Source organism: Diabrotica undecimpunctata, chromosome 7 (genome assembly GCF_040954645.1).
Source record: "Diabrotica undecimpunctata isolate CICGRU chromosome 7, icDiaUnde3, whole genome shotgun sequence".
Classification (NCBI taxonomy): Eukaryota; Metazoa; Arthropoda; class Insecta; order Coleoptera; family Chrysomelidae; genus Diabrotica; species Diabrotica undecimpunctata.
Window position 1 is genome coordinate 25687622 of NC_092809.1, and position 288358 is coordinate 25975979.

Below are 288358 nucleotides of genomic sequence, written 5' to 3' on the forward strand. Positions count from 1 at the left end.
CTATCTTCTTCATCTTCTGTATCAAATAATTGATTTTCTTTATATTTCTCTGTATTCGTGCAATTAGACCCAGCACAATTTTTATATCCCAAATTGTAAACCAAGCCCTTCTTTCTACAACCACATGAGTTGCAGTCTTTTTGCAACTGCAAATAATTCAACTCATAACACTTTGTGGACCAGGAGACCGTGTCATCTTTACTGAATGATAGAAATTTTCTTTGACCTCCCATCCCCAGTCTGTTACATTCAAAACTCCTCCGTACAACCAACTATGAACTTGTAAATACATTATTTTTTGAGATGCTATGCATTTTTCACGTCGGCTTCTTTCAGTAGCTTTCGTTGTTAAGCTGTCATATCCTTCAAAAATTACAGTACAATTAAAAAAAAAGACAGTTAAGATTTGATTTCAAGTATCGTGCGTCTGTGTATCCGCTTATACGTATTTCGCCCTAAAAGGGCTCTTCAGAACGGCTACTCACAGTCGCTCTGAAAGTGAAAATAAATCTATTCTGTCTTAGGAAGCAACTCCAACACGGCTTCGAATGGACGCAAATAGCGACATCTGATATAAAATCCGTACTCTGTACGAGTACTAGAAACCAATTCGCTAAGGATTTTTGCTTAGTTGAGGGGATATGTTGTGAAATGCAAATTTTAGATTCCCCATGTCTCTAATAACATCTTTATCAACGTCTGTTTTGCCTTGCAATTCTTAGAAGGCAAAGCTTAAAGCAAAAATCTGAATTTGGTTTCGAAAATTAGTTTACGGATTTTACAGTACAATTGTTTCCATAATTATTTTGATATATTTATAAAATATATTTATTTATAGTGTAATATAATTCTTTCAATTATTAACATATGGGCACCCCACGCAATGCTTTATTCTAAAAAAATTGTAATTATAATTAATCCTACTAAAAAGTTTTATTTACAGAACATTAATTTTTCACTTTTTCATTTCACATTTTTGAGTTAACTTCAAGCATCAGCGAGAAGCGCTACTACCTGACTTGTCAATGGCAAGTGCGACCTTGCCGAAACGTCGTTAAAATAATGGGTTTTATCAAAACAAAAATTATTCAACGCGGTTTCAAACCCGGGAAACTACAGTAAGCACATATAACTCCCGCGGAACTTTCGTATCATATATATATATATATATATATATATATATATATATATATATATATATATATATATATATATATATAATCAAACCCATAAAAAAGAAAGGAATAACACCAGCTTTTATAACAAACAACAACTTGGGCACATATATTAAGAACAACAAGAACCAAAAGAAAAAACACTAACACAGTGGTGTATACAAACTTAAATGTGGCGACTGCCCAAAAACTTACATCGGTCAAACTGGTACAACTTTTGTCAAAGGTATAACAGAACATAAAGGGGCTTTCAATAATAGAAAAACAGATTCTACGTACGTACTTAACCTTCTAGATCTAATCTAGACCTTAATCATTCTTTTAATTACGAATTTAAAATTCTTCACATTCAAGATAAAGTCCTTAAGCTATCTTTATTCAAATATATGGAAATTAACAAATTAAAAAATACAGACATAATTCTGAATAATTGAGACAAATAGTACTCCCCTCCTCAGCTTATTCAGTTAAGGACTATAAAGTGTAAACACATACCAAGAATAGATCACTTGAGAAAGGCATTCTGCTGAAACAGCTGTAGTGATAATAATTTAAAATAAATTTTGTGGAAATGTTGAAAATAAAAGTTTTCAGTGTTTTATTGTTAGATTTTCTAAACTTATTCCTGTGTACTGTATTAAGAGGGGTCCTTAAAATCATGCTTGATTTTCTAGGGTCCGCGGACTGAAAAAAGTTAAGAAACGCTGTTATAGATTATTCAATACTACCATATGTATATCCAAGATGTATCTGCTGTATGTTCATTTCTTGAACTTCTAATCCTGTATCATTTATTTAACTGTAATATAAAATATTCATGAAATTAAGGAAGAACAAAAACGCATTAGTACTTAAAACAATTATTTATTTTTATTCATCTTAGATATACTTTTTACTAAATAGCTAAAAATACTTTCGGTTCTTAAATATATTCATCTGCAGAGTCGATTGGCAATATAAACCTAAAAAGGGAGCAGAAATATAAATAAGTCTTACAGTTACAATCAACAATTTGGTTTCTAGACAGCAATTCTAAAAGCTCTTTTTTAAAAAATAGAAGTAGAGCATTTACAATTAAAAAAGGACATAAATTAAGTAACAACTATGTATTAACTTTAATAGAACACCCGTCCCGTTTTAGAAATGCATACATTTAATGGCTTTCAGTACATTTATTGTATATTTTTTTATGTTAAATTGTTAAGCAGATTATATGTTCAGGAGAACCTAACGAAAAAAATTGTAGGTGAATTACCGTTCGTCTATTCGTATTATTCACATATTCTTATTTTTGTACCATAAATAACAAAAGATCATCTTGGGGTTTAATGTCTATCACCATCTAAATATTTTTACTGGAATGATTAATTAATTAATTATTATTTACCTTTAAAAAAATAAATTCGTATCAGATACAATTTGATACATTTGTGCGACAAAGTTTTATATTATCCCAGAATGTTAGCTTTTTATTCACTTTATTAAATTAAAAATTTATCAACATATATAAAATATTATGAGAGGCACCATCTGATACCAATTAACAATAAAGTTGTTTATTTGTTGTTATTCTAAATAACGTTGCTATTATCTCTTTTGCCCTGTTTACTCACAGATCATTTTAGATGCTAATATTTAATGTTAATACTTTTATATTGAAATCGTGGGTACGATAGATCCACGTCATATTGTTGCCTCCTTTCGTCCCTATGACTTTTCGATCGTTTAGTTTTTCTTTCGCTCATCGCTCATAAATTTTATCCGGAATTTTTTTCCTATATATTGGTCAGATGTAATATAATCTCCACCATAATAATTGCGTTTTATATAATCATATTCATATCATATTTATATATCATGCAGCTATTCGATTTCATCATTATCAGTGGCATCACAGCTCGTTATGCGTTAAAGCCTTCTTTAGAACAATCCTTTATTCACCCCTGTCTCTAGCAACTCTTCTCCATGCTCTAATTCCAATATATTTTAAATCATCGTCTAATCTGTTTTGATACCCAAGTCACGGTCTTCCTCTGGCTTGTTGTCCCATCAGTTAAACACTTTTCTGACTGTTTCACCTTCCTATCGCCTAATTACATGCCCTATCCATCTAAGGCGTTCTACCCTAATGAATTTTACAACGTCAGGTTCCCGAAACTTCTATAGAACTCAAAATTGCAACGTCTGCTCCAAAAAGGAGCTGAGGCTATCTGTCTTCTCAAGCCATAGTAACAGTTATTGGCAAGCACTATTCTTCTTTCAGTTTCTTCGCTGACGTTGCCTTTACGAGTAGTCAACAGTGAGCCTAGGTATAGGAAGGTATCCACACCTTCCAGTTATATAACGTCAATTATTATTCTTCTAGGTGTCCTTTTGCTTGACCTATAACAACACATATATTTGGTCGTTTGGGCATTTATATTTAGTCCTATTCTCTGTGCTGATGCACTTAACTACCGGAATGCATAGGTAAGGGTCTCTGTGGACTTGAGCTGTGATGCCGATGTCATCTGCATTTCCAACAACTACATATTTGTTAAAGATAGTGCCATTTGTGTTAATTTGGGATTCTCGAATTACTTTTTCTAGAGCAAGGTTAAATAAAAAACGCGATAGCCCATCAGCCTCCTTTAGTCCATTTTTGCAATGAAAGGGTCTTAAAAGGTCGTTCTGGATTCTGACCATGTTCTCTGCTCTTGTGAGAGGAAGTTAAGTTAGTTGAATAAGATGAAGCGGTATTTGGAAATGCACCACAGCCAGGATAAGTTTATATCTATTAACCAATTCGACTACATCCATACTTATTTTCCATTGTACTGAAATAGACAATGCTACATTTTCTAAAAAAAAAATCATACTACCGTTGTATTTATCTTGAATTTTTTCGCTGGAATAACGACTTTATGATATTAGAGGTAAATATGTTATTCACTTGGATAATTCAGATTATTTTCTAGTATCTCTTCATCTTAACCAATTATATCCGTGAGACCTCCGTTTTACTTTAAGTAAAATGTAAAAAAATAAAGCAGTTTATCTTTGCTTCGCAACAGAGCTCAAACGTTAGACCAATGAGTACAAGTACGAATACAGTATCAAGTCTCGGGCAATGTAGGGTCTGTAGAGTAAACGGTTGTTCTTAAGTTTTAGTTTTGATCTTCAATTTGTACCAAAATTTGTAATCAAATACAAAGGCAAATAGACGAGGGATAAATAGTTCTGTTAGTATTATTCTTTGGATATAGTATGGAATATAGTTACTTTTGATGTTTTAAGAAATTTTTAAAAAAGCTCGGACAGAAGAAAAATTGTTGTCCAAACAGTACTTCTGTTAACTCAGTATTTGAATTTGCAGAGTGCTTCCTTCGTTCATTTGCAGTTATAAATGTCCAAATTTTGTTAAATGAATCAGCCAGTATGTTTCTATATTTTCCTATCAGCCAGTGGAGCAGGCGGGTTTACGAAAGAGAATCAGTGCTGCTGACTACCTTCAACATGAACTCTAATTGAGAAAAGTGCAGCATACAATGTATCTCTACATTTAAAGTTGTATATAGACATTATGGCACTAATATAGATGACAAAAAAGAACAATTACATCAAGCATCTAAGCATATAAAACTCAAAATAAATATCTAATTAATAAGACAAGAACAACCATGTAGGTCAAAAATGTTTTATGCCATCTGACTATCAAGTTTTCGTCTTCCTAAGTTAGTGTTTGTAATTCCATTTGCTGCAATATATAATTATTTCCTATAGTTTTTTAGCTACTGAGAGTATTTATTATTCTTTAGTATATATGAACAGGCAGGTTTTAGAAAAGGCTATTCAACTTCCGATCACCTGTTAACCACAAAAATATTAATAGAAAAATGTAACGAATACAAGTTTCCAGTTTTCCTAGCATTTGTAGACTACGAAAAAGCTTTTGATACCATAGAACACACGGCCGTAATAAACGCAATGCAAAATTGTAGAATAGACAGCAGATATATTAACTTAATAAAAGAAACTATGAACCAAGCTACAGCTACATACTACCTAAATGAAAATGAACACACGAACCCTGTACCATTAAACAGGGGAGTCAAACAGGGAGATACTTTATCACCCAAACTGTTCACCTTAGTTTTATAGGACGTTTTTAAAAACATAAATTGGAAATATAAGGGAATAAACATCAATGGCCGCTACCTCAGTAATCTACGATTTGCAGATGACATAATCCTGATAGCTACTGACCTACAAGAAATGCAAACCATGCTTTTAGAACTACATACCGAATCTTCTAAAATAGGACTGAAAATGAATTTAAACAAAACAAAAGTCATGCACTCCGAAGACACCGTGACAATAATAAACGATAAAGTTATAGAAAAAGTTGAAGAATATATATACTTAGGACAAAAAATAATACTAAATAGGGAAATTCAAACTGAAGAAATAAAAAGAAGAAAGTTAGCTTGGGCAGCATTCGGTAAACTGAACTATATACTCAGAAATCAACAAATTCAATTACATCTTAGATCTAAAGTTTTTGATGCATGCATTATCCCGATATTAACTTATGCGGCACAAACATGGACAATCACAAAAAAGAATATGAATATACTTAGGGCCACTCAACACGCGATGGAAAGAGCAATGCTAGGTATATCACTTAAGGACAAGAAAACAAACACATGGATAAGACAGAAAACCAAAGTCACCGATGTGGTGCAAAAATCATTAAAGTTGAAATGGGAATACGCTATGGGGGACATGTAGCTAGGAGCGATACTAACAAATGGCACAGATCAATTTTAACCTGGAGACCATACCAACACAAAAGACCCAGAGGCAGACCTCCTATGAGATGGACAGATGATTTGAAAAGGATTGCCGGGAAAAATTGGCTACAAGTAGCGTCCAATAAAAAACAATGGAAAGGAAGACTTGCAGAGGCTTATGTTCAGATGTGGACGTGAATGGCTAGACGAAGAAGAAGAAGTATATAAGAGAGTTGACCAAATATTGGCCAAGCTAGTCTTCTTGTTTTTATTGTCTTGGTTTGTTTTTCTGTACTCAGTTTTGTGATTTGCCCTAAGTATGTGTTGAGTTATTTGTCTACGTTTTGCTATTAGTAACAGTGTTACTGCTTCATTGCAGTTCTTTAGTTTTTTTTTCTTTCTAAGAATTTTATTCCTTAAGATAAGACCTCGATTGTTAACTATCTTCAGTACTTGTTTATTTGCACGGTTATGTTATATATTCCTGGCGATTTGTTATTCGTGGTGTGTTTTAATCAGTCTTTATATACGGTCTTGAAACAATGACAGTCATCCATAAACCTGCAAACAATTTCCAAACTGTATGATCTATGGAAAGGGCTATTCTGGGATTTTAGAGACAGAATTAGAAATGAAGAAATTCAAAGAAAACCCGAGTAACGGACGTTTCTAATAAGTGGACAAACTGTGGCAATGGACCGTTCACTGTGACAACTCCCGAATATATGGCAAAGTGACTATTAGTTTGGTCACTAGAAGAAATGGCGAAACGAAATCACTGCAAAATTTTGTAATTGGACCGTTCTAAATAGAAAGCAGTGGTAAAAATTATAAGACCTATATGCTAGAGTAGATATGCGAAAGCTGGGGAGCGAAAAACACAGTCACTATTTTTATTATTTAAACCATAAATATAGAATATCAACGAACAATGAACCCATAGGAACAATAATATAAAAAATAAAAATTACAGGCTAATTCATTTAACAAATATCCATCATCATTGCAAATAAATTAATCACCATGTACATCCAAATGTTGATTTCAAGGAAGTACTTTTTGGAACCACAATTATTGGATAAAAATAATTTTATTCCATAAGTAGTTTCTATATGATATATAGATATAATAACGATTTCATATTTTGTTAACCAAAATTCGAATTTTTTAACGTATTAACAAATCCAGCTCATTTTAAATAGTTTAACAAATTTATAAATGTACTGCCAAACCTTATGTAACGTTAGGAATTCGGTTCTTCAAAGGGTAGATTTAAGAAGTTACTTATGATTGTGTATTTTAGGTTTTCTAAAGCAAATTCGCTAAAAGCATTACTAACTTTTTGATGCGTATAACAGTATAGCAACTTGTATTGTACTTTGCATGAATCTTTAAGCTACTAATGTTGTATTATTGATTTAGAAATAATCAAAAATTTAGGACAAATTGAAATGTCAATTGTAAGTGATTCGCGAAAAAGTTCGAACAATATACAAATACATTGTAGCAGTTTTTTGTTAATCTTTTTTAATAATTGCTAAAACTTTGTAATCAGTTTAGCTTATAATAACAATTAAATAAATTAATAGATCCCTTCTTCATAAAAATGAACAATTTTTCGTCAACCACTATTACAAATATTTCTTGTTTCAAAATGGGCCAAATATTTCTATATAAGCTATTTCCGACTCCGTAAACCTACTCCTTCTAGAACTCGTAATAAAAAAATAACACTAAGAAAAGTATTTTCAACAAAGTTTTATCTTATAACTAACTTTGTACACTTACATGAAAGTAATAATGGAAAGACAGCTAGTGAGACACTTTAGAAGAATATGTGCACGATCAAAAGATCATTTTTCTTTTGAATTGACCATTAGAGATTACTACTGTTTCAAAAAATTATCAAATTTAAATCATCACATATATCAATAAAATACTACTAAAACAATATTCTACATATACAACTAACTAGTTCCTTTGTCTTTTTTACAAAATCCTGTAAAAAATCTAAAGCGCATTATTTAATAATAATATGCTTATAACAACGACCTCGTAATGCTACTTTTTGTAATAAACATTATTACAAAAAGAAGTATTAATAGACCAGATACCATATTCGAGCAAAACCTCTAAAAATGTGGATAAGGTCCCATCGATTAACATTAATAAATTCCTAAGCCCAGTTAAACTAAGATGTGGGCTAAAGCACTATGAAAGACAAAACGTGTATCTGGCTTAATATATATCTATTTGGAATCGACACAACCTTAAACGTAAGCTTCGTTCACACAAATGCCTATTCAAACAATTAATTGCTCTGAAGAGTACGTATACCAAAGTAACAGATGTAACGTTACAAACTATGGCAGTGAAACATAAGTTCTTTGACCAAGAGGAAGAGTTAAGGGTTCCCCTTGCCTCCCTAAACATTTGTTCATAAGTTGCTATCTTGTGTCTACCAATATTATTCTTCTTCAGAGACATGTCGTGTCTAACTGTGGTCTACCAGATCTTCGTCGTCCTCTTCTATACCTTCTAGGACTTGACACCATCCTAGAAGAAGCTTTATCACCTTGATATTAATTGTCATACTCCTAATAAATTGATTAATTTAACCTTTTTTTTTTCGTTATTCCACTTATCGGTCTAAGCATCCAAATTTCTGCAACATGCATTAGTTGTTCAGCTTTCTTTTTAACTACCCAACATTCAGTACCATAGATCATACTTGATCTTATAAAATTTGCCTTTCACTTTCATTGGAATTTTTAAGTCTAAATTTTTTTCTGCCCATTACAAAATTTATAAGAAATGACATCAAGATAACGCATTCACAGATTTTCGAGAGAAAAGTGAAGAAAGAGATTCGACAAGAAACTACTATATATAAAATTATGGAAGAGACCATCCATAATAACTGCACAAACAAAGTGTTAAGATGAAAAAAGTATCCTCAGGAGGAACAAAAATTAGTAATTAACCTTAGATTAATCTAATTAACAGAATGTACTAGCAGCGATTAACAAGTTATTAACAGAAATTATGTGCACAGTTGTTAGTGCAACAGGAAAGAACGGCAGGATAATAAATGGGGGATCAGAAGACCTATATGCCGCAGTATTCGAAGAGAAATTATAAAAACTAAGATGCCACCAATTAACAGTTGTAAAATCTCTTATAGTTACGTTTCAATATCATTTTAAAGTTACTTGATTAAAAAAACATCATGTAGAAAGACGACTTTCATTAAATTGCACGATGGATTAATAGAGGACCACATTCTAGAATCCTATATTTGACAGTAATTTACTAGATTAAAGGATTTAATGTGAACTTTTAAATACAATTATTATCAGTTGAATGACACAACAAAAAGGTTCACTTTATATCCTATATTAATACGGTAGGGTATACATTGACTCTATTATGAGAGGATGGATATAACTTAAGATTTTTTAAAAAAGGAACACTGTCATTTATTTCATTTTAGCGTATCCTGTACCAACGAGATTGTTGAGCTCAATGGTGCAGTACACACGTTTGTATGAAATACAGATATGAATAAGGGCTTTTAAGATCCAAAAACACGTCTTCAAACTACGTACTGTATTAAAAAAATGCATATGTAACTAACTGACAACGGAGAGAAACGCATGTGAACCTAAGTGAGAAATGGTGAGCACAGAAGATGGATGGAAGGGTGTGAAGATGGCTGAGTAACATTAGGACGTTGCTAGATCGTCAATAAACGAAGGTGAGTTATTATATTTAAATTGTATACGGAACATATCTGGTTCTGTTCCAGCCTGAGGGGGGAGGGGGAGAAGTGGAAGAAAGTAAAGAGAATGTAGAACTAGTAAATAGTAAATGTGATTTTGAATAATAAAGGAGTGAAGGGATCTTGGTAAAAAAAGCGCAACACAGTGTCCTACTATGCCCTTCGCAATAGCTGGAGGATTTCAGTGGGTTTAAATCCTCCACTAATATAAGGCATAAACATTATATAAGAGACATCACTATATTAAAACTGAATTACAATATAAACGAATATGTATAAATAGGAACGACATGCTGGTAACAATTTTCAATGCCATATATAACACCGGCCACATTCCAACGGATTGGCTTTATTCAACCTTTATAATCATCCCTAAATCACAAAGAGCGACAAAATGCAAAGATCACAGACTGATAAGTTTAATGAGCCATTTGCTTAAGCTGTTTCTACGCATCCTTCACACAAGAATGTTCAGAAAGCTGGAAGATCTAAGCGGTGAGACACAATTTGGTTTCAAGAGCGGACTGGGTACACGTGAAGCAGCTTTCTGCTTGAATACGCTTGTACAAAACTGCATGAATCTACGAAAGGATATAGTCATAACATTACTCGATTATGAAAAAGCGTTCGACACCGTAAAACATGACGCAATGATAAAAATGCTACACAACGCTAACATTGACGAGAAAGATATAAGAGTTTTCCAGAATCTCTATTGGAATCAAAAAGCACGAGTGAGACTGAATAAATTAACCAACCGAAGAGTTTGAAATTTTAAGAGGAGTGCGACAGGGGTGTATTTTGTCTCCTATGCTCCTCAATCTCTATGTGGAGAACATTTTTGCAGAATCACTGGAAGGATCTGAGTGTGGAATAAAGGTAAACGGGTTCCCGATAAATACCATTCGTTACGCCGACGACACCGCGATAATAACAGACAATGAACATGATATGCAGTTGATGTTAAATAAAATAAACATCGTAGGAAAACTATATGGCTTGAACATAAATGCTGGAAAAACTAAATGCATGGCAATAAGAAAAAACGCACTTTTAAGAATACAACTGCAAGTAGATAATGCTCCAATCGATCAAGTGAAAACATTTAAATACTTGGGAATGATGATGAATGACCAATGGGATCCCCAACAAGAAATAAAATGCCGTTCCGAACAAGCAAGACGAAGTTTTTATCAAATTTAAACCGCTACTATGTAACCGCAATCTTTCCTTCAATCTCCGCTACAGGATGGTTAAATGCTATGTATGGTCCATATTGTTATACGGCATGGAAACATGGACGTTAAGAGTACCTTGCATTAATAAGTTGAAGGCCTTCGAAATGTGGACGTTGCGAAGAATATTCCGCATACCATGGACAGATAGGATGAGAAACGAGGAAGTCTTAAGAAAGACAAATACTGAGAGAGAACTACTCAATTTGATGAAGGTAAGAAAAATTGGATACCAGCCATATTCTGAGAAAAAAAAAATACGCAATCCCTCAACTAATCATCCAGGGAAAGATTGAAGGCAAGAGAGGAGTAGGTCGCAAAAAAATGTCGTGGCTACAGAACATAAAGAACTGGACAGGCATAAATAACACTGGCGATCTTTTGCATGCCGCAAAAGACAGACGTCTGGCCTTAAGATAATTCGCCAACGCACTATAGGTGCACGGCACTATAAGAAGATAAATAGCAAATCATTAAAAATAAATATCATTGTACAATTATATTGATGCGCTAATTTGACCCTATATAATGTTGTGTAACTAATATTCTGCAGACCCCACTTATACACTTTTTTAAATTGTTGCCTTTTTTACTACGGTTAGCAGTACTTATTAGACATACAACCAATCTTAAACAGAATAAAGATAAATAATACAGAAAAACGGTACCAAGCAACAATGTTTATGGGGAGAGTATGTCGTAAATTTATTGCTGGATGTGATATACCAAAAAAATTTAAGAAGAAAAGTTATGACACTTGTGACAGCCAGTGAATAATGACACATAGACAAGTAGAAACGTGTTGGTATAGGTGGTTTAGCAGAAAAATAAGCATTTTGAAGCAAAAGGTACTGGGACCAGTCAGATGAACCGAAAATGGGAGGAAAAGAAAAACAGCAAGGGATGAAACTTGTTTAATAAAGGGAAGTTAACTAAACAATGGAGCATCAAGTCAAGCACTTCGCATATACGCTGGTATTATTGATCGTGAATCCACTGTACAAAAACGACTTATTGACATTGGGGGAAATACCATCGATGCTCAGTAAAGAAACAGTTATTGACTGCTGTTAGGATGAAGAAATAAAATACGATTGTGTAAAATAATATCTGTTAAAGATGAAGAAAAGCATTGTTCTGAGATGAGATACATTTGCTAAAACTTACCACTTGGGCGGTAAACTGTTTTCGCAGATAATCGTCGAATAAACTTTCTTTCGAGAACTATTACAAATGTTAAAACATATATGGAAGAAAATTGTTAAACTTAATGAAGGCTACGCAAAAAAATAAAAGTGAAATATTTTCTACTTTTTTATTGTTAAGTAGATCAGGAGTGCGAAAAGTATCAGCCCTCGTACAACTTGCTTATTTCAAATTATCACTTGTGTTGACAATAATAACAAAGAACAAAGGCTAGAGAGATCGATAACGAGGTGGCAAAAATGAAATGGCGATTGCTTGTAAGTAAGAAATCATCATCAACGACAACTATTCCTAGTTCATTTTCTGCAGAGATTTTGTAAATTACAAACATCCTCATTCGCAATTATTTCCGATAATTTTGTGCAGAGATTATTTATAAGTTCTGGACGACTAATTTTAGATGCCTCCACACGTTCTCCCGGTTCAGAAAAAGCTTGCGTGTTGTCAGAGAACAAATTATCAAATGTTCATGCCACTCATTCATTTGCCGTTTTTGTCTTGAGTGAGTGTTACTAAATTGCATCATTGTCAACCTCAAATGGAATAGTAACTCATTGTTCTGTACTTCTGATAACTGCTTACCTTTTCTAGAGTATGGATTTGCGTCTGGAGAAGGACTTTGATGATCGTTAACTTTTTCACAAACAAGTTGCTCGATTTTATATTTGAACGCCAAAACTTTTTAGGACGAGGAAACACATGGAGTATAGTATTTATTATTACTAGGAGTAAGATACTAATGAGAATAATCTATCCCGCTTGTTTCGTTGTTTATTGGGTCATGAAAATATGAATTCATGACTGGAGTAGTGTCTATAAAGTCTGTATGAGCTGTAATTAGAACCAGATCGAGAATACACCGCTTGTTTTGATTTTTGCCGCATTTTGCCGGTTCCATGAGTGGAATAGTTTCTCTAAAAACTTTATTTTAGAAAGCAAACGAGAAAAATCTGGCCCCGCTTTTGCTTTATTTGAATCGTCTAAAAATAGACTTTCCGATTTCTTGAATGGAGTAGTTCCTCTCCAACTAGAAGTTAGTCTTCTGCAAAGATTAATTTAAATTAGAATCATCATCAATGACAACCACTTCCGAATTATTTTCTGTCAAGATTGATGCTAAGTAGATATTGTTGTAAGTTAAAAATATCTTCAATGACAACTATTCACGAATAATTTTCTGTACAGATAGATTGTAGGTTAAAAACATTATCATTCACAACTACTTCCCAATAATTTTCTGGGCTACTAATTGTAGATTCCTCCGCATGTGCTCCGGTTCAGAAGGAAGGAACACCACTATTATTCAAAAACTTAAAAACTTTTTTTGTAAATACATACCATTCGATTTGAAAACTTGTTCTTTACAAATCAAGGTATGTCATAAAAATTAATCTGTCAATTGAACTGTTTTATTAAGGCAAAAGTGACAGCGCCTCAAATTCGTACAATTCATCATCATCCCGCTGCTACCTTTCTTACAAGCTTTCTGCACCATTCTGCGCTATCCCTTGTTTGGATTTTCCAGTTGGCAACACCGATCTTCTAAGCAGCCTGTGTTGTCCCGTCTATCCACCTCAGCTTTGGTCTTCCCAGTCTTCTGTTTCCCACCGGTTGCGCTGTTAAAATCTCTTTATAAAGAGGATTCGTCTGTTTTGGATAGGGTTCGTGACTCTGATCCATATGAGAATGAGGACTATCAGTATTCTATACACTCTTATACAAGTTTTTTTGAGACAGAAGTTTGTTAGCTAAGTACTTTGATATACCATGATAACACATCTTTACAATTATGACTCGCCTTTTATTTCTCTCGATGTGTTATTATTGGGGTTAACCGATGCCCCTAGATATCTGAACTGTTTGTCTGCTTCGAAGTTTTGCTGAAAAGTCGGCATGAATTTGGTTTTATTTTGATTTACATGTAAAGTACAATTGATTTAAATTGTAATGACAAAGTGTTTCAAATTTTAAAGATAGTCTGTAGTTACTTTAAAATTTTACTAAAACAAGATTATTAAACGTAACTATAGTCATGGAGCGTCGTCATTTAACATGTTCAAATGGTAAGTGCTGTGAATATTATTGAGGCTGGCCTTTCACAAGCTTGTCTGATTGTGACGTCGATATAAACAATTTGATAATTTCGCTGAAGGTATGGAGGTCGTCAACGTGCAATCAATACAGTATTGATCGTATCTGTTCGATTGAGACTCTTGTCCTTCCATTTTTCACCTGCTGCAGGCTCTGATTTGCGTTACATGCAGGATAATGCAAGGCCACACACTGCAGCAACAATAAAAGATTGGTTTCATATTGAGAATATTACACTTTTACCTCGGCCAGCACAGTAGCCAGATCTTAATCCCATCGAGCATGTATGGAATATGCTTGCTCCTCATCTGCATAATGTTCATACTAGACAAGGTCTTCAAGATATTACACAAAAATGGAGCATATAATTTAATTTTAAGAATGCCAAGAATGACTAATCAAAATTAATAACGGTATGTCACTTTTTAAAATTTTATCAAAATTGACGTATATATGAGAAAAAAACTTTGCGTTCCTTAGTCATTTTTGATGTTTTTAGTTGTAAGTGACGATGCTGTTAAGTTACAATCAATCTCTAAAGAAAATATTTATTAATGATGATGTTTTTGTAATTTACATTCAATTCCTATCACCATTTCGTTTTTACCACCTAGATATAGATGTCTCTGCCCTCTGTTGTTATTGTGAAACATGATGATTATCCCTTTACTCCCTAACTTCTAAATCTACAGAAACTAAGTATTCCAATCATGAAATCAAAAAATCCATTTTTAGGTAAAGCGATGCAGATTCTTTTAGTTCGTGTTCTAGTTACCGCTCAACTACAGATTATAGAGGATCACGATATTATATGATAAAAACATAATTTATACACAATTAAGATACCAAAGATCTTCTTGCTTGCTTAACACATGCATTTTATTTGAAACACAGTTAAATAAACATATTTGAGATACAGATACTGGCAGTGGCATTTAGTATCTTTTATTCAAATAAAAAATAGTATAGATACAATATTTATTGTTATATTATATTATTTATTGAATAACTAAATATATACATGCAAATAAAATTTGATATAAAGTAAAAAAAATCGAGATATTTTCATTTCTATGCCTGTTTTGCAACATATTGTTTACAAAAGAATTATATTAACAGTCTTCTATGTTCTGACTCAATTGTTTTCTTCCTACTTAACACTCTAGTCTCTAACGTGATACTTGGTTTTTAAAACTTCGATGTGTAAAATTGATCGATAACGATTACTTTTACGCATCATTGGTTATTTATCTACTATTGCAGGTCATACAAAGATTGTTTTTACGTATTTTAAAATAGTAACGATAGCAAAAATATACAAAGCTTTAAAAATTATTCTATATTTTCAGAAACATGTTCTGTCCAAAAATAATGATGTTTAAATCAATAACTTTTGAAGCAGTAGTAAATATAATAAAAATAAATTAAGCTTATAATGTAGATATAAGAAAAAGTGAAAAAAATACCCAAGAACATCAAAAAATAAAATACTTTGTCAACAACCATGTATTAACAAATGAGGTTACACTTATCTAAAACATTTCAGAGACCTTTGTTTATCACCCGCACATGCTTATTTACAATTATTCAAAATATATGTCGATCTGAGGTCCCTGCCGTTTTAGATAAGTGTGTTTCCTTCTTAAATTGTCATTTTATTTCTGTTTCTAAGGTATACACATCCTAACATTTACAATATTGCTGCGTCTATGCTCCTGCTGGGTATAAGCGGACTGAGGGTACCAGCAACTTTTTGACCACGTTCGATTTCATAGTGTGTATCCAGTGGGATACCTATTTAAAAAAAAAACATAATTATTAAAAATAGTTATCTTAAAACCTTTAAACGTAGTAAAAACGAGATATAGATAGTTCAATCGCGAAAGGAGGTGATACCACATTACCATGTGATATGGAGATATTTGATACCGCTATTTCATCCATTTTTTAAAGTCAAGTAATAAAATATGTACTTCGGACAAAATTTTCAAATGATCATTCGTGTTTTCAGGGCCTACTATACTCGTTTTCATCGTTCTTGGCGTGTGCCTGAAATAAGCTACTACGAAATTTTTAATATTCGTCTCTCTCTGATACACAGATGCGTAATTCAATTGTGCGAGTCACGTTCGTCATGGTAAAGTGCAATGAGAAGGGAATGAAGAGACCACTCACGTCTCCCAGTATTGTAGCAATAACACCGATGCGTTTGGTCGATACGGTGTCGGTGATAAGTTCGGCCTCTTTATGAATACAGATAGCTGGCAGTGACGTGTTTTTTTTAACATGTTACCCTGATCTGTGCAGGTTTGAAGTAGCTGATGAAATAGTTTTTATAAGTAAACAGTTTTTAATTAATTAATAGTTTGAGCTCTTACTGTGTGGAATTCCATTACATAATACTCTCGATACCTTAAAAATTCCAGTTTATTATAAATTAACTCTCTCTCTTCCGATACCCATTGCAATAATGACTTGTGGCATTGTTCTTGAATGAGCTGGCTAATAGGTTTATAATTGTAGCAATTACCATTGATATTTTATGTTGTTTTAGTCGATTTTAGTCAGTCATTGTTGGAATTTGTTCCGAACAGTTTTACTTATTATTTTTTGTTGTGAATAACTAATTGTTCTATTTAATAAAAAAAAATGCCGGGAAAAACGATAACAAGAGAAATGCGACAATGTGTAGTTCATTTATTGGAGTATTTTAAAAAAGAAAAAGAAAACAACGGACCTTTGCTTTCGTTATCATCGGTACATGAACGAGTAGCGGACGCTTTGAAAATCAGTCTTCGCACAGTGACAAGAATAAAGAGTGAATACAAGACAGGGGCAGCTCTTACTACACCAGGAGAGTCACGTAATGTACAAAAAAAAGACTAATGATGTCAGCGATACTATAAAAGGAGAGATTAGAAATGTACTGTATGGCATGAAAGCAAAAGGAAAGCACGTTACAATTAAAGTTCTAAAATACACAATTCAGAAACAAGCATCTCTATGACGGTTCTGATACAAGTTTGTGGCGTCTTATGAAAAATTGTGGGTTTTCATACAAACTAGAAAATAGTAGACGAGTGCTATGTGAGAAACCATGTATTGTCTCCAAACAACTGTATTTTTTGAGGCATTATATGAGAAATTTTTTAAGTCCAAGCCCACTTCAGTTCGTTTTTTTAGATGAAACATGGATATTCCTAAAAGGGGCATATAAACGTACTTGGCAAGATGACTGTGTGAAAAGCATCAGAAAAGGACACGAAAATACAGGTAAACGCTTTGTTGTTTTACATGCCCGAAGTAGGCAAGGATTTGTTAAAGATGCTGGATTACTGTTTTCTACGAAATCGAAGAGTGCAGACTATCATGATTCTATGGATAAAGAGTCTTTTAAAAAGTGGGTCTCCGAAAAGCTGATACCAATGTTGGAGGAACCATCTCTAATTATTATGGATAATGCCTCATACCATAGCTCTTTAATAGAAAAGTTACCGAATGCCAGTTGGAAAAAATCGGACTTACAAGAATGGTACGAGCGAAAAAAATAATTTTTGACGTCGATTCGGGCAAGACAGAGCTATTGAGTCTTTGTCGCCAGAATATGTCGCCACAAAATACCAGGTACGTTATAGACGAGCTACTCCAAGAACATGGGCATCAGGTTTTGAGATTGCGTCCATATCACTGTCAATCAAATCCGATTGAGTTGGTCTGGGGCATTTCTAAACAATACTATGATCGTCATATTGGAGAACATGGACGTGGAGATGAAACAGTGAAAAAAGTAAATGCATTAGCTGAGGCAACACCTGCAGCGTGGGCGAGTTGTGTTAACCATACTGAAAAATTAATTCAGGACGACTGGGCAAAAATGGTCACATATGATGAAAATGAAAGTAGGATTATCATCGATTTGGCGGAAGATTCCAATGATGAAGACAGTTCCAGTGAAGACGCTGACTGATTAGCTAATTAATCAAGGTTAGTACGTTGTAACAGTTCAGAATTCGCTACAGTGCTTAAAACTTAAAAAATCTGTATCATTTTTTAATTAAAGTGGGTTAAATAATTAACACTTTTTTGGGTATATTTCAAAATCCTTTTAAAATGTACTTTTCGTTATATCATGTCCTATTGTACTGCAAGCTAGAAAAATACTTCTTCGCAATTTATACGTATATTCCGTTATTAGAAATTGAATAAAAATAATTTATAATTTTCTTTTATAACTATTATTTTGTTTGACATGCTACATTTTGCTCCGCCACTGGAGGAGGTAAACGAATCGAGCTTAGACAAGGAAAGACAGATGAAACAACTTATTGCAAGTGTTTTTACACGCACACGCCAAAAACGATGAAAACGATTATACCATACTTTCTCGTAGTGGAAAATGAAGTTTGTATTATACGTAATTACTATTATTTTCTTTATTAAGAAATGAATAAGTCACAGGATTCAAAGTGGCCCCAAAGGCTTATGAACAAAATTTCATAAAAATATATTTATTAATAATGAAGTAAGAACAACTTAAGCTATTACTACCATCTAGAATGGTAAAAAATGACACATTTTAAACAATTTTTTTGTATCTTATCTATTATGTATGGTAATCAAACTTTTTTTATATTATACAATTTTTGAAGATTGAAAATTTTCTTCCAAAAATTATTGCTTCATGGCAGTTAATCTCTGGAAAGGCAAATCTGAAATATAAAATTCGGGAAGGTTTTAAAGAAGAAGTGCTCTTACGTGATAGTTTACCAGAAAAATTGAAAATTCTGTAGGCACACAAAATGGCGAACATCTGAAACTTTTTTCAAAAATTGACCTTTTTTTCTGATACATTTTTTTTTTGTAAAATTGAAGTAAACTACCATAGATAAAACGAAAACAAACAAAATGCATCAAGGTTTCTTCAAATCGACCGATTAGATCCGGAGATTAACTGTCAGCCAGTTTTAAAAACGTAGTTTTCCTCAAAATCTTTAATCTCTGTATCTAGTCGGTCGATTTTAATAAACCTTGATGCAGTGTGTTTGTTTTCATTTTCTGTAAGATAGTTTACCACAGTTTGGCAAAAAAAAAATAATAAAATTTTTGTGACTGAAAAAAGTCAAAAAATCAATTTTTGAACAATTTTTTTAAATGTCAAACATGTTTTTTTTTAAACACCTTTTTACAAGATGTTTATTTTAATCAGTTGGGTACCATTAATTATAATTCACATAGGAATTTTTATATGGATAAGCCACATTATATCGATCGAATGATGAAAGCAAGCAAGCTATGAAGGCATTACTAATTTGGACTATCTTTTGAATATCGTTGGAATAAGTATGAGTGAGTAAGTAACTATACTGAACAATATGTTTTCTGTCAAAAAAAACTTGCTGCTTTTTTGTTAGGCCATATAGTTATCATCGAATAATCCTCCGAACTCTACAATAGACTATAATACAAAAAAAACACGTTTTTGTATTTTCTCTAAGACAACCAAAATTATATTAACTAGATTTGCATAATCAATTTAATTTTCTCAATTTACTTACCAGAATCAACATGAGATTTACTAGTAATGAATGAAGCTACAAAAAGGGCGCATATGACTAGGAAAGCTCCGAAGACGAAAGGTGGACCAGGCACAAGCTGAAAATATAAGAAATTATTAACTTTCATAAATTAGAAAATGTTTTTAAATTAATCATAATCACTAAATTATAGTACCTATCTGTTTTTAGGATAGGTATTATAATTATATATAGGTAAGCGGATATATCTTTTACAAGTTTTCATTTTAATATTTTATTGCAATAGTACATATACCATTTTTCAAAGTAAAACGTTTCACGTCTCAATTTCTATAAAGTGACGTCACTTATATTTAAAATTTCCAGAACGTTAACCTTAGAGTTAAAATTTTCTTAACACAGCTAATAATACGAAACCTATACGGAACTGCTCGATCTTTCATAGGCGTCAACATGGTATAATAATCAGAAAAATGTAATCATCATTATATTGGGAATTTTAGAATTATATTGATTAAATACCCAAAAACATTTGTTATTATTAATAATAGAAATTTTATGAAATAACTCTTTAAGTCTGATATTCCACAAAATAATAATTTTAATTAAATATATTAGACAATTGTACGCAACTGATACGGGAATACTTCAAATTTTAATGACAGTTCAGCGTGTGGCAAAATTGTTTAAAGTGTTGTCGCTTTTTTAGAGTAAAAATTTTGTTTATGTTTTGATTTATTACACAATTTGATCACAATATATTATATATTAATACATTGTATTTATAAATACATATTAAATTTATATTAATAGCTTTAAAAACTAATTATTGTTGTATATTGTGATTGTGCTATGCCAAAATAACTACATAGTCTGTAGAAAGCTGATAAGCTTTCATACAAGATAGATTATTTAGAACAAGAAATACTGGCGGGGCGTTTTTACTATTAATGCTCTAAAAGAGGTAAGTTTAAAATTTAGAATATTTAATTTTGTATTAAAATGTTTTCTTATGTATTTTAGTGTGTTGCAGTAGTCTTAAAACTAAGTGTATTTACTGTTAATATAACAGTTTGACAAATAGTTGACATTTTAAAAATTCCTCACTTACAACTATTGTGATGTTTTGGCAACGCTGTGGGGTTATGATGTCGTAAATCTTGAATGACGCGCAATCATTTTTATATGAAAAATTCTATACAGAATATATCGTATTTATACAGTGAATTTATTAACAAACATGTTTTAGTGATTTTTGTTAAATTTCTTTGTGACGTATAATGTAGGTTTACCAAATAATAAAAAATGTGCCTTTTCAAGAATATCTTCTTCTTCTTCTTCTAATGGCGCTACAACCCTTTGTGAGTCTTGGCCTGCTTAACAATGTTCTTCCATTCTGCCCTGTCGGATACTTTCCTTCGCCACTGCCTGATGTTCATGGTTTTAAGATCCCTCTCTACGTCGTCTATCCATCTTTTACGGGGCCTTCCTCTTGTTCTGTTTCCTTGGGGCTTCCATCTCTGGACTACTTTTACAGCTCGATTATCTGGCATTCTTTCTAGGTGAGCAAGCCAGTTTAGTCTTTGTGATTTTACAAATCTGACAATATCTGCGCTCTGCATTAGTTCATCCAGCTCGTGGTTCATTTTAATTCTCCACGAACTATCGCTGAATTGGGTTGGTCCAAATATCTTCCTTAGTATTTTGCGCTCAAATATTCTCAGTTGATTTTCATCAGTGGTTGAGAGGGTCCACGTTTCACATCCATATGTGGCCACTGGTCTAATTACTGTTTTGTAGATTCTCAGCTTAGACTAACGATTCAGTAACTTACTTTTCATTAAGTCTTTGTATGAAGAATATATTTATTAGAAAAAAGGTTTCTTAAAACGGACTACATGAAAACTTTTTATAAATAAAACTTGATTATTTATAAGTATACCTCTTTGGGTAGGTATAAGCGATTAGTTTTACATACATAAATAAATTTGAATACCCCTTACAGTTAAATTAGATAATACTTTCTAATGGTTCATTAGAAATTTGTTAATGTAAGATTATACATTAACTTTTTTTTTTGTATTTTTGTGCGATGGACTTAGTTGTATTGTGCGGTATTTTCTGTGTTCTTGTTGACCCTGTTGTAGGAACCCCCGTCCTTTTCAGTGTGTAGTTTTACTCAGAGAGGAGCTTAAATTAAGTAAAATGAACAATTTGGAAGAAAATGAAAAACAGTCGAAATGTAGTGTTATCTACACTCTCAGAAAGAACGGCGTTTAGTTCTGAAAAAGGAAAGTTAGTTTAATTTGGAAAAAAATAACATGGGTCCATTGACATCTGTTATGGGAGTTCAGTCAGAAATGCACATACGACACTTGCTGTATCTCAGAGACGACATTCCAAAGAACTAACAGCACGAGTGAGGACAAAATAAATAAAGTAAGCAAAAGAAATCATCGACTACAAAAACTTTAGATTTGCCCCAGTCAATTACATTTGCAATTAAATAATAAATAATATATATATATATATATATATATATATATATATATATATATATATATATATATATATATATATTTAATTAATATTTTAATATATAACAGCCAAAGAACAAGTAACAAAAAGTGTGTGTTGCAAAAAATAAGAGACAAGGAACTGTGCGATACTAGTTTAACCAGTTTGTCGAGAGTGCTGACATATATTATGTGAACTCTACAATGTTGTATCAAGTTGTTTTTTTTTTATTTTCAGATGAAACTTTGATTTTCGCTAAAGGAAATTTGACAAAATCATCCTGGCAAGATGGCACTACGAAATACTATTCCTCTAGCAGTTCCGGTAATAGTAATAGATACATCATTCTTCATACCGGAAAAGATGAGGGCTTTATTCTCGACGTCAGTTTAATTTTTTCGTCCACAAGGAGTACAGGTGATTACCACGGAAATATGGATGCAAATATTTTTAAAGAATGATTTGAAGAAAATGTGAAGAAAACAAATTAGAGTGACGCGACCTTCCATATTATTGCTGCATAACGCATCATTTCACTCAAAAGTAGAAGAGAAATTTCCTTCAAGTAGCTGGACAAAAAAGAACTAAAGGCGTGGTTAACAGAAAAAAGTTAATCACACTGACATATTTTTAAAAGTCGATTTATTGAAAAGGTGTTAATCCTACCAAATTCAAAAGAAATTTGTCATCGATCAACTGGCTCTTAAATATGGCCACGAAGTTCTCCAACTTGCGCCCTACCATTGCCAGTACAATGAATTAAGTTGGTTTGGGATATAGCAAAAAATTATTTTGACAAACATGCATCCAAAACAACTTTCGTCCAACTATTTTCTTAGAACATGTGTTTGTCTAGTCAGCGATATTTGATGTTTTTCTAGAAAGTACTCCTATATTGTTTATCAATATTTAAGAGCGCTTTTATATTACGTTTTAGTCTTATCTTCATCAATCTGTTCTAGTTGAGAACAGTATTTTGTACAGTGGAAATAAATAAACGGTATACATAAATCGAACCGTGAGTTTCGAATTTATGAGGACACACAAAAGGCCAACAATTCTTCTAATTGAATATTCATATGTTCATATCTATTCATCAATAGATATGAACAGCTTCTAATTTAGTTACAGAATACATCTGCTAATACATTAGTAAATAAAAATACTTTAAAAATATTGAATTACCTGAGAATATGTTTCAAATGATGAAGTAGAATGCGTAGCATCTGCGTTATTATTATTATTTCCATTCAGATCAACATGGAACATATAAAATACTACTCCAAACATAGCAGGGCCCAATCCATTGCAAAGACCCCTCATACCAGTAACCATACCTACAAATGATTTAGAAAAAATTTAGGCATGTATATATGAAAGGTAACATACATAAATGTTTTTCGTGTGCATTTTGCATGATATAAAAAAATTGTAAGAATACAGCTTTATCAACAAAACTTTAGCATTTTGATGACTTAATGTCTGATTTAATTTATTGATATATTATTTTTTCCACCACAATAGTTAATTTTATTATACATAATGTATATGGTATTTATCATTATGCATAGTTAAAATATCCTATTAACACATTAGAATAGAATAGAAATATGCTTTATTGCCACTGAAAATTATTGAACAATTTTATGGACAAAGCTAAAAAAAATCAGTAAAAAAGTACAAAAGGTATAAAAAGTATAAAACAAAAACAAATATAATAAAAAAAAAAATACAATTTTAAATTAGTAAAATTATTGTATCACTTACATAATTTGTACAGACAACAACAAATGAGACAAATTGTAGCCACTGCTTGAGACACCCAAATGTAATTATAAACAATACTAATTTTGTTTCTTTGTTATATATTAAGAAACTCGTCAACTGAATAATATGGTCTTTCAGAGAGATAGATTTTTGTCATCTTACGAAACTTAATGAAAGATGTTGCGGATTTAATTTCTCTTGGAAGGTGATTATAAAGTTTTTTTGCACTATATAGAATAGAATTCTTTACTAGCTGAGTGGACGGGATCGGTAAATAAACGTTACAATCCGAATTTCTAATGGAGTAGCCATGATCAAGTCTATCGGGAAAAATGTTCAGATGCTTGCGAATCAAACAAACCGTTTCCAAAATAAATAAAGAGGGAAGCGTCAAAATTCCGTGATTTTTGAAGTAGGTCTTGCAATGAGTTGTTTGTTTGAGACCAAATAGACAACGAATTGCTATTTTTTGCAACTTAAAAATAGTATCAAATTGGGCCGCTGTGCTAGAACCCCAAAATGGAAGCCCATATCGAAGATGGGACTCGAACAATGAGAAATATGCCATTTTGACAGAAGATAAATTTAGTTCCTTCGAAACAGATCTTATTGCAAAGCAAGCTGAGGCTAGTTTCTTCCTTAAGGAGTCAGTATGCAATGACCATTTAAGATCGCTGTCGATAAGAATACCTAGAAATTTCACGGAATTAACGATACTGATTTGGCTCTCATTCAAAAACAAGGGTTGAATGACTCCTTTAAAAGATAATACTACTGTCTTATCCACGTTAAAGCTAAGTAAGTTGGAGTCTGAACAAGCCTTGATTATAAGCAAATCAGCGATTATAATTGAATGAAGCGTTAAAATATTAGAACTGCTCCAAGTAATACTGGTATCATCAGCAAATAGAAAAATTTTCCCTTTAATTTTTAAGTAAGTGATGTCATTAATGAAAAGTAAAAAAAGAATGGGACCTAATACTGAACCACACTCAATGTCTTTACAACTAGAGTCGGTGTCTTTTATTCTAACCAATTGTTTCCTACCTACCAAGTAAGTTTTGAACCAATTCAAAGACACACCCCGAATTCCATAGAAAGTTAATTTTTTTAATAGAATGTCGTGATTTACGCAGTCAAAGGCTTTGGAATAGTCGCAGAAAACGGTGGCGGAGGAGAGGTTACTATTTAGTGATAGATATACCTCATGTAACACAGAAAACATGGCATCACTAGTACATTTATTAGACAAAAAGCCGAACTGATTTTGCGATAAAATATTATATTTAAGGAGAAAGGGCATAAGTCGAACTTTTATAAGCCTTTCAATAATTTTTGATAGTGCTGGTAACAAGGCAATAGGTCTATAGTTGCAGGCATCAGATTTGTCTCCACCTTTATGAAGAAGAATAACGATGGCAGTCTTTAGACAGTTAGGAAATGTACCTTTTTCAAATGTTACAGAAAGCTGGCGTTGGAACTCCTAACGGGAACGTGTCTTGTAAATGCTTATATTGCTCATCAAGAAATAGCCAATGTCAATTAGTAAATTTACAGAGGAAGTTGTAAAGGGACTATTGTGAGAAGGTGAAGATTTTACGCCAAATTATGAACAGTCCGAGGAAGCCTCACTAATACTGGAAGATGTTGGCCGAGCTAATAGAAGACGTTGCATTATTTGTTATGCGAAGATCTCTGAACAATCGGGTTCCAAGGAGGTCTCAAGAAAAACTCCACAAAGTTCACTGAAGTGCTCTAATTGTAAAAAACATTACTGTATATCTTGTTTTTCTGTAGCGCATAACGCAACGAACATATTAAATACCAAAGCCCTTGTTCCCTTTATTTTAAGTTTTCATGTAGAGTAAAGTTTTATTTTTATGTACATATACTTCTTTGTAAGTAAATAAATAAATTTAAATTATAGAAAAATTTTAAAATTACGATTTATATTCAAAACAAAAAAGTCATATTGCTGAAAGGTGCCACAACGGCCTCGTATATAAAGGCCTAATATAGCAACTGGACCGTCAGGCCATACGTTTCAAGATCGTCAGAAATGAACGAGACCACGTTGGTCTCATCTGGCACTCAACGTATTAAGATAATAACTAGGTTATTATTGGATACAAAAACGTATCCAATCCATTTGCACGCGGCTTTATTTAAATCTTTTTGTTAATTGTACAATCTGTTTGTATAGTAATTTGAGTATGTACTAGGGTGGCAAGTTCGATGGTTGTTTAGATCTGTCCAACCATCCACCCACTCCATCCATATAATCGGAGAAGCAAGTACCATACTTTTTCTGGGTGAAGGAATAGTTTGAATCTTAAGTACATCTTTTCCATGTCAAAAAAGTTGACACCAGTTTGATTAATTTTTATTGTAAAGTTATAGACAACTTATACCTTTTCATTAGAGTTAGTCAAATTATAGCTGAAATAATTTTTGGATTTCATTTTTGTCATTTTTCAGTCATTAATAATATATGTGCTGTGTTGCCTCTTGAATTCTGTCCCTGTTCGTCCGAAAAAAGGCGATAAGATCTCGAGAATAAGCGTGTTGTATATTGTTTGTTTTTTTTTTATTTATGATGGATCATCTAAATCATCCATCCAACAATCCGGATATACCATCCAAAAGTGGAAGGATTGGGTGATGTATACATGGTATTGGATGGATGGTTGTCATTCTAGACCAGGTATCGAGTGAACTTTTTAAAAAATGGTGCAAACAGAAATCGATATTATCAGGAATGATTTATATTTACAACGAGTGTACTGGCAACTGCAAAAAAGTATAATACTATACAAATAATCTTGATGCTTGAATCATGTTATACCTTACCTTGAACAACTCCCTGGCGATCGGGAGTACTAAGAACTGATACAAATGCAGAAATGGCAGGATAAGTAATGGAACTCATTGAAGCTAATATACCGGCACCCCACATCATCCACGTCGTGGTGCCAAAACCATACCACAACAGTTGGAGCATTTCAAATAGAAGTCCCAACATAATGGTATGCTTTGAACCAAGATTTTTTATTAAAATACCTGGAAAAGTAAAAATATGTTAAAAATTGTACTAATAGAAAGAACATTAGAGATATAATAGAGAAACAATATTAATTTCTTTAAAAACAAGGGAATAAGAAAATAGAAACTACAGCATAAAGAATATTAATAGTTTAAAGATTTAAACAATGGATAATGAAAAACAAAGCTAGTTCTGTCAACGGTAACAACAAATTAACATATAACAAACATTTGAGTAGAGAAAGCCATAAATTCAAACATAAGGTTGTAATTTTGTAAAGAAAAATAAATAAACAAGTAAAAAAAAATATATTTAGGAGGTCACCTCTCAGGATCACTACTCAATCTAGCTGGAAGTTAGGTAGAAAAACGACAGCAATAAGCCATTAGTTAGTATTAAAAATTGTTCTGCACACTAAAAAAGTAAAGGTCACGTGACCTTCTGGCTCAGGCCAGGTGTTAGTGTTTTCAGTCGCGCAAGCGCCCCTAAAATTTCTTAACGACCACTTATGTGACCATGACCGACGGCTTTACGTGCCTTCCGAAGCACGGTGGCGGCTCGTATAAGTTTTGAAAATTGAAAATTTTCATTGTTGGTACCGAGGATCGCATTCGTGCGTTTCTACTTGATATGCCAGTATCTTACGGCCGAGCTACGACCGCCACACTAAAATAGTTATTTTAGTTTTAATAGTAAAATAGTTTTAATGAAAAAAGTAACTTAAAAACTGGAAAGAAGTTATAATTTTGTCACTATATACATGAAAGGGATTATGCTTGAAAAACACCAGTAGAGTACTATATATTAGCATTTCAACATATAATAAGTTCATTCTCGAAGGTCACATGCATAGTTGATAGATCTGAGCAGACGTGTGGACTGCTAAACTGCTTAGAGAAAGAAGAAGAAAACACAACCGAGTTTATTATTAAATATCTCAACAATAATGTAACACTCCGGGTTAAACAGAAACAAAAAAAATGTTTATTATGAATAAAGTTCACCACAACAACTTGGACCAATATTTACCATTCTTACTAATATTTAAGTGGTACTTCTTTAATTAAACACTAATACAATTGCGTTACGTTAATGTAATCTTTGAATTTGTTAAAATGACAGTAATTAAACTTACCTAAACAAAGTTGAGCTATGACAGCCATCAGGCCCACTAACCCAACGAAAACAGCTACCATGGGATCACTCCAACCCATCACTAATTTGAGATACATAAAAATACAACTGTATTGTCCTGCCTCAGGCAAATATGACAAGAACACAGCAATACATAGCAGTAGAATAGTGGGATCCTGTCCGACGTTTCTAAGTGATGCAAAAGGATCAGCCTGTTCCCAACTGATAGGTGATACACGGACTTTTTCTGGTAAACTTTCTGGAACTGCGACCAGGATGAAAAATACATCCAATATCGCTACAGCTGTGGCGAGAGCGACTACTAGTGATACTGACCACCTACAAAATAACCAAAAATTAATACAGTTATATTAACACTTTTATTATTAACAAACACATACATTCCCATCAACTTGTTTGTTTATTTTTAATATATTTTATATTTTTTATTGTGATTAAACTAGCTGAGGCAGTGACGAATTTTTTGTAGTATACTCATGATTTTAAATTGACTATATCATCACTGATAAAATTTATTGGCATTCTTACATTATCCGGTTGTCAAACATTGCCTCATATTGATATGTACAAAGATTAACATAATCTGGTCTATCTGGACTTGTGTGCAGAATGCAATGAGCTGAAATACGTTTAAAAAAATAAAAAGAAATATACATTTTACATATTGTCTCCAAGTAAGAGATGTAGTGCTTTCATATCCTCCCCCTTTTTAAATTTAATGTCTGCTTCGTCCCCCCCTTTTTGCCACATATTACAACAGATCTTTACCAAAGAAATTTGATAATTACAAGTTGATAGAATTGCACACCCACACAATTTGTACATCTAATCTCATTCATTGTCTCACAACTGTCACCTTCAAAAATAAAATCTCAATAAATAACACACATTTCATAAATATATCTCTAGAATAAATACAAATAACTTTTAAATAACTCAATGGTATAGAACATTACTTTCATCAAACAAACAATTACATTACACCTATCTCTACTTCATTGGATAAAATCTGTCTCCTCAAGAACTTCCCCGTTTACTGTCAAACAATTACAATAGCAGACTTGAGTTCTCCAATCAACAATACAGGATAGTTTGAACTATGTTCTTTCAACCATCAATTAATAGAGTACCGGCATCATTTATTTAACTTTGTATCGAGACCTGAAGATGCTTTGCATATTGTAGAAAGCGAAACCGGTCGTCTGGATAGTTAAATTAAATTGATTGTGAGTAAGTCTAATTTATTATTTCTTTTACCTTTTGAAATGGACTCACACAAGCAACACATTCATGATTTAAATATACATTTATCGAGCAACAAATCACTAGATAAAGCTGATAAATTGCCCAAATTGTTTTTTTATGATATAGAGAAGAGGATTTTGAAGTTTGGAATATTCTCACATTACTTATCCACCGACGAAGAAATGGTTCCATATTTTGATAGACATTCTGCAAAAATGTTCATCAAAGGTAAAGCTGTTCGTTTTACCTTTAAACTATGGTGTTTGTGTGATTCTCATGGGTATTTATAGCAGTTTATGCCATATGTTGGGAGTTAATTCTATTGCCAAACTTGAATTTGACGTGAAAGCTAAAGTGATTATCAATTTATTGAAACGTAATTCCAAATCATACATAACCGCCACAGAATCTTTTTAGTCAATTTTTCCTCATCTTAAAACTTTCTAAATTACTAAAAGAAAAATGATTCTACGCTACAGGCATCATTCGTGAAAATAGATTACCACAAATATCAGCATTGCTAGAATAGAATTCTAGTACGTTGAAAGAAATGGTGGTAGCCATTATTTATTAATACATAATGGCTACCACCTGAAAATATTCAGTATCATTACATCTGTTACGATTGATACCCGATTACAACGAATTGAATTTCGTTGAGATTTTTTTCCATTAGGTCGTCTTTTTTTTTCTCTAGTTCCTAACGGAAGGAAAAACGTAGTATGTATATACTGGACAAAACATACATTTTGTCGTACGTTTTATATGACCCACAAAACGTACAAGAAAACGTAGCGTGAAAACCGGCCTTAATTGTTATGGAACGTTACTAAAAATAATTACAGTTTACCAAAAACTAGAAGTAGGCTACTTTTTTGCAATTGATAATAAATAATTTCTTTTCTAAGCGCATATCTTTCAAATTATATCCGTTAGACCCCCAGTATTATACTTTTTTGGAATCAGCTCATTTTTATCGATCTAAAAATGTTATAAAATACAGGATGTTACATTTAAAAAAGGAGCCGATGACACCATCACTGTAATGTGTATTACCTTGTATAATGAAATTTTATTGTAAAATGTAGAACAATAAATTTAAAAATCGAAGTGTTTTAGATTTTTTTAAAAAGGCTTTTCATTTAGGAAATATCGAATTTATTCCATACTTTACGGACACACTGTATATGCATTCAATACTAATGTTGGGTGTTTTTAACAAATACGACCTAGAAATGCCTTTTGATAAAGATGTTTATAGCAGGTGTTTAAACTGAATCGATAAATTTACAGATAATCAGATAAAATAAATATCAAAAACATAGTATGGTAATTAACCTCATACGGGTAAAGGTGTGTTACCCGGCTGTATTGTAAGAAAATCTTTTTGCATATATTTGGACAACGTAGATTTTGACTTAAATTAGTTAGGAGAAAACCGTGGAAATTATATGAATAATTTTAGGAGTGTATCAAATGGAATATATGCGAAGTATTCATTAATTAAGAGTATTGTGAGATATTCCCTAGAATTACTTACACGGAGAACAAAATATATTTTAAAATTTATTTAAAAATGCCTTTATAAAAGGTATATATTAAAACACCCTATCGGGCTACACCACAGAACGTTTTCGGATTCCATATTCCATCATCAGTGTTATCTGGATGTACATGTTAAAAGACACTAAATAGTTGGGTAAAAACCCTTTCAATGTTGTTAAATTAGCCTATCAACAAGTCCTCTTGTTGGTAGTCCTAGACACTTTGTCTCAGGACTAGCAACCTCCAGTGGAGTCTTACGTTGCCGTGTTATCTATTCCTGTTGTAACTTAAACATAACATTTAGAGGGTTTTTACCCATATATTTAGTGGCTCAAAACATGTACATCCAGATAACACTGATGATGGAATATCCATTCCGAAAACGTTCTGTGGTGTAGCCCGATAGGGTGTTTTAATATATACCTTTTATAAAGGCATTTTTAAATAAATTTTAAAATATATTTTGTTCTACGTGTAAGTAATTCTAGGGGATATCTCACAATACTCTTAATTAATGAATACTTCGCATATATTCCATTTGATACACTCCTAAAATTATTCATATAATTTCCACGGTTTTCTCCTAACTAATTTAAGTCAAAATCTACGTTGTCCAAATATATGCAAAAAGATTTTCTTACAATACAGCCGGGTAACACACCTTTACCCGTATGAGGTTAATTACTATAATATGTTTTTGATATTTATTTTATCTGATTATCTGTAAATTTATCGATTCAGTTTAAACACCTGCTATAAACATCTTTATCAAAAGGAATTTGTAGGTCGTATTTGTTAAAAACACATAAATTGTTTGTGATACGTGGTATACAGCCAGCTACAGGAATTTAGTTTCCTTGTGGAAATATATTTTCTGTGTAGCTATAAGTAATATAATAACGGTTTTCTCTTCACTGCATTTTAAGTACGGTATTATCTCATCTAATATTTACTACGTTTGCACACAACCTCGCCAAGGCATAATGTCTGTAGTAGTAGATTGTAGATCGGTAGTAAGGCGATGTGGAGTACAATGCGTGTGTTACTCAGCTAAGTTCCGAATAAATCGTTGTAGGTTGTTGCATGTGCGTGCTGTTGTTAAGCTTGTTAATAGCATTCGTTCACGAGCAATTGACAATTTCGAGAGTATCTTGACACATTGCAGCCTAAATATTCTGATGTAAAGCAAAAAAAATTAGTTTCACTACTGCGAATCAGCTCATCCCAATTTCTACCAGATTATGAAAAATTTTAAGAAGCTCAGTCCGTTCCATGCATTACATAGGCCTACATATTCTTCTAAAAAAAAATCAATTTTTGTAACTTTTTTAAAAGTTTTTCACCCTTGCAGCATACAAGTTGTGTGTGATGTATCATTTATAAAAATTTGTTTATTCATTTTTTTCGATCCGTCTATATAATCTTGTTTTATTTGACCCTCCCCTTAAAACGTTTGTCCATGACTAATCTAGCCGAATCTTCTTTCACATCATCTGTAAATATTTATGTTTCAAATTGAAACATTAAATCCAAAGCCAACCAAGAATCCACCATTTTATAGTCCAAACTTGAAGGTTGAGGACTTAGCAATTACACATTTGCATATGGGTTTCTCCTTGGGTAAAGGATTTGTTGGTCATAATCTTCCACGCTCGCCGAATGGGTTGAAAAATTGTTAAGAATTACATTTCCTTGAACAATAGTGAAGTAGTAAGAAAGAAAGTAGTTGGATTATAGTTAGATTAAAGTTACACGATACTCGATCGATGTAGAAGTTTTCACCGCATTGACATTTGAGCCAGCAAATGTTATTTTAAATCGGATTCATCCACGACCGTAGGGATCGAAACACATCAGGAGACACAAGCAAGCAATAGACTCGAACCTAGCCTGTGAGACATGCACACCCCTTAGAAAATGATATGTAGGTGTTACAATTTATTGGGGTAAGGTGGATTGATCCGAGTACATCACGCACCACTCCTTCTGCCCCAATGCTCCAGCCTAGTGTTGCCCAAAATCGGTCTTGGTCTTGTTCTTGCGTTTTCGCAAGACCAAGACCAAGACCGCCTAATTTTAGCAAGACCAAGACCAAGACTGACCCTGCAAGATTTACGCAAGAACAAGAGCCTGCGAGACTCTTGCGTCTTGCAGTTAGGACGGAGTGTTGTTTTAGCAAGTATTGTAGTTCGGGTATACGCTTAAAGACTCTATGAGACGCACAAAAATATGTAATAAAAATTTAAAAAACTGGACTTTACTGGACTGGACTGCGCATTACGAACAATACCATAAACATACATCAAAATCATCAATCAAAATATTCATTAAAAACAACATATTTGACACGTGCTCAGAGGTCATAATTACAATGTAAAAATAAAATATTTTGTACATACATTCTTTTCCAGCATACGACTTCCTCGCTCTGAAATTAATTGTCCAGATTTTGAGAATAGCCGCCCTCTAATCATAAAATAATCTTGCATTGCTACGCCGACAGTAATATCGTATCGAATTTTTTTAAAAATATGTCACCTTAGCTAATAAAAAATATAACACTTATTATTACGGACACCCACTTAATAATTCAATTTTTTTCCCATTATAATTTAGTTAGGAGGAATCTAAATAAACAAATCTTATCGGCGTAAGACTAAACATTATTTTTGCTGAGTGTGCGATGATATCATTCGGTTAAACCAAATTTGCTGAAAGAGCGCGACTAATATTCAAAAGTTTATTAATAACAGATAATGTCGCTTGCCGTGTAAACAAAATACCGAAATATTTAGAATAGAAGTAATGATATATAATTATCGGTTTGTTATTAGATACTTAGGGTATTGAAAGTAACGGACATTTATAGTTACTTTTTCGACTATCACTAAACTTCATTTGACAAGTTTACAATTTGACATGGGGGACAAAGATTCAAATAGTTTTAGTCGGAGTAGTGAGCGTTGGAATTATAGATCTAAAAGACCCAAAAGCAAATTTGATGAGTTTTTCGAAATAATTCATGCATCCCAAATTGCTTTGTTTAAATTGTGCCTACATAGAAAGGTTAAAATGAAAATGAAAAACAGAAACACTTCACGTTTAAGGAAGCATCTAATATCTTTTCACAAAAAAAATTACAAATATTTCTTCCTAAAAAACCAAAATTCTGGTTCCTAAAAAAATGTTCCTACTACTTTATTTTGGTAAATTAATGTATTTATTAAGTAGATATCTCCTTAATTTAAAATAACTTCTTTTGATTATCATTGCTTTCTTACCCATTATTTATATTTTCAAGTTAGTTTTTTATACAAAAGTAGAGCTAACATTGTTAATAACATTTATGTTGCTTTAATAAGTGGATTATAGTTTGTTATCTTATCACCTAAAGAATACGTGCCCTTGATACTTGTATGTGGATTTTTGCCACGTACCAATCTTTTTTAAGATTTCCATTTCATATATGGTGGAGGTCTATCAATACCTTTCTAGACAGAAAATTTTCTTTAAAATACAGTCAAGTTTATGTCATTAATTTGTTTTTTTTGTGTTTTAACAATGTTTGATTGACTTTCGTGGGGCATCGTAGATAGCTGGGTTAGTTAGAGCATAGGCACGGATCGCTTAGATCGTGGTTCAAACTCCCCTAGTAACGTTTAATAAATAGCAATAGGCTAATGGGTAACTGCAAGACTCTTGCTGCAAGACCAAGACCAAGACCGGGAGTGCAATACCAAGACCAAGACCAGGTGTATTGGCGCAAGACCAAGACCAAGACTGTCTAAGTCTCGTCTTGTTCTTGCATTTGGCAACACTACTCCAGCCCATCCTCCTGTGTGGTACAAGGACTCCCACATGAAATACTTCTCCTAAAGCTCTCCCTACTTTCATATTAATGGACATATCATCATTTTTTTTGTGTTTTTGTTATTAGTAATTAATTTTTTGTGTAGCTTGCGCCATTTATTTAGTTTTTATTTATGTTTTTGAGTCTTTTGTTTTTTTTTTTATATTTTTTTGGTGGGAGGTGTCGTAAATCTATTTATCTTCCTGATACCTGACTCTGGGTAAGTGTTTATCTTCTTGCGTGCGATTTGGACTTCATGGATTCTTCAGATAGAGCTACGTGGTTACTTCGCCATATTATTATTTGTTTCAATATTTGCTATTATTTGTTGCTTTGGTCTTCTGTATTTCCATCTATGGAAAACATCAAACCCTATTAATTCTAGTAGGATCTGGATTAAGTGATTTTCAAGGTCAGCGAATTTTTCTCTGGTTTTTTCTTCCATTATCTCCAGTACTCTTACTTGCTTCAGATCTCTGAACCGGAAGCGTCAGCTACATATCTGGGCACTTTCACTATTTCTCTCAAGCATTAGTTGTGGGCAGCTTGTATCTTCTGTGTTTCTATTTTCTGTTTGTTTTGAACGTGTGTCCCCAAGCGAGTGCGTATGTGATTATAGGCAGTACGATGCTATTTATTAGTCTGATCTTTGTTTGTGTTCTTTTAGTTTTCCTTTTGTGAGTCCTCTGATGGCCGCTGTTGCTGCTTTTGTCTTCTAAATTGTTGCGTTTACATGTAGTGTAAACGTTAGGCCTTTATCCAATGTGACTCCTAGGTATTTGGCTTCGATTTTCCATTAGATGGGTCTGTCTTGTACTAATAGTTGTTCTTCTGGGTTATCCCTTCACTTTTTGAAGATAATTGCTTAAGTCTTCTCTGGATTTATTGCTATTTTCCATTGAATACACCAGTCTTCTATTGTATTCATTGCCGTCTGTAGGTTTCTCACGGCTACATCCACTATCTTTCGCCGTTATAGCAGTGTCGTCTGCATATAGGCTGAGTAAAGTTCCGGGTGTTCTTGGACCGGCAGTTGTGTATATGCTATACAGTGGGGGTGACAGTACTACCCCTGTGGTACTCCGGCCTCCGGTGTCCGTGTACGGAGCTTACTTGTCCTATTCAGACCCTGAAATTACGGTCGCCAAAGTACGAGGTCACTAGTCTTGTCATGGCCTCGCTGTATCCATATTCTCTCATTTTAAATACTAGCACTTGATGCCAAAGTGTATGATGCCCTTGATTTTAAATACTCCGTCAAAGGCTTTGCTTACATCCAGGAAGGCAGCTCCTTGTTTATCGTTGAATCCACCTGCAATGTATTCGATTAGTCGAAGTACTTCATGTTCGCTGGAGTGCTGTGCTCTAAAGCCAAATTGTGTTTCACAACACAAGTGCCAAAATCATCTGCAAGAGTCATAGATAAATTCCTATTACGTATTTCCGCCCTTTATCAATATGCTAAGGTACATGTAGATTGTTTATTGTTCAAGTTCCTTGAGTGTAACTTTAATTATATTTAGGTATAGCTAAAAATTATTCAGTATAATTCGATAGTTAGAATACTACTAATTTTAAATAACAGATGTTACTTAAAATGAGAATATATAAACTAATATTTATGACGTTTTTATCAGATGTGATATTTTAGATAAAAGGATTAAGGCACGAATAAACATTGTTTAGGCAAGTATGACAGAATATTTAAAACTTGTTGTTGTTTTTGTATGACAACTTTTGCAATCACATATTATGGTAACTATTTTATAACTTTTAAACTTTTTATATGCAGTAAACAATTTAGCTAATTATACATAATATGTCTAGAATATATATTTTGTATAATGATGTTATGGGTTAAAAATTATTGAATGAATGAATTATAAAGTTTAAAGACTAGCACTAATTTACATAGCAAACAGTTGAACACACTTATATTGTGAAATTTATATAACATATTATTAAAAACAGAAAATAAGATAAAACATCTGAAAATTGCTTTTAATGTTTCTTTTTTTAACTATAGAAATAGCCTTGATGAAAATTGATGCTGAATAATCTAACAAAATGTAAAACATATTGTTTTTAATTTTCGCAGAATATAGTCCAGTTGACATGTAGGCTATTGATTATGTACTTTAGAAAGGAACTACAACGTTAAAGGGGTTTTATTGTTTCATATGATCAATGGATCCTAAAATGTGAACGCGCAGTGCTACCATCTAAAGGGAAGCGCTTTTAAGAAAGGGGTGAATTTATCCCTATGTACTAGGATGGATTTGGGTGAATTCTATGCAGTTTTCGCACATAGACATCTACAAAAAAGTTGTTCAAAATTAAATTTTCTATCGGAATGTTACTTCTTAAAGTTAAAAATGAAATGAAAAAGGTCCTATGTGGCAAAGATTTAACATTAGCTCTTAAAGTACGCCTAACAAAATGTTACGTATACAGTGTACTATACTATGGAGTGGAATCATGGACGTTAAATCTAGACACAATGAGACGACTTAACGCCTTTGAAATGTGGATCTATAGAATGAGGGTTTCCTGGGTAGATAGAGTTACGAACTTACAATTTATCATACGAAACGGGAAAAGCACACCTACAAATAACTGCAGCAAAAAAATGAACACTTATCAAAAGTATACAGAAACTTACATAAATTAGATAGGATATATAAATCAGAAGTATAGAAAGAGAATATTCGATACGATTTATCAAAGGAATTACGACCTATCTGAAGCTCAATGAAGAGTTTCGAAAATTCTTACAATAGAGGAAAACCCCAGTAATGAATATAAAAATCAAAAGAAAATAGAAACAGATCAATGGATAACCTATAAAAAAATTAAATCTCTAGAATGAGTAATTTTAATAATTAGATTTTCCTTTCTAGAATCCTTTTAATAATTAGATATTCCCTATGGCGTTGACAACTTAATCAATTCTTTAATTATACTCCGTAAATAGCAAATTTTTTACATTCATTTTTTTTCTGTACACTAAGTTCTTTCTTCAAGTTGTGTATTCTTATGTACCTACATATTTCAGATTTAACTTCAATCACCACGAATTTTGAGAAATCTTAAAGGTTACAAATACGTTGAATAATAAATGTAACAAGAATGCGTTTGCTTACCTTTCCATTAAGTACGCTCCTAACGCTGGCGAAATCACCATGCTGGCAGCAAATGTACCACTTACTAAGCCATAAGCCAAGGAGCGCTCCCTTTCGTCCGTAACATCCGCAACGTAAGCGAACACAACACTAAAAGTCACAGCAAAAACACCGGAAATACTGACCATGGCAAAGAACCAAAATGTGTTAATAGTCATTAAAGGTATAGGAATACACGTAAAGAACACGGTGATGAGCAAAAATAGCTTACGGCCACATACGTCCGACAATGCTCCGACTAAAGGAGCGCTCAAAAAGGACAGGATCCCCTTGATGCCCATTATCAGGCCATTCATGAGGAATGTGTGGTCTGGAAATGTGTCATTTAATACTGATATGAGGGGCATCGTTAGGAGACCCCACGCGAAAAACTCCAGGAAAATAACCACCAGGGCATGGTACAAGCTCGGTTGGCCGATCCCTGACGTCTGAAACAAAAAAAAAAAAAAAGATGTAAATGTTGAGTTTTCAATATATTTTGTAAAAATGAGTTTACGATATACCTTTAAATATGTATAAGAAATACTTTAAAAAATGAATTTATGATTTAAATAAGATTACTTTTAAATGTAAATATTTAGTAATGGGTATCATTGACATTTAACATATAGGCAGGGTAATAAAATTTTATCAAATTTTTATCTATTTAAAGCAATTATTTACGAGTTACAACTTGGTTTTTTTTTAAGATAACACATTAACTTGGTATTCACTGATATTATATTTTTAAATAGCAGCTAAATGTTTGTAACAATAAGAAAATCCCATAAATAGGTTTCCAGAATTATTATCAACAGTGCCACGTTCACTGAAGCACTGCAACAAAAGAGCAATACTCTTAAGGATATTACTAGAGCATTAAAAATTTCGTATGATTTGTATGCTATGTTATATACAGTACGATGCAAAAGTATGGAATAAATTAATTATTTCAGAAAGAGACGATTTAAAAAATCTTAAAACAAGTCAATTTGAAAGGTCTCCTAATCGCCTTTGCAGCGATGCAAAGAACTTTGAATATTTATTTCTACAAGATTAACAAAAACTGTTGGTTTATTAATGCAATTAATTTGTAATAAATGTTAAGTAATATATAATAAAATTATAAAAAATATTGAAATTGACGACCATCTGCAACGAGAAAGACTGGCACTAAATTCTTCCCTAACGTAAATTAGTTTAGTGAATGTGTTTAAATTCAAATATGGTTGAGTAAATTAATCGATACTGTCTCCTTCCTGTTAGCCTTCGACTCCTATAGCATCGGTCAAAAACTGGATTTTCGAAATCGAGAGCGAAGAAGTCGTTAGAATGCACCAGACTTGAACAGATACACCTAGAAATTCGAACAATATACATCTACAAATCCGCTCGTTGGTTGTTGTGAAATACTGCGAAAACAGCATTGAATGTAACGTAATTACATTTTACTTAACTAAGTACATAATTTTGGTTAACCCTATAGAAATAAATATTCAAATAATACATCGTTGCAAGGGTGATTACGACGCCTTTCAAATGAGGTATCCCGTGACCTCGGTGTGTACAAAAAAAAAAAAAAAAAAAAAAAAAAAAAAAAAAAAAAAAAAAAAAAAAAAAAAAAAAAAAAAAAAAAAATCTACGCCAATAGAGCAATTGATGGCCATTTAAAAATTAAAATTGACCTGTTTTAAGATTTTATTAAAAGTCGTCTGTTTCTGAAACAATGAATTTATTCCATACTCTTTCATAATACTTAACTAAGTCCATAATTTTGGTTAACCCTGTATAAATAAATATTCTAATAATACATCGTTGCAAAAACGATTAGGAGAACTTTCAAATGAGGTGTCTCGTGACATCGGTTTGTATTTAAAATATAATTTATATATTTCTGAAATATAATGAATTTATTTCATACTTTTAGGCTATTGATTATGTTATAAAAAAGGGTTAAAAGGAACGACAATGTTAAAGGGCTTTTTATTGTTTCATATGGTCAGTGGCCTTCCAGATATGATAAAACCGCGGAGTGCATTTAACAGATGTTTGTATGGACTGGCTCTTAAAATCCATAAATCCAACAAGGCCATAAAGTCAAGACCTATAAATCTATTCTCAGACCTGTCCAATAATAACATATGGTTGCGTAAAAACTAATGATTTGAAAGAAAACTATTAAGGACAATTTTCCGACCTCACCACTATATAACTACAAATCAGTACAGGATAAGAACAAATACTAAGACATACCATCCAGGGCTGCACCGTTACATGACGATAAGTTTCTTAAGTTAAAATTTGCAGTATTTTATTAGGTTGTTACAATTATCCATTTCCAATATTTATTTATTTAATTTGTGTTCACATTTTTGTGTCACGTTTAATTTTATCTTTTTGTCGTAAAAATAGTTTTCGAGATAAGTAAGTTGTAAAAAAAATGGGGCATATACATATACAGCACCTGCATTATTCTTAACATGACTAAGTTTAAGCAATATTAACATAATTGTATACGTTCGAATTTAGTAAAATTTTTGTATGACACAGACTAACACATAAACTTAAAAGCAACTGTAATGTAGCTAAAACTTCGCATGGTCCACAGCTGGCCATTTTAACTAATTTCAAAACATTTAGTACAAAACAAGTACAACGTAGTCTCAATCGGAATTTGAACCCGGAACCTCTTTTACCTGAAGTAAGAATATGTGAACAGCCATATTTTTCGCAATGGAAAATTATGCTTCTTCTTTTTATAATTTTTATATTTTGACTAACACATATTCTCCTCCTGCTTCTAGAGAAACAGGAGACCTCCAAATTTAAGATGGAGCTATGATATAAGCATAAGGAATCAAGCCGGAACAATATGGTGCAGAAAAGCGAATATCTGAAAATCGTGGACAGAAATGAAGAACTACTGCGTAATGGAGGCTGAACCATAATTAGCACGTTAAGAGCTCGTTTTTCTATTTATTTTGAAAAATTGATTTTCCTCTATCATTTGTATTGTGTTATGTTTTGGACTATGACAATTTAAGCAGACAAATCTAGTGACACCACAAATTAAGTTTCCATTTTTTGTTGATAGATCTAGTTATACTCTTGTATTTTCGTATATCTCTGTATCTGTAGAGTAGGGAGGGCGAGTTAAATTTCACAGCACTTAGGCCACAATTGACCCATTGTGCATCCTCCCAGGGAGCTGTCACCCGTAGCTCATTGTCCATCCTGCCATTTCTAGGAAGGTGAACAAGTCACCAGGAGACATCTCTCTTATGTGGGCAGGTGTGGGCCAGGACTCGCCGACCGCGTACTCTCGTATTAACGATAACTCCGAGCATCCACATAGGACATGCTCTACAGTTTTGTCTTCTCGTTCACACTTCCTACATAGAGGTGTGTCTGCTAGCCCCAGTGTGTGGAGGTGTTTGCTTAGTTGACCAGTTCAAAAACCAACTGTCAAACATAGGTTTTTCCTGGTCATTCCTAAGTAGTTCTTTGATGTTGACTCTTCAAGGTTACTTAGTGTTACCCTGGCAAGTTTACATTCTTATCATTCTTCATATCTTTTTACGGTTTGCGTATGAGAGTGACATTTGACAATTTCCGCGATTGTAGTAGTTGACCAACCAAAAAGATCCCCAGGTCCTAAGAGTCTTAGGCCTGCCGCCTTCGTAGATAATTGGTCAGCAATGCGGTTGCCTTTATTCCTATTGTGTCCTTTAAACCAACTCAGGATGATGGTATTACCATCCGAAGCTTGAGTTAGTGACTCGTGACACTCCATTACTAAACCTGATGTGACACGTGATCTATTCAAGGTTAGTAGCGCTTGTCTGCTATCTGTGCAGATCATTATAGTTTTCCCTGCTATACCTTTTTGGGTTATCTCTTTTGCGGCTATGGAGATACCAGTCAGTTCTGTCTGAACTACGTTGGCATTTTTGCCCATACCCCACTTTATTCTTAGCTTCAGTGATCTGGAGTATATCCCGCATCCTGAGCCTTCTTTCATTTTGGAGCCATCGGTGTATATGTAATAGGCATGTGCCACGTTGGTCTCCCTATATTGTTTTGTTTCGATTTTGTAGGGTTTGTTAAAGACAAACTTTGGTTCTCCTCGTCAGAAACGAGTTCTTAATTGTCCCATTCCTACATCAAGGTTTGCACCAGCTGAGCGCAGTCGTATCATTGTCACTAGCGCCACCTCTTTGACATATATATCTAGAGGCGTGATGCCAATGATCAACTCCATTGCAGCAGTTAATGTTGTTTTCATGGCACCTGCTATATTTATGCAAGCCATCCGCTGAATATGGTTTAGTTTGTTAATCGTTGTTGCCTGTAGCACTGCTCATAGGTAATATATGCTCGTTTAGCTCTACCATCTAAGTGTGAGTTCCATGTTAACTTCCTGTCAAGGGTAATACCAAGGTACTTCAACTCGTCAGAAAAATTTAGACTGTAGTTTAGAATCCCTGGGGGTATTAAGCCCGCGATTCTTATTTTTCTGGTATTTTCGTGTATGGCTCACACATTTCTATTTTATTAAGAGGGCGGGCTTTTGATGTAGGTGTTTTACAAAGGTATATTTCGATTTCATTGTTACAATTATTTTTAGACCATGTTTTGATTTTTACCAATTTGAAACTTTGATAATTTCGGATACATTAATGTTTTTGCATAAAATATAGACCTTGCTCTTTTTATCATTAAATTAATTTCTGAAAGGCAAACGTAAAGAACCAACAATTTAAATTATGATATATTTAACTGTCTATAAATAAAATATGGATTTATAACTTTTAATTTTGCTGTTGAAAATATATTTCACCTTTAATTTAGTTCTAGATTACACGTTGTGTGTCAGATAACTTTTTTTTTCGTAATCTATCGAATTTAAAAATAAACCAATTCTAATTTTCTCATATTGATCCAATATGTATCACTAACATAACTGAGCACATGGGTTTAGATATTGATAGCGTGATTTAGGAAAATTATGGTTTAAAATTTTTTTACGTAATTAACACGAACCGAATTGCGGTAAAACTTGTATATTTATAACTTTCCAAATCCCAACTAGACAACTAAAAGAAACATAGTTACAAAAAAGGCAGTAAATAAAAAATTTTTAGTTGATACAGCCTTATAGTTAGAGTAAATATATTACGCATAAATAATGTCGATAAAAGAGCTATTAACACAATTAATAACTTTTACAGAAACCATCGCCATACTCTTCCAGCGTGTGACCGATCATCTTCTATTGTAATCGTAATTGTCCCTGTCTTGCAAGTGTGAAAATTTCACTTGTATTTCGAATTGAATAGAACCACACTCTTCTATCTCGCAGCCACGAACGTTGCTTTCTCCCTGGGCCTTTGCCTCTTCTTCCTTCTAGCGTATCCATTAAAATAAATGTTAATATTCCATATTTACCACTTTTATGCCTGGTTGCACCAACATATCTTAAGCTTAAGACATGCTTTAAGCTCAGCTTACGAAACATACGCGTTGCACCATTGAGTCTTAGATCAATTTTCAGCTTAAGCCGATCCAAATCTCAAGTCCCCGTTATTCTTAGCTTAAGTTGCTGTCTGAGTTTAAGATGAGCAATCTAACCTCAAAAAATTGACAGTTGTGTTGTGGAATACAGATACACATTTTTTTATTTTCACCTGTATATGTTACACTCTAAAATAAATAAAACAAGGAGAGTTACTACTTAAGATATAATCAATATTTAAATTCAGAAAAAAAATGTATCGTCTGATGACAAGAAAAATATATTAAGTACACATTTCAGTAAATTACAGCTTTCCTAGTGTTTAATGTTTGTTACATTTTTGCAAGAAAAGGTCAACAACTACCATAATCAGCTATATAATATAGAAAAACCCATATAATGTAGATTATCAAATTGGTTGATTGAGATAGGCAGTGACCTTTTCCAGAAAAAGGTACAAGAAAAGTAAATGGTAATTTACTGTAATGTATACTTAACGACTTTTTGTTGTTAACATATGACAGAGCATTAAAAGAATATACTTATTTAAATTAGCACATGAACATAAAAAAAATCTTAAGACTCTTTTCGTCACTCAATAACTGACAAGTTACATGGTTGCCACGTGAATTGCATCTTAAATTTCGTCTCAATTAAGACGACCTTAGATAAGAATCGAAAATTATGGTGCAACGTAAGTGAGAGTTAAGGCGGCCCTAGCTATAAGCGGAGCTGGGATAAGCTGGAGCTTAAGATCTGTTGGTGCAACCAGGCATAAATTCTTCTATATTCTTTGAATAAGGTTAACTGTTTGAAATGGTTTACTATCGACTACTATTATAGCCGACTAATATAATATTAACCCAGACCCTGGACCTGGTTATGGTTATATTGTTGTCTGCTAGTGATCATAAACTTTGTTTTATCGATATTGATTTTTTACTTTGTACTGAAAATATATAGACCAAATACTTTGATCTGAAACCAAACATATTAAATCCAGACACAAATCGATTGTGATATTTGATGTGGCTTCTGATAAAATTAAAATTTTAAAAGGGATCAGATACGACCTTGTATTTTTTAAAATTGTATAAAGGTATTTTTCAAGTTTTTATTTTTTTTTTTATTATTTTTCAAATGAATTCAAACGATATCTTAGTTTAATAATAAGTTGGCTATATCGTACAATCTAAATTACCAATATATAGGTAAAAAAAAAGTTTCGAGTACTACTCATTGCAATTAATTGTGGTTTAATCTCATATAAAATAATATTTAATATAGATATTAGTATAATATACAGTGTGTCCGTAAAGTATGGAATAAAATCGATATTTCCTAAATGAAAAGCCTTTTTAAAAAAATCTATAACACATCGATTTTTAAATTTAATGTTCTACATTTTACAATAAAATTTCATTATACAAGGTAATACACATTACAATGATTACGTCATCGGCTCTTTTTTTAAATGTAAATGAGCTGATTCCAAAAAAGTATAATACTGGGGGTCTAACGGATATAGTTTGAAAGATATGCGCTTAGAAAATTAATTTTTATTGATTTATAATATTAATAAATTATAATAAATAACTTGAAAGTAATCCAGTAATTAATACATGACTTAATATTAAATGTTCGAATTGTAGCCCTTGTTGTATTTGACAGTAACCCAAACGTTGTACAAATTCTTGTAGAACCTTGTTTATGCTTTCTTGAGAAATATTGTTTATTTCTTTACGAATTCTTGTTTTTAAGTCTCCAATATTTGCAGGTTTCGTTTTATAATTTAAGTCTCCAATATTTGCAGGTTTCGTTTTATAAACAACATTCTTTAAACGACCCCACATAAAATAATCCGAAGGATTGAGCTGGCCATTCAATATGTCCACGTCTTCCAATCCACTTGTTCGGAAAAATTTCGTTTAGGTACCTTCGAACATCTAAAGCATAATGGGGAGGCGCACCATCCTGTTGAAACCATAAACTTTTATCATAACCTCCAAGATTAATTGTACTGGGGAATAAATTAACTAAAGTAGGTGCGAGATAACCACTTAAAAATTGAAGGTATACTGGCCCGTTTAAATTACCTTCGAAATAGTAGGGTCCAATGATTTTATTTCTTACAATGCCAGCCTATACGTTTACCTTTTGCGGGTATTGTGTACGATGTTCCCGCATCCACTTGGAGTTTTCTTTTGCCCAGTATCTACAATTCTGACGGTTGACCTCGCCATTTAATTTGAATGTAGCCTCATCGGAAAAAATAATATTTTGAACCAAGAGAGGGTTTCGGTGGCTGTTATTCATCATTATTTCGCAAAATTGTATTCTTTTATCTGGATCATCCTCGTTTAATTCCTGTACAACTGTGTATTTTACTTACTTTACTTACTTTTACGTACTTTGTGTACCGTTGAAAGAAATCAAAACATAATCTTTTGGTAACCGCATTCTCCTAACAGCATCGACAAAGGTAAATGTGTCCTTAGAATTATAATTATTGCGATATTCAAAGGCATCATTTAATATATCAGCAAGAAATTTAGAAATGTTGTACGTAGTGGACTTTAAAGAACTTACAATAGGCCTGAGAGGAACGTCCAATTTATGGATTTTAGGCAAACAATAAAGTTTAGGAGAACATGAGTCATAGATTGTTAACTTTTTTGCAAATTGTTCAGTAAGTTGATGTTGGTTTTTTAATGTTTTTATTAAGTCATTATATTTTTTCTGTATCACTGTAGTAGGGTCTTTGTCCAAACGAATATATGTCGATCTGTCGTTTTGTTTTGTCGATATAATCCTGTTTGTTCATAGCTACCGTACATCCACCTTTGTCAGATTGTAAAATATATATGTCTGAATGCAACTTCAAATATTTTTGAACATATTTAAACGTTTTGTTTAATGTTGTGGGGGGGTTTAGATGTTGAATTGTGTAGATAATTAGTTACTACATTTGTTACTTGTGCCCTAAGTAGATCCTTGGATTCAACTGTCACCTCATCGATGATATTTTCTACATCTGCTAAAAAAATATCTAACTGAAAATCTGGGGGTGTACACTCAACACTAAATTTCGGACCAAGAGAAAGAAAATCAGACACTTCTTTTGGAAAGTCAACGCTCGACAAGTTTTTAAACCATTTGTCATTGTTTAAAAATAAGTGGTTAGAAAATAAGTTATTAGTTAGATGTTCAAACTTTTTTATGTTAGTAAGCTTGACTTGGTTGAAAACATTGGAAAAACTATTCTTTAACCTTTGTTCATATTCAGTTAATATGTTGTTAGGAACAAATTGTTGTAACTCACACTTAATTTTATTAATATCACTTTTCGCATTTGAAACATTAATACAAGTTATTTTTATTTCTAAATTCAATGTTTTCTTATATGTATATATATGTATATAACCAGTAGGGAAGATTTTGGATGGGAAAGCAATAAAGAAAGTTTACGTTATTTTTAGGAACATCAGCAATATTGATACACACCCGGGGCCAAGCGGTGTACATGCACTTCCGGGGTCAAGCAGTGTAAAAGAATTATTTTCACCTCTTAAAGATGCCTTTCTTATGAATAGAGAATAAGATAATTTCTTCTGAAAAGGGTAAAATCTAAATTAATTTCTCTCTCTATATTCTGGTATGAGTTTATGTTTTATTTTTTTTTTTTTTTTCAGAGGGAGGTTTAAAAAACACATGGCGCTACTGTATTTTATACGTAAGGATGTCAGACCATTTAATATTATAGAAGGTAAAGGTTTTAAAAATTTTATGAAGCAAGTGGCACCTTTCTATAAAGTACCATCCACGACCTTCATAAAAAAGAAGTTGATAGAAAAATATGAGGTAACATCAAGACAAAATTATTAACTGCGGAATGTGTTTGTGTCACTGTAGACATCTGGACAGAAACCATGGCTGAAAAAGGTTTTTTGGGTCTAACGGTACATTTTTTGGACGGTATTAGTACATATATGCAACCGTAACATTGGTGTATCAGAATTGACAACAAACCATACAATACATTGCTGAAAGATTAAGGTTTATTCTTACAAATTGGAATATTCCAATTTCTAAAGTAAGATGTAGGGTATCAGACAATGGATCAAATATGGTGGTTGGGATAAAATTAGTAGTTCGAGAAAATAACCACCTACCTTGTTTTGCTCACACTATAAATTTAGTGTCTGAAGTAACTTTAAGCCATACTATTAGAAAAGCAATTATAAGTAAGGCTAGGAATATTGTTAAATTTATAAAAAACAGTGTAAATAATTCAGACAGATTACGTAAAATCCAAATAGATAAAGGGGTTTCAGAATGGTCAGTAAAAAACTCATTCTAGATGTAACTACAAGGTGGAATTCAGTATTTTACATGATAGATTTTTAGAAATGATCCGACCTGTTACACTAATTTTAATAGACAATATTAATTCCCCAGAAATGTCAAACTCCCAGGAAATAGACATTTTAAAACAATTATCATCACTGCTCAGACTTCTAGAATTTGTAACTAAGGAATCATCGGGAGAGAGTTATGTTACAATTTCATCAATTATTCCCATGCTACATTGTTTGATAATACAAATAAATTCAGTGTAGTCTGAGAATGATATAATAAAAAACATCAAAACAACTTTACTTAATGAAATTAATAGAAGATTTGGACAAATTGAATTTAACAGACACATTTCTATTGCAACATTGCTAGATCCTAGGTTCAAATCACTCCACTTTCAAAATGCTAGTGATTGTGGTATAGCTATTCAAAAATTAAAACAGTCAATAATATCCCCAACACCTCATTCTAGTCCCAACAGCAGTGGTGCAGATACTATATTTATTAAGTCCCGTTTCTCTATTAAAAAGTAACCCACTGGAAGAATGGAATGATATAAAACTACTTTTTCCATTGATGTACAAACAAGCCAGACAGTTTCTAGTAGTGGTTGCAACTTCAGTTCCCTGCGAACGTTTATTTTCAAAAGCAGGTGCAATCATGACTAAAAACCGTAATAGGCTTACCAGTAAACATTTAGATAAATTACTGTTTTTGGGAGGTTCCTATCATGAAGAGTTTTTTACCTAAATGTATATCATTTCACTGGAGCTATATTAATTCCTTAATTCCTTTACTATTATTAAATTCATGTCAATGATTTACTCAATTTATGTAGCGTATATATATATATATATATATATATATATATATATATATATATATATATATATATATATATATATATATATATGTATGTAGTAGCACACCACCTTTCGAGAAGAGTTTTTTACTTAATTTACCTAATTTCATCAAGTTGTTTTTATTTGTGTATTTATTATTCTACTGTTTTAAGTCCCAAGTACCTAGCATACATTTACTCAATTTACATAGTGTAGTGTAGATTAAAAATAATATTTATGATTGTTTTGATATTTTGATGTAGAAGCATGGTGTGAGATTAGGCAATAGACAATTTGTAAGAATAAATCTCATTTTTTCATTTATGTAGTACTTGTAGTTTGTATATTGTTTTGTTAACAAAATTATTTTTTTTCGTTTTATCCTTTATATACTGTTACTATGATCATTATGTATAATTAAAATAAAGTTATTCTAATTCTACAAATTTCATTGTTTCTTTTTCCTTTATCTGTCACTGTCATGTCACTCTGTCCTGTTACCTATACTTATGAGTGCTGTTACGTCATACAAGTGGTATTCTGTGGTTATGTTACGTCACGTCACATATGAGTAACGAGTACTTACAAGTATCGATACCTTGATTCGATACCGACCTGAGTACTTGGTATCGAATGTCGAGTGGTATCGATTCATCCTTGTATCAAATTAGTAAATATGCTTATGATCTTACTAAAGTGTATGGTCGGGAGAAATTCTTGCCATCAACTAACCGCATTGCAAGCAAATGGTGGTAGAATAGTTTTAAGAGTAGGTACAACTTGTGGCTTCGTGTGCCAGAAAATCTTTCGGCTTACAGAGCTTTCATGGCTAATGAATTGATAATCAAAGATTTCTTTTCGAAACTAGATGATGTTGGAATTGCGATAAGGCTGGGTTATCGTATGTAGTGAAACCTTCTAAAGTTGTTACTGGCATTGGTAAAAAGTATGTTTATAAAAAATGGAACTGATGGTGCTGATGAAATATGGATTTCTCCTGTGGTAATATTTAAAGGTGTTAGATGGAAAAAATGATGTCCTTTCCAACGCATTTATAAAACTATCTCCTACGGATGGATCATTTCTAAATTGTTTTTGGAATGGTTAAATTTTTTATCACTGCGATACCGCCTGAACGTCCTGTGGTCTTGTTGATGGACTCTCATTCTGCACACAATCGGGCAAAAGTTTTGAAAGTTGCGAAAGGTAATCAAGTTTATCTATTTACTTTCCCAGCTCATTGCACGCATATATTGCAACTACTTGACGTGGGACTATTCAAGCCACTTAAGACTTACTAAACGCAATAGCATGAAGCGTTACATGAGCATCCCTGCAGATGTTCCAAATCGTAGCAACTTCCATTCCATTTTGAATCCAACTTACATAAGCGCCTTTACTAAAAGGAACATCTCTCTCTCTTGTCGTTTCCTCATTGCTGAGGATCGTGATTTCCTACAATGCGGTTTGGAACAAGGAACATAGAGAATGCTTAAAAAAACAGGCATATCGTCGGCTTAAGATGCAAATGGCCTAACTCCACTTTTAGCTCAAATTAACATTTTAGGTTGGTTGGGTTCATAAAAATTAACCGCGTCGACTTAAATACGCCTAACAACCGAAATGTCAAAAATGCCGCGACAAAATACCAGTCGAAACTCGCCTATCTCCGGCTTGATTTTCAACAATACGCAGTTGGCCTAACTCCCAGTGTGTAATGGTAATAACAGGTGAAACGTTGTTGTTCTTAATTTTATGTGCATAAAACAATATCTGAGGTAAGTATCAATAATTTTTTAATGCTTTAATTACCTTTGACGTTCAAATTATCTAGAGAATATAAATTTAGTATTTAATTTTTGTGCGTTCTTGGGTAAATCTGATGTTAAAATATCGTGTTGGAGTTAAACAATTTTCATTTTATATTTACTTAGTTTGGATAGGAGATAGGCCATTATAGTTTCGATGATAAACCACATAGGTACCTACCTTTAATATTTTTTCCCTATAATAACATTCTGAATTTTTGCTTAGCTAGGTACATAAAAGTATACTTTCTAATTAACGCTGTATATTTCAGAATGAATCCGCAATCCCGTGCGATGAAAATACTTTTATTGGCTAAGCAAAACATCCAGGAAAAGCCCAACAGACAAAGCGATGCCGAAAGCGATGTAACAAGAGATTTGTTAACATTTTGTGATACTTTTGATCAAGATAAGGATTTATCTACACTCTTAACTGATAGTACTAATCTAGCAAGCTCCTCAGCATCTAATCACCACTTATTAGCTGACGACAATTTAATTACTGATGATGATTTACTCACCCTAGCTGAATAAAAAGTTGCTAACCTGAATTTTATCTCCTCAAATTTTCCTGAAGACGAAATCAACATTGAACCAGAAGATCGTCAGAATTTCGTTCCAGAATCAATTCATGGTGAAGAAGTGCCAGCCTCCATTTTGGAAGAAGAAGTTATTGAAGCTTCTTCTAGTCGTTCAGATAAATCTTATGAACCCAGTGAAAATGAAACAAGTTCAAGTGAAAATGAAAATGAAGTACTAGAAGAGCTACAAAATAACACTCCAATGCAAACCCCTTCACGGACACGCAGAAAGAGACGTCATGTAGATCAAAAGGAATGGAAGAAAAATAAAAATAAGATTTTGAGACAAGAAGGAAAGGAATATTTTGGAAAACAAAAGCAAGAAGAAAAATGGAATTATGATATTAAAAAAAAAGCAAAAGCTATAGGACCGAGATGCAAATGCAGTGGTAAATCAGTAATGAATAATGGGAAATCAGTAATGAAGTGCAATGAGATAACAGAAGATCAAAGAACAGAAATTTTTACAAGATTTTGGAATTTTTTGTGGAACGAAAAACAATTGTTTCTAAGGACGCTGGTTAAAAAGAAAAGTACTTCAAGAGCTAGGGATCGAAAAAAAGAGAACGAGTCAAGAAGGGAATTTTCCTATATATATTTTCTTCAAACAACATCCAAGATAAGAGTGTGCAAAACAATGTTTTGCAATACTCTTTCAGTTGCACCAAGAACTGTTGCACATTGGTTGATTGAAAAAAATAAATCACAACACACTGCAAATGATTTGGTGGATGATGACCTTAATGATACGCGTGATAATAATTCCTCCCAAATAGTTATTCCTAGAAAAGCGAAAATCGACAAACAAAAAGAAAATTTGTGCAATTTCTTTACAGTTCTTCCAAAACTAGAGTCACATTATTGTCGAAAGAGCACAAAGAAATTATACCTTGAAAGATCTTGGCAAACAAAAATGGAATTATACCGGTTTTATAAGAATGACTGGTGTACAAAAAACGATTCACAACCGCTATCTATTGCAGCATTTAATAACAGTTTCGACGATTTTAATTTAGCACTTTTTTCACCTAAAAAGGACGAATGTGATACGTGTGTGGGTTACAAGACTGGTAATATTGACGAAGCTACCTATCAAGAACATCAGAAGAAAAAGGAGGAGGCACGAAAGGAAAAAGAGGTTGACAAAACAAAAGAAGATGTAAAAGTTTTTTCAATGGATTTGCAATCAGTTCTACTGAGTCCAAAATCTAATGTCAGCGCTCTATATTATAAAACAAAATTAATAGTCCATAATTTTACAATTATGGACATTAAATCCTTGAATGGATATTGTTTCCTCTGGCATGAGGGTCATGCTGGACTAACTGCCAACACATTTGCTACCATCATTTACAAGTTTTTAGAGACTAATATTATACCCCAAAAAAACTCTACTAGTAAAGTCATTTTGTACAGTGATGGTTGCACTGGACAAAACAGAAATGCAATTCTTGCCAATGCACTTTTCAACTTTGCACAAAAGCATGGGATTACAATTGAGCAAAAATTTTTAGAAAAAGGGCATACGCAAATGGAGTGCGATTCAATGCACTCCACAATCGAGCGAAAACTAAAAAACCGAGTCATAAATGTCCCAGCAGACTATGTCAATATTTGTCAAACTGCTCGTATAAATCCGAAACCCTACGTGGTGGAGTACTTGGATCATACATATTTCAAAAACTTTCAAGAAGTTCAATACATTAGTTCCATCCGTCCTGGTAGATCGTCAGGTGATCCTACTGTAACAAACATTAGAGCACTTCAGTATAATGAACACGGAATTCTCTTTAAAATCAGGCATACAGAAGAATGGATGCCTTTGCCTTACAGAATCACGAAAAAAGATAAAAAAATCTGGAATTTAGAAGAGTTGCCGTTAATGTATCCGACTCCAATACCAATTAAATCGGAAAAATTTCAACACTTAATGGACCTTAAATCGTCAATTCCTAAGGACTTTCATTTTTTTATGATAACTTACCACATTTGTAAAATGCCTCTTTCTTTTTGTCTTTTGTCTTGTGTTGCCGTCTTTAAATTTTTTTTATACTTAAGTTGCACAATTAATTAGATTATTGCCTATCTCCTGATGCCAACCCATGCTCAGGGAACGCATATTACCTAACTCCCAATTTTTCAAGAATAAAGCCTATTTTTGACAAGAGCAAGTATTTTCTATGTTGTAGCATTAAACAAAATAAAATATTTTGGAAACTTACCTTGTTTTATTATATTTTCTAATTCTGACAAGTTTTTGCATCTCCTGAATAATTTAAATTTTTGGAGTTAGGCCATTTGCATCTTAAGCCGACGATATGTCCTTTAAACGGAGATGTTATTTCACTAGAAGCATTACTGCCTTCATCTTTAACTGACCAGCTCCTGTTTCTTCAATTGCAACTCACACAGCACCCAAAACTTCTACTTTAAATCCTAAACTCACAGTCGATCATATTTTAAAAACACTAAAAGCTTTAAAACATCCAGGGAGGCCAAGAAAAGGGACTCCAGGCCTGTGCCACAAAATCTTCAGCTCTTGACTTCGTACAAATCTGTTCAAAAAGCAAAAAAAAGCAAAATAGCAGATACTTGGGAGTGTGGCTTTTGTTACGTCCTGTACTCAATGGACATTAACAAAAGGAATGGAACCAAATGGATTCAGTGCTCATTTTGTTATACCACGAGATTTGCACATATAACGAAGATACTGACGCCGATGAAAAACTATATTATAGATGTGATCGTTGTATGGAATAAAATTTTTAAATTTCCTAACCTCTAACACCAATATACCATACCGTGTCGCCAACTTACCTAAGATAGGTTTTTAATGCAATTTGACATTTACTATCATTATTATTCATTTTTTGTTAAATTAACTCTTCTAAATATTTACTAGAAATAATAAGTAACGTAATAAACCAAAACTGACTTCTTGCTTAGCTGTCGAATTCTTATATTATAAGTATTTTTAATTTTTATCACCAATATACCTTTCCTTACCTTACAACCGGAAGTGCTAAAGTACTTAGTTGAATTAAGGAAAAATATTACGATACTAAACAGTTACTCGTTGACAAGAAAAGTATTTTTTAAATACAGTGCTGCACTTCCCTCTTTTGTACCTATAGTGGAGTGAGAGTGAGTATTCTCTGTTACTAACTTTTAAAAATTATTTGTTAATGAAAGCAATAATGTAAACCTATAAATTATACCACTACATAATAAATATTTATCAGCTCACTTGTTTTGCTTATCACTATTGATGGTTACCGCTATTATTAAAAATTAAATAAAACAAAAAATCTAATGTTTACTGGATCAGAACTTAACTAGAGTTACGTGAAACTTTAAACCTAATAGTTTATTTTAAATCTTATACTATGATTGATTAAAAATTGATGATATTCGGCAAATAACTCGAAAATAAAAAATCAAACAGACACTGTAGTTTATTAAATTAAATTTGCAGTGTCATGTAATAAGATTATTATAAGTACAGTGAAGTACGTGTATCCATCCTTAATTACTCTGGTACTTAATAGTAATTTAACAGGTGACAAATATATGATCTTAAATTTGCCAAAGCTTCAGCAACTCTCAAGGTTTTGTAGGTAATATACAGGTGTAACACAAACAGGTGTCTCTAAACTGATATCAAATTCAGCAAGCAAACTCTACAAGCAAATCTAGGGAGATTTATCGTACTACTAAGAATAAATCGGTATTTAGCTTAGATATTGATTTAAAAGTATTAGACTAAGATTTTCCTTTATGTGTGTCGAATTTTGCGTTTCAAATTTACCTCCCACGGTTATAAAGGGTGAATTTTTCTATAGTCCTTACTCTGGACGGAAATATGTTACTCTGTTATAAGTTATCGAAGGCAGTAAAAAAAGATTTCAAATCGACATAAAACACTCGGCAGCGCCGTATGATTAAATTTAAAAACAAAAAACAGAACAGATTTAAAAAAAAATGTTAGTTTTCATAAATTACTCATATCTTCCGGGATTACTTATATTTTTTTTAGTTTGGATATAATTTGAAATTATTTAGTCAAATTTACTTTACAACCAAACTTTGACTATTACTCAATTTTGTCACAATTTTTTTCCTTTCTCATAAACGTACTTAGAAAAGTAATTAAAAATTCCATTACATAACTGTAATTAAATCAATATAATTTCTTTTTCTTAAACATTGTACTTTTTAATTCTAATTAGTTCCTTCTTTAAAAAAGTACTTTATAATATTAATTATTATTTTAAAGTACATATAATTACCCTGCTCAGCTTGTTTAATTTGTATTTTGGGAATGACCTCCGTGTTCATGATAATTAAGGTTTATTCCCAAAAAAGGTATGTTAGATTTCAGGTTATGGACCATGAAATTAAACTGAGTATTAAATAATAGTTATTTATGTACCAAGGGTATTAAATAGATGTTTATGCCCAGAGGGCGACGATGTTACAAACCCGAGGGCCTGTCGCTCGAGGGCATATACATCTATTATTACCCGCGGTGCATGCATACAAACTTTTATGTCATACCAGTTCGTTATTCCATCTACAAATAAATATGTTCTAAAAAATCCGAAAATTCGATTTCATTTTGGGAATATACACTGCGCTTCAAAATTAAAGCATAATTTTAAAAACGCTGGTAACTCAAATAATTTTAATGTTTCGATTTTTGTGCTAATATATTATTGTTACCCCCGGTATACTGTAAAATTTATCGAAAGAACTGTAAAAAATTAAAAACATGCTAATTGTACTTTATTTTATTTCGAATTTAGTTGGGTTGGATTACGTTGTGCTGAAAGTTTAAAGGGGTTTTTCTTTCTTTGAAATGTATCACCAACAGGAAGAAAATCGAAATTTGTCAGAAAGTGACTGTTTTAGAATTGTTACTCTTCGTGAAGAAGGATAGACTCAAGTAGAACTCGCTGAACGTTGTAACGTCACCCAGTCAACCATTTCAAGAGTGTTAACACGTTTTTCTTTTACTGGAAGTAACTCGAGAAGACCCGGTCAAGGCCGTAGAAGGGTTACAACTCCTAATCAAGACCGGTTTTTGACACTTCGTACACTGAGACAAAGGTTTGCTACCAGTACTTCTCTACAAAATGAATTTTTGGATCGTTATAACTTTAGAATCAGCCAAAATACGATTAGAAGAAGACTTGCCGAAAACGTCCTACACCCTGGAAGGGCACCAATTGGCCCATTATTGACCAGAGACCATAGAAGGCAAAGATTGCATTTTGTTCGTGAACATGTTGATTGGAACAATGACGATTGGGGAAGAATATTGTTCACCGATGAATCCAGGTACTGTCTTTTTTCTGATGACAGGAGAAACCGAGTGTATAGACGGCCTGGGGAACGCTACGCACAGTGTAACACCTTAGGGACTGTACAGTATGGCGGCGGCTCGGTAATGGTGTGGGGTGGGATTAATTTAGAGGCTCGTACGGAATTAGTTAGAATAGATCGCGGTCGACTTACATCGCAGAGGTATATAACAGATATTTTAGAAGAGCATGTCGTGCCATTTGTACCATTTATTGGGGATAATTTCCTGCTTATGCAAGATAATGCCAGGCCACACACGGCAAGAATTGTGCAGCAGTATCGTCAGGAGGTTGGAATTCCTGCCTCAACCCAATAGAACATGTTTGACACATCATAGGCAGACGACTACGACAACTACCTAATGCATCAAACACATTAGACATTAGATGAACTGTTTTTGCGGTTGATTGAAATTTGGGATCAAATTGATCAGAAGAAATCAGAACGATTATTCTCAGTATGAGAGATCGTTGTCAAGCAGTAATAAATGCCAGAGGAGGCAATACTCGATAATAGTACACGGTACTAACGAAACAAAAAAAGTCAGCCACGATCTCACCTCAAAGTTAACAACATCATCCTCAACAATCCGCAAGATAAGACCGAAGCCTTCAAAAACACACTACAGGCCGCCCTCGTTTTCCCCAATAACCTCAACTTCAGCGAAAAATCCAAAAGAGACGCCGAACGGAGAGTGGAAGATATATTCTACTACCCTCAGGCACACAACGAACCACATCCTCATCCGATGATGGCCCCTGTGACTGAGGACACCGTCAGGCAGATGTGTAATACTGGAAAAAACACATCTCCTGGCCCCGATGGCATCCACAGAAGGTGCCTCAAAAATCTTCCAGAGAATATTATCCCGTTGTTCACCAACATAATCAATGCATCTCTAACACTGAGCTACTTTCCAATTCCGTGGAAAGTAGCCAGCACAGTCATGATTCCCAAACAAGGGAAAAACCGTACCAACCCTGAATCGTATAGACCTATTTCTCTACTAAGCACCCTAGGCAAAGTCTACGAAAGAATCCTTAAGGAAAGACTCGTAGAATTCCTTACCAATTCGGATTCAGGGCTGAACATGCCACTCAAAATGCATTACTTGAAGCAACAACATTAATTTCACAATCTCTTAACGAAGGGAACCTCGTCATAGGCATATTCCTAGACGTCCAGAAGGCATTCGATAAGGTCGGGCACACAGGCCTGATGGAAAAACTCCACCTCGGACGATAAGGATCAAAGTAGCTCACCCTATATCCACCCCCTTTACTCCACAAGCTGGAGTACCCCAGGACTCAATACTTGCACCAATATTATACACAGTCTACAACAGTGACATCCCCGCCCACAGCATAGATCGGAGTCCCTGCTCCTGTACGCTGATGACACTGCTCTCCTCATATCAGGACCACACAGAGAGCGTGGACAATTGTCCGTATTCGAAAGGGCCCAAAACTTCATAGATAGTCATTAGATGGTACAATAAATGGAGAGTGACCATAAATCCCTCCAAAACCCAATGAACTCTTTTTAAATCCTCAAACTGCCGCGAGGTCCGTGGCCGAATAACTCTGTCAGGAGAGGACCTTATTCTCAGAAATTCGGTTTCCTACTTGGGAGTCCATTTTACTAGGACTCTCAACTGAAAAACTGACATTCAAAATACCCTTGATAGGGTGAGAAAGAGGTTTAATCTCTTGGCAATGTTGTCCGGCAAATGGGGCGGAACGGCATCTAAAACACTATTGCACACCTACAAGACATTTGTGAGACCCATCATCGAATGCAGGGCATACTTCTACGCTTCTCTCAAACCATATGAAATCAACACCATCATAGCAACCGAACGAAAAATCCTTAGATACTGTATGAGGGTGAGCTGGCATTACCCATCAGTGCACATATACATACTGGCAAACATAACACCAATCAAGGACAGAATCCTATCCCTCAGCAGGACGTATGTCCTCAGAACCATTACCGGCTCGAACAACAGAGCCAAACGAATATTACAGACTCTAGACAAGAACTCCCTGATGAGTATTTTGAAATTCTTGAATCGACCCCCATCAAATATCGCAGTTAACACTGCATACCAAAAATGCTAATTAAGAGCCGTTCCACTGTATGGCTGGTAACCCCTGAAAGTACCTCCTTGGCACGCTTGGCAAAGTTCTCCCAAATTCCTCTTGTGCGCTCCAGAAACATCGCCTACACAGACACGCCACCTTCTGACCCCCTGCTCCTTAGTAGTCCACTACTTCCCCAACCAATCATCACTTAACACGTTTCTCTCCGCCACTACTCCTTGCAAAAAAAAAGAACCCCTTCCTTGAAGAAGCACTAGCTTAAACAAGGTTAAAACTCTGGCACCACCGACAACAATAAAATCTTTGAAGCCATAATCTTATTTTATTATTTTGTATATCGATGGTTAAGTATCGAAACCTCGTAAGTCACAACTTTTTAGGAGAGTGCAAAAACTTTTGATGCTTGGTAGATATTTTTTCTTTCTTAGTATTTATTTAATTACTACTTAAAAAAAAAACAAGTATTTTAACAACATAGTTTTTATGAATGTGGGATTTTTCCAGAAAATTCGGAACAATATTTTTAATGCAAATCCTCATAAATCCAAAAATGACCAATTTTTTACTTATAAGGTTTCGACATTTAACCGTCGATATGTGTATTCCTCAAGGTTCAATTGGAATCTGGTATGCTGGACGGTTAAGAAGACAATTAATTTATGAATATTTGAGCATGATAATCTAGTAGTTAATATAAAATAAAAATGCCAGGATAAAATAGTTTTAGATTCATATTAAATCTTAACGTTTCATTCAATATACATGATCATATCCATAAACGTCTAAATTTTATAAAAATGTACAAGGAGATGATGCATTTAAGAATGTAAAAAAGTCAAGTAACATCTATTAATTCAAATATGGAATAAGGACCGACAAGCAGAAAATTTCACCGAGTTTTATACACAGTTGTAAGACAATTTATTAAATAAAGGCAATGTTTGTGTTAGTATGTTAATAAAAATTATGTATCATAAATAAACCGCTAAAGCAAACGATAAGAAAACTACAGAAGGTTGATTTTTGTTTTAAGACTATTTATTCATTTATTCGTTTTAATTAAAATAATTAACGTTCATTATCGCTTTAACCTCAAGTATTATATGTCGCTGAACTCGAATGACCAAGGAGAATGCAAACATAATGATAATACAGGGCGCCCCATTTATCAAAAATCCCCCACTTCTTGCAGGTAATTAGTTCACTTATGTCTCGGATAGAGGGTTGTTTATACCTAAGTTATTTCTATTAAAAAATTTTATAATTCATGACCGATTGAAAATTATGTAAGTTACAATGAAAATGGTTGTAAATCGAAAATATGACAAAACCATATGAAATCCATATTAGTATAAATCTAGTAATATATAAGTAGTATCCACACTGTATAACTAGATCTTTCAATAATATAATATTTTTGAACAAGTTACTCTTAAGTTTTGAGCAAAGCCGGAACTTTATACTTTTACGAGTGAGTAATGTTTATTTGCAAAAAGCCAAGTTTTCAAAAGTAATTTATTCTAAGTCCTGGAATTAATTTATAATATACAGTGTGACCCATTGAGATTGGAAAAACCTCTATAAAATTTGAAGTTGTTAACCGATTTTAACCAAATTTTTTTTAATGTCATGTAATAAAAGGTCTATGGCGGGACAAAATATGAAATATTTAGTTAAATTTACAGGGCATTCTACGATACTTTTTCTTCGTCGAAAATGGAGAATTTGTATTAGCGTTTTTGTTATTAAAAAAATTTCGACGCCACTGGATTTAGAGTGGCTTCAAATAGCTATGACAAAAATTTCATTAAGATATATTTATTAATAACAAACTTATGACAACTTAAAATTTTAAAACTCACTAAGAAAAAAACACTCACTTAACGTTAAAAAGAAACACTCTGTATTAACAGAAATATGGAAACATAATTTTAGTTTAAATCCTAGTTGCCTCTACCAATCCACCATCTAATTGGATACATTTGTCGTAGCGTTTATGAATATTTCTAATTACATTTCTTAGTTGTTGGGGAGTAATTTCTGCACATACCTGTCGAATTCTTGCACGAAGTTCGTTTACGTCTCTTGCACGGGTCTGGTAAACTTTTTGTTTGATAACTCCCCAAAGAAAGAAGTCTAAAATTGTGAGATCTGGAGATCTGGGTGGCAAATCTATCAACGGACTACCCCGGCCTATCCAACGGTTCGGAAAATTTTTATTTAGCCATTGCTTCACGGTTCTGGCGTAATGAACACAACACCCATCTAACTGGATATACAAATTTAATCGTTCATTAATTGGGAGCTCATGAATAGCATCCAACAAGTCGGTGTTTAAAAATTCTAAAAAGTTCTGTGAGTTCAAGTTTTCTTCAAAAAAGAAAGGACCAATAACTTGCTGGTTCAGTATACCACACCAGACATTGATTTTTTGAGAATACTGGCTTTTACAGTTTATTAACCAATGGGGATTATCTGCTGTCCAATAGCGACAATTCTGTGATGATACTATTCCATTTGTAGTGAAAGTGGCTTCGTCGGTAAACACGTTTTTTAGAAAATTTATATTGTTTAAATATTCCCCTTGGGCCCATAAACAATATTCTAAACGTTTTGCTTCCTCGCCTTCTTGTAATGTGTGTAAGAATTTTGGTTTGAAAGGTTTAATATTATTTACCTTAAGACATCGCCGAATACTCTCTCGAGGCACATTCAAATATGAACTGGCATTCCTTAAACTGGCATTAGGGTTATTTTTGAAATGATCTAAAATTATTTGATCATTTCCTCTTCTTCTTTGTAACGGGTTATTTTTTAAAATTAGTTTTGATACTGGACCATATTCATTAACTATTCTAATTATTTTGATTACCGTACCGCAGCTAATATTAGGACGATCCACATGTCTGTCATTAAATATTGCACAAACTTCCCTGGCACTTTGTGCCACCGTTGTTATCTCCCAAAAGACGTATAATTTCAATTTTTTCTCTCAAACTTAATCTTGCAACCATGACACAAAATATTATTAAAATAATTTGAAGTAAATATTGTTGCAGATATTATGCATAAATTTATGCTAGCACTGAAATTTGTATGACACAAATAATGTCAAACAGTAATATCGTTGTCATGGCAACTGAGATTTAAGTTGTAGCATGTAAAGTTAATAATAATGTAAGTGCCTTACTTGCATTAAATTTTTATGATATTTTAAACATTTTTCTGTCTAGTAGTGGTTTATTATTAAAATTATTTGAAAAATAATTAGTTTTATGGTTATCTGTTGATACAGGGTGTTCTTGTTTGACTCGTAGCTTAGTGAGTTTTAAAATTTTAAGTTGTCATAACTTCGTTATTAATAAATATATTTTAATGAAATTTTTGTCATAGCTATTTGAAGCCACTCTAAATCCAGTGGCGTAGAAATTTGTTTAATAAAAAAATCGCTAATACAAATTCTCCATTTTCGACGAAGAAAAAGTATCGTAGAATTCCCTGAAAATTTAACTAAATATTTCATATTTTGTCCCGCAATAGCAATACACCTTTTATTACATGACATTAAAAAAAATTTGGTTAAAATCGGTTAACCACTTCAAATTTTATAGAGGTGTTTCCAATCTAAATGGGTCACACACAGACAGGCATGTGCAGAAATTACTCGCCAACAACTAAGAAATGTAATTAGAAATATTCATAAACGCTACGACAAATGTATCCAATTAGATGGTGGATTGGTAGAGGCAACTAGGATTTAAACTAAAATTATGTTTCCATGTGTCTGTTAATAGAGTGTTTTTTTTAACGTTAATACAGAGCGTTTTTTTCTTAATGAGTTTTAAAATTTTAAGTTGTCATAAGTTTGTTATTAATAAATATATCTTAATGAAATTTTTGTCATAGCTATTTAAAGCCACTTAAATCCAGTGGCGTAGAAATTTTTTTAATAAAAAAATCGCTAATACAAATTTTCCATTTTCGACGAAGAAAAAGTATCGTAGACTGCCCTGAAAATTTAACTAAATATTTCATATTTTGTCCCGCAATAGACCTTCTATTACATGACATTAAAAAAAATTGGTTAAAATCGGTTAACAACTTCAAATTTTATAGAGGTGTTTCCAATCTAAATGGGTCACACTGTATAAGAAATGAAGAAAGAACGAAGAATAGATGAAATGATAAAAGATATGGAGATGACTAGTTAATATTATTAAATCATAATTGTGACACTACAGCTTTCAAATGGCTTGAATGTTCGTTATTTACCATTTTTTTTAATTCTTGTGGTCCTGTTGTCGAAATGTGGACGTTCCAAAGAATGTTCCGCATACCATGGACAGATAGGGTGAGAAACGAGGAAGTCTTAAGAAAGCCAAATACTGAGAGAACTACTCAATTTGATCAAGGTACGAAAAATTGGATACCTCGGCCATATTCTGAGAGGAAAAAAATACGCAATCCCTCAACTAATCATCCAGGGAAAGATTGAAGGCAAGGGAGGAGTAGGTCGCAAACAAATGTCGTGGTTACGGAACATACAGAACTGGACAGGCATAAATAACACTGGCTATCTTTTGCATGCCGCAAAGGACAGACGTCTGACCTTAAAATAATTTACCAACGCACTATAGGTGCACAGCACTATAAGAAGAAGAAGGTCCTGTTGAAATTATGCACATCACCAATCACGCACACTGTTAAAGAACAATGTGGAAAAAAAGTGTAAAAAAATTAATATACTAGATAAAAAATGCAAACATAGTTCTCGTTTAAGGCAAAAGTGCCAAACACCGCGTATTAGTACCGAAGTTATATAAAGTACTTAAGTGATAAAAAGCTTGGTATAAAGTTTCTTCGAAAAGGCCTATTCTAATAAATTTTATAAAATAAGCAGAATTATTAATTTCTAAAACGTAATTTTTTTCTTTTTTCTCAAAGCCCAAATAATAATCTTTTGTAGTCTTATTCTGATCTCTAAGTAGGACTACTACGTTAAGATAATCAGTGCATTGATATTAATTAGTTTTAGTATTTAAAAGGATACACGTTAAGGCAGATTTAATACAATAATAAATTCATTTCTATCAAAATTAACGTATTTCCATTCTAACCAAGTAGCTAATTCTTACAAACGAAGGCATTCAAATATACATTCTTACATTCTACTCGCTCTACTTTCGAAGGGTGAAATCACGGATCCAAGATTGGATTCGACCAGCCAGGAAGAGGTCAAAAACCTTTACCTCTCAAATTGGAAAGAAAAGAACATCAACCTCTCCACACATACTTTCTGTTCTGTTCGACGAATTTTGATGTTTATATTACATACAACGTAACTGAAGTAAATCTTTGATCTATAGATTGGAAAACATTATCAAAATACACTACTCAACAATTGAAGTGGATAATTTTAAAATTCCTAAAATTGACATATAAAACTATTTTTAAAATAATTGCCTGTACTATACTCTATATGCTATCTTTATTGCCAATATTGTTTGCATGTGGTTTTTTTCTCCCTATTCTTATCGGCCCTTATCTCGTACAAAGAGAGACATGTTGTTCCAAACATGAATATATAATTCGTATAAAAGTGCTTGTATTGGCTTTACCAGAAATCTATTTATCACAAAAATATGCCGCAAAGACGTTTAGAACTAGTGCAGCTCGAGCAATTAGTTCGTTGGATCCAACAAGGCATAACTCAACAGGAGGTTGCTATGAGGCTAAATGTGTCGCAAAGTGTGATAAGTCGTGCATGGAATCGGTATATAGCAACTGGATCTGCAACATACAGACATGGAGGAGGAAGAGAACGATCTACAACTCGTCGGCAAGACCGTTTTGTAGTTCTGACGGCAAGAAGAAACCCAACATTCACGGCTTCCAGAATTAACAGTATCTTCAGGCATTCTACTGGACGAGCAATTTCCAGTCAAACTGTCAGAAGACGGTTACATGCATCCAATTTAAGGGCTAGACGGCACGCTACCCATCTACGACTAACTAGGGAGCAGCGTGCATGCAGATATCGCTGGGCGGTGGAACACTACCAGTGGCATTTCGAAAATTGGAGGAATTGTCTCTTTACTAACGAGTCCAGATTTCGTTTGTATACGAATGATGGCCGAATATTGGTGTGGAGGGAAAGAGGGCAGCGTTACAATGAAAATCAGAGTCCCAATCACTCTTTTTGGAAGTGGATCCGTTTGCGTGTGGGGAGGCATATGTTTTGACGGTCGCACGGACTTCGTCGTCTTAATTAATGAGACAATGACTGCTACACGATATCGAGACAGTGTCATAGTACCAATAGTTGTTCCATTTTTTGGCGCAATAGGCGAACAATTTGTTCTGATTGATGATAATGCTCGCCCTCACCGTGCGAGAATTGTCAACGAGTATATAGAAGCTCATGGCATTACAAGAATGGAGTGGCCACCGTGTTCACCTGATATGAATTGCATTGAACATGTTTGGGCCGAAATGTCTAGGCAAAAAAACAGGCTCCTTCAACTGCCCCAAACCTTAGATCAGTTGGTCAATACATTACGCGCGATTTGGGAACGTATACCGCAGCAGTTCATCAATAATTTAATAAGAGGTCTTCCAAATAGAGTTAGAGCACTAAGACGTCACAGAGGTGGACCCACACACTATTAATTTTTCTTTTCGGGATATTAGAAATTGAGCAGGAATAGAAATTTTAGGTTGTTAATTTTACAATTTTTGTTTATTTTCTATTTTTTTTTTCTTAAAGAATTTCTTTCTTTCGGTTCATCTATATGAAAATACGAAGTAAAAATAAATCTTTATTTATATCACTCCATTTTTCTATTTGATCTTATGAACAAAATATAAAATACACATTTTCATAATATCCACTTCAATTGTTGAGAAGTGTACAATTGTGTCTTGTAGATGTGAAAATCTAAGTGTTCTATTTATGCGTATATATATTGGTCTTCATAATTATTATTTTCCAAATTCCTTACATATGTTTTTATTAAGCTCAAAGAGCATGATCTTTTACTCTAACTACTCCAAGAACAATCAATAAGAGAACTATACCAACAACGTCTAGACCAAAAATTAAAAGAATTCAGATACGGCAACATTGAAGAAATATACGAGCATATAAAGGCGAGTATTAAACAAGCAGCATTCGAAGCCCTTGAAGAGAAAGAGCATATAACAAATAAACAGCACTATTTTGAAATAAATGAACCAACAAAAAAAAAAATAATTGAAGAAAAAAAGCAACTACACAGAAAATGGCTGACTACAAACAATGAAGTTTATAAAGAATGTAGAGAAAAAGATAGAAAAGTAAAAAAATCTCTCACTTCAGAAAGGAAATCAGCCGAAACAGCTGTAGTGTTAAGATTTTATAATAAATGTTGTGGAAGTTTTGAAAACAAAGTGTTCAGTGTTTTATTGTTACAAAAAAGTTAATGTTTATAAAAATTTCTGAACGATCTGAAACCTACAATACAATCATCAGATATTAAATTTTTTTAGTCATATACGCGGATTATCAAAAAATATGAATTTTATTTAAAAGTTAACAATATCCACAATTCATATTTTTTAACAAACAGCGTACATGGCAGAAAAAATTTAATATTTGATGATCGTATTTTAGGTTTTAAAACATGCAGAATTGTTTATAGGGAATTTTAGAATTAGGGAGACAAACTAGATAAGAATTCACGTTACAGAGGTTTTTTAACTTTCAACATTTCCAGACCAAGGTCTACAAATCCGAAAAACAAAGAACAACAGTAAGCGAAATATGAAAATATTTAATTACTATTTAAATGGGAATAAGCCACAATTAAAGGTTAAAATACGTCTATTGACGTTTCAATTTCCACTTCGGAAATCGTTCTCAAAATACAAACATTAGTAAATTAAACAAATTTTGTTTTTTGTTACTTAGTGAAAAATTCTTCTAATAATTTAATTTTATCTGACTCATCTATATTGACAATTCAGACATACATTATACATTTTAAAGTAGACGACTTTAAAATGATATTGCCAATATTGTTGAGTTGCGTTCCTGGGACGACTTTACTTATAAGATAGTTCATTCGATTACATGAAATCAACTTTAACTTGAGAATATCTGTCAGAAAAGATCATAACATGTAATTCGTCTTTAAAAAGACAAATACATGCCATGATGACAGTAAAATTCTCCTGTTAGTGATTCCATAGTAAATTATGAGGGAAAAACCAGGAAAAAAACCTCATAATACTATCCCGACATGGTAAGTATTTGATCTTGCATTTAGTTTACCTTCAATAAACACCAAATTCCGATTTTATATGTTTGTTATTTAAAAAATATAAATGATGTATTCTCTATATGTTACTGACTTACCAATACTGGTATTTTCCTTTTAATAACTTCCTCTTTCAATATGGATAACCAGATCCTACTGCATTCTGCCGAGGAATTCGCGACACAATTGGTCTCATTTAGCATAATTATAGCCGCTTCTTTGATTTTTCTCTTTTTACCATCCGTTTCTTTTAGGACTATATTTGAATCATTCCATTGAACCCTATGTTCATTATCCCATGCGTGTTTACATATTTGAGATCTATCAAATTCTCTATTTTTAATATAGGATTGATGTTCACAATCCTATATTAAAAATATAGTGAATGTAATCGTGTAATCGAATGAACTATCTTATAAGTAAAGTCGTCCCAGGAACGCAACTCAACAATATTGGCAATATCATTTTAAAGTCGTCTACTTTAAAATGTATAATGTATGTCTGAATTGTCAATATAGATGAGTCAGATAAAATTAAATTATTAGAAGAATTTTTCACTAAGTAACAAAAAACAAAATTTGTTTAATTTACTAATGTTTGTATTTTGAGAACGATTTCCGAAGTGGAAATTGAAACGTCAATAAACGTATTTTAACCTTTAATTGTGGCTTATTCCCATTTAAATAGTAATTAGTTTAAGATGCCACAAGAAAATAGCTTCAGAACAATATGAAAATACTTAGTAAGCAACGTATTTGTAAATAGAGGGATATGAGAGTTAATAATGTGTGAACCCAAAATAAAAGTGTCGTAAGAATGCAGATATAGTGGATATCTTGACTGACAGTGGACACCGAACTTTAATTGAATAATTTGAAACGAAAAGGTACTAAGTGCGATGGGCACGGCGATTGCTGCCACCTGAACAACAACGGCTAAGTCTTTTGAATATCGTTGTCCCCTTTTCGCCATAATCCTAAGGATTTTTCACGTTTTTTAAGTCGTTAAGGTTATGGCAACTGTAAGTTGAGATTTTTCTAAAATTATATTGCAGTACTGCTTTAAAAGGGGAAAACAAATACGACTATCATGCTAGTTTAATGTAACACCAGCGACAAAGTAAAAGAAATTATCTCATTTGGTAAAGAGAAAAAGTGCTATTCCATCAGGATAACGGCCGACTTAAGTAAGATTTGCATGATCTACACTTCATGCATTTGGATTGGAAGAAGGCACTGCTAATTTTAAATATCCGCTTACTTACATTACTGATGAAATTACGGTCGCAAAATATCCTGGAAGATCATCCAAAGAAATGAAGAAATAACTGTCAAGCTACTCCCAAAAAATGTTACAATGTCGTGAGTCACTAGATCAATAGATCTTCAACAATCTTCAAAAAAGACGATGACTCATGGAGAAGACCTGTGCCTTGTTATTAATTCCAGGATAGAGTAAATAGTATTATTATAGTACTGTGTCAACAAATAGCAAACTATTCAGGTATTTGCTTCTAGAATGAAAACAAAATTAAACTTACCGGTGTTTTGAGGTAAAGTCGTTTAAACTGCCGGAAATTAAGGATGTATTTTTTCAAAAGGTAGTAACATATTATCATACACATATGAGTCTATTATTTCCGATACGACGTAAAACTGTTAGGAACAAAGATAGGAAATAAATAATTTATGAAACAAAAATGTGTTTATTATATCTGTATATAACTGATAACACAAATATGCGGATAAGATAAAATCGTATAATTCTCCACAGTTCGATTAGATATTTTATGGATTAGTAATTTAAACGAAAAAAATATGGCTGACTAAATTAGAACTAATAAAAATTGACTCACAAACGGAAAGAAACCCAAATTCCATAAACTTACATTGTCATGTAAAAGTCCAGTAGTGGCTCCTGAGTACAAAATATGGCGGTTCTGTATGATAGTATATGTAGGTTTGTACAACACTTTTAGCCATTTTATGTTTACGAAATTGTTTTAAATTTTTATAAGGTAAAGTTGGATATATTTACAAATACTGCCATCATGAAGTTAAACTACAAATCAATACACAGAATGACAAAGAAGTCCACCATTTTTTAAACCAATCTACCAATCTGTGGCACAAATCAGTAATGTTTTAGAGAAGTTTATGGATAGTGTTAATACTACAGGTTAGACAAAAGGCTTCTTCTTCTTTGAGTGCCTCTCATATCGATTGGATATCATTAGGGCGATTCTAATTTTATGATGTTTTGAATAATTCGGGAACAATAGCCGGCCTTCTTGCCATTAGTCCTCTTCTATTGACGCGTCTTCTAATCGCTCTCTCACTTACATTCACATTTTGAACTTCCTGGAGACGGTTTCTTGCAGCAATTACAGTAAAATGACGATTTCTTAAAAGTTCTATCACAATAAAACGATCATCTCTTTGCGAGGTAACTCTTCTACTACCGGAACTAGGTCGACGTGAGTATGTACCAGTCTCTATAAAGCGTTGGAAAACTCTACGTACTATAGCTCTCGGAATACCTAAAGTTTCGGATACATAAACTTGACTTCTTCCGTCTTGTAATTCGACATCTACTGTAGATAACAGCATATCTTAATGATTCACTTAGTCTAAATTAACGCTTGAAAAGCTAAATTACTATTTAATTAAATGTTTTCAACTTAGAAGATACCGACTACAGAAAACAACAACATAAACGTCAAAACTGTCAAAAACAAGCATACATGATCGCAATAAATATTTAAATTGAAACGCAATATGAAACGGTGCATAAAACCAATGAATTTTTATTTTCGGAAATTTATAGGGTGGCCACTTTTTTTGCCATTTAGTGTATAAATAAAACAGATTTCGACTATTAATGCTTAATAACAACTCCCTTTTATTTCTCCTTATTAAGTTTAAAGTAATTACTATTTTAATGGGAATAAGCCACAATTAAAGGTCAAAGTACGTTTATTAAAAAAAAATTGTTTAATTTACTAATGTTTGTATTTTGAGAACGATTTCCGAAGTGGAAATTGAAACGTCAATAAAAGCACTTTAACAAGAAAATAGCTTCACAACAATAACTTGTTTTTATTGTTTTATACTGTCCACATTTTAGTTCGTATTAAATCTTAACTCGTTGATTTTCATCAAGTCGGTTCTCATTGTTTAGATGGTTCGTCGTCGTTCAGTGTTCGTCTTAAAATATTACTTAACAGAGTTTTGCAACCGAGTATTTTTTATTTATATTATAAATAATCGATCACCTACATTTTCTTCAACAGAGTGCTTTAGCGGTGTTAAGTTGCCACTAAGCTCTTATTGATGGATTAAAAGCTTTTTAACAGAAATATCATGTTTAACTGAATGTCTACATTGCAATCATTGGAAAACATGAGCGATTAGTGACATCCAAACTGTTTAACCTAGTTTATAATTTTTAAGTTTCACACAGACTTTAGAGTAAATTTTTTATTTAGAATTATTCCAGTTTGATTGTAATATCAGTTACACATAACTGTAACAACTGGAAACCACTTGTTTCTAAAAGTAACGTAAAACTACAATAATGATAATAGATATTTATTTCGCCAGGACAATAAATTATGCCCACCTTAATTCGCAAATACTGGAAAACGAAACATGAAATGTACGAATTTTTTTGGCTGCTACTCCAGTCGTCAGAGACGAAAATGCCACTTTACCTCTAAAAATCATACGAACAAGCTGAATTTTGCCGAGAATATTAATTTTGGGACTCCCAAAAAGATGCAAAAAGTGTCGTAGGGAGGTTAAAACGCAAAAAAATCGATTTACCAAGAATCTGTACGCCGTAGAAAAAAATGTTTTTAATAAAAAATGTTCCTGAGATAATTTTAAACAAAAATGTTATTAGCACTTTTTGTACTTGGTGTTTCAAAAAAAGGTAACCCCGTCTCTAGGGTAGGTAAAAAACTGAAAAATAATTGGGGTTTGCTTAAATTTTAAGTAAAAAATTTTTGTAACGCCATCCGTTTTCAAGATACAGGGCGTTGAAGAAAAAAAAAAAATTACGCATTTTTTACGATTTTGCCGAAACTACTGGCAACATTGTAATGAAATTTTATACGAATATGTTTTGGAAGCTGATACATCCCATGAATTTGTCTTTATATCTGATTCTCATAGAGGGCGCTAGTTAAACGGATCGTACTAAGTATTAGTCAATATAACTTTTTTAAGAGTATGTATAATTATTAATCAAAATTTCAAGTAAACTTAAACATCATTCAATTTTACACGAAAAAGGTACTATTGGTAAAACTCGATACTGTGTACCGTTTTAGGAATATTTTGATTTAAAAATTATGAAGTAATAATTGATGCTGGTATAAAATAGTTAGTAATTAAACAAGACTCACAAGAAGAAAATTAAATTAATGACTAAGAACATAAAATAAAATTCAATTACAGTAAGTGTTCAAAATGCCCTCCGTTTTCGCGAATACACAAGTCTATTCTTTTTTCTAAAGATTCCATTAACCTTCTAAACGGTAGGGGATCAGCTATGATGTCATTAAATTGACGTTGAATTCTTTCTTCCAATTCTTGGCGTAAATTTACCTCTGTAGCATAGACTTTTTCCTTAATATACGACCAAACTGCGTAGTCCAAAGGGTTAAAATCGCATGACCGAGGATGCCAATCAATCGGAGCTTCTGCACCTCTACCAATCCATCGATTCGGAAAATGATTACTCAACCAATTACGACACCTTCTATCAAAGTGTGGTGGAGCTCCATTGTGCATAAAAAATAAACATCTTCGCTCGTTTAGCGTTAAATCTTCTAATATCTGGAATAAGCAATTGTTTAAAAAATCAAGATACATATCACCATTTAAATTTCCCGGTAGAATATGATAACCTATTAATTTGTACCTAAAGTTACTGCCCAAACATTAACTTTAAATGAGTGTTGGTAATGTGATACCCTTTTGACTCGAGGATTCTCATCACACCAGTAGTGTGCATTATGGGAGTTAAACATACCTTGTCGCGTAAAGGTGGCCTCGTCCGTAAAAAGAATGCATTTTAAAAAATTTGGATTGTGGGTTGTCCTTTGTTGCAATGTTTCACAAAAATCCACTCTAACCGGTAGATCATCTGGCAAGAGCTCTTGGACTTGTCTGTAATGATAAGGATGTAATTGCTGTTCTTTCAGTATCCGCCAAGTACTTGAAGAAGAAGTATTTGTTTGTCTTGGTATATTCCTTACGCTAACTGTTGGATCTTGATCAAGTAAATTTAAACTATTATTTTCTTTATTAATTGTTCTTGTTGTTCTTGGTCTACCAGAATTTATTTTATTTGGTCTCACATTCCCAGTTTCTCGACAACGTCGTTCAACGGCTCTAAATGTTTTTTTGCTTGTTAAGTTTCTTCTAGGAAACTTTTCTGCATAACGTGTCACAGCTGCACTAGAACATCCTAAACATTCGCCTAAGGTTAATAACATGTCAGTGTATTCAACATTTGAGTACATTTTGATTTGATTTTACAAATAACAAGGTTTCAAAACTCTAATTATTGTTGATTTATCGTCATAACAATCAATAATTGCCAGATTTCCATGGCACACTTGGAGAAAATAGAGGTATACCTATTAGAACTGTATCATCACTACCAGTATCAATTATTACTTCATAATTTTCAAATCAAAATATTCCTAAAACGGTACACAGTATCGAGTTTTACCAAGAGTACCTCTTTCGTGTAAAATTGAATGATGTTTAAGTTTACTTGAAATTTTGATTAATAATTATACATACTCTTAAAAAAGTTATATTGACTAATACTTAGTACGATCCGTGTAACTAGCGCTCTCTATGACAATCAGATATAAAAACAAATTCATGGGATGTATCAGCTTTCAAAACATATTCGTATAAAATTTCATTACAATGTTGCCAGTAGTTTCGGCAAAATCGTAAAAAAAGTGTAAAATTTTTTTTTCTTCAACGTCCTGTATCTTGAAAACGGATGGCGTTACAAAAATTTTTTACTAAGCAAACCCCAATTATTTTTCAGTTTTTTACCTACCCTAGAGACGGGGTTACCTTTTTTTGAAACACCCTGTAGAATGAACCGTTCTCTAAGAAACAACGCTTGAAGCGACCGTCGATTTTGAACGTCAGTTACGCACGCGAAATGAATGTTCAATAAAATTTGTACCAGCTCGCACATAACTAGCGATAATAAGCCAGTAAAGAAATAACTTTACGGTTCCAAAGAAACAAATTATGCCAGTTCCAAAGAATAAACGATTAGAATTGGTTAAAAAAATATAAATTTTGCAAATTTGAATGTGATTTTCATAGATGAAAATCATATTCTAGTTCAAGGTTATGTAGAAAGGAGAAATACACCATTGTGATATATTCAATAAATTGAAAAGAATGAAATCGGAGGCTTCCACGTTCAGAGTACGAATTAGCTAATTTTTAATTTACAATTTTATTTTACTTAAGCGTAGTGAAACATGTGGGAAGTCCAAAGGACTCGGTTCAAATCAAAAAGACAATTAGTTAAAAGTTTAAAGAAACTTATAAAATATGTAGAAATTGAATTACTACTTTTTAATTAGAATGGGAATTAATCACATAGAATATGAAAAACTTCCTTTGGTCTTTTGGCCCACAGGTCGGAAGCGAATTTCAAAAAGTTTTGAAAATTACAAATACGAATTTTTAAAATAGAGTTCATATTAAAATGTGGTTCATTATGGTCTCGAAGAATTATTATTTTATTTAGCTCTGATCAATAGTAGATCTTCACACTTAAAATGATAAAGCATTATTTTATCTGATAATTCACGTCAGAAAATTCCAACCTAAATTAAATTCCAATAATAGTTATTAAAATGATAAAGATGTAGGTATTTAAAATATAGAAATTTAAAATATTATTTTCAAAGTAATTATTCAGAATAATTATTATTAAAATATAATATTACCTTAAAAGTAAATTGGAATAAAGTTTAATAATGAATTACTCATAAAATAAAATGAACTCTTCAGGAAAATTAGACTATCCTAGGTCTAGTCTATATGACAATGCATGCAGATTTTTATAGTACTCGATTTAAAACCGGGTTGGCATAGGATCTCGAAGGCAGTATGAAGTGCCGACATTCATGCTGTAACAAAACTCCGAGAAATGTCCACTGATTTCTGACCAAAGGTCAGAGACTTTACTAATAGAGTTCAGCTCTGTCAACAAATCCTACTCTGATGTCCTCGAAGGCATGAAGCCGCATTCCAACTGGGTGCATGGTGAGCAATAGGTGTACGGTATGTAGCTGAAAAATGGAACAAATCGGCTAAGAGAGACAACCCTGACAGAAAAATGATAATGGGACGAGATTAACATAATCGGTTTAAAATAATGAACGGTTTCTTTATACAAAAAGGTGTACATACATACACATGGACTCAAAGTACTAGAAACTTGAGATCGACAATAGATTACTTGATACTGAGACAAAAGACCAGGATATAATATACGCATGCCGTCAGAGTATACCGATCCGCAGAATGTGAAAGTGATCATCATTATTTAATAAAATCCAACTTGTTAGAAATACCAAGTAACAATGCCTATTTGAGAATAACAACAAACTAATAGAATTTAAAACCACAATATAATTTAAAAAGTTTTAAGAACGAAAGTACCAGAACCTTATTCAAACAGAGATTAGACCAATTGATCCCACAAGAATATAAAGAAGAAAGAACCGAGAATGTTTTATTTCTTCTGTTGCAGTCACTTTTGTGTTGTGTGATCCGCTGTTTCAGCCACTGTTCGGTTTGTCCAATATAACATCCCTGGCAACCTAAACACTGTAATTGATATTGTTTGTAAATAACGCTTATCCTAAGGATATACTAAAACAACTAATATTCAACACACGACTTTATGATGGACAATTAGATCAACATCCACAAGATCTTAAATATAAAAGACTACCATATATTCCGATTTTAACAAATCAACTTACTTCCCTTTTTAAGAACTACACAAATATAAAAATTAGCAAATACAGCAACCTTAAATGCAAAACCATATTCTCTAAAATTAAAGATCGGACACCAGTGATGTATAATAGCAATGTCATATATTAATTACAGTGTTTAGGTTGCCAGGGATGTTATATTGGACAAACCGCACAGTAGCTGAAACAACGGATCATACAACACAAAAATGACTGCAACAGGAAAAATAAAACATGCGCTGTTGTCGAACATTTTATAAAAATAGACCACCAGTTTGATTATGATATCGTGAAAATATTGCAATCATTAAGGAATTACAAAAATAGATTGTTTTTCGAGATGTGTCATATCAACCGAACTAAGAATGCCAGTAATAATAAAACAGAAACTAGTAACCTCAGTAATATATTGTAACATTTTAAACACTTTATAGTAACGCCATAAGTAACATAAGGTTACCTTTATATATAATTTTATTTAGGCTTTAATATCTTAGCAAAAAAGGTTAATGTATTTTAAAAATGGTATTAGTGATTATTTTAGTGTTATTGTTAAAGTCCTGTGATGTGCTGGTTTGCATTTTAATGATTCCACTCTGTGAATTTTCATTTGTTTGTAAGTATGTTCTATGTATTAATTGTTTTTAATAATAATTTTAGTGCAGTCCTGATGAAGCTAATAAACATTAGCGAAATATCGAGTTTGACGAAATAATAGAATTAATTATATATGAATTATTTATTAGTTTAGTACAGTGGAACTTGCTTAATTCGAACTTCTCTAATTCGAAATCTTGTTTAATTCGAATTTTTATTCTGGTCCCTAGCATTTCCTATATAAGTAATGGTAAAAAGTCTTGAATAATTCGAATTATGTTTTGGATAATTCGAACTTGTCTACAAGCTAAAATGCCAATTTCATGCTGGAAATTCCCGCGAAAAGAGGTAGTATTCTTTCCTGTCCTCACGCGCTATGTGTTTCAAGATATTCAAGACCATTGTGCATTGTACTGGCCCTAAATTCTCCCCCACCCGGCGCGCCCCATCAGTAAACTTCGAACATACAAAACTTTGACGTTATCGGAAAAATAGCGGCAATTAAAGAAGTAGAAAATGGGACGAAGAAAAAATCTGAGACCGCCAAGGAATTTGGAATTCCTCCTAACACATGATAATTCACACCTACATCTTCAAGTAGGTGGATATACTTACCTAGTTAAAGAATAAAGAAAAAAATCTCAAGAGTGAAAGTGAGTGTGGTAAATAACGAAAATGGTTAAGGGAATCAGAAAATCCAAATGTGTTTTAAAATGATTCGAACAAGCCAGGAATAAGGAGATTCCCGTGAGTGGTCCCGTTATAAGAAGCAAAGCTTAACAATTTGTTGTTGAACTGGGGAAAAACAACTTTAAGCGAGTACAGGGTGGCTAGATGGCTTTAAAGAACGCAACAAAATTTCATTCAATTCCATTTGTGGAGAAAGTGGGGCCGTTAATCAGCAAGAAGCCAATGAATGGAAAAAAATTGGAGATGATTCAGGATATAGATGAAAGATATATCTACAATGTTGACCAGATGGGTCTTTTTTTAAATGCACTCCTGTTAAAACACTGGCATTAAAAAATGAAAAATGTCACGGAGGAAAACCAAGCAAAGAAAGAGTCACTCTCCTAATTGGTGCAAAAAAGGATAGATCAAAAGTGCTGCCTCTACTGATGATTGGTAAGTCGGCTAATCCGCGTTGTTACGTCAAGTCAAAACCAGTGGAATATGTGAGCAGCGCAAGAGCTTGGATGGCTAGGGATATTTTCGAGAAATGGCTGATGAAATTAGACAAAATAAAGTTAGACAGTCTTCAAGACTCTCGATTTCTGATACTGCCATCTCTTATGCAGATTTTGTCAACGTGGATGAAGATGCAGTGCAGCTGAAGCAAAGAACCATATTATACAACTTAGAAGGTAGTTTGAAAGTATAAATGACGTAAGTCAGTATATTTTTAGTTCACCTTAGAATACCTCAGAAGTCATTGCCGAGAAGCTAAATTCTAAAAAGCAGCTAAAAATTTCGGATGTCTTTGGAAAAAGTTGAAGTCTGTCTTTTTTGTCAATTGTAACAAATGTTCTTATTGTCAATAAATTTTTTTAGATAAAATGTTTTTTATTGTTTTAATGAAGCGTTCTCACTGGGCGATTTTTATCGGCCAAAATTTGGCCGAAAACACCAATGAGAACACCTGCCATAATGACAATAATTGACCTATTTATAGCTTGTAAATGTTTTAATTGGTATTCTTGGCCGAATTTTGTTTGACCATTTTTTTCGGTTGACAAAATTCGGGCAAGAATAGGAACGAAAACGTCTGCAAAAGTGTTGATTTTTATCGTTTGCAGAAGCTTTTGTAGGTAACAAAAAATTAGCTGTATTTTTTTTGTTTTCTCGGGTTATAATTTTTATTTTTTGGAATAATAGGATACAAAATTATATGTATTCCAAATATCAAGGACATATAACAAAAGATGAAATTTCATTTACGCGAATGACTGTTTTGATGGCAATATGTGCGAAAATGTAATTGCCCACATGACTATGCGGTTTCTGAATTATTTCCAGTAATGTGTTATATTAATAAGGGTTATATTAATATATGATGGGATAAAATGATATGTTGAAATCATGATATTTAGTTAGGAGGAAAATAGAAAACGCAATAGAATCACAAATGTATAAAAAATGTATAAATATTATAATTAATATAAATTGCTGAATATAGTGAAATATTGCTATTATAGTGCTTGAAACCGTGGTAATTAATAAGAATAATGTTGGTTCCCCGCCGTATTCTTTGTCAAATAGTGTGCAATTCTGACACCTTTAATATTCAGAGATCACCCGCTGGAATAGGAATAATACCATAAATATTAGCTAATATATTTTTTGGGAATAAACCACAATTGTAATTAAAAATGTTTTATATTTTAATACCTTAAAGAAATGCTCACTAAAAGGGATTTGAAGATAACAACAGTACCCTATAACTTATCCAAAAAATGAAAAAAGATAGAAAATAAATACATCACAGCCACTTTCCAAGACAACCAACACACTGGGATCTATTCCTTCCAAAACCAAATCCAACAACACACAAGAGATGAAACAACTGCGTTTATAAAATAAATTGTGATTACAACGATTTTTATCTAGGTGTAACCTCAAGACCACCCAGCAATACACACAAGGATACATGACAAGATCAACAGTTTGCAAGGACAAAAATGGGGCAATTATCAGCGAGAAAGCTGTTAAACCCAGAAAAGAACAAAACGAAGATGAAGAAATAATTCACCACACAGCAGAACAACTAGTTGAGCAACCAACATTGGAAGAAACGATAAACGTCATAAAATATCTAAAAAATAACAAAGCACCTGGCACAGATCGAATAACGGCAGAACTGATAAAGAATGGTGGACATGCGTTATGGAGGCGTATCCATAAACTAATCGACCGCATATGGACACTAGAAGTCATCCCAGAAGATTGGAAAGTAGGAATTATACTTCCTATGTACAAAAGAGGAGACAAACGACTCTGCAAAAATTATAGGGGCATAACAGTTTTAAATGTCGTCTACAAGATATTATCAGGAATTATATACAGCCGCCTGGAATGGTTTTCGGAGGAGATGATTGGTGAATACCAATGTGCCTTCAGACCAAAGAGGTCAACTATAGAACAAATACATATGTTAAGAGGTATACATGAAAAATGTGTTGAATATAACATACCTATTTACAACTTGTATATCGATTTCAAACAGGCGTTTGATGGAGTAGATCGACAAAAGATGTTAAAGCAACTATCTATGTTAGGAATACCCAATAAGTTGGTTAAACTTATACGAATGACTCTGGAGGGTTCCAAAGATATGGTGAGAATAGATGGAGATATCAACAACACTTTTTAATCTAACTTTAGAAGCTGTTGTTAGAAAACTGGATATAAATGGCTGTATTAATACAAGATCAATGCAAATATGCGCATATGCGGATGATGTTGCCATAATAAGCCGCAACAAAAGGGTATTAAGCGAAAAAGTTATAGAACTGAAACGAGAAGCTGCTACATTTGGTCTATATATAAATGAAATCAAAACAAAATATATGGAGTGCACAAAATCGAATCAACATGAGAATCTGAAGGTAGACAATCATACCTACAAATATGCCTCCACTTTTCCCTACCTAGGCTCAATAATAAACGACAACAACATCAGTCAAGAAATACAAGCACGGATTCTTAGCGGTAATAAGTGCTTTTATGCATACAAAGACTTAATGTAAAGTAAGTTATTGAATCGTGAGTCTACGCTTAGAATCTACAAAACACTAATTAGACCAGTGATCACATATGGATGTGAAACGTGGACCCTCTCAATTACTGATGAAAATCAACTGAGAATATTTGAGCGCAAAATACTAAGGAAGATATTTGGACCAACCCAATGCAGCGATGGTTCATGGAGAATTAAAATGAACCACGAGCTGGATGAACTAATGCAGAGCGCAGATATTGTTAGATTTGTAAAGTCACAAAGACTAAACTGATTCGGTCACCTAGAAAGAATGCCAGATAAGCGAGCTGTAAAAGTAGTCCAGAGATGGAAGCCCCAAGGAAGCAGAACAAGAGGAAGGCCCCGTAAAAGATGGATAGACGACGTAGAGAGGGATCTTAAAACCATGAACATCAGGCAGTGGCGAAGGAAAATATCCGACAGGGCAGAATGGAAGAACATTATTAAGCAGGCCAAGACTCACAAAGGGTTGTAGCGCCATTAGAAGAAGAAGAAGAACCTCAAGACCACTAAGTGTTAACGATAAATGAGCATGAATCATCGGATACTTTGATAGATCCAATATATGCAAACATGCCTGGGACAATAAGAACAGAGTACAGTGGAAAGATACAGAAAGAAAGTCATGAAAGAAACAGACAGCAACAAAGAATAAAATCAAAGAAGCAGCCCTCTTCTAACTAATTGAAGAAACCTGTATAGCAAACTCATCAGCAGAATGTAGTAGTTTAGTTTAATAGATCAGAGTCACATCATCTACAATTGACTACATAAGCACAGAAAAATCAGAATTTAATATCAACCATAGGGTACAACTGTCAAATTGGTTTACAGATCAAATCTATTATTTTCTTATTTATAATTTTTTTTTGAAAATGATTTCCGGAATGAAAATCGAAATGTCAAAAACAAATGTAAAATGTAATTTGAATGTAAATCATGAAGAAAAACTAAGAAACATTCATGACACTTTCCTCTTACATTCTCTCTTACATCTCTATACATTCTGATAGTTTACTCTCAATATCGACCTCAAATAGTTTATAATACATTATTTTAAACTGTGAATTATGTATACTCGATGTTATTAACCTTTTCAATATCCTCGATATTCAAAATGTCACCTTGTTTTATTCATAATAGAGCCTACATAATTAGTTAAATGAGGTAAGGTTAAGTTTTTAAAAACATACAAGGTATTTCATTAAAAATAAAGATGTTGGTCTATACTACACTTGCGTGAATCAACCTGTACATTTACATTTGTTTAAAAAGAGCACATTTAAATTTAAAAGTTGATGAGTCCCAGTGTTTTTACAATATTTTAAAATAAGGACATAAATATTTTTATTCCATACGTGGTTTCCACACTGTATAATTTCAAAATTTTAGCCGGCACTATTTATAATTGACCCTAGATGATATATGTAGGTAGTTAAGGAGCTTTTAACAATATACAGGGTGTTTCATTAAAAATAAAGATCATAGACTATGCTAGACTGGCGTGAATCACCCTGTACATTTAAATTTATGTTTAAAAAGCGCACATTTATATTTAAAAGTTCACAGGTCTCAGCGTTTTTTATAATTTTTTAAAATAATGAGACAAACAATTTTATTCTACAACTGGTTTCTACACTGTATAGTATAATTCTATACTAACTGTCGTATTTAAACTGACAAAAGGCGATTACTTTGCGCCATCTCTGTGTAAGGCTGTCTAAGTATCCGTTATTAAACGTTCCTAAGAAATTACTTGTGTTCACTAGAAGTATTCGCATTATAAACTTTGACTAAATATGATAGAAAAAGGATTTTACAAAATCGGAGTTAATAAAAATAGTGATTTTAAGATATCCTGGACAATTCAATATAATCTTCTCTACTCTAATTTTTTTTGATTAAATTATATTTATTAAAGAAACATACATTGTCTTGCTATTGTCAAATTACATTCTTGCCGATTTTATGCATCAATCTGAGAAGACTGGAAATTAATCCGCATTGACTTTATTTTTAAAGTTTTTTATTTATTTATGGTTCATTACTCTGATAAACAAATTATAAACACTGTAGTAAAAATATTATTATTTTATTAAAAAAGATATGAAATGCTAAACGCATACTCATCCATGGATTCCTGTTGAATACGCTTGATTTCTCTCTTTAGTTTTTGTGTATCAACGATAATTTTATTTGCAAGGTTTTTAGTCCTGTATCAGTTCAGTCGCAGTTTTCTTTTTTCGGTTATCATACCTACTTTATGTTTGAAACATTTCGGTACATGCACTTTAATAGAACTTTTATTATAAACAGTTAAAGATGTAGCCAAGTAGAATAATTACCATTATAATTTTCCACAATGGATGTACTTAAATTTTTTGTTTAAAATTTGATAACGTGTCTGTCGCAACAACATGAATAATTTAGGTATTACTGTTATCAGCTTAAATTAAACATATATACGTGTATATATACATATATATACTTCAATGCAACCAGTCATTGTAAGTATTTCCGAAAAGCTGTTATCAAGTATTTTTCTTCACTGTATTTATTAGCATTGCAATAAGGTCACAACCAATCATTGTTAATATATTTTGTATAGACGATAATGTTATGTTTACAATTACAGTCAATTATTCTGAATTAAAAAATAATACATAATTGTTTAAAATACCTATAGTAAAATAAATATATAAAATCAACATGATATTAAAATGATTCATAACATTTTATACACTATTTTATGACGTTCCTTAGAAAAAGATGGAAAATGGAGATGGAAAGGGGTATAATTTGAGAACAACGGATACAGCTGTGGTAACTAACTACATCATTTGCAATAAAGAATAATGAAAAAAATGTCCACATCAGAAGTAAGAAATTAACTACATAGGAAATAAAACGATAAATTGGAGGCACTAAAAAAACAAATGAACAGAATATATATATATATATATATATATATATATATATATATATATATACAATGTGAGTGAGATTAAAATCTCACTGAAATGAGGATATCGGCCAAGGAGAAATAAAAAATGAAAAAACTATTTCAATCTTTTAATAGAAAACGTTTCGTGCAGTATTTCTGCACTTCTTCAGTTCTAATGATTGCAAAGTCATATATAGACGTCAAACAATGTCAAATGCATATGTTGAGGTGTTACAAAATACATTTAATGAATACAATAAAAGTTACAGTTAAGAAAACACATGCAGAGTTATTTAAAATTTATACAAACATTAAAAAGTCACAAAAATGTGACAATATGTTAACAAGAACAGTATAATATAATACAATAATTATATTCTATCGCTGATGTACAATTATAGAAACATGAAGCCAGGAGAAAAAGTAACTTGTTTTAATTGAGCTTAGTGAAACATTTAAAAAAAAAAGATTTATTGAAAAAAGCATGGAAAGTTAACTTTATTGTTAGAGACCCAAGTAATTAAAAAAAAGCGCCTATTTTTTAACAGATAGGGATCTACTACTCCGAAGGGCAAAACAAAAAGTAATATGGCTTGGGAAAGTCTTTGTGTGAAAAATCAACTAGATGACAAATATATGTTTACAGGACAGAATAGAAAAGTCAATTTATTAATAAATCTAATTAAAAAGAAGGTTGCATATAAAAAGTAACGATGACCATTGTTGGGGAACCTAGAATTAGTGAATATTAATGAAATATAATGTGATAAGAATTTGTTTAACTCACCACGTGGTTCCTTTTGGAAAGGATTTTACATAGAATATGATGTATAAATATATATATATATATATATATATATATACATATATATATATATATATATATATATATATATATATATATATATATATATATAAACAATAGGATTATCACAGCTGTGTAAATCATATGAATGTCGAAAAGGGTTTATTGGGCTAGCAGCTGGATATTAAAAGACAAAGTGTACTCTTATCAACAATTTCGTTATATTTCGTCGTTAGATTTCTCTAACATCTTCACACGAAAGCTACAATAGTGTTACAAAATGGTGAAATTGTATAATTTACAAAATAAGATAAAAACTTGTGTAAGGTTGCGGCAAAAAACAAAAATGGACAAAAATCCTGTATAAAACTTCCTTGAAATTATACACCACCCAGAAATCTAAGTGTATATATATATCTCTCTCTCTCCAATGGCGCTACAGCCCAAATCGGGCCTTGGCCTTCTCCAAACTATGCCTCAAACCTTGTCGGTCCCGCGCCGATCCTCTCCAGGTTCTCACGTCTAGCAAATTTTGCGCGTCCGCTGTCACTTCATCCTCCCATCTTTTCCGTGGCCTTCCTTGTGGTCTTGCGCCCTGCATTTTACTATCTAGGGCTCTTTTCGGCAATCTTTCTGTCTCCATTCTTACTACATGACCAGCCCAGCGAAGTCTCTGAAGTTTAACGAATTCTGAGATCGGTGTCTCTTTGAACAGTTGGTAGAGTTCAAGTGTATATCTACTTGTGGCAATTTAAAAATTATTTATTTAATTAACAAACATTTAAGGACAAACAATTATTAAAATATACATATTAGGACGAACACATTATGAAGTTTTGAAGTTCTATTGTCCAACTTTCACAGCCATACAGTAAGACAGAAAAAACGTAACATCTCATCATTCGGATTCTAAGCTGTAGACTAAGGTCTGATCTTGTAAATAATGTTTTCATGCTCATGAATGTTTTCCTTGCTTGTTCGATTCTTGATAGGATAGAAAACGTAGGCGTAGAAAACATAGGACTCGTGGTTACACAGATAAATAAATATATGCCGACATCTTCAAGGAATTCAACAAAACAAATTAGAGATACAACATGAAATCTTAGAAACAGTGGCAGAATTCTGTTATTGGGGTCACTGGTGATGGTTTGGCAAAAACAATATGTCCAAAAATAAGAAAGTGAATATGCATAACTTATCGCTGCTAATTTGGTATAAACCCTCAACTTAAAAAACGAGAAATACGTCAAGAGTGATAAAAGAGTAAAGTTTATAAAACGATATAGATAATTTTTAATTTTCAATTGCTTTAATGAATTAATTAATCATTAATTATAATGAATATTGGAAATATCATCATATGGATGGCGTACACCCAGTGCTCGCTTACAGATAAAACAACACGGGTAATTACAACACAAGAGGAGAAATAGCTAAGAATATTTGAAAGAAATGTACTGAGGACCATATATTTCAGAGTTAATGGTAGTCTATATAGAAGGTGATATAATTTTGAACTCTATAGACTTTTTGGAGATGCAGATATTGTTAAAACCATCAAAACAAACTACCTGAGACAGTGTGCGAATGGTTGGAAGTGGCCCTGCTTTGGAAGCTGTAAAGGTTACATGGATAGAAGATGTACAATACGACAATGGTCTGCAGTACGATCAGTTATAATAAAGGCTTCTAAAACGAGAAAAAGAGGAACCTGCTATGTTAAATAAGGAAGGCATAACCTAAGCTCAGATATCTGAGTGAATGAAGCAGGTACTTGAAAGAGACAGGGTAGAATGGAAGTATGTTTTGATGCGGGCAAGGCTCATGAAGAGCTGCAATAATTCTCATAATTCTTAAAACCACAAAATCAAAGTTTTAGTGTGTAAGTAAGAAAATACTTGAATAAATGAATATAAGTAACACTTTGAATTTGGCCCTTAAAGGCTATTTGTTGCAAAAATGGAAATTAAAAATTATCTCTATATTCAGTAGCTGTTTAGAATAAATACTAGTAGATTATCTATATGTATAACCTTGCCTTAAATTTATGGATATTTATTAATTTTACTCCTTAAACATTATCAAAAGACCAATTATGGGGAAGTGACATGAAAGAAATTAATGATCCAATTTTTTGTCAAGAATAATTATCTTATTAAAAGTTTTATATTGATGATGCAGTCATTCGTTTAAAAGGCAGGATAAGAAAAACTCTTATGTTAATATCTAGCTTTCGAAAAAAATTATTTACTTCTACAGGATATGCTACAATAAGTTTAAAATTATTTTTGCAGCAAATAAGTACAATGAAATTAGGATGAAAAACATTGTATAAAATAAACAATAAAAATTATATGATGTTAATCCATAAAATTTTCAATATTGTTACAAAACATTAAAATTAAAATTCTTTGTTCATTAAAAAATTATACTGTTTTAATTTCATTTAAGTTAAGAAAGTATACAGTAAAATAATTTGCATATATTTCAATAAATGTCAGAAAGACATTCCTCTGTGTTTAGTGTTGACAACTAGTTTTTCTATCCTTAAATGTATGTGCTTTGTAAATCACAGAAGTATAGAGTAGGTAATTTGCCAAATGTTCAGACTAGCACTGTTGCCAAATGTAAAAATTTGAATTTAAAATCAGGAATTATTAACACACTTATGTTCATTTATTTCAACAGCAAACACATATTATTTGGATCTCGTCTCACAACAACTAAAGGCAGAGAACTAGTAAGCCTAATAAATGAAAACAACTACCACCCTTTGTCAACAGGCTCTCCTACATACTGGCCAACGGATCCAAACAAAACACCTGATTTGCTGGATCTACTAATCACTCAGGGCATCTCTCCTTGTTACATGAAGGTCATGCCGAACTATGATCTCTCATCTGACCACTCCCCAATTATAGCACCCATCAGCAGCTTTATAGTCTACAAAACAGCCACACCAAGGCTACACACCGGGAGAACTAATTGGGAAAATACCGCAGCATTAACAGCTTTAAACAACACTCTTATAGAGGCCATACAAAATGATACACCTGCGAACAATACAGGTAGCAAAGCCCAATACATCCCAGCTGAAATTAAATGTTGGTAGCTCAAAAAAGGAAAGTTAGGACCAAATGGCACCAAAACCATGCGCCAGCAGACAAGACTATATTAAACAGGCTAAGCAATAAACTAAAATCCAAACTTAAAGAGGCACAAGAAATGTCATTTACAAACTACATAACAAATCTAAACTGGTACGATAACTCAATATGGAAACCAATCAAATCAAAATCTAGAACATCTAATGGTACACACAATGGTACACTGATATCACACAAAACAGACCTCAGAAATAATAAAAATACAAATAAATTTCAATGAGATCGGGATACTGAGACATAAAAACAAATTAAATGGAAATGAATTTCTAAGAAATTGATAAATAATTATGAATAAATAAACATCAATGTCTTAATAAAAAACTGAAATTAATAACTAAGCAACATCTATAATTTATATTCTGTCTTACAAAAACTAATATGTATTTTACTTTAATAATATTAAATTTCCTGACTTTAAATTCAAATTTTCACATTTGGTGCCCTACAGTGAACAGTCATTAAAGAAAAACTAGTTATCAACAAACTTGAAATATAATAAACACAAAAGAGTATCTTTATACCATTGATTGAATTTTATGTAAATTATTTTACTTTCTCAACTTAAATGAAATTAAAATATAATGATTGTTTTATGAACTAATAATTTTAATTTTAATATTTTGTGTCAATATTGAAACTTATGGATTAACCTCACTTTTGAAGTTTTTATTGCTTATTTTATACAATGTTTTTCATTTTAATTTCAATGTATTTGCTATAAAATTATTTTTAAACTTATTGTAGCATATTCTGAAGAAGTAAATACATTTTGTAATCCCCTTAATTGTATTAAATGCATTTAAAATAATATTATTTAAGCCAAAATCATATTTCAAAATTAATAGTCAGTACATATCAAAATATAAATATCACATTACTTTATCCAGTTATCCACATTTACAGGAACATATTTCTGAAATTAACAAGAGTGCTTATAGAATCTACAGATAAGAATTAAAATAAAAAAGTTGAATATCTTATCTGTACAATCAGATAATTTCTATGAGAATAACTATCGTACTGATGCTGATATAAGATATCAGTACAAAGCATGTGATGGAATCCAAAATTTATGTTAAAAGAAGAAAGTGCAGACCCAGCAAAAGATGGATAGACTAGAGACTAGATCATAGACATAGGGAGAGAAAATGAAAAACATCAACAAAAAAAAAATTCTCAAGACTAATAATAAGCTGCATTTCAGATACCAATACAGTTCTCAAAAGTTTTTCTTTTGCTTTCACTATAGAATAGTATTTATTAAAACATATTGAAAGATTAAAAAATTTGTTATGTTGTCATAAAAATATTACAAGCTGATTATGGAGAGTGAAATAATGAACAAACTTTATATTGTAGAAGAGATTATAACTGAAAACAAACAAAACTAGTTACTAGAAATACACTAAATAAATAACAATAGCTAGTATTGTATAGTATTAATATGCAAAGTATACTAAAACTTACAGAAATGTGAATAGCTAAATTTCAATCAATAAACAATAAGAAAAAAAGATGAAATTGAAAACAATTACTATTTTTTAGCCCTCTATTTATCACTTTACTCATGCAGTGCTCTGCTTGTGACATGTTTGAATATGGTTTATTTAATTATAAATTAAATTTCAATTTCATTCACAAAAACTTTATTAGACTCTACTATTTCAACCTTATGAAGTAGAACTGCTTACTTTATATAATATGTTAACAATTTATAAGTTTATACCAGTTTATACAAATAGGTGTGTAATGGCGAGACCAAATGATAATTACTTACAAACTTTACAAAATACTTTAATGTAACTGAAAAAGTGTTAAACATTTTTAGAAAACAACAAATGGAAGTAGTAATGTTAACTATTTTTATACCAATCACACCTATATATCCAAACACTACTACAATTCTATGGACAAAAAATAAGTTGTTTGGATTTCAAACAACAAAGAAGTATTACATATAAGTATGTGATTATAAAACAAATGTAAATTTTGTAGTTTTAATTTTGTTGCAAACTGTAGTTAACTTTCAAATGGATAATCAAGGTAAACACAAGAAAAGAAATATATCATAAATTTTTATGCATGGTAAATTACGCCAACTTTATCTATGGTAAAACCCATTGAGTAAAACTTGTAATTCCTGGAAAATAGTACCTCAAAAATGCGTTATATCGTAAAAAGGTAATATCGTATATTTTTTGTTAAAATATACATGCCTTATTCTGATATAAAACTATAAAAGAATGATTACTTACCGTCACAACCGCATCCTTCGCAATTGATTTTCTAGATCTAATGATCATTCCAACCATTCTCTTCGACGACTTCGCCTTCATCTTCTCCCCTTCTTCTACGTTACTGTCCATCTAAAACTTCTTTAAAAACACTGTAAAATCAACATTTTTTTCTTAATATTATTTTATCGAACCATCATCACCTCAGAAGCCCACTTAACAATTTGACACTTTGACTTGACTTGATTGACGTAACGATATGCAAACATCGAAAGACGTATGACGTTTGACATATATTGTTCACAAATTAAGTAAGAGATGGCACATTTTTAAATTACAAACATTTTTTCGATATATTTGATTACTATGACAATCATAATATCGTCATTACTAACTTAATAATAGTTGTATTTACATTTACGGAATCTCGCCAAAATATTTTAATTTAATAAAATTAAATATAAATACTTTGATTTAATTTTACATATCCCGATATCATTTTCTCTTATTTATTTCTTTACTACAATGAAATTCTGATATAATAAATTTAAATTCTTTAATATTGCTTTTTTATGTATAAGTTTAAAAAGTTTCTTAAACCAGCGAACCTGCAAGAATTTGTTTAAAAAAGACGTTCAATTTAAATAATCTCTTAACAAATTAATTAATATGTTCCAATGGTGGAGTTTATTTTATGACTTGGTCCACTGTCGTTATGCAGCCAGTTACAAAGTATCACTTATTATTTTCGAACAAATGCACCTAGGGAGAGCAACGGAAGAGTTATTATTCTAATCTTTATTAAACAGATAAATAAAACATATTCTAAAAATTATATACAGGTAATTTGTTTATAACCATAAAACCACAGAATAATAAACAATTATTATTTATAAATACTTGTTATTCATTCTGTCATAAGACGTCAGTTAGTTTTTTGTTTTAATGTTATCGCTTAAAATTGACTAAAAATGAAGCTCTCCTGTAGTATTAGATTCCATGGGATGTGGAGCCACTTTCGCTTTTGACGTTTTAAAAATTTCGCATAACCAAATATGGGGATTTCTTGAAACTAATGTGAACTAGATATGAAGTGTCTGTTAAAAATATTCTTTTTTTAATTTCGGAATAAAATTTAAATGTAATTAATCGTTTTAAACGTATATTTATAGGATATTAATTATAAAAACCCAAGGTACGTAAAATTTTAAGAATCAAAACATAAATTTCATAGGTTATGTTTAATAAATTAATTTATTCTTATAAGATTAAACTCAGATTATTAAGTTTATTGTACTATCTATTAATGCACCTCTCAGTTAATTACACAAATTGGATACATCTTACTTAATTTTCTTTTAATATCCATTCCAAATATAGTAATTTGCAAAAGGAGAAGTCACAAATTTTAAAACCTTCAAACATAAAACTTCTGAACTGCAGAATAAATAACACTTAGTATCCTGTTTTTTGGAATAAGGTATTCCATAATTTTCAGAAGTAGTAGTTTTAATTAAGAATATTTTGCTGAGTGAATCTAATGCCTTTATATTCTGTTTATGAATTATTCTTCTGCCTATGAATTACATACTGAAGTTGAAACTGGTTGTAATAAGCTTTCTTACAGAAGCTTTTCTATGTTTATCAGTTTTAAACTGCCCTCAATGCATTGAACATTTTTTATGTGATTATTTCATCCTTTTTTAACTTACATATAATAAACCTAAAGATGAAATCTTATGGCTTTTGGCTTTACTAGATATATAGTAAGTGACCTTAAGAAACTTAACATTATGTGCTACCTTAATAAAATTCTAACCTAATTAAAATGGTGTAGTATTTACCACACTTAGATATTATTCCCAGGTTAACAGTTATTTTGTTACATATATTACATACACATTATATTGTGTCATAGAAATAATTCCTATAACATTTTTCTTATATTTTAGATGTCTTTCCGTGTGGTGCGCAGTTCCAAATTCCGCCATGTCTATGGTCAAGCTTTAAAAAGGGAACAATGCTATGATAATATTCGTGTTTCTAAGAGTTCATGGGATTCAACTTTTTGTGCTGTGAACCCTAAATTTTTGGCTATAATTGTAGAAAGTGCTGGTGGAGGTGCCTTCATTGTTTTACCCCACAATAAGGTATTTATATTTCAATTGAATGTATTATTTTTTGTAAATATAACGAAAAAGGGCTTATTTGCACTCACTTAGATAAACTGCACAGAGATTTTGTAAAATTGGTTTTAAATTTTTGTTTGTTTCTTATTCATAACACTTATCTTATATAAACTTAAATGTCAGTATAAAATTTATGGCATGATTAATATATCACAAAACAAGAAAATTATGACTTGACTTGACAAGCAGATTCAACTCTTTTAGCAGATAATTCTGTTTGTAGATATTTGATTATACAGTAAAACTTGATGGTAAAGTGCAGATAAAGTCATTACAAAGTTAAGTAACTACATATTATTACACAAAAAAACGATTTCCATTTAGATTATTTTTTATTTCTAATTTATTTCTGTTACTGTACAGTATACAGCACTGTTTACATTCAGATTTGTCTATTTTCTATTAAAGCTAAAACTTTTTCTATTAAAGTTTTATTCTCTTTAAATTATTAATTAAAATGGTAAAAATGGAGCAGATATTTTAGTAATTGTTCAATACTTCATCTTTGTAGATATTTATTTAATCACACTCCCATTAACTGTTATTCAAACTAGTAAGGTGCTGTTTTGTCTTTTGCTCTGTCTTTATGTCATATTTATGTAGTTTTGAATTTTGCGGTTGATTTTTAAAGTGAATAATAAATAAAATCAAAATAAACTTTGTTTAAAGTAAAATTGTGACTTATTTCCAATAAAAATAATAAATTGCATTATGATGCTACAAGAAAATAGCTTCAGAATAATATTAAGAAAAGTGGCTAAGGGATATTTGTCATTTTCATTAAATTTGAACCATTTTTAAGCTTATCATGTAGTAAAGATCTCATTATCAGTAAATTTTGTGTTGTATTTGCAGTATCTCATTTCTCCAGGTATTTCAACAATATGTGGAACCACTTCAGAGATTTAGGAAATATCTATGCTTGTTATTTTAGTAATTTCTTTGAACTGTTTTAAGAAGTTTGGTGCATTGTTCCATTAACTCCAACTGAGAATTTGTTGAATTATTTAAAGATTCATAATCTGTTATGTACAAGCAGCTCCCTTTCCAATTCCAGCAAATGCTAACATCTTGTACTAGTTAGTGCTCTGGTAAGTTAAGTTCTTGACGAATTTATTTCAACTTTTGTTGTCCTATACCATAGTGGTTAAAGTTGGTAACAATTCGTCTCGCAGCAGCTATCATCTGTGTTATTTCTATTTGAGACTTTAGCGATTCTTTGATAGTTCATTACAATGAATGCATAAAACACTTTCTAGTTATCATATTTTTGTATTATACACCTTTTATGATATTGGTCCCACTATGATGGACAAGTAAATGGATCGTGCTTTGCTTTGAGGAATATTCCATTTTTCTGCAATAGCATTGATCTCTTTTGCCATATTGATATCAGTATGTGAGCCAGTAAAGACTTTATCGCTAAAACATTATGTTCAAGAATATACTCTGGAGATATCCAGTCCTCAGTGAAACTCTCTGAAAAGCTCTCGTTATTGTGCCCACATCTTTTGCCAAAATGCACATGTCTTTTGCTGAATATTTGGCACTGCAGCCAAGAGCATAACCAAATATTCAGTATCCAGTATTCAGCCAAATCACTATTGATGGCATCTCTAGTATACAGGCTCTTTTGTTTTCTGTGATTGTGGTATGTTTTCTGACTTCTTTTAACACCCCTATGGTTATTATTAATTTCAATACCTAATTGTTTATTTATTAATTTATTCCATGAAAGTATAAATATGCTAAATATACAATTAAAGATCTGAGTGAAGGCTATGTGGGTCAAACTAAAAAAAAATATAATACAAACACTAGTATAATTACTTTGACACAAATTCAACATAATTTTTGCCTCGTTTTGGTTTTTGCTAAAGTATACAATGCAGGTATCATCGGCATACATTTGTAGTGTACCTTAATGCAGTTCATAATATCCAACCCAGCATTGATACCGTGAGGAGAAGTCTTGTAGAACATGACTTACATATTAGAAGACCAGCTACAGATCCAGCATTAACTGCAAACCACTGCAGAACTAGATTGCAATTTACCAGAGCACACGTAAACTGGAATAATGATGACTGGGAAAACGTTCTGTTTACAGATGAATCCAGAGTTTGCCTCTATAGTTCCGATCGATATTTAAGAGTAAGACGACGACCAAATAAGTGTTATGCACAGTACATCATACATAGAACGATTCTATTTAATGGAGGGTCTATAATGGTTTGGGGAGGAATTTCTTTAACAGCACGGACAGATCTTGTTCCTTTATGTGGAAGGTACATAACTGATATTTTATCTGAGCATGTTGTACCTTTCGCTCCTTATATTAGTAAAATTTTTTTATAATAATGCAAGAACTCACGTTGCACGAACTGTAAGTGAATATTTATAACAGGTAACTCTTCGGACTTTAAATTGGCCACCGCATAGTCTAGATCTTAACCCGATCAAACATTTGCGGGACATAATTGGCAGAAGACTACGACAGCGATTGCCACCTCCTAGAACCTTACAAGAGGTAAAAACACTAGCTCTTGAGATTTGGAATGATATTGATCAAGACCAAATAGCAAACCTCATTTCGAGTAGGTCTCGTTGATGTGAAGCCGTCATTAGAAGTAGAGGCGGAAACACATGTTACTGACACGTATTATATTGATTTATTTTTGTGACTTTAATGATATTATAACCTGTACCTCTTACGTTATGCTGATAAAAACGTTTTGTATTATAAAAGTACATATCTCATTTATTATCGAACATAAGCGAATGAATCAAAGAACAGAAAACAAAATGTTAAGAAAGCCTAAGGCTACAGTTGAGTTTTAATTTCAATATTTTATAAATGCTAGAATATTCCACAGGGTGTTCCGAACTTTAAGAAAAAACACTTGATGATTGTATGATTGTTACACCCGGTTACACTACAATGACATTTACCTTTCTAGCAACAATATTATTACAGCGATATTCTTAAAGAATAAAACTATACTAAGTATATTAAAAAAATCACTCAAATCAGACAACAGGTTTAGGAAATTCGAGACATCAAATATGTCCCATATTTAAGGTGGTGCGTTATTTAACACAGGATGCTGAGAAGATCGGTGTTGCCAACTGGAAAATCCAAGCAAGAGACAGAACAGAATGGCGAAGAAAGCTTGAGAAGGTCGAGGATCTTCTTTAAAGGCTATATCACCATGATGATGATCTTTCAAATGTTCAGTAAATGGTGTTACCAAAATCCCATCAGGTGGAACCTAATGATTTTTACCTGTAAATGTAGATGTTTCATACAGAGAAAGAAGAACATTGGACTAAATGTAAAGAAGCTATGCACACAGCGGCTGAAACTGTATTAAAACCTATCAAGACCAAAAAACACGAAGATTGGTTCGATGAAGAGTGCAGACATATCAACCAACAAAAAAACGAAGCATATAAGAGACTCCAGCAGCGCAGAACGAGATTAACTCTGGAAGATTATGAAAATCTTAGAAGAGAAGAAAAGAGAATGTTTAGAAGAAAAAAGAAAGAACAATACGAACACGCTCTAAACGAAATTGTTAACCGCCATAATGGAAAAGACTCACGAAAATTCTACCAACAGATAAACAGCTGCAGAAAAGGATTCAAACCCAGAATAATAGCCTGTAAAGATAGGGACGGTTCTATAATTAGTAACAAAGAACAGATACTAAACAGATGGGCGGACCATTTTGAAGAACTGCTTAGCGGCAACCACGAAGATGGCGAGATTGAGGATCCCATGTTTCAAATGAATGAAGATGATCGGCAACCACCCCCCACCGTAGAAGAAATTAGAGAAGCCATCGCAACACTGAAAAATAATAAAGCTCCCGGTTCGGATAATCTCCCTGCCGAACTTTTTAAAAATGGCAGCGACCCCCTCATGAAACACATGCATAAACTGATAACTGCAATCTGGCAACAGAAAGAAACACCCACAGACTGGAAGTTAGGTGTACTGTGTCCTATACACAAAAAGGGAGACATGATGGTGTGTGATAATTATAGAGGCATCACTCTACTCAATATGGCATATAAAGTGTTGTCCAACGTATTGTACAAAAGACTCCTCCCCTACGCCGAACAAATAGTGGGAGGATATCAGTGCGGTTTCCGTCCTAATAAATCAACAACGGACCAGATATTTACAGTGAGGCAGATCCTTGAAAAAACCCTAGAGTTCGGCGTCGACACCCACCACATATTTGTTGACTTCAAAGCCGCATACGACTCCGTTAATAGAAATAAACTTCTACTTGCTATGGTAGAATTTCGCATTCCATTTGATCTTGTCCGGTTAGCTGAACTTACACTCACAGTTGCAGAGAGCATGGTAAAAATCCAAAAAGATCTCTCAAGACCCTTCCATTGCAAAAATGGACTAAGACAGGGTGATGGACTATCGTGTCTCTTATTTAACCTGGCATTAGAAAAAATAATTCGAGACATCATAGGTAGATCCACAGAATCTCTGACTGAAGCATTTCGGTCGTTAAGAGCATCTGCACACAGAATGGGACTAAATATAAATGTTCAAAAGACCAAATATATGTGTTGCACTAGGTCAAGCAACCCGACACCTACACGAATAATAATTGATGACCTAGAACTGGAAGGTGTTGCCACCTTCATATACTTAGGGTCGCTGCTAACCAAAGATAACAACGTCAGTAAAGAAATAAAAAGAAGAATAGTGCTCGCCAATAAGTGTTACTATGGCTTAAGAAGACAGATGGCCTCAAAAATGCCTAGAAAAATTAAACTGACTGTATACAAAACACTAATAAGACCAGTGCTAACATATGGTTCAGAAACTTGGACACTAACACAGAATGACCAAGAATTGCTCAAACGTTTTGAGCGAAAAATACTAAGACGAATATATGGAGGCATAAAAGAACAAGGTTTGTGGCGCAGGTGTTACAATTTTGAGTTGTATAGAAGATTTGGAGAACCTGACGTTGTAAAATTCATTAAGGTAGCACGCCTCAGATGGATAGGTCATGTAATCAGACGAGAGGAAGATGCCATAGTCAGAAAAGTTTTTGACCGAAGAGGGCCGATCGGACAACGAAGAAGAGGAAGACCGAGACTTAGGTACCAAGACAACCTAGAAAATGATTTGAAGTCTATCGGAATTAGAGCATGGAGAAGAGTTGCCAGAGACAGGGGCGAATGGAGGATTGTTCTGAGGAAGGCTTTGGCTCATAAAGAGCTGTAACGCCACTGATGATACAGAGAAAGAATGTCGACAAAACAATCCCTTTCAATATTGTCGCTGGTCTGCTAATTCAAAGTGAAAATAGATAATTTCGCTCACTTCTCCATAAAAGACGCTTATTGTACCTTTATGTCTTATTATTCGATCTATACCAATTCGGGTTATTATAGATTCGATCTTTGGGATATTTTTTTTTCAAAATAAAATTTCTAGATAAGACTATGCAACATACTGATAATTGATTGGATTTTGATAATTGCTATTTCTTTTTTTTTACATAATATATCTGTATATTATTCTACAATATATAAGACATGCATTTAAGATTGTTGTCGACACACATTCTAATATTAGTTATTCCTAAAGATATATTTTACAATGTCAAAAAGCGCAGGATAAGTATGTTTCTGATTTGCGTGTAATAGTTAATATAGTATCGGCATTTTGTAGATAGTTAAATAATTCAAAATTTAATTATTTTAACTTCGCGTATGTAAAACATAATTACAATGCAAGTTAACCACAAGTGTTTATTGACTTCCGAATAATTAATATTAGATAATTGTCCAAAAATAAACAATAATCAATTTACGACTTTCATTTATAACCGCAATACCATGTTATTTTGAGCGGAAAATGGATTGATAAGTCTTATCAGGTAAGTATAATGTTTCTGTGATAAGATAGTTGACGAGTCCCATAAAAAATTTTGGTCAATGACAATTAAAAACGAAATAGTCAATTGTTCGATATTAAACTTTATCTACCAGTACTTACTGCCGAAAAAATTTTTATTTGTTATGCATTGTTTTATTTTAAATTATCTAATTTCATTAGATGGAATTGTTGAAATTGTATATACGATACGAGTTACATACGATATCAATATTATATAAATAGTCTCTAGGTATGTATAGGTATTGTTCTTTTTATCATCCATCCAGGACCGACAGCCTGACGTGGTTTCCGATTATGGTGATTAATTAAATTAAAAATTGATAAATTTCTGAAAAAATTACAAAGAACAAATAAATAAAAAATAAACAACACCTTCTTTTTAATTGCCTTCTTTTAATGGCTTGATTTTCTTCTTTATTTAAGCTGACTTTCTTTTTTACCCCCTTCTTCTTATGATGCCCTATCCAATTAGTGGATTTTGGCGACAATTCTGGCATACTCCTCTCGATCTTGTATGGCTCTAAAGAGTGCATGGGCATCGATGTTTGTCCAATCCCTTATGTTTTCAAGCCATGCGTATTTCTTTCTTCCGATGCCCGTTTTCCTTTTATCTTCCCTTCCATAATAAGCTTTAAGAACTGGTACTTGGAATTTCGAAATATATGACCCAGATAAGCAGTTTTTCTTCTTTTTATTATTGGCAGCAATTTTCGTTCTCTGCCCATTCGATGTAATACTTCGACATTTGTTGTGTGATATGTCCAGGGAATTTTAAGTAGTCTTCTAAACACCCACATTTCAAAGGTCTCCAATCGGTTCATCACATTGGCCTTTATGGTCCAGTTTTCTACACCATATAGCAGTATGGAGTAAATGTAACATTTTACAAAGCGATATCGAAGCGTTAAGTTAAGGCTGCTGTTGCTTAGCAAGGTTCTCATATTAGTAAATGCTGTTCTGGCTTGCTCAATCCTGCTACGTATCTCTATGTCTGGATCTAGATCTTCAGTTATCCAACTACCGAGATATCTGAACTTGGGGACCTTTTGGATGCCCTTATTGTTTACTCTTATATTCAATTGCATATTTCGTGTTCTGCTAACCACTATTACCTTCGTCTTGTCTATATTAATCTTCGAGCCCAGTCGTTCTCCTTCAGTGTTTATTCTATCTATTAGTCGTTGTAGCGCTTCTTGGCTATCAGCTATTATGACTTTATCATCAGCATAGCGAAGATTAGTAATAGACTGTCCGTTGATTTTGATTCCATCTTCAGTGTCACTTAAGGCTCTATCGAAAATCGTTTCAGAGTAAAGATTAAAAAGGAGGGGTGACAGAACACAACCCTGTCGTACACCTTTTTCGATTGAGAAATATGATGTAGATTCCAGTCCTACTCTCACAGATGCCACTTGATTCATATAAAGGTTCTTTATGATTTTAAGGTCATTCTCATCTATCGAACGTTCCTGGAGCAATCTTACTAATTCTGAATGATTAACACAATCGAACGCTTTCTGGTAATCTATAAAGCATAGGAAGACATCTTTTTGCTGATCTCTGCATTTCTGAAGTAAGACAGTTAAGCTATAAAATGCTTCTCTTGTGCCAAATCCTTGTCTGAAACCGAACTGTGTGGGGCTAATGTCTCTTTCACATCTGTTGTATATTCTTGTGTGAATTATCTTTAAGAAGAGTTTTAGGACCTGGCTCAATAAGCTGATCATTTGGAATTGGTCGCAACTATTAGCGTTTGGTTTTTTTGGGATTGGTATAAAGGTTGATTGAAACCAATCCTGTGGTATTTGACCGGACCCATAAATGTCATTAAAAAGATCTACCAAAGCGTCTATATTGTCTTCACTCAAGATTGTGTCTATGTATATGTCGGCTGGGGTTGGTGCTTTTCCCGATTTGCTCTGTTTGATTGCCCTTACAACTTCTGACTTCAAGATTTAGGGGGAGGGTTCACTTTTATATTCACTTTCAGAGTTTCTTCTAGTGTTGTCTGAGTATAGTTGCTGTGTGTAGTTTCTCCAATGTTGAAGTAGATCCTTGGGATCAGTAATTAATTTATTGTCCTTCACAATACTGTTAAAACTGCAAGGTTTTGTATGCCCTGTCACTTCTTTAACGAGTTTATGTATGTTAAAGTGGTCATGTTTTTCTTCCAATTCCTCCATTTCTGCACACCTGTCTAGCAGAAACTGTTCTTTAGTTTTGCGACACTCTTTTCATATTTGTCGGTTAATCTGCTGATGTTTGGTTCGGTCTTTGTTTTTAAATGATCTGCGGTCGTCCATCATTGATAATATTTCGTCAGTCATCCAATTCTTGTTTTTGTACTTTTGGGATCTTTTTACCCGATCTACTTTATTAGCCGCCTTAGCTTCCTTTCTTTCTTGGTCTTTTTTGACTCTTCAAGTATGGCGATGATGTCAGAATGACTGTTTTTCTTTTACTTACTTTTTTTTTCGAGAAGTTCGTTTCTTATTCCACTGTCGATATCGGTAGGACATGACGTTATGTTACTTATAATTGAAGGGTTTGGAACAGTATCTGGCATCCATAAACACTGAGAAACACCGATGAGTTCAGTAGTGGAATCTTTTTGACTAACTTGTTTCTCCGCAGCTACTTCATACAAATCATTGGCGTAACTGGGCTTCAAATTATCATCTATTTGAATATGTGTTGGCGCAGATGGAAGGAAATCGTCTTCAGTAAAAGCATCAATATCTAGAGGCCCTATTTCTGTTTTCCTGAAGCCGCTCATTGCTGTTTTCATTGTAGTCGCATTAATAAACGCAGCAAACGCAAAAAACGATGCAATCTGAAATAAAGTCACTACTTTTCCAGGATTTGATCTTAAACATCTTTGCACTTCCTGTTTATAATAAACAATAATATGCTTCATCAGTGAAACATCTAAAGCTTAAAGACGGTGCCAACAGTATGGAGAAATGCAGAGCAATACAACTCCGTCATTTCGAGCGAGATCAATGAGTTCGAGGTTTTTGGTACGTGTTGAATGTCCATCAGAAAGAAGCAACACAGGAGCATATTTTGTGTCCTTAGAAAAATGTATAAATTTTTAAACCAACCAACAAATGTTTCGGTTGTAACCCATCCTAAGTCAGAGACTTCTGTCCACCTTCCAGGTTGCAGACTTAATGCGAACTCTTACTGCTTTCGTTTCTTTGGGAAAATTATCATAAGGGGCATATAGATCCACTGACAGAAAAACACAACTCCACAGTCACAATTTCACCTCTCTCAGATGATTTTAGCGTGCCTATCTGCAGTTTCCTTTTCGTTTCTATGATTTTAGAATGTTCTTTTGTATTTAGGCTAATCCTGTTCTCATCACAATTGAAGATACGAGCAGAAGTCAATTTATATGATTGAAGCCCATCGTACGAGCTCTAGCGGTTGCATCAGGTGTTCTTAAACTTAAATCGGGATTCCTCTTCAAGATTAAATTCTATTGCAGTCTGCTAACTACGCCAGCCTGAGTAAATCTTTCATGGATAAGCTAAACAACCCTTTTTCCATGTCCTTGACGTAAGTAGCAAGTTCGTACTTCTGATGTTCATTTAAAATACAGATAAAGTTTCCTTACTTTTTATTGATGCGAAATTCCGGACTATCCCGCTTTTTCTTAACATATCGAGCCAATATTGATTTTGGTACTCCAAATTGAGACGAAGCTTTGTCTAAACCTGTATTATGGTCAATTACTGCGGAAATTGCCTGTTCCATAGAATCCACAGACTAACTTTGTCTTTCTGTTTTTCTAACATTGTGAACCATCTGTAACAAGAACACTTGAAGATAGTTTTCTCTTAAGCTACATAAAATAAAGCGGTGTCGAATCAGACATATCTCGTGCTCCGTACCTTTCTGCCCCGAAGTTCGTTATTTTGAATTTCAAAATTTTGTGAGGTTATATAGCAATATTTTAAAGATCTATTGGGGTTTACAGAAAGCTACAATATCTATTTTAATAGTTCTTATGCCGAATACGCTACAAGAAAAATTTAGTCACTTTCAGATCTGAAATAGACAGAAAATGCAATAAAACAACTGAAATTCACAAGTACGTTATAAATACCGCCTTCGCAGTGAACAGCGTATATGGCAGCATAATACACCTGAAACAATACAAATCTCATTCTGTCCCGCCGGTAAATTCCGCCCCGTGTTCCCCTATTTCCATCAATTCGAACTGAAACGATCTGGTTCCAATTCAAGTTAGCAGTTATTCGTATATCTCTTCCATTTAGATCGATTTTCTTGAGTATTTCCATAAGCTAGTCATGCTATACTATATCAAAAGCTTTTTCATAATCAATGAAACAGGTATAGACATCAACGTTAACAAATTCATTCATTCATCACAAACTGTGTGGCTCCTATTTTCTCCCTACTTTATTACTTACTATATATGTCCTCATGAATAATTTGTATAAATAACTTGCAACACGTAGCTCATTAAACTAATCAATAAATGTTCAATACATTGATTTGCATTTAGTTTTTTCGATAAAGTACTAAAAGTGAACTTTTAACCAATTATTTGGTATTCTCCTCGATCTATAAATACTAATAAATAGATCCTATAGTATAGAGATGATTCGCTCTTCTGCAAGTACTTTCAACACTTTAACGGGAATATCATCTAGGCCAGAGATTTTTCTATTTTTGGCTGGTATTGACACATGAGTTTTTTTAATAATTTGCGTCTATTGTCTGTTACAATGCAACTGAGCCTGTCTTTGTTCAAAGCAGCCACCTGTTTCACTTTTTTTGTGCGGATTAAATGAATCGTGCTGCCTATAACCATTCTTGTTTGACTTGTCTTATTTGATTACGAATATTTTTTTCTAAAATTTTATTTATTTAGATAAATATTTTCAAAAATTATTTTCCGTTCCATTAGGTTAAGAATTTCATCTGTCATCCATGGCTTAGTTTTTACTCTGTTGCTTCATCTCAACTTTTTTTTTTAAAGTATGAGCCACATTTTTTAACCCCAATAATTTTTTCTCTTCGAATGGATCTGGTTTTGAACAGTTAGATTATAAAGCTTCCTCGTGTGTTTACTTGGTTTATACTTTTTTCTTGATAATTTTTTCAAACTTATTGTGATAAGAGCAGATTAAAGATTGTGATCACTATAAACATCAGCTCCTGGATGTTTTTACGCCTTTCATACAATTACGAAAACACCTAATGATAATAACAGAATCAATCTGTTTTCTTACATTTTTGTTCACATTAGAAATCCACGTGTATATATCCCTACTAGACAAACAGTCTCCACTCAAACCGTGTGGACCTACTATAATTTCTCTGTTACTGATAACTGTGTCTGATATTGGACATTGGACACCATTAATTGACGATATAACTAACCCCATTCAAGTGTTACGGATTGTCATTACCATGTAATAAATATGATGGTGGTTGGCCACACAATATCTAACGCACGCCGGCAGCGGGGTGCGCAAGGGGGTGCAATTGCACCCCACCCCCCTATCGGGAAAGAAAGTACATAGCTATACATGTATATTGTTCTGAAGCTATTTTCTTGTGGCATTTTAAATTAATTACTATTTAACTGGGAATAAGCCACAATTAAAGGTTAAAATACGTGTATTGACGTTTCAATTTCGATTTCCGAAGTGAAAATTGAAACGTCAAGTTTTAATTTTGGAAACGTTTAGATGTAAACCGAACATTTTGCTGTGGTGAACTACCGCATTTATTATATTTTGTAGTTCTTGTGCGTTGCTTGCTATTAAGACGGTATCATCAGCATATTTGATGTTGTCTATGTTTTCCTTTAATCTACGTTAATCTTAATTCCGCCTTGGACCTCGTTTAATGCTTCTCTGAATATAGACTCCGAATACAAATAAACAGTAGCGGTGATAAGACGCAACCCTGTCTCACTCCTCGTCGGATTTATATATCTTCGGATGCTGTGTGCTCTATTTCAATTCTTGCCGTTTGGTGCCAGTATAGTTCTGAGATAATTCGCAAGTCTTGTTCGTCAACTCCAGTTGTTCTTAGATTAGATTTCGATCATTTTTTATGGTTAACGCAGTCAAATGCTTTTCGATGGTCAATAAAACATGCATATACATCTACATTCATGTCTCTGCATCGTTGCGTTAACATATTTAAAGCAAAAAGGGCCACTCGTGTTCTCAATCCGTTTCGAAATCCGAATTGAGTGTCACTCATCTGGAACTCGCACTTCTTGTAAATTCGTGTATGGATAATTCTGAGAAAAGTTTTAAGGACATGATACATCAAGCTTAATATTCGATAATCGTCGCATTGTGAGGAATTCGATTTTTTTTTTGGTAATGCTACGAATGTTGATATTTTGGATGCATACTCATAAATATTTGTTTAGTTTTGATATAGTAGAATATACAGTAACAAACTGTATCAAATATGTAATTCCTCGCAACTACAAATTGCAAATAATTCTGTTAAATATGTTCCGTGATCCGTGATTAAGTTTTCTCTACAAACTACTTAATTTTTTTGGGTCATCTTAACTGTATGTTTATTCGACCTATTTATAGAAATATTAATATTTTTCGAAAATTTTGCTCACTTCTTTTTTGATCTATAGATATCACAAAATGCACTACCTATAAACAGATCTATTTTTAAATAAATTAGTCTAAATCCAACTTTGGATACTTGCCAATCTACTTGCAGGTTTGTGTTTTTACAAATTTAGACATTCGATGTGTTAATGACTGTATTTATCTTCGCTAAATTTTTTACTGTGTTAATTTGTCACTTTTCTAATACTTAGCGTAACTAATAAATAATATTCCATTGGAAATATGCTGTATTATTTTATTGGAATTAGTTTTCACTATAGTATGAAAAACACAAAATTTTCGTCCAATGTTTCTTTATTATGTTTTATACAGGGTGAGTCATAACTATTGGGACTTAGACTAAGGACAGGTTATTTGGACCAAAATATGGCTATTGGGCCAAATATGCCTTAATAAAATGTTGCTGAGAAAAAAGATACAGGGTGTTAAAGTTTAATTTTGTTTTTCGTTTTTTGCTAATAGTTTCCCTGTATATTTATAAATTGCTATCAAAATTGGCACAGAGGCATAATCTTAGACAAGAAATAGAAATAGTAGAAATGAACAAAGTTGCAACTAACGTAAGGTTTCCGTTTTGACGATAAGTCAAAACTAAACACACTTTAACTTAAAAGAACTCACAAAAACTCAAACTAAATGTTCTACATGGTCTCCTCCGATTTCTGTCTTTTCTAATTCTTTTTATAAAGGATTTTCGGACGTTAAAAAAATATTATTCTGCATCCAATCCAAATAGCTGCATTCAAAATGCAGCTAATCTTATAAGGTGACAGAATAATATTTTTTTAACGTCCGAAAATCCTTTATAAAAAGAATTAGAAAAGACATAGAAATCGGAGGAGACCATGTAGAACATTTAGTTTGAGTTTTTGTGAGTTCTTTTAAGTTAAAGTGTGTTTAGTTTTGACTTATCGTCAAAACGGAAACCTTACGTTAGTTGCAACTTTGTTCATTTCTACTATTTCTATTTCTTGTCTAAGATTATGCCTCTGTGCCAATTTTGATAGCAATTTATAAATATACAGGGAAACTATTAGCAAAAAACGAAAAACAAAAATTAACTTTAACACCCTGTATCTTTTTTCTCAGCAACATTTTATTAAGGCATATTTGGCCCAATAGCCATATTTTGGTCCAAATAACCTGTCCTTAGTCTATGTCCCAATAGTTATGACTCACCCTGTATTATTTGATACATCTTTTAAATGTTTAATTTCTGTTGATCTGATTTTGAAAGTTATTGTACCAATGAACTTACCCTGGTCTATTATCTACTATCTACCCTAGATAGATCAAAAATAAATTGATCTATCTAATTTAAAGTTGTCCTTTCAGTCCAGCTGTTTTAACAAAGACTATTACGGCATTTGGTGACACTTTTACGAAGTCGTAGGGCTTGAATTGATAATGGTCAAATTTATTGAGCCTTATCCTTTCGAACCCTGGGCAGTTGCACAGAAAGATTACGCTTTCTGTCAGTCTGATTTTATTCATGTGCCCCTGGAGGCGACAGTGTCCTGTTAGGACACCTAAGGTAATCACGCAGATACAATACATTGTACATAGAGAAATACTGGCTGTGCCTCTGGCTATTCCAACGACAGGTTCTGGTCCTATGAATTTTTCTTTTTCATCTCCCCTGGCAAGTAGGTCTGCTTTTTCGTTCCCTTCAATACCAGTATGTCCAGGCACCCAGAGTAAACTTACTTTGTTCATTTTTTCCGATCCAAATTAGATTCTGAAAACAGTTCCAAACTAAATTGGAATCAATTCGATTCAATCCGTGTCTTTAATGCCGTCTGGCTATCCGATATAATTTTTATAGATCTGTCACTGCAGTTCATCTTTATTAGTTCCAGTAGGTCCTTTCTGTTTGGAAGAAACCCAGGCTTTCACTAAGGCTTAACTTTGGCTTCCTTCCGTATACTCCAGCCCCAACTCCTTCGTTGGTTTTAGAACCATCACACAGCATTGATCTGCCATTATGAACCAGCATTCGTTTTATTCGACTTCCGTTCGGCCCTTCTTGTAAAGATTTTGGAAAGAACTCTAAATGGATTTTGGAAATTATACTTAGGTTGCATTGCATCTGGTATCATTTTCAACTGGATAATTTTTTATTATCGTCTTATCGCGCCTTCTGTATGCTCCTACCTTCGCCTTATTCGCCATCCATATATGTAATGGAGGGAGCTCCATGGAATTGGCTGGGGTATTCGACACCGCTGCTGTTATGATTAAGCATGCTTGTCGTTGAAGCTTATTCAGCTTCTCTCTGGTAGTCTTTTGTTGGCATTTAGACCACCACACTAGTGCTCCATACGTAATCATATAACTGACTACAGTTATATACAACCAGTACATCTGTTTGGATTCCATACACCATGATTTCCCACATCTCCTTCTACATGTTCAAAGGTAAAGTTTCGCTTTGTTGGATATTCTTTCCAGGTGGGCGTTCCATGTAAGCCGCTTATCTAGTATTACTCCTAGATATTTGATCTGATTCGTCTCTTTGACAGTTTCTACCTTAATAAAATAGTGAGATTTTGCTATTAAAATAACCCTTTATAAATCATTGATAAATCATGTTTGTGTTTATACAAACGTAAGTTTGTATCTTATGAGATTACACAAATTATTGGATCATAGTTGTTTATTGCATTATGTCTCCTATCAATCCCAAACAGGAATGTACAAACAATGTTTTAAATTGGTTTTATAACAATTGATAGCAATGATGGATGATATATTTTATGGTTATAAAGATAAAACCTGATGTTGCTTAGCGCATGAGTCACTGTCCTTATTTCTGTTATAGAATTCATGTAAACGTCTAAGGTTCTATTGTTTTAAATTTACTTTTACTCTAAAATAATCAAACAATCCTAAATCAAGTTTTCAGAAAAACAATTAATAAATAAAAAAAATTGTTACCAATATAAGCCAGTGCGTTCTCTGCGTCTGTCTTCTCTTATTTGTAAATTAACTTTATAGATTAAATTATTTATTTTTTGTTTATATTTTTGTGTTATTCCTGCTACATTTTAAATCAGGAGTCTTCTTCTTCTTTCGGCGTTGTGCCTGTGTTCAAGCGGTGGCTATCCCCAAATCCCCATGACAATATGATAAAGCCTTTCTCAATCGGCTGCTTTACACGCAGCCTGATCCAACTTTTTATATTCCGTAACCATGGTTCCCAGGTCAGGAACTTTTAAATATCGTTTTAACGATATTTAGAAGTTCCCGACCTGTATTTAGCTCTGGTGTATGTAGTCCAGGAAATTTTCAGCACTGTCCGATAAAGCCACATCTCAAACGCCTCGTCCTTTTGTCTCAATGCGTAAGTAGTTTCCAAGTTATTTGCGTTTAAAGGTAAAGTTTACTTATTTTTTTGCTTATGTCACATGAGTGACTTTAATAATTTAACCAGGTTGCTGATAAATTTTGTTAATTCTAATCTTGAATTTTCATGAATCTTAATAGTTACTACATTTTTTCAACTCTTGGAATTATGAAATTAGTCTTTTAGAAATTATCAACCTTACAAGTTGGCTGATGTGATTTATTTGTATTACAACTTTCAGACCGATAATTGCAATTGAAAGCTATAACTGATATAAGACATGCTTCAGTTTTCGGAATATTAAAAAAGAATGCTTAAGACCTTACCATTTTATTTCAGTGCAGAACTTGTTATCAAAGATCTTCCCCGACTAATGGAATTTGTTCAATTTGGGATGGGTAGCCAAATGTAAATAAAAATTTTGTTAGCAATATTCTTTTTACTGATGAAGCTACTGTCGCACGTAGAGGAGTTTATAACTGGAGAAATTGTCACATTTGGGATAAGGAAAATCCACATGCCGCCAGAGAAGCACACTTTCAACATGAACTAATAATAAATGTTTGATGTGGAATTTTTAGAGATCATTTAATAGTAGGCCTGCATGCTCCCCTCACTTGTGACGTACCAGTATCTTGTGCTCCAGAAATACGAGAACCATCAAACGGTACTGAGGTCTCAATCTGCCTATTCCTCAGTATCGAGTGATGTGGAACTTCTAAATATCGTTTTGAAGATATTTTTATGAGTTCCCGACCTTTGTTTAGCAGCTGGTGTGTGCAGTCCAGGAAATTTTCAGCATGGTGTCGGTAGCACCACATCTCAAACGCCTAATTGTATTCATTATATTGACCTTTACTATCCATGTTTCACAATAAAGGAAAATGGACAACACATAACATTTTAGTATTCTTAATCTCGTTTCAGTGGTTAGGATTCTATTAGTAAGTGTACATTTCCATTTACTGAATGCTCTGCGTCCATAAGTCTAGCTTTTACTTTTTCGTCGCATGTGGTTTCATTGTTTAGCCAACTTTCCAAATATTTAAAGTGTGATACTATTATAGTTTATTCATCTTCCGGGTTTGGACCGTGTCATTTGTGAGTGACCCAAAAGTGGGTTCATCTCGACGTTTCGCTACAATTGTATGTAGCTTCTTCAGGAGAACAAAAAAGAAAAAGAAACAAAAGACAGGAAGATGGGTAGTTAGCAACGGTAACTCAGTTACTCAACGCAACCAGAGGCGAATACTAACTACCAAGATGGGCATTTGGTCACAGTAACTCAACTACTCAACGCAGCCAGAGGTGAAAACCAAATGCCAGGACAGGGATTCACGTCCAACAGCTCAGAACACTAACGCGTCGAGAGGCAGGGAGTGAATCCGACGATTACCCTAGGACACCCTAGACACCCTAGACACCCTAGGACGACAAATTCAGAATCTTCGGGTAATACTCCTGTGGCTTTTCTTCCGGATATTCGAAGTGTCACTGATAGGATTGGCAAAATTCTTCGCAAGGAAGGTATCAGGACTACTTTTCGACCACCCAAGAAAATCTCACAATATCTACCCTCTCCTAAGGACCCATTAATGCCCCTATCTTCCTGTGGTGTCTATTCTATTCCTTGTTAATGTGGACAAGTGTATATTGGCGAAACTGGTCGTTCCGTCAAAACTCGGATTCAAGAGCATCAAAGATGCATTCGATCAGGTCTTTTCTCCCATTCTGCAGTTGTAGAACACTGCCAAGAAACCGGTCATTCCATATTGTTCGAAAAAACTCATATTATTTCTAAGAGCCCCTTCTTTTATTCCAGGAAAATCCGCGAATCTCTAGAGATCCGAAAAAATCCACATAATATCAATCGAGAGGAAGGATACTACTTGTCTCCCATCTGGAATCCCAGTCTAGAGCCGCCGTCCGGTCCCGCTACCACGATGCAGCCACATGATTGGCCAGCGCGCGCTTCTTGACGTTCGCGCCACGGAGTGTGCCGATACGTCCCGACACGACAGTTCACCGCGACTATAAATAGAGCGGTAGCGGAGTAATCGTCGGATTCACTCCCTGCCTCTCGACGCGTTAGTGTTCTGAGCTGTTGGACGTGAATCCCTGTCCTGGCATTTGGTTTTCACCTCTGGCTGCGTTGAGTAGTTGAGTTACTGTGACCAAATGCCCATCTTGGTAGTTAGTATTCGCCTCTGGTTGCGTTGAGTAACTGAGTTACCGTTGCTAACTACCCATCTTCCTGTCTTTTGTTTCTTTTTCTTTTTTGTTCTCCTGAAGAAGCTACATACAATTGTAGCGAAACGTCGAGATGAACCCACTTTTGGGTCACTCACAAATGACACGGTCCAAACCCGGAAGACGAATAAACTATAATTCTGACTCTGGCCGTGGAAGCCTACGATTTCAAGTGTGATACTAATTCGATACTATATCCACCAATAATATTTACCTATGGCTATTCATTTTGTCTTTTTGATGTTTATATGCCCCACCTTCGACTCGCTGCGATCCAGTAGCTGTTTCAATTTGCTATCCTTTCCACCATAATAGCCGTGTCATTAGCGTATCTGATATTGTTTATGACCTCCCCTCCTGTTCTTACACCTTCTCCTGATAAAAAGTAATAATTTTATTTAACATTATTTATCATTATTACTCTTCCATGAATACAGATATGTTATAGTTACACTTAATAAAAAATATGATGGAAAATATTTTTCAAGATGCTCTTTATGAGAGGACCGAAGGTGTAAGAATAGGAGGAGAAGTCATAACCAATATAAGATACGGTGGTGACACGGCTATTATGGCGGAAAGCATAGAGGATTTATAATTGCTATTGGTTTGAGTACACGTAGTCAGTTGAGGATGGGACATAGATATAAACCTCAAATAGACAAAATGAATTGCCGTAGGTAAAAATAAGTGCCGTGTTGCACCAACACCAATAACGATTGGTATCGATACATATTAATAATAACGTTAATGTTCAAATTTTAACGGTATGACTGCTAAATATTTATGGACTTTTTCTTCAAAATGAAACAAAGTAACTGACCTTGACGTAAAAATGTTAACTGTACGTATAAGAGCTAACGCGCAGTACTGTGACTCCGGTCACAGCCAGGATTACGACTGGTCTGTCCAATTTTACATGGGTTGTAATGAGCTAACGCACACATGGCCGTTGCAGCTAGCTGGCCGCATCGGTCACATTTCGTCGATACGACCAGCTTCCGGTCAGCCAGTCGTTGCGACCAAAGTTGTATGTAGTCTTATGGAACAACGCGCCCGACGGACAACCAGGATGCGACCAAAGAATGATCTATATGTATATTGTATAGTTTGTGTTGTACAAGACTATTTAAAAACGGGATTTACCTAATATTTTTTTTATTTCTTTTTATTATACGATTATATATATACACAGCAACGGTTACCCTCGTGACATCCATCACATAGTTGAAGCCTGACCGGAGGTGCGACCAACGTAGAAGCAGCATGTTGCTGGCCGCACGGCTGGTCGCACTGTAGGTCGGACTCGATGCGGCTAAAGTTCGACTAGTAGTCGTAGCCGGAGCCACTGTAGTGTGAGTTAGCTCCAATAGAGAAGGATCTCTAACTTTAAATTGCCTAATAATTTTAGGATGTCCATAATCATCGAGTACGGCGAATTTGTAAAATGGCAACAGAACATGTTATTAAAGCGCTTTGGTTATTATCTGAGCCAATGTGAACTTAACCAACAGTGTTTAAAATGGCAACCGTTTTAATATACACATAATAACTGTACAAAACCTAACAGCAGATTTAAAAAAAAGTGGGTGAAAAATGTGATTGACAAAGAAGCAAAAATTTAGACTTCATATAATATTGGTGAAGTGATGTAGTCCTTTATTATATACTTAAATGTTATTAGCTCTTCGTCTAGAGTTTGATATAAAGTACTTAACGCAGGTGTTAATTTATTGAGGTATCATTAAACTGTGTTGGAGTCACGGATGGAAGGAAATGTTTTCCTGCTCATCCGGATCTTCATCCGTTCTGAAATAGTTTTCCTTGTGACAGGAAAGTTTATTAGAAGTTTCAACGAAATATCAATATTATTTTCGATATGTTATATTTCAGCTTTCCGTTAAAACTAAATATTTTCGTCATTTATATCATAATTATTAACTAATTATTACTAATAATGGTTGTGTCTAAATTATATAATTTTATCTCGTCTCTCGATCGAAGAACGTGTACGTGTGGTGTACATGGTGCGTTTTTACCTTTTTTAGGTTTTTGGGATGTGATATTTTATTGTTTATTTCGAGGTTAGGGTTTTAAATGGCGATTTCTTTGTGTGTAGATGTAGGACGTCATATCTATTATTTTCGCTTCGTGGTGCTTTTATTTTTATGGCTTTTATTATTTTTCTCGTTTTATAGTGTCGGATGCCTGCGATATAATTGCATGAGCTATGGTCTATTTTATGTTTTATGTATGGTTTTAGTATATGTTCTTCTATCCTGGCCGAGATTCATCGATTGAATTTTACCGTATGTTTTCATCTCCAGGTTCCAAAACTCAAGGAATTTCCAATTGAACGATACCCTTTTGCATTCATTAGGGTGGATGGATCGTTTTGTTGGTAGTGATTTATGTGAAGTTGTTACATTGTATTTAATTTATCTCTGCTTTCCTTTATGGAGGATAAGAAGGCTTTTGATTTAATTTATACATGGCCTTTTTGTTGTCATTGTTATTCTGGTTTCCCTATGGTATTTTTTGTAGCTATTTTGCCTAAGGACGTGCTTTATTTTGATAGTTTTGATGTTTTTTACTGGAGTCATCAATTAGTCGGATGGATCTTGTAATAACGCGGTTTGACAACCTCTTTTATGTTTTATGAGTGATGATGTCGGAGAGCATTTAGTATCTATCTGTGACTATTGGTTTGCAGTTAAAGGTATGTTCTCAAGAGCCGTCTTTACGTTTGGAGATTATGATATCTAGAAAAGTTCCAACGTGAACTGGACTTTTTTGGTGGGTAAAGTTTAGGTGTTAGCCATATTTCTGGATTTAGCTTTGTCTTCTCTAGAATTTTCTTCTCAAAGTAGGTCATGTAGAGGTTCGGGACTGCCGGAAAATGGATGCACAGTCTTTTTGCTTGTAATTTTATCCATTTTAAATAAAATCGCCGTTTTTGAAAAAATGAACAGAATATTATTTAACTTTTTTCACTAGAGAATTGAATTATTTTGAGTTAAAAATGCACAACCATGGATTTCGGAGAATTGATACCTATCTTAAAACTATGCTAATTTATTTTCATTACCTTTTATATATAAATATGAAGAATAAATTAATTAAAGTGTTAATATAATATATTAACATTATTATTTGTATTAGTATCGTTTGAACAAATCAGTTCAATTTTATATGCTAATATAAATTTTTAGGGAGTGTATTTAGTTCATCACTTTATGCCATCGAGACACATATCCACCCCGATATTCGTTTGCTTCGTGTAAATAGAGAAACATATATTATGTGGTACACACCTAAATATAGATTTCTGTGGTATGTGGATTGTATCCGATGTTTCACACATTGCAATTTGCAATTATTTAAAATTGATTTGCAGAAGCGTTTTCTCAATTGGCTTATCAATTTGATTGTTTTATAATTAATCTTAACTACATCGTGAATGATTGGTTTGGGTATATGATTTTAATAAAATTGCGATTGTTTCATTTGAAATGAGGCTAGTTATAATTTGATATTTATTTGACATTAAACAGTTGTAAAAGGTTGTTTAATTAAATTGAGAGTAAAGTGTGGAATTGGAAGAAAAAATTGTCCTGATTACGTAATATCAGAAACTGGACAGGACTTGGATTTGAGGAACTCTTAAGAACAGCTGAAGATAGATAAACGTTTGCCACCATAACCGCTAACCTCCATTGATGGAGACGGCACTTGAAGAAGAAGAAGAGAGTAAAGTTGCACATTATATAATATTCAATATAGAGCAGTAGGAAATACACAACCCAGTCTGCAGGGCTATACCTCGTATATAGAAATATGTAAAACTGTAGAAGGTACGGGTCTAGGAATATTTATATTGTATTTTTATGTATGAGAGAGTAATAAAACAATAAATTATGTATGCAAATCCCTAAACTGTTGATACGGGTGACTCAATGAAAAACAGATATTTGTCAACAAGTTTACAGAAGTATATAGGAAAACAATTTTAAATTGAGTATGACCACCAGGTATAAAGGTTGGAGCAGAATAGAATACAATAGTTGTGAGGGTTACTAATCCCTAAATAAGGTTGCCAGTGTCGGAGTGATGGAGGTTAACAGGTACTATTGAATTTGCAAGAAATGTAAGATGTTTATTTTATTGGTTATATATAACCAATAAAAGTTTAATAAGTACCTACCTATTTGCAAAATAAAGTTTAATTCTTTAGATAAAATAAAACGTTATATTTTATCTGAAATGAGTGCATTCCACGAAGTAAGGGTTTCAACAATCAAACATTTAATTCTTTAATTCCAGGAATCTACGACAGTAATTGACTAGATAATTACCTTCTAAACTTATTCCACAGAAAATGTGATAGTGGGTTTTTCCATTTTGTAGGAAGGTCCAAGTGGCGTATTCAAAATTCTTAACAGTTCACTAAAAGTAGGTACTTCAGTTGCAAGGTGCAGTTTATTGTGTATACTAGTGTTATGGAAAATTTGGAAGTGCCGTGTAAACGCCGAAAAATTGGTCCTCTAACAGTTAATGAAAAAACATTAATATTTAATTGTTTTAAATCATTTACAGACAAACGTTTATGTGAAAGTGTTGATGAGACCGTTGAGTTAGTTAGCAGTACACTTGGTGTTGGGAAATCTACGATTTACAGAGTTATTAAAGAAGAGAAATGTGGTAGTTTTCAAATGCCACGTAATGCTCCAGGGAAACCAAAATTTCAAATAGAATATCATTTTAAAGAAGGACTTCGACGGAAAGTGCATGAATTCTTCTTTAGACAAGAATTTCCAACATTGGATAAAGTTCTTGTCTCAGTTCGAGATGATAAGGATTACCCAGAAATGAGTCGAAGTACGTTATGGAAACTTTTAAAAGAAATAGGCTTCCGCTGGAAAAAGAATCCCAGAAAGTCTATTTTATTAGAAAGAAGCGATATTGTCATATGGAGAAGACATTTTCTAAGAACCACAAAGGAAATGAGAAACCAAAAAAGAAAAATATTTTATCTTGATGAAACATGGATCAACGAGGGTCATACACCAAATAAATTTTGGCAGGATGAAACTGTTACAAGTCAAAGGCACGCTTTTGTAAATAACTTATCTACTGGTTTAAACCCACCATCAGGAAAGGGACGCAGGCTGATAATAGTACACATTGGCAGTTCAGACGGTTTTGTTGAAGGTGGTTTATTAACTTTTGAATCAACTCGTACCGGTGACTACCATGAAGACATGAACGCTGATGTCTTTCAAGAATGGTTCGAACAAATGATAGATCTTCTTCCTAAGAACTGTGTAATAGTAATGGATAATGCAAGATATCACTCCAGACTTATAGAAGGACTGCCCACAACCAAGTGGTTAAAAAAAGACTTGCAGAATTGGCTGAGTTCAATAAATATTACGTACCATCCCGGATCTATAAGAAAGGAACTTTATTCGTTGTGTGCCCTTCATAAAGAAAAATTTAAAAAATACGAAATTGATGAAATTGCCAAAAATCGTGGAATGACAGTACTTAGATCCCCATCATATCATTGTGAATTAAACCCGATTGAACTGGTATGGGCTTCTTAGAAAGATTTTTGGGGCCGTAAATGAAAATGGGCTATGGCGTCGAAGATACAACTTTGAACTGTATCAGTTATACACCGATCCAGATATTGTGAAATTCGTTAAAGTGCAAAGACTTAGATGGGCTGGACACATTGCTAGGATGTCAGATCACGAATACACGAAGAGATTAACATTTTCAAAACCAGAGGGCACAAGAAGCAGAGGACGACCACGAATGAGATGGATTGATGATGTGGAAGAAGACCTACAGATTCTAGGGGTTAGAAGATGGAGGGAAGTTGCCAGGAATCGACAGGAGTGGCGACTTCTTTGTGAGCAGGCCAAGATCCACAACGGATTGTCGAGCCACTTATGATGATGAACTGGTATGGGCACAGATAAAGAGTGAAGTTTCAAGAAAAAATACCACTTTTAAAATTCATAATGTTAAACAGTTGTTTTTGGAGGCCGTAAATAATGTAAAACCTGAAAACTGGGAAAAGGCAGTAAATCACACTATTAAAGAAGAGGAAAAAATGTGGAAGCTGGACAATATTACTGATAAAATGATCGAGCCAGTTATTATAAATCTTGGTTCTGAAAGTTCATCTTCTGAATCTGATTTGGATTTGTAACAAGTAGCTGTAAGTTTTATATTAATATTTTTATTCATCTATTTAACATACCTTAGACGGTTTTAAAAACTCTTTTTCTCTTTTGTAATTTTTAAAAATTAAAAAAAATGTGAATTTTTTAAAACCCTTTTTAATGCAGGCCAGTCAGTTCTAATATAGTGTGTGATAAAAGAGGTCACTTTTGTTTACATACACATAACACTTTATAACACTGAAATAATTCATTTATTTTTTACAATTATTCAAAGTAATTTTTCAATTAATCTTGAGCACGCCCATGGAGTGGTCGGAGCTACCAGTTAAAATTATGCTAATTACTCTCTCGTTCATAAAAATAAACTATAGTAGTGGTGGAATGTACCTGTACATTTCTATTCAACTCTAGGGGAATACACATCTGAATTCCAGGGAGATATTTATGCAATCTGGCAGTGTATAAGAGAAATTAACATAAGAGTTTTCGAGCTGAAGCGGATCAAAATAAACGGCCAGATCGTCAGGCGGCTATGAGTACTCTTCGAAGTACTAATGTAGACTCGGAAGCTAGTGTAGGAAAAACGAGTAGAACCCAACAAATTGGTAGATACTGAATAGTAGAACTGATAAACTTGCTCAGGGTCGGCTTGCCATAAAGCACCACCCGCCATCGGAAAAAGCCTGTGTCCGAAAACAACATAACTCTCACTGGAAAAGTATACCCGGTTCAGCACATGGCAAAATGTCTATTGGACGGACATGCGCTAATACGGCTGAAGTACTGTGGAAAACAAGTAGGGATCAACTCAGAGTCATAACAAGCTTCCTTACTAGACATGCGCCAATCCAGGATCTGCATACAGTGGGACTGTTTCATGGAGATTTAATCTGCAGACTCTCTAGCAGAGAACCTAAAACAGTCAACTTGCATGACTGCGAGGTATTAGATAGCAGACAGCAAACACTTTTTGGCGATTATCAAGTCACTACAAAAACATATGGTATCCATCCACTAGATCTGTACAAGCTGGTACAGAGTCCAAAATTCTGGAATGGGTATCATCAAAAAAATTAAGGACAGCGGTATCTAAAATCAGTAAATTAAACAACGCGAAATTTTTTTTTAATTTTAAAGGTTGGACAAATAGTTGTTCTCTCTTATATTTTCAAGTGAAAGATAAAAAAGATAATTAAAAAAAAAGTGGTTTTCAGTGTTGTATTCAAGAAGTAATTTTGGTTTCAGGTAGGTCGTATCGCTGCTGATCATCCGCTGGTAGGTGGTCATAAAGGTCCTGTTCTGGACATCGCCTGGTGTCCTCATAATGATAATGTGATAGCTAGTGGGTCCGAAGATTGCGTCGTCAAAGTATGGCATATACCAGATCATGGCCTTATCAAAACATTAACAGAACCAGTCGTTGATTTAGTTTATCACCAACGTAGAGTCGGTCTCGTATTATGGCATCCAACAGCATTAAACGTACTTCTTACTGCTGGCAGTGACAATCATGTAGTTATTTGGAACGTTGGTAAGTTTAAATATGTTCTTCATTTTTTGCTTGGGAATTTAATCCGTTTTGAGTTTGTGTTTTTTTGCTACTTATTAAGGGAATAAAATCTCTTTTTTTGTTCGTCGTTAAGAAATAAAATGTGTAAATGTGTTATGAGATTTTGTGGATGTAGACGGCGACGGATCTTGGATACAAATTGGGAAATCTACTCAGTAAACCAGGTCAAAAAAAAAATCAACTTATTAGATCCTAAAAAAGGTTACAGTATCTTAAAAGCGTTATTATAGAAAAACTGCAACAAATATATGTAAATAAATTGTAGAATCGATTTGCTGGATATGCATTAATAATTTTCTATAATAACCTAAATTAAGAAGTTCCCACAAAACATTAAGAATAGGTTCATATATTTTTATTATTACTGCATAAATACATCGAAGCAAGATGTAAACATTTGTACATTTCGTGTAGCGCAAAGGATAAAAAACGATAATTTATCAATTGCTTTCGTTCATCGCCATCAAAGTTGATGGCACCTTTGTATGTACGCTTACCACTGAGGTGGGAACACTCTGGAGATCTTTGTTGGCTTGGTCTTGGAGTTCGCATTCAGCTATCAGAAGAGAACAAAACAAGGTCTAAATGAATTCATAGTACAGTGCATACATGCAAAAGCTATAACCTATAATATAAAAGCTATATATTACTATATATATATATATATATATATATATATATATATATATATATATATATATATATATATATATATATATATATATAGTAATTTGTTTCTCATAATAATTAATGATAGCTTTATTACATTAATTAAATAAAAGCTTAAATAATTAACAAATAAATGAATGTTAGCCATGGCTACAAGCTGATATAAATTACAGTTGAATATATTAATTAAACCATTATAATTGTCACATATAATAAATATGGGAGAGTTACACATAAAAAATATGGGAAAAATGTATTTGTTTGAGAATATCGGGTTAGTCAATTGAATTATGCAATAGTTTAAATAAAAATATTAGTGAAGGATACTTTCGCTAGACAAGATAGATATGAATATGGATCCAAAAAACTAGTAAAAAACATAAATCAGACAACGGCTACAAATTTGGCAAAGAATAAGGAGAAGAATAAATTTGATGATGATAGCAAGCAAAAAACAACAAAAGATAACATAACGTCCAAAGATCAGGAAACAAAAAAGAAAAAATACAAAGGAAGCAAAAAAACATACTAAAAGAAGCAACATGGAATATTAAGACGTTATTAAGGACTGGAAAATGGAAGAAGTAGCAAGAGAGTTAAAAATTACACAATAGACATAGCTGCGATACAACAAGTAAGATGGGAAAAACAGGAGAAATCACAAAAGAAGAATGTGTATTTATGTACAGGGGAGATGACAAAGAAGGCAAGAATGAAGTGAGGTTTTACATAAATACAAATCTCACAAACAGCATAACAAAGTTCAATCCGATAGATGGGAGGATCGCCAAACTGAGACTAAAAATGGAAAAACACTATATAACATTTGTTCACGCCACTGTCTATTTTAAGTTTATTTCATGAATTTTTTTCGAGCCGGCAACATAGCAGCGTATGCAGATATTATGCCATATGTGAAGCCAGGAAGAGTCCCTAAAAGCACCCCAAAACGACAGCACTCAAATACGAGACGAGATCGGTGATACAGCATTCAGAGCGGGCGGACATAACACTTATTAGCGTTCATATATTATTCATGTATTGTGTAATTCAAAATAAAGTCAGTTTTCCACAAGGAGTTTGATTATTTACCAGCGGCACACGCGAAGTGCAAATCAAATCATTTACAACATTAATAAATATATATGCTCCAACTGAATAATCCGATCCAACAGAAAAATATGATTTCTATGAAAACCTAAATAAAGAATGCGACGAAACACCAAAAAAAGACATGGTATTAATACTGGGAGACGCAAACGCACCACTGGGGAAAGAAGGAAATGGAAATTTCCTAGTCGGAAATGGAAAAGAAACTCTACACGAAAAAACAAACGACAATGGCTATAGAATCTGTCAACTCGCAGCAGCACTAATCAACAAAATTTGAGCATTCAAGAAAACATCCAGGCAACCTGGAGACATGCATTTGGCAGTGTATATATATATATATATATATATATATATATATATATATATATATATATAGTAATTTGTTTCTCATAATAATTAATGATAGCTTTATTACATTAATTAAATAAAAGCTTAAATAATTAACAAATAAATGAATGTTAGCCATGGCTACAAGCTGATATAAATTACAGTTGAATATATTAATTAAACCATTATAATTGTCACATATAATAAATATGGGAGAGTTACACATAAAAAATATGGGAAAAATGTATTTGTTTGAGAATATCGGGTTAGTCAATTGAATTATGCAATAGTTTAAATAAAAATATTAGTGAAGGATACTTTCGCTAGACAAGATAGATATGAATATGGATCCAAAAAACTAGTAAAAAACATAAATCAGACAACGGCTACAAATTTGGCAAAGAATAAGGAGAAGAATAAATTTGATGATGATAGCAAGCAAAAAACAACAAAAGATAACATAACGTCCAAAGATCAGGAAACAAAAAAGAAAAAATACAAAGGAAGCAAAAAAACATACTAAAAGAAGCAACATGGAATATTAAGACGTTATTAAGGACTGGAAAATGGAAGAAGTAGCAAGAGAGTTAAAAATTACACAATAGACATAGCTGCGATACAACAAGTAAGATGGGAAAAACAGGAGAAATCACAAAAGAAGAATGTGTATTTATGTACAGGGGAGATGACAAAGAAGGCAAGAATGAAGTGAGGTTTTACATAAATACAAATCTCACAAACAGCATAACAAAGTTCAATCCGATAGATGGGAGGATCGCCAAACTGAGACTAAAAATGGAAAAACACTATATAACATTTGTTCACGCCACTGTCTATTTTAAGTTTATTTCATGAATTTTTTTCGAGCCGGCAACATAGCAGCGTATGCAGATATTATGCCATATGTGAAGCCAGGAAGAGTCCCTAAAAGCACCCCAAAACGACAGCACTCAAATACGAGACGAGATCGGTGATACAGCATTCAGAGCGGGCGGACATAACACTTATTAGCGTTCATATATTATTCATGTATTGTGTAATTCAAAATAAAGTCAGTTTTCCACAAGGAGTTTGATTATTTACCAGCGGCACACGCGAAGTGCAAATCAAATCATTTACAACATTAATAAATATATATGCTCCAACTGAATAATCCGATCCAACAGAAAAATATGATTTCTATGAAAACCTAAATAAAGAATGCGACGAAACACCAAAAAAAGACATGGTATTAATACTGGGAGACGCAAACGCACCACTGGGGAAAGAAGGAAATGGAAATTTCCTAGTCGGAAATGGAAAAGAAACTCTACACGAAAAAACAAACGACAATGGCTATAGAATCTGTCAACTCGCAGCAGCACTAATCAACAAAATTTGAGCATTCAAGAAAACATCCAGGCAACCTGGAGACATCCATTTGGCAGTGAAAATCAAATCGATCACGTCCTAGCAACCAAAGTATTAGTACAAAAAAACACTGGATACGAGATCTCATAGAGGCGCAAACGCGGACATGGACCACTTTCTGGTAAGAATAAAAATGAGCGCACTTAAATAGAAAAAAGATATAAAGTTAAAAAACATTAAAAGTCATTAGAAGAGACTGAAATAAAAGAACAATTTAAACAACAGAAGAATGAAAATATATCCAACCTTATGAGTCAACCCACAAAGGTAAACGAAAGATGGCAAGAATTAAAAAGCAATATAAATGAAACAACAAGTGAAATAGTAGGAAAGAAAAAAACAACAAAAAGAAATACAAACTGTTACGATCAATACTGCGAAACAGAGAGAAGACTAAAAAATTCCGCCAGAATAACATGGATCAACAATTCACCAGAACAAAACAGGGAAAAATATAAAATAGCAAGAAACAAAGCCAACGTAACAAATAAAAAGAAGAAAAATGACTGGTTAAATGAAGAGCTAGAGGATATTAAAAACACAAAAAAATCATAAAATAAAAGAATTTTACAAAAAAGTCAGAGCAACAATAAAAATACGTCCGGCATTAAGACAAAAGGGCTAAAAAACCAAAAAGGAGAAACACTATTTGAAGATAAACAGATCAGCAGAATATGGGAAGAATATTACGAAAAAATGCTATTTACTACGGAGGAAACACACTGTGATGAAGAAGTAAGACAAGTAAGAAGTACAAGATACTGACGAAACAGAAAATCCCACAGAAGAAGAAGTACAAAAAGAAATTAAAAATCTCCAAAACGAAAAGCAGCAGGGGAAGATGAAATAGCAGTGGAATTAATAAAAACGAGTATAAAGAACACCACCACAAAGATAAGTTTCAACGGAACAAGGAGATCAAAGTAAATAAAGGCGTGAAGCAAGGTGATTATATCTCCCCGACACTGTTTATACCATCTTGCATAAACCACATATTTTGGGTTTTCAACATTTTACAATAGAGAAAGTAATACAACGCCAGTATAGAAACTTAAGAAGCGATAGAAAAGGGAAATTGTCAACATGATGACGGCCAACGTCTGAATACGGATACGGCACCTAAAGAAGAAAATGAAGAATCTTTTCTCTAATAAGACATTTAGCAGCCATAACAAAGCATTTTGTGATATAACATTATCATCTTTGAGTTGTTTTAATAAGAATAAACTATGAATTATGCTTATCTACAGATATTCAGTGCTTTACCGCACAAATATTATTATGCAGCTGACTTATAAAATGCGATTATCTCGAAAACGGTTGAATTTTGAGGTATGACAAGTATACATTTTCTTTGCAAAAATAATGTATCTTTAATATTTTTTAACATAAATAGAGCTAACTTAAAGAGCAAAAAAGTTAAGCGCAAATTTATGCCACACATGTGACATATGTGGTGCCCTCTATCAGTTACATTAAAGTATGCACAAAATTATAATTTATCCTACTCAATAACATCCAATTGTAAATTTTTGTCTAAAAATATTTACAAACGTAAAAATTATAGCGAAAAATATAGTACCTTTCTTAATATCAACATTTTATTAAAGCAAGTTGGCTTAAATCGTAATATTTTAAAGTGCAGAATCTACGGTTTCTATTTGTACAATTATTTAAGAACCACCCTGTATATGATTGACTATTTTGTCAAAATAAATGTAGAACATTTTTTAACTTAAAACGGAAATTGTTTTGAAGATATTTAATGAAACCGACATTAGGGCGTCATTTTTCAAATACCATTAGGAAACCGTTTCGGATAACTTAAAAAACATTAAAATCTGTACAAAACCTCTTATTAATTATCTCGACGTAATTAACCATTCAGCATTGTTATGTTTACTAAGAACATGAACAAAAAATTGAATAAAGTTAAATTAAAAAAAAAAATTTAAATTACAATTTTTACTGATTTTAATTTTAGGAACCGGGGAAGCCTTAGTTGAAATTGACTGCCATCCTGATATTGTTTACAGTGCCTGCTTTAATTGGGATGGATCAAAATTACTAACAACGTGTAAAGATAAGAAAATCAGAATAATTAATCCACGAACTGGAGAAGTCGAAGCTGAAGATCTGGCACATGAAGGTGAATAATTTTTGTAATACATACTTATTAGATTAATTTTTAAAATTACATTAGTATAAAAATGTTCATAATGATGGTTTATATTTTATTTAACCAGTTTGTGTGCAAGTTTAGTAAGAACTATAACTAAAATTATTTTTCATAATATTGATTGATTTAATTTTTTCTATTTGATTCCGATTTATTTTGCATTCAGTCATACATTTTCTAAAACAAAATTTTAGTTAAATATTAGAAATATCAAGAGTAGCTATAATTTATTAACACTGGCCTTAGCATGATCTTTGAGGAGATTCTTCTATTATATGTTAAATGATATGAACCAAACAATAGTTGCATGCTAGAGACCATAGTTAACCCCATTCTGTAATAGAGGTTCACATCGACCATATTGAGTCGTGATACGATTTAGTGTGCAGCAGGTGCTGAGTGGTAAGTTCAAGCTCGATCACTTATTCAAGGTATACTGTTGTTGGGTGGGACTTCAGTTTATCCCCTTGTTGGTTATGTTCAATTAGATTATTGTAGCTGTTTCTGCTACAACAATTAAAGAAAAGATGTATTTGCATGCTTCGTGGACTTCGAAAAGGCATTCGATAAAGTACAGCATGTAAAATTAATTCAGATGCTAAAAAATATAGACATAGATGACAAAGATATTCGTGTCATTAAACATCTGTACTGGAATCAAACTGCTACCGTAAAAATTGACATGAGACAATTACACCGACGAAATCTCCATACAATGAGGAGTCAGACAAGGTTGCATTTTGTCCCCAACATTGTTCAATGTTTACTTGGACCAGCTATTTAAAAAGGCACTTGAAAGATAGCCATATAGAATCAAAATCAACGGGGAACTAGTTAATGTAATTAGATACGCGGACGATACAGTAATTCTATCAGAAAATATGCTTGATTGTATTCACGAAGTAGGACAGAAAATGGCATTAAAATAAACTCACACATAACCAAATATTTAGTCTTAAGTCGTAACTCACATCCAGATGCAAAGCTTCAATTAAATGGAGTCCAAGTTGAAAAAGTTACATATTTGGAAACTGTCATAACGGACCAGCTAGATCCAGACATAGAGATAAAACGAAGAACAGCAATGATTAAAACTACTTTTATGAAAATCAAGACATTTCTTTGCAATAATGATCTCAGATTAGAACTAAGACAAAGAATGGTTAAGTGCTATATTTGGTCTGTACTTTTGTGTGGAACAGAAGTGTGGACACTAAAAGTATCAAGTATGAACAGAATTGAAGCATTGGAAATGTGGATTCATAGACGGATGCTGAAGATACCTTCGACAGCAAGAAACACTAATGAGGAAGTACTAAGGAGGGTCAACAAAACAAGTTTCTTAGTTAAAAAGGACTCGTGAATGGACTCAGATATCACATGCAGGGCAATTATTCCATGTGACAGAAGATCAAGAAGCCTTCTCAATGGTAATCGCCAACGTCGGATAATTATGATATGGCAAGTAAAGAAGAAGCCGTTACAGCGGTTTTTGGTGTGTCTTCAATATAATTGGGTATTGGTATTTCTCTGTTCTTCTTCCTCTTTATAAGCTTGGCGGACTAACACCTCTATGGAAGGTTGTCACTCCATCTTTTGCGCGGTCGTCCGATTGCGTACTTCTTCTGCTGATTGGTGACTTATCTCTTGCTATTTTGACGACACGGGTCTCCTCCATTCTGCTTATGTGGTTATTCCATTCTTTTTTTCTATTTTGTGTCGTTTCATTTATACACTGGACGTGACATTTTCTTCTAATGTCTTTACTTCTCTGTCGATCTCTCAGCGTATTTCCTGCAATTCTTCTCAGTACTCTCATCTCTGCATTACCTGTTTCCAGTAGCCTTGGCGTTGTGGCTGTGTCGGGTCTTGTTTCTGAGATATATGACATTATTGGTCTTACACTGGCTTTATAAATTCTTGATTTCATCTCAGTGTTAATGTGTCTGTTTCGCCATATAGTGTTGATCTCTCACTTCTTTGTCCAGGTCTCCATAGCTAGACAGTGTAATTCACAGGTATTTTATTTCCATTACTTGTTCAATACTGATGCCATCAATTTCTATTTTACATCTGGTTGGTTCTTTGCTGACTACTATTGTTTTAGTTTTTTGAGATGAGATTGTCATATTAAATTCTTTTGCTCTTATGTTAAATCTGTGGACCAGTCTTTGCAGACTATCTTCATCTTAGGCTATCAATATTACGTCGTCTGCGTAACAGAGTATTTTTATTTCTTTGTTTCCCATTCTGTATCCTCTCCCTTTGTTAACACTTTTGATGATTTCATCTATGATTAAATTGAAGAGCATGGTGCTCAATGAATCCCCTTGTCTTATGCCGCTGTCCATTTCTGTAGGTTCTGTAAGTTGTCCATCTATTCGGACTTCCATTTTGTTGTTTTGGCAGATGTTTTCGATAGTTTTTATTAGTACTTCTCTGTTGTTAAGCATATTCCTGTATTGATTTGTCGGCGTTTTGAGTCCGCGAAGGTGTGGCGCTGAAATGTTGCTTTGTATTGAAAGCCATTATGTTAGAGTAGATTTATTTACTCCAGCAGCCATTCTCATCATTTTCGTCATAATGAAACTTTTAAGCCAATCTCTGAAAATTTATTACTTGGTGGATAGTCTTCTCCTTTGACATTCGTCAGAAGTTTCTGGTACATGCAACCTTCAGATAGTATTATAGAATTTGTGATTTGATTTAGAAGTCTTACCTGTATACTTTTTGGTTTTATTTTGGCCTTATTGAAGAATTAGGACCATCTACCGAGCAATTGATTCATCGGTACATGGAGGGATTACTCAGAGTTATAGATAATTTTAGATTTAGTGTAGTTGGAGAATATACAGATTTTGCGATTGCTTCGCAATCTAGTTGGTGAAAGCGATAAATGAATTTACTATATTTTTAATACTAGGAGAGATTATTTCAAAACTAAAAAAATATTTTTTTATTAATAATTCAATATACCTATTATTAATTTTATTCAACATATCATTCAACTACAAAATTAATTATTTTTGTGTAGGTTCTAAAGCGACAAGAGCAATATTTTTAAGGCACGGTCTAGTGTTCACAACAGGTTTCTCGAAGATGTCTGAAAGACAATATAGTCTACGTACACCGGATTGTTTGGGAGAACCAATTGTAATGGTAGAATTAGATACATCAAATGGTGTTATGTTTCCACTGTACGACCCAGATGCAAATTTAGTTTTCCTTTGCGGTAAAGGCGATTCTGTGATTAGGTTTGTATTACAATTGGAGTAGCTTATTTTTGTTTTTATTTAATTATTTCTAGGTATTTTGAAATAACGGCAGAACCACCATTCGTTCATTATATTAATACCTTCCAAACACCCGATCCACAAAGAGGAATTGGGATGATGCCAAAGAGAGGATGTGATGTAACGTCCTGTGAAATTAGTCGCTTTTATAGACTCAACAACTCCGGTTTATGCCAAGTAAGTATTGAAATTAAGAAACTGTTGTCTATCAAATTCTTATTATAGTAAGCAGTACATAACTTAAAAGAAAATAAATACTATTCGCTCCGTGCGTGACTGACGCGACATCTACCGCCTTCATCTGACAGTTTTGGACCTCGCAATTTGAGGTTAAACATAATGATAAATAGATACGAAATTGACAAGTATTAATAATTAGTTTTTTAATTATATTTTTTCAGTTTATGTACAAAATAAATTTAGTATTAAAACTGGGTTTCTAAAAATTCATCAACTTTATCTTTTCAACCCCAAACTGAAAAAAGGGAAAAATGTAGTACTGGCAAATCAAGTTTTTCACGTGAAAGAGCATATATTTAAAAACAGTAATAGTAAAAGTTATAATATAAAAGCTAAAGTCATCATGCACTCTGCAGTTAGCTTGAAGCCTTATAAAATATCATTTAAGGTAAATTATTTAAATTTTTCCTATTTCAATTGCATAAAAATGAAATTATGTAATATTTACATTTTCATATTAATAGCACGAATCCATCTTTTTCTTTTCTCTAATTTATATGTAATCTTTGGAAACCTATAAAAACTACACTCACTATTTTTGTTATTATTAGCACAATAGCATCGTTTCAAGGTACCCCTACCATGTTCACGCACGGAGCGAATAAATATGGCCTTAAGTTTTTAATCCCAAAATAGTTTACTTTTAACTTTGGTGTAGTTCTTTCTGTTGTATAGAACCTTATATCCATATTTTAAAATATCCATATTAACCTAAAAGCGATTTAATATTAATAAATTACAGTTCTCGGTTTAATCTTCTGCGGTGTTGCGGTTTTTTTATACGTACTTTTATACGTATATAGTTATTAAAAAAAATTACTAACGATAAATATTTGTAATTTTAAATATGTAAAATCGTATAAAAAGGTAAATTTTTGGCAAGCAAAAAATAAATATTTATTAAAAAAAGGGGTCTTTGTTTTTTTAAACCTTTTCCAGGAAGATTAATACAGTTTTTTAACTATTTTTCGAATAATTTTTCTATTAGAAATAAGTTAACTCCAAAACTTATATTTTGAACATATTAACTGCTTCTCCAGGCGCTGAGAAACGTTGATCCTGTAATTTATTTTTGATTAAATATTTATAATCAAATAAGTCATTTCGAGGAATTCCTCGCCAGTTTGCTGTCATAGCTTTGTGATTTTACTTTTTATAGTGGAGAACATTCTTCGTAGAATAAATATGTTAAACCAGCATTTCCAAAAAAAATCTATTCTTGCACACTTACTTTATTATCATAGGCGTGCCAGCAACACAAGCAAAATATGACAAGCGGAATTTCGAGTTATGGGAATGTATCAAAAGCTTTCCTGAAGACACTATGTTCAGAAATTTAATAGTAGACTCAACTCTTATCCAGAGTGTGCCAAATACTCTTAATGCGAAGAAAGATAGAGGGTATTTCAAATCCAGTGGCGAGCACTTCCACGAAATACACTACTCAACAATTGAGGTGGATAATTTTAAAATTCCTAAAATTAACATATAAAACTATTTTTAAAATAATTACCTGCACTATACTCTATATGCTATCTTTATTGCCAATATTTTTTGCATGTGGTTCTTTTCTCCCTATTCTTATCGGCCCTTATCTCGTACAAAGAGAGTCATGTTGTTCCAAACATGAATATATCATTCGTATAAAAGTGCTCGTATTGGCTTTACCAGTTGTCAATAAGTCAAGAAAGCTATTTATCACAAAAACATTATGCCGCAAAGACGTTTAGAACTAGTGCAGCTCGAGCAATTAGTTCGTTGGATCCAACAAGACATAACTCAACAAGAGGTTGCTATGAGGCTAAATGTGTCGCAAAGTGTGATAAGTCGTGTATGGAGTCTGTATGTAGCAACTGGATCTACAACATACAGGCATGGAGGAGGAAGAGAACGATCTACAACTCGTCGGCAAGACCGTTTTGTAGTTCTGACGGCAAGAAGAAACCCAACATTCACGGCCTACAGAATCAACAATATCTTCAGGCATGCTACTGGACGAGCGATTTCCAGTCAAACTGTCAGAAGACGGTTACATGCATCCAATTTAAGGGCTAGACGGCGCGCTACCCATCCACGACTAACTAGGCAGCAGCGTGCATGCAGATATCGCTGGGCGGTGCAACACTATCAGTGTAATTTCGAAAATTGGAGGAATTGTCTCTTTACTGACGAGTCCATATTTCGTTTGTATACTAATGATGGCCGAATATTGGTGAGGAGGGAAAGAGGACAGCGTTACAATGAAAATGTGAGAGTCCCAACCACTCTTTTTGGAGGTAGATCCGTTTGCGTGTGGGGAGGCATATGTTTTGACGGTGGCACGGACTTAGTCGTCTTAATTAATGAGATAATGACTGCTACACGATATCGAGACAGAGTCATAGTACCAATAGTTGTTCCATTTTTTGGTGCAATAGGCGAACAATTTGTTCTGATTGATGATAATGCTCGCCCTCACCGTGCGAGAATTGTCAACGAGTGTATCGAAGCTCATGGCATTACAAGAATGGAGTGGCCACCGTGTTCACCTGATATGAATTGCATTGAACATGTTTGAACATAAATCGCCATACCCTGCATTTGTCGTCTGCTGGCTTTGCAACGTTTAGAAAGTACAGATTTAGGTTGAATCCTGAATTCGATTTCCGATTTATATTCTCATTATCTTTAAAACTTTGTATCGTCATTTTCATCAAATTTTGTCCACGAGACAGTATCTATATTAAATTTTGACATAAAAATTTCTTCCCCTTTTAATAACATCAGAAGATTCCGAAAAGAGGGATTAGTTTAATTTGAATCACACTAATAATATAGATTAACCAGCACAAAACTAGGTCATAATAAATTGTTTTATTTTTTCTTTTAGGTAATAACTATGACAGTGCCTAGAAAATCAGAGCTTTTCCAAGAAGACTTATATCCGGATACTATAGGAGATCAAGCAGCACAAACCGCAGACGAATGGATCGGTGGTCAAGACGCGGAGCCAATTTTAATATCATTAAAAGACGGATACAAACCCCCAGAATCAAAATCTTCTCTATCCGTATCTAAAAGAAGTAATTTGTTGGACAAAATTCCACCTAAAGGCGGAAAGGCTAGTAGTCAGGCTGCAAATGCGGCGGTAAGTACATCAAGAACTTTTTATACTCAGGAAATAATCTAGAGATTATGTATAATGTATAATACTCTTCAATATTCTCCCGCCAAATATTATTCTGTGCCCATCCTATCTTCTTCTACATCTTAATCTGCGGGTTTCCGTAATTATTGTAATTTTTTGTCTTCTCATTTGTTACTTCTAGAGACAATTCTTCATTTTTTTGTTGAGTATCTTAGGTATGCTTTAGTAATATATATATTAAGTCACACTGCTACCTAATGAGAATTTAGTGTGCCCCTCTTTGTTCAGTTTTTAGTGATTAATACCTATTTATATTTTCCTTTCAGAACAATTAGAATATGCTATATCTTTAGGTTAACGTTTATCTAGAATGGTTAAATAATAATAAATAAATAATAGTTAATAAACAAATACACCGAAACAACAGGGGATATCGAAAAGGGAAATGTATCGTTGGATAAAAAGCAGACTATACACACAGCCAAACTTATATAAAATCACCATGTTTTTCAAACCTGTATTTATTGTAAAAAACTTGTTATTGTTTCGAAGACTGAAGGTTTTTATTGAAAATAAACAAACAGATAAAACAATCAGATGACACAGTTTGGTAGGATATAGGTTATTTTCTTTAGTTGTAAATTCAAAAACGAAAATGTGCCTTATGTGGGGTTATCGGCTCTTTAAAGAGGAAAGATTATTTTTTCTCAACAATTTCTCACCCGCAGCTTTAAAGCTAACTTTTGGAAGCTACAGGTGTAAGTGTTTCAGTTGAAACGATAAGAAAAAGACTTTGCGCTCAAGGACTATACAGCAGTAGACAGTTACGGGTTTCCGAGGCAGCACAAGATTGATCGCCTCATTTGGTATCTTTAACATCAAAACTGGGACATTGGAAATTGGCAAAATTTGCTATTTTCAGAGGAAACCAGGATTTGTGTAAAATCAGATCGCTGACGAATCCGTGTACTTAGAGGGCGAGGAAGAAGCAAGAACGAAAATTGCCAGATCTGTCCACAGGTATAAAGCAGGAAGTGTCATGTTCTGGGGAGGCATTAGGATTGGTAAAAAAACTCCTTTAATTTCCATCCAACCAACTTTAACAGCTCGCAGTTATGTTGATTTGATTCTAGAACCTGTAGTTAGGCTCTGGAGAGGTGCAATGGGAGAAAATTTAATTTTCATGCATGATAATGCACCTCCACATACCGCAGAGTCATTGCAGACTTCCTTGAAGCAGAAGTTATCACTGTTCTGGAGTGGCCTGCTTGCTTACCCGAGCTTAATCCTATAGAGCATTTGTGGGATATGCTTAAAAAAAGAATTAGGGCTCGGCAGTATAATCCACAAAACACCGCACAACTAGTACAAGTTGCACTTGAAGAATTGAACAAACTACCACAACAAAATGTAACAATTTGTTTAGGAGCATACTGATGCGAATTGAACCTTGCATAAGGGCTAGGGTAATACTGACTACTAAAAAAGACATAAATAAATAAAAAAAATTAGATGTTATTCGTTTTACGTTGAAATTTTTTATGCTATTGACTGTAAAACAAATTTGGTTGTGTGTACTTAGAGCAATGGAAGAGTTAATATTCATTAAATGAACAAGCATTAAAAATATAAAAAGAAAAGCAGTTATCTAAGGCAGTTAACTATACGAGTATGTTCGTACATATAAATATAATGCATTGATTGGAGACCCTCTTTTTAATATAGTGAGGGTACTTTTAACCAGGGCTTCTAAGTCATTATTTTAATTGACCTTATATGTACAGTCCAATTTTATGTACTTAAATTTTCCGATTTTCTTGATATGCCAATTTTTTGTGATTAAATAAAACTTGTGATACATTTCTTTTTATATTTCAGGAGAATAAAACTCTTCAAGAGTTTGCGGATGAAATTAGAAAACTGAAGGCTATGATAGTAAAGCACGAGAATAGGATTCGGGCCCTTGAAGCGGAAGTAGCGCTGAAAAAAGCTGTCACTGCTGACGATGACGACGGCCCAGGAGGCGGTGACGGACTGAACGCAGCGCCAGCTGAAATGGCTTCGGACGAAGTGTGATGTGCCACATTGTATCAACGCGCACAACGACTACTGCTCAACTAATACTTATAAAGGTGTGTATCAACTTATAATTTAAATTTGTATTCACGTTTAAGTCAATAATGTTTCTGCGTTCTTCTTTTAATGAGTGCAATAATAAAACACGAATATTTTAATATTAACATTTTTTCATGAAAATTCAAGGACATGGGAATAGATTGGGCCGCTCATTGAGCCGCTTATTTTAAAGTTTTTGTGATTTTTTGGATGTGGGTTGTGATTTGTAGTAGTCTCTTGTTCATATTTATGTTAGATTCGACATATTTTTTTCATACATCAGATGCACTAAAAAGTCAAACTATAAATGGATTAGTCGTACACTAAAAGTTTTGCACAAACAATATAAGGAAAATATCTTTTTGGGGAAAAATTAGCTTTATTGTTTTCAAGACCAATACACTTTCGCATTCGAACAAATCAATCGTTGAAGCATTTATGGTAGTCCGAAATAGGCATCACAGCATCCCATCCGAAAAATCGATGTTTTTTGCCTTCAAATACTCGGATGTTACACGAACCTAGCGAGAGTTGGCATTGTTCTAATGCAAGAAGATGCTGCGATTCGGGTCGTTTTTGTGAAGGCCATCAATCACTTTTGATGTATGGATTTTCAGTCTGTTTCATCCGTTTTCAAGATACAGGGCGTTGAAGAAAAAAAAAATTTTACGCATTTTTTACGATTTTGCCGAAACTACTGGCAACATTGTAATGAAATTTTATACGAATATGTTTTGGAAGCTGATACATCCCATGCATTTGTTTTTATATCTGATTCTCATAGAGGCGCTAGTTACACGGATCGTACTAAGTATTAGTCAATATAACTTTTTTAAGAGTATAATTATTAATCAAAATTTCAAGTAAACTTAAACATCATTCAATTTTACACGAAAAAGGTACTCTTGGTAAAACTCGATACTGTGTACCGTTTTCGGAATATTTTGATTTGAAAATTATGAAGTAATAATTGATGCTGGTATAAAATAGTTAGTAATTAAACAAAACTCACAAGAAGAAAATTAAATTAATGACTAAGAACATAAAATAAAATTCAATTACAGTAAGTGTTCAAAATGCCCTCCGTTTTCGCGAATACACAAGTCTATTCTTTTTTTCTAAAGATTCCATTAACCTTCTAAACGGTAGGGGATCAGCTATGATGTCATTAAATTGGCGTTGAATTCTTTCTTCCAATTCTTGGCGTGAATTTACCTCTGTAGCATAGACTTTTTCCTTAATATACGACCAAACTGCGTAGTCCAAAGGGTTAAAATCGCATGACCGAGGATGCCAATGAATCGGAGCTTCTGCACCTCTACCAATCCATCGATTCGGAAAATGATTACTCAACCAATTACGACACCTTCTATCAAAGTGTGGTGGAGCTCCATCGTGCATAAAAAATAAAGATCTTCGCTCGTTTAGCGTTAAATGTTCTAATATCCCGAATAAGTAATTGTTTAAAAAATCAAGATATATATCACCATTTAAATTTCCAGGTAGAATATATGATAACCTATTAATTTGTTACCTAAAGTTGCTGCCCAAACATTAACTTTAAATTAGTGTTGGTAATGTGATACCCTTTTGACTCGTGGATTCTCATCACACCAGTAGTGTGCATTATGGGAGTTAAACATACCTTGTCGCGTAAAGGTGGCCTCGTCCGTAAAAAGAATGCATTTTAAAAAATTAGGATTGTGGGCTGTCCTTTGTTGCAATGTTTCACAAAAATCCACTCTAACCGGTAGATCATCTGGCAAGAGCTCTTGGACTTGTCTGTAATGATAAGGATGTAATTGCTGTTCTTTCAGTATCCGCCAAGTACTTGAAGAAGAAGTATTTGTTTGTCTTGCTATATTCCTTACGCTAACTGTTGGATCTTGATCAAGTAAATTTAAAATATTATTTTTCGAAACAAATTCAGATTTCTGCTTTAATCTGGAGCCTTCTAAAAATTGCAAGGCATGACCAGACGATGATAAAGATGTTAAAAGAGACATGGGGAATCTAAAATTTGCATTCCACGACATGTCTATTCATCTAGGCAGAAATCCTAACGAATTTGTTTCTCGTACTCATACAGAGTAGATCCGAATAAAATGAAAAAGACAGAAAAGATTTGATTTCACATTCAAAGCGTCTATGTATCTATTGATACGGATTTCGACTTAATAAGTCTCATCAGAATAGTTATTCATAGCCGTTCTTAACGTGAAAAATAATCTTCTCTGTCTTATTAGAAGCAACAATAACATGGCTTCGTTATGGACGCAATAGCGACATCTGATAGAAAAATCGGTAAGATAGTTTCGAAACAAATTCAGATTTCTGCTTTAATCTGGAGCCTTCTAAAAATTGCAAGGCATGACCAGACGATGATAAAGATGTTAAAAGAGACATGGGGAATCTAAAATTTGCATTCCACGACATGTCTATTCATCTAGGCAGAAATCCTAACGAATTTGTTTCTCGTACTCATACAGAGTAGATCCGAATAAAATGAAAAAGACAGAAAAGATTTGATTTCACGTTCAAAGCGTCTATGTATCTATTGATACGTATTTCGACTTATGTTACTTCCCCATGTCTCTTTTAACATCTTTATCATCGTCTGGTCATGCCTTGCAATTTTTAGAAGGCTCCAGATTAAAGCAGAAATCTGAATTTGTTTCGAAACTATCTTACCGATTTTTCTATCAGATGTCGCTATTGCGTCCATAACGAAGCCATGTTATTGTTGCTTCTAATAAGACAGAGAAGATTATTTTTCACGTTAAGAACGGCTATGAATAACTATTCTGATGAGACTTATTAAGTCGAAATCCGTATCAATAGATACATAGACGCTTTGAACGTGAAATCAAATCTTTTCTGTCTTTTTCATTTTATTCGGATCTACTCTGTATGAGTACGAGAAACAAATTCGTTAGGATTTCTGCCTAGATGAATAGACATGTCGTGGAATGCAAATTTTAGATTCCCCATGTCTCTTTTAACATCTTTATCATCGTCTGGTCATGCCTTGTTATTTTTAGAAGGCTCCAGATTAAAGCAGAAATCTGAATTTGTTTCGAAACTATCTTACCGATTTTTCTATCAGATGTCGCTATTGCGTCCATAACGAAGCCATGTTATTGTTGCTTTTAATAAGACAGAGAAGATTATTTTTCACGTTAAGAACGGCTATGAATAACTATTCTGATGAGACTTATTAAGTCGAAATACGTATCAATAGATACATAGACGCTTTGAACGTGAAATCAAATCTTTTCTGTCTTTTTCATTTTAAAATATTTTCTTTATTAATTGTTCTTGTTGTTCTTGGTCTACCAGAATTTATTTTATTTGGTCTCACATTCCCAGTTTCTCGACAACGTCGTTCAACGGCTCTAAATGTTTTTTTACTTGGTAAGTTTCTTCTAGGAAAGTTTTCTGCATAACGTGTCACAGCTGCACTAGAACATCCTAAACATTCGCCTAAGGTTAATAACATGTCAGTGTATTCAACATTTGAGTACATTTTGATTTGATTTTACAAATAACAAGGTTTCAAAACTCTAATTATTGTTGATTTATCGTCATAACAATCAATAAATGTCAGATTTCCATGGCACACTTGGAGAAAATAGAGGTATACCTATTAGAACTTTATCATTACTACCAGCATCAATTATTACTTCATAATTTTCAAATCAAAATATTCCGAAAACGGTACACAGTATCGAGTTTTACCAAGAGTACCTTTTTCGTGTAAAATTGAATGATGTTTAAGATTACTTGAAATTTTGATTAATGATTATACTCTTAAAAAAGTTATATTGACTAATACTTAGTACGATCCGTGTAACTAGCGCCCTCTATGAGAATCAGATATAAAAACAAATTCATGGGATGTATCAGCTGCCAAAACATATTCGTATAAAATGTCATTACAATGTTGCCAGTAGTTTCGGCAAAATCGTAAAATTTTTTTTCTTCAACGCCCTGTATCTTGAAAACGGATGGCGTTACAAAAATTTTTTACTAAGCAAACCCCAATTATTTTTCAGCTTTTTACCTACCCTAGAGACGGGGTTACCTTTTTTTGAAACACCCTGTATATTTAATATAAGTATAATTAAATAAATAAAATATAATAACACATTTTTTCTTTTCAGGTGTTGCACACGTTTTGGTTTTGCAATTGCTCCGCTTTTTTATACATAATATAATTTAAGTCCCATCATTTTATTTATTTTTTTATCATTCAAATATATTTTATTAACTCCCATATCATCTACTTCGCCAAGTGCTCTTATATAACTATTTGAAAGTTGTTTTAATTAGTTCGAAATCAAATGAACTTTTGTAAATCTTTTTTAAAGATTGTCTTAAGCCAAAAAGATAAAAGAAATGTTATTCATTCGCCACTTGTTACGATCTCTTAACTGGATGTCATGTGGTTCTTGTTATAAATATTTTTTAAATATAATCTATGTAGTTTAAGAATAATGTCCACTTTATTTCGCTAAGAATCTAAAAAAGGATAACTAAAGTTAATTCTTTTAACATTAAAAAAAAACGCGTCTTTTAAAGGACAGCAATGTAATATACTATTACGTTACTATTGTGTGTATTTCTAGTATTCATATTTTTGTGTTAAAATGTGACTTTAATGAACCCAAAGAAGAAATAACAGCTCATGTAGACATGACTGATCATGTAGCAAAAGATGAATAATTTTCGTCAATATCGTCATTATGGCTTATGGTTGATATTGCACCGACTTTAGATTATAAAAACGGTATCGTTGAAAGAAACAGCAAATATTTGCAGTATCACAGTTCTAGTTCAAAAATTATTTTGTATCGTTTTGATCTTAAGAGCGTAGGCGCAAAATTTCTGGCCAATGCTTTTTAAATGCATTCATTTTTTTCGAATCCTGAAAAAACTAATAAGTATTTTTGAAAAATTTAAACGCAAAATGAAAGACTACATTATTACTGAGGGCCGAAAGTCCCTGAAAACTTCTATAATGTTTATTTTAATAAGTTACAGGGGTGAAAAAAAAAGAGAAAATTTAGTGTGATTTTTAATTTCAAATATCTGATTCAAAAAAACTTTTTGTTTATTCTAAGGGACTTTCGGCCCTCGGTAATAATGTAATCTTTCATTCTGCGTTTAAATTTTTCAAAAATATTTGTTAGTTTTCTCAGGATTCGAAAATGATTGCATTTAAAAAGCATTGACCTGAAATTTTGCGCCTACGCTCTTAATTGTTGTACCGCTGCAATATTTCGTATCGAAACAGTATCTTATACAGATTCTAATGGGATCCAAACGTTTTTCTGCTTGTTAAGCTATAAGTCATTGATGTCGCAGGCACTAGGGCTGTTTTCGAAGGTCAGTATATGTTCTATGTTCTACATGGCGCCAGATTCGCGTTTATTATCTGTTTCGTTTCTAAGGCCCCACTTTATTTGATTGGTTTTCATTTTAAATGAATCCATCCCGGTTCTTATTCGGTAGTGTACTCCATACTGGCCACTTGGAGTTCGCAGGGTAGTTTGCAGGTGGGCCGTCCATGGTCACATTCAGAAATCTGCTACGGGATTTTAATCTTGTCCTCAGTTTAATTCCTCAGTCTCTTTTTGCTTACTTCTCGACCATATGAAATTTTTCTCTTTAACGCATAGATTAATATGGCATCAAAAATTTCACCAGGTTGATACTTTTTTTAATATTTCAGGAAATGTACTCGTATATATACCAAGGGTGTAAAGTTTAGTTAGCTGAACCGTAGCTCGGCGGCTAAGATACTGACACATCAAGCCGGAACGCACAAGTTCAATTCTCGGCACCGACAATGAAATTTTCAATTTCTAAAAATTATATGAGACGTCACCCTATTTCGGAGGACATCTAATAAATTGCTGTCACCATTGTCGAAGACGCCTGTCTCAATATCCTTGGATTGCATCTACAATTATTAGGGGATACTTATCCCTGCGAACGGGGCAAGGCTTACTGGTTCCACTAGTCTGGACTGACTGGTTTCGCCCTCGCGGATTTACAAGGGGGTAGGGAGATTTTGGGAGGAAGGGGATTAAGGACTTCTCGGACTCAGGTCCTGTAAAGAGTGAGAGGCTATGGGCTTACGTTAGAAGCCGGAGCATTGCATAAGCGAAAAATGTGTATCTCTTCTAGTCTCTACCTGTAACGGCCGGGAAGAACAAAAAAAAACAAATTTCGAGTTTACAATGTATTAAATAGACTGTATACTACAACTAAGATAACAAAATATCAGTTATGACCAATAATGTTTTGATCAGGCGCGAAGGGAGACGAGAAGAGACAAAGCAAGGAATTAAAGGGCGGACAATTCCGTATTATTAGATATACCTTGGGTTAGTATATAGATCTTAGTTACCTTCGCGTATTTAGGCTCTAGCTAATGAATACGCCTCCAGTCCTACAGTGATTCAAGATCCGTCAGTTGAAGTACGGCGCGCTATCGCGAACTTTCGAATCTCCAGATACCGGCACTTCTACGTCACACTATCCCGTCGAGTTAAATAGCGCGCTCACTGGCTGCGTATCGTCCCGATCGCCCGTACTTCTTGCGTGGGGCGCTCTCGAGTGCCACCTTCCCACTAGTCCTCGCTGGCCCGCTTCGTTCGGTTTTTTATGTGCCCGTATTCTCAGTTTCCGATCGTAGTACCAAGGTCGAGTTATTATTTTTTTGCTGACTGAGTCCCCGTGTTATTTTCCAGCGGAGGTCTATATTTTTAAACGTGATTTTTTTTCTTTTAAACAACCGTGGTGACCTGATATTTGAGACTCGTATAATACATTTAAACTGGGTCGAGTTTTCAATCTTTGTTTAATGTAAAAATATATACATTAACTATGTTACTTACTAGCTATGAATTTATTTGTTCTTTAATCAATTTGGAATATGTAATAATTACTTAAATAATTATTACTCTTTTCTAGGCTAATTACCCCTTAATTTTTCCTTCTTTCTTTCCTTGCTATGTTTACATTACAGACACGTAAACCTATCGGTCCCCCTGGGCCATCGACACTAGTTATCTTAAACAGGATTAAAGATGCAATTGGCATTGGTAACCTGTCTGAAAGAATCTCTCAAAATGCCATACGATATTATTTTTGATTTATATTGGTCATTTCCTGATAAATCCATTGAATGTCATCCAATTTGATGTTATTTTTCCAAGGCGTTGCCGTATTTTAGGAATACTTAAGAATGTGAGGATATGTAAAAAAAATGAAAATGTATTTGTTATTATTAATTCATGTGTTGGGATTTACAAAGGAAACATTGTAACGACAAAAATAATAAAGAGTTTTTTTGTCAATGTCAATAATAATGATTTAAGTTTTTGGATCTCCTAAAACTACTTTTTTATAAAATTTAATATATGTTAGATAAAAATTAGAACAATTTCTATTATTGCATGAATAAAGTGTATATCAAAATTATTGTTTCTTGTAAACATCACTGTATTGTGACTTACCTCCCCCAAAGTAGTTACTGGTATAAGTTGTCATACATTATCACGCCACAAGCTTCTTACAACTATTCAGTTATTTTTGTTTTTAGTAATACATATTATAAATAATAATTTATTATTAGCACATTGCTTATATTACCTAAAACTTTGTGGTATTAATAAAAATGTATGTGCCTTAAAACAGTAGTCAAATTTTCTGTCAGTGGCGATGCATACATTAAAGAACCATTGGCGTATTCTGTATTCAATGCTGTTAATGGAAATAATTGTTTCTTGAGTACCAAACTTAAATAAATTTTATTTTATTGAGAATATAAAGTCAAAAAAGTATAAAATTATCAAATTGAATCACAATCAGTGTGATGACATAGACATTTCATTGACTTGAGTGTAAGACGGGTATATAATACTGTATCCCTCTTAATCCCTGTATCATCAAAACTATTATGAAACTAATTACAAGGCAAAGAATTAACTTAGATATCCATTGAGCAAAATAATTCGTATGTGTGGACAAATATTTGTTGTTAAGTATTATCAGTTTATTTTAATAATGCAGTATTTATTGTATGTTAAAACTAATTTTAAGGAAATCTCTATCGAAGGAAATGATCCAAAGTTTCAAATTGAAAGAGAACTATCCATGTGCCTTTTTAACTCATGTGCCCATGATAATTTTACAATACACCATGGCATTCATATAGATCAAGTTTTAGCTTGCTTGTTTTAATGTGGTTTGTATATAAATAACATTTTCTTAAGACACCTAATATGTTAGATATATTTATATAGTTTATGATATTGTTGTGGAATTTTTGATAGTTGTTTTTAGAAAATCATGTTCAGTATTTTTGTAACTTATAACAGCAATATGTACAATTCGAAATAGACTGAATGCCTGATTGGGTGATGTTGAACATAAATTAAGAATAATTTTAAGCACAAATCGAATTAGGTAAGATTAAAGACTGGTGACAGACACGGAAATATTTTTAATGTAAAGTCATAGATTTTAAATAAATGGAGTAAAAATAATACTATAAAATTTATAAATATCATTACTTCCATATTGGTTATGTTTGTTTTGCCGACTAGGTAAAATTAAATATTTATTATAATATCTGGAACGAGTGGCATTCAAAATTCTAAGAATTAGACAGGTATGCCACATTTATATCTTCTTCCATTTATTATACTTTTAGCAGATATTATTATAAATGGATCTTGTATAAGAATTATACAATATTTTGTTAACAAGTAACCTAAAAATTCTACATAAAATCACTAATCGATTGAAAGAGTTAGATGAATAAAAAATACAAAAATTTATGGCGTTTTCAAAAAGTTTACAAATATTCACAAGTATGTAGAAGAAAACCATGATTGGAAAAGTTCAATTAAAAATCTAAGAACGTAGCTAAATATGTACTCAGTACATTTTTTTTTTAAGAAAAAAAATATAATAAAGTTTTTCTGTAAATAATCGCATGAAAATTTGTATATTGCACTTATTTCTGTAGAGTAGGAGGATCATCAGAATATCATAAATTGTAAAAACGAGAATATTAGGGTCTGAATTAATGAAAAATGACGAAGTTCTACACATAATTCCGAGAAATATCAAGTGAAAGACTGTTTTGACTATTCTTCCAATCAAATATTTAGAGCAGCAGTAGAAATCTTAAATATCGTTATAGTGATAGTCAATATTTGAACGATGATAATATGATATCATCGTTCATATGATTTATGAACATATTTGTTATAATTTTGAATTTTATTCAAGCAAACTTATCCAATGACAATCTTTGGTGAAAGTTGTAATATATTTATTTTTTCATTATACATTATCTTTCGGGTTTGTAGGCCGTGGTGTCGAATTGTCTTCCCTAAGTTTCGTCTGCGACTACGGCAAATATAAAAGGTTAAACGCATAGTGCAGTAACGAGGTTCACGACGTGAGTGAAAACTCTTTGCTCACTAGAGATGCACAGAGAGACAAAACCTTAAAAAAAAATTTAAGTGTACCTATGTTGTACCGATAAAGAGACACTGCATCAAATTGATAAAATTAGAGCAAAGTGTGGAGGCTACTACACTCTGTTCAGAAAACTAATAAGCATCCTGACAGATTTTTTTATTTATATGAGAATGAACTTACCTACATTTAAATTTTTTAGTCGTGTCATTAACGTAGTTGCTGTGTTACAACGAGACACTAGTTCAATTAATTCAAATAACATTACCCTACTTTCTTAACCTAATATGCTTTCTTAAGAGAAATGTGTATGTCCATATAGTGGCATAATTGTTACTTCGATAATGAAAAGTCCTTTTTAGGCTTCTCTTAGCTAGCCAATGTCTTTTGAGTATTCTATCTTGTTGTGATTCTAGTAATTATTTCAGTAGGGAGTTAGGATAAAACAGTAGTCTCTCATTATGTTTGACAATTCCTTCTTTAAATGATGTCCTTAATATATTGAATTTTTCAAATGTTTCAGGTAATTTTGTTTTCGTAAGTGAATACCTAATTGTTTCATGCTAGTAGATTGTGGTATTGCTATATTATTTAACCTAACCTATCGTCACTGTTCTCGTCTGAGTATGAAATTTATTGGGACATACTCATTCTCATTTATTCTAGTGTAAGCGAGTCTCTGTTTGACTTCAGAGATTTTTAAGTAATGCTTTAACTGTTTCTTGACTTTTATAAGAGCAAATATAACTGGATCAAACACAAAAATGCCATTTGAAATAAATATAAGAATTTTATTACACAAAATGAATCGAAAAAGAAATCGATTCCGAGTAGGAAGTCAATTTTATGTCACATTCTGTTTTTAACCTAACTAAATTCGTTCCTATTTTTAAAATTCACTGAAGTTATCAAAAGATACTTTACTTTTTATTAGTTGTACTCTTCAGTTTCTTGTAACTTCAAAATGTTTAAGATTTAACGAAGGTTTATTGTTAATTTAATGGTTTTTTTGGTTTTCCTATCACATTGCTAATAATTTCTATTTTAAATCAATATAGTATTATTTTTATATCTTCATATAGTAAACATGTATTAATAAACATATTAGTATAAACATCCGTTAATTCTTCCATTAAAAGAAAAGTTTTAGATGCAATATTTTATCTACAAAGCTTTAAAATCTTCTGATAACAAATAAAATTATTGTCAGTTTGTTGAATATTTTGCGTGTAAATAAACCATTTGTCTATAGCATATTACAAAAAGTTTCGTTAAAAAATAGTATTTTATTGTTTTCTTTATTACTGTTAGACAATTATATGTAAATATATTAAAACATTAGAGACTATTGTAAATTTTATAACACATTTTGAGCGATTATCAAAAATTCCATAAAGTTATTGATTGCGTGCTGCTGTGTTAACAACGAATAATAATGTATATAATTGTAAAAAACAGTTTATAATGCATTTTTCTCAGTTAACTAATAAAATTAATGATTGTGTTGTTAGTATTTTTACAAATACAATAAAATTGTAAAATTTTGCCTTTTTATTTCTGAACCTATTTTCTACCTGTGGAATAGTCGCCGGACGCTGAAAGGTGAAGCAATCACTCCCAATTCCTGCGTCTTCCTTCAAAGGCCTTCATCTGATTGTACCAATCCCATCAGAAAGCATCACCCACTCTCTATCCATCCTTTATCCTTCCATCTCGCCACAGCGTAGGGTAAGCAGCTATACTGAGGAACACCAGGCGGTATAAGAGCGTCGCTGCCACTGCTTCCGGAAAGTACCGCGACAAATCAAGGAGAGTAACCTCGATAAAAAAATCCGCAATCCCAGATTGTGATCCACCGTGACCAGAGGGTGAATGGCTACTCAGAAGTGGTCACGAACGGTGCCCCCATGAACTAGATGAAATTAAGGGGAAGAAATAGCCTTAACTATCCAGCGGTGACATGGAAGTTGAAGTTACCCAGAAAAAGGCGGGGCTTGAAGAAAGCAGAGTTGACATCAGTAAGAGGGACATTATATAAAAAAAAGAAGCAATAACGGCGTCGGACCTACTCCAGCTTAGCAAGGGCCATCCCAATACGAAGGTAAGAATCAAGAAAATGATTCGGAGATTGAACACAGCTATTGAGTACTGACATGGACAAGTGACCGCACAAAGAGACACGAGATTCGACACCAGCAGAGAAAAAGGAGACCGGAACCCAGGTAAACAAAGAAGACATCGAGAAAGAAAAGAATAGAGGGGTAGATCATCGCCTCCCTGTAAAAGGGCATGAGACGAGAAAGGCATAAGTTCGTCAAATACGAAGACGAGGAGTGGCTAGAAGCAATCAAGTTTGCAGAAAGATGGGAAATGACCTCAACAGGGGAAAATAACCTGAGCATAGCTTTTGACAAAACAAACCAGCTCACAGAAGATAAGTATGTCGATCGGACGATCCTTTCAGTAGGTAGAAATTCCGCAGGGTAAGGAAAGCGGCAATCCTCATCCCTAAAAACTTAAGAAAGAAATGGAAGTGCCATTACTTTCAGGCAAATATGCTTGCTAAATACACTAGACAGCTATTCGAAATCCTCATGAAGCGAGGCCCTTTAACCCTAGATTACCGGACTTGTTTAGCCGGACGTGATTACAGGACTATCGTAAATTTTACTACCTATAAAAAATGCCTTGTAATTACAAAACGTATATTCAAAATCTGAACAGGAGAGTTTTTATCATTATAAACATATTTTAAACGGATAAAAAATAGAATTGGTTAATGTTTTAAACAATCGGTGCAAATTTTTCCACGATGCTCACCGCATATCGCATGCTTGCATACTTGGCAATATGTAGTTTTCATTCGCCGTTTTTGGCTTGGACAATAAAAGCAATTTTTTCTTTTTCTTTCTTGATATGTGGGAACTTCTTCTGCAGCAGGTATCTTTAAAATGTGAGCTATATCGTGACGAATATTTCTACGCAAAGTAGCGGTTACGAATCTTTGTCTCATCCATGGTTCGACAAGAGACTGGCTCAAATAAACAATATACTGATACCGAGAAACGGGCTTTTTACCTCGTTTTAATGTGTTGTATGTGTAAATGACATAGGAATTAATACTGACTATATTAATCATATCATAAAATACACACAACGACGATCTTCAGGTTTTCCTGTTACAGCTAGCGTAGAACAAGTAACAGAAAAACAAAAATAATGATCGTAGACAGAGCAAATAATAATCTACCGTAGACACAAGTGGCGAATTTTGAACTGGTAAACAGATTTGTATACTTGGGCTCCCTGATAACCAACAATGGCGATTGTTCCTCAGAAATCAAGCGTAGACTAGAAATGGCCCGAACCGCAACAGCTAAATTAATAAAAATATGGAAAGACCGAACAATAACAAAGAATGCTAAGCTCAGGTTAGTCAATGGCCTTATTTTTCCCATCGCTGCAACGCAGCTGAAATATGGACTCTCAAAAAAATTGATAGGGGTAAGATCGAAGCTCGAAAGGTGGATCTACAGAATTCTACGCGTGTCCTGGACAGAACATAGAACCAACCTGTCAAAGAAAAAGTAAACCGAGTATACCTTAAATACTCAGGCCACATAGCTAGAAGAACGGCGATCATGGTCTTTTGGTAGTAGAAGGAAAGATAGAAGAGCGCAGACCAAGAGGAAGCAAGACGATGGGCACACCAAATGAAGACTCTGGTGGGAAAATCCCTACATGAAGCCGTCCATATGACAGGATCGCAGCCAATGGAAACAGCAAATTAACAATATTTAGAGTGTCGCCACGTCCTGACGAGGGCTCAAGGAATGAGGACGAGGATAATAATACTATGTGCTTTAGAATAATGTAAATATTTGAAATTCAAGTTAACGAGGTAATTTACCTAACATTATAGTGTGTTTAGAAATTAACATTATGGCAAAGTATTTATATTTTTGTAGGATTTTTTTGTTCAATAAGTAGGGGTGAATTATCTTACAACACCAGAAGGATTGAATAAATTTCTGATGGACATCAACAATAAAGAACAACCAATCAAATTACCCATGGAACAAGAAAACAATATATTACTTCCTTTTCTGAATGAGCTATCAAAGTTTACAGAAAATCAACCCACACCAAAAAATATTTAAATTACCAATCCAACAACAACGTAAACATCAAAAAGAAATTATCAAATCTCTGTATGATAGAGCCCGAAGCACCTGCTCTAATGAAAATGCATTTCAGGAAGAAAAAAACCTACAAAGGTTTTGACTAAAAATGACCACCATAGTCATTTATAAACAAGGAATTCCACAATATTGAAGAAAGAAAACAACAAAAAACCATAAGCAATCCAGAAACACTCACAAGAAGGGATTCAAAAATGACAACAATACCATATGTAAAGAGCTTATCAGAAAAACTGAAGGGGATAGGAAACAAGTACAACATCAAACGAACAATCAAAACAATTCAAAACAAACACACTGAGATCTATCCTATCCAAAACCAAACTCAACAACAGACAAGAAAGATAAAAAAACTGCATCTATAAAATACTTTGTGAATGTAACAATTTCTACGTGAGAGAAACCGCAAGACCACCAAGTGGCAGGATAAACGAGCATGGAACATACACCAAGAACAGAGACGTTGAGATCCCAGATATGCACTGGGACAACGAGAAGAGACCACAATGGAAAGATGCATCAATATTCATGAAAGAAACAGAAATGAAAAAGAGAAAGTTTATCCTAATTAGCGAAGAAATATGTATAGCAGATATAAAATAACCAAATATAATCACAATCTTATACATATGCAACACACAATGCACAAATCTACATTGTACAATTTACGTTCCACAATTACAATTACGATACTGTTTATAAAAATATAAGAACAGTCAAAATTTGATATTTCTAGGGTAAAAACACCAGTCTCAGATCTTTTCAGCCATTTACATGTTGTTGCCTAAAATATCGAGGCCAAGTATTTCAATTTTGAAAGGACATAACCTAATAACAAATCTTTTTTCAGAACGATTTCCGAAGTGGAAATCAAAACGTCAAACAGTTAAAAATTTAATTTTTGTTAGAACCAATAATTGTGGCTTAATCCCATATTAACACAATATTTAAATATTCTAATACCTATGGCATCTAGTATCACTATTGCGCCGGTATACAGGACAATTGTTGATAAAAATAATGAAAACACATCGCAATATTTATAACAGTATTTTACGTAAAAAAATATTACAATTTAATTAGAATATAATTTAATAGTACTATCTGCACCTGATGAAAACACCCATGGTTGCAACGGATGGAACTGCACTTCAAATATTCCAAAATCATTAAACGAATCGTGATCTTGTAATCGTTTTAAAGGAACTATTAATGGATTCTGTAGCAGGTCATTATAAACCATCCCGTGAGACACTATAAGACTTCGATCATCTGAGCCAGAAGCAAAAAGTGGATAATGTTTGTGGAAAGCAACTCCTCTTACTGCTGTACCATGTAGTCGTAAGGTCTGGTATGGTTTTGTGCTCAAATCTAAATCAAACCACAACATTTTCCTATCATAAGTTCCTACCAGAAGATTATCTCCCAAGGGATGAATGGCCATACATGATATCCATTTAGAATTGGTTAATAATTTTTTCAGCATAGTTTGTTTAACTAAATCATAAATTCTAACGTGCCTTTGTGTTGCTACGAAGAGGAAAGGTTTTGTAGGATGGAAAAGAACGCATTGCACAAGACCCTTGGATTTTGTGAATGGTAGTTGTGATCTTCGTTTGGATATTTGTGATATAATAACAGAACGATTTTGTCCTTCTGGCATAACTGTTGCAAAATAATCTCCCTTTCCGTGCCATGACACTTGAGAAACATCTTTAAAGTGTTTTAAATTTAACCTAATACCACGTTTATATTGTTCATCGTCAGGTTCAGACCATTGCACAGCAGTGCGGACTCGTTCTGGAATAACCACATCCGATTGTGGTACTTCTTGCAGAACTGTATCTGTTTTGCTGTTTACTACAAAATCACCTAAAACAAAAACATGTTTTTCATTTCCTGTATCAGATCTAAATATAATTGTAGTTTAGTTATTTTTTAAAAACATAGACAAAGAACATAGACAAACAGGGGAATGAAAAAAGAGGGAGAGAAAAAATATATCACTCCTTTTAACATTGGAAAACGCTTTAAAAGAAAATCACATTCATTGAGAAGAAACGATCTAATAAAAAATAACAATGTCTAGGGTATGTCGACTGTCGACGACCTGTCCCTAATAGCGATATCAGAGAAGGAAATAAAGGATACACTTCGGGGACTAGAAAATGCTGCAAAAAAAGAGAGATGAAAATAAAGGAAGATAAATTAAAATACATTTTATTGAAAAGCGACAGAGCGGCAGCTGACGGTTTTTTTAACAGTAACTGACTCTATTACTGATGGAAAAACAATTTCCAAATAAAAATGATAAAAACAGTCCAATTAACAGTAGAATAATCAACAGAAGTGGAAGTGAACAGATACTTTTAAATGATAAAATCAAGAATGATATCTACACAGAATAGTAATTAGGTCTGTGACTCTTGTGGAAATTGTTCTTGCAGAAATTATGGACAATATATAAGGTGAAGATAACATATTAGAAATTAAGGGATGAAAAATTCTACAGAGATATGAAGAACAATAAATGATATGTGGATCACAACATACCACGAACAAATAATATGATATCTATAACGATAATTATTTAACTAATATATATATATATATATATATATATATATATATATATATATATATATATATATACTAGAAATAAACAGCTGACATATACTTTATGTTCCAAAAATATTGGATTGGTAAAAAAGTGTGTGAAGTGTGGTTGTATAGGCACAAGTGTTCAATCTGGTGATGGATATTTTTTAATAACTGCTAATCATCAGGTCAGGATCTGTACAAAAATAGCTGAAGGTGGTTTTAGTGAGCCGGAATTTAGATTTTTATACAATGATATATTTTATAATTATGAAACTAAGGATGCCCCATATGGTCAGAACATGGTATAGTACATGCCTGAAAGATGCGACGAATACAGACTAATTAGTATGATAAGCCATCAGGAATGTGTCTGCAGCAGTCTTGTGGACCATCACTGGATGTGTTCCGTTGCATGTTTTAGCGGTGGAAAGAAAACAGCTCTCTATGAGAGAAGAGGCCCAAACCTTACTATGGCTGAGAGAAGACAGGAAAGTGAAAGGTCAATTGAAAGATGGCAAGAAGAATGGAACAACACAGAGGATGTGGCACAGTGGATGAAAATGCTGATCCCGAACATAAGAGATTGGGTGGACTGTGGCCACAGGCGACTGGATTATTTCCTGACGCAGGTGCTCACAGGACACGGGTGTTTTAGGGCCCACCTCTCTAGGTTCGGAAAGGCTGACACAGATGAATGCCTATACTGTGGACACTAGGACACAGTGACATACGATGTTAGATTGCAACAGATGGGTAGTAGAAAGTAACAGAATGGTAAGAGAGACAGGTGTGAATTTTGTTACAGTGAGGGAAATGATTGAAAGAATGATTGAAAATAAAGCAGGTTGGACTAGCATACACAACAATATCCGTGCAGTGATCAAGAAAAAAGAAGAGGAAGAAAGACAGCCGGAGCAACGGCAAAGGTAAGAGGGAAAGATGCTGGAAGTTGAAACTAGAAAAGTGGGTCAGACTATGAGTTAGAATGCGTGAGTCAGACTGTTGGGAAGGAGGAAATGCCCGTCTGGGAGTGATGTCATACTAGGAGCGATGAGGGTCTTCTACGAGCTACCTGGAACGAGACAGGGAGCCTACTTGCTGATGAATTGAGTGCGGATGTGGATGAATGGAGTGTGAATGTGGATGAATGGAGAATAAATGAAGTTAGTGATTTGGAAGTGATGCCTGCCTTACAGCGGCCATTCCGCTTCCGGATCGCTGGATGACAGAGGAGGGTCTGGTTTAGCAGGTAAGCGTTCGGCGTAGACTCGGCGACGAGAGGGCATTTTAAAGTACCTCGGGAACTATCGCCGGCAGTACGAAGAACGAATCCTGCACTAAGGTTAGTCAGTCGGCGTCCTGGACTGAGATGTCTTTTGAAGATTCCAGACCCCCCCCCCCCCCAGTGCATTTAGGAATGCGCTGGGTACCAGTGAGGCAGTTTTTAGTTTAAATATACTTCTCCAAAAAATTCCGCGACTAACGTAGATATTTATGTGGCTTTCATCGATTACGAAAAGGCTTTCGATAGAGTAAAGCCTGGAACGTTTTTGAACATATCCAGAACCAAAGTCATTGATGGTACAGATCTACGTTTCTATGAATCTTTCTAGGTCAAAATTTATGATTTCACTTATTAACTTTAAATATTTGGGATGCTACATTGCAGACCAACTAGATTCAAGTAAATAGATCAAGTGCAGAATTGAAGCAGCTAACACAACGTTTCGAAAAATGAAATCATTTTTCTGTGACCACAGCTTAAACCTCAAAGAATGATCAAATGCTATATTATATCATTATTGTTACATAGCACCGAGACCTTGACTCTGAATTCTAATACGATCGATTGTATCGAGCGGCAAATGCCGCTCATGTCATATATTATTGAAAATTGTTATAATATAAAACATTTCATACCTAGGGCATATTCTTCGAGAACATCGGTAGAGAATATTTCAGCTTATCATGAACGATAAAATCAAGGACAGCTGAGGAATTGGAAGGCAGATATCATGGCTCAAGAATAGACAGAAGACGATACCTACCTCGTGATTTCATTTCTAATTTTTGTTAAGAATACGATGTTAATTTGAATAAAATGTTTTATTTCAGTTACATTTCCGTTTCTAATGGTATTGCCAAATGCAGAAATAAATATATTAGTTTATGAGTTTATTACTAAAAAAGTTAAAATACAAGAATACATGAGAAGAACCATAAAGAATAAAGCCAAAAATGTATGTAGGAATGAAGTAAGGAAAACGTAAAAAATTGTAAGATTAGCAGTAAAACTTCATTATTGCGAGTTAGAAATCTCTTGTTTTATTTATTACTATCGCAAATACGATTAAAACAATAAGATAATTATCGCAACATAATTGTTTCTTTTAGGTAAAAATGGTTACTTGGGTGTTATATAAAGTTTAGGTAAGAGGAGTGGGTCTTGTAAAATGTTACGGTGCGTTACATGGGGTGGGGGAGAGGTGTCAAAAATCTTCAAAAATTGCGTAACTTAATACTTGTACGCCCCCTACTTTGATTATGGGTATTATAGTATTTTCAAAAATAAAATAGTAAAATCGATATAATATCCACTTACCAACATTGGGATTGATTATCATAACCTCCTGTCCAGATGCAACTAAGATGAGTGATAATGCAGCGTTTGGACACCATTCAACGGACCTGACAATATTATCAGTTTTTATTGTTTTTAGACATCTGCCAGTATTAACTTCCCATATCTTCACAGTGAAATCATCTGAGCCACTAAGTAGGTATTGCCCTGTTTTATCCAAGCTTATAGTTCTTACCATATCAGTGTGACCTAGAAGTTGTTAAATATATAATTTGTTTAAATCTCAATATATATATATATATATATATATATATATATATATATATATATATATATATATATATGTATATATATATATATAATATATATATATATATATATATATACAGGGTGAGTCATGAGGAACTTTACATACTTCTACCATATGTAGAGTCCCTCAGGGAGCATATCATGTGGCCACTAAAAAATTTCAACTCCTCTTCTTTATTAATTAACAGGATGATTTGTGTAATTGACCATTTATTTCATTTTACTGTAGTGTTTATACGGCTCATTTGATTTTTTTAATTTTTGCATGATACAGTACACTACTATCAAGCATTCGACTGGTATTAGCTAAACTAAAAAATTGCAGGACTGGCTTTAGAAAAATTAATTTAGGGATTCGTATTAAATATTACACCCTGTATAATTTTTTTTTAAAATGCAATAAGTGATTTTCAAACTACATAAATAGCCAATGAAAACGACATATGCGACAATGTTGTCGCACTTTTATTAAATTTTTAGTGAACGATCAAATCTTACCAAAAATAGAACAACCATAATGAAGTATCAAATTATAAGGTATTAATTTAAACAAATGTTATAAATTTCAAACATTTAAATTAAAATGAGTTCCTACAACATAATCTAATACGTAGAAAATTAACATCTTTACTGTCACTTTGTATTATCTCTATGATAGAATCAATTGTTTTTCAATTTTAAATTTTTACTCATAGATCGTATTGGGGCATTATTTTCGATAAATAATAAATTAAATTGATTAAAAAGTCAAACCTCTTGTATGTGTTAGTTTTTGTTGATTGTAAATGATTAAAATTTTATGTCAAATAATAATACATTGCATCAACTGTACTAAATAAAAATAAATCTAAAAAAGTTTAAAATGAAGGTTGGCGTTGACCGTTTGACGTTTCTTGATATTTTATACCCATTGTCATTATTGTCATTATCAATTGTTATTTATGTGTACAAGAATACATATTTCTTCTGTCATATCTACGTTAAGTACATTGTGTTGGTTTTGGTAGAGCTTTTGTTACTTTCGTTCAAAATGCCACATCAGTTTTCGACCACAGAATATGCAGACATAATATTTGTTTATGGATTCTGTAATGGGAATGGTAGGGCTGCTAGTAGAGAATATCGCAGGAGATTTCCTAATCGTCGAACTTCCAGTCATCCAACATTTGGGTCAGTTTTTAATTATTTGCGAGAAAATGGCACTTTTCCTAGTGGAACAACAGAGCGACATGTAGATGAAGCGCAGGAAGATGACATTATGGACGCCGTTACTATGAACCCTACAATAAACACTAGACAAGTAAGTCGAGAACTCAATGTTACTCAATCAAAAGTAAGTAGAGTCTTACAAAAAAATAATCTATACCCATATCACATTCAAATGGTTCAGCGACTACATGCTGGAGATGAGATCGATAGGTTGGAATTTTGTAGATGGATTAACAATAATCGACCAACGCTATACAGGACACTATTTACAGATGAAGCCCAATTTACCAGAGACGGGATAAATAATTCACGAAATTCACATGTGTGGGCAGAAGAAAATCCCCATGCTATTCGAGAACGTCGTTCTCAGTTAAGGTTTTCGGTTAATGTGTGGATTGGTGTCATAAATAACCAATTAGTAGGTCCTCACTTTTTTGATGGTCCTTTAACAGGGCAGGTCTATTTGAACTTTCTACAAAATATTTTGCCGAATTTGCTTGCCAACGCGAACGTTGCTATCCGAGGGATGTATTTTCAGCATGATGGGACACCCCCACACTTTTTACTGGCAGTGAGACAACATCTCAATAATGTTTATGGCAACAGGTGGATAGGGCGTGCGGGTCCTATTTCGTGGCCTTCAAGATCCCCTGATTTCAATCCCGTTGATTACCATATTTGGGGACGATTGAAGCAACTAGTTTACGCAGTGAATATTAATAACCGACAACAATTAATTGATAGAATTATACATTGTTGTAATACTATTAGAAACGATCCCCAGAGTATCTGTAATTCAATACGTCAATTAACAATTCGGCAACAAAAATGTGTACAGGCTGCAGGGTTCCATTTCGAAAATCTATTTTGAATTATTTTTATTTTGTTACCATTATTGTATCTTTTCCAGTTCTAATTTATGGGATTTATGGGTTTATCATAACTATGTACATATTTTTAGTTTTTTTTTAATTGTTCTTCGTTATTGTTAGTAGTTACTGTTTTTTGTTGTGCAGTGACTCAGTTTATCATTTCAAATAAAATGTTTGAAATTTATAACATTTGTTTAAATTAATTACCTTATAATTTGATACTTCATTATGGTTGTTCTATTTTTGGCAAGATTTGATCTTTCACTAAAAATTTAATAAAAGTGCGACAACATTGTCGCATATGTCGTTTTTATTGGCTATTTATGTAGTTTGAAAATCACTTATTGCATTTTAAAAAAAATATATACAGGGTGTAATATTTAATACGAATCCCTAAATTAATTTTTCCAAAGCCAGTCCTGGAATTTTTTAGTTTAGCTAATACCAGTCGAATGCTTGATAGTAGTGTACTGTATCATGCAAAAATTAAAAAAATCAAATGAGCCGTATAAACACTACAGTAAAATGAAATAAATGGTCAATTACACAAATCACCCTGTTAATTAATAAAGAAGAGGAGTTGACATTTTTTAGTGGCCACATGATATGCTCCCTGAGGGACTCTACATATGGTAGAAGTAGAGTAGAGTAGAGTAAATTTTTATTTGCATAAATTTTTAAACATAATTGAGCAAATAACGTCACATTATTCATTACAGATTAAAATATATATATATATATATATATATATATATATATATATATATATATATATATATATATATATATATATATATATATATATATATATATATATATATATATATATATATATATATATAATCTATTGACATTACACATTTAAAATATATTAACATTACAAATTAAATATGCTGATCAAGGAGAAGGATAGGCCAGGTACTCCGCCACAGTGTAGGGCTCAATGTCAACTAGGTGTTGAAAAACCTTTCTTTTAAAAGCTCTATAGTGCGTTTCCTGTTGAATGTCAGATGGTAGACTATTATAAAATTTAACATACGCATACAAAGGACTTCTCTCTGTTATAGACAATCTGTGAAGTGGCAAATTCAAATTAAGGCTTCTTGTATTATATTCATGATTGGGAAGCAGGTGACAATACAAAGAAAAATTTTTAAAAAGGAACATAATACATTCAAATATATAGATGGCTGAGAAAGTGAGTATATTGAGTGATTTGAATCGGCCTCTACAGGATTCTCCTGCCTTCAATCCTAAGATCACACAGACTGCCTTTTTTTGGACTATAAAGACAGTTGAGCTATCTACTGCAGCACCCCAGAAGATTACCCCAGTATGTAAAGTTCCTCATGACTCACCCTGTATATATATATATATATATATATATATATATATATATATATATATATATATATATATATATATATATATATATATGTAAATATACCGGGTGATTGATTAGTGTGAGGAAGCTCAGTAGATCTGTTATAGTAAAAATTTCAAAGATTTCAAATTTAAAATAAAATACAGGGTGTTCCATTTAAAAAAACATAAGTTTGGTCTGCCACCATCTTATGGAACATCCTGTAAGATTTAACTAATTTTAAAATGTGGAGTTTAAAGCTGCATACAATTTTTGTCAATAACTTTTTTGTAATTTTAATTATAACAGATCTACTAAGCTTCCTCACACTAATCAATCACCCTGTATACATATATACAGTAGAGCGTCGATTATCCGAACGCCTATTAACCGAACGACCGCTTATCCGAACGTCTATCAACTGAACGACAGCTTATCCGAACTTCTATCAATCGGACGACCGCTTATCCGAACTTCTATCAACCGCGCTTATCCAAACTCCCGACTGACGTCAAAGGACGAGCATAAGTAACTTTATGTCCCAGCTTGATTCTTCAGACGAATCCATGGGCCTTAAAACTATGAAACTTGCCTTAAACACGGATTTATATAATTCTGCATACAAGTGGTTTAGTAAAAAAATATTCCAGGCAGCTTTCAAATTTTCAAGCAAGCACAGGCTGGGTAAAACGATTTAACTCGAAACATGGCATTAGTGAGCTTCGAATACAAGAATCAAAACTGTGCCGATTTATCAGCAGCAGATTAATTCTAAATTAAATTAAGGGAGTTACTTTAGGAAGAAAATTACGCCCTCCAAAACGTTTACAATGCAGATGAAACTGGACTCAATTGGAAAGCTTTGCCACAAAAAACTTTTGCATCACGTCATGAATTAGCAGCACCTGGACCTAAAATAAGCCAGGATCATATCACTGTCTTAGCTTGTGCTAATACGATTGACAGCCACTAAGTGCCCATGCTTGTCATTAGTGACAGCAAGAAATCACTTTGTTTTAAACACATTAATATGTCTGCGATTCCTATCGTTCACCCTTCGTAAAAGAGTGCTTGGATGAACAATACAATTTTCACGGAATGGTTTATAGAAACTTTTAAAACCGTTAAAGTCCATCAATTAAAAAATAACAAACGAGAATAAATATTATTGCTTCGTGATAACGCCCCAATTCATCGATGTTGGAATGAATAAGACCTGTCCTTAAAAAACTACGTGACCTAACCGCTCGTAAAGGGCTAGATTTGCTTCGGTAGACGAGAATTTAATATTTTTTAAATCTTAGTAATTAACGCTTAAAAAATTTTCAATTTTCGTCAATATTTACCTAGAATATGTTTTGTTGCAAAGACTGCACTTTTTTTTTAAATTCCTATTTGTCATTAACGATATAAATACATATGTAGGTATGTAAATACGGCTTTGATTCATCCGTGGATAAATATGTATGGTTATATCAATACAGTCCGATTATCTGGAACAACCGATTTTCTGAACACCCATGTCCCCCAATTAGTTCGGCTAATCGACTCTACTATATATATATATATATATATATATATATATATATATATATATATATATATATATATATATATATATATATATATATATATATATATATATATAATCTAATTTTGTAATAAAAAGTCTTACCTTTATATTCCAGAGCAAGAACCGTGGGAAATGGTTGTAAATCTTTTGGACTCGGTAATTTTGGTACAAGTGATTCTGGTTCAATATTCAGTTTCATTTTTATAGTTCTAGGGCATAAGTAGAGATCTAAGCATCTTAAGAATCTCTCTTTGATAAACCGAGGATATGCTGGAACTTTTCTTAAAGAGTCGTATTTTTGAGGTATAAAATGCAGCTTTCGTTTCCAAGGTGCATTTTTTAACTTATTCCATTGTTTAAGTTCTTTTTCATCAAATAGATATTCTGGTGGTGGATTGTAACTCTCAGCATGACCTGTATTAAGTACACTGGATTAAGTAAAATTCATAAAAATGATCAGATAAATAAAAATTAGTATATGGTTTAGCTTTATATATTTTTAAAAATTTTATTTTTCAACTTTTAGTTACTTCTTCAGATGTTTGTATATTTATGTATTTAATATCTAAAAAATTTGGTTTAAACAAAAATCATTTAGTAAAAACTGGAGTACAAAATATGTTCTCCTGTTTGTTGCATCAAAAACTACAACAAGTGCACTCCAGGCTGCTAGTACCTCATCTAACTCATGATAATCAACTACATGAAGACAGGTAGAAAGATGGATAAGGAGAAATGTAGTTGAATTCCATTTATACAAAAAAAATATTTACCTAGAAGACAAACGTTTGTAGAAACGATATAGTTTATAACAGACGACTGGAATTCATTATGTCAAAATATAAAATACTACGGCACAAAAGCAGTTAACAAAAATCTTTGAACATATGCAATACCTTAAATGAAAATAAAAAAGTCGAGTAACTGCAGTTAATTAAACATTTAACAAATAAAGATATGAATCACACTGATAATCAAAAAACCTTGTACACAAAAATTATAAAGTAATATTGAGGACGAGCAACTGAAAGAAAGCCTTTCACATTGTTACTACATTTACACAATTATAAGTATGGGGGAGAGTGGAGCCCAACGGTATGGTTACCGGGCCACGCTCAGCTGGAGGCGGACTCTTAGGGGCATTGGTTCTGTCTAGAATACGAGAGATTACCTCCTGGACGTTAGATAAAACTCACACGCGTCCTACTCTACCCAAATCGGGACTTGTTGAGTTATCTACGTTCAGGGGCCCATGGACTTCACCCTAGCAGGTGGATTGATCGATGTCAAAATTCATTTAGTTGACACGGATTCCTTGAGAGGGTATGGGGTCTGGATTTACTTGGGTTTTCAGGCTTCGAATCCCGCCCGCTGCGCAAGAGTCTCTTGTCAACACGAGAGACGTGCGGCGGTTAATGCGCCTAGACCAGAGATCAATCATGTAGTGTTTAGTAGTTAAGTTCCTCCTGGAAATACAATCCAAGTAGTGATACCACCTTCCTATGCCGGCCGCCGTTGCCTTAAGGCCGCAGGCTCGGCGTAATCTGCAGTGGGTGGAACGGCGGGTATGGTAGCAAACTGAGAGTACTTGAGTAGATCGCATCCGTCTTTCAGAAACGAAACTCGAACTTCATGGACTGCGGGGCCCAGACCGTGGTGCGGTCGCAACTATATCTCTCTTAAGAGAATCACACCGATTATCACAAAATATTGTAGATATAAATTATAAAATATTATTAGGAAAAAGCATCTTAATAAAACAATGGTTACATTGTTACTACATTTACATGATTATAAGTTCTCAAGTAATTTATAAATATATCATACCTGGCAATAAACGTCTTGGAGCTGATATATGTTTATATATTCTTCTCATTTCTTCTGCTTGATCATCAGTCTGCCATAACATATAAAACTGAGGCTCTTTTTTAGCTCTAAGTTTCTCCTGTTCTGCCCTAGTTTTTATCCAACCCATCTTTAAAGCATGAACTAACTTTGATACTTGTTTTGCTTCATGCTTACTAGGAAGGAATGATCTTTTATGCTCTGGAAACTTTCTTATTGGCATTTGCTCCACTTCGCTTGTAAACCACTCTATCCAAGGCTAAAAAAATATGCTGATAATGGGCTAAGCCTAACTTAATGTAATTTAATGATACCAATTTACAAACAAAATAAACAAGACCAATACAATAATAAAAACACAGTTAGGTATTGGTTTTGCTGAAGTATGGTTCTAGTGATTATTCTGGGAGTGACTTTTTGTGAATTGCGATATGCGAAAGAGTGGAGAAAATAATAAAAATCCATACGATAGGTAAAAATATATAAGAGGAAAAATCAGCTATTAAAAATTCACAGGGAAATAAGTGAACAATTTTATGAATAACATCGATGAAGACATGAGAAATATAGGAATACATGCTTGGCGGAGGAAGGCGATGGATAGGGACGACTGGAGAGAAATTCTTGAAAAGGTTAGGACCCAAGCAGGGTTGTAAAGCCAGAATGATGAAGATGAACAATTTTATGAATTCACTAGTAAGGAACAAGATATGGTAATAAATGAAATACTAACAGATAATAACTCTCAAAATAAAATAAATATAGGGAAAGTGATTATATGATATACATAGTATGCCTATGTAGACATATTGGGAAACCGGAAATATTGGGAATTTCCACAAAATTTCGACAGCACATTTATTTTTAAATGCAGTACCTGAGGTTGAACAAAATATTCTAAATATGTCATTGATAAGATCTAATAAAGGCAATATATAATTTAATTCAGCCAGCAGGCAAATAAACTATTAAATTAGATTCCCTTCTTGGTTCTCTTCAGAGTTGGAGGACCTGATGGTTGAGAAAAAGAAAGCTCACAAAAAATATCTTTTATCTAAATCACTTCTGGATCATCAGACTTTTTCTTAGCTGAGCACTAACTGTAAATTGTTAAAAGCTGGAGGCTACAGATATCATATTTATTTAACAGAATTATCACCAAAAAATAATTTGAAGAGGTTTTGGTTGTTTGTGAATACACGGAGGGGAAAGCCCTCCTTACTCGCTGTGTTGAAGTATGGTGGTGTTGAATCCAGTCACGGACCAGATATTGTAAATCTTTTTGCAGAATATTTTTCTACAGTCTATTCCACTTAAATATGTGTCATACCTAGTGATTCACCTTCACTGGTTACTAACTTGACTGGTTTTAACATAACTATATGTTATTTATTTAAAATTATCAAAACTGGATACCAATAAGAGTCCTGGTCCTGATGGATTGCCTCCCAGCTTTCTCAAGAATTGTTGTTTTATATTATCTAGACCTCTTTTCACATTTTTAATCTATCCTTAAATAAGGGTGAATATACAGAATGCTGGAAAAATGGTTTCTTAACACCTATTTTTAAAGCGGGAGATAATTCATTGGTGAATAATTACAGGCCCATTAGTATAATTAGTGTAATACCAAAAATATTTGAATGTTTTGCGAATGACTATCTTAAAGCTTCACTTGAAAAACAGCTAGTAAATAAACAATTTGGATTTCGAAATAGCAGATCCACCGAATATAATATACTAGTGCTTGTGGACTTCCTGAGGAAGGCCTTGGAGAGGGGCTGTAGGGTACATGCACTATACACTGATTTCTAAAAAGCCTTTGATCGGGTCAACCATATTTTAATATTTAAACTTAAAAAATGGTGATGTTCCACTTCTTGGATAGCTGAGAACATACTTGATTGACCGAGTTCAGATGGTGCATATCAGGGATTTTGTTTCCAGTGAGATTAAGGTTCATTCAAGAATACCCCAGGGTTCTCATTTGGGGTACCTGTTATTTAACAAATTCATAAATGATATACACCACTGCTTCCAGCACAGTTCACATTTTCTTTTTGTGGACAATTTAAGGTTCTACACAATTATCAATAATACAGAAGATTGCGATAATCTTCAACACAATCTTGATCAGATGTTGTAATGCATGAGCTCTGCAATGCAATTGATACTGAATTCCAGGATTTGTTGTACCAGACCACTGATATAGATCTTTGTATTGATCTAGACCATTGACCCAAATCTCAAAAATCACTGCAGTTTGCCAATACTTTTAGTTAAATTTTTAAATTTAAATTTAGTATACAAGCTTTCTACGAATATATATTCAATTTTAACATAAATGGCATTTTAGACACCTTTTTAAAAATTGAATAGAATTAAATTTGCAATTAAGGATAGAATATCTTACAGCATATTCATCAAAGGTCACATCAGGTATTTTTTGAGCTTTAATTCTCTTGATTAAATTAATGTCATCTTCACTAAGTACGACATCTTGGCCTGTCTGTGGATCTTTAACAGTTCTCCAAAAGTCAGGATCTTCCATTTTTTTCAAGAAGGCATCAAGCTGATCTCCTGTTTCTGGTTTTAATATTTGGTTACCATCCCAATCATATCCTACAAAAATATGCATAAGAATTAGTTTCATATTTATTTGGCATTCATCTTAATAAATCCTTACACAGGATTAAGACAAATCATATTGTTGGTGATACTAATATCACAAAATTAAAAACTGTGGTAATGGTAAAAATCATTAATTATGTAAACGAGAATCATATAATGAAAAAATTAACATTCCTATAAAGTTAGGAATTCCTACAAGTACATGATCGCCCTTAATACTGGTAATTTTGCACATGCTCGGATGAAAGATGGGCGACCATTAAATTTAAATTAAAATTTTTCAAGCCCTGTGAATCGGGTATTTGTATAGAAACAAATAAATACCTAAATAGCCGAACCTAAATACCTTTTTTTATTGCACAATCAGTGTTAAGTCACTGTAAAATGATATTTATTTATCTAATAACTTGCAGTCGGAACCATTGATAATTGATGGGGATTCAAAATTTTGTTTTTATAAAAAGCATTAGTGTATCTGAAGCGAATTAGCGTTTTTTTTACTCTTAGAACTATTGTGTGCCTTATTTTCATCATAATTGTTTGGAAAGTGAATTTTGTATACAATAATCAGTAGGTATGTACATAATATACATTTTTCATCTTATTAAATTTATTTCACTATAATTTTTATACAACCCCTCAGTTGGCCGACATAATAATCAAGAAAAAAAAAACAGATACATACTGCATTTTGCATCTGAATTGTAAAGAAAATGTTGAAGAAGGAAGAAAAAGGGATAGAGAAGGAAATTCTATTTCTAAACTGAAAGTCATCATTAACTATAATACAATGGGAGGTGTTGATCGGCTAGATCAGGGCTGTTCAAAGCGAGGCCCACGGCCCGCGAGGATATTTGTTGTGGCGCGCGAATCTAGAATATACGTAAATCTATGTTATATAAAAATAAACACAGTAGGCAGAAAAATATCTCTCTAAAAAAAAATGCGAATGGTATTATAGCGGTCAGACACTTGATATCTATTCAATCTATTGATATTTGTAGACATGATTAGCTTTTATGAGAGAGAAGTGACCAAAAGTGAGAAGTTTGAAATAAATAGTTGAATGGAACCAACGACGCCTTCTCAAAAAAGAAAAATAGCAGACAAACAGCAAGCATATAATGGCCGATGGGAAACCGACTATTTGATCACAAAGAATAATAATAAACTACAGTGCCTTGTGTGTATGCAAGTTCTATCAGTTCCAAAGAATATAATATAAAACGTCATTATACTTTGTTGCATGAGAAAAAGTTATACTGCCATACACACCATATACTGGCGAGTCTAGAACCACCATAATTGCAGAACATAAGAAGAAACTGAAACAACAAACAAATTTTTTCAAAGTCAAATAGTGATCAAAACTGTAGTCTTGCAGCTTCTTATGAAGTAGAAATGGAAATTGCCAAAGCAAAAAAACCATTTAGTGATGTACTCCTTATAAAGAATTGTGCTATCAAAATGGCAGAAGAATTGTGCTATCAAAATCGCAGAAGAATTGTGCTATTAAAATGGTACAACAATTTAATCAACCAAAAATCGCCAAGAAGTTCAAAACAGTTGCAGTATCTCAACAAACAATTGCGAGACATGTACAACATATGGATGAATATGTTTCTAAAAAGTTGTATGACACAATTAAAAAATGCATGTTTTTTTCTTTGTGTCTGGACAAAAGTACTGACCAATCTGATACTGTAAACGCCACATAGGAAGATCCAACCTTGCACATGTGGCGTGTGCCGACTGTATCCGAAGAGCCATACGATACATCTGATTATGGAGGATTCAATAAATATTCCTGCATTGTAACTGATGGAGTCAAAGTAATGGTAGGAAGTAAAACTGGATTTGCTGGACACAACACATTTTGCTAACAAAATAATATCAACTGTCCTGATAAACTGCGTTAGGCTTTCACAGCCATCATCTAACTTGTTAAACTGTTTGTTCGGGCTGTTAGGCCGTTGTCTTATGAGATTAGTTCTCAACGTTTCGCCAACACTAGGGGTTGGCATCTTCTGGAGATGTTACTGCTTCACTTGTAACCTGAAAATAACTATTTTCATTTTGCAATCCATGGGGATATAGGTCCTCTTTGTCTCATATTCTTATCCATTTTTTTTTTTAGGAAAATGCTGGTTGAGTTAAAAATGCAATAAATGCAAGGAACTACAAGATGCTAAAGATATTCAATGTAACAATATAACATTGCATCTTTATTTGAAAAAATACATCAGTAACTAACCAGAAACATCTGCTAGTCAGGTCAAGAGATCATTATAGATAAGGCAAGAGAGAAGTATTCCCCTCCACAGTCAGATGGTATGTTAGAAGAAATTCAGTAAAAGATAAACACATCTTACTAATGCTGATAGCATTATGTATTATTATGATATACTATGACTCATAACAGTCATACAGATAAAATCATTTCACAAATCATGATTCCATATTATATTATATATCTAAAATTAACAAGTAAATTAACCATAATCTGCTAAAGAAAAGCTCTGCAATTTGCAACATCACAACTGTCATTTAGTTGTTGAAGGCATATTCTAATTTAACCCTACAATGCGCAGCGATGTATATTTGCATCACCTTGTATTTTGGCTTCCACAGTACCCTGTAATAAATTTTAAGCTTAGAAGACAACTTCATTGAATTATGTATTAACCGTCCATCTGGCAAACAGACCTAGAATATCGTGGACTGCACACTAATCTTAGTTATTCAGTGTAAAGGGATTAGTTCACGTGGTTACACTATTTGTGCTTTTGTGGTGGTTTATTTTGCTAATAACTTGTTAATTCTTACCAGGATGAGTACAAATAAATTACTGAGCTATTTGTAACTTTAATAAAATAGTGTTAGTTGATATAATAAATCAAGAACATATTTGCTTTTTTTGTAATTAGAAAAAAAAACAATCGATTCATATTTAACTCACTGTGCTTTCGGATACATAATTGCACATAAAAAATAAGAGTCGGAACATTATATGATAAGTTAGCAAAAATGATAATTTCATTGATATTATTATTTTTTGTTGTAGATGTCTCTTTTATATAAAGATGGACATAAAACAATTCGGTTTAATGAATTAGACAATGATGGTTTACTTGATTTATTAGTAAACATACCCTGTGGCAGTGAAGATTAATTAGACGATTTTAGTGATGATGAGGATGAAACTGGACAGTCTACAAATATATCTGTACCTATTTCTGCGCATATGTTGGACAAATATTTAAATCAGTGTGGCACCAATGAAGTAACGATTACGATATCTGATGTTGAGTATAATCAATAAGTAATGTTTTCTGTAGAGATAGTAATACAGTTACATTAGCTCACAACATACAACGAAAAGAGGACGACTATCTGACTTACAACAACAAATCAATCTCAAAAGAAAAAAAAAAGCTCCCTTGTCACCTCAGGATGTCAGATTGGACAACCAAAATCATTTTCCCATTTGGAACAATACACAGCTACGCTGGATGAATCCTGTGTGTGGGAATCAAACTTTTGTAGTGTGTGAAAAGTGTAATAATACAGCTTTGTGCTTAAACAAAAACAACAACTGCTTCAAAACCTTTCACAAATCTTAGTTACTTTCACCTTACTTCTTTATGTTGTGCTCCTTTGTACGCAATGATGCATATATGCATGGCTAATTAAATATCAAATTATAAACAAAATTTTGGCAGTTGATTTTTTTACTATTTTTCCCCTTACTTATAATCAGTTAATGTATCCTCCTATAATTTTTTTCATTGATAATAAAAAATTGCACATTGTAGGGTTAGTGGTTTTTTTTTGTAGAGAAAATAGAAAAAGAGATATCTAAAAGTAATTAACAATCAAAATTTTATATAAATCTTGGTGTCTTACCTAAATGTTTATATTCATCATACCAATTTATGGGTATATTTCCAACAGTGTTTCTCACATCTTCTTCATCTGATGTATCATGTTCTGCATATTCATTGACAGTATCCCCTTTTGTTTTAACTGCTTTTTCACTAGATTGTAGTATTTTCTTTTCATTCTTTTTTATTTCAGTTGAAGCTTCATGTATGATACCATTATGTTTTCTATCGTCTCCATCTATACCTTCACTATCATCTTCAGTATCTTCATCTAAATAATCACTATTCTCAGAATCACTATCCTCAAATGTATCATCACTATTATCTTCATTTACTTCACTATCATCATTTTCATCTTCATCTTCGTCACTTTCTTCTCCTGTTCCGTCACTGTCTTCTTCATTGGAACCTTCTTCATCTGAATCTTCATTCTCAGAATACTCCATATCTTCATCTGTACTATCATCTTCACTATTTATAATATTTAGCAGGTCCTAAAAAAAGTTGTGTGTATATATATTCCAAATCATTATAAATGATCCAAATTTATTATAGTCGTTTTACCTTAAACTATAATTAATATTTAATCCTAATCTCATTAATGTATAGACCTAATAAAAAAAAACATTGCATACCTCATCTTTAGAACTTAATTGTGTTGGCTCAGTAGCTTCATTTATTTTCCTTTTTGAGTGTGATTTTACTTCTTGATCTTTTCCCATTTTAATAGATTTTGCATTTCAGTACATGTGAGACTTTTAAGTTTGAAATATTTAGGTTAATGTTAACATGGTAAACCACAGAACCACACAACCATAGACCATAGTCATTTTAATATGTCTATGCACAGAGACAGTAGACAGTAAGTTCTTCTTTTCTTTTTAAATTTGAGATTCTCGATTTTCATACCAACTTAGACCTTAGACAATAAAAATATTTCCATGTTTACACTTACATGATAAGGTTTTTTTTTACTGCAAGTACAGAATAAATAATAATGAGAATGCCATCGACCAAAAAGACAAAAGAGAGAATCTAATGAAGCTTAATTTATAGGCTTTGATATTCACCGAATTACATGTTCTGTCTTGGGATTTTAATTATGTGGTATACAGCCAACTCCTGGGAATTATTCCTTAAAAATTTTATATACTTCATCTAATTTAGTCTGTCAATGATAATGACGTGAAACGGTAAGTAAATTAGATGGACTGTATAACGAGAAGCTAATTAACCCAAGCGATGCCGACGTTGCCAGATTTTCTTTACCTAGATTTTAGCGCGATTTTTAAATAATGGAGGCGTATTACGCGTATATCCTCTTTCGGGAAACACATCTTAACCATCAAAATGAAAAATTTTTATGAAGACTATTCAAAATATTGATTTGTTTTGAATAAAGTCTTCATTGTTTTGAATGAAGTCTTCCCTGTTAATAAAAGAATGAAATATTTTTGTAGTTATTTTTTAAAAGAAATAAATACTTTGAGTATTTGATTCGTTAATAGCAAGGAATACATACTTTATGTAAAACAAAACTTCACTTGTAAAATTTTTATATTGATGGTTACGATGTTATTATTTGTTATTATAAGGAAAAGGTCAATATTTTCCTAACGTTTCTGTTTGACTCTAGAATTAATTGTACATTTTTTTATTATTTTAAAGCAACTGTTGCAAAATATAATTAGTATATTAAATTAATACATTCGTACATAAAAACTACACAACAATTCTATTTAAGAAATTTTAATTTGCAAGTTGCAACACAATAAAAATTCCACATTTTAGAAAATGTATATATAAGTATTTAATATTGATATACTCATGTCGTGATGGCTATATAGATTTAAATATAAAAAATGATTCCTCATTGGAATGTTATAAATTTTCATTAATATCGCTGAGTTCTTGTTTAATAGATCTCATAAGACTGGAGTTTACTTGCACTCTCTTCTTTTTTATGGAAAAAATCTGATTTGTGAATCAATATGTCTTTTTAGTTTCTAGAATTTTAAAACGACCAGAAATAAATGTTTAATACACTCGGAGAGAATTTTGTAAGTCAGAAAAAAAAGAAAGACAATTTTTTTACCTTCGCTGTGGGACTCAGATTATTAGCTTTGAACCTATTATGTTCTTATCTTTCTTTTCTAAATTAATATGTTGTGAATCAAAACTATGACTAAAGAAATTCTCTGGTATGACCATAATGATGTTTTTGCCATTCTACAAGAATTGTGTTGTTTCCTATAATTACTTTAATTGTACTTGTACATGAATTGCTATCTTACGTGATCTTTGACCCTTTTGTAATCTAGATCTTTGTTGTATTTTTTGGGACATAACTTATAAAGAAAATCTATGAATATTTAATTATTCAGTTAAATATTTTAACATATTTGATTTACTTCTATTACAATTAAAATAAAGTATTTCTACAGTGGTACTGTTACATTTACTTTTTAAAATGTCAGAGCAATTGTTTGCAAGTTCGATTTCTCATTTCCAGTTTTCAAAGTCTGTTTTTTTTTTCAAATGAAATCACATACCTTCACATTTCACAGTGATTTCACATTGCCTTGTGGTTGTGACTGACAGAAGACCAACACATTACCATTTGGCAACGTCGGCATCACTTGGGCGAATTAGCCTCTCGTGACTGTATATGTCTATGTATCTAACTTCATGATGTACAGTCTGACCCAAACCCTTCTTTCAGTGCGTCACTAATTTTGACATAATATAGGGTTTTAAGAATGTCGAGAATTATTGGATGTCATTTTAGTTAAATTTGACAGTTGCAGAATCGTAATCCCTCTTTTTCTAATTGAAAATTATTTAATAATTTTAATATTAGTCTTTGTTTTTTCTCGATATATCTCGGCATATTTAAAATATTTTTATGACAATAAATACAAAATTAAATTTTCACTGTAAAATGTCTGATAATACTAACCTGGAATGACAATTATTTTATCAGTTGACGTTGTGAAAGTACTGTCAAGATCGAGACCTTCTGCGTCAAATTATATTTATGCGCATCATTGATTGGATATCTATTTAGCTTATTCTAAACTCAAACCAATTATACATCCGTAAGTAGAATTAGCTTTACGATAAATAATTTTCTAAGTTCTATGTATAATAATCACAGACTCACGTTTTTTTCTGTCACTTCTAGCTTAATGTGTTAGAGAGAATGCGATCAACTATGACGCACTGAAAGAAGGGTTTGGGACGAACTATATAGCATTTTTCACATTAAAATGCTTGCACGTCATTCAAGATTTACGACGTCAGAACCCTACAGCGTTGCCAAAACATCAGAATAGTTAGTAAGTGAGGAATTTTTAAAATGTCAACTATTTGTCAAACTATTATATTAACAGTAAATACATTTAGTTTTAAGACTACTGCAACACATTAAAATACATAAGAAAACATTTTAATACAAAATTATATATTCTAAATTTTAAACTTACCTCTTTTAGGGCTCTAATAGTAAAGACGTCCCGCCATTATTTCTTGTTCAAAATTATCTCTTATATGAAAGCTTATCAGCTTTCTACAGACTATTTATTTGTTTTGGCATAGCACAATCACAATACACAACAATAATTAGATTTTAAAGTTATTAGTATAAATTTAATATGTATTTATAAATATAATTTATTAATATGTATTATATTATGACCAAATTGTGTAAGAAATCAAAACATAAACAAAATTCTTACTCTAAAAAAGCGGCAACACTTTATACACTTTTGCCACACGCTGAAATGTCAATAAAATTTGAAGTATTCCGGTATCAGTTGCGTACAATTATTTAATCTATTTAATTAAAATTATTATTTTGTGCAATATTAGACTTGCAAGAGTTATTTCATAAAATTTATATTATTAATAATAACAAATGTTTTTGGTTATTAATTTAATCAATATAATTCTAAAATTTTCAATATAATGATAATTACAGTTTTCTAATTATTACACAATGTTGACGCCTATGAAAGATCGAGCAGTTCCGTATGGGTTTCGTATTATTAGCTGTGTTAAAAACATTTGAACTCTAAGGTTGACGTTCTGGAAATTTTAAATACAAGTAACGTCACTTTGTATAAATCGTGACGTGCAAGTGTTTTACTTGGTTTTACTTTGAAAAATGGTGTATTGTATAGTCACTGTCACTCACAGATTGCAGATACAACAAATCCGTCTCTACTGTCATTGTCAAAATTTATTGATGACAGTTGAATGTTTGTATTGTGTAGATTTAAATTTGATCAAATATACGAAATATACCAGCAATATATATTATGCAGTTCAGAAAGATGTAAACTAAGTTAATTTATTCAGTTCGTTGAAAATACATAAAGGTAAGACAATTTTTCGTTTTAATTTATTAGGAAAGAACCCCTGTATTTTCAATTTCATTTCCAAAAATTGTTTTTTGTTAATTTCATTAACAAAACTAATATTTGGCCATCCCAAAGCATAATTTTTGATCTGGATATTTATTGAAACATTAACTGTAGTAAGTAAAACATGAGTTTTAGTTAACATTACTTAATTATAAGTAATATATTCGCTTTTATAATAATATATAATTAACCAAACTTTTTATACATACTCCTATAAAAAATTGTTTGTTTTATTTTGCCGGAAAAAGACTTAGTGTAAAATTTATTTTAGGTCTTCTATCTGTTTCTAACTGTAGGTATCGGCCGTTTAAATTTTAGATAAAACCAAATGAAATAGTTTGTTGCACCTCCAATACCAAGTACCTACTTTGTAAGATTTACAACCATGTCATTTTATTCTTCCAATTCTAAGTTATTCTATGAGATGCATATGTATTATACTTTAACGAAATTGTTATTGATCTGCATTATTTGTTAAATTACCAGCAAAGTATATTGATATTGTTTTGGAATTCTTCTATATCAGTTTGTCATTGACATTTTATAAAATAACAGTTTTATCTGCAAACATTGAACATTATCATCAATAGCTATTCCATCCATCATAGGATGTAAGCCTCCCTTAGGTGTGCCCATTCATTTCTTTTCATTATTTTTTGCATCCCTTTGTGACCAGCCATTTACTGGATATCATCAGTCCATCTGGTTTGAGGTCTGCCTCTACTTCTCTACTTTATTTGCTCTTGTTCTCCATTCAACAATTTGCTTCTTCCAACAGTTGTCTTTCATTCTTGTTCTTCATTCTTCTTTGTCTTCTACAACCATTACCAGAATAATATTATGTATAGCAGATAAGTTATCAATAATAATTAAGGAGGACCAAATAGCTCAAATTTTATGCCTGACAATTACATGGAAGTTCATGGTTCTATTCCTGTAAGTCTAAGTAATTGTATATATATATATATATATATATATATATATATATATATATATATATATATATGTATATATATATATATATATATATATATATATATATATATATATATATATATATATATAGATCAAGTTTTATTTTGAGGTTGCAGTCATTATTAGGATAAGTAAAACTCTTTGTTCTTTTATCAAGCATTCGCAAAATTTATTTGCTTCTTTAGGAATATACTAAAATATGGTTAACATTAGTTATTTAATAACTGATAATTATTTTATCAGTAAACACAATGAAATTAGAATTAAAAACATTGTATAAAAATAGTACAAAAACTTACAACATGATAATCCATTAAATTTTGAAATTCACAAAACATTAAACTTAAGTATATATATATATATATATATATATATATATATATATATATATATATATATATATATATATATATATATATATATATATGTATATATATATAAATATTACAATATTTTAATTTTATTTAATTTTGTAAGAATCATGTTTGACAGTAATTATTATTTTGATGTTTAATTTATGTCAGAAAGACACTTGTTTCTGTTTATTATATTTTTTGGTATTGAAAACTAGTTTTCCTTTTTATATACAAAGTGGCACCATATGAATATTTAAATTCTTTGAACTTAGTCAAATTTTTAATTCTAATTTTACTGTGTTTACTGATAAAATAATTGTAACCATATTTTAGCAAATCCTGAAGAAGCAAATAAATTTTGCGAAAGCTTGATAAAAGAACAAAGAGTTTTACTTATCCTGTCCTAATAATGACTGTAACCTCAAAATAAAACTATGATCTTATTATAAACGTACTTGAAATATCAGAGCAACGATGGGAATTGGTAATGGATAATGTGTTCAATAATGTATATGTTGTACTTTACTGAATGGAATTGGTAGCAGCAGGCACTGGGAAGGGCAAGCGATGTCTTCTTCGACAAGTATCGGCAATGGCGTAGAGGGCGTTACTCCATAACTAAGACACCGCTGTGTCGTTTGGGAGCCAAGGGAGACGGTTGTTTAAAAATAATTGTTTTTTCGAGTATGACGCGACTGCAATTGTAACGAAAGACGTTAATTTTTTGATTTTCCATTGTTCACAACATTGTAGCAGCAAACAGTCTATTGTTCAATAGTGGTTAGGTTTTGGTAAGCGAAATATTGGATAACTATACGAGGGAAAACAAAACTATCAAAAAGCATGTTGATATTTCGACAATATTTATATAGTTGCGAAACTGCAATAGCCACGGACATTATATCACATTATATAACTTTCCTGCGTGAAAGTTATTGTCCTAGGATTTGATATAGCATAATAAATTTGGCATATAACGTATAGCAACCAGCGTATAGCAACCAACAAAGTCATCATAGCCAGAATGATCGCCAACATTCGGAACGGGCAGGCACCCTAAGAAGAAGAAGAATAAATTTGATAAATTTATAAGTAATATATTTTCCAATCAATTAGAAATCATGTAATATACAGATCTGAATAATTTCACGTGACTATTAAAAATATTAACAACCACTATAAATTCTTCATATCATATTATTGCTCACATATAAGGTCACCAGCACCTGGTAGGATAATGATTATTTTTACTGTTGGCATAATAATTATTAAATATACTGATTAATGGTTATTATGGCTTAAAATTGTTTAACATTACAATAATATCAAGTATTAACTACTCTATATGTATTATAACACATATACTTTCTATAATTTCCACTGAAAACTAAATATAGTTAAATATAATTAAAAATTAAATAAAAAATATTAATTAAAAATAATTTTACTACAAAATGACGATTTTTTGAAAAAAATGTGTGCTACTCGTTAATTCGTTAATTCTAGATTAAAGATAATCTATTAGGTATATAGTTTTCTGAAAAGTATCTGTATTTGTTTTATTATTTGTTTGTACTTGGTCATTTATTTTTACTCTTCCATATTTTATCAGTTCGTATACAACATTGTCTTCTAGAGTTTCGTAATTTTTTGTCTTTTGTATTTCTTTTATCACTTCTTAGGTTAAACACTTTGTTTTTTTTTCTTTTTCTCTTTATTTCTCTTCATTACTTTGTTTCCTGTCCTTATTTAGGCTTGAGGAGAAATATTCCTTCTATATTAATTTTTTGTCGTTTTTATTTTTTTTCACTTCTTTGGTTGGACACCTTATTTCTTCTTCCTTTCCACTTCTTGATCTTCTTCGCTTTCGCTGCTTTCTTCATATTTTTTTGTTTTCTCTCATTATTTAGGATTAAGTAGAAGTATTCGCAAAAGCAAAGGTTATGCTGCCGTCGTAATAGACAGTACCGTATCTGCAAAATTTTAGTTTTGAGACAACATTAAAAATGTTTTTTTTTCTATATTGTCCTAGTTTATGTTCTAACGACTTTTAAAATATGCTATATCTAGAAATTTTGGGATAAAAAACTGTTGGGAATAATTTTTAAACTAAATTTTTTCCTAATGGTTTAAAATGCACTTAAGGGGTTTAAAGTTACCATATACTAACAATCATCATCATCATCACTGGCTCGACAACTCTTTTTGGGTCTTGGCCTGTTCCAGGATTCTTCTCCATTCTGATCTGTTTCGTGCTTTTTTCTCCAGTTTTTTATTTTTAAGGTTGTTATATCATTTTCTATTTGTTCTAAGTATCTTAGTTTCGGTCTTCCTCTTGTTCTTTTTCCTACTGGCATCTGTTTGAATGTTTTGTTTGGTATTTCGCCTTCTTCCATTCTTTCTACATGGCCTATCCAACGCAGCCGTCCTATTTTAATGAATGTTATAATATCCGGATCCTGGTATATTTTGTATAGTTCAGAGTTGTATCGTCTTCGCCATATTCCGTTTTCTTTTGTGCCCTTATATATGTGTCGTAAGATTTTTCTTTCGAAGGTGGCTAACAACGTTTCCTCTCTTTTAGTGAGTGTCCAGGTTTTTGAGCCATATGTGAGTACCGTTCTTATTAGGGTTTTATATATTTGGCATTTTGTCTTTCTTGCGACGTTATCTGATCTTAGCTGTCTAATTAAGCCATGGTAACATTTATTTGCAATAAATATTCGCCTCTTCACTTCCTCCGTAACGTTATTATCAGACGTGACTAGGGATCCCAAGTATATAAAGTTTTTTACCCCCTCTATGTTGTATTCTCCTATTGTTATATTTTGTGACTGCCTTATTTCTGCGTTTTTACTTACCTGCATATATTTTGTTTTGGTTTGATTGATTTTAAGACCACTATTTTGTGCAGCTCGTTCTATTTGGTTGTATGCCTCTATCATTTCTCTTCTTGATCTTGCGATTATGTCAACATCATCTGCAAATGCTAGTATTTGCACGCTTTTATTAATGATTGTTCCTCGTGTATTGACTGTTGTGTCCCTCAGTATTTTCTCGAGTACGATGTTGAACAAGATGCATGATAGAGCGTCTCCCTGGCGTAGTCCCTTTTTCACATCTATTGTTTCCGTTAATTCATTTTGTATCCGGATTCTACTTTCTACTTTTAGATATTCTTTTATCAGTTCTATTAGTTGTGTTGGTATATTAAATTCTTTCATTGCTTTTATTAAGAATTCTCGGTTTATATTGTCATATGCGCTTTCAAAGTCTATGAAGAGATGATGTGTGTCGATGTTATATTCACTTGTTTTTTCGAGGATCTTTCGCAGAACAAATATCTGGTCTATTGTTGACTTCTGTCTACAGAAGCCACTTTGGTATTTGCCAACTATTTTTTCAGCGTGTGGTCTAAGTCTTTCATAAATGACATTGGACATTATTTTATATGCTGCATTCAGCAGCGTGATTCCACAGTAGTTTCCACATTCTAACTGATTTCCTTTTTTATGTAATGGTACAATAATACCGCTATTCCACTCCGTTGGTAGCTGTTTATTCGACCATATCTTTGTTATCAATTCATGCATTGTTTTTTGAAGTGCGTCTCCTCCTTCCTTTAGTAACTCCGATGTTATTTGGTCCGATCCCGGTGCTTTATTGTTCTTTAATTTTTCTACTGCTGCTCTAATCTAGTCTATTGTTGTGGAGTCTTTTCTCTGTTGTCTGCTTGGTCTAATGGTATATCAGGGCTCGTCTCTCTCGGATCTCCTTCAAACTTTTCCGTAAAATGTTCTGTCCATCTACTTAGTATCTCTTGCTGTTCTGTCAATATATTACCTTCCTTATCTCTACACATCGTTGTTCTCGGTTTGAAGTCTTTTCTGCTTTTGTTTAGTCTCTGATAAAATTTTCTTGTCTCTGTTGATTTACTTAGTTCTTGTAGTTCTTGAAGTTCTTTGTTCATATATTCTCTCTTTTTTCTTCGGTGAGTTTTCTTTTCTTCTTTGCGTAGTCGTTTATATTCTTCCTCTGCTTGTTGGGTTCTGTGCCCCTGTTGCATCAGTAAATATGCTCTGTTTTTTTTGTCTGTGATGATCTGACATTCTTCGTCAAACCAGTCATTCGTTCTTGTTTTTCTTTCTCTACCTTTTATGCCTAATACTTCTTTAGCTGCCTCTTTTATGATGTCTCTGCATTCTTCCCACTCTTTATTTAGGTTTTCATGTGTTATTCTGTTTTCTAGTTTGTTGTTTATCTTTTTTTTATACTCTTTATTTTTGTTTGTTTCTTTGAGTCTTTCTACCTTATATTGTTCATGTTTAGAGCCTCTTTCCTTTTTGATGTTTGAAATTCTAGCCTTTACCCTACTTTCGACCAGGTAGTGATCAGAATCCGCATTTGCGCCTCTTCTGGGGCGGACGTTTATATATACTAACAATACTTACGGTATTTAAAGCTAAAATAAACTATGTATTAAGAAACTATTTTTGGTTTAGAAACGTTGATTATATGTAAATCTTATCATTAAAATAAAACAGATTAGGCAATTTGGTTTTCAACAAAATATATTAAATTATGAAACACTTAACTTCTAAATTTTTTTCAATTAATTTAACATACCGTATACAGTTTTACTAAAACAGCTTTATTCAAAAATTTAAATTAAATCATTGGACATTGGAATCTTTTGGCATGACAGATGATAAATTTTTTAAAATATTATCACGCTGTGAAGTGGGTATTCTCCGATTTGTTGTATATTTTTCAGGCTCCAACATTTGATGCTTATTTTTGGCCAATGACATTTTCAAAAAATTTAACTGCCTAAGTTCTTCATCCAAAAAACTATCTCTGTATTCTAAATGAAGAAAGCCACGGTTTGCAACAACTTCCACAAGATCTGCTATATAACTCTGGGTTTTAATCTATTTAAAACTGTCTTTGAAGAATGGTCTTTCCAATTGTAAAAATCTGAATATGCCATAGATTTTGTTATGACTTTTCCGGAGTTGGCTTTTGAAAGTTCAGATTCAAAGTCTTGAAAGTCATAGTTTTTTTTTTGTTTTTTTTAAAGCGTTTTCAACCTGGTGGTGGAAATTGTCAACAGACATGAAAGTGTGGTCAGGTTTCAAGTATTTTAATGTTATTTTTTCGGTACTAACGTGATCAGAATTTATTAAATAAACACGAAATGAAAATAAAGCCCAGTTCTTGTTTTGGCAAGAGCAATTGTCCAGCCAAAGTACAATGTGCTTTTGATTGCGATGGCAAAGGAAAAACTGAAAATAGGTACTAATTATCTCTTCCTTTTTACGTCTGTCCTGCGGTAGCTTCGTGCCATACAACTGCAAAAGGTTTTCCTTTAGAGTTTTTTCCTATGGGTACAAAACTTTCGTTAAAAGCAATAATACGTTGTGTAAAGAGAACATTTTTGAACATCTCGAGGCGTTGCAACATAATGACTTTTTGTAAGTCTGCGGAAAGATAAAGCGTTGAGGAACCGATGGATTTTTGAACATCATCTCTGTATATCTGATGGGCAGTAATGGCACGTTTAATATGTTTATCCCATTTCTGACAGTTTTCGCATTCTGGATACAAATTTTCTTGTGATTGTGCATCATTATGTAACTTAAAGCTTTCACATATTTCACATTCTTCGTTACCGAGATGTGAAAACGAAATGTTTTTTTCCTTAACTACAACATTTCTATAAAGTTCATATGAACAATCAACAGTGGGATTACTTTGCACAAAGTCAGAGTGCATGTCTTTTATTATTATATCAGACGGTAGATACAGTTTGTTTGGGGCGTGTTCTCGCCTGTAGTGCGACGCGCATGGATGATATTTTTGAATATGATCATATGGATTTTCGATCAATTTTTTTGTATTTCGGGTGTAAGCCTTGTTTGTCTTTTTCCACTGATATAGCCGTTGCATTGCACACTAACTTTATAATTGTGTCATTGTGACTATTATAACCTAGTGTTGACAAATAAAAAGGCTTACATACTTGAAAATATTCTCCTTTTTCATCTTTAAGGTAAAAGTTTATGGTCTTATTCCTTCTAAAGTCTTCAGGTAATGTATTTGCGGTCCATTTTTTTGTAGTATGAAGAATAAATAGCCTTCTTGCTGTCCAATCCTGATTCCAAAATTCTTTGTTAATAACTTTCGTCGATCCTCAGTTATTTTTGTGCTACACTTTCTTTTGCAAGACTCATTGCACGGGGATCTAAGTTTATGGTTCTCTTTATTTTTTGTATCTTTTTTTTGAGCATATTACGTCCTTTGGCTCCCTTGCTTGTTTTATTTTTCTTTTTCATGGCTTTTCTTTTTATGTAAGTTCCATATTTTCTTTTTTTTCACTTTAGGTTATGACGTCGGACAGCTTCTATCAGTAAAGACATGCCCCAAAATCCAAATCCAAATATATAAAATATATATATATATATATATATATATATATATATATATATATATATATATATATATATATATATATATATATTTATAATATTGCTTAGCTGAATTACAGAGGGTTTTTTGCAATGTGTGATTTTTTAACTTCAAATTCAACCCCTAGTTTTACTTTAATATAATCATTACTTCTTTTAATTTCTCTGGATTATCTGTATCCATTTTCAGTATTTTTCTTCCTTTGTTTATCAAGTATTTCCAGGATTCGTTGAATCTGTTCAATTTCTATCTTAGTTGCTTTGTTATCTTTATTACTTCCTCATATTTTGACATCTCTTCTTTAAATTCTCTGTTCTATTTTCAATTCTTTTAATTCTCCTTTTATTTCGTTCAATGCGCCTATCTTTCTACTTTTTTCAGATTGACTAGTTTTGTCTTTTTCTCTAACTTCCTTTCGTATTTTGCTCCTTTTTCTGTCGAGCCTTTTTTATTTATTTGTTCAAGTTAAAAACCGTGTCACCGCGGAAGGGAGTAGAACCCACCATCAACTGGTCAGAGGGTAGACTCCTGTCAGTGCACGTCTTCCTCTTTTTGTTGGTAAAATAACAATTTTTTGTCTACATAGGCTGTCTTGGAAGACAGAAATTTAGTGTTACACTTTTCTTGAATGATTTCACTCAATTTTCACTCGTAGTTTATGTGGCAAATTAATGATCCGAGAAACTTTTTTCAGATGGAGAAAGTCAAGCAAAGAGGAAAACACCGCAATCAAGCTGAAAATGAAATAATTCGACGACGGGAGAGAGAAACTCGATACAGTGAACTTTGGAATGGTACAGTGAAATATTTTGATCACTGGAACAACGCTTGCAGTAAATTCGAAGAATGGACATCTCCAAGATATTATAATGAAAATAATAAAATGTTATCGGACATACAGAGCAAGAAACAGAAAGAAGAACAATTAGAAAAACGAAGAGAAAAGTTAAGGAAATTATTTGATGAAGAACGGAGATCATTCGAAATAGAAATAATGGTTCATAAGAGTAGACATTTAGTTGACAGACCTAGAAGAGATAATTTAAAAGTTACAACTGATGCGTTAAAAGATGTTAATGAAAATATAAAAGCACACGAAGAAGAAAAGAGAAGGCGAGAGGCCGAGCTACAATTGTATCATCAATGGAGAAGAAACAATCCACTTGTACGACAATACGAGTCAAAATACCGTTGTAAAGATTTAAAATTAAGTTGGTTAGACCAACAGATAGAAAAACAAATGCAAAAGGAAAAAGAAGAGGAAGAAAATAAATTAATTCTAAAACAACACGAGGAAAAAATTAAACTTGAAAAAGAAACGGAAGAGTTGCAAAAGAAACAGCTTCAAGAGAAAAAAGAACAGCTTAAACATGATTTAGAAAAACAAATGTCCGAATTACGGCAAAAGCAACGTATCTGCGAAGATTTAAAATATAAAGAGAGTATTGAAATTAAGCAACAGCAGTTATTGGCAGAATTAGAACAAAAATGTAAAGTAGAAGACCAACAAAGACGGAATAAAGAATGTGCCTTGGTTAATATTCGGCAGCATAAAAGAAAACTGCTACAGAAAACTCAGGATATCCAAGAAAACTTAGAGAGGGACAGACAATTAATTTCAAGATTAATGGAGCTAGACCTAGAACAGGTTATTGAAAATGAAACTAAACGACGGGAGACCCAAGAAAGTATAAGGGAGTTTTTAGATATACTAAAACAGCAACAAAAACTAGAGATAGTAAGAAAGAAACGAATGGACTTTTTATTTGATTCAGAGGCTAAAGCTATGTATGAAATGCAAGAAGAATTGTGGAAAAAAGAAGAAATGAACAGAAAACTACTAGTAGCAGAGGTTATTGAATCATTAAAAAAGCAAATAGCAACTAATTTGGAAAAAAATAAGGAAAATCAAAGATATATTTTGCAAGAACGTGAGGAAATGACGAAAAAACTAGAAGAATACAATGACGATTTGAAACGTTTAAAAGAAGACGAGGAGAAAAGAAAACAACAAGTAAAGTGTGTTAGAGAAGAAGAAATTCGCGTAAAACGAGCAAGAGAAACACAGTTGGAAAATGTTAAAATGAAAGAACTTGATCAAGAGTTAGAACTAATTCGAAAAGAAGAAGAAAGGCTACAAAAAGAAATTTTGAGAATTCAGCAAAGACAAGGTCCTATTAGACCTCCTCGAAGTAGATTTTATCTTTAATAATTATAAGATTAATTTTTGTTGCTTAGTTTTAACGTTGTTAGCTGTTGTTGCACTTTTTGTTGCTACTGTTTCACATAACAGAAATACACCCAGCGGCAAATTTATTGGGACTGGAATAAATCAAAGTAATTTCAAAACTATTTTATTTTAAATATTTTTATGGAATATTTCAATGGGTTTAAAACATTTCAAGATCAGGAAGAATCGAGATTATTTTGTTAATATTAATAGCTCTTAGGGACTACGGATATCTGCCCTCTCGTCCTTATGAAAGCTGTCTATAGTTGGTTACGATGAATTGTCTCATATTAAAATTATAACCATTCTGGCATACTGTGTAATCTAGACATGAATTTTGTTTCCAAGCTGCTTAGCATATCCCAGGGTTGTTTTATTGCATTCAAGGTGGCAAATACGTAGTCTAGCTAATTTTAGAACCACGTGAAGGTGACTATTATCTTGAAATAGGGAGAATGTACTATATTTTGTAAGGCGAAAAGATCGGACGATCTTGTGCGTGTATTATATATTTGTTTATCTATTAACCATGACGAAAGTTGTAGGTATTTTCAAAATATGTATCAATTCTAACCAATATTGGGGACTGTTACTTTCTTATTCTAGTTTGATGACTTTTATCGTTCGTTGGATATCATGTTGGCTAGCTTATTCGCTATCAGGGGTTTATTGACAGCAGATTTAAATAATAGTGGATTAAATTTTTCATACCATTGTCTTAAGGCATACCATGTTCTTCTATCAGGATCAGTGTTATACTGGATCGCCATCGTACATCGTATTGTTCATGAATGATCTTAGTGAACGCTCCAGCTTATGTTTAGTTATTGTCTGTATACCCACATCTTAAACGCTTCCAAGCTTTTAATAATTAGACTGTATAGAAAAATATAACAATGCATCATTCTAACTCGGAAGTCGGTACTAAGATCTTGGCTGTAAAGAACGTTTCTTATTTTTACAGAATTGCTCTGACCGTTCTATTCGGCTTTTAATTTCTATGGTGGGATCCGAACTCTGATTGATATTAGTACAGAGATACACGAGTTCCTCCACTTTGTTTATTGCTGCATCTCTAACTCTAATACCGTCATCCTGTATGAAAATTTGTCTAATAAATATCATATATTTAGTTTTCTTAACGTTGAGTTTTAATCCATACTGATCACAGGTCTGGCTTATTTTCTTTATTAGATTTTTAAGTTCCTCATTGCAGTTAGCTAGTACTAAGGTAACGTCGGCATATCTAATGGTGTTCATGGTTACGCCATTCACTACAATGCTTTCTGTTATCTCCATTAATGCTTCTTTTCACAGCTTTCTGTTCTAGCATTTTATGCCTTCAAAATCAATCAATCAACTTCATCAATTGCGCAGATGTGTTATGTGAACACTGTATTCACTCTGAACTAAGTATTACCAATTCTCTCTTCTGATATCCTGTATATTTGTCTATGTATTAGTCGCATTAACAATAGAATTTGTTTAGTCAATATACAAAAATAGTTTTGTTTTTGATAAGTCAAAGGAATAGTGATAATTATTATGAGTTGAGATTGAATATCTTTCACACGTTACTCATCAGAATTATTGTTCGGTAATAACTGCATCTCGACGTTGTTTCTTTGGTATTGTGACAAATGTCGACTTAACCCGCCATAATTTTGTAATATTCCCGTGTCATAAATGCTAAATGAGACAGTAACGGTAAAATTCAATATCTATTCATTCATTAAGAATCACATCCGTATTTTTAGGCGGTTATTTTGTAAAATTTGGAGTAAGTAAAATTTCTTCCTTTTTTTTGATTTATATAAAAGTAAAATTTCAAAACTATGGTTAAATTGAAGATTTTCTGTAATTCAATGATTGGAATATGTGGTATTGGTGTTTCTGTTCACAAACTCAAATTCTCTTTGTCTATAATAATGGTCTTTTTGATTTTTGAATATCTATTTAAATTTGGTTTGCTTTTGTATACTAACATTTTATTTGTAATAAATAATTTCATAAGCATATTACTTAATAATTTTCTGGGATAGGAAGAAGTTTCAAAAAATTGGTTAACTGAACAGACATACATGCTTTCCATTTAGAAATACCATACATCACACAACAGCTGTTTTTTAAAATTTTTTAATTTGACAAGTATATTAGACTTACTTTAAATTTGTCGCTGTAGTTATATTCTTAAAATTGCACAATACTTTTAACATTTTTTACTTGGAGCAGATGTGGTATAATCAATCTCTTCTCTGAAATTGTATGTGATAATTATTTAATAGAATCCCATTTTTTAGTTTATATATTTTAAAAGTAATATTTATATGGAAATAAATGTATACGAGTTGCCTTTAAATAAACAATTACTGTTATTCGTTGTGTAGTAGTTAATTCCTTTTTATTTCTTCTAAATGTGCCTATCTTCTAGAGATGTTGGCGACCACATTGACCCATCATATTCTATTCATAGCAGCTCGAAATAGATCTGTTGAGGTTAGACCAGTCTATTTCATAAGATTTTCCAGCCAGGATGTACGTCTACATCCAGGGCCTCTCTTACAGTCGATCTTACCTTGTAGAATCAACTGTAAAAGTCGGTATTTATTATTACGCATCATGTGGCCGAAGTAAGCCAATTTTCTGTTCTTTAAGGTGTTAATAATTTCTTTGTCTTTTCTTAGCCTCTGGAGAATAGTTATGTTACTTGTTTGGTGTATATATGAGACCGTCAACATACGTCGGTAGCACCACATTTCAAATGCATCTAATCGTTTTATGACAGCTCTTTTATCGTAAGGCTCCAGCTTTTTACTCCATAGAGGAGGACACTAAAGACGCAACATCTAAGAATTCTTATGCGTGTATTGATACTTAAGATAATTTGCAGAGAATCTTCCTAATGCTGTTGAAAGAGCTTCTGGCTATTTCAATACGAGCATATTTTTACATAATACAGCCCAAATAGCATATTTTTTCCCACTCTTTCTAACGGTGTATCTTCTTCTTCTTCAGTGCCTTATCCGGTACGGATGTTGGCGATCATCAAGGCTATCATGGTTTTGTTGACTGCTCTGCGAAACAGCTCCGCTGAGGTCATCCCAAACCATTGTCGGAGATTTTTCAACCACGAGATACGACGGTGTCCCGGTCCTCTTCTGCCAAATACTTTACCCTGCATAACGAGTTGAAGAATTCGATATTTTTCTTCGTTCCGCATCACGTGGCCGAGGTACTAAAGCTTACGTTGTTTAATTAAATTAAGCACTTCTTTTTCTTTTGTCATACGCTGTAGGACCTCAACGTTGGTGACATGGTCCACATAAGATATTTTTAGTATCCTTCTGTATATCCACATCTCGAAAGCTTCGATTCGTTTTTCAGTGGCTTGCGTCAGTGTCCAGGCTTCAACTCCATATAGTAACACTGGAAGAACGTAGCACCTCACTATCCGCATCTTGGTTCCCAAACTGAGATCACTGCAGCACAGCAAGGATCTCAACTTAATAAACTTAACGGTGTATCGCCTATTGTAATTTGGGCGTTTATGTTGGTATTCTTACTAATAGTCATTATTTTTGTCTTCTTGCAATTTAGTTTTACGCCGTATTTGTTACATGTTTCTACAACGGTATCCATCATCCTTTGGAGTCCCTGCACCCTATCTGCCAGCAACACTTTATCATCTGCATATCTAATATTGTTTATAAGTTGACCATTTACACCAATCCCATCTTCTGATTCGTCCAAGGCCCCTCTAACGATGTTTTCAGAGTATATGTTAAATAATGCCGGTGACAATATGCAACCCTGTCTAACTCCTTTTTCGACTGTGAAGATCTCGGACAGTTCATTTTCTAATCGCACTGTTGCTGTTTGTTGTAGATTTACGTTTGAGATCTTATATCCTTACCATCGAGTCCTAATGTTTTTAGGATATCGAATAATTTCCCATGTGAGACTTTATCAAATGCCTTCTCGAAATCAATGAAACATGCATACACATCGCAGTTGACATCCCTAGCTCTCTGTATTAGAACTTGCAAACTAAAAATTGCTTGCAAAAAATTGCAAACTAAAAAATCCAAATTGAACTTCACTCTTGAGTGTGTTCTTCTAATTTGGTGTGTATGCGCGAGTGAATGATAGTAAGGAGTACTTTAAGTACGTGGCTCATCAAACTAATTAATCTCTGTTCTTCACATTTTCTAGCGTTAGCTTTGTTAGGAAGTGGAATGAATATTGATAGTAGCCAGTCTTTTGGTAAGAACCAGTTTCGTAGATGCTATTGAACAGCTTCGTAAGTGCTGTGATTTTGTGTGCCTCTAGTAGTTTTAAAATTTCACCATGCACCTCATCATGTCCTGGTGATTTCCCATCTTAAATCGGCTTACTGGCCATAGTTCCTTCTTCGTTTGTTATTTCTGTGCCGTAGGGATTGTTTATTTCAGTCGAACTTCGTGCTGCATCTTCGAATAATTTTTGCATATATTCTTTCCATCCTCGTAATTTATCTTCAATGGTAGTCAAAATCTGGCCTTCAATGTCTACAACTATGCCTGTATTGCGTTTTTTTTTCTGGTGTTCTGTACCTCTTTAATTTTTTTGTGGATATGGAAATCGTCATGTTTGCGTTGTTGTGTTTCAATTTCCGTACATTTCTCCGTCAGCCATGCCTCTTTTGCTCCTTTTATCTCCTTATGCAACTTTTTGTATTCGTTGTCATTTCTACCTTTTAATTTTCTTCGCTCTTCCATCATCTGCAATATTTTATCTGTCATCCATTCTTGCTTTTTTCTTTTTTAGTAGTCTTATATCTATCTTGGTCCTCATTCTCTTAAGAATTATTTTGAGTCGTATGTTGATATTTGCAACCAATAAACACTGATCTGAGAAGACACCTGCGCCTGGATATGTTTTTGTTGAGGTGATAGAACCTTTTGTTTATGTTGATAAAATCAATTTGGTTTCTTGTGATTTTCCCTGGGGTGTCACCGGGTGCTTTCCATGTATACCTAAAGCCTTCTTGGGTGTAATTTAAAAAGTGTATTCATTACAACCATATCCGTCTCTTGGCAGAATTCTATCAGTCTTTCTCCTCTTTCGTTTCTTATGCCAAGACCATATGACTCCACGACATTCTCGACTGTACCTTGTCCTATTTTGGGATTAAAATCGCCCGTGATAATAGTAAGTTCATGTTTTTTGGTCAGTTTTAGAGAGTCTGATGGACATTTTCTATTTCTTCTTCAGTGGATTATGATGTCGGTGCGTGGACCTGAATGATATTTATATTAGAGGGACTTGAGTTAATTTTCAATAGCACAACTCTGTCTGATATGGGCGTAAATCCTATTACTGCTTTAGCTATTTTCCTTTTTACTATTATCGCTACTATATTTCTCTTTCCTGTTGTGTCCTCTCCAGAATAATAGATATGGTGTTCATCTATAATTCTTATTCCAGAATTTGGCCATCGAACTTCACTGCATCCTAAAATTTCCATGTTCAGGCGAGTCATTTCTTGAATCCTATTTGCTGCTTTGCCTTTTTGGTACATGCTTCGAATGTTCTACGTACCGATCCTTTTAAATTTTTTGACATTATTGGCTGACCGGGCGATTCTTAGCACCCTCTTCCCACTTAAGGGTTGCTCGGGACTGAGAGCCGTTTGTTTTGGATTTTCAGCCATTGTGGTGTCCTGGGGATATCCTTACGGATCTTTAATGTGGTAGTCATCCCGTGGCTTTCCACATCTCAATTCCGTTGGCTAATTCAGCTCTTCAAAAATCTTAAATTTAAAGGAGTGGTATGGGTGCAGTTCAATACAGTTGTTCAGAGCTGCAGCCAACAAAGTAAAGATTGCTGTGATGGTAGCCAACCTCCGATAGAAGACGCTACTGCAAGAAGAAGAATTCAGCTCTTTAGCCCGAGGAGTCAATTTCTCAGCTCCACGGCAATGAAGTGCCCTAACACATGTCAGTTCTTCCACCCGTAGCTGTTGACCAACAAATGGGAGATTACTTTTACCGGTAATCGTTCGGTTACTTCATAGTATCACAACCGGGTAAATCATAATTACCACCTGTGATTATCCAGTATCAGACCGGTAAAAAGATTTTTCTGTACGTCTCCGATCCTGTAATGACATAGCTACTGCCCTATGCCATGTTCTAAGTTGATCAGCGTGTGAGGACCCTTAAGCTAGCGGGGACAAATGAGCGAAATCCAATTTAACCTACGTAATATTTTTTCGCCCATTTTTTAATAATTTATTACCACCCTAATAATTTTTCACCACCAAACCAACCTTAAGGAGAGCGATTCTGCTGGCTCAAGGTTCAAGCTATCAGAATTCGGAAAAAAAACTTTTTGCTTATGGCATATTTTTTCACCCATTTTTCACTAATTTATTACCACCCTAATAATTTTTCACCACCAAGCCACCCTTAATGGGAGCGTTTCTGCTGGCTTAAGGTTCAAGCTAGCAGAATTCAGAAAAAAGTCTTTTTGCCGATGGTATATTTTTTTACCCATATTTGTGTATCATTTACTAATTGTGATATTCTCGCTATGTACTTTGGAGATCCTTTGCTGCTCTATTTTCAAGGATTTTAAATGCCTAGATCATATTTAAAAATATTAGTACCATATGTTCAATAGGCAGTACAGAGCATTCAACATCAGGAGATGGGATGGCAGACAAAAGAAATACAAGCCACGACTGTGAAAATCAAAACAAAGACCTATAACCTAGAAGTCTTAGCTATATATTGTGCGCCAAAAAGTAAAATACAGTCAGGTTTGTACACACCAGATTTTTTCAATGTTGGCTATCATAAGTATTCACAGAAATTATTCCAGGCAAAACATCGTTTCCGTTTAAGAAAATATCGGAGGATAAAATTTCCGATGTTCTCTATATGGGTCTTAAAAGTTTGCACAAATATTCATAAGTTTGTAAACGAAACTAAATTTCATTTTACCCAACTTTCTGTTGGTACTCGACCTGTTAAACAAATATAATAGGAGCTTGCAATTATTCTGACAAGTAGTCTTTTAAAATTAATATTTTATCTAAAGTCTATTGATCAATATATAAATTACAATAATTGTTACAAGTTTCATTATTATGTACATTTCATATTTAAACCTTATACTATATCACATGCTGATTGTTACTTCGTCTAATTGTTTCTTAATGTTCTCTAATTTCTCCATATCACTATTTGAAGTGTTACATTTGTAAACAACTAAAGAATGATAAAAGTGGGCAGCGAAAAGAACGAATATTATTAAAACAGGAATCACAATCACCGTTGCAGCAACAGCAGCTGAAAAGGAGTAATCCCAGAATTTTACCCAGCACAGGATTGCAATTTCAATTAAGAACAGGAACAAACCTAAAAAAAAAGAAATAAATTAGTATCAAATAATTAGATATATATTACTGCTTATTTTTGGCAGTTTGATAAACTTTCATGATATATTATTTATTTTTTGAAAATGCGCCCCACTTACAATAGTAACCAAGATCGGGAAAAGATAGAGTCAGAATGTCTGACCATCTAACGACAATTAGGATACTGTATTCACATTTGAAGAGATTCAAATTAGTATGGATATGCTTAGAAAAATTAATCAAATTAAACAAATATAACCTCGCTGTTGCAATTTTGAGTTGAGCTTAGAATAGAAGATAAGCATATATACAAGGCCTGTTCAATTGAAACCCATCTTTCGTCCAGAAAAAATGTATTGGCCAATATATCCACAAATAATTACGGAAAAAGAATTCTTTTACGGCATTTTGTACTTCTTCGTCCGACTGAAAACGATTACCTTTTAACGCCCTTTTCAATGGCCCGAAGATGTGAAAATATCAAGGCGGTAAATTGAGACTATAGGGTGGATGTTATAATATCTTCCATTTATTTGGTTGTAGATTTTCTTTCACTACTTTGGCAGCATGAGGCCGAGCATTATCGTGCAGAAGAATGGCATAACGTGAGAACTTCCTTGGACGTTTTCGTTTTATTGCTTGATGGAGCTTGTTCAAAGTTTAATTATACAGGTGTGCGTTTAAATGCGCTCTAGGTTCTGTAACCTATATGTGCAAGAGTCCTTGGTCGAAAAAAAAAATGTTAACATGACTTTGCCTGCAGAAGGTTGAACGTTAAACTTCTTTGATGGCGGGGAATTTAAGTGTTTATATTCCAATGATGACAGCTTGCTGGATGGTTTATCATAATTACAGCAAGATTCGCCGCCAGTAATTATTGACTAAAAAAAGTCATTACCGTTTTGCCTGTATTCCGCGAGATATATTCCAAAGATTAATCCATTCTCATGGTTTTTTGGCCCTCTGACAAAAGGCGAGGAATCCATCGTGCACAAGCTTTGCTGTAACCCAGTTTGTGTACGGTACTATGGACAGATCCTATACTCACACCAACATTTTATGAAATTGCTCTGATTTAAATTCGACGAGTTTCTCTAATTAATGCCACATTCTTGCCTGTTGATACAGTACTCAATCCACCTGGTCGTGGCTTATCATTCGTCTTCCTATAGACCTTTGGCAAGCATATGATAGCGTGGAGAGAAATCAAGTATGGAATGTAATGGCGGAGCTCTAAAAACTTAAGAAACTCATTCAGATGACCAAAGTTTGTAAGGGAGTTGAGTGTCTAAAGTAAGGATGATAAGTAAGGTTAGGTGAGAACAGTGCAAATAAATATCGAACCACTAAAAGCTCAAGGTACCACGTTGCTGCTACCAAATGAAGAGAAAACCAAATACATATGTATAAACAGAACGGACCGAAGTGATAGAATTTGACAAAATATCACCGTCAACACCCATAACTTCGAAAGAGTTAAACGTTTCAAATATCTAGAAGTCCGTATACCAAGAGGTGTCCGACAAAGCTGGCATGTCTCCATCGCTCTTTAACTTGTACTCTGAATCCATATTCAAACAAGCACTAGATGGCGCCTAATTTGATACAAAAATAAACGATAAATATATTAACAATATCAGGTATGCAGACGATACCGTTCTGATAGCAGAAAAAATGGAAAACTTACAAAATATACTAGACAGAGTGAATAAGTATTAACCTAAATAACACTCAATTAGAACAAGTTCACAAATTCAGATACTCTGTTACCAGTTGAAGCTTGGATATTAAAATTATATACAATGAGACGGCTAGAAGCCTTTGAAATGTAGCTTTATCGCAGAAAACTCTGAATATCATGGACACAACACTTATGAATCAAACAGTATTAAACACCATAACTAGAAAGTTAAAAACTTATAACAACGATAGGCACATAATGAGAAATGACAAAGAACATTTTGATATAGTGATCGTAAACCTCCAGTAATGGAGTGCACCAGAAGAAGAAGATCTGCATCTTCAGAAACGTCCAAATAAACTGAACTTGTGGTTAATTTCAATTAAAGATAATAAATATCACTAGTAACAATAACTCACAAGAAACCCAGAATACTAATATGATTCAAATAGAAACGACAAGTGACATGACTGAAATGTCATTCCTAGATTGACTCTCAATTTAGGCATTCTAGGACTGGAGTTACCTCGATATATACAAGAAATCAGAAGTTTCTGTTACGTGTGATCATAGTATTAGCATTTTATAGAGCACTTTTGCAATATAATACTATTCCTTTATTTAAAATGCTAAAGTAAAACTTTGCACCAGAAACCTATGCCGATATTTCTAATGCTGTCCTATGCTGATGATGAATAGTCTTAACAGGATTGACTTCCTAAGACTTCTTAAGAACCGGCAAAATAACGCAAAAGATAGAAAACATAATACGTTGTGAAATAAAAAGAGATGAAAGTAGTAGAGGTGAGAAATTATCGATATTAACCTATAATTTACTTTACATTACATTAGAATTATCGAAAATTTCCCACCTTTAGACGTTAGCTTATGAGCTGGTTGACTTCAGTCATAGTAATACGTATCACGTAATGTAAGTAAAAACAGTATAAGTAGGAGTATTTTTTTATCCAAAATTAAAGTATTGATCAATAATAAACTATGATTTGAGACGTCGCATACACTCTTCTCAATACAGAATTATCATAGCTTGTTATTCTGTATTCGTCAACACAAAATTAATTATCAAATTACTACTAATTAAACTGTTTACTTACATTTGCTTTATTGACTTCAATCAGTTTTTACTGTATGCGAAATTTAAAAAATGTAAATGTTCGACGTCATACTTGTAATATTATGACTGAAGTCAACTAGCTCATAAGCTAACGTCTAAAGGTGGGAAACTATCGATAGCCCTAATGTAATTTAATGTAAATTAGAGGTTTCTATCGATAATTTCCCACCTCTACTACTTTCATCTCTTTTTATTTCACAACGTATTATGTTTTCTATCTTTTGCGTTATTTTGCCGGTTCTTAAGGCACTCATCACTGTATATTTGAGCAACTGCTTTAAGACGGTATATCGAAAACAGCTCACAAAACGCTCTGGGCTCAATGTGATTTGGGAGAGTAAGTCAACTGTTGACGATGACCTGAGCGGGGCTCGAATCATGCTCTATTCTGAATCATGAAGCTGTTTTATCAAAGTGAGTATACTCGCAAGCTGAGGCATCGAGTCGACTCGTAATTAAATATAATCTTCAAAATAGGTCGCCCAGTGTAGATTTACCAGATAACAAAACGGTGCTTAAATTCAGAGAATTACTGTGAAAATGGATGGATGTTATTTTTGATCAACAATTAATATAAATTATAATATTTTTGTGTGTATACTTACCTAATATCGTAGAAAAAGCCCATGCAATTTCTATAAATCCCTTCATTCTTTCGTGGGGACTTTCTTTTACCATTTCGCACACTTCTAGTTTTGCTATGGCTTCTATATTTGGGAGAATGTACGTTGATATCATTAGAGCAAATATATGAACTGCTACTAATACCGTTGTACATACGGCAAACAATACAAATAACCATTCAGGAACATTGGTTGGAGTATTTATTTGAAGTTCTACCTATAACACAAATATAAATACTTGATGGACATTCATTTTATTAATAAAATTGTTTTAATAAAGTATCTAAAATTCCTTGGGTATGAGACTTATCTTTACAAATACAGTCGACTTTCGATCATTTAAAACTCAAGATACCAGAAAAAAAGTTCTAATTGCCAAAGGTTTTTTTTTAAATGTAATTTTTTTTAAATGTAATTCTAAATTTTTAAAATTGTTTTGAAATTTCAGAGCCACCCCTCACTCCAAGCAAATCCGTCAATCTCGAAAGACTACGCAAAAGACTTCTCTTTTTTCCTCTATATTCACGAATCCACTTAAGCAAAGACACCTTAAGACGGGAAAATTTATCCTGATGTGATCTTTTTCTACCCACAATTAAAGCACTTCCGATGAGGCGATTTTTATTTTTCAAAATCATTAAAATGTCGATGTAAAATTCCGAAATATTTAGCGACATCTATTCCATCTTGCTCAGCTTGAATTACTTGTTTCTTCCTTATGGAAACACACTTGATTTTTTCTTGAGCTTATCTTAAAAATGAATATATAATATCAAAATCAAACATTAACATAATTCACTTTAACGATGGAAAATTGAAAGAAAACTAGAGTGTGAACTGCAAACTCCTTTATAAATCATTAATGTAAACAATCAACAGGTCTGCATAAGGTTACGTGTAGGTATGTAAACCAACGAATTTCAAATTGTAGAGAGGAGGGAAACCTTTATTTCAAATGGACTACATAACAACATACTGACGTAACAATGGGCGAGGCTTAGAAAACCTTTCCAAACATTTCTAATTTGTGTGTATTTGCACATAAGAAATTAAATATTGGTTTTTTAATTGTTTGTAGAGTAAATAAGGATTTTTGGTTATGAACATTCATTCTGTACGATTGGTATTATTTGTTGATCATGAATTTGTGACGTAAGAATATCAAATTATTAAGATATTTACTCTTAATGTTCATGTTTTAAGGTTATGTTATTGTATGATTAAACCTTTAATTATTTTTTTTATTGTATTTTAAGGTATTTCAAATTTTGCTCAAATTGAGAAACGCCAGAGAAACCGTACACCAGTTATTTATTCGCCAGAAGGTTGGGCAGATATTACAGTAGACTCCCTCTATAACGAGAACTGAAATGGCAGACTAATTACCTCGTTATAAGCGGATCTCGTTATATCCAACAACAATAATACTGTGCATACATATGAATATGTAGTTTTCTAAAACATTAACTTTCTATAGTGAAGCCATTCGGAGCAATATAAGATGCTAATAAATATTGTTTGAATGGCGTTTTTAAAACAAAGTTGTTTACTTTTATTGTCAATGAAATGCATTAAAACAAAAAAGAGTTGTTTACTTTTACTGTCAATGATATACGTTAAAACAAAAAATCTGTATTCTGTAAATATGTATAAAGCGTATAAAGTTATTTTGTCATTTTTGACTGCTTTAAATTGTCCAGTATTCTATCTATCATATTTTCTAAAGATGTGAAACAGTTTTATGCTTCTTCATTTGCGTTTTGTCCTTGGATAAAGTTTCTGACAACCTTTAAAACACGTGTGAATGGTCAACCCAATACAATGACACTTGTGAATCATAAATTTTACATTTCCAACTAAGAATCATAAATTGTAAGAAGTTTATTGCGGGCGGCCCGCAGTTAAAAAGGGTATTTATTTATAGCTACGACCGGGCCAAAACGTAAAAAACACGTTTTTCAATCTTATTTTTTCTCGTTATAAGCAAATTTACCTCGCTATAAAGGGTTATAGTTCAATAGAAATTTCACGGGACATCTAATGTACTTCGTTATAAGCGAAACCTCGTAATAACCGTGTTCGTTATAAAGGGAGTATACTGTATTATGAAAGCAAATAAAAAGAATCCTTTTGTTGTTACGCAGATGACACAGAATGATTTTTATAGTTTTGAACCTCTTCTAAATAATGTTAATAAAAACGCACATTTTCCTTACAAGCGGAGCTTATATTTTGCTGGAACATACAGCTTTCGATTTAAATCACAAACTCTTGGATAATTTTTTGTCAAACATAGTGTCAATAGAGAATATTAAGAAAAGGCAGACCTGTAACAATAGAGTTTTCAAACATTAAAAAAATACAAAGAGCCTCTGAAAATTGCAAAAAATAAAATAAAAAATATAAAAAGCTTATTACCTTATATTCCGCCAGTCTACCATACTCTTTATAATCAGTTAAAAGAAGCTACTGACAATGATAATGAAGAAGTGGAAATTGTAGATATATAATTTGATTATTTTTTTCCAGTATAGTGTCACGATTTTTTAAATCGAAGGACATGTTAAGCCCCATTTTTTTTAAATAAACTTTTTTTATATATAAATATGTGTTTTTTTTTGTAAAATAAATGTTTATGCATTTTAATGACACACTATCATACATAACACAATCAAATAACAAGACTTATGGTTTTCTAAAGTTAACTCAATATTTTTTTTAAAACTTTAAACCGTTTCTTAATATTGTTCTGAAGCTATTTTCTTGTGCCATTTTAAAGTAATTACTATTTAAATCGGAATAAGACACAATTAAAGGTTAAATTACGTTTATTGACGTTTCAATTTCCACTTCGGAAATCGTTCTCAAAATACAAACATTAGTAAATTTACTAGTGGAAATTGAAACGCCAATAAACGTACTTTAACCTTTAATTGTGGCTTATTTCCATTTAAATAGTAATTGCTTTAAACCGTAATATCTCAGCTTTCTTAGTTTGGGGCTTACCATTATATTGCAATAAAGTCTTCAATTTTATATTTTTGTGTCCGAATGGTTTTTTCTGTTATAGTATGTCTTTTTAAAGGTACTACTTTTTAGTTAGATGTAAATTCTTGAACATTACTTACCATAGCTATCATGGCAAATCCAGATAATAATTCAGAAGTCGTGGCGGTTGCTTTGAGTTTTGCTCTAGACATATGTAACCTTCTCCATGATAAGCCGTCTTTTGTATTTGTTAGTTGCCTTTTTTCGTTGGTCATACTATGTTCGATGTCGTAGCATCGACAGTAAGTTTTGGGCCCACTGGCAGTACTGTCATCATCTCTAATTTTTACCTAGAATCGATAGAGATTTGATTAAAATTTTTATTAAATTATAACCTCTTATAGGTGAGTATTAATAGTTTTTAAACGAGCTTTAATTTATACCCCGGAAACATATTAAATTAAGTCCTAGATGATGATAGATGATACTCGTATCTAAAATGAGGAGAAATTTGATACGGTGAATTCTTTCGGTTTTCATAGGTTAGGTTATTAAAACAAACAAAATTTTGCTGCTTTATTTTTATAAAAACTTTTTAAGTTTTGAAAGCATATTAAAAATAATATTGTGCCTAGTAGTTCATTCGGTTATTGCTTTTTATAATTCATAAATAATAGACCGCAAAAGGCCGAGGATTGCTGAAATATTTTAAGATGAAATTTTGAGGTTATAATGATCAATAATTGTAGCACTTGTTCCCAAGATCTTGGTACTGATGAAAAGCAAATAATAGCACATGCGGCAGTTGCCGTTCAAAGCTACACATTGCAGAAAAATGCTCTGGCTTGTCCACATCCGAGATACATTCAATTATTTTGCAGAAACGTCTACTTATGTACTTTTACGCTACCTGTCGTGATGCATTTAAGAGTGTTCCTATGTTTGTGCGAAGATTTGCCAAGCTGGAAGAAGAAATCACCAGTCTTAAAGAAAAGATTACATTATTGGAAATAACAATTATTTTATAAAATTCCTGAAAATAACTCTAATGTATTAGCTGATCGCATTAGCTATGACAAATCTCAGGTGTGTGATGTCTTTTGTTTACTTGGCTTACAGCAAGAGGAATCCACAATATCACATGTTATCCGAGTTGGCAAAGTGTCCAGTTACAATCAAGTTAGACCAGTCAAAGTTATATATAATGCTAACACGTTGAAATTTGCTTTTAAATCCAGTAATTAGCTTCGAAATACTGTTTATAGAATCTCTAAGGATCAAACTGAGGTGGAACAAGACGTTACAAAGGAACTAAATAGGAAATAAAGGAAAGAAAATCTGCTGGCGATGAAAATCTATGCTTTAGATATCGCAGTGGTGTTCCTACAGTATGTGAAGTTAAACTACAAAAAAACTAGTATCCTTCCCATTAACAGTTTTTTATCCAAATGTTAGAGGCATTCGTACAAAGATTTCCGAGATCCTGAAAAGTATTTCCTGCTGCTTGTACAATATAATTATTTTAGTGAAGAGTAACTTGAATGATAACGTAACTGTTTGTGAAATTAAATGTGATGGTTTTGGTATCTACAGATGTAATAGATCGCAGATAACCAGTGCAAAGTTATGCCACACGCCGGTGGTGTAATACTAGTGTTTGTTAACAACAAGGTAAAATCACAAACCATTAGTATTCGTGAAGATCGGGTTGAGCAAATATATATCTTATGTCAACAAGTCAAGTTTGTGGTCGGTGGTGTTTACATACCTCCACAATCACCTCGCGAAGTATACAACTGACATTGTCAAACTGTGGAAAATGTTGTAATGCCATTTGTTATATTGTTGAATAGATCTCTGGAAATCTCTATGTTTCCTTCTTCATGGAAAGAAAGTTATGTTTTTCCTATATTTAAAAATGGTCAGAAAGACAATATTGAAAATTATCGTAGCATTTGTATACAATCTGCCATCCCTAACCTCTTCGACTGTCTTATAGCAAAGCAACTTTCTTGGTTATATAAAGGCTTAATATCTCAATTACAATATGGTTTTCATAGCAAAAAATCCACTGCAACAAACTTGGTTTGCTATCAATCTGATATATTATCTCATATGGAAGACCGTAAACAGGTAGATACATACACCGATTTTTCCAAAGCATTTGATCGTGTAGATCACCAAATACTTTTGGTTAAATTAATTAATGTAGGCTTTCATGTCGGGTTTGTTGAATGGATTAAAAACTCTACATCCTGGGAAAAGTCAAAGAGTCAAGATAGGTTGTCATCTGTCTGACTGTCTGGAATTCCTCAAGAAGACCACACTTCTCCACTTCTTTTTAATACCTTCGTTAACGACATCACTTTCTGTTTCCTAAATAGCAAATGTCTAATGTTGGCAGATGACTTAAAATTTTAGAAAGTTATAGACGGCTTAAAAGATCAAGCCTTGCTACAAGATGACTTAGACCGACTACAAAATTGGTGCAATCAGAACAAACTCCGCTTAAACGTCAAAAAGTGTTGTTTTATAAGTCCTTCTCGTAAAGTCAATAGAATTAGAACAAGCTATACTATTATATATAGCTATACTATATAAACGTCAAAAAGTGTTGTTTTATAAGTCCTTCTCGTAAAGTCAATAGAATTAGAACAAGCTATACTATTAATAGTGGCTCGAATGACAGATAATAGATGGACAAAGCGGATACTGGAATGGAGACCAAGAGATGATGCCTACCGAAGCAGAGGTCGTCCACCAACACGTTGGACTGACGATCTAAAACGTTGTCATAGGAATTGGATGCAAGAGGCACAAGATCGAAATAGATGGAAAATTATGAGGGAGATCTATGTCCAGCAGTGGATAAGCGAAGATTGAATGATGATACTATTAATAATCAGCCACTGAATTATGTTTCTTCTATTAGGGATTTGGGTGTTATTTTCGATGAGAAGCTTTTTGTGACCACATAAAATCTATTTCAATAAAGACATCTAAACTTCTTGGTTTCGTTACTACGCATTGCAAGTATTTCTTCATTGATTCAACGTTGCTTAGTTAGAACTATTTTGGAATACTGTTAAGTTATTTGGTCACCCTATTTTCAGAACAATATTGATACCATAGAAAGAGTCCAGCATAAATTTTTGAGATATTGTGCTTACCACGTCGACACTACTATTGATAATCATGATTATTCCCGTATCGAACAACAATTATCTTTACCCTCACTCAAGAACCGTCGTGATATATGTCAGGAGCTATATTTATATATAAGATCATACATGGATTTATTGATTGTCCAAACCTTTTAAGCCAGAACAACTTTAATGTTCCCCATCAAGCTCTACGTTACCACAATGTTTTCAGTATTCCTTTCCACAGAACAACCTATGGTATTCACAACCCATTGGATAGATACATGGGACTATTAAATGTTTTTGATTTTGATATTTTCAATATAACTTTACCTCAGTTAAAAAGATCTCTTGCTTTGTGATATGTATATTGGGATTGTTGAATTTTGTTCTTGTTATATTTTTTTTGTTGTTTTTAGTATGTAAGATTTCTAGTTTCATTTTTTAAACTTTTTAATATTGATGGATTCGACCGTTACTTGATGGAAATTCATTTTATGTAACAATAAAACACTGAAAACTTTGTTTTATTGTTACATTTTAATATTGATTTTATATTATATAAGTAATTTCAAGTTTTGAATCCCAACTGTGATATTGTATATTGTAATTTAAACTGTTAATGGGGTTATCCCGTGTATTAAATAAAAATAAATAAATAAATAAATTCTTCTTTATTAATATCATCTACTTCCCCAATAATGTTACTCATTTTAAAACTATAAATTGTGTATTTGTCAGAATTAATTTTTGATGACGTTTCTAGAATAATTACAGCGTTATTATCGAAATTATAGTAACCAGTGGTGCGAACTGCCATAACTGTGGTAAGAGCTGTGGTTAGAGCGCCAACTTACTGAGCGTAAAAACTTAGTTATCTTAAATTCGAATCCGGTTGAGATGAGAATTCTTAAATAAAAAATCTCATCTTTGTCGGACCGGTACTCACCTAAGGTGCCGCAGTCGTTTGGATATAATAAGCGATTCTTTTCAAATACAATGAAGCCTATTTTATTTTTAGTGACGGGCAAAATTTGGTTTTTTGCATAAAAGAAGAAAACATTTTATTTCAACTTGAAACTTTTCGTGTTTCGTTTACCGTCACCGCACATAATCAATTTCATCAAATATTTTTGTATTAAAGTAATCTTAAAGTAAACTTTAAAATATATTATAATTTTATTACCTTCGGTCTTGATTTGTATAATGTATAACCAGTAGATGCTGGGTTGCTCGCAAATCCGGATGATGGACTTGTAAGAAAAGCAGATGGTGTACCATTAACTATACTTGACGATGGTCCGTTTGAAGTTAAGCTAGAATTACTTGAAAAAGGTGGTGTCCTTTCTCGAGATATCGATCCAAAAGACGTTTCTAATGAATGAGGCTGTAAACTCATTGAATTATCTAGGTATGATATTTTCGTTCGATTGATTGTATCTGATGTGACGTTTAATGATCTCGGTCTAGATGGTTTTACTGGAGCCTAAAAGAGACAACGAGTATTCTATTAGTATAAAATATAGTTCGATTCATTCAGTATGAAAGATTTGTGTTTTTATTGCTTCGTTATTAATTTTTGCTTTTTCATTTTTTCTTTTAAGACTGTTTTAAGTCAAACTTGGGAAGAAACATTTAAAAGGGGTTTGAAATACACTCGCGATCATAAAATCCGGGTCACCTTGAAAATCACCGATATTTCATTTTTAACGAGCTTTATCGTAAATAATAATAACACAAATACAAACTAATGCATGTTTCTGAGAATTGTTGCGGTTTCCTTTGTAACAAAGAATTCCAATAGTGCCGATTTCGCGGTAAAGTGCACACTTCCCAAAATGGCTACCTGTAACTCCGCTTGTTTTAAATGTCTCGTTTGTACTTCGACTTTCTGTTCAAATGCAACGGACAAACGTTTATTATTGCCACCATTAGTGTTTATTAGTGCCATTATTAGTGTTTATTTTTTGACAAAAATGCCTTTGACTGTTGTTGAAACGGCACAAATTGTTGCACTTGTGAAAGACGGTCACACTCAACGGCAAGTCGCAAGAACTGTTCTTAAAGAAAGGCGTAAGCCTTTCTACGGTTCAACGAGTGCTTCAACGCTTTCAGGAGGCAAGTTTGCTAACCAGTCGACCTGGCTCTGGACGAAGAAGAACGACCAAGGCACTAGATGACCGTTTCCTTGTGTTTCAGGCTTTACGAAACCGGACCTCAACTGCGGTTATGCATCAAAATCGTCTAGAGGAAGTACGAAATCACAATTTTAGTGTTGCAACAGTCAGAAGAAGACTTCGTTCTTCTTGACTATCTTCTCGGGTAATGGCTAGAGGACCGCCACTTCGCCGGGTGCCTCGAGTTGCACGACTAGCTTTTGCTCGACAATACGCGCATTGGGGAATTAACGATTGTAGCAAAGTGTTATTCTCAGATGAATCCCGTTTCTGCCTAACTGGATCCGATGGACGTGTAAGAGTTTGAAGGAGAACCGGTGAACGATTTTCACAAGCTTGCATTGCTCCAAGAATGCCATTTGGTGGAGGCTCGGTCATGGCTTGGGGAGGTATATCTTCCGACTTCCACACAAAATTACCCTTCATCGAAAATGGGTCCCTAACTGCACGAAGGTACATTACGGAGATTCCGGAAGAACATGTTATGCCCAACATGGCAGGGCTTGGAGAAAACGCCGTTTTTATGCAGGACAACGTGCGACTGCACGTTGCCAGGATCAGTATGTAATACTTGAACGAAGTTGGAATTACGAGGGTACCCTGGCCAGCTAGGTCTCCGGACCTGAATCCCATCGAACATCTCTGGGACGATTTGAAAAAACGTATTCAAACCCTTACACCTCCTCTTAACAACGCACAGGAGCTTAAGGATCTGTTAGTGAGAGAGTGGAATAACATACCACAACATGTAATCCGGAGAAAAATTGAGAGTATGCCCCGAGTATGCAACCGATACTTTAGTGTTTCCGCAAAATCACTAGAGTTATTACATATAATTTTTATAAAATATCACATAATAACAACCCCTAACCTTATTGTTCATTGAAACCTGGACAGACTACGTGCTGACATTTTTCTATACTTATTCTCAAATTCATTGTGGTATTTTAATTACATTTGGTTTTTTTTCACATTTAAATTGGTAATAATAGTTCTGTCAACTTTTTGCTTTAAAAATAATGAATACCAAATTCCAACATAAAGATATTCATAGAAATACATTATAAATACACTGCAGAGTAAAAAGAGGATCTAACTGTGGAACAGATCACTACTTTCTTTTAGCTAATCTTTTGTGCCCCTTTAAACAATACTACAAACATAACACCAAAAGTGAGAGAAACAATAGGAAACAGTACAAAACGGAGAGATATAAATTGCACCTTTTACTCCAACCAAGTATTAAACATCTTTTTCAATCTAGATTACAAAAGGAACTAAATTAGATGGAAAGAAATATGGATGTAGAACAAGAATACAACAACCTCAAAACGATAGTAAAAAAATTGCTTATGAAGTATTAGGAACGAAGAACAACGACAAAAAACACCACCAACCACCATAGATGACAAAAAACGTAAAAGAAATGATAGAAGAAAAAAACAAAATATATAAGAAATGGCTAACAAATAAAACATCTAGCAATAAAGTAACATAACAAAGGAAAAACGGAGAAGTACGCAATCAAATAAAACAAGCAAAAAACAATTTCTGGGAACAAAAATGTTTCCAAGTTGAAAATTTAATTGATGGTTCTCAGACTATGGAAGCATGAAGAACTATCACTAATCTAAAGAAAAATACTCATAACTCCTTAAGCAACTTAATTCCTATAGAAAAGTGGGAAAATCACTATAAAAATTTACTCCAAGAGTCCAGATTGGAATATATGGGAGAGGAATACAGTATGGGGAGACAAACAAATAATAACATTAATACTACTAACAATGAGGTCCATACTGCGTTAATTAAAATGACAAACGGGCGACCTGCAGGACCTGGCAATATAGCTGTAGAGTTACTTAAAGCAGGAGGTCCACTCCTAATAGAATGAATAACTTTTTTAATGAATCAATGCTGCCAACAAATTAAAGTACCATCTGAATGGAAAACCGCTCAATAAGTGTCCATCTTTAAAAAGGGTAATCGAAAAGATGCTAGCTGCTACAGAGGATTAAGTGTCCTGCCTACTTTCGGGAGATTGTTTGGAAAGATAATAAATGGAAAAATACAAGATGATGTAGGACATCTAATTAGCGTAAACCAAAGTGGATTTACGCCTGGTAGATCTTGCACTGATGACTTGTTTATACTCCAATAATTAATAGAAAAAGGAATAGCGGTTGGTACCGAAGTACATCGAGCCTTCATCAACCTAGAAAAAGCGTATATAATCACAGAACTATACAGGGATAACACTACTTACCTAAAAATTGGAAATAGACTATCAGAGCCAATAAAATTACCAAAAGGACTAAGACAAGGATGCAGTATGTCACCCATACTGTTTAATTTATATATTGAGGCAGCCCTCCAAAATTGGAAAAACCACTGCCAGGGAATGGGAATCCCCATAGGAAATGACGTATCTCTCTGAACTTTGCTAATGACCAAGTCGTCCTAGCTAAAGATTCTTATGATCTAGAATTTATGACAAAGAGTCTATACAGAGAATATGTAAAATGGCGGTTACAAGTCAGCATGAAGAAAAGAGAATATTTAGTTATCAATTCAGATGCAAGTTTTGAAGTGTTGATAGACGAGGACGTGGAAATCAAACAACTGGAAAAATTTAAATATTTAGGTGAACTCATTGATAAGAACGGCTTGGGAGAAACCGAAATTAAACACCGAATTCATCAGGGGCGTAAAATAATAGGATGTCTGAACTTCTTATGGTGGGATCACAATATTTCCAAAAGGAACAAAAAAAGAATAGGGCAAACCATGGTTGAATCAGTTCTTTGTTGTGGCTCTGAAGTATGGATAATTAATGCAGACCTGAAGATTTTTGGCAGTTGAAATTGATTATTAATTGAGAAGAAGTGCTAGAACATCAAGGCTGGAAAGGAAGATCAATGAATCTATAAGAAATAACATGAATGCTACAGAAACGGTCATTGACCGAATAGAAAAATGAGGTTTAAAATGGTTTGAACACCTATTGAGAATGCCTGACGAACGTTGGCTCCAAAAACTTCACAGATGGAAGACCCTGGAAGAAGAAAAAGAGGTAGACCTCGACGCTCATGGAATGAATGAATTAGAAGGGCGATGGAATCGAGAAGTTTGGAGGAGGATGCCTTGGGCCGGGAGGCGTCATTTTCTTCCTTTTCTGCGTCATTTTCGCTTGCAACCTGTTGGATTGCGTTAATGGCGGCTGGCAATTAATATCATAAGATATGCTTTAATTTTTCAATTTTCAACGGTGTGCTTCTAGTGTCATCAAAAACGTAAATAATAATTATTGTTTATCTAAAAATGTTTTAACTATTTTACTACTTAAAATTTTTTGTTTTTACGTTTTTACATTGGTTTTCAATTGAACACTTTTAAATGTGATACGTGCTTCGTTTGACCATTTGTTATTGATTGTGTTTTAAATAATTAAATAATTGCCAGGCGGCTTTTGTCATGCTTCAGTGTAACATTTAAGGCTATACTTATATTACAATTACATCTGATTACATCTATTTATACATGGATTAAGTAATTTTTACTATGAATGTTTCAAATACAAATAAACTATGTGAATGATTGATTTTCATGACCAATTTTTTGTAAAACTGGGTTGCTTTGTTTAAGAACGGAATTGTAAGTCATTTTTTACATTAATTATCTCTTATTCACTCTATTTTAAGATGCAGTAACTTAATTATTCAGTCTGTTAAGTTCCAATTCTGTCAATTTATATAATGAGCTCATAATGTTTGTCTGAAATGATATCTTTGCCAATTGGTAAGATTTTGTGTAGATTTTGGTGGTAAATTAAACTTTTATAAATATATACGCTTGGTTTTATATATACGCTATATAAAAAATTGGAAAATCGACGGCGTTTCGATACCAAGCAGTCACGTGAAGAGAGAAAATAGCAATGTGGTTCCCCAATTTCTGTTAAGGTTGAAGTTTATAACAAATATAATTTTTTAAGTTTTAAAATTATATCCAAACAACTTACCCATAAATTAGAAGACGACATAGCTCTATTGGGCATTGAAGTAAATAAATCCGTAGATGTGTTGTGCCTCCATATTTTTCTTTTGTCGAATTTAGTTACTATTGGAAAATTTACTTGAGTCGATTGATCCATTTCTGAAACAAAAAAAATACTAAATGAAATTTAGAATGAAAGGTGCATTACAATATTTTGAGATTTGTAATAAATTAAATGGCATTCTTTGTATATTTATTTCTGATATACTTTGTCAACCTTGCTTAGCCATTATCTGAATAATTAAAACGTTAAAATGAAATCGATATTTTTTAGGTCATTAGTGGTACGGTGACAAGACGGAATATCCAAAATCATAAATCTAGACAAAGTTGGTATTTCTAATCTCTTTTTTAGTTGCAGAGTCACGAACTGTGGTTAAGAGGCCACCGACGAGTTTTTCTAGCCATGGTCTTCGAATAACACAACTGATCATAAATCTCTACTCTTCCTTTTGTAAAGTTATTAAATAGAACCTCGGGCTTGCCAGTATCTTCAAGTATTGGCGATTGAAAACAAAGTATCTGACCTCTGGCGGAATAAATTTAATCTACTAAAAGTGGTATAAACAAACCAGACAGCTGTCGATTTGAATAGAATTATTAAAGTTTTTTAGTAAATTTCAGCATTATGACCACGTTAAAGTATTTTAAATCAAATCGATATTGTTCTGTTCCTCAATGCAATTCAAGATCAACAAAAGATATTTCCCTATTTCTCTTTCCCAAACTGGAAAACTTGAGGAAAAAAGAGGAAATCAATAAAAAGAAAATACCACTATCATTAAGTCAATAACATATTGAGAATACTTAATTTATTTTCAGATATAAATAAAGAAATAACAGAAATACAAATAGTTACCATGTTGGGATAGTATCATGAGGCTTTTTACTTTTTTTGTAAATGCTTTTCTGCAAGATCTGAAAATAAAAACCAATTATCCATGGTGACATTTCTATTGGGGTCAGAGAGATTTCAAAGCGTTTTTGAGACATTGTTGCTCTAAAAAGGGGCATTCCAAATTGTTTTGACCATTCAAATTCGAGGTACTCAGGTAGCTAGATTTTAGAACACTACTCATATATAAAATACTGAGTAATACCAAAATCTCTTCTTTGCTTGTAGCATTTGTAAAACTTGGAGTTCGACTAAATTTAGTAGATTGTTTAGAGATTTCTTGGTTTATGTATTAAGTAATATAGTCTATCATTCAGTCGCTGAAAAAGAGTTTCCAAGCCAAAATCTCTTCTGGGGCATTTAAAACGTGAGCCTTTGGATTTGATGGACGAAGCAATATGTTTTTTTAATTGTGCCAGTGTTGTTTGAAAAAAACGAAGTTTTATACCACTTACAACCATTTTTTACATATACTGCTTTCTTCTTTGATCGCTATCTTTCTACGAATCTTCACTCTCGTCTTTACTAACCTCTGGTTCTGCTAAAATGGTATCAGAATGTTCACTTTCACTAAGCTCTTTGTATTCATCCTCACTCAAGTATTCAGATTCTGTTTTACTTAAAGAGACATCTTCTTTACTCTCTCCAGTCTCACAAGCACGTAAAATTTTTTCTAATTCAGCCGGAGTCAACTTTTTGCTTGTTGAAACTATTTACTTCTATATTCAAGATTATAACGGGAAATGTACTGTGGTGTCGTTTGTGACACCGATAAAAATTCTAAAATACCTATTAGCTTCCGATAAATACTCACGGCTACAGTTGATTTGAAACTAAAAGAGGTAAAGGTACTGAGAATCTAGGCCGACCCTCTCTAGAAATGTGCTAACTGCATCTAATTGAAACTGCGCGGTGTCACCGGCGATGTAACAAGAACGTAATAATAAGAACAAAACAAGAGTAATAAAATTTAAAAACTTCAGTGTTGTATTATGGAGAGTCATTATTGTTTATTTTGGTTGTTTACTTTAAATTTGGCGGAAAAACACGAGAACTAACAGAATCAGTAATAACAATGGTAACCAAAATTAGAACTGTGGAAGGACTAATTCCAGATGAATGGAAAGCAGTATTTTTGCATCTTCGGTAAAAAAGGCCGTAAACCTACTTAGTTACACCGTGAACTAGTATTAAGATAGGTGTGAAAAAGATTAATTTTCCCGTGAAAGTAGGATCAGGGGTCGGTGCTTAGTCTTTATTTAGTCCCATTAGTGCTAGACCAGATAACACTGATAATATCTTGTATTTTAATCTTATTTTTTCTGTAGTCGATAGTGGCTGACGATATATTTAGAGTACTTAGAGGTAAGCATTACAGTATTATTGCTGATCGAATGTAATTTGTCCTAAACCCAGTAATTACTTGATGTTCGAAAGGACTTTCAGTAAATTCTAATAAATCGACACTTGTTTTATTTACAAATAGAACGATATTAACAATTTAACCTCCGAACATGAATGTAACGACATTATCATTATCATAAGTGAATTATCTCGGAGTTATATTTGATAAGAAACTCACGTGGAATTCTCACCTCGCAAATATCGCCACTAAAGTAACAAAGGGTTCTTTGAACATGGCGTAGGCTATTGGTCATAAACCGTTGTGAGACCGTAGAATTATACTTCACTGGTTTTGTGGAATAATACAATGTAGCAAAATGCAATAATAGAGTTGAAAAGTGCAAATAAATGTTAAAATTTCAGGTATAACGCGATTATATTCCAATACATCCTTGGAGATAATGCTGGACTTTCCTTCTCTGCATATACGTAAGGAGGATCACTCTAGAAAGTGCCTTTGGGTTAAAAAAGGTTTAGCATATAAAACCTGGTGACCTGATTAAGTATCTAGAGATTTTAAGGGTTGGTACAACGCAATGACTAGAAACGAATTGATGGAGAGTAATAAATGGAAGTGGAAAAATCCATTTCATCGCTAAAAAACGACAAAACACCAGGTCCCGATAACATACAGGGCGAGATCATAAAACTCCTATGTGAAACGGATGACCACTTCCTCGATTTTCTGACAGGCCTTTTTAACACCTTTTACGACAAAGGGGAGATTTCGGAGGAATGGCTTCGATCGACCTTTGTAGCCATACCTAAAACACCAAGTGCAAAACACTGTGATCAACACCGCTTAATAAGCTTGATAAATCACATTACCAAAGTTTTCACCAAAATCATACACAATAGAATATATAACAAATGCGAAGCAAATATATCGGAGTCACAGTTCGGATTCCGAAGCGCATTGGGCACAAGAGAGGCGATCTTCAGTCTGCCAGTTTTAATTCAAAGATGCAGAGACATGCACAAGGATGTCCACTTGTGCTTCATCGACTTCTCCAAGGCGTTTGACAAGGTCAAACATGATAAACTCATGGAAATGCTCAGGAAGATGCATATTGATGGCCAGGATCTGCGCATAATAACCAGTCTCTATTGGAACCAAAGTGCTGAGATAACGATGGGCAACTTACACAGTGGGAAGATAGATATTAAAAAGGGTGTACGACAGGGATGCGTCCTCTCGCCGCTCCTGTTCAATATATACTCTGAACAAATCTTCAGAGAAGCACTGGGAGAAGTTTCGGAGGGTATCAAAGTAAACGGAGAGGTAATCAATAATATTAGATATGCTGACGACACAGTTATTATCGCAAATGACTGCAACGAGCTTCAAAGACACACAGCAAGTCAAGAATATGGTTTAGAACTCAATACAACCAAAACTAAATGCATGCTCATCAGCAGAACACAACAACCTCCGATGCAACTGACATTAAACAACCGAAAAATAGAACAAGTGGAGACATACACATACCTTGGAACCACAGTCAACACAAAATGGGACCAGTCAACAGAAATAAGATCACGAATTGAAAAAGCGCGAAACGCGTTCAACAATATGAAAAAGTGGTTCACAAGCAAAATCTCAATGGAACTAAAATTAAGACTGGTCAAGTGTTATGTCTTCCCGGTCTTGTTCTATGGAGCAGAGGCATGGACCACAACGGAAGCCACCCTGAAGAAACTAGAATCCTTTGAGCTGTGGATATATCGCCGTATTCTTCGGATATCCTGGACAGACCACATCACTAACGTGGAAGTAATGCAGAGAATAGGCAAAAGCAAAGAAATAATCTTCACCGTAAAGAAACGGAAGCTTGAGTACTTCGGACATGTCATGAGGCATACTAAGTACCGGCTGCTACAGTTAATAGTCCAAGGAAGAATCGACAGTAGGAGAGGGCCGGGAAGAAGACGACACTCATGGATGCATAACCTGCGACAATGGTTCGGATTAACATCGACCGAACTGTTCAGAGGTGCCGTAAACAAAGTCAAAATAGCCTTGTTAATAGCCAACGTCCGAAACGAATAGGGCAAAGGAAGAAGAAGTAAATCGATGCGAATACTGCTATTTCGTGGTGCTACTTCCGAGTATAGAAGTATCGCTTCAAAAATTAAAATATAGTAGGCAAGCACTGCAAGTAGAGAAAATATATACATAATTGGCTGGATCACGATCGAATGATAACAGACGGCTTCCAACAGAAGAAAAAAAGATACAATTTTGAATTTAAAAGGAAAATAATACTTGACAAAACGATGTTGACTTACTTGTATGTAGTAACGGAGCAGACTTACACTAAATTCGTATTTATAATTTGTAAATGTTTTTCAATTATTAATATAAATTTATTTTTAATGCCAAAAGTAACGAATTACTTACCACAGGAGTAGAAGGAGAGAAGAAGCAAACCTGTAGCGTTTTCTTACATTTTTACTATTTCCTTAATAGCAATGAGACAGCAATATTGATTTTTGTATCAACACAATTTTCAATAATTACCGAATTTAAACAAATAACACTTATTTAATAGACAATATTTTTAGCAAACATGTAAGGGCAGTGTTTAATGTTACACACGACTCAAATTTTATGAAATTTACACTTAGGTAGCAATTGAACCAGCACAATATCACAACATTGAATAATAAACACCGGTTTATCACCTATTACTCTGCTTGTGGTATACACTATGTTTATATTTACAATATATTTACTTATTTTAACGATATCACAACAAAAATAACTCGTGTTATAATAATTGAATCTGAAAACCGTAACTGTCAAGTGTGGTTTTTACAGTTAAGTAGTCCGGTTGAATATGAGGGAATTCAGGATTCGTTAACAAATGATCGAATTTTTCTTGCGATTGTGCCACTTTAATAGTCGTAAACTCTTGCACAAGTATACAAGCATAGGAAGTAATCAGTTAAGAACAAGGAATGTAGACTTTTGCGGCCGATGTTTTTTAGGGATAAATTGTTTTCGTTGTCTTTAGGTCGAGGTCTGGAACTGTTTCTCTGTAGCTCAATAGTGATTTTACTCGAATATATACGGTTTTTATAACGCCGATAACTTTTTCGTGGACGATGAATGAGGTGGTTTAGATATCTCTCAGGATCGTCGAATCGTGGTATCGGACGCAGTCGCTAAGGATTTACCCATAGAAGACTGATTTGATGTCCTTGAAGAAAGTCATCGGCCGAACAAGAGAACTTGACTTCTATTGCAAACTATTTAGGAGTGATCCTGGATCCTGTTGTGAAAGGAACACCTGTAATGCAAGTGAAAAATATTGTGCTACCTTGTACGGAATACAGCCAAAAATAATACATTGGATGTCCATAGTGAGGCTTATACTGACGTACTCTGTCATATTGTGGTAGTCTAGGGTGAGGTTTAGCTCAATCAGACCAAATTGGCTTACCACTAGCGGCTTGCTTGCAGCAACGCAGCTTCAAAGGAATTAGAGACCACGTACAGTAGGACAGGCTCAGACTCTTTGATCCTGCTGATCCTAGCGGATAATAGGATACTCTCAATAGCTGGTTCTCTACACTGCGAAAACCAGTCATTACAGTCCGGATGATACATGGTGATAAGTGGAGACCAGTCCAAGAGGTCTAAGTGTTTGTAGGTCTCATAAATCGAGTCTACCATAAGCATAATAGAAATTCTATAATTTTAGAATTAAATTCCCAACACACATTACCCAAGTCGTAGTTAGCATAGAAAGACTTATTATCCAAGAACAGGTAGAAGGCCGAAGATCACGAGGAAGATCCCTAACAAGATGTATCGACCAAATGACCAGAATGTCCAAAAGATGGAGAGAGAGAGAGAGAAGAGAGAGAGAGAGAAGAGAGAGAGAGAGAGAGAGAGAGAGAGAGGGAGAGAGATGGAGGGGAGAAGGGGGAGATTCCGTAGAAATTTTGCTTTTTTTCCAAACAGAATATAGTTTTCTGTCTTCCAATTCATGCCGTAAATCCATTACGTTTAAATCACCTATTGTCGTAGCCATTTTTTACAAAATTTATTTATATAACCCACTTCTGACACCAATGCAATCTTTATTTTAATTTATTTACAGTCTTCTAACACTTATTTTAATTTATATACAGTCTAACACTAACACTAAAAACATAATTAATTTATAACATTTATTTACTTAACCGTACAAATTTACTTTATTTACTAGATTCTAGAATTTAATTTCTCTTATTTCTATTGTCCGCTTCCGTATGTTCCGGATTTCAATAGAAACTTGTCGATGCCGCCAGACCGCCGCACCTGCAACTCGATTGTCGATCGAGTACATTTCATGGCTATTGTAATAGTATGTTTGACAATAATTCAGTTGTAAACCAATTCGTGAGTTATTAATATTTTGAATGATAAGGTTAGAGCATTAAATATAAAAATAAAACGATAAGTAATCCCATAATCACTTTTTATCGTTTTATTTTTTTTTATTTTAAAACCGATTTATTGAAATCATGTTAGTTCTCGGCGGTGTTCTCGAACCAATGCTGTACCTGATATTCACTGCGGACTTACCTACATCACCAGAAGTCACAACAGCAACTTATGCAGATGACACAGTAGTAATCTCTTCAAATGAAGACGCAGCCATAGCATCACACAGAGCACAGGCTAACTTAGATGCAATACACACTTGGCTAAAAATGTGGCGTCTACGAGCCAACAAGACAAAATCTGCACAGGTAACATTTAAAAACCGCAAGGGAAACTGCCCTCCGGTATCGTTCAACGGTCAACCTCTGCCACAGAAAGACGACATAAAATACTCATATAGAAAAAACACATATTTACTAAGCGAAAACAGCTGGACCTTAAACCGGCAAACTATATTGGTTAATAGGCCGGAAGACAAAACTGTCATTCTAAAACAAAATTTTAATAAAAAGTTATTTTAAAACCCATTTGGAGCTACGGAATTCAGCTATGGAGTACAGCAGCTAGATCCAGTATTGACATTCTTAAAATATTCCAATCGAAAGTCTTCTGATTGATAACTAATGCTCCATGGTACGTTCCAAACAAGACGATCGCACGAGACCTCAAAATGACAACTATCAACGAAGAAGTCACCAATTTCTGCCAACAATATGATCAGATACTAACAGGCCATCCCAATAATATAGCCAAAATTTTATGGCGCAACCAATCGGACAAAGGCTCAAACGAAAGACCCCAGCCGACCTGTAAACTATAAACTAATCGCAGAAGTCCAATAGAATCTAAAAGCAGAAGCCCAACCAAACCCTAAGACTACGTGACACTATTACATAGTATATAAGCAAGAATACACAGGAAATTGTCAATGGACAATTTTCTACAAGACGGTGTTTTTTCTTTAATAATATTTATATGTTAAATATTGTCAGAAAATTTACTTATTGTAATTATACTCGTATTATAGATTGTAAATATATTGGAATGCTAAATAAAAAAAAAATGTTCTTAGATCTAACGGCAACACTTTCTGAGTCAATAACGTTAGCTATTATTTGTTCTTTATGCATGTATTATTCTGATCCAGTTTGTTAGATAAACCAGTCTTCCTATTTTTTTCCTCTTCAATGTAGGTTTATTGTTTATGGACCACACTATCTTCACTAGTCTGCTTTTTAAGGCAGCACCTGACATGTATTATTTGATATTGATATTTTGCAGAGCTGTAAAAGATACTTTTTAAAAGTATCTAGATACTTTTAAGATACTTGAGGCAAAAAGTATCTTAAGATACTAAGTATTTAAGATACTTTTTTGTGAAAGTATCTAAAGATACAAAATACCGGAAAAGTATTTAGAGTAAAAATATCTTAGATACTTTCAAGTATCTAAGATACTTTTGAGTATCTAAGATACTTTTAAGTATGTAAGATACTTTTATGTATCAAAGATACTTAGATGCTTTTCTAGTATCTAAGATACTTAGATACTTTTGTAGTAACTAAGATACTTTTAGGGTATAATATAAAGGTACTCGGTACTCTACTACTCTACAGTAGATTGTCGATACTTTTGTTTTAAAAACATCATTTTAACCCTTTAAATTATCATACAATTTTAGTTTAAGCCAGCAGGTACTTTGAAATGGTATACTTTGGGCTTTGGGGTAGATAAGACATAAAAGACGTTAAGTTATTACAAACTAATAACTATGTATTGAAAACAAAAATCCAACATTAAATTTTCAAAACAATATAAAATAAACATAAATTCGTGTGTTAAAAACAGCACAAGATGCATTATGCATTAAAAACAGAACATTCAACATAATTAAATTTTTAAACACAATAGGATAGGTGAAAAATGAAAAGTATCTATTTGTCAGGTCCTGAGTAAGTATCTAAGATACTTTTTTGTATCTAAGATACTTTTAGTATCTAAAGATACTTTTAAAGATAAAAGATACTAGATACTTTTAAGAAGTATCTAAAGTAAAAGTAACTTTTAAATGAACCAAAAAGTATCTTAAATAAAAGTATCTAAGATACTTTTAGTATCTTAGATACTTTTTTTATCTTTTTACTAAAGATACTTTCAGCTCTGATATTTTGTAAGTGTAAACACTTGTTTAAACTCTGGACCATTATTTCATCCATTTCCGTATGAGCGGAAATAATGCTCTAGTATAAATACTTTCTACTCAGTTGTGAGAATCATTTTCACGACGGTTTTAATAATAGAGCATTAATAATAATATAAGAGTTAATTATAAATAAGCCCATTATGCCTAATCAAATTTATTTAGTTTATTAAATATTATTATTAAATACCGTATTTAATTTACAAAAAAATCATTTCATTTCTAAACAAAGACAAACTTCTGAATAAACTTATCTTTTGTTGAAATCGTACTTTTGTGCGTATTTTCCCCCTCGATGCCGTACTTATAAAATGCGTGTTCGTGTAGCTAACTTTTATTGATTCTTAACTACTATTATATAAACTACTCAGCGAGTCCAAAGTGGGGATAAAATTTAATGGTAAGTTAGTTTAATGTTACATCTTATTATACAGGGTGTTTCAAAAAAGGTAACCCCGTCTCTAGGGTAGGTAAAAAACTGAAAAATAATTGGGGTTTGCTTAGTAAAAAATTTTTGTAACGCCATCCGTTTTCAAGATACAGGGCGTTGAAGAAAAAAAATTTTACGCATTTTTTACGATTTTGCCGAAACTACTGGCAACATTGTAATGAAATTTTATACGAATATGTTTTGGAAGCTGATACATCCCATGAATTTGTTTTTATATCTGATTCTTATAGAGGGCGCTAGTTACACGGATCGTACTAAGTATTAGTCAATATAACTTTTTTAAGAGTATAATTATTAATCAAAATTTCAAGTAAACTTAAACATCATTCAATTTTACACGAAAAAGGTACTCTTGGTAAAACTCGATACTGTGTACCGTTTTCGGAATATTTTGATTTGAAAATTATGAAGTAATAATTGATGCTGGTATAAAATAGTTAGTAATTAAACAAAACTCACAAGAAGAAAGTTAAATTAATGACTAAGAACATAAAATAAAATTCAATTACAGTAAGTGTTCAAAATGCCCTCCGTTTTCGCGAATACACAAGTCTATTCTTTTTTCTAAAGATTCCATTAACCTTCTAAACGGTAGGGGATCAGCTATGATGTCATTAATTTGAGGTTGAATTCTTTCTTCCAATTCTTGGCGTGAGTTTACCTCTGTAGCATAGACTTTTTCCTTAATATACGACCAAACTGCGTAGTCCAAAGGGTTAAAATCGCATGACCGAGGAGGCCAATGAATCGGAGCTTCTGCACCTCTACCAATCCATTGATTCGGAAAATGATTACTCAACCAATTACGACACCTTCTATCCAAGTGTAGTGGAGCTCCATCGTGCATAAAAAATAAAGATCTTCGCTCGTTTAGCGTTAAATCTTCTAATATCTCGAATAAGGAATTATTTAAAAAATCAAGATACATATCACCATTTAAATTTCCAGGTAGAATATGATAACCTATTAATTTGTTACCTAAAGTTGCTGCCCAAACATTAACTTTAAATGAGTGTTGGTAATGTGATACCCTTTTGACTAGTGGATTCTCATCACACCAGTAGTGTGCATTATGGGAGTTAAACATACCTTGTCGCGTAAAGGTGGCCTCGTCCGTAAAAAGAATGCATTTTAAAAAATTTGGATTGTGGGCTGTCCTTTGTTACAATGTTTCACAAAAATCGACTCTAACCGGTAGATAATCTGGCAAGAGCTCTTGGACTTGTCTGTAATGATAAGGATGTAATTGCTGTTCTTTCAGTATCCGCCAAGTACTTGAAGAAGAAGTATTTGTTTGTCTTGCTATATTCCTTACGCTAACTGTTGGATCTTGATCAAGTAAATTTAAAATATTATTTTCCTTATTAATTGTTCTTGTTGTTCTTGGTCTACCAGAATTTATTTTATTTGGTCTCACATTCCCAGTTTCTCGACAACGTCGTTCAACGGCTCTAAATGTTTTTTTACTTGATAAGTTTTTTCTAGGAAACTTTTCTGCATAACGTGTCACAGCTGCACTAGAACATCCTAAGCATTCGCCTAAGGTTAATAATATGTCAGTGTATTCAACATTTGAGTACATTTTGATTTGATTTTACAAATAACAAGGTTTCAAAACTCTAATTATTGTTGATTTATCGTTATAACAATCAATAAATGTCAGATTTTCATGACACACTTGGAGAAAATAGAGGTATACCTATTAGAACTTTATCATTACTACCAGCATCAATTATTACTTCATAATTTTCAAATCAAAATATTCCGAAAACGGTACACAGTATCGAGTTTTACCAAGAGTACCTTTTTCGTGTAAAATTGAATGATGTTTAAGTTTACTTGAAATTTTGATTAATAATTATACTCTTAAAAAAGTTATATTGACTAATACTTAGTACGATCCGTGTAACTAGCGCCCTCTATGAGAATCAGATATAAAAACAAATTCATGGGATGTATCAGCTTCCAAAACATATTCGTATAAAATTTCATTACAATGTTGCCAGTAGTTTCGGCAAAATCGTAAAAAATGCGTAAAATTTTTTTTTCTTTAACGCCCTGTATCTTGAAAACGGATGGCGTTACAAAAATTTTTTACTAAGCAAACCCCAATTATTTTCCAGTTTTTTACCTACCCTAGAGACGGGGTTACCTTTTTTTGAAACACCCTGTATATTAATATATATTATATTATACTTCACATGAGTAAGAAGTATTGATAGAACTTTTTGTATCTCAGTACCTACGAGTTATTCGTAATTGATATGAATAATGAACACCCTGTATTTGATACGTTGTCGTTTTCATTATTTGACCATTGAATCGAAATTTGTCAAAAGCACTACGATGATGGCTTTATGATTCAATTAAAAATTAATTGTATGCTGGTTATGGTAGTACCGTACTTATTTTACTATTGTTAAAGGTTAAAGTCGTAAACGATAAGTACTCAGATATGGTAGACAATAGGTACGAATGTGTTATATCCGACGGATTTGCTGGAATCTAATGTTTATAATATTGTTTAGTCGTGCCGAATTACCATTATGACTAATATGTAACAAAACAGAACAGCAGTCATGACAAAATTAGTAGTAGTTGTACAAATTAGGTGATTATCTGCTTAGATAAATATTTCCCAATTTTTTCGAATAAATTTGATTAACATATACACTTTTGGATATAGCTTAAGATATATAATGCATCAATAAAGGCAGTGGCCACGTGTAGAGCAGACACTACTAGCCTGGCAAATTATTATAAAGAATGAACTAAAGATGTTTTCTCAAAACTAAAAGGATACAAGGAGAAGAATATCAAGTTTTAAAGAGTAGGAACTAAACACAATAAAGCACCAGGACCAGGGAACATAAAAATGGAACTGCTGAAATATAGAGGCGCAAGGATAGTATCCTTTATACGAATGTTTTTCAATAAAATCGAAGCAGAAGAGAAGATTCCCGATGAGTGGAATTTATCATACATGTCCTCCATTTTCAAAAAAGGTGACAAAAGGTCACCAAATAACTACAGAGGGATCAGTGTAATGCTTTCAATAGCAAGAATCTTTTCATCAGTTATAAAAGAAAAACTAGAACAACACATGGACCATTATAGCGAAGAACAAGCCGGATTCCGAAAAACCAGATCATGTTTAGATAATATATTCATTATGAGACAGGTGATTGAAAAGAACAAAAAAAAAACATTGAAACACATTTGACCTTTATCGACTTAGAGAAAGCATACGATAGCGTGCCCAGGAAACAACTATGGGAAGCAATGAGAAGAATGCGCGTTAGAGAGAAATGGGTGAATATAACACAAAGACTGTATAAAGAAACACAAGTGCAAATAAAGTTAGGTAATGAAATAACAAAAACAATCACCGCAACAAAAGGCCTCAAACAGGGATGTGGTCTCTCATCTACACTTTTTAACCTATATATAGATCAGGCTTTGAAAAGATGGTATAGAAAATGCGGAACAATAGGCATACCAGTACAAGAGAATATATTACATTCACTACTTTTCGCAGATGATCAAGTCATTTTTGCACAAGACAGGGAGGATATGGAATATATAATAAGGAAATTAAAGGAAGAATATGAACTTTGGGGACTCAAGATAAATATGTGCAAGACGGAATACTTATGTATTGGACCCGACGTTGCAGATTTGAACTTAAGTTTAGAAGAAGAGACTATTAAGAGTTGTAAGGCTTTTAAGTATTTAGGGTCAATGATTAGCCGAGATGGTACTTGTATGAAAGATATAGAAAAGAAAATAGCACGGGGAAAACAAGCCACAAGAGTACTTCATGGAGTGATATGGAACACTCTAACCAAAGAAAACAAAAAGAGGATCTTTCAAAGCATAGTGATGAATATTACCCTATATGGAGCGGAAGTATGGCCAATGACAACAACAATACGAATTAAAATAAGAACAGTTGAACTGGACTTTATGAGAAGATGTCTACAAATCACAAGAGCGGATAGAATAAGAACGGAGGAAATATGGAACACAATGGAAGTAAAATGCTCAATTACAAAAAAGTTGGGAAACAGAGCCCTGCAGTGGTACGGGCATGTACGAAGAATGCCAGAGCATAGGTGGCCGAAAAGAATATTAAACTGGGACCCACCGGGAAGAAGACGGAGAGGAAGACCTGCTACAAGATGGAAAACATACGTCGGAAATGCTATGATAGATAGAGACCTCAGAGAAGGTGACTGGGAGAATAGAGTGCTGTGGAGGACGAAAACGGCGAACTCATAATGGGAAAAGCCGAAGAAGAAGAGGAAAACATAGTTCATAATGAGAAAAGAGTCGAATACGGGATTACAAAATACCATTTATAAAAATCTGACGGGAAGATAGAGTAGAAAAAAGCTAGTCTTAAAATCGCAAATACCGAATTAAAAATACCGAATGAATTAATAATTAAAACCAATTTAAACGCAAATACCGAATTTAAAGTTCGTGGCCGGTGTTTTCTAAATATCTATCGTTTTCTGAGTTTCTGGAATAATTTCTTCCTGACGGGTCGTCTACCTACGGCAGATATTATCAAAGGCGAAGCTGCGGTGATTATAACCTTTTTTACGCTCATTTCGCTATTCATAGCCTTCGTGTGCCTGAGCTGTTTGTTGGTCCGGATTTCTATTGCCATTGGACATCCGTGGATAGCAGGTAAAACTTTAAGAATCAGAATCTTTAATACACAAATCACAGACATATGTAATGTACATGATATTGTCAGATTAGGACGCCAAAGAAGACGAGAATCAAACCAACACATTAACAGAATGTGAAGAGAGGGACTTGCTCGAATATTAAGAGATGGAAAACCAGAAGGTAAAAGACCACAAGGCAGACCCCCTAAAAAAATGGGGAGATAGCTGGAAGTCAACATTGCAAATACTGCTCAATCAGACCGGAAAACAACAGGCCTTAAGGCCTAACATACGAAGAAGAAGAAGAAGACCGACTCTTATTTTTACCATTCACATTAGTTTAGTTTATTGTATTCTATGTTAAAAACTATACTCCTAGCCATTTTTTTTTCACTTAGATATATTTAACTTTTATATCGATCATTTGTTTTTTAATATCAGACCGCTTCATATAAGTGACATGAAAAGTTTTATTTTTCATGTGCCACATTCTCCCAATAATTGCGTAAACATTTTGGACTGTACTTAAAAATTTAATGAATTTTCTTAAACGTATAAACGCCAATTGTCTATTATTCTGGCATTATACAGTGTGTTCCAACAAAAATTTGACCCCCCCCCCCAGAAACTCAGAAACCGAGTTTCTTCAAAATTTAAGAAAGCACGTCAATTTGTATTGGGAGGGGGACGAAGTTTTTCGTCCTCTCGGCAAAATTCGTGCCCTCAAATGTAACCCACTACTGCCCCGCATCCACCACCGGTTTTTTTTTAATAGGAAGAGTCATTTGAAAGGTAATTTTTTTCTCTGCACATTTAATTTTTTTTTAAATTTACGTAATAACTTTGAAGGTAATTTTGAATTTACCTTATTTATTGGTTGAATATCAGTAATAACAAGAAAAACATAAAATTTCAAAAAATTTATGTGGTTTATGGGGGGGGGGGTCAAATTTTTGTTGGAACACACTGTATTTTGTATATTAAGGAGAGTTATTAAGTAATATATTATTTTACACCATTCCGATCTTTCGTTCTTTAGCAGTTTAACTGTAAATCTGCCTAACCGTAGGGCTTTCTTATTATCTGTTCCACCTCTTCATAACTATTATATATAGACTGCTCTGACAGTCTATACTATATTCTCACACTCTGTTAACTTTCATTGTCAATGTTTAGATCTTTTTTCTAACAGTAATCTCTTTATCTACCTATAGTTTTTTTTGTTTTTCTGATGAGTGTTGTTTCATAAGCAAAGACGGGGAAGAACAACTCGTTTTGCTTTGCAGTCTTTCCCTGTTGTATCAAATTTAACTCCTTGCCATTCACTAATGTAACTTAGCCATTGATAAATATTGTAACGTATACGTATATATATTGCTTACATTAATATCTAACGCTCGTGCCATATATATTTTAGACAGTGTCGGTGAGATGAAGCACGGCGCAGAATCTTTACTTAAAGGAAATTTATTTGATATAATATTTTTAACAAATTTGATTTGTGAAGTTAATCCGTTTTTAAAGGCTTGTATGAGAGTATCACTGACATATTTTTCTTGTAGAGTCTTCCAGATCATGTGAATAAAATCGAAAGTACAAAAAAATTGATTGTTATAATTTTAATTTTAGAATCAATAACTGTTTTGTCCTAGAGAAAAATAGGCTTTAAAGCTCAACAAAATACTGTTGTAACATGAACTTTAGTATTTTCAAAAAGCTACAAGAATGTCAACATCAACATCACACATATATTTATTTAGTTATATTGCATTCCGAACGAACAGGAAAAGCCGAAAATATCGATGGGAACACTACGAGCAGTCCAAACCGGCAAAGGTTTTTGTAGAAAATATTATTATTAGTCAAGTGAATACCTTACTCAGAACGAATAGAATGTGCCTAACATTTTCCAATACCGATACTGCCAACACAACGATAAAACCGAGCAGTGCGAACCTGCTTTTTAAAATATTCGGTTGCAGTATTTTTACTAAAATCCAAAATAAAACGCGTCTAATTTTTTTCTCACATAACTCATTACTCATTCTCACACATTAATCGAAAATTAATGGTTATATTAGATCGGGGTAGGGCTCATTTATGATCATTTCAGATACTTAGGCTTGTCCATTGTATCACACTTATCATACGGACTAGGCTCATAAGGACTTGATATTCGGCGTTTTTGGGGCCCAAGCTGCCCTGGATTCTCATATCTGCTAGAATAAGCAGGGGCTTCAAATCTGAGCTCTTTCTGCCGTTCCGAACGTCTTATCCTTTAGTAACCTTGTGACCTCACACAAAGTCACAAGTCTCTTTAGGGGTAACTCCCTCATTTGGTTTGGTTGCGTAAAGGCCGAACTCGGGCCTCTGGTAGGCCAGTGCCGGGCACTTCCAGGGATGATGTGAGGAGGTTTCTTCCTCCTCATAACATAGATGGCAGACGGCACCGTGGGCTCTCCGACAATCAAGCAGATGAAGGTGCCGCCTGAGTCTACAGTGGCTGGTAAGCGTACTGTGCACTAGAGAGCATCTTCTATGGTCTAGGAGAAGTTCCCACTATATGAAAATGAAATGAATAAAGTTTTAAATTCCAAATGAAAAGGCATGTCACTATTACTACCGCTAACCGCTGAACTATTTGATAAAACTGCATAGGCATAAAGAAATTTTTATGAAAATTTAGAAGGAAACTGTTTATAATTCTTTAATATATTTTGTTTTGTATTTATTTGCATTTTAAGACATTAACAATCATCATAATGAATAACCACCAGTACTTTTTCTTTTTACCAACATCAACTTTATGAATATATCCAACGTTGATATTAGTACATTTGTACATATTAACACTTATTTCACTATATATATTACATTTAAACTTGTTGTTTAATTGTTGAAAAACCGATTTGATAATTACTTTTTATCTGGCTGCAAATTTTATAATCTGCTTTACCTGATTGTTTAATCAAGAGTTATTTACTATTAAACATTCTTACCGATGTCATTAAAGAACGATGAAATTGCATTTATTTTAATTATAATGATATAATAATGATTTGTATAAAAACCTTTACAGATAATTTTCCTTACTGTCATTTTTATATTATTAAAATGTTTGTGTTTAGTAGTTACCGGAAGTCCATTTTTTGTTGCAAACAATATTAATTTTAAAAGCTCAGTCAATTTTATGATTTGCATTACGTGGTTAATGGTATTTTTGATCCGACAATACTGAATATATTTTTATCGTATGAGAGTTACTGTATTGGGACATTATTTTTAACCCTAGAATGGTGTCGATATTTTTTAGGTCAGTAGTGTTACCGTAATGTGATATACGACACCACAGACATTTTTTAAATTTATGCTAAGAAATAAAAAATATAAATATATTTTACATTTTTATTGGACAAAATTATAAAAAAGACTCTAAAGGAGTAGACACAAACATGTTTAGAACAAGAAAATTCTTCGGTACAAGTTTGAATTGAAATGGATTGAAAGTGGGGATTGAGCAATTACTGGGCTGGAGATAGGGTAAGCAAACAAACCGGAACGTTTGCGAACGGTCACTCTTGTTTTGATTGGAGAGCTGGGACGTAACTAAGTGAATAAGGGAGGGACTGGATGAGGAAACTACAAAGAAATAAATCAAAAAATACTTACAGAGATTTCCTGGGCAACACACACAAGAAGGTTCCTAAATTATTTGAAATGGACGCTGTTTAAAAGAATTCTCTTGCTGGATAGAAATAAAGGCTTTTCTTTCGTGGTATCACTGGCTTGTGTATATCCTTTAAGAAAGTTTTTGGGATTGGAATTGTATCAAAAACACTGCAAACAACACAGAACTGATACCCACATAAACCGGAACTGGTCTGGGGTGACCATGGAACACAAAATAGACAATTCTTAGGAAGTTGGACATTGATTCGGGCTTCGGGTTACCCTGGATGATAAAAAAACCGCAGTCTTTAAAACTCGGCCACTCAATTCCTTCTCAAAACTATGTGGACCTCTCAAATGGTTGGAGACGCCGTCTTAAAAATCTTCCACATAGGGCACAATACAACCAATGGGTGATTAACTCAACAAAAACTGCCAAAAAGCATTTTGAGCCCAAATTCACCTCTCAACTTAAAAAAAAATTGCCGACTTTGAAGACTACACGCCGAAAGCTATTTCTTCCAAATCTAAATGCCCTCTTACTCTAACTGTTACTACACTTCACTATATTTCCATGATAAAAACGAATAACGAACAACAAAAAAACAATAACGAATTGGAAGAAAATCCGGACTCAAACAATAACTGACTACTTCCGCGGTACATCGTCGAGTGACATAATTCGCCCAACCCGGTATAAACAAACCCTAAACGGAAATATTCCTTTTTATTTGACGCGCAAAATATCCTTAAGTGGCATCAACATCAAAAGAAATACCCATCTGTGTTATATAATCAAACTAAAAATGTTTATATTATTAATCTCAGCAACGCAAAAAGATTGAGAATATTTTTCGATGTTTTAATACATATGAAGGGAAATCAAATTGCTACAGTTGAACATATTGGTCTTCTGTGTTCGACACACAGGCAAGCTTTGCAGCTGACTCACAGGTCTCTACCTTTTCTGTTGGGAGATCGAGGGCAAACTTGACATCTCTTGCGGGTTGGAGGTTGATTTTAATGAGTACTGAGTACTGCCTTGTTCCCTTGACCAAGAACATCCACAATCATGGGGAGCAAAAATCTGGACAAACTTGGTATTTCTAATGTCTTTTTTAGTTGAGGAATCACCAACTGTAGTGCTAAATGCCAAAGAAAAATCTTTCCATGGAGTAATTTTTAATTCTGGATCTGATTTGGTTCTATTTGCGCTATAAATAACATAAGCATTAATACCCGCACCATACAGCATGCCATTAAGAGGCCTCCGACGAGTTTTTTCAGCCACGGTCTTCGAATGACACAACTGATTATAAGTGTCTACTCTTTCTTTCTAGAGTTTTAAAATAAAACAATCTCGGTTTTGCTAGTAGTAAGTACACCATAAGTATAAAATATTAACAATAACAAAACAATTTTTTTTGGTTTTGGAGAAAATGATATTAATGTCCTATTCTCGTCAAAAGCCAAGTCAGAACTTGGAACAATTTTTTTCTTAAGAAATTCTGGCGGAATATCACCAATTATCCATGGTGACATTTCAATTGGTGCCATAGAGATTTTTGCATAGACAAAGAACGTATTGGGTGGGCAAAGCTTCTGATGCAGCTCTTCTCTCTTTTTCCGACATATGGTATTGCAGAACACATAAAAAGTCTTAGAGTCGCACATAACGATTTTAATTCCATGTTTGTCGGGTTCATTTGTAATAGGTATAAACTCTGAAAGGACATCTGCCCAGAAACTGAGTAACTGTTTATCAATTGTCACATTATGCGCTGGAGTGTAATTGGCTTCATAATTTTCAATAAATTCATTCCAAAGAAATCTTATAGGTGCAAATTTATCATCACGTTTCCTCTCGTCTCCGACACCGATAAAAATTCTTAAATACCTATTAGTGCCCGATAAAGACGTAAAGATACTGAGAATCCATGGTACAATGAATACACAAGGTATGATACATAATGTTCCAAAATCGGTTCGCTTTCGCGCATGACGTAGTCAAGATCGCTTATTCCCGCAACATTTGAATGTAGTATAGGAAAGACTTTTAATTTTAAGTTTTTTATATAATTTGGCTAATTTAATTATAGTAATTATAAAGAGATGATAAAATTATGTTATTATAATATTTTAATCATAAATAAAATTTTGAAGTTAATTTAAATTTATTGATTTTTGGTACAGTTATTTTGTTAACATATATATCTTTTATAAAACAAGTTTTAATTATCTTTTATTACACGTAGGTACAGGTTAATTAACTTATACTCCAGATTTCAATATTTCAGATGTTTAAAAAGATACAAAAGACTGGTAATGAAGGTACACAAAATTTGTACGTATATTGTACGTATTTGTACGTATAATGATAACATGATTTAACAAAGAAAATATCATATTTTGGAAGATGCTAAATTGATTTCTTCCAAAGCAGTTCTTATTGCAAATTGCATAGCAGGCTGAGGCTAGTGTCTTACTTAACAAATCGATATGAAAGAACCATTTAAGTTTGCTGTCTAAAAAAATAACAACATTTTTACAGTAACATGTTAAAAAGCTTTAAACTGATATATTCATATAAATTCTGGGTCTTCGTTAATCTACAAAATGAAAGATATTATAATGGAGTTTTTTCTAGTTGCATAACTATGCACATCATTCAGTTTATCCAAACGTTTTTAAAAGCACTTATTTTTAACACATAAACATTCAAAAATAGCAATCGTTTATGAAGAATAAAAATGAATTACTGCAGAGCGCAGATATCGTTAGATTTGTAAAGTCACAAAGACTAAACTGGCTTGGCCACTTAAAAAGAATGCCAGATAATCGAGCTGTAAAAGTAATCCAGAGGTTAAAACCCCAAGCAAATAGGACAAGAGGTAGGCCCAATAAAAGGTGGATAGAGGATATAGAGGAAAATCTTTAAACCATGAATCAGGCAGTGGTGAAGCAAAGTAATCAACATGGTAAAATGGGAGAACATTGTTAAGCAGGCCAATTAGTAAGTAGTGCCATTAGAGGAAGAAGAAAAAGAAGAAATGTTGGCAAATAAAAAAAGAGAAAATTTTTATGGACAAGCATTATTTTACAATTTTTGACATTTTTCTTTTAATTTTTGCCTTACTGTCCTTTAAATGAAGATTCAACTCCTTAATTCTGAAATACATTCTTGACCTAAAGAAAAGTGTCTTTACATTATCGTCACAATCAACATTATTAGATGATGTTAATAAGTTTTTCAAACAATTTTTTCCTGGTTTAAGTCCACTCCCATGAAGCTGGTTGAAAATTCTATCCAGCTCGCTTGTTTTTGCAACCATTTCTTCTGGTGGCTTTTTTAAACCTCCCTCAGAAATTTGGTCTGTCCATGTAAAATGAGAAGTATCTGTTGATACAGGCAGTTGCAATTTATGACAAATATAGCCACTCAGATGTTCTATAGCATCATATTGTAGCTGGTCCAGATCGTTATCTGTATTGCCTGGATCTGGAACATCAGATGATTCTGCCAAATCAGCTAAAAATTCTCCACTTAAAAGAATTTTTCCTAAATTTTGGACAGGTCCCTCACTGACTATATCATCCTCTGTATTACCTGCGTCTGATAATCCTCCTTCATTCTTTCCCAAAATATAGTTTTTTAGCCTGCACCTAAATTTTACAGGGTCAGGATGATCATATAGTCCACCTCGTCGTCTTATTGAAGAAAAAAAATTTTCAAGGACATCTTGATTTAAATTATAAGTTAAAATAAATTGGACATTAAATCTCTCCCTCATATCTGCATATAAATTCTTTAGGGCAGTATTGGTCTGTATTCTGTAATCAATAATGAGCATGATCCAGAAAAACCATTAATGGCAAAATCATGTAAAAAAGAGAAAGTTATTAGTATGTAAATTGCAACCAACCCTTTTGGAAAGGCATCAGTAAATGTTTTCCTTTAACACGTAACTGGGCTATGCAATCACTCATTTCGTTAATAATATGATATTGAACTTCTGGTTTTATTCCAAAACCTTGCATTCTGTCTCTGCTATCAGGGTGAGGCAGTCAAACCAGTCATTTACCTTAAAAGAAACATAAGTAATATAAAAAAGAAAATTAAAGTCAATTCCTACTATTACTATTAAAAAACTATTATTTTATTAACAATTGAAAATTTCAACAATATATATATATATATATATATATATATATATATATATATATATATATATATATATACCGTCACAAAAATATGAGGGCTTACAGAAAGAGACATAGATATTAAAAAAAATTACCAGTTTAAAAAATTTGGCACATTCCATCCAGTTTTCATTATCGAAATAGCCCATAGTTCCACATCTGTTGATTGCTTGTGCAATGGTATTGGAAAACAGTTTAGCAGCATATTTTACTTACTGCCTTTGGGCTCCAGTTACTTCTAACATTTCTTGGGTTAGTTTATAAGTAATGCGAAGATCTGAGTGTGAAGTTACTTGTAACAATTTGAAAAGAATATCTTTATTGATTTCCTGTCCATTAATTATAAATCCAGAATCCAAGAAATTGTTTCTTATTAATTTTAACAGATGTGGTGTATCACATAGTAGGTACATGCACTGGATGATTTGTTGGACTTGTAAAGTAAGGTTCTTCTGGACTTATTTGTAAACTATTGTGCAAACCTCTATTTCCTCACCCTAAATCACTAACAATAGCACACACATATCAGCCAGCATCTTCAATAGTCTGAATGATTTGAAATAGTAATGGTATATCTGGTAAACTTTTAGTTTTACAAAAAAATACTATACAGTATAAATAAATAGTAAACACCACAAGTAGACAAGTCTCACACACTGGCGCGCCTTACTGGTAATTTTTTACGCGCTCGTCTGGGATACGGCCGCCGGTTAAATTTTACCCATCAAATTTTTTAAGCCCTTGCGAAGTGTATATTTGTATAAAGACACATATGTAAGCATATATCTAAATTATTTTTCTATTATAAAATAGATGACTCAGTCAGTATTGAGTTACTTTAAAATATATTTATTGTCTCATAACTTGCAATTTGCAATCGTCAACATTGATAACCGATATTATTGTCGAACTTTTGTTTTTATACAAGCCTTCTGTCTTGCCGGTGTAAAGTCGTCTGAAGTCGACATTTATTGTGTTTTGCGTTTGAACTTATTTGTGCCTTATTTTCATATTATTATATTGTTTGATAAGTAAATTTTGCATATAATAACCGGTAGGTTATAGTAATGTGTATATTTTTTATTTTATTAAATTTCATTATAACTCATCTAAAATACCATATTGAATTGTAATTGTGAGTAACAGTGAAACAGAATACGCAAATCTACTACTATTTACCTATTCACAGTATTTCCTCTGTAGAAAATTTTTAAATTTCAAAGGATTTGCATACAAAAAGAGTGCTTATATTATTAGTATATGTATGAAAACAAAAATAAATACTTCGCCTGAATCCCTAGAAAAAGTAAAGGTTTTATGCTACTGAAAATATATTTTTTATTCAATTATAATCAAAACAAAACATTTAAAAAAAAAATTAGATCATTTTTTGACCATAATTTCAAAATTAATGTGTACGTTAGGCTGTAATAATGGTTTCGAGGTGGTTTGAGCGATCTTGACTACGTCACACTCCTGGGCCAGCTGTCAAATGTCATGCGCAATATCATACCTTGTGTATTCATTGTACCATGCTGAGAATCTAGGTCACCCCACTCTATAAATGTGCTGACTGCACATTATAGTCGTCGGTGACACCAGTGTACCATTCTAGGATTAAGAGTGTTTTCTATCACTACAGTCTAATAAAGAAGATCACTTAGCAGCTTTGATCTAACATAACTTAATATAATTCTATATCTTAATATAATATAATTCCTACCCACTAGTGTACCTTTACTATGTACCTCATGCCGTGCCTGCTTTTACCTATCAGTCAGTGAACTAATTAAAAAAGCAAAAAGTCTTCTTGAGTATTCTTACTAAATTTGTATTATCGAGGAGCAGGATCTTTGTTACTTATGTTGAAGAAGCCGTTGTTTATGATTACTGGCAAATTTGAATATGATCTTATTAACATTTTGTACGTCAAGGTCCCTATGAAAATAAATGTTGCAAAGAGTACCATGGCGCATGATTTTTGACCAATAATTCTTACCTCTAGTTATATTATTTATTTTAACTTATGAACCACACTATGTATTTTAATATCTACAGGATGTTCTTTATATTTATAACAAACATAAAAATTAAAATAATGTATTTCCTTAATAAAAGTTTTATTTTTATATATTTTCAAAACCACTAAGTACCTAGATGTTTTATCTTTAGTATTCTCACTATAATGAATTCATATATCAATAGGCGTACTTAAGTAAATTAATATAATATCTATATAAGGGTATAAGGGAACATCATATTATTATAGCAATTATTTTAAAATAAACGTACCTTTAGCTGAAATTGTGATTAAAGATAGATAGTAAAGAAAATTTAGCTTTAAGCCAGTTAAAGATAGTAAATAATATTAAAACGACACATGAAAATAGCTTCCGAACAATATCAATATATTATAACAATGTTCATTTAATTAATCTTCCATCATTTGGTCCATTGTTTCATTTTAAAACAGTGTTCTAACTTTCTAGTTATACAGGGTATCCAGAAACTCTCCTGACCAACGAAAACCGGAGATTCCTCAGGTAATTTTAAGACGATTTAACCGAATTCACCTAGTCCGAAAATGCTTCCTAAGGGAGCGAAAGGTCTTTGAAGATGGCGCCTTGTAAGTGGTCTTTTTTTAATATCTCCACAACGCTTTTATTAAAAAAAATAAAACTGGTACGATTATTTATCCTGCAGAGTTGAATGGATTACATTAATTACGAATTTCTAGTACCGTTCATATACGTCCGTTTTGGGTAGGTCAACGGGTATTTTAACTCATAACTTTTTTGTCTGTAACTTTTAAGCATTTTTAATACTAGATTATTAAATTTTTAGATATTCTAGTACTAAAAGGTACTCTTACTTTAAGTCTGTGTAGGATACATCGTTATCTAGAAAAATCAATTTGAAAATTTCACAAACAGGATTTTTCAAACAGGAAAATCTCCTTGTAGCAGTGCTTGTACCTTTGTAAAACGAAAGAATATAAATTTTTGTTGTGTAACACATTTCTTGCGGAAGATTTTGAAACTTCTTTTTTTTTTGGGAACACTAAACTTGTTTCTCTTAATCGGGAAATTTTTCAGCGTATCCACTTTACTGCTCGAGCGTTACACCTCATTTCATCGAATCGATTCAACTCTGGAGGATAAATAATCGTACTAGTTTTCATTTTTCTAAATGGGAGCGTTCTGGCGCCATCTGTAAAGAGCTCTAGCTCCCTTAGGAAGCATTTTCAGACTAGATGAATTGTGTTAAATCGTCTTAAAATTATCTGAGGAATCTCCGGTTTTCGTTTGTCAGGAGAGTTTCTGGAAACCCTGTATAATATTAACTGGTTTTTGCCGACTGTGAAAATAGAGTTATTATCATAGGAGGTAGATATTTCATATTTTAAATTTAAATACAAAATACTACCGGATGTCTACATGATTTTGGTCCACAATGCCCGTGTTTGTCAAAATATTGGCTAAAATCAAGAAATAAATAGCAAATTATGTTTATATTTATATCCTAATCGATTATATTGAAATGATACTAGTTTATTATCTTATGTTATTAGTTTCAGTCTATTTAAGAGAAAGCTGCTACTAGTCTGACATAATTCAAATATCAGACTGGTAGCTTATAGAATCCTTATATGTTATCCATGAAGAAAAAATAGTTACGATCGTTGTAACCATTTTGGGTTTTCAAAGCGGTTGAAAATTCAGAAAACAAGTCTTTTTATGATGCTATTTAATTAATAATGACTATTGAATGAATAATAGAATGTCTCATAATATATTTTGTTTTAGGTCTATCTACCCATAATATGGAAGATCTCATTGTCTTGTCAAGATATTTTCATAATAATAGTGAGTTTGTAGCTGGTATGTGCCCCCTCCGCTATGAAAAGTGTACAGAAGTTCGAATTGTTGGTTTAAATATTGCCTTTTTAAAAAAGTTTCAGCATTTTACTTTTGAAGACGGCTTTTCTCAAGAAGAAGTTGAAAATGATAGTCTTCAATTGGAGAAGTTTAATAACTATTTACAAAATCAAGAAAAAGATTTAGAGGAAATATCGGAGAAGTATAAAAGTGCAAATATTGAAAGCTTGAGAAACTTAAAAGATTGTAGAATTCTCCAAGTGTCTGATACTAAAGATGAGAATAATAACCAGACGACAAATGAAATGGGTCCAAAAGTGCATGTAAACGCCATTAAAGATATCAGTAAAGATAATGAAGCAATTTATCAACAAGACTATGATTTGCTTAATGTTAAAGAACACAAAAGTCATTATTTTATCAGGTGTGAACCCGGAGTCCAAAAATCCAAAAATTTTTATGAAAATCTAGATAATTCTTCTAACAACACCAAACCATATATCGATTTTATATTTAGTAATAAGAAAAAGAATAAAAAGAAATTAGCAAATATTAAACAAGAAAACAATAATGATTTTGATAATAAAATAGACCAGAATAATGAAAGCAATATAAGCAACGGTAAATCTGAACAAAAAGAATTTATATCAAACTTCCTTTTTAGCGATTTTGAATTTAAATATTTGGGTAAACAAAAAAGCGACATTTCACAATTTCCATGGTGTTCTTCTAGGTCACCACATAATCTTATTGAAGAAACCCTATACAATGACCCTTGGGCCTTACTTATAGCCACAATTTTCCTCAATAGAACCTCATGTTTACTTGCAAGACCTTACGTCTTCTGGTTCCTCTCTGAAAATCCAGATCCTCATACAGTACTTGACAAGTTTCCTGCAGATTTTGAAAAATATTTTATTAATCTAGGTTTAAAAAAAACTAGAGCTATTCAGGTTTACAGGATGTCTCATGATTTTCTGTTTAAACCATGGAAAAAAGCTAACGAACTTTACGGCATAGGAGAATATGGTGAATGCGCTTACAGGATGTTTTGCTTGGGAGATTTTTCTGTTGAGCCAAAAGACAGGTTCTTAAAAATTTATAAGGCTTGGCATTCTAAGTTACAAAATAAGAAGCTAAAATTGTGATAATTATAATAAATATGTTTTTTACGAATAAAAATTTATTTTTTTAACAAATTTTCATTTATTTTTTTTAACGTACATACATAACTAAACATACCTTCACTAAATAATTTTAAAAAATACCACAAAATAGAGATAAAACATATCCCGTCTACCGGTAGGATAGATACATCATTCCAGAAACAACGAATAGAAAATACATATATAAAAATAAAAAATCGGTTGAAATAATATAAGAAACAGTTAACCTAACAAAATTCTAGGGAATGGTGAAAATCAATCTTATAAGATAATTATTAAAAGCTATTGTTGGTTCTACTATCCTTCTTCTTCTTCATGTACCATCTCGTCTAAGAAGGTTGGTAATTATCATGGCAATTCGCACTTTCGATACCGCTGCTCTAAAGAGGTCAGCAGAAGTGCAGTTAAACCAAGCTCTCAAATTGTTTAACCAGGAGATGCGTCTTCTTCCGCGACTCCTTGTACCCTGTATTCTTCCTTGCATTATTAATTGCAACAAGTTATAACGCTCGCCCCTCATGACATGTCCCAGATATTGCTATCCCAGTTTTCTGACTTTAATTGTATGTAAAACCTCTTTATCTTTCACATTCTTCTCAACACCTCGACATTCGTGACTCTATCCACCCCACTTATTCTTAATATCCTTCTGTATGCCCATAACTCAAAGGCTTCTAATCTGTCCGAAACATCTTTCTTTAATGTCCAAGCCTCCAACCCATAAAATAATACGGAGAACACGTAGCATCTCAGAAGTCTTATCTTTAAAGAAATTGAAATGTCCCTGCTGCAGAGTACTTTTTTCAGTTTGTTGAAAAAATTTCTTGTCTGTTCTGTTCTTGTCTTAATCTCTTCTGTGTACTCATTATTTTCGTTAATTATTGTACCCAGATATTTATATTTTTCAACTTTTTTAATTTGTTCTCCATGTATTGTTATGTTTTCTTGGCACTCTTGGGCTTTTGTAATTACCATAAATTGTGTCTTTTTGTGTTTAGGGACAGTCCGTTTTCTTCACTGACTTCTACCACTACTACTATCGTGTGTGAGTATTATTCTGTACCAAGATCAATTTTTATTTCTTAAAATAATAAAAAAAATAATTTTAAAAAAATTAAGTAAAATTAAATTACATAAAATTACGCTTTTTCGTGAACACCGAATTGCCAGAGAAGTTTGCACGAGAACACTTGGCTTGGAAAATATAGGTTTGGGTCATGTACTGTTTTCCCATGAATCGAGATTCTATCTTACGGGCTCAGATAAACATTTAAGAGTGTGGCGACGTCCAGGTGGGAGATATGTGTGAGCGTGTATTGTCGAGCGATAATTTGCGGAGGGTTAATTATGGCATGGAAAGCATATCGTTTTACGCTCTCACGGAGTTAGTCTTTGTCAAGAATGGGGATTGACTGCACATGGGTACCTATGGATATACCCACAGATTCTAGAATATTTTACCGATAATGGTTATTCTTGGAGACGACGCAACATTTATGAATGATAACGATCGGCCCCACACTCGGATAGTTACTGAGTATCTTGGCGAGGTTAAAATCACACAATTGCCTGCTGGCCTACTCGCAGTCAAGATTTCAATCCCCTAGAACATGTTTGGGATAAGATAAAGAGACATTTATGAGTCATGTGCTGGCCCCCAGAAATTGAAGAGAGCTTCGCGACATATTGGTGCTGGAATGGAACAATTTTTCACAGAATATGATCCAAAATCTGATCCAAAGCAAGCCTCGTCGTTTGCAAGCTGTTATCACTGCCAAAGGAGACAATCCTCGCTGTTGAAGTTCTTAAAATTTCTTTTGTTACAACAAAAAACACATCAAATTAAAATTGTCACTTTTTAATATTTAGTATAAGAAAGGAAAATTGTTCATTTTAATTACTTTCATAAAAGTTTGAAGACAAAAACGTTGTTTTCTTTGAGAAATCCGTTAATAAACTATGTTTCGAAACCGAAAATAGTTCAAAAAGAAAAATAATTTCTAAAATAAATTCAAGTTACGGGGTGACCCTAATTTTATGGTCGGTAGTACCTACATATATTACTATGATATTGAAATTTTGGAATCAATTAGCAAATTATGCTACTTGATTAATTAACATATAATTAGCAAACCGAACATAAAAAAATTATGAATTTTATTATAAATATGTGATTAATTTTTATTACAGATTAAATTAATAAAGAAAGTAATAATTATATTATATTATGTTTTTATGGGATTAAGCCACAATTATTCCTTGTGATTGCGATGAAATTCACATTTTTATATAACCAATAACAAAATCTTTGGCTATACACAAGAAAATCATACAAGTTTAGTTCAACTAATTGTCTCGTCTCAACAATTTGCCTCTGTACTTTACTAAAACAATTAACTTTAATTAACTCCCTAGAGAAAAACTCCTTATCTGGATCTGCTTATAAAAACAACACTGTCGATAAAAAAACGTCCCAACAAACGTTTCGATGTCCTTTTGACTTCCAAACTCTCCTTAGCTATGAATCTACCGAGAAATAGTAATTTGTTAGCACTTACAAATTCAACTTTTTTATACTGCTAATTCTCCAACTCAGGATTCAAATAGTAGCACTGTTCTCACTTTCATTTATACTATTTCTCATAAATTAAAATTTTCTTTCACCGTTAAAAAAAACTACCGGCACTATATTTCTTCTCCTGGATTCGATGTTCTCTCGCTTAAAATCCAACAGCAGATCCTCGTCTTTTCGACTTCAAAACATTTCCTCCAATCTCCAATCCCTTCCATAATTTATTTTTAACCAATCAAACCGTTCTCTCCCTCTCCCTCTCCCCCTCAAAAAAAAAATCACTTCTCAAAAATCTACTTTTAAATTCCAAAATTTTGTACAACACATACAAGACAAAAGAAACTTTCTACCTTTAATGAACTGTTTCGGAGCACACTAGTTCGCCCCCAAGGTCAAAAAACCCTCTTAATTACATACTAGTTCGCTCCGAAAACCATAACCTAGTTCGCTCCCGTGGTCAAGCGGATTAAGTATTTATCTATTAAGTTCTAGGAAAATTAACACCAGGAAAATAGGTACTGCGGCTTTTGTATTTTATATTAGAAATTATATCAAATATTGGTAGTTACATATTTATATAAACACAGTGATAAGCGCGCTGATAACCGGCAAAAAAACGCAAACGATGGAAAACATGAAGTTGTAAGATAAAAGAGATGAAACTAGTAGAGATGAGAAATTTAGCGATAGAATCCTATAAATTTATTCTATTCACTGTTTCCCACTTTTAAACTGACGTATCAGAGGAGGATGTCAACTAAAACTGTCACTGTCACAGCGGTAGTTTCCAAACTCTTACGTCTAAAGGTGGGAAACAATAAATGAAATGTTTTATAGGTTCTATCGCTAAATTTCCCATCTTCACTAGTTTCATTTCTATTTATCTCACAACTTAATATGTTTTCCATCTTTTGCGTTATTTTGCCGGTTATTAGCGCGCTCATTATTATATATTTTGAAAAATGTTAGTGATTGATTTAGAAATTATATTAGAAATTTTGAATTGTTTTTAAAAATTACTGAAATAATTTTTGTGCTTATTCTAAAATATAGGTATAATAAGAAAGCAATACAAGTGTAAAAACTAACATAATATGGAATATCCTCTACCATTACAAAATTAAACAAATATAAATTAAAACGAGGCATTTATTTCGCTAGAAATCTAAATGAAATACATTTGACAAAATCAAATCTACTAATTTTATTTTGCTTTAATTTCGCTATTTTGTGATCAACAAATTTTTGACACTCTAGAAGTACTTTTCGGTAATACAAAAGATACAAAATATACGTCAATCTTTCAAGAAGTTTTAAGAAGATAAAGTAATTAGTCGATATTATGTTATTTCCAAAGAGAACAATACGTAATTACTGCAAAAAATATGTTTATATTATTAATAAATCCTCGTTCAAGGCTACGTTCGACGAAATTACAATTATTAGTATTTAATCAAGACCCACTCCCAATTGTGGTGTGAAACATGGAAACTTATTGACATTGCAATTACAACAATCCTTTTTAAAATCTTCTAAGAATATGTGAATTATTAAATAAATAATTTAATTGTTAATGTTTGTGTATATGTAGGTATTCATTGGTGACAATTTAAATAAAGTTGTAACGGTGGGAAAATATTGTAAAGTTGCTTGAGGTAGAAAAAGAAATTCTAGAATAAAATAAAATTCGGGACATCAGGACATTAAATAACAAAGTTATGAATATTTACTTAAAACTACAGAGATTACCGAATTTAGACATTTTAATTATGAAATCACTGCGGTCAAAAGAACCGATACGAAACTGAAACCAAAAAATAATAAATTAAAGAGAAAAACACATACATACGACTAAGGACACACGTTGTATGTATTAAAATTCACTAGAATATAAGGAACTTAATAAGGTACTAAGAAAAAGAATAAGACAAGACATTAAGGACAACAAGACTGAAGAGATCAAAAATATTATAGAGAAAAACAACGGCATAAAAGTGTTGAAACTCTAAATAGTAATAGATAAAAGAAAAAAGTCAGATATTAAATATTGTTGAAGAGTACTATAAAGATTTATACTCGTCCAGCGTACCAAAACCGGAAAACCACCATAAAGAACGAAGAATATTAAATGTAATCTGAAACACTACCAGAAATTACTAAGGAGGAAGTTAGAATGCCTTAAAACAGATAAAAAATGAGAAAGCTCCTGGAGATGACGGAATAAAACAATAGATGATTAAAGCTGGAGGTCAAACTACTTTGAAGGCAGTTGAAATCCTTAAAAGGAAATTAAACGAGAATCTTCTAAAATCGGTTTAAAAATTAATTTAAATAAAACAAAAGCAATCATAAATCAAAATATTACAATAGATTTAGATAGAAAGTAAGATCGAAAGTGTCGAACAGTATATATACCTAGATCACATGAAAAAACTGGACAAACAGAATCAAATGCAGAGATCACTATAAGAATTCGAATTACTTGAGCAGCGGTAGGAAGACTCAGTGTTGCGTTGAAAAAGAAAACATACCAATATATTTAAAGAGAAGGGCATTTAAGTTGTATCCTACCAATTAGGACCTATGGAATAGAGACTGTGACACCAGAGTTATCAGCAAATATATTGAGAAAAACACAAAGGGATATCGAACGACCTATCTTAGGACTTTCTGTGACAGAAAATATACGAAACGAGGACGTACGAAACAGGAGGAAGGTGGAAGATGTAACTGGAAGAAATGAGTAATGGCATGGATCAAATCCTAAATTACCACCCTCAATTTCAAATTATTATCTAAGCCAATCCTTAGTAATAATTCGTCCTACCTTTTTTTATCGCTACCTAAGTATAGACATTCTTGGATAATGCAAACGAAAAATCTCTCTCTTATTTTTTTCCCGTATAGAACAGAAGTGTTTTTCCATTCTCTGATTTTGGCTCCCTTAAACATACGTCTTTTCTCCTTTCTTATACCACGAAACCGTTATAGACAAACACCGCTAATCCGCGAAAGACAGATTGAAACTCATACTAAAAACCACCGCGTGTGAATACCGCGATTGACATATGACAACTACCAGTGTGCGACTGTATATAATAGTAATATTGTTAATATTTTTTATAAACTTGATTTAGCTATTATCTGTGTAAAATTTAATTACCTCTCCAAATTATTTTGAATCATACCTATGATAAAGTCCTAAAACAGAAATTATTTTAAGAATTTCCCATATGTACATGCCTTAATTGTACAACTGATATCAAATAGCACAAACTAGAGAAGAGTGGAGAACTCATCGAGAGGTCTTTGTCCATAAGTGGATGTAAACAGGAAGAAAAAGAGGTATTAAGAAAATTAGATAACGAAATAGAATTATTTTGAAACTATTTTACTTGTTGCAGTTTTCTATTAACTTAATTATAAACCACAAATTTAATTAAACGCCCTCTGCATTACTAAACATTCCCGTTAAATATAGTAGTTATGGTAATAAAACTTTATCGATTGATAAAAGCTGTTAGGTAACCATGTTATCTTATACCATAGTATCCGAATATCTAGTTATCTTTAGTAGTCAATAAATTACAAAAAATTTAACGAATTTTCTTTTTCCTTTAGCAGGCAATACAAATCTCGTCTCTGGAACTGGATCGTTTTATCGGTGTATACGGGTATCCGCTTCAAGTCACTTATAATTTATCATTCACAAAGTAGATGCACGGAAGCTTCTTAATTTTAAATTTAGTACACCATGTTCATTCATTCTACCCATGTAATTCAGTTGATAGTGCCAAGTTACCATGTGTACGGCTGAGTTCAGTTCTTGTCTACTAAAATCCAATAAACTAAACGAAAACCTCCTGTCAATGTTGATAATGATTTTCTTTATATTGATTTGTCCCCGTAGGTATCTTCATTTATTGTTATTTACTTATTTCTAGCCACTTTTGAATTTAACTTTCTACGGCTACTTTCTAGAGGTCACAAAGATCTGCCAGTTGGTTTCCTTGGACTCCCTTGAGAATATTATTCTTCTAAATACAGATTAACACGTAGAGGTGAAGCCTTATAGCCACTTAATGTCAGAGTAGGTTTGTAATTAATAGTAAATCTTTTCGGGCTCAAAAGGCTTTTTGAAAGCAATTTTCGCATACGTTTCGATTTATATTTCGACACTTTTGTATCAGAAGTTATATACTCTAATCCTTAAACCGTCCCCAAGAGTATTGCCAATTATATCTTCTAATATACTCTGTATTTTACGATGCATTACTCATCATACTTTAGCCAATCAATTTTTAATATCCCAGCGTCATAAACTCTGTTCGATAATATAGTGCTTAAATCCCCTTTTTTTCTACGAGCTTCAATAATTCGACATTTTGTATTGCCAATGCCAGTGTAACTTCGCTTTCCCTTATTGATGGACCTGATATGAAAATCATCGTATGGCGTTTTAATACGTCATCGTCAAATAATTATGTAAAACAGTTTTTCGACATTTTTATCGAAATATATATGTTTTCTGCCTGATTATTTCGTATGTTATCTTGTATTTGTTTTTACTTTTATTTATAGCTTCTCTTCTTTGGACCACGAGCATCAGTATTTCTTCAGTTTTGCTTTTATCCCGTTATTACTGCACAATCATGTTTCCTAAACGGTTCCACGACGGTTTTTAATATATTTACTATTTTCTTGTAATTTTCTTCTATATATTTTCTTTTTAGTCCAGTCGTCAGAGATTTGACATGTAAAAATTATACAAATCAGCTGAATTTGGCTGAGAATATCAATTTAGGGGCCCCAAACAAAAAGCCAAAAAAATTTACCTTTCCTACTCCTGGCTTACCCCTAAAACCCCTCTCGCAGGGAGAAAATCGATTTACCAAGAATCTGTACGTCACAGAAAAAAATATTTCAATTAAAAAATGTAGCTAAGTTAATTTTGAACAACTTTGAGTTATACAAAAGTTTTGGGGATCCAACCTGAAATTAATAATCAGAAATAAAGAGCTTTGAAGGAAATGGAAAGTATTAAAGCCCCTAGAAAAGACTGTGTGGCATAAAAATGCTCATTAATAAAAAATCAGTAATAAGTACTTCCCACACTCATCCCCATTAAATATTACGAGAGAAAAGTGTCTTAAATAAATGGATCGAATTCATTAAAATTATTATCCATAAAGAACAAAACGAGGTAGGCATAAATAACTACCGACTGATAGTTCTTCTTAACATCATTATATAAATTACTTATAAATACTAACGAATCGGTTAACAACAAAATTGGATCGATAATAATCTAAATCCTTAAAAGGATTTAGCACAAGTAACCACTTACCAACAATGAAAATTCTAATCGAAAAAGCCAACGAACACTGCACAACTCTTTTTGTAGCATTTATAGAATTCTATACTCTGATGGATTTTATTATTAAGAATTATTGTATTAAATTTTATATGTATAACATTTTTACCATAATTCAACATGTGATGTTATTGATATGAAGTTATACTACTTTATTTGTGTAAAGAGTACTTATCTATTCTTATAATGTATATTTTCACTATTATATCTCCGTATTACCTGTAGCTAATGCTATCATGTTATCTGCAAAAGTAATCATTACAGATGTTTTAGTTTTGACAAATGTATTCGGTAGACTATAGAACATTTACCAGAGACACGTTTGTACACATCACATAAACCGATAAAATTCACATTGATTCAACATATAATGTCAATTACATGCCATCATACTCTTATAAACTCAAATTCCACCAAAGTACAAGATAGTGGAATGATAATAAGATAATTTATTAATATGAATAAATTTTTTTTCATGAAATATGGACAAAACAAAACTTTTGATTCATACTAATTTAGTCTGCGACCTTCAAGTTTCCAGCGAAAATTACTATTAAACGACATACATTATTTAGTTATTAATTTTTTATCGTTTCAAAATAGTGTGACAAGTATAAAAAATGTATGTAAATAAAAAATGGATTACGTTCTAAATACTTTTTTAAACGGATTATTATCCTGAGTATTGTTGTGGAAAACTAAAAACTCGTCCAGGCGAGAAACGACTGACAACTTGATTACGTCTGTTATGAATTTGGGAGGTAGCAAAGGAGACACAAAAATGCATACACCAATTTTTTAATAATGTAATAGTCATTTTTTTCTAGTTTATAATATTACATATGTGGAATGTGAATTTCACCAGTATTATTGCTTTGCAAAATATTTGTAATATAAAAAGGATATCATTTTATTATTCTCCGGGTGTTAATTCTAATAAAAATATTTGCTAAGTTCGCAAAAATTCATGTCAAAATTTTATCTTACTGTCACAATTTGAGTGTTTCATGTTTAATCCAGTTACTGAAGCTTAAAATATGGTAATACACCCGAATTTTTTATAACTGCATCGATTTCTTTGATAATTTTTCGACTGTTCTAACAACCATTCAAATTTCGTCATTTTGTGTCATGTGGAACAATTTCACCCAATCATGTCAACATTAGACTGATAATTGCATTCAGTGCAATTTTCAATCCCTATGACAACACGATCGAGTTTGACTTCATCCAAATAAATTTCAAAATGTCACGTTTCGGCAATGAGAATGTTCAAAGTATAAATGCGCTAATCAAAGAAAAAATTCCCAGAAATACAACCCACAGTAGAACAGCAATTGCTAAAAATTACTGGTCATGGCAATCAGAATTCTATAAAACCATACTTGAATCTCGATCAAGAACACCACAACAAGATTATAAATATTATGCGTGGTAATAGATCTTCTATAGTAGAGAACAGCAACGAATCTAATGTTAACTTAAATTTTAATAATTGTACTTTCACTAACTGTACTTTTAATAAATAAATGTTTCGTTATGTTGAGTTATGATTTTTTTTTTTCGAAAAATTATCCGCCGAATATCCCTCGGACATTGATGAATGCCTCATAATTTCATGACAAATTTCTCAAGCTCGTTGCTTGGTAACAGCACTCAGCCTTCGGCTTCGTGCTGTTACCAAGGAACGAGCTATCGATTGACATGAAATTATCTCGTCTGTTATCAATGTCCTAGGGATATTACTACTGAAAATTTCAAATTAAGCTTATCTTACCGTCCACTTCAAAAGTTATATACGCTCTAGGTGCGCTTTTTGTTTTTAAGGGGTGAAAACAACCCCTTATTGAAGAAACTGGGAAAACACGGATTTAATTATTTTATGCACTTAAATCTTGTTTATTCGCATAAGGTAAATATTGTAATGTGTTCTCTAATATGAAAATTAATTATTCACAATTTTCAACCCTTAAAACCCTTTAAAAACCCTTAAAAGTTAATATTTTTATAAAAATAATATGAAAAAAAAGTCATAGCAGCTTGAGACATTTTAATTATGTATTTAAATACAAAATAAAAATTAATATCCTAGCTATACAATAATATTTTATTTATTGGAAATTTTCAACCCTTACAACCACCCTTATGACAAAAATGAATTAAAAATGAATTAAAAAATATTTTTATCGGTTTGAAACATTTCTTGAGTGCATTTTATTTAACGAAAATTAATTTTTTGCATATAAAATAACTTTTTATTATAATTTCAAGATTTCAACCATCACAACCAACCCCTTTTTTAAAAAATTAATTTAATATTTTTTTATTGGTCTGAAACATTTCTTGAGTGCATTTTATTAAATAGAAGAAATTAATTTCTTGCTTATAAAATAACATTTTATTATAATTTCAACATTTCAGCCTTCACAACCACCCCCTTTGCCAAAAATGAATTAAAAAATATTTTTAACGATTTGAAACATTTTTAGAGTGCATTGTTTGTAGACAAAAATTAATTTTTTACTTATAAAATGAGCCTACTTTTTTCAACCCTTACAAGCACCCCTTTAGATGAAAATAAAATCCTTAAATCCTTAACTTAGACATGGACATAAATAGAAAAAATTTAGTTTATAATATATTAAAATTTTTTTATTTTCCAAAAAACTAAAAATAAATAATATTTATATAAAACGAGGTATAAAATAAATGAATATCTATTCATCATCGGAATCATAATTGTCACCGTCCAATTGGACTCCGTTTACTGGAGGACAATTTTGGAAATTGTCACCACAGGCATGTTCCGCATGTTGTATTGCAAAATAATCCCAGCCTCCGACAGCCACACGCTGATCCGCAACCTTTTTTTTACAATAACTCGGTTAATTTTGATGCTACAAAATGCATAAAAAAACGATTTTATAGGTAATTTAACGGGCTATAAGTATGGGAATGTTAAAACATTCTAAAGTCCTTCATGTTTTAAGGGTGAAGGGTCAAAGGGTCGGAGACCAGTAGTTCATGCGCTATAAAGCAAACTTCAACCAACTATATCTCCGTTATTTTTTAAGCTACAAAAAAAATTAAAGAATGAAAATTTTTGTTGAAATAAAAACTATTTTTTTGTATTGTGTCATCTTTTACGTATCTTTTATAGTTTTGAAGTTATTATAAAAAAAAGATTTTTTTTTTTTAATATTTACAAAAAAAAAATGTATGTAATCATACTTTCTTCAAAAACTGGGTATTCTAAAGTGGCTAAACTTTTGGATCATACAAAAAATACTAAAATAAAGTGAATTCTATAAGGAAAACAATTTATTTCAATCCTAGTGAACATGACGTTAGTTTTATTGCGTTTTTTTTTACAAAAATTTGAGAAACCCACTTTTTTTTTGATCGTATCTTACGTACAGTTGGTGTAAAGGACTTTTACCACCACTCATTTTAAAGGTCTTTTTAAGCTTTTTTTTTTAAATATTATATGAGTTTTTGTCGAAAAATGTACCCATTTTCCGTTATTTAACGTTAAATACTCGTATTGAAAGACAAAAACAAAAACAAACCTTCTTTGAACAGCCATATCTCAGTTAATATTGAACTGAAAATATTCATTAAAAAGCAAACCTTTTTGTTTTTTTATGAGCTTTAATTTTAGTCGTTACACTTATTTTGATAAAACTCTTAGTTTCAGAGCTATTCTTAAAAAAACCTTTAAAAAACATGTTTTTTTTTTAACGAAAAATGACACTTTTCAACAGCGAATAACTCTAAAAGTATTGATCTAGCGAAAAAAATGTTCATTATATTTTTTGTTTGAAATTTGTCCTTTTATCGAATAGCGTGGTTATTTTGAGTGAAAAAATTTCCACCCTCGAAAAGGGGTGGCAAACACCCCCAGGGTGGAAGCGCACATCGGCACTATATAACTTTTGTTCCTTGAGTAATTATTTACCAACACACAAAATTTCAAATGAATCGATTCAGTTATAAAGAATTCGGAGGTAAAAACCCTCAGTAACTGATCTAGTTTTATTGTTGGTAAATTAGTCCAGGAGATATCTTTTTAAAATATCGATTTTTGGGCGTGAAGCATATAAACGCAGTTTTTTTCATAAATCACTCCAAAATATCACTACAAATAATAATTTTACTGTGCGTGAGTTGTAAAATGTGAGCTTAACTTTTTATTAAACAAAATATAAGTGATATTAAAAAAAATCGATATTTTCCTTCTTTTTTCGCATATATCTCAAGAACTATTGGTTTTAAAATAATTTTGTACACAAAATAAAAGTTTTGTAATTAAATTTTACATATTAGTATTATCTTATAAATCTTAAAAATTATTATTATTATTAAAAAAATACTAAAAAACTAAACTTAGGACCTTTATATTCCGAGAAACAAAACTCTTTAATATGGCTTATAAACAGTTTGAATAACTTCATTAAGTGTTGATCGATTTTAATTTTCAAAACGGGCAATAAAAATGCTTGAAAAGACGTTTCAAAATAAAGAAAAAATAAGATAATCGATTCATTAACTCAGGAGTTATAATCGGTCAAAGTTGACTGCAATTTACAATGAAAGTGTAAGGGTCTATCTGTTTTTTAAATAAAAATATTTACTATATATAAAGCACTAATTGGGTATAAATTTACATTAGCTATAGACCATCAAAAGTTGATTAAAATGTCAATCAAAAGTGGTTGGGTGCTTGAAAAAAATAGTTTACAACCTATTCAGACATAACAGCAGCTACTACCATAAAATTTATTGAAAGCGATTAGCTGTAACTGTAAAAAACACTGCTCCAAAATAGTAGCTGCGTTGCACATGGTTTGAAAGGTTATGCTTATTGTACTCATTGCCAAGACCAACCATGCAAAAAATACAATAATTTTTAAGACATCTACGGAAATCGAGGTGCACGTTGACACTGATAAGAAAACAGCCTCATAAAAAAATTGAGGATGTCTTACTAAAATCTCAATCTCTTGAAAAAAATACGTTTCAATTAGAAGACAAAGAGATCGACGATGAAGACGTAGTGAAAAATACGATACTCAGCCAAACTGTAAAAAGTCTAAAGTGGAATATTAAATATATAATGAAATACATTTTAATTAGAATAAAAATAATATTTTTTTTATATTGTTAAAAGTATTTATTTTTTATTAAGGTAAAAATTGATTTTATTTATTTTATTATTTTATAGTATCAGTAAAATAAATTTTATAATTTGAAATCACATTTTTAAATGAAATTAATTGATTATATTCCGTAATTTTTCATAATTTAAATATATATGTAAAGAAAAACAGATTTGCTTTTCTTTAATTTATGTAATTTACGTTTTAATAGTTAGTTACGCCACTGTCAAAATACTTAAAGTCTTATTTAGCGTTTGACATTGACACTGAGTCCTTGTCATTATCCATTTTTATTAAACTCTAGTAGATAGAGACGAAAATGACAATGAACCTCTAAAAATTATACGAACAAGCTGAATTTTGCTAAGAGTGTCCATTTTGGGACTTCAAAAAAGACGCAAGAAGGTTTACGAAGCCTACGACTTTTCCCTAAAACCCACCACCGCAGGGAAGGAAAACGGAAAAAATTGTTTTACCAAGAATCTACACCACAGAATGATAAACAATCAGAATGCCCACTCTGCTTGTCATAAGTACGCGCATCTCGTTCGCGTAGAATCAGCCATGTTTTAAACGGAACCAGTACTGTTCAGTGAAATTTTATCTGGTGTGCAAAGAAAAATTAATCCGGTTTAATTTTTTTACGGCAACCATAGACATAATATGCACTATTTTATTCGTACTTTTAGTTGAAGAATATATTAAATTATTTCAAATTTACTAAATTCTAAATAGCTTGTCACAAATTTCTCAATCCGAGTCCTATGTTTCCGTTTAAAATATGGCGATCGCGTACTGACACACTTCAAAGGTGGCATCTGAGAGTGGGCATTCTGATTGTTATTTATTCTTTGTCTATACGCCGTAAAAAATTTTTTTTGAATTAAATATAAAGCTAAGATAATTTTAAACAAAATTGTTCCATTTCCATTCTGCTATGCGTTCCACAAATATAACTGTAAGGGATTATGAAGCTCATATTGATTTAATGGTAGATAAATACTGCTCCAAATGGCCACACGGATGTATTATTAAAGACAGAAAAGAGATAGAAAATCAAATAGGAGAGCTATTAAAGAAAAATTTAATTGAAGAATCATACAGTCAGTCCATTTGCTGCTCCAGTTATTCTCGCATATAAAAAAGGAGAAGACAGAAAAACAAGACTGCACAGATTTTAGGGAACTTATTAAAATTGTTATCCCACAGTGACATTTTCCATTAATTGAGGACTTAATGGTAAAAACTAGAATGAGTTGACCTATGAGAATATAAGATAAGGAAAAAACTCATTTGTAACACAAGAGGGAAATTTTTAATGGACTTACCTCCCATTTGGTTTGAAGACTGCTCCGGCAATTAGTCATCAAAGGATTTAAAGTAGCAATATAAGAAAATATAATCTTTCAGATTCTACAGTCAATTATATAGATGACATCCTAATTTTTTCCAAAAGCTTTGATTTACACATAATGCATTTATCAAAATTATTAAAAGCAATAGAAAATGAAGAATTTAGATTAAAATTTTCTAAATGCACTTTAGCGAAAAACTCTGTAAAATCTTGGATCACATAAAAAATAATTCCATCAAACTTGTCAGTACAAGATCCAACTGCAGGATCACTACGTTCATAACGTAGTTGATCAAACTCACATTTTTACATACACTTAAAACTAACAGAATAAATTGATAATAGGTTGCCAGTCAAAAAGTGGCCTACAATATTTTTAATTCAATTAATAATAACTAGGTTTTGACAAATATTTTATTTCGTTCATTTATTTTTTAAATAAAATATGCTGCTTCAGCCCTCTTTCTATGTATTTGGTGTTCTCTTCCTTCACAGATTGTTGTTAGTTTTTTTTTTTCGATTACCAATTTCCATTCATTTTTGTTTTCTATTTTCCTTCTTCAGTTTGGAATATTCACTCTTCTGGTCTTCCCATCTGCACTTCGGTCTTACTCTTCGGTGGAACCATTCCTCTTTGGTCTCCATCTTCGGTGTTTATTGGATTCCACTTTGACATTTTCTTTCCACCTTTTCAACCGTTTCAGCCTTTGTGTTTTTATATGTTGTACAATACCTTCTTGTATTTTCTTTGGTCTTAGGATTATTTTTCTTTCTAGAACTCTTAATTTGTCTTCATTTCTGTTAGTTAGACACATTGTCACTGTCTCATAGGTTATGACAGGTCTCATCGCTATTTTGTATGTATCTTGATTTTTGTTGTTCAAGTGATTTTTCTATCTTTGCATTCTATGTTATAAATTATTAAAATTTGTCGGGGTATCCATGTTATTTTTATAGATTCTTGTATAAAACTGAGGAAAGAAGGCGCGAAAATATTTATAATTTCTATGCTTTGAACAGTCCCCTATAAAGGCCATTGTAAACTGCCATAAAAATTCTGCTATCTTGCATTTCGAAATCGAGTATAACAAAGTATAGACACAACCTTTATTTTGACAATTTAAATTAGAAATGTCATCTCATTAGGTATAATTTAATAGATTGCTAAAAATTGACGACCTAGATTACGAAAAATTAAAACAAACTCTTAAAATTTTGTTTTTTTTTTGAAATATTTTTGTCTATCAAACGTGTACTAAGTGGGCACTGGAAGATCTCAACTAGCTCAAATATGCCTTAAAAAATCGATGTAAAAAAAGGAAAACTCTATTTGATGATTTTTTATTGTTATGACTTAAGATTTAAGATTTTTGACGTAGGATTGAATGCATTATTTCTTCTTCTTCTAGTTCCATGACCGTTATCGATCGTTGGATATCATGTTGGCTACCATATTCGCTATCGTGACTTTATTGACAGCAGCTCTAAATAACGATGTAGTTGATTTTCCATACCATTGCTTTAGATTTTTCAGCCATGATGTACTTCTTCTACCAGGACCACGATTACCTTGGATCTTTCCCTGAATGATCAGATGTAAAAGATCATATTTTTCAGGGTGTCTCATAATGTGACCGAAGTATTCCAGCTTGCGTTTCTTTATTATATTGACCAGTTGTGTTGTTTGGTTCAGCCGTCTAAGGACCTCCTCATTTCTAACTCTATCGACCCAGCTTATTTTCAGTAGTCGTCTGTATACCCACATCTCAAAGGCTGTCAAGCGTCTAAGGATATCCTCAGTTAGAGTCCACGCTTCCACTCCATACAGCAGGACAGGAAAGATGTAGCAATGTATCATTCGAACTCTAAGGTCAATGCTAAAATCGTGACTGCAAAGTACGTTTCTCATTTTTACAAAGGCAGCTCGGGCTTGTGCTATTCGGCTTTTAATTTCTGCGGTTGGATCCCAGCTCTCATTGATATTACTGCCGAGATACACCAGTTTCTCTACTCTGTCCAGTGTGGCATCTCCGACTTTTATACCGTCATCCTGTATATAATTTTGTTTGCTAACTATCAAATATTTAGTTTTCTTAACGTTGAGTTTTAATCCATACTGATCACAAGTCTGTTTTATTTTGTTCATTAGATTTTGAAGGTCTTCTCCGCAATTAGCAAGCACTAAGGTATCGTCGGCATATCTAATATTGTTGACGGTTACTCCATTCACTAATACCTTCGGTTGTCTCCATTAAGGCTTTCTTAAATATTTTCTCCGAATATAAGTTAAAAAGTAAAGGCGACAATATACAGCCTTCTCTCACTCCTCTTTTTATATTTATTTCATCCGACAGTTCTTGTTCAACCTTTATTCTTGCCACTTGATGCCAGTATAGATTTGTAATTATTCGCAGATCTTTATCGTCCAATCCAGCTGTTTCCAATATTTCTAGCATTTTGTTATGTCGGACTTTGTCAAAAGCCTTTTCAAAATCGATTGCACAAATGTACACATTTTGATTTATATCTCTGCATCTCTGTACTAGCACCTGTATACTAAACGAGGCTTCTCTTGTACCCAAGCCACTCCTAAATTGAGTATTGCTAATTCTGTCCTCTAACAGCGTGTAAATTCTGCTGTGTAGGAATTACTCGCAGGAAGATCTCCAAAACGTGACTCATCAGACTTATTGTCCGATAATCACCGCATGTCTTTGGACGATGTTTTTTTAGGTATTGTGACAAATGTCGACTTTAACCAATCAGTTGGTAATATCCCAGTGTCATAAATTCTGTTAAAGAGATTACACAGAGCTTTAATTCCATTTTCTCCCAAAAACTTTAGTATTTCAGCACTTACTTCATCGGGGCCAAGTGCTTTTCCATTTTTTGCCATTTGTATTAAACGTGTAACCTCACTTTCTGTTATAGATGGACCTGATATAGCAATCGGTGTATAGTGTTCTACTCTCTCATCTTCAAATAATTCAGAAATGTAGTTTTTCCATTCTTTTAACTGTTCAGTGATGTCTAATATTCTGTGTCCGTTTCTGTCTTCTAAACTTTAGGATACTTGTTTCCGTTTGTTTCCAGTGACCTCTTTTAATTTCTTGTGCAGATGAAATGTATCGTGTTTCTTTTCATATTGTTCAATTTCATTACATTCTTTACTATGAAATTGTGTTTTCGCGTGTCTTATCTTCTGCCTGATTATTGCGTGGATCCTCTTGTATTCGTTTTTATCTTTATTTCTGACTTCTCTTCTTTGATCCATAAGTCTCAGTATTTCTTCTGTCATCCACCCTTGATTTTTTCTTGCTTTTAGCGCACTCAATTTTGTTTCTTGAACAGTCTTTAAGATGTCTTTAATTCTCGTCCAGTTTTCCTCAGTACTTTCCTCTTTGCTTGATGTTAACTTCATTTTTTGTTCTAATATACTAGTTATTTCTTATTTTACAGTATCATTTAACATCTTTTCTCTATCAATAGTAACTGTTTGCATTATGCATTATTTAGCACATCGTATTTTTTAAGGCTGTTCTGTGGTTTGTTTATCTTCTAATTTACGTTGTCACATTTTTCAAACATTTAAATTTTAATTTTTAGTTAAATTTAAAGTTAAATAATTAATTTTTGGTGTAATATCTACTTTACAGTAATTGTAATGCAAAATTCAATTGTAAGGTCAAATAGTACAAAACTAGGAGATAAATTGTGTCAAATCCTGGTTGCAATTAATAAAAATTATAATTATCTAAATTTTATGGTATATTTTATGATTTAAATTACGTCATCTGTTAATGATAATACACTCAACACATAATTTTTGAAATAATTTTCCGCCTTTGTGAAATTTGACCGCGAAATTCTACAGTGAATAGAGAATGTTGATAATATCATATATTCACGTGTAATTAATCTCAGTGATATATATTTATAACGTACCGATTCCATACAACAATATGGTTAATAGATATTATACATTTATTGGTAACTTGCACCTACCTGTGACTTTGGCCTCGAGTTTAAATTATTTCTGAATTCTTGAGTGGTATTTCCAGAGTGAGATGTTCTGAAATAAAAAAGTATGTTTAAATTTGATAAGATCAATAAGTTATTGCGAAATAATTTTAAATCATAATTAGGAAATGGTTTATAAATTTCTTTTAAAAATATTTCATGTAAGATCCATTAAGTTATTAATGTATTGTAAACTTCTTTATCTACTTTTATAATTCAACAAACGACCTCAGTAACTATGGGAATCTGATAATTATTTAGCACCATTAAGATTACTACGAGAAGAAGAAATAGGAATAAAGTGATAGACAATTTAATTTGCTACAAATAATGAAGCAAATAATAAAATTTTCTGCAGGGTTGCTAGTTTACGAGATACAGCGCAAAAACCCTTTGATTCGCTTATTCCAAGATGGCGAGTATTCAAGAACCCGGTGCAGTTCGGAGCGCTGTAAAATTCAGAAAAATTAATAAAATTAAACAAATTTGTCGTGAAAATTATTCTTTTAAAAACCCCCTAAATATTGATCTAATGTCATTTTATTGTAAAATAACCAGAAAAAAGTTATAATGACAAAAAAAAATCTATTGAAAAGTTTTTATTTATTTTTGTTTATAACAAAAATATATAGTATATTACTTTATGATTCGGAGAAGCATGACTTTTCTGGACGCACCCGATAGATAGAGGGCAAGTCAAGAAAAGTCGCTTCTTTGCCAAATAAAGTATACTATTTTTCTTCAAACGTAGCAATTTTCAATCATAAATAGTACAATTCATACGCTATTTTTACTCTAAATTAATTGTGACAACTATCAAAGTCGTCTAGATGTTAGAAATTAAAATAATTAAGTTGTCGGTGGGATTTGCGTCTCCCTGGTTACAGTTGTTTGCAATTATTAAAGACAGCTTATTGTTGTTGCAACTGCAAGCGCAAATTTAGTGAGAAAATGGAAAACCTAAACGAAATTGAGTCCGCGGCTAATGATGCAGTAGCACGTTTGGGGCCCTCCAAGTCTGGAATAAAGTATCGCTTAGAGTACAAGCACTTCCAAGAGTGGTGCGATATAAGAGGAGTACGGCAAGTTATCGAAAATGTTTTACTGGCATATTTTAATATAATGGAAAATGAAAATAAATGGAAATCTTCTACAATGTGGTCACGATACTCTATGATAAAATCCGAGTTAGTTATTAGAAAAAATGTGGATATAAGCAAATTTTTAAAGTTACGTGCCTTTCTGAAAAAAACAAGCGAAGGATATACTGCAAAGAAGTCTAAAGTTTTCATTAAAGACGAGTTTGATAAATTTTTGTTTGAAGCGCCAGATAAGTTGTATTTAGGATTAAAGGTAAAAAAAAATTATATAGCAAAGCATGTAGTATACTCTACTAAATTATAAAAATATTTCAGATTGTTTTGTTAATTGGGGTTACCGGCGCCTGTCGATGCGACGAAGTGGTAAAAATGAAGACTGTGGACATTGAGGATAAAGAAAATGTAATAATTATCAAAATCCCAGACAGTAAAACACGACAAATTAGATCTTTTACGATAATTGGTCATAACTACATTAAACTGTATAAAAAGTATGCATCACTGCGGCCTGAAAATTTCACAGAAAACCGATTTTTTATCAAGTACCAAAATGGAAGCGTCATGGGAATACATTCGATCAGCGCAGTAGCCCAAAAGGTAGCTAGTTATTTAAATTTAAACGATGCAAGCGCATACACGGGTCACTCTTTACGACGAACTTCAGCAACACTTTTAATTGATGGAGGCGGAAATCTAGAATGCCTCAAACGACATGGGGGCTGGAAATCAAGCACGGTTGCCGAAGGATATATAGAGGATTCAATAAGAAATAAGAACGATATTGCTCAAAAAATTTTAAACCCTCATGATTCGCCAACATCGGGAATGATTGCTGAAAGTTGTTCTTGACCATCAGTATCATCAACAATTACCAATGCGTATCAAGAGTCGGGAACATTTTTGCACGGTTTCAATTTTGAAAATGCCTCATTAACTAATTGTACTTTTAATATTACTATAAATAAAAATGATGTTTAATTGTTGTTAATGACATTTGTATTGTTGCTTTGTGACATGTTGCTGCCATGACAACATTTTTCCCTCCGCCGTAAAGAAATGGGAAAAAAAAACTGCTGCCGGCGGAGACATCAAACTTTGAAAGGATCAAGTTAGATAAGTAATGTCATCATTATTTGACATTTGAAGAAAAAAATTATTTATTAATGTGAATAAAGTTATAGACAATTTAATTGGCTACAAATAATTTTTCGTAAAATTTTCTGCAGTGTTGTTAGTTTAAGAGATACAGGGCGAAATCCGTTTGCATTTCTTATTCTAAGATGCCGAGTATTCAAGAACCAAGTCCACTTCGGAGCGCTGTAAAATCCAGAGAAATTAATGAAATTTAACACATTTAGTGAAAATTACTCTATGAAAAACTTTCTATAATATTGTTTTGATGTCATTTTATAGTAAAAAGACTAAAAAACAGTTATAAGGCCAAAAAAATTGTTTAAACATTTTTAGTTATTTTTGTTTATAACTTTTTTGTTTTCAATTTTACGATAAAAAGTAATAAAAATAAGGTTGTAGAAAATTTAATTTGCTATAAATAATGTTACATACAATTTTCTGTAGGGTTGCTAATTTACGAGATACAGCGCGAAAATCTCTTGCCCCCTTTTTTCCGCGGCCTGAAGGCGGCCTGCCGACAAGGGTAGCGACCCCATAAACAAATAAAAAATTGCGTCGTCTCAAAAAGTAATCTGAATGTAACTTTTTAATAGACTAATATACTAAACAGGAATTGATGCACAAGAGAGACTTTTAATAATAATTATCGTATATTAACAAATAGACACGTTGCTAAAAAAGACATATTACGCCTTTGGTTTTTCCAATGATTTCAATACGATCTGTGTATTGTTAATTGTTCTTCTTATAAAAAAAACGTACTGAAGTTAAAACACTTCACCATTGTATTTAGGTATATAAAATTTTATATACCTAAATACAATGGTGAAGTGTTTTAACTTCTGTATGTTTTTTTAAACGATGGTATACAGCCAACTACTGGGATTTTCCCATTAATTTTTATTTTTGTTCTTATTATATTTTTAGTAGTTGTTATAGGTACAGTCTGTCCCAAACCCTTCTTTCAGTGCGTCACTAATTTGGACGTCATATAGGATTTTAAGAATGTCGAGAATTATTGCATGACATTTGAGATAATTTGACAGTTGCAGGATCGTAATCTCTCTTTCTCTAATTGAAAATAATTTAATAATTTTAATATTACTCTTTGTTCTTTCTCGATATATCTCGGCATATTTAAAATATTTTAAGGACAATAAATACAAAATTAAATTTTCACTGTAAAATGTCTGATAATACTAACCTGGAATGACAATTATCATTTTATCAGTTGACATTGTGAAAGTACTGTCACGATCGAGACAATCTGCGTCAAATTATATTTATGCGCATCATTGATTGGCTATCTATTTAGCGTATTCTAAACTCCAACCAATTATACATCCGTAAAAAGAATTAGCTTTACGATAAATAATTTTCTAAGTTCTATGTATAATAATTACACACTCACGTTTTTTTCTGTCACTTCTAGCTTAATGTGTTCGAAAGAATTCGATCAACTATGACGCACTGAAAGAAGGGATTGGGACGAACTATAAAGAGATACTACTTTTATTCAAAATAATTAAATCTTAACAGTATAACTTGTATTTCAGTTACAAATCATATTAGTGATAGCACAAAAGTACTTGATTTGGGTTTAAATATTTAATTTAATTAATTATTTAATATATTATGCTGGTTGTTAATACATATAGGATTTTTTTTTCAATCCTTTCATTCATTGAGTCCATAAATGCTTTATTCGCGATTTATTGGTCCAATTTGTTACTTGGTTAATGAATGCCTATACTTTCCTCGTTGACTCTTTATTATTAATGTTAGAGAATATTTTTCTTGTGACACTGACCCCGTCAGAAAACGACGGTTGTTTTGAGTAGTATGGACCTTTATAACTAAAATTTATATGTTTTCTGCGATTTTTGGACTTAATTAGTTATTAACTTAAGGTAAAAAAAAACCGTGAATTTTCGCTTTTTTCGTCTTTTTTTTATAAATGTTAATAAATTTTTTGAAAATGAACTTAGAAACTTCATATTACATTTTACAAGAAAAATAATTTTAAATCTTGCAAATTATCTCGCAAAAACATTTTTTTCTTATACACAATTAGAACCACTTTTAACAATTGCATATAGAAAAAATATTTTTTGTATTTAGCAAGCTTGTATTTTTTCACAAATATAAAAAGAAAAAGTTGTCCTGTGACAAATTTAGGATAAAGTTAGTCCTTTTTTTAAAATTCACTGTAGCTTTGTATATACCAATTAAGAGATATGTTATATAATTACTTTTATTAAATTTTATTCATATAATTTACAAAAAATTTACATAAATATTTTAATAAATATATATATATATATATATATATATATATATATATATATATATATAATGATTGATACCTTCAGTTTAACCATTCGTCTAATAGCTTGTTAGTAAAAAATAAAATCTATTTTATTTGAGATTTTTTATTTCCAAAGCCATACAAAAACCAATTTTTAGAAATAATTAAATAGGATAGTTTGTTTTTTTTTAATCTATTATAAATAAATTACGAAGTTTATTGAAGAAATATATATTAATCATACATATTTATGTTTTACAATAAAAATTACCTCAAATATTACTAATAAAAAATAAAAAATGAAAGAAAAATTGTTTACACAAATTATATAGTTTATATAACAATTTATTCATTTAAATAATGCTTATTTATAATGTACTTAAAAAGACTTACAAATTAAAAAAAAAGAAAAGTAGAAATTCATAACCAAGGATATGCAGTTAATAGCTCCTTCCCTCTCCGTCCCTACCACGAGTTTCAAAGTTGGCTGATTTGGAGGACTACATTTTGAAGCTTTGAGATCGACAAAAAAAAGAGAAAACCGACAAAAACAGAGAAAGACCTAAAGAGACTTGGGATAATGCAAAGATTACAAAATTTTGTAAGATACACCGGCAGATTTATTTAATTGTTAAGTTAATTTGTTTGAGTTTGTTGAAAGTAATTTTTCTTTTGATTTGTTTTTATCAGTGGTCTTATTGCAAAGGGCAAGTTAAATGGGTGATTTAATACCGACTGATATTGCTAGGGCCTTAAAAATAGTCGAACGTACAGGGAACTTGCTGCAATGTTTGGTAAATCACCATCAGCGATTCACCGTTGTGTAAGTCGTGGAAGACAAACCGGGAGTATGTAAGAAGAATGGTACAAGAAAGAAAACGTTTAACCAAGTCATATGTGCCAATAAAGCCAAACTTCAGAGACATCATCGTGTAGCGCGATTACAATTTGGTCGAGAATATTCCAATTGGAATGATAACCGTTGGGTCCAATTTCTATGTAAATTACGTCGACGGTAGAGAAAAATTGTTTCGTCGTGAAGGAGAACTAAATGGATTCTTCTATTTTACTACAACGGTACCTTTAAGCGGAGGTTAAACTATAGTGTGCTTGCTGTATGTTTGGGGGCACGAACAGAGTTAGTGGTGATTCATGGTGGAGCATTAACAGAAGATAGATAAATCAGAGATATTCTCCAAGACTATGTACTACCCTTTTGCGCCATACATTAGAGAAAATTTTATTTTAATGCGGATAATGCGAGCCCACACATCGCATGCTGTGTAAGAGACTTCTTATTATAAGTGGATATAACAACAATGTATCACCAGATAGGACGTAAGGGCCTAGAAAATCACGGCCACTTAAACACTCCCCGGTGCCTTACAGAGGGACTTCGACCAGTCAATTGGAAGAACCCTCAGCGTAAATTCCATTGTCGGGCGGGTTAGTGTTGTTTCTCACACAAGGAAGTAAAATAAAACACTTTTTGAGGGTGGAAAAACACACAGAGTCTCAGATTGTCGAACGGAGCAGGGCCCCGACTTCGGACTCCCCGGGTACAGGTGATCCTATTTGGGATCCGAGACCAGACTGAGGAGAAAATGTCCCATATTTATAAGTATATTTATATTTTTATGGCATTTTCAGATCTCTCGACCATTAATAAAATTGAAAGCAGTTTTAAGGCGAGGCGATGCGCATCAGGGTGCGTATTAGTCCACGACTTATGCACCAGGATGACAAATGAATTGGCCAGCATGTTCCCCAGACCTATACACGACATACTAGGCAGAATACTTATATACAATACTTTGATTGAGAAATGGGAGGGACTGTCTCAACAACTGATCGATAAACTTATTAGAAATATGAGAACGAATGACAGCAGTTGTAAATGCTCGTGGGGGAAACACACTTTATTAAAGCCAAAGAAATGCATAAAAAAATTGTATGCATTTTTGTGCTGTATTTTGTTTGAGTCTGATATCTTTGTGTTTTATTTATTTTTAAACAGGTTTCACATTGTACAACAATTGTAATACAAATTCAAAATACGTCTAAAAAATTCCCATTATAAAATTATCTAAACAATATTAACAATATATAGGCTGGAGAGAAAATACTCTTTAGCCCTACACCCTATGGGTCCAGAACGGGGTTTTTCTGTGGTTTTCCGGGTTTAACTTAGCGTTAAATAATTTTGGTTATGATAAAAACCATTATTTTGACGACGTTTCGGCAAGGTCGCACTTGCCATTGTCAAGTCAGGTAGTAGCGCCTCTTGCTGTGCTTGAAGTTAACTGACTCTCCTGGGCGATGCGTTTACTTGTTAAAGCCGTAAGGCTTCTTGTGATTGGTCCTGTCCGTGTGTTGGTAGGGGGGTCCTACTAGTCAGTCTTGTGGTCTGATATATTTTTGACTTTTTCTTTAATACCGTTTTCCATGTTGTTGGAAGCCTTTGAGCATCATCTCTTTGGTTTAGACTATTGGGATTTTTTTCTGTTTCTATTGATTCTCTGATTTCGCGTTTTCTTTTAATTTCAATGTTATCTAGCATCGTAGTTTGATTCAGGTTTATTGTATGTCCTGTGTTTGAGACATGTTGGGCAAGGGATGACGTTTTTCTCTCCTTTCGATGGCATTTCGATGTTCTTCTCGTCTAACATTGATTCTTCGGTTGGTCTGTCCGATGTACGATTTTTCACAGTCCCCACATGGAATCTCGTATACTCCTTGATTTTCTAACGATATTTTTGTTTTGACGGATGGTAAAATGGTTAAGATTTTTCTTGGTACTATGATATTAAATATCGTTTCTATTTTGTATTTTTTTAGCACTCTCCTGTTTAGCAAACAGGTTTGCTATTACCGGTGACAGTGGTGAACCCATCAGTGCTCCTTTAACTTGTTTATATCTTTGCTCATAATATATGAAATATGTGTTATTTAAGCAGTGCTTTGTTATATTTAGAGTACCCTGTGGTATTGGATACTTTCTGCTTATAATTTCTAATGATTCATCTATAAGAACATTCGTAAAAAGTGAAACCATATCGAAGCTGACTAACAAATGTCCCGACTCAAGAGTCACATCTTTTATACGTTCGATGAAGTGATTGTAGAGAAGATTCGATAGAGCTAACTATTGGTGGCAATGGTAATCCTGTTTTATGTATCTTGGGTATGTACCAAAAGATGCTATTCATGAAACTTTGCATGCAAGTACAATACAATGACACATCTGACTCCATTTTATTCGTTACTACTCTACTTCCGGTTTAAACATTTGCAAATGAAATATTATTTTACAAGATGCATGCAAAATATTTTTTTTTTAAATTGCAGGCATACTTACCTACATTTCCTAATAAATTTATGAATGATTCATTACATTGCACTTCGCCGAAAGTACGTGGATTTATACTATTATTATGAAAAACATATGTTTTTGGTGACTATGATTAATGATAAGACTATGATAAAAGTTAATTGTATAGTTTCTAAAAAATCAATAGTTCATAAACTAAATTGTTTAAAACCACAAATATCCGTTAAATATATTTTTATTCGAAATTTCTTAATTTAACCATAATAAAGTATATCCAAAATATTTCCTTTTTTAATAGACTATTAGCCATATAAGTATGATAGAATATTAACCTTCTTCTCATTGCGTCGTCTCTTTTCGAAGGTTGGCGATCCAAATGGCAATTGTAGTTTTGGAAACCACTGCTAGACATATTTCTGCGGATGAGCGGTCGAACCATCTCCTCAGGTCTTTCAGCCACGAGTTCTGGCGTCTTCCTACTGATCTTTTGCCCTGTACTTTTCCTTCCAGTATAACTTAAAGTAATTGATATCTTTCTACTCTCAACACATGACCCAAGTATTGCATTTTCCTCTCTTTGATAATTCTTAGTAATTCTTTTTGTTTACACATGCGACGAAGTACCTCAACATTAGTAACTCTTTGTACCCAAGGGATTCTCAACATTCGTCTGTATATGTTCATCTCAAAGGCATCTATTCTTTTTTATATTTCAAAGTCCATTGTCCAACTTTCCATTGTCCAGCAAGACAGAAAAAACGTAACATAACATCTTAACATTTTGAGCAGCTTCATCTTCTAAAAGTAAAAGTTTTGGTTTATAGTACCCGTAAATGGACGAACGATAGGTTGGAAATAATATCAAGTTACTACTATGATTTGATAAACGAGCACGTTTTTCTGTTTAATAAAAATAAAGACTAATTATAAAAATTAAAAACATAATTTTCGGGCCCAAAAAATTACGGACCCTAGGCACGTGCCCATGTTCCAAACATTATCGAAAATTCCCATTAGTTTTATAGATGGTGAAAAGTTAGATATATGATAAATAAAAATAAGAAAATAGTCTATATAATCAACATAAAACATATTATACTAACTAAATATTAAAGTAAAGTCAATCTTTGTTACCTTATATTTGTCATAATGAAACTATTATTGGTCATGTAATTAATGGAACCTGCTTATATTATTGCAGCAGTATTGTCAATCAATACATGATCAGAGAATAATGGCAAAACTATAGGAATAACAATTATTGTAATTATAAAAGACGTCAGAAAAAAAGCTGTGAAAAGATAACAGGAAATGAAAAAAATACAGTGATGGACATTAAGATGAATAGTAAACGATAACAAGTATTATTAAATAAAAACAGGTGAATCATATTCAAAAACTTAATATACAGTATACTCCCTCTATAACGTACACGGTTATTACGAGGTTTCGCTTATAACGAGGTACATTAGATGTCCCTTGAAATTTGTATTGAACTGTAACCCTCTATAGCGAGGTAAATTTGCTTATAACGAGAGAAAAAAGATTGAAAAACGTGTTTTTTACGTTTTGGCCCGGCCATAGCTATAAATAAATACCCTTTTTAACTGCGGGCCGCCCGCAATAAACTTATTACAATTTATGATTCTTAGTCGGAAATGTAAAATTTATGATTCACAAGTGTCATTGTATTGGGTTGACCATTCACACGTAATAATATGGGTCCTAATAGACAAGATGTGGAAAGTGTTTTAAAGGTTGTCAGAAACTTTATCCAATGACAAAACGCAAATGAAGAAGCATAAAACTGTTTCACATCTTTAGAAAATATGATAGATAGAATACTGAACAATTTAAAGCAGTCAAAAATGACAAAATAACTTTATACGCTTTATACATTATACATATTTACAGAATACAGACTTTTTGTTTTAACGTATATCATTTACAATAAAAGTAAACAACTCTTTTTTGTTTTAATGCATTTCATTGACAATAAAAGTAAACAACTTTGTTTTAAAAACGCCATTCAAACAATATTTATTAGCATCTTATATTGCTCCGAATGGCTTTACTATAAAAAGTTAATATCCACAAGGAAACTAAGTTCCTGTGTTTGGCTGTATACCATATATTAAAAATTTTGAATAAAATCCTTTATAAAAAGGTATATAAAAAACCCAGTTGGGCTATGTTAAATTGGCAAAACGTTTTCGGAATAAGTATTCCATCATCAGTACCAAGTTAATACATGGATGTAGCCACTAAATATGGGGTTACAAACCCTTTAAAAATTGCTAATTTAAATTTAGTTTACATAATGTCTGTTTTACAATTTAGATGGTAAAGTTACCGTTGGATTGGTAACATGGTGACATATGACTCTGCAATAAGTTGCAAGTCCTGAGACGGTATGTCTACGAGGACTTCAATAAAGCAACTCAGTTGCTTTATTGAAGTCCTCGTAGACATACCGTCTCAGGACTTGCAACTTATTGCAGAGTCATATGTCACCATGTTACCAATCCAACGGTAACTTTACCATCTAAATTGTAAAACAGACATTATGTAAACTAAATTTAAATTAGCAATTTTTAAAGGGTTTGTAACCCCATATTTAGTGGCTACATCCATGTATTAACTTGGTACTGATGATGGAATACTTATTCCGAAAACGTTTTGCCAATTTAACATAGCCCAACTGGGTTTTTTATATACCTTTTTATAAAGGATTTTATTCAAAATTTATAAAAAGTTAATGTTTTAGAAAACTACATATTCATATGTATGCACAGTACTATTATTGTTGGATATAACGAGATCCGCTTATAACGAGGTAATTAGTCTGCCATTTCAGTTCTCGTTATAGAGGGAGTCTACTGTATAATGTTAGACTTAAATCCAAGAAAGTATAGATCCTTAGAATGGTCACCATATATAACTATGGTAGAGGTGTTGAGGGGAGATTAAGAAATTATTATTTTAATGGGAATAAGGCACAATTAAAGGTTAAAGTAAGTTTATTGACGTTTTAATTTCCACTTCGGAAATCGTTCTTAAAATACAAACATTCACTAATTGAATTGAAAGTAAACTAAACGTAAGACCAAATACTTGCCATGTCGGGATAGTATTATGAGGTTTTTTTCCTGGCTTTTTCCTCATGATTTACTATGGAATCACTAACAGGAGAATTATTTTACTGTCATCATAGCATGTGGTTGTCTTTTTAAAGATGAATTACATGCCGTGATTTTTTTCTGACGGATACTCTCAAGTTAAAGTTGCTTTCTTGTAATCGAATAAACTATTTTACAATAAAGTCGTCCCAGGAACGCAACTCAGCAATATTGGCAATATCATTTTAAAGTCGTCAATTTAAAATGTATACTATATGTCTGAATTGTCAATATAAATGAGTCAGATAAAATTAAATTATTAGAAGAATTTTTTACCAAGTAACAAAAAACAAAATTTGTTTAATTTATGAATGTTTGATTTTGAGAACGATTTCCGAAGTGGAAATTGAAACGTCAATAAATTTACTTTAACCGTCAATTGTGTCTTATTCTCATTAAAATAGTAATTACTTTAAAATGCTTCAAGAAAATAGCGTCAAAACAATATTAGGGAGATGAAGAGACAGAAAACAAGAAAATTTTTAGAATAATCAATAAAAGATTATTTATAAGCGATATATCCCTTGCAAGAACCTTAACCAAAAAATAAAAAGTAGCAGAAAAACTGATGGAAATAAGAAAAGTGAAAGTAAATAGAAGGGAGATGGAATAATTCGAAGTCTTACACCGAAATCAAGAGAAATGGAACCTTGCTTAGCCGAAGTATGCAGGAAGAGCTGATTAGAGTGGCAATTCAACTAGTTGATTCAGCAGGAAACATGGGATTGTAAATCAATGATAGTATAGTCCAGCAATTAAAAAATGAAATGAGTCATATGCATGATCACTGTTTATCGTATCCTTTAGCTGTCGTTATAACTTTTAATAAAGTTAAAGTTAAAGTTAAAGTTAATAAAACGTGTTAGTAGTGAAGAAAGGATGCATATATGGCCAGTATATATTTAGTTTTCTCAGAGTTATAAACACAATGTGTGTTAGAAGTATACAGGTGCCATTGTGTTTAACGATGCCGTGCGATAAGGTGGTTGGTAATGGTATACCAAGTTGGTTCACTTCCCTCAGGTTTTTCCTTAAAATGTTCTGTCCATTTTTTAAGTTTTTCTTGCTGTTATACCCATATATTACGCTCTTTATCTCTTCACATCTTCTGTTTGAATTCTTATCTGCTTTTGTTCAGCTTCTGGTAAAATTTTCTTGCCTCTGTTGAAAAAACTTACTTAATTTTTGAAGTTCTTTATTCATATTTTTTTCTCTTCTTGTCGGGTTCTGTGCCTCTGTTACATCTGTTTTTCTTTCTGTTATAATCTGACAATCTTCGTCATTCGTTCTTGTTTTTTTTGTTTACCTTCCATGCCTAGTAATTTTTCAGATGTTTCTTGCATGATGTTTTTGCACATTTCTATCTGTTTTCTAGTTTGATGTTTATATTTTATTTATATTATCTATATTTGTTTGTATCTTTAAGTCCTACATTGTATCTTTGATGTTAAGAACGTATTTCCTTTTTTATGTTTAAAATTCTGGCTCTTACTCTACTTTCGACCCAGTAGTGAACAGAATTTGATTTGCTTCTCTCCTGGTGTGGACGTTTATTATATTTGATTGGTGTCTTGAGTCTACCATAATATGGTAAGTTGGTCTGGTGATTTCCAAGTGCCTCTTTGTATATTTTTTCGAGTGAAGTTAAAATTATACAACCGATTTCAAAAAACTACTATGAAAAAAGAAGACATTTTTGAAATCAGAGCGTCAAAAATATTTAAAATTCGTTATTTCTTAAGCACCAAATTTTTTTATTTTGTTGGGCTGTGTTTACATTCCTGTTCCATACCATGCAAGTTAAACGTTTACTTTGTATTTCAGTTTGGCAGAATTTTTCGTTTTTATTGACGCTTGCAAAATGAAAGTATTTGCTTTGTTGCAGTAATCATTGATTTAGCTGCTAACTTAGCTGTTGATTCATCTGTTGTATCTTTTTTTGCCGTGTAAACGCATTTAGATATAATGTTATTACATTAATGCCGCTACTAAATAGATTAACTTGGTTATTTTTAGTCTCAAAAGAAGTAAATTTTTCTCAGAAGTAACCTTTGAATCTTGATAATTGTGTTTAGTTCCGTTTACTGTCGAATACGTAGAATCAATTGCGAGAAGGACTGAATTTGTAAGAATATGATTCATTTAATGCATGACTCGACGTATAACTTTTTCCAAATAATAATTTTTTGCATGTTATTAGAAGACTTTATGCAGGTAGGTATATATCAAACAAGCATCTGCGTTTGCTAGTACTCTTTCTATTGATAGACTAAATTATTGAATATCCTAAAATAACAAGAATATACTACTTTGAGAATTTTACATCTTCATGTATATAGTCGACTCGTGCCCAAACGACCCATTATTAATGTGAATGAAAACTAATAATCAGAAATATAATATTTTATTGTTATAATGTAAGGTAAGATGGGGCAAGTGCGAACGAAAAAATTCATAGTTAATATGCATTTAACTACAAAAATTACCTCTTTCAAATTAAGATTTTTTTAAACTTCTGTCGTATAATTGTGATTATTAACCGACCAATTAAAACTATTTAGATAACAAAAATACATTACCTACCAAATTTGCCTATACATTTTTTTTCGCAAGTACATGTTACGCACTTGCCCCACTGATCCGGGGTAAGAGCAGAATGTGCCATTATTTTTGCTAATAATAATAAGTGTTCCATACGGGGCTAGTGCAGAAATCCTACATATATGTAATTTTTATTCTTTATGCTTAACTTTAATAAAATATTAAGAAAAAAATGCTACGAAATATTTTTTAGGAGAGAGTCAAAACAATTTCAGATATTTTGACTGAAAAATATTTATTTAAAATAAAAACATAAACTAAACGTACCAAAATGAATAAATCCTGTTAACAGTAACAAAAAATAATAATAATTGGAAAAAATACTTATGCTATGCTTCAAACACTTCAGGTGCAGTCTCAAAAATATACTTTTCGTAATCAGCAGTTATTAATATTTTTGGAACAGGTAGTTTTGTTTCTATGTCCGACAGTAGAATAGTGCAGACATCGTTGGGTTTTAAAATAAAATGGCACTTATTTGTGAGCCTTTTCAAGCCTGTTACTTCGGCTTCATCACCATTGATCAGTTGTTTCACCAAACAAACATATTTGAACATTTTCTTTTTTCCAGGAAAATTTACTAATACAAAATCCCCAATTTGTATTTTGGTAAATGTAAGTTTGTCAGTAGGGTTTTTTTCATCAAACTCTTCCAAATCACTTTTGCTTAGCTCGTCAAATTCAACAATTCTGTTTTCGCTTGAATCACTGTATCAAGAACTATTATCATTTTCGGAACTGCTTTCAGCAATTTTTTTTTGTAAATATTTTTAATTTTTTTTTCTGGTTTATATTTTTTTGTTGTATTTGAACTTAAAAATTTTTCAACATCGGCTCTTGTTATCACCTCTGCACCCAAGCACACGCGTTTTCTTTTCTTCGAATTAGAATTGTTTTCACGTTTGGTTGACCTCAATAACAACTCTTCGAATGAAACATCCAGAATCTTCTCAGTTTCTTGAAATGTTTGTATATCTGTCGAGCTGGAAGTTGACTGTGCTTCGACTGTGATTGGATTTTCATTATTTTTTGCTGATGTACTAGGCAAAGTTAGGTCAGGACCATCAAACCTAGCCACGTTACGGGTTTTTTGCCAACGTTGGAGAGCCACTGGGTCAAATAAATCTTGCTGAATAATATTCCTATTCAGCGGAACTATTCCTGCTTTAATGAAACCACTCACTAATATTTCGGGCCTGGTTTCCTGCCATATTTCTCCTATCATCTTGGAAAACATACTTTTTGTTACAGCGGTCCCCACATTTCTTCTCTGCCATTCAACAAGTTTAGCATCCCAACGGGTCTTCAGTGATTTAAATACACACAAATCTAAGGGCTGGAGTATATGACTGGTGTGAGGAGGGAGCTTAAGTATCGTAATATGGTTTTCAACAGCTATATTTATGACATCTGCTCCAAGATGACTCGCGTGTCCGTCGTAAATTACTAATACCGGTCGTTCTGAACCAATAAACTTTAAAAAACTGTTTTCAAAATAGTTTCTAAATACAGTTGTCTCCATCCACCCTTTAGGAGTGGCAGCGTAGGTAGTATCTAAAAACTCCGTGCCACGCGGAGCAGTCCACTGGTCCCAAACATGTTTACCTTTGAAGACAATAAGCGGAGGTGCTTTTTTGCCACTTGCGCTGCAGCACATAAGAACAGTTGTATTTTGTTTGCCAGGCCCACTAATAGTTCTTGTGGATGGAGCTCCCCTTTGTCCGACAATTTTTGTTTTTGACGGATCTGTGCAAAAACTGCTTTCATCCAAGTTCCAAATTTGCGACGGGCGTTCTTGTAAACCAAGTTCTTCTATAACGTTTTCAAGTAAATCAAAATAGTTGTAGATCAGGAATGGGTCAAGGTTTTTTTTTCTAGCAAATTCGACACTCTGGGGTTTTTTAATAGAGAGGTTATGTCTACGCTTGAAATTAAGAAACCAATCTTCTCCTGGTTTACCATCTTTAAACTGTGTCTTAATGTTATTCTCTTTGACGAAGTCAGCTACAACCTGCAACACTTCTTTTCTAGAAAGGCCAAAACCCCATTTTTCCGTAGTACGAAGGCCATTTGCTAGTTTTTCTTCTTCCTGTTGAGGAATGTCCTGAGTTCTTCCATAGCTGGAACTTTTTTGTCCTCTCCTACCTTTAAGGTGATCATGGAGAGTACTTCTTGGAATTGTGTACACTTTAGTAGCTCGGTATAAAGTCATTTGCCCAGATTTAATTGCCGACAGTGCAATTTTTAAACTCTCTTTCGTATATCCTTTGCCCCTGCTACTTCTGCGAATGTAATTTCTCACCATGGTGGAACTAAAAGCATAAAGAAAAACTCTGTGAGATTTGGGGCAAGTGCGTAATATGTGCCGCTCTTACCCCACAATTTTATCCGCACTAGCCCCGACTTTAAAAATACGTGGGGCAAGAGCGGTACAACAATAAAAACTGTCAAAAAGTAAATATTTAAAAAATATATTATGTTTATCATAAACTATTGTGCCTAAGATACTTACCTACCAAAAATAATATAAAGATGTTCACAGATTCGGTAGATATAAATGGATTAATTTTTATCAGTGACCTTGCTCGAGAAGTTGCAAAACACAAGTGACACTACCGTACCTATAACATCAGTGAAACGTAATAAAGCAGCTCGCTGTTGTTAAAGACTGTTGTCACGGGTATTAAAGATACCAAATAATAGATGGCAGCCCATATTTCAAAAGTGATAGGTTTTTATGATAATGTTCTGCACTTGCCCCATCTTACCTTATCGCCGCCAATTATCAAATTCAAAATTGAGAATTCATGATTGACACGTGATTTTGGCTACTTTTGACCACTTACGATGCTTGATTTTGGGTGACTAATTTTATTTTTTGTTTGATAAATTATAGGTGTATATAAGTAGCATAAAAATAGAAACTATAAGCTAGTCAGAGAAAACTACTACAAATAAATTATTTAGAAGAACTAGTTTTTAAGAAAGTTGATTTTTTAAATTTATTTAAAATTAACTAAAATTAATAGATGTATAAGATTCTTACACAATATATTGATATCGAAGAATATATCACTTAAAGCTAAAAGAAAATATATACATATACAACAATATTAAGGCCAGCGGTTCTCTATGGATGCAAAACATGTATCATATTATATAAGTCCTTAAAAAATAGAGATACAGGAAAGGAATATATTTTGATGTTAATGTTAATAATGATTTGATGTTAATGTTAATGTTTGATATTAACAAATGATATTAACATCCTAAATGACATAATAGTAGAAGCAATAACAGAAGCTCAAAAGAAATGCTGCCCAAAAAGCGTGAAGGAAGAAAAAATTAGTCTGGAAACACAGAAAAAAATGGAACAAAGAAGAATACTGAGAAGCGACGAAAACTCTAGTAACGACGATATAAATAAAATGAACAAGAAAGTATCAAGAGAAATCAGAAAAGACCTAAGAAAATACAAAGATGAGAAGAGAAAATCATCAAAACTATTGAGGAAAATAAGAGTATGAAAATAATGAGACGCAAACTCACAAATGGAAATAAACAAATAGTCAAACTCAAGGATAGAAATGGCAACATCACATCAAACAGAGAATATTTGTTACAAATTGTGGAATCATTTTATGAGACATTATATAGCAACCAATCGACTCTAGATATAGTTGAATATCAGCAGAGGAAGGTTCAAAATCAGGGTTCCGAAGATATCCCAGAAATCTCCTTGGACGAAATTTACAAGGCTCTAAAAAAGATGAAGAATAACAAAGCTCCGGGGGAGGACGGTGTCGTCACGGAAGCGATAAAGATAGGAGGCTCAGTACTGATAACCAAAATTCAAAAGCTCTTTAATCTATGCCTATGGAATCAAAATATCCCAACAAAGTGAAATAATTCAATAACTGTACTCTTACACAAGAAGGGATATATAGCAGACCTGGAAAGATACAGACCAATCAGTCTCCTTAACCATCTTTATAAATTATACACCCGAATAATAACGAACAGATTAGAGACAAAGCTGGATTTTTACCAACCTCGGGAACAAGCCGGTTTCCGCCCTAATTACGGCACAAACGATCACCTGCAGTGCCTAAAAACCTGATAGAAAAAACTAACGAATATAACCGTCCCTTTTCATTGATATTTGTAGACTTTAAAAAGGCGTTTGATACAGTGGAATTACCGTCCATCTTAAGAGCACTACAAGATTGCAGGGTCGACCACAGATATTGTAATATAGTTAAAAATATATATGAAGATGCCACAACAACCATAAGTCTACATTCAGCAACTAATAAAATAAAGATAAAAAGGGGAGTCAGGCAAGGTGATACCATGTCACCAAAGCTGTTCATTACCGTTCTTGAGTATGCATTTAAAAGACTAACATGGCAACAGAAAGGAATATCCATCGATGGAGAAAGATTAAACCATCTACGTTTTGCGGACGATATCGTGCTTCTGTCAGATAATCTGGGAGAGATCAAAGACATGCTCCAAGAACTGAATTACATACTACAAGAAACTGGGCTGGAGATAAATTTCGAGAAAACCAAAATGATGACCAATATGGTTCCCAGCGAAGAGATACAGATCAATAACAACAAGGTAGAATTAATCGATAAATACACATACTTGGGTCATGAAATCAGAATAACCAGAGACAATCAAACCTGCGAGCTAAATAGACGAATCACGTTGGGATGGGCGGCATATGGAAGGATGAGAGACATTTTTAAAACAAATACCCCAATTCACCTGAAAAGGAAGGCATTTAACCAATGCATCTTACCAGTCTTGACCTACGGAGCAGAGACCCTAACTTTAACGAAAGCTACTGCCGAAAAACTGAGGGTGACAAAAGGCAAATGGAGAGATCAATGCTGGGCCTGACCTTGAAAGATCGCGTGAGAAATGAGGAGATACGCCGACGAACTGGCGTAGACGATATTATACTGCGAATCAATAAACAAAAGTGGAGGTGGGCTGGACATGTTGCTAGAATGGAAGACGGAAGATGGACGAAGAGATTATTGGAGTGGAGACCAAGAGCCGACAAGCGAAGTCGAGGCAGACCACCCACCCGATGGACCGACGACCTAAGGAGAATAGAAACAAACTGGATTGCAGCAGCTAGAGATAGAGAGAACTGGAGACGTTTGGAGGAGGCCTATATCCAACAATGGATGTGAAAATGGGGCTGGATGATGGTGAATATATTTTGAAGAAATAGAAGTGTAGGAACTCATGACTTTATAGTCCCCCATAAAATTATTTGAACCTCCGAGATATAGCAAACTGATCAGCGGCATCCTTTGAAGATCGGTAAACTCATCACCGTATATAGGTAAACTCATCACCAGCATTTTTGTCATCTGCTTTTATTATGGTGATTAGTTTGTACTATCTACGAGGGCATTTATGCTAATTGGTAATGAATTTAAGTGTACCTGAGAAGGATATGGTGTAATAAAATAAGTACAGACTGAGTAGAAATATAAAGGAATAAGTTTACAATGTATACAATGGACTCAGAATAAAGAAACAATTTAAACAAGACTACTTTGGTTGGTGGGACACATAGTGAATGGAAGAGTCAAGATTATTTGCACAGATAGGATTAAAAATACCAGGAAAAAGGGAAAAATTTAGAAAAATGTGATTGGCAAATGCCAGAAAAAATAGAGAATTGGAAAAGACAAGCGATCGACAGAGAAAAATAAAAAAATCTTAAGCTTAAGTGCCTACATGATTAAAAAATTGACTGTACCCATCTAAACATAAACAAACTGTATGTATGAAGACCTAAATTTCAGTTCACGTCCTTTAGAAGATAGAAGACAAAGCCAGAAGCAAAGATGCGACGAATAAGAAGTAATTTCGTTCTAATTTTTAATGTTTACTTTTATTTATCTCAATAACATTCATATTTTAATAAATCAAATGCCAATATATTATTATTTTATAATATAATTATAAGCGCAATAAATATGCGCTTATAATTACTTGCACCTTCAATAGTATTATCGATCCACACTCATTAAAATTGTTATAATTTTTAAAATATTTAATCATATATTATTATGATGATCTCACAAAAAAATTTTTTAGAACTTGTAAAATAAGCTGTTCATTTATTACAAAGATGTTTTGATTTATTCAAATTTATATTATTACAACTAATTATTATTTCAATTACTTATATAAAAATCGCCTAATATTGTATAATGCACGCATCAAGAGTTCAAACACTTCGATATATAAACAAGACTTACCCAATAACCGCGGAGAAATTTGAAAGTCTTGACCTAAACCACAATAATCAACTCACGCACAAAACATTCCGCCGGACAACCAAAAATTCGACGATAGTTACCCAACCAGCACGCACACAGCAGTAAACTGCATGTAGTACGAATTTTCAAGTTAAGCTTCGACCAACACTTATCCGAATTAATTATAATACTCAGGTATTTTCATTACTGAGAAACCGATTATAAAAAAAGTACACCGATATAATAATAGCAGTTGAACGTAGAGTGCTTCGTACTTATGTAATACGGAAAGTACAAAATCAGCGTAAAGTTCAGCATTATTGGAACTCAAGAGGTTATTGGAAAAATCGGACTTCAGTGTCTTAAGAGTTATTTTTAAAACAGTTTGCTATACTAATCTCATGTGGAAGTGGAATATTACTGAAATACTTTTAAACGATATATCGTGAAACTACTGCAAAAGTCCATAATTTTCAGTTTGGAATAATTTTTAAACTTTTAAAACTTATTACATAGTCCAGGATATAACGGTTAAAATAAAAGAAAACCTCTGATTTTTTTTAATATACATCGATTTAGTTGAAATTTTGACAGTAGTTAAAAATACATCAAAGATCAAAATCTACCCTATGCCAATCTGTGTGTTTCCTCTGGGGGTGGTTACCACCCCAACTCGGGGATGAAAAAAGTTAATCAAAAAAACTATGGTAGGTGCTAGAATAGTGAATTTTAAGACAACGATGTTCTTTAGAGTTTTTTTTTTTTCGAAAAGTCAACATTTGATTTGAATAGATATTCATGACCTAAAAGTTCACAAATTACACGCCCAAAAAGCATGTTTAAACGGTTTTTCGCAAATAACTCCAAAAATGTAGATTTTATCGTAAAATTTGTTTGGATATAAAATGAAGCTTATAAAACAAAAAGATCAGCTTTTTACCATTACTGTAAACTTAATATTAACATAGATATTTCTGTTTGAAAGTAGACTTTTATTCATGGAACACACACATATAATGTTGAATAACCGAATAATGGTAAGTTTTTCATGGAAAACCTATAGAAATTTATTTAAAGACTTTAATAAAACTCATCAACGCATGAAAAAGTAAGGTAAGTTATAAGTAAAATAAAGTCCGGTTATATATATATTTTGACGCATTAGGTAACAAACTCACCTCCGACAAAACCATCTTGGTTTTAAACTATTTGTTCTAGAAACATTACATTCTGGAAGTTTAACTGGTTGAGATGGTTAACAATACCTCTTGTGCCCTTTCCTTTCTATATCCTGATGTATAATGTATATTAATGTATATACAGTGATGAGTGTCTTACCACCCGGCAAAATAGCGGAAAGGATAGAAGACAGATTAAGTTGTGAGATAGTACGAGATAAGGCTAGTTATTAGACGTGTCTATTTGACTTCAGTCATAATTATACGGATGACCTCGAAAATATTTTATTTTAATAATTTCTGATGTTAGAATAAATGATTAAATATATTAAGATATATTATAGTAAAAAACATTAATTAGTAGCGATTCTAAATTATAAATCTTTAAGTTTATTTAATAATAAAAATAACTCAACTGAAATATTTAACTAAACTAAATAGGTATGATCAGTCCGAAAACAATTATTGTATCTATAATTGGTGTAATAGTTAGAGACGTTGTCTATCGATAAGAAGACTGGGGTTCAATTCACACCAAGGGTAAAATTTTTGTTTTACTCAATCAAAAATAATAAAAAATATGATACATATTAGGTAACAAGTTTTCGAAAAACTCATTATTTACAATTTATTCTTATTTCAATGTTATAAAATAGAAATACAAAATATTTCAAATTCAATTCCAGTTTTACAGTCTTCAGTTGTGAATGGAAAATAATCCATTGAAGACTGTTTAATATCAAATCCATCACTAAATTCTCAGTGTTAATATCAATTCCTCTGTACAGGTAATGATTTTCAAAACAATTGACATTGGAATGGATGCGCGCGAACAGCTACCTGCTTTATAGCTAACCAAATCATCAAGCCTTCAAGTTATCAAATAATAACACATCGAGAAGTGTTTTTTACGGTAAACAGAAACTTTTTATTGAAAAAACAATTCGTGAAAAGGATTTTAACGGTCGAGGAAAAAGTGAAAATTGTTGTCTGGCATGTGAATGGATTATCAGACAACATGATTAGACAACAATTTGTAAATATGTTTCCAAATAGGCCGGCTCCAGCACGATCAACAATTCAGTCTATTATACGTAATTTTTTTACTTATGGATCCGTGTTCGATCCAAGAGGAGTTCGCAGACGAAGGGAGGTAAATCCAGATTTGGAACTAAGGGACACTTTGATTTGTGCAAGTATTGAGCAAAATCCTACCCAATCAACACCTCGTCTCGGAGAACAATGTGGAATTCCAAGATTTAGAGTAGGTGAAATTTTGTAAAGACATCGATACCGTCCCCATAAACTTCATAAATCCAACGAACAATTCCCTGGGGATCAATATAAACGTTTAGAATTTTGTCAAACTGCACATCTGGAAATGTCACATCAAGATGAACATTTTTTAGAGAACGTTTTGTTCACCGATGAATGTACGTTTTCATTGCATGGCCGTCACAATTCAATCAATGCTAGGTATTGATCTCGAGGAAATCCTCGTCAGATTTATGTCGCTCGTACCCAGCGTCTTCGAAAAGTAAATGTTTGGGGAGGCATAATAGAGAATCATGTCATTGGTCCATTTTTTATAGACGGTATGTTGACTGGGCGGAAATACTTGGAACTTCTGCAAAATGAAATTGTCCCAGCCCTTTGTAATTTACCAATACCTTTCGATTCCATATGATTTCAACACGATGCGATGGTTGTCCTGCACATAATTCTCGCATCGTCAGTGAATATCTCAGTGCGACTTTTCCTAATCGATTGATTAGTGGCCACGGATATTTTTTTATTTTTGTAGAATTTTTAATTATTTAAACATTTTTTAAAAGTTTTTACTTTATTTTCGAAAGTACGACGATACTATTTTGTCAATAAGATTTTTTGTTTTAACTTTAGTTTTTGTTTAGTTTTGTTTAGTGATTCAAAGCAAAACGATCTTTGCATAATTTCAAATTATTAAAAAAACCACATGTGGGTTTTGAACTCTAATCGTCTGCGATGTTTGTATCGCAATGTCGAATTCTTACCACTAATCCACGAAGGATTTATAATTATTCCGTGACAAGAGTGTATGAAACTCATCAAATCATAGTAGAAATTATTCTTGGTTAATAATTTAAAACTTTAGATTAAATAATCACTACACATTTTTGCTTTATTGTGGTCAATCAGTTTTTACTTTATGCGAAATTAAAAAATGGAAATACGTCACACATTCGACGTTACTCATAATAATTATGACAGAGGTGATTTAGCTCGAATCTAACGTCTAAAGGTGTGAGACTATAGTTAGTGGTAATGTAATGTAATATAAATTATAGGTTTTTCCGATTATTTCTCACCTCTACGAGTTTCATCTCTTTTTATTTCACAAGGTAACTGTGTTTTCTATTTCTTACGTTAAAAAGCCGGGTGGTAAGACACTCATCACTGTATATATATACAGTGTGTCAATTTTAAAACTTACAATGGGCTATATCTCACAAACAAAAGCTGATATCGAAAAATGTTTGAATGCTTGAAACCGTTTCTAGGATAGTAAGGGGGAACTAAAATGACATGAAAACGAACTCACCCACATCAACCCGCTAGACCCCACCCACCAAAACCTAGCCAAAAAAGTTTAAATTGCAATCCCCTACTTATGATACATAATTGAGAAGACTATAAAAATGCTATCTAATGGTATAAATAATAATTATAAAAGGTGAAGCAATCATTGTGAAACTTTGGCTTAAATGGAAAATTTAATGAGGTTTTTGTTGAACTACAAATTTGTTAAAAATGTCAATTAAACAAATGTTCAAAGTGGGTTCCTTTGTTTTGTAAACAATACAGAGTATCTTAAACTTCTGCATGAACTTTGGCAAATGTTGTTCTAGTAATAACGCGACATGCTTGCGTAATTCTTTCTCGCATCTCCTCAAGTTACCCAGGTTGAGTTTTATAAACAACTGACTTGAGGTAACCCCATAGAAAGGTCAGGTCAAAGTCAGGTGACGGTAAGTCTGGTGCATCGAGCAAAAAGACAGAAGAGGGAATGCAAAGGTAGTGGGGGCAAAAATATTGTTAGACGGGAAGTGTCATTTTGAGAGGCCACATTAAACAAGGAAAGAGAGTCTCTTTCCTTGTTTAAGAATTCAAATTTAGTGGGGTTATGTTAATGTTTGTCCCAACTGTCACATGAAAGCTTATTTATATTGAAGTTTTTTAACAATTGTGTCACATTTTAGACTATTATCGTTATTATTTAATTAAAACTTTCTCGTCTAAGACATATTCTGAAAAATATTTTATAGCTACTGTTTTATGACCTTATAAAAAAAACATGAAATATTTTCCTAATTAAAACAATCATTGTATTAAAATTTTCAAACTTTGTACTAATTCCATTAGATAAATTAGATAGATTAGATTCCCTCTTTTGTCTTTTTGCTCGATGGTTTGGTGACCTTGGTGGCCACTCAATAGGACCTCTCCTTCCAATCCATTGGTTCGGATGATTAGTATCCAACCAGTGCCTAACTGGAGCTGCATAGTGAGGAGATGCTCTATCTTGTTGGAAGTGCAGCAAATCTTCGTCTAGAGCTAGGTTGCCTTGATCGTTACTTTGGTTCTCTAATTCATACACAATTAAAGATTCGATGGTATTTTCCAGCATATCGAGATAAATGTCGCCACTTAAATTGCCTGGTATGAACAAGGGGCCAATTATAGCATCGCCTAATATTCCTGTCCAAACATTCAGTTTTTCAGGATGACTGTTACCTTCTCTGAATCGATGTGGGTTCGCATCACTCCGACAGTTTTGTTTATTTACATTACTGTTCAGCATAAAAGTACATCCATCACTGAAAAAATATTTTTTAACATTCTCGGTTTAACGCGAATTCTTTCAGTCATGAGTTAACAAAACTCAATTCGTCGGTCTGGATAATCATCGCCTAGTTCTTGAAGAATTTTGTGTTTTGTACGGGTAAAACTTATGTAATTTTAACACCTTTCTAACCGACTCATGCAGATACTTGACGTGTTGATGCAGTAGGATCTATTGCAAAATTTCCAAGTACCTCAATTTGGGATGCTTTATTCAGTAGTCATGGGGCACTCCTTTTTTTATTTTGCACTGATCCCCTTTCTCTAAACTTTTTAACTAAATCGCGGACGTATATGTGACTTACATTTTTGTCCGGATGCCTATCATAAAATATTTGAGCTGTTCGTAAATAACACTGGTTCTGGGAGGCAAATATGATAATGATGTCCACGCGTTCAGGTATACTCTAAACCATGCTAAATGACAAACCAAAAAATATTAAATCATTTTATTGACAGAATAAAATAATAGTCCGGGAGATAGCATTACAAATACAAAATACAAATTAACACTCTGTGTAATTATTAAACAATAATTATACAGGGTCATCAACAGAATCAACAAATTCTCCTTAAATTTTCCATTTAAGTTAAAGTTTTTACAATTATTGCTTCACCCTATCTAATTATTATTTATAATATTGGATACCATTTTTTATAGTATTTTCAATGATGTATCACAAGTAGGGGTTTGCATTTTAAACTCTTTTGGTTGTGGTGGGTGGGGCCTACGGGGTTGATGGGGGTGAGTTCTCTTTCGTGTTATTTTAGTTCCCCCTTACTAACCTAGAATCGGTTTCAAGCATTTTTAGATAACAGCTTCTGTTCGTGAGATATAGCCCATTGTAGTAAGTTTTAAAATTGACACACTGTATATTAAAGAAATTTAATCTTTGCAGATAAGTTAAATAGTAAACTCTTAAATATATATTTTGCAGATTTCCCCAATATTTAAGAGTTTACTATATATATATATATATATATATATATATATATATATATATATATATATATATATATATACGTAACTGGGTTGACAGAGTTACTAATGTGGAGGTCCTGCGTAGAATGGGGAAAGAATGTGAAATTCTCATGACCGTCAAAACTAAAAAGTTGGAATATCTAGGACATGTAATGAGAAATCAAGAACGTTACGGCCTTCTCCAGCTGATTCTCCAAGGGAAAGTAAATGGTAAGAGAGGACCGGGAAGAAGACGCATTTCCTGGCTTCAAAATTTACGAAAGTGGTATAACACGACTACCACTGACTGTTCCGCGCTGCAATAAATAAAGTAAAGATAGCCGTGATGATCGCCAACATCCGGAACGGATAGGCACTTTAAGAAGAGAAGATATACAGATTGAACGAATTTAAAACGGAACATACAATTTAATATATGTATGTTTGAACTACTTTTGAAATAGTGGACCAATATAAAACTTGGACAAAAATAAATCCATACCCGGTGATAGACATTGTATAAAATATCGTTCAACTATCTGTCTCCTTTAAAGGAAAGAGGAGCTTGCCTAATAGTCGGAGAGATAGAGCCGAAATTTTGAACTGATCAGTAATATGACATTTCTCTATTGGAATATATTCATTGTAACTGGGTTAAGACTTTGCCTTACAGGCGGACGCCGCTCGTGGTACAGGGGGTGGCTATACAGGGATGAAGTTGTTATTTTTTTTCGGAAAAATTAACGATCGATAATATGGCTGAAAATTTGCCCAGAGTAAGATCTTGGTATAACTAGACGAAATCCCAAAGGGCGGACGCGAGAGTGGATACATAAGGGGTGGCGGACAGGGGTGAAATTGCAATTTTTTGGGAAAAAATTATTGGGGAAAAATTAACGATAAGTAATATGTCAGTAAGTAAGTAATAAATAATGAGCCATTTTCATGGCTCATTATTTAGCCCCTAAAAACTCTAAATCCAAAAGGGCGGACAGCTGGGTTGGTACAGAGAGCCATAAAACGGGGTCAAATGTACCACTTGCCTGCGCATTTTAGGTCTCGGTAACAATTTTCAAACTGATTTTATTATAATATTTTTATACCGATTGATTTGAAAATTTGTATGCTCACTTCTGTTACTATTCTGAAAAGCGTCAAGTAGAGTTTTCCTCAAAATTTTCCAAAAAAATTTCCGTAAATGAAAATTTTTGTAATTTTTTGAGGTAAAATCTAATTTGTAGAATCCTTTCGATTTTTTGTCAGTTATACCATGATTTTTTCCAAAAATTTTCAAACGATTTTTCCGATAAGAAAAAAAAATACTTTATTAGAAGTTAAGAATTGGAAAAACTTTAAATATTTCTTCATTTTTCTCACTCTCATTGATGTCATCACATTCATCATCTTCGTCACTTTCACTTTCAATAATATCACATTCATTATCTGCTTCATTTTCAATCACTACTTCTCGAACTGATTCTGGCATCTGAGGTCCACTAAAACATTTGAATTTATATGTTTCATCTTCAAACTCCCAACCATGTTCTTCAACAATCAAGTCTGTTGGTACTTTTTTATGAGCATTTGTCCAAATATTTGAAATATAATGAGCTCGGAGTAGATGTTGGTGTAATTCATCTTGACATGGTGGTAAGCTTGAAGCATCGAAATTTTTTAGTTTTTTTTTAAAGGCTCGTTCACATCATGCAACTTATACTGCCGGTTAAATAGTGAAAATCTGACATCGTTTACTTTTCTTTTTGGAATTGTTCTCGTCAGTGTTGTTCCATATAAGTGACATATGAAAGTTTCTAAGGTTTCAAAAACTTCATTACAATCGAAGTCAGTTTCACCAAGTTGAATAAAAGCATCTTGATACTTATTACATTTAGCGCATGCGTCTAGAATTACTGATCTAAATGGAACGCGCATCATTATTATTTTAATATTTTAAAATAATAATGATGCAAAATTAATGTCCAAACAGAATTTGTAAAATTATAATGAAAAAAAAATTCAATCAATTTGAAAGTTAAAAAAAAATATTGAAAATATCTACAAAGTAAATTTCAAAACTTAAAAAATTGATAATTCCACTATGAAATTGATTTTTATTAATAATTATTTGTAAAATGTTAAAGAAATTCTACAAATTGAATTTTACCTATTGACAAATAGAAATAATATATTTTGTATTTGATTATTAATGTAATAATAAATCAAATTTTTCTTATATCGGAATAACCATTATTTATGCAATATAAATTTAAATACCTTTTTATTGTAATAAAAAATAAGTAAAATTACTATTTGTTATACCAAAAATATTTAATAGTGAACATTATAAAATTACTTTAATTTAATAAAATATTAAATATCAAACATTTATTCAATTAAAAATTAATTCGTAAAATATTTATATTTAAGAAAAAAATGTGATTTGTAAAGTAAATATGACTTTAGTTTGAAAAAAAAAACATTATCATAATATCATTTTAAAACTACAAAATATTCTATAAAAGATTCAGACGATGACGTAGAGTTTTATCAAATGTTTTAGAAAAGTTTTTCTAAATTTTTTTTCTTATTGGAAAAATCGTTTGAAAATTTTTGGAAAAAAATCATGGTATAACTTACAGAAAATCGAAAGGATTCTACAAATTAGATTTTACCTCAAAAAATTACGAAAATTTTCATTTACGGAAATTTTTTTGGAAAATTTTGAGGAAAACTCTACTTGACGCTTCTCAGAATAGTAACAGAAGTGAGCATACAAATTTTAAATCAATCGGTATAAAAATATCATAATAAAATCAGTTTGAAAATTGTTACCGAGAACTAAAATGCGCAGGCAAGTGGTACATTTGACCCCGTTTTATGGCTCTCTGTACCAACCCAGCTGTCCGCCACCCCTTATGTATCCACTTTCGCGTCCGCCCTTTGGGATTTCGTCTAGTTATACCAAGATCTTACTCTGGGCAAATTTTCAGCCATATTATCGATCGTTAATTTTTCCGAAAAAAATGACAACTTCATCCCTGTATAGCCACCCCCTGTACCACGAGCGGCGTCCGCCTGTAAGGCAAAGTCTTAACCCAGTTACAATGAATATATTCCAATAGAGAAATGTCATATTACTGATCAGTTCAAAATTTCGGCTCTATCTCTTGGACTATAACTAAGCGATAGGTGGTTTTGCAGCATAATAACTGCTTGTGTAGTCTAGTTTTCACAGTGATTCTAGGCAACCTGTTTGGGTGGAGTTTTGACTTGTTCTTGAATGAGTTCAGAATCCAGCAGCCCTCTGAAGTATTGGATTTTCATAATATAATTATTTGACAACCTTTTGTTGGCCAACCACCTAGAGCGGAGTTGAGCCGAAATACATTGATTTCGTATGTTCCGTTTTAAATTCGTTCAACCTGTATATATATATATATATATATATATATATATATATATATATATATATATATATGTATGTATATATATACCTATATACATATATATATATATATATATATATATATATATATATATATATATATATATATATATTTAATATAAGTACAATCATTATTTCTTGGGTTAAATTTGGAACTATATTCCATTTAAATCAACGTTTCGCAGGTAATTAGATTTTTAGAAGTATATACCTGCCCTCGTTCCTTCTCATTTCTTGCGGGCGTTCAACGTCTAATTTATTAAGAAAGTTATTTGTAATTTCAGGAATACTGGAATACTTTACACCATACCAAATCAGTTAATAAATTTAACAAAACTAACTCTTTGAAAAAGTTGAATGTAGAGTAAGAATTCAGGGGGAACTGTCTGAACCTTTTAAAACAAATAACGGGCTGCGCCAGGGAGCCCCTTTCTCCTGTATACTATTCAATCTGGCTTTGGAAAAAGTAATATGTATGTCACACAACACAACCACTGGTTTAATATATAATAAATCAGTGCAAAGGGAGAACGGAAAGTGCTGTACGAGAGACTTAGCGTATATAGCATTAAAAGAATCAGCTACAAAAATGGGTTTAGTAATAAACACCAACAAAACAAAGTATATGAAAATAAGCACGCAACTACAAATCTTACGACCACTTATAGAAAACGACATCATCGAAGCAGTGAATGAATTTTTATACCTGTGAGCGCTCCTTAACTTAACAGAGATAAACTTCAGAATTTGCAGGGCCAACAGATGCTATTTTGGACTCAATCTCCTCCTTAAATCCACAATTATATTGAGAAATACAATATAAAACTCTATAAAACAATAATACGCCCAGTCCTAACATATAGTTCAGAGACCTGGACAAAAAATAATGAAAAGATATTAGGATGTTTCGAAAGAATAGTAATAAGGCGAATCTATTGAGCAATAAATGACAATGGAGTGTGAAGAAGACGATATAACTTCGAACTTTATAGAATATATCAGGAACCTGATATCGTAAAACATATTAAGATATGACGTCTGAGGTGGATAGGGCATGTAATGCGGATAGAATAAAATGACATAACTAGAAAAACGCTCCTAGATAGAGTCATTGGTTAGAGAAAAAGAGGAAGACCCAGAATAAGGTTCCTTGATAACATCTATGAAGACATGAGAAATATGGGAATACGTGCTTGACGAGGAAAGACGATTAATAGGGACGACTAGAGAGACATTCTTGAGGAGGTTAGCACCCGCAGGGTTGTTAAGCCAGAATAAATGATAATACCTGCAATTTCAGGATCACCACTGTCTTGGTTGCGATTCCATCCCGGTATGTATTCCCTTCTATACCTACGTGATACATGTTTTTTGGCAGTTGTTACAATGACGTTTGTAAATCTATGGTAATTATAACTGTTAGTTGGAGCGAAGTTTGATGCCCGAACGGACAAAAAATGCGTAATCCCTGGAACGACGGAGAAGAAGTCCTTATAAATATCTTTTAACTTTTAAAAATAAAACAATTGATTACACCTAGAAGGTGAGCATCAAACTATACTTTTTATCTGATTTCTTAGAATATTGTTCCTATGTGTAAACACATATATTTATCTTAAAGAAATACTATAACTGAAAACCAGTAAATTAACATATAAAGTGAGAAATTGTTATAAAGTAAATAAAAAGTCCTGTTTGTAAGACAATTTTCCTTGATTTCTTAGAAAAATAATATAAATATTTATAGTATTAGCTTAAATAATCACGATTAGATTTGATCAATAAAATTAAAAATATCATACATACATATATATATTATTCCAGATGTAATGGCCTTTACGGGTATTTACAATGACATGTATCAATTGTCGTCAGACATAAATAAATTAGTTATTTTTAGAATTAATATTATTATTATATCGCGACCAATAACATGAAAATCATTTGATAAAAAAATGTTCATATTAAATTCTTATAATCGGTTCACAATTTGTCGATAGCTCACTACAAGTTTAACCCTAATTAGAGAAATGAAATACAGAGAGGATAGGTAATACGATATAATAGTAAAAACCAACCTGAAACTGACGGTTTAAGATGTTTTCGACTAACCCACCTTGTATCTGAAGGAATACAGTACCTTATAATCCTATTGGAGGGTATAGTGAATGGTTAGAGATCACCGACCAGTGTCGTAGAGTATATGATTGAAACATTTATTTGAACTAAATAAATATATATTTTAAATTGTACTTATGTAAATTGTATTTTTTAATTAAACTTATTTATTTTATTCAAAAATAAAAAATTTCTTGCCATTTGTAAAAGATACATTTATTTAATTAAGGGGAAAGGCGCCAAATGTCGCCTGGCAAAATTTACAATGTGTTTTAAATGTATCCATTATTTTCGAATTCAGAGAAAACTAATAAATATTTTTGAAAAATTTAAAAGCAGAATGAAAGATTACATTATTACTGAGGGCAGAAAGTCCCTGAAAACTTCTACAATGTTTATTTTAATATGTTATGTAACAGGGATGGAAATAAAAGAGAAAATATAGTATAATTTTTAATTGAAAATATTGCATGCAAAAGAAACTTTTTATTTATTCTAATAAATATTTCATTCTGCCTTTAAATTTTTCAAAAATGCTTTTTAGTTTTCTCAGGATTTGAAAAAAAATGGATACATTTAAAACACATTGAACATTTTGACAGGCGACATTTTGCGCCTTTCCCCTTTAATACCTTACGATTACAACTACTATTACTTACCTTATATAATTACGATTAGAAAACTATTGAAATTCCAAATAAATAGGATCAACTTCGGAATCCGAGTCGTCTTGAGGGTTAATAATTAGCGGTTGTGTCTCTACGGTAGCATCAATTATGTTATCAAGATCCCACATTTTTTGTTATTCTTCTATTACATGTCTTACTGCATCTTTCCAGTTTTGTTCTGTAATATGTTGTAAAGACTCGTATAACAATTCACGTACAGCTTGTATTTTATATGACGTATTTTTTCTAGCCACATAACTTTTCTTTTGTGTCCAAATGAGTTCAATTGGATTTATTTCTCAGTGGTAGGGTGGAAGTCTAAGGACTGTGATGTTTCGCCGTTCCGCCATTTTGTCAACTACGTATTTCTTGAACTTAGATTTGTGTTGCCGGCAATTTTTAAAAGTTCTGCTTTTACCATTCCATCTTCGTAAGGAAGATACTTATTCCGCAGACAGTCAAGAATATCCTGTTTCTTCCACGCAGTCGTTGGAAGTCTTTCTACTAGTCGTGAATGATAAGGTGCATTATCTAATACTATCATTGAATTTGGTGGTATGTGTTCAATCATCTGCTCAAAATACTCTTCGAAAACATCAGCTGTCATCTCCTCGTGATAGTCTTTTGTGATTTTGGACTGAAATTCCAACAAACCATGCTTAACAAATCCTTTTTCACTGCCAATGTGAGAAATTATTAATCTACTGCCTTTACCAGAAGATGGGGAGATACCAGTAGACCAACCTTTCATAAAGGCTTGCCTGGAGCTTAATATATTTTTATCTGACCAAATTTTTTTAGAGTATGACCTGAGTTTACCCACGTTCCATCCTGGTAGAAGATTGGCCTTCCTTCAGCCCGGAATTTTCGTATGGATCTTAGATAATTTCTTCTCCAACATATTATCTCCTCCCGGTCATCAAAAGTGATTTTCGGTCTGATTTCTCCCACCGGAAATTTAATTCTTTTAAAACTTGCCACAATTTAGTTCGTCCAATATGAGGCAAATCCAGGTCGTCTCTAACTTCTTGTAAAATTTTGTTTAGATTTGGTATTTCTTTTTTGAAAAAAAAATCCATGAATTTTCCTTCGAATACCATTTTTGGCAAATTCATCAATTTCAATAGGCTTTTTCCCTCGTTTTAAGTGTTCGTTTGTGTTTGGGCTAGGTATACCGTGTTTTTTTCTTTCTGATAGGAACCTATATATAGTTGACTCCCCTACGCCAGTCATGTTGGCACAACTTTCGACTATGTTGCGAACAGTGTTTGTGAGATTCTGAGAAACCAGAGCATCGTGAACATTCAGGACAATAGTCTTCTCTCTTGGTGAATAGACAGACTTACTGACTGTACGCAACAGTACCGGTGTAAAACTTGATGATGTTGATGATGAAGCCATCACAAACAATCCAACAAAACGAGCACGAGCGAAAGGTACGTATATGTTCGTAGGTATATGAAATAAAAAATCACTCATGCACTGCATATAATTCGCAAAAGAAATATTCGAGACGCTAATTACTGCCGTAGACGCGGAAACTCTGACGAGCCGTAAATTACATGCGATCAAAAACGTACTAAACAAAAAAATTGTTTTCGTTCGTAATAACTTCACCCTTTCAAGTTAAGTTTCGAATATAAACTGAACAGACATGGCACGTGGCCAAAGCCGGCATATTTATACCGATTATATTATTAAAAATCTGAGGAATTCCATCCTAATTATCTTGCAACGAATAGTACCTTCGGATATGAATTCCAGGTTTTCAACTAAAGTGATTAAACGCGAAGATTAGTATTGAAATATCTAAAGAGATAAGGTATTCTTATTTACAAAATTGTTAATGGTTACATTCTTATTTTAATTAATATAATATAATAACCAACATTAGTAACCAACAGTATTAAAACATTATATTATTATTTAATGAATAAACACCTTAGGAACGCCTATGATTTACGACCGTTTTATGAGTTTGAGGCACATTTCGTGCTATCAACAATTTGTGAATTTTAATAAATACAAATATTATTTATGTCCAATTTGGAAAAATTTTGACAAAATCATTATTGGAAACATAAAACATAAAAGTCCGTACCACTCTTTATTGTTGAAATAAAACTACTAGTACAGACTTCTTTAACTGTCATAATACCACGGGGTCACTGGAGACCCCATGAGTAACTTGAAAGTGTTTTTCTCCTGAAATTATTTTACTTGAAATTCTAAAAAAAATTTACTTTTCCTAATATTTTGTATTCTATGTTTGCTGCTGCAGATTTTTTATAGCTTTCACAATTTTGTTAAAAAATTAAAAAAATCACACGTAATACCATGGGACTTACTGGTGACCTTCAATGTTATATACCATTTTGGCATATATTTTCCATTTCTGTTGTTTATTTTAATATTTTCTTAATGCTAAAACGTTTCTTGAGAATGAAGTGTTCTGTATAGTATTCTCAGCTATAAAGGTATTATAGTATTATAGTACAGCTATTATAGTAAGGCGCTTCCCCGATTTCAATATACACGTGAGTGGAAAGCAATCGACTCAAAAGCAACATTTGAGATTATACCTTCTGTTTCAATGTGAGAAGTATGAAAATAAAAAAGATGTAATATGCAAACAATAACTTTATTATTGAACTTACAAAAACTGCTATTGCATTTTTCGGAAGATGCATTATAGAAACAATATGCAATACGAACAGAGTTTAGCAAATATTTATCATTGGAACTAACCCAAGAAATATGTTATGAACAGAGAAATAATCAATTACAAGATTAATTTTTTTATTTTCAGTATTGGATATTACCACCACTACTCCTAATTACACTTTCCAATCGATTTCGCATGGATCAGATGACTTTTCCAATAAATTTTTGAGACATTGCTTCCCATTCATCATTAAGCGCAGCTCTCAATTCCATTATGATTCTTAGTGCTTGATTTCTGTCTCGGACCCTTCGTTTAAGCTCATCCCAAACATGCTCCATTGAATTTATGTCCGGGCTCAACGCAGGCCAATTTATTGTAGGTATACCGATCTCAGTCAGATAGGTGGTGGTGACTCGTGCGATATGACATCATGCATTATCGTGCATTGCCAACTGTTGCCAGTTTGCTGCGCCTATTTGTCTACCATCCTCATCTACACCATCCCTCCATCTGAGTTTTGGTCTACCCCTTTTTCTACTTCCCACAGGTTGTGACATAAGGATTCTTCTAGGAGGGTTGTTCTGCTGTGATCTTGCCAGATGTCCTGCCCATCTTAGTCTTCCTATTTTTATAAAGGATACTACGTCTTTACCACCAAATATATGTTTATATCTGTGATATATCTCGTAGTTGTACCTAATAAAAAAAAAGTTAAAACATTTTATCTACTCTTGCTGTTAAAGTGTTACTTTATTTACCCTTGCGGTTAAAGTGATACTTTATCTACTCAAAACAGTTGTTATAGCAAAACTTTAACATTAGCTATCGAAAAAAAAAAAAAATTATAATAGCCATTTTGAAGGTTTTTTTCATCTCTTAATAGATAAAATGTTTATATTTAAGTATAAATATCCTTTTTTAATTCTGACGAAAAATTCTAAAAAATAGCATTTTGTGAGCTTAATTCTTAATAATTAAAAAACTGGTATAATGGAAAAACTTGTTAAATACTTGGCTTTTGCGATGTATCATGAAAAAAACTAATCTCCCTGGACTAAAGGTTTCTTTCCCATTATTTAAAAGTACGAATAATTGTGATAATGCAGGTTGTTTAGTTATGAGCCAGAAATACGTAGATAATGTGTATATAATTTTCATTGTAATGAAATTATGCAAGTCAATGTCTGATGTAAATAAATTAAATAATACCTTAGTGGTGAGGCAGTCTAACACGTTTTGGGTATTTTTATTTAATCATCGTGTGATTATACATTTTTACATGTTGAACTTTGCTTCCAGATATTATTTAGATTTAAAATTTATGCATATACCTCGATGAGTTCACTAAAACTTAAACTACTTATTAGAATATAATTAATAGAAACAGCTTTTCTTATTTTACAAAAAAAATATTTCTCATCTGTTTCGGCGGTGCGTGATTCTAAGGTTCTTGACGTTGTTGCTCTCGTCTTCATTTCTAGTAAAAGAGTACACAGGTAAAAAATATATAAGGGGCTATTGATAGAAATGTCTTATGTTCCATTTTCTTATTATTCAGAATAAGTTTTTCATGAAACGCACCTGGCGGATCATAAGGGCCTTCACATTTTACTCTGTTTCAACTTGTCTTTAATCTTTCCTATCAGCCTCTCTTGGCTAACTCTCGTTTTTTTCCGACCCCGAATGGCTATTAGGTTTCCGAGGGCAGACGGGTCACTACATTTACTCCTACTACATACTCTTCACAAATCCTGGTCCTCCAAGTCTGGGGGTTTGAACGATGGGCCAGCTCCCCTTCTTCTAGAAAAAAGTTATTTGCTAAGAATTTCGATCAAGAGCCTCGGAATAAGGACGGAAACAAAAGACGACGACTGCTACGAAAAAGGACCATGAGATTGGCCACATGGAATGTACAAGGTCTAAGAACCAAGGAAACTGAAGTTTTTCAAGAATTAGAACGACAACAAATAGACATATGCGTTCTTACAGAAACAAAAAAGAAAGAAAAGGGAAATGAAATCAAGAGCGACTATATTCATTTATACAGTGGAGTTGAAAATCATTAAGAGCAAAAAGAGGTGTGTCTATAGCCGTGCATACAAAACTCAAAAACAATATCAAGAGATGGGAAGAGATAGACGAGCAGATCATTATGATGGATCTCGAGAAACATGGGGAGACGATAGTTATAATAGGAGTATATGCTCCTAGTGACGATTCTGATACAAAAGTTAAGAATGAATTCTATGACAAATTGCTTGACGTGTTGACCCATGTAAACCGATCCAAAGAAATATGCCTATTAGGAGATCTCAATGCTCGGGTAGGCAAAAAATTACAAGACAATGTGGTAGGAAGATATGGTGAAGACAAAATAAACAACAACGGAGAGCGACTCATTGATCTTTGTGAAACATTACAGCATAAAATAATGAATGGATTTTATCAGCACAAAGATATACATAAATTTACCTGGGAACAACCAAAGAAAAAGATAAAATCTATAATCGACTATCTCATCCAACCAGAAAACAAAAGGCTCCAAACAAATGATGTAAGGGTGTATCGTGGTGCCGAATGCAGATCTGACCACTATATAGTGGTCGCAAAAATAACTATACACTACAGGAAAGTAAACAAGAACAAAATTGAACAGGAGAAGGTAGCAGCTTCCACGAAGATAAGATATAATATTGATAGCCTCAAACAAGAATCAGTACAATTCCTCTACAAACTTAGACTAGCCTCAAAACTAACTCACTTAACTCGAAGAGAAACAGCCGAAAAAGAATATCAATATATAAAAAATTGCATTCATCAGGCGGCCAAAGAGGCATTGGGGTACGAAGAAGCTGACAAAAGAAAAAATCCTGAGTGGCATAACAAAGAAGTAGGAAAATTAATTAAAGACAAAAAAAAGCTTATCAAACATGGCTATCTACGAAATGACTCAGAAAACCGTAGAATTTACAGCAGACTCAACAGGGAAGCAAAGAAGGAATCACTAAAAGAAAAAACGAAATGTGGGAAGAGAAATGCGAAGAGATGGACCGATGCTTAGGAGGAACCAAAGTGACACAAGCTTGGAAATTCATAAAAAGTATCAGAAAAGAAAGAAAAGATGAGGGAAATATAAACCTGATTCAAAGTAAAAAGTGGGAAAAATATTACAAAACGCTATTAACAGAAAGTAGGTACAAATTTATGGAAAGACCTGACCATATCTCAATGACAGAAAACTCAGAGGTGCATAAGATAAACAAAGAAGAACTGAAAAAAGAATTGAAACAAACGAAAAATGGAAAAAAAACCCGGGCCTGGAGACATTCCCATCGAGTTGGTGAAACATGGACCGGATGCTCTTTTGGAAAGCTTAGTGAATATTTTTAATAAATGCTTAATTGAAGGCCAAACGATTCCAGACGATTGGAATTTGGCCCACATTAGCCCCATTTATAAAAAGGGAGACAGAAAAAAATGCGGAAATTATATTTTAGGAAGGCATTAGCGTAACTAGCTCGCTGAGAAGGTTATATGGTCGTATATTGAAAAGAAGAATAGAAGAGGAGTATAAATAAATTGAAGAACAAAGCGGCTTCAGAGCAGGAAGATCGTGCGTGGACAACACATTTACCCTTCAACAAGTAATTGAAAAACGAACAGCTCGAAACCTCCCTACGCATCTGGTATTTATAGATCTGGGGAAGGCTTATGATACAGTTCCTTTAAAACTCTTATTGAGTGTCTTGACGAAAACGGACCCTAGTAAAACATATCTAAAAGCAATACTGAACATCTATAAATGTCCTCAAAACACTGTAAAAACAGGAAATACTTTCTCAAGGGTATTTACAGTAACGAAAGGCTTGAGACAAGGATGTTGTCTTTCCCCCACCCTATTCAAAATATATATCCAAGAAGCACTGCACCAGTGGAGACAAAAATGTGCGGGAATGGGGTTGAAGCTTAACAACCATTATCTGACAACGCTGTTCTTTGCAGATGATCAAGTACTAATTGCAAGCTGTGAAGAAGATGCAGATTATATGCTTAGAAAGCTCAAAGATGAATACGAAAAATAAGGGATGAGTATGAATATGTCTAAAACAGAATATATGCTAATAGGCAGTGAAGACGAAGACCCGGATTTGGAAATTAGACAAATGAAAAGATGCTACGAATACAAATGTTTGGGAAGTATTATCTGCAGTAAAGGAACAACGGAACGAGATATAGACTATAGAGTGCAACAAGGCAGGAAGAGTGTTCAAATTCTGAATTCGATACTTTGGTCCAACAAAGCTACTATGAGAACTAAAATGACTATCTACAAAGTAATTGTAGAGCCCATTCTTACATATGGAGCAGATTGTTGGCAAATGACAGTAAAAGGAAAGAAAAAAGTTGACACGGTTGAAATGGACTACCTGAGAAGAGCTTGCCGTGTATCAAGAGTAGAACGTATACCTAATTCTGAAATTAGAAGAAAAACAGATAGAGTACATACAACTTCTGAAAGAATAGAAACTAGACAGTTAATATGGTATGGACACGTACAGAGGATGGACGACAACAGATGGCCAAAAAGAGCTATGGAATACAATCCAAGTATTAGAAGGAAACGAGGAAGACCAATTAAATCTTGGATACAAGGTGTTATGGAAACCATGAAAGACAGAGCCATTGATGACGACACCTGGAGAGATAGAAAAAGATGGCGATCGAAATGCGGAAAGCTGCAGAAGCTGTAGGATCCCCGCTTATATATATATATATATATATATATATATATATATATATATATATATATATATATATATATATATATATATATATATATATATATATATATATATATACATATATATATATATATATATATATATATATATATATATATATATATATATAAGTTTACAAATTGTATAAGAAATATTACTCTTCTTCTTATTTTTGTGTTTTTCAATGTGCCTCCAGTAGGTTGTCGTTCCATCGGTTTTGTGGTTTTCCCACCAATCGTCTTCCTATTTGGAAACTGTCTCTCCCCGTCTTTACTACTATATTTGTTGTTATTCGGCTAATAAGTTCGTTGCATTCGACTGTTCTATTTCTTACTCAGTCCTTAATATTCTCCACCTTGCATCTTCGTCATATATCTTTACTTATAGCTGTCTCCTTATCATTCTCATTATTAAACCAGCGACCTCAATAAGTTTTACACAAAACACATGACGAGCTGCCTTAAATTTTATTATTCTACATCTTAGGGGGCTCAATAGTAGTGTAAATTTAAAATCGCTACTGAATTCTGTTTTGACTTCTGCATTGGCTTGTGGTTGACTTAAATTCTTCTCTGTTGATGTTAATATTCTTATAGAATGCCCTGAATTCTTTCTCTCTGTTAAGGTTTTTATACATCTATGTTCCTTATCTAAGTAGTTTCGTTTTTTTTGTTTGTGTATCCTCTTTTCTCCTCTTCTCTTTGTCTGGTAATTCTCTACAGTTGTTCTAGTTTGTCAGGTAAGCATTTTTATGTAGGTCTCATTTTTTTCTTTTGTTGCAGTTTTGCATTCATCGTTAAACCAATGATTTTTACAGGCACAAATTTCTGTTCCTATTTCATCTTTCGCTGCTGCTTCAATGTCTTCCTTTATTCTGATCCAGTAGGAGTCTATATCTATCTGGCCTTCTTTTGCTTTTGCCCATTCCATTTTATATACATTCATGTCGTAAAGTTAATAATAAACGAGATAATTCAATAATTATGCTTCCCCTCACCTTATACTATTTTCCCCCTTAACTTAGAAAATTGTAGGAAATCGTATTTGTAAAATTTTAAGTCCTTAGAATTTTTGTCGTAAAGTTGATAATGGCGGAGATATTTAGCAAAAACAGTTTCCCTTTTTATTTTCAAATTCAAGATGGTGGCTAACGCAATAATTAGATTCAGTAGCGATTTTAAATTTACTGGACAACTGGACTAATGGAGATATGACAGACTGACGCAATCAGTGTCACACTGGTATGGGTGCCAATATGCTACCCATATTAGTGTCACGTAACATAAGACCTGATCACGTAATCTACCTGATCACGCAAAGGAAATGTATTGTTAATATGTACATTTTCTATATTACTCCCATAAAATAATTTGAAACAGTGAAATCCACTATCCTAGTATGTCAAAATATTTATTCTGAAAAAGATTCAATACTTATTACTTATATGTTTTAATCTCTCATTTAGGGTTAATTTTGTTGTTCAGAGATCGTAGTTCACTAAGTTGGACTTCCATTGTTATATATTGGGATGAAAATAAGTTTACACCAATCAGGTTGTCATTTCCTAAAAATTATTTCATTATTTGAACACGTACAACTTTTTAATTCCCACTACACCCATCCCTTTTATCGTTTCTTTGTTAATGAATCCTTTCCAGTATACAACACAGTTTTAAAATTTATCACATACTTTGGATTTATCATAAAAGATAATAAGAAAGAAGAGGAATATATCTGACAAATATTTTTGAATGCACATTAATAATAATGACATTTAAAACGTATTTTATTTGATGTATTCTAAATTCAGGGAAAAATGGACGAATATGTGCAAGTTCGCCAACAAAGTTCATACTTATTATTTACGCCCCTTGACTATAAAATCGGTAAAATGAAAATGGATATTTTTCTCAACATATTAGCATCCAA

The 288358-nt window shown here is 32.7% G+C and overlaps 5 protein-coding genes across 8 annotated transcripts in view; 2 read left to right on the forward strand and 3 right to left on the reverse strand.

Annotated features, from left to right (window-relative positions):
- Positions 1 to 2023: 2023 nt before the first annotated feature.
- LOC140445091 (hippocampus abundant transcript 1 protein) lies at positions 2024 to 88734 on the reverse strand. 2 transcript variants are annotated; one of them, XM_072536906.1, is made up of 7 exons: positions 88509 to 88734; positions 38060 to 38526; positions 28257 to 28594; positions 26929 to 27138; positions 23497 to 23648; positions 19816 to 19912; positions 2024 to 16054 (listed from the first exon to the last, which is right to left on the reverse strand). In XM_072536906.1, the coding sequence occupies exons 1-7, from the start codon at positions 88617 to 88619 to the stop codon at positions 15951 to 15953; spliced, it is 1479 nt and encodes a 492-aa protein (XP_072393007.1). In that variant the 5' UTR covers positions 88620 to 88734; the 3' UTR covers positions 2024 to 15950. The 2 variants fall into 2 exon arrangements, with proteins under 2 accessions (XP_072393007.1, XP_072393008.1); XM_072536907.1 differs by lacking the exon at positions 88509 to 88734 and adding an exon at positions 68483 to 68626.
- A 789-nt stretch (positions 88735 to 89523) lies between these two features.
- On the forward strand, positions 89524 to 142145 carry coro (protein coronin). The gene is made up of 9 exons (XM_072536909.1): positions 89524 to 89682; positions 90440 to 90637; positions 116303 to 116588; positions 122131 to 122295; positions 125360 to 125579; positions 125633 to 125795; positions 128728 to 128985; positions 130864 to 131117; positions 135264 to 142145. The coding sequence occupies exons 2-8, from the start codon at positions 90440 to 90442 to the stop codon at positions 131059 to 131061; spliced, it is 1488 nt and encodes a 495-aa protein (XP_072393010.1). The 5' UTR covers positions 89524 to 89682; the 3' UTR covers positions 131062 to 131117; positions 135264 to 142145.
- Positions 142146 to 145839: 3694 nt separating this feature from the next.
- LOC140445092 (ribosome biogenesis protein BOP1 homolog) lies at positions 145840 to 164493 on the reverse strand. The gene is made up of 7 exons (XM_072536908.1): positions 164307 to 164493; positions 163694 to 164165; positions 159570 to 159778; positions 157139 to 157415; positions 155414 to 155725; positions 150007 to 150234; positions 145840 to 146675 (listed from the first exon to the last, which is right to left on the reverse strand). Exons 1-7 carry the CDS (start codon positions 164391 to 164393, stop codon positions 145879 to 145881), a joined length of 2382 nt encoding a protein of 793 aa, XP_072393009.1. The 5' UTR covers positions 164394 to 164493; the 3' UTR covers positions 145840 to 145878.
- Positions 164494 to 167858: 3365 nt separating this feature from the next.
- On the forward strand, positions 167859 to 180493 carry LOC140445094 (trichoplein keratin filament-binding protein-like). Its single transcript, XM_072536910.1, has 2 exons — positions 167859 to 168050; positions 176589 to 180493. The coding sequence occupies exon 2, from the start codon at positions 176589 to 176591 to the stop codon at positions 178101 to 178103; it is 1515 nt and encodes a 504-aa protein (XP_072393011.1). The 5' UTR covers positions 167859 to 168050; the 3' UTR covers positions 178104 to 180493.
- A 4690-nt stretch (positions 180494 to 185183) lies between these two features.
- Positions 185184 to 288358, reverse strand: part of LOC140445095 (calcium release-activated calcium channel protein 1-like) — a 145824-nt gene continuing 42649 nt past the window's right edge. The window contains exons 1-7 of one of the 3 annotated variants that reach the window (XM_072536911.1): positions 266732 to 266949; positions 246771 to 246837; positions 201295 to 201428; positions 196283 to 196582; positions 192094 to 192303; positions 188948 to 189182; positions 185185 to 185527 (exon numbers count right to left, since the gene is read on the reverse strand). In XM_072536911.1, coding sequence (XP_072393012.1) covers positions 185289 to 185527; positions 188948 to 189182; positions 192094 to 192303; positions 196283 to 196582; positions 201295 to 201426 — 1116 coding nt within the window. In that variant the 5' untranslated portion in view covers positions 201427 to 201428; positions 246771 to 246837; positions 266732 to 266949 and the 3' untranslated portion in view covers positions 185185 to 185288. Of the gene's footprint in view, positions 185528 to 188947; positions 189183 to 192093; positions 192304 to 196282; positions 196583 to 201294; positions 201429 to 206029; positions 206310 to 246770; positions 246838 to 266731; positions 266950 to 288358 lie in introns of those variants that run through there. The other 2 variants (XM_072536912.1, XM_072536913.1) reach the window with 2 other exon arrangements.

Coding starts and splice junctions, on each gene's coding strand:
- LOC140445091 (XM_072536906.1), bottom strand. CDS start 88,619: ATGGACAGTAACGTAGAAGAAGGGGAGAAGATGAAGGCGAAGTCGTCG. Junction 27,139..28,256: donor CATAGCTCAACTTTGTTTAG/GTAAGTTTAATT, acceptor TTACTTTTCCAG/GTATTTTAATAAAAAATCTT. Junction 16,055..19,815: donor TAAATCTCATGTTGATTCTG/GTAAGTAAATTG, acceptor TTTTTTAAATAG/GTATCCCACTGGATACACAC.
- coro (XM_072536909.1), top strand. CDS start 90,440: ATGTCTTTCCGTGTGGTGCGCAGTTCCAAATTCCGCCATGTCTATGGT. Junction 122,296..125,359: donor TGAAGATCTGGCACATGAAG/GTGAATAATTTT, acceptor ATTTTTGTGTAG/GTTCTAAAGCGACAAGAGCA. Junction 125,580..125,632: donor AAAGGCGATTCTGTGATTAG/GTTTGTATTACA, acceptor AATTATTTCTAG/GTATTTTGAAATAACGGCAG.
- LOC140445092 (XM_072536908.1), bottom strand. CDS start 164,393: ATGGGAAAAGATCAAGAAGTAAAATCACACTCAAAAAGGAAAATAAAT. Junction 155,726..157,138: donor TCCAAGACGTTTATTGCCAG/GTATGATATATT, acceptor TACTTAATACAG/GTCATGCTGAGAGTTACAAT. Junction 150,235..155,413: donor TCTTGCTCTGGAATATAAAG/GTAAGACTTTTT, acceptor AACAACTTCTAG/GTCACACTGATATGGTAAGA.
- LOC140445094 (XM_072536910.1), top strand. CDS start 176,589: ATGGAGAAAGTCAAGCAAAGAGGAAAACACCGCAATCAAGCTGAAAAT.